Here is a 288,358-nt window from a genome sequence, read left to right as displayed (position 1 = left end):
CGTTAAATTGATTGAGTTTTTTGAGTCAGTCACTATAAGGTTTATCGTCTAGTCCTTTCATGGTTCTTGTGGCTCTTCTCTGGACCCTCTCCAGTTTATCAACTTCCTTCTTGAAGCTGAGACACCAGAAGTGGACACAGTTCCAGGCACTCCCTCTGCCCTCATCCAACACCAGCTGGGAATCAAAGTGCTGTTCCTCACCTTCTAACCATGATAGGCTGAGATCAGGGCCTACCTCATGATCGTCTGTCACCCCAAGAGCACTGTGGTCACAGGACAGAAACTGGATCTAGGTATAGTAATGTAACACTATTGGGAGCAAGAGGCAGGGTATTTTCAGCACTGGGTCCGAGGTTGCAGAATGCTCTACTGGAGCGATGGGAGTGTGCGCTATTCTCACCACTTTCTGAGCACGGTGGAAGATTCACCCTGTCCCATATGTCCCTTCACACAACAGAAGCAAAATGTATGATGATTTACTACAGATCAAAACCTCACATACAAGTACAAGTATCTGTACTCCAGAAGGAAACCAAAGCCACTTTAATTAAACCTCGTGCCTCTCTTATTTTACTTGTCTTGAGCCTACCTACCACAGCTACTGGTGCATTAGGAATAGCAAAGGGAGAGGTGGAATACACATTAAAATCAAGCTAGGTTTTGGAACAGAATGTAATGGGCTATGTGACAGGAGCACCTTGTACCCAGTGCACCGTATCTCAGCTTCTTCTCTCCAAGTCACAGACATTTCAGTTTCCGGCTCTTAGGCCAGCTTCAGTATTTCTATCTGCATGATTTTGCCCTTGGCCAAGTCATGAAGTCTGCCATCCCCCCTTCCACATGTGCACTGAAAGTGCTTTCAGCCTTGGCTCAGCATTTGCTGCATCTTTATGGCCCTCCTCCAAGGCTGCTCAATCACCCTCATAGCAAGACTTCACAAGTCCTTCTGATCCCTTCCTCAGATCTTCAGGTCCCAGCCGCCTCCAACTAGGGGAGCTCTGCCAGACCCATTCCAAAGCCTGGGCCTTCTGGAGAGACTTCCCCCGCTCCTTCCTAGCTCTTAATCTCTGCTCAGCCCTTTCTGGCTGTATAGAATGGTTGACTCATCCCAGCACACCCTCTCATGGCTGGGCATAGCATAGCAGGTCTCCTCCCATCTAGCACCTCTTGCTGATGGCTGTCCAGTCTGGCAGTGGTATGCCTAGTCTCATGACTCAACCCTCTGACTGGGTCACATTTTAGTCCCACAACAATTCAGCATCCTCACAAAGGTCTTCAGCACCAACTCTGGGCCCCGTGGTCCTTACAATCTCTTATCTCAGGACTCTCAAGAGTCCTTATCCCCTTATGCCAGGGGCTTCATACCACCTTCCCTGGTGGCTTGTAGGGGAACTCAAGCCTTCCCACTACACTGGGTTCCAGTACAGCAACCAAGGTTTGCTCCATCATATTCCTTGCTGCTGCCTCTCTGGACTTTTTCCTACCATAGCCCATCAGCAGGCCTCTCCCATAACCCCTCTACATTCACTCTTCTTTCAGGGCCAGGATTCACAGGGCTCTCCCCTGGAATCCACCACTAAATCCTAAAATGAGGATATAGATTTAAGACAACTTCTGCCACCTTGGGCCTAGTCTTTCATGCCTCTAAGGGTATATCTACACAACAATAAAACATCCATGGCTGGCCCTGTCAGCTGTCTCAGGCTCACAGGGCTCAAGCTGTGGGGCTATGAAATTGCAGTGTAGACATTCGGCTCAGGCTGAAGCCTTGGTTCTAGGACGCTCTCCCCCTCAGAGAGTCCCAGAAACCCAAGCTCCAGTCTGAGCACCTACAATGCAATTTTATAGCCCTGCATCCCAAGCCCCTTGAGCCCAAGTCAGCTGACATGGACCAGCAGTGGGCGTTTTATCGAAGTGTACACATACCCCAGAGAGGTGTTCAGTGGAAGAACTTATGGGTATCTCCCCAGAAGTCTAGATCCTGCCCTATTATCAGGGCTTCTCATTACCAGAGCCTGCTCCCCCTTCCCAGTCTCCCCATTTTCTAGTCCCAAAGAGCATCTGCAGAGTTCTTCACTCACTCTCCCTGCAGCCTCCTTCTAATCTGTGAGTCCCTTCCTTAGAGTCACCACCCACCTTCTGCCCCAGGTAGGCTTACTCTTTAATGAAACCTGGCCCACTCTTCAGGTGCCACCAGGTAACAGAATTATAGAAGTGTAGGACTGGAAGGGACCTTAAGAGATCATCTAATCCAGTCCCCTGCACTCAAGGCAGGGCTAAGTATTAGACAATCCCTGACAGGTATTCGTCTAACTGGTTCTTAAAAAACTCCAGTGATGGAGATTCTACAACCTCCTTGGACAATTTAATTCAGTGCTTAGTTAGGAAGTTTTTCCTAATGTCCAACCTAAACCTCCCTTGCTGCAATCTAAACCCATTGCTTCTTGTCCTATCCTCGGACATTAACGAGAACAATTTTTCTCCCTCTTCCTTGTAACAATCTTTTATATACTTTAAAACAGTTATCATGTCCTCCTTCAGTCTTCTCTTCTCCAGACTAAACAAACCCAATTTTTTCAATCTTCTCTCATAGGTCATGTTTTCTACACATTTAATCATTTTTGTTGCTCTCCTCTGGACTTTTTCCAATTTGTCCTCATCTTTCCTGAAATGTGGCACCCAGAATTGGATACAATATTCTAGCTGAGGCCTAATCAGCACAGAGGAGAGTGGAAGAGTTACTTCTTGTGTCTTGCTAACACCTGCATATACGTGGGAGACTCCTGCTAATACATCCCAGAATGGTGTTTGCTTTTTTGCAACAGTGTTACATAATTCACCTCTCAGGCTCATGTTAGTCTTTGCATTGCCTGTGTGGGGTAAGCACCCCATCAGAACCTGTCTCCTAGGCCTTGTCTTTAGTTTGCTGTAGATAGTCTGCCACCACCCATCTGGCGCTGTAAAAGAGAACATTCCTGCTCTCCCTCCTCTTGAGGGATTGAGCAGTTTCCATCTTATAGGGAACACTGCCTCCAATCTACAGTTAATGTGATGCTCGGTCACTTTATCCTGATGACTGTCACCTTGGAGACACAGCTAGGCACAAGCAGGGCTGGGCCCAGCTCCCTTATAAGGACATCCCACCCTGTCACAGGTCAAAATACACAAAACTCTAATTTTCATATAAAAGAACAAAATTTATAATAATTTAATAATCTCCCACATGCCTATTATTAGGAAAGACGCTCGATTCAAATTACCAAGAGAATTAAAAACAATTAACCAAGTACATCATTATTCTGCAAGGTGATAAAATCTATTGTATCTGTGAAATCATCTAAATCCAGGCTTGAGAACCAACTTCTGTTGCAACGAAAAAAACACCAATATTCTGAGGGTTGGAATCTTTAGAATAAAATTGAAGGGCAGCTCCAGCTAATACAAGTCAAGTAAAAATGAAGGGTAAGTGGGGCTCTCAGCGATTCCCTGTGGTCTGCAACAATACTATTATTTGACTAAAGTATTTGTTAACTTTCTTTCAAATTTTGCAGGGTAATTTTACTTAATTGACCACTGCTAGTTTATTTTATGAGGCCTAAAATAGAATTATAAAAAAGGAAAGACTTTCTGCTACCAATTTCTGATCACATGTAAAGGAAAGTCAACTGCAAATGAAAAGGCAATACCTGACACTTCATTATTACAAGGAACTATATTTAACAGTGAATTTAATTTCATGTCCTGATTAGGTGTGTGCTTATATTTGTTGTCATGTGTATTTTCCCCAGCAAGTGTGGGGGAAAAACAAAACCAAAAAAGCACTTGGCCTATTGATTCATTCTGTTCTCCTTTCCTAGAACAGAACATAGCATTCAGGGTTTCCCATGATTAGTATTGTGATTAAATAGCATAGAAAATAAGTGTAAGAAATCTGTTTAACTTGATGATGCATAAATAAAAGTTCTGCCAAAATATGTTAATAAATGCAATCCTATATCATTTTAACAAAAAAAAATTGGGTCAAATGGTCTGTAGGTATAAACTGATGCAGTTTCATTATAGTTAACAGGGCTGTGCTAATTGACAACCTCAGAGGATTTGGTTCACACACACACACACACACACACACACACTGTCTTTGCAGGATTGCCTCTCTGTGCTCCAGTTCAGCAAAATAGCTAAGTATGTGCATAGGTATGTCCCTATTCAGCAAAAAACTTAACCACATGCTTAACTTTACGAATGTGCTTTGCTGAATAGGGATGGATTGTTCAATCGGGTTTTCAGGAGTTAACTGTTTCACATATTGATATATATTGAAGGCCCAGAACAACAGAACGTTATCTGATAGTTATGACACAAGGCCTAGAAAATCAGCTTGAGCAATGCAGAAATAGACTGTTCTTTTATTTAATTTGCCACTGTCCTTTGACTCAATAATGTAAGATACAGTGAAACCCCGCTATAACGCGATGTTTGGGGTCCAAAAAATTCCATCGCGCTAAATGCGGGGTCGCGGTATAGCGGGGTTTCAAGCCAGTCAGTTTAAGTCAGTGGTCCCCAAGACGGTGCATTGATGTGCTCCGCCTAGTGCCCCTAGTGCCCAGCAGGGGAGAGAAGCCGCGGCCCTGCGCCTGCCGGGGACAGAGAACTCCGAGGCTGTGGGCACCGGTGCTCTCTGTCCCCGGCAGGCGCGGGGCCATGGCTCCTCTCCAGCTTGGAGAGAAGCCGCGGCCCCACACCTGCTGGGGACAGAGAACTCCAGGGCTGTGGGCGCCGGTGCTCACTGTCCCCGGCAGGTGCGGGGCCGCGGCTTCTCTCTGGCTTCTCTGGGGCTACAGGCACCGGTGCTTTCTGTCCCTGGCAGGCCGGAGAGAAGCCATGGCCCCGCGCCTGCCGGGGACAGTGAGCCGGTGCCCGCAGCCCTGGAGTTCTCTGTCCCCAGCAGGCGCGGGGCTGCAGTTTCTCTCCCCTGCTGGGCACTAGGCAGAGGCACATCAATGTCCTGGTGGGCGCCATGGCGTTGGGGACCACTGGTATTAGGCCTTAAAGGGGAGCCAACTTATGATTGCGTTATATGCGATTTCGCGTTATGGCGGGGCGCGTTATTGCGAGGTTTGACTGTATTGGTATAAGTTACAGGCCCTAATACTAATTATACAGTGTTTTATTGTTGACCTGGTGGGTGCACAGTTTGTGTGTGCATTGTGCTGGATAGTTTTTACTATGTACAGAAATTATATATACCAGGATCTCACTTCTGCAAATCCCCTTCCCCTCCCCCACAATGTGGTACACACCTGCATGTGTGCATCATGCACAACACCTGGTAAAACTCAGCTAAGTAAGGTTTCCACTTACATTTCCAGGGGGTTGTTAAACGAAACAATAGATTTTACTGGATTTCAAACTGTTCTGGTACCTCAGTTATGAACCAAAGCTTCAAAACGACACCCACATTTAATGGAATAATAGTAATAACAATACATTCATTATACCAGCATTGTCTGCAGAAGACTGTGGTAGCATCATACGTGGGAGACTTAGCAATTTCTTTCTATGGAGTTGTATATTTCAGTCACATGAGTGAGGAAGTGGAATTGAATAGAATTTACTCTAATTTGACTTGTAAAAGAGGAGATTCATTTCTGAAATGGCACATAGCTTTAGAGATCTCCACCTCTGCCGGGCTGTATATTTCAATCATCGGAGACAGCGAAGGGAATTGAACACCATTTGCTTTCTATTTTTCATTTCCAATTTTATTTTCAAAAGAGGAAATTCAATTCAGGAATGTCTCCAGGTGAAGACAGCACATAGCCACATTGATCTCTGGATCAGGCTGTACACTACAGGCATCAAGAGAAAGAATTCCACTCTTTTGCAGCAAAGCAAAAAAAAAAAAAGAGGCATTGTAGAAAATGAAGCTCACAATTCACATCCCCTTTCCACCTTGTGTTGGCCATTAAAGGCAACATGTTGGGGGACTGGACTTGGTAGACTGGTAAATATCAACAACTAACAGACACAAGCGCCACAGTGGCCACAAAAGTTAATATTCCTCTTACTATTAGGTCTTTGATATATGTCTCAAGAATGTAAAGACCCATTCACTGGGTTCCTATTCAGCCCTCTCATAATGGAAAGATCAGGCTGCACTAGCTTATGGCTTAAATGATTAGCTGCTAAAAACCATGATTTAAACAAGCAGATCACATATGCTCCCCACGCCACAGAAGACCGCTCTGGGCCATCATGCTGCATGTGGTATCTACAGTTGTGACAATCTGCAGATGCTCAATATGCAATGTCTTTGCAAGTCTACCTGTCTTTGCACATTATGTTGGAAGTGAGAATATAGTAAGTGTGTGATAAATCTGCGCAAGCAAATAAGAAGCCTGCAAGAAAAAGAGCTAGACAGATTCTAAATGCTAGCTTTCTTTAAAAGAGTTCATGTGCTAATTATGCAAATTAGCCACTCAGCACCTGCTTGCAATCTTTAATGATGGAAATATATGTTGGACTGGAAAAAGTCATTTAAGCATTTCTTCCAAACCCTGCTATTTTCATGTAATGCTTTTTTAGCTGGACTGATGGGCACCACATGGGTGTCTCAGCACTTTGGATAATCATCACTGTAACTTAAAGGATTCACTAAATTCTTACCTCTTCCTCCCTCTGACCCACATATACACACAAAGGTAGAGAACAGAACAGCAGTGTTTAACGTGTGCTGGGGCTGAGCCCTAGCACTTCTCTCATTACAAATTAAGACCTGGGGAACAGCAGTTTACCTGAGCAATGCTAATAGATGGTAAGGATGTCTAAGGACCACCCGCAGGCGTGCCGCTGAAAGCCGCCTGCCTACCATGCTTGGGGCGGCAAAAAACATAGAGCCACCCCTGACTCCACCAAAGTGAATTGAGTTACTTAAGTTTCACAGCACAGTGGACTCTGCTCCAGGTAATGCAGAAATTGGTATCCTCTCAGTTAGAATATACTATGAAAAACAAGAAACTGAAAAAATATTACTGTTCCCCCAATGCAGCATTAAAGAGGCTTTCCCCCCTGAAATTCAGTTGACTGTACCACCAGTGGCACCATTAAAACCCTTAGCACAGTAATTAGGACACAAAGGTTTCTGGCTACAATTTCCTAAACCTCAGCTAAAACGAGCAGTTAACCCCTTAAGCAACAGTTACCCAAGTTGTAAGTCCTGAAGGCCTACTTGGAGTTCCAACACCTGGCCCTCCTCTCAGCAGTGAGTGAGAATTTGCATGGAGGTGCCTTCTCTCTGCACATCACAATAAGGCTGCCCCTGTGGGTCTAATCACCATCTGCTGCTATGGCCTACTCCATTTTCCATGCCCAGCCTTGGGCTCTGGCTTAAGCTGGTCAAGCTGTATAATCTCTTACTGCAAGGACTCCACTCCTATCATCACTACAACCAAAACCCCATCACCTAGCTTCTCTACAGGTTATGCTGGAGGGAAAGGAACTTGTACCTGCCCCTCTATTGTGCAGTCTTTCTTCTGACTACTTGAGGCAAGCCTATCCCTATGTCTATGAACCTCACCAGATGCTCCAAGGGAAGGCAACATATCCCAGCATCTAGGACAATCCACTCCCTAGCTAAAATCCTTTCAGATACCAAAAATGAGATCAGTTAAAGCCAATACAACTGAACTCAGATCACGATGCTCTTATCCCTATAATATCATGAACGCTCTTATCCCTCTGGAATGAGTCTCCACTTATAGTACATACTTGACCACAGGATTCTCGAGCAAATTGGAGAATGGAAGTATGAATCGAGCCACTGACAGGAAGGCAAACCACAAAATCCCACCTCACCCTTTAAAGGCTTCCCCCAGCTAATCACTGAGATGTGTGGGTTCATGCCCATCAATCAAAAGCACCAGAAAAGTCATGGTGGAAGGTAGGGTGCCAGCCAGGCCAATTGTTCTTGACCTCCGTCGACTTCCCCCCAGGTCCTGGACCCTCTGGAAGAGTTATAGGATCAGTAACCTCTAGATAAGACCTCTGCTGCTAAGCTGAGTAGATCCCACTACTAGGAGGGTTGTATTGCAACCTTGAAGTGGGGTCCCTAGTGGGAAACAAGCAATAAAACAAAGATGAAGCACTAAATATGCTACTAGTGTAAATTGGCACAGCTTCATTGACTTCAGTGGAGTTGTGCCACAGAGAATTTGGCCCATCATATTTAAAATTCTTCATTTAAAACTGCTCTTTAACTTTCAAGCACCCTACCCTATAAAGGTGTAATTATAAAAGGCATAACTATTTTAATCTTTTAAGAAATTAATTTCACATACCGGAGTTAAGTGCTTTGGATTATGTTATGTGCTTTGCCTTAATTATCTACATTGCATTTGCAATAGACTGCCATGAAAGTTGTATCTGTGAAATAATAAATCTAAAGTATCTGGGCAAATTATGTATTTTGGAACTATGTAATTAATTGTAGTTTCCAGGGCAAAAGACCATAGCAGCTATTTAAATTCTAATTTGCATTAAAACGGATAGAGTTAATTGCCTGTCCATAACAAATAAAAGAGAAATATGTACTTTGGAAGGCAGCCACAGAGTCTCCAATCAATATAAATCTGATGTGTCTCTCTGTAGCTGAGACACATTAAATTTTAATATTGCATTCGGCAGTCTAGGAATATTGCTAGGAGTACAGGTCATTCAAATATGACACTCAAGATGTGGAAGCCCAGACCAGAAAATCATACAAGACTATCTAGATGACCTTGAAAACTAGAGTAATAGAAATGGTATGAAATTTAATAGTGCAAAGTGCAAGATCGTGCACATAGGGACTAACACAAATTTTTGCTATAAACTGGGGACGTATCAGTTGGAAGTGACAGAGGAGGAGAAAGAGCTGGGTGTATTGGTTAGCATCTCATAGTCATCCTGTGATCAACGTGATGTGGCCATGAAAATGGCTAATGCAATCTTAGGATGCATCAGACAAAGTGTTTCCAGTAGAGCTAAGGAAGCGTTAGTAACATTATACAAGGCACTGGTGAAACCTCATCTGGAATACTGTGTGCAACTTCGATCTATCGTGTTTAAGAAAGATGACTTCAAACTGGAACAGGTTCAGAAAAGGACTACTAGGATGATCAGAGGAATGAAAAACCTACCTTATGAGAGGAGACTCAAGGACCTTGGCTTGTTTAGCCTAACAAAACAAAGGCTGAGGGGAGCTGTGGTTGCTCTGTACAGAGGCAGAAATACCAGGAAGGGAGAGGAGAGTTATTTAAGTTAAACACCAGTGTTGACACAAGAACAAATGGATATAAACTGGCAATCAACAAGTTTAGGCTTGAAATTAGATGAAAGTTTCTAACCATCAGAAGAGTGAAGTTCCGGAACAGCCTTCCAAGGGGAGTTGTGGAGGCAAAAAAACTGATAAATTTATGGATGGGGTGGGATGGTGAGATTGCCTACAATGGCATGTGGCCCATCTGAGGCTGCCGGTAGCAAATATCCCCAATGGCTGGTGATGGGACACTAGATGGGGAGGCCTCTGAGTTACAACAGAGAATTCTTTCTGGCTGGTGGGTCTTGCCGACATTCTCAGTGTCTAACGGATCACCAGATTTGGGGTCAGAATCAGGAAGGAATTTTCCCCCCAATCAGATTGCCAGAGACCCTGGGGGTTTAGCCTTCCTCTGCAGCATGGGTCATTTGCAGGTTTAAACTAGAGTATAGGGTAGATTCTCTGTAACGTTAAGTCTTCAAATCATTATTGAGGTCTTCAGTAACTGAGCCAGAGGCTATGGGTCTATTACAGGAGTGGGTGGGTGAGGTTCTGAGGCCTGCTATGTGCAGGAGGTCAGATTAGATAATCACGATGGTCCATTTTGTCCTTAAAGTCGATGATTTCCTAGCGTCAGATCATCATTAATAGTACACATATCTATAAAGAAAAAAGAGAAACACAGAATGAGCAGGACCCAATTAAAATCTTGCCTTGAGCTGACTAAAAAAATACTGAACATTTTTCATGAAGAAGTTTCATCACAACTTTGGCTTATAGAAGAGAACACTTTTGAAAATCTAGTGTTTAAACAAAATAAAATTAACTTTTGAAATTTTGCTGATTTTTCAACCAGCTCTAATCTTTACATTTGCCACCAGAAACAGTTAAATTTACTGCTGTATTTGTGCTACTCCCCATTATAAGTACAGAGAATATTGCAATTACTACAATGCAGGTAAATACCAGGAAGCAATACACATCAAGGGCCCAGTTTTGCAGTATGTGCTCACAGGAATACTCCTACTGCAATCAACGGATTTGCAAAATCAGGCCCATTATTTTAGTGTAACATTTTCATATTAAGCCATTAAAATTATAAAATAAAACCTTTGTTTTATTCTTCCATCTCTTTCTCATGGATAATTTGAAAAGAGAAAATAGGGTAGAATCACTGAATAAGTTGTCTGCCCAGCTCTGCTATTGTAAGGAATCTATATTTATGGTTTGAAATGTTGTTCATTGTAATCACTTGTTTTTACTCAGTAACACCTTATGAAATTTAACTTTATACTGAACTCTGCCATGATTGGTCTCTACCTAAGGGTGATTTTTAAAATACTTTATTTTTTATAAAGTTTGATGATTTAGGCCATTTTGTAAATGTGACTGCATGAATAAAATGTTCTCTCATCATGCTTCTTTCATCCACATGAGTAATTCAAAAATGGCTGCACTTTGGAACATGAAACTTGGCATTGGAATAGTCCAGCTGTACATCCAGGGCTAAGTTTGTTTGTATTTTTCCTAAGGGACTAATTTAACAGCTACTGTAAGTATTCTCTCAAGAAAATTAAAATCTTGCAGAAGGTTATTCTAGAATTTTATTTCTCCATTAGCCACAATGTCAACAAGAGTTTATATGCCACAGGTCAATTTCTAATCCTGCCAATTCAGGAAGGGTGCAGTCAAAAAGAGGGCTGCAGGAAACAGAATAACTTGTTTTCTCATTAGAGTTGCCAGGCATCCAGTTTTTGACTGGAATGCACGGTCGAAAAGGGACACTGGTGGCTCCAGTTGGCACTGCCAACCGGGCGGTTAAAAGTCCAGTCAGTGGCACAGCGGGGACCCACTGGGGCTAAGGCATAGATCTTGGCAAATTAAGGGTGATACTTCTTTTTTTATGAGATTACAGATTTGGTTGATAAAGGTACTAGTGCTGATGTAATATACTTAGGGCTTGGCTACACTTACAAATTTGCAGCGCTGCAGCAGGGTGTGAAAACACACCCTCTCCAGCGCTGCAAATTGCGGCGCTGCAAAGTGCCAGTGTGGTCAAAGCCCCAGCGCTGGGAGCGCGGCTCCCAGCGCTGTCCGTTATTCCCCACACGGAGGTGGAGTATGGACAGCGCTGGGAGAGCTCTCTCCCAGCGCTGGCGCTTTGACTACACTTAGCGCTTCAAAGCGCTGCCGCGGCAGCGCTGCCGTGGCAGCGCTTTGAAGTGTAAGTGTAGCCAAAGCCTTAGAATTCTGTCAGGCATTTGACTTTGTGCCACGTGACATTTTGATTAAAAAACTAGAACTATAGAAAATGAATATAGCCAGTTTTAAATCCATTTAATGTGTGCCTACTGATAGGTCTCAAAATGTAACTGTAAATGGGGAATCACCATGGAATGGGTGTATTTCTAATGGGGTCCTGCAAAGATTGCTTCTTGGCCCTATACTATTTAACATTATCAATGACTTGGAAGAAAACATAAAATCATCACTGAAAGTTTGCAGATGACACAGAACTGGGGGAGTGGTAAATAATGAAGAGGATAGGTCACTGATACAGAGCAATCTAGATCGCTTGGTAAACTGGGTGCAAGCAGACAATAGGCTTTTTACTGTGACTGACTGTAAATGTATACATCTGGGAACAAAGTATGTAGTATACTTATATGATGGGGGAACTCTATCCTGGGAAGGAGTGACTCTCTGGAAGGATTTGAGGGTTGTGGTGGACAATCAGCTGAACATGAGCTCCAAATGTGACACTGTGGGAAAAAGTGCAAATGTGATCCTGGGAAGTATAAATAGGAGACGCTCTCACGTAGTGGTTATTTTACCTCTGTATTTGGCAGTGGTGCAATCACTGCTGGAATACTATGTTCAGTTCTGCTGCCCCCAATTCAAGAAAGATGTTGGTAAATTGGAGACAGTTCAGAGAAGAGCCATAAGAATGATTAAATGATTAGAAAACAGCTTATGGTGATTGACTCAAAGAGCTCAATCTGTTCATTTTAACAAAGAAAAGGTTAAGGGATTTACCTGATTACAGTCTATAAGTACCTATATGAGGAACAAATATTTAATAATGGGCTCTTCAGTATATCAGAGAAAAGTATAACATGATCCAATGGCTGGAAGTTTAGGGTAGACAAATTTGGACGGCAAACAAAGCACACTTTTTTTTAACAGGGAGTAATTAACCATTGGAACAATTTATCAAGGGTTGTGGTGGATTCTCCATCACAGACAATTTTTAAATCAAGCTGGGATGTTTTTCTAAAAGATCTGCTCCAGGAATTATTTTCAGGGAGTTGTATGGCCTGTGCTCTGCAGGAGGTCAGATTAAATGATCACAGTGGTTTCTTCTGGCATTAGAATCTATGAATCTACAATAAATTCTGAGTTATTCATAGCATCCTAAATACTATGATCACAGATTAGATTAAATTAAAACATTAGGTTTTTTCCTCCTACAGTATTTCCCCCCCTCATGATTTCTCTACAGTACAGAAATAAGGTTTGGGTGCCATAACAGTGCATGGGAATGTGTTTGGATTTCTTTTAAGTTTAACCTGAATTCTGAATTTTCTGATTTTTTTCCTGAATTCTGACCTGGATTCAGGGGCAGCAACACAGCTGGACTACAGTCGGATGCCCCTGGGCTACTTCCTACTACCTCTGCGTTCAGTACCTCGGCTTCGTAGGTGTCCTGGGCATCCTCGGTAGGTAGGCAGTGGCAGTCATAGACTCATAGAAGATTAGGAATGGAAGAGACCTCAGGAGGTCATCTAGTCCAATCCCCTGCTCAGAGCAGGACCAACACCAACTAAATCATCCCAGCCAGGGCTTTGTCAAGCTGGGCTTAAAAATCTCTAAGGATGGAGATTCCAATACCTCTCTAGGTAACCCATTCCAGTGCTTTACCACCCTCCTAGTGAAATAGATTTTCCTAATATCTAACCTAGACCTCCGCCACTGCAACTTAAGACCATTGCTCCTTGTTCTGTCATCTGCCACCACTGAGAACAGCCTAGCTCCATCCTATTCAGGTAGTTGAAGGCTGCTATCAAATCCCCCCCCCACACACACTCTTCTCATCCGTAGACTAAATAAGCCCAGTTCTCTCAGCTGCTGGTTGGTCAGGCATGACTTGCCCTCGGTGAATCCATGTTGACTGTTCCTGATCATCTTCCTCTCCTCCAAGTGCTTCAAAATGGATTCCTTGAGGATCTGCTCCATGATTTTTCCAGGAACTGGGATGAGGCTGACTGATCTGTAGTTCCCCAGATCCTCCTTTTTATCTTTTTCCAATTTTCCAGGACTTTCCCCCGATCGCTACGAGTTTTGAAAGATAATGGCCAATGGCACCCTTGGACGCATTAGATCCGGCCCCATGGACTTATGCATGTCCAGCTTTTCTAAGTAGTCCTTAACTTGTTCTTTCACCACTGAGGGCTGCTTACCTCCTCCCCATACTGTGCTGCCCAGTGGAGCAGTCTGGGAGCTGACCTTGTCTGGGAAGACTGAGGCAAAAAAAGTATTAAGTACTTCAGCTTTTTCCACATCATCTGTCACTAGGTTGCCTCCCCCATTCACTTTCCCTGACCACCTTCTTGTTGCTAACATACTTGTAGAAGCCCTTCTTGTTACCCTTCACATCCCTTGCTATCTGCAACTCCAGTTGTGCTTTGGCCTTCCTGATTACACCCCTGCATGCTCGAGCAATAATTTTATACTCCACCCTAGTCATCTGTCCAAGTTTCCACTTCTTGTAAGCTTCCTTTTTGTGTTTAAGTTCACCAGAGATTTCTCTGTTACGCCAAGCTGGTCGCCTGTCATATCTGCCATTCTTTCTGCACATCAAGATAGTTTGTTCCTGCGCCCTCAATAAGGCTTCTCTAAAATTACAGACAGCACTCCTGGATTCCTTTCCCCCACATATTACCCTCCCAGGTGATCTGCCCATCAGTTCCCTGAGGGAGTCAAAGTCTGCTTTTCTGAAGTCCAGGGTCTATATTCTGCTACTCACCTTTCTTCCTTTTGTCAAGATCCTGAACTTGACCATCTCATGGTCACTGCTACCCAGGTTGCCACCCACTTCTACTTCCCCTACCAATTCTTCCCTGTTTGTGCGTGGCAGGTCAAGAGAAGTATGTCCCCAAGTTGGTTCCTCCAGCACTTGCACCAGGAAGTTGTCCCCAACACTCTCTAAAAATGTCCTGGATTGTCTGTACACTGATGTATTGCTCTCCCAGCAGATGTCAGGGTGACTGAAGTCCCACATTAAAACCAGGGTCTGTGATCTGGAAACTTCTGTTAGTTGTCTGAAGAAAGTTTCATCTACCTCATCCTCCTGGTCTGGTGGTCTGTAGCAAATGCCCACCACGACATCACCCTTGTTGCTCTCACCTCTAAACTTTTCTTCAACAGGGAAGATGGACGAGAACATGACTTGCACCTCAAACTCCTTTATCCTTCTTCCCAGAGCCCCGTAGTCTGCAGTGGCCCACTCAAGGTCATTCTTGGCAGTATCATTGGTGCCCATGTGGAGAAATAGGAAGGCGTAGCGGTCCAAGGGCTTGATCAGTCTCAGCAGACACTCTGTCACATCCTGAATTCTAGCTCCAGGCAAGCAGCACACTTCTCAAGTCTCCCGGTCTGGATGGCAGATTGATGACTGTCCCCCTTAGGAAGGAATCCCCGACCACCACCACCACCTGTCTCCTTCTCTTGGGAGTGATGGTTGTGGAAACCCCATCCCTAAGACAATGCATCCCAGGCCTTCCGGTCAACGGGGTCTTCTGATCCCTTCCCTCAGATGACTCTTCCAAACCATTCTCCACCGTAATACCTGTGCAGAGAGCCTGAAAAAGGTTTCTTAACTCTATCTGCATTGGGGGTACATGGGTTCTCCTCTTTCTTCTTCTAGAGGTCACATGCTGCCAATTTTCTTCCCCATTCTGCACTGCCCTCTCTGATTCTTCAGCATGCTGTGCCTGCAGTACCAAATGCTGACTTCTACCCAGAAAATCTTCTTTTTCTCTGATGCAACACAGAGTTGATTCTTGTGTCTCTAGTCCTTTAGCCTTCTCTTCCAATATGGAGATCAGCTTGCACGTTGTACAGACGAAGTCGCTTCTATCCTCTGGGAGAAAGACAAACATGGTGCATCCTGTGCAGGTCACAACAGCTGATTGCTCACTATCCATAATGTCTTCCTTCTAAGAGCCTCTTCAGATGTTCCAGCAGCTCTCCTGCAGGCACAGGCTCCTCCAGGAGTAAGGCTTCCCTTGGCTTGGCAGCAAAGTCAGCAGCCTGCAGCAAGCAGGATGCATCTGTTTCTCTTGCTGTCTCAGCCTCAGATGAGCTGGAGGCTCTGCCTTTCATACTTCCTGTCCCACCTTCCTACTTCCAGCAGAAGGGACGTGTCTGGTCTGGCTCTGCCCACCTGGGCACAGGGGGTGGTTCCTCCCCCTCTGGGTTGGAGGGAGGCCACATCGCCTCATTACACTCCCAAAAAAGTGTCTAAATGCTTATATACTCCAGCAATCATTCTGATGACTCAATTTTTTTCTTGCCCTATTGACATTTGGCAAATGATGCAGGTTTATTGGATGCTTTTATCTAATGAATAATCTGAAAACCCAGAAAAAAGCCCTTTGGATCCCTGTTAGTGCAAATGCTGCCCATTGGTTACAATATAACTAATCTATTTCTGGACTGTACACTAGAGGGATGAATGAATTATTATAGCTGTTCACGAGACATGGGCAATATGCCTAAAACAGGAGAAATTAATGCATCTGTAACAGATCATACCTCATTTAACTCTATTCCTTTGACAGCTCACTTGACTTCTAAGTCTAAAAGGTGGACATTAATGATCATGTCTTTGTGCATAACACTGGTCTACAATTTTTGAGAAGTCGTCTGCTTCAGAGATAAAATGTGCTATTTATTATGTATTTTGATGTGCTGAATTCAAATATGACAATTAAAACAACTGATTGGCTACTGTTTGTAAGATATTTAAGTTTTTACATTTGATGTCTATGTATATTGTGTAGATAGTAGAGTTTTAATCATAAATTGTAAACCTAGGTCTTTTCATGTGTTTATGGTTGCTTTACATGATAATATTTCACCTGTCCTCTTTATGTAACACTTTAAAAATCAGCAAGGGTTATATAACTAAAATTTATTATGAAACAAAAGGCAAAAAACTATTATGTACATAGTTTAGTCCTATTCAGTGTCTACTCGGCGCTTCTTGGCTTGTCTCTTGTATTCATTAAATGGAGCATCTCTTGTCACTGTCCAGCAATAGTCTGCAAGCATTGATGGGCTCCATTTGCCCTGATAGCGTTTCTCCATTGTTGCAATGTCCTGGTGAAATCGCTCGCCATGCTCATCACTCACTGCTCCGCAGTTCGGTGGAAAAAAATCTAGATGAGAGTGCAAAAAATGTATCTTTAGTGACATGTTGCAACCAAGGCTTTTGTATGCCTTCAGGAGGTTTTCCACCAACAACCTGTAGTTGTCTGCCTTGTTGTTTCCAAGAAAATTTATTGCCACTAACTGGAAGGCTTTCCATGCCGTCTTTTCCTTGCCACGCAGTGCATGGTCAAATGCATCATCTCGAAGAAGTTCACGAATCTGAGGACCAACAAAGACACCTTCCTTTATCTTAGCTTCACTTACCCTTGGAAATTTTCCACGGAGGTACTTGAAAGCTGCTTGTGTTTTGTCAATGGCCTTGACAAAGTTCTTCATCAGACCCAGCTTGATGTGTAAGAGTGTTAACAAAATCTTCCTTGATTCAACAAGTGGTGGATGCTGAACACTTTTCCTCCCAGGCTCCAATGACTGTCGGAGTGGCCAATCTTTCTTGATGCAGTGGGAATCTCTTGCACGACTATCCCATTCACAGAGAAAACAGCAGTACTTTGTGTATCCAGTTTGCAGACCAAGCAAGAGAGCAACAACCTTCAAATTGCCACAAAGCTGCCACTGATGTTGGTCATAGTTTATGCACCTCAAAAGTTGTTTCATGTTGTCATAGGTTTCCTTCATATGGACTGCATGACCAACTGTAATTGATGGAAAAACATTGCCATTATGCAGTAAAACAGCTTTAAGACTCGTCTTCGATGAATCAATGAATAGTCTCCACTCATCTGGATCGTGAACGATGTTGAGGGCTGCCATCACACCATCGATGTTGTTGCAGGCTACAAGATCACCTTCCATGAAGAAGAATGGGACAAGATCCTTTTGACGGTCATGGAACATGGAAACCCTAACATCACCTGCCAGGAGATTCCACTGCTGTAGTCTGGAGCCCAACAGCTCTGCCTTACTCTTGGGTAGTTCCAAATCCCTGACAAGGTCATTCAGTTCACCTTGTGTTATGAGGTGTGGTTCAGAGGAGGAGGATGGGAGAAAATGTGGGTCCTGTGACACTGATGGTTCAGGACCAGAAGTTTCATCCTCTTCCTCATCTGACTCAAGTGAGAATGATTCTGGTGCATCAGGAACCGGCAGTCCTTCTCGGTGGGGTACTGGGCGTATAGCTGATGGAATGTTTGGATAATGCACAGTCCACTTTTTCTTCTTTGACATACCTTTCCCAACTGGAGGCACCATGCAGAAGTAACAATTGCTGGTATGATCTGTTGGCTCTCTCCAAATCATTGGCACTGCAAAAGGCATAGATTTCCTTTTCCTGTTCAACCACTGGCGAAGATTTGTTGCACAAGTGTTGCAGCATATGTGTGGGGCCCACCTCTTGTCCTGATCTCCAATTTTGCAGCCAAAATAAAGGTGATAGGCTTTCTTAACCATAGTGGTTATACTGCGCTTTTGTGATGCAAAAGTCACTTCACCACAAACATAGCAGAAGTTATCTGCACTGTTCACACAAGTACGAGGCATCTCTGCTCATTTTGGCTAAACAGAAATGTGTCCCTTTGCAAAAATCAAACACTGACAAATAAGAGAGCATGGCACTGTATGATTTCTAGAGCTGATATAGGGCAATTTGTTCAGCAGAGTGATGTAAGCTTCATTATGATTGCATCATCCATGACTTCTAGGAATAACATGATGCAATTCATATAATGTATGACGCAATACCAGCTTCAGATTGCATCATTCATTGTTTTGCCTAAAAAGCAAGTACTGTCCAAACCCAGTCATAGATTTATTCATAGATCCAGTCAAAGATGTATTTTAGTCATTTCTGGTTTAAATTGAGATCCCTTCCCTTTATAACTCACTTATCCTCCGCTGTTCCCAAGTCAAGGGTCATATATACTGCCCCAATAGCATAACTTGAAAACTAGAGCCAATCAACAATTTTAAGCATCATTTTTGTTCTCAGTGACCCAGAATTAGTAAAGTTTGACTACATTTATTTCAGAAGCATTTTGGCTGTAGAGCAGTGAATTATTTGGTAAATACAGAGACCCAGCTGCAAAAGACTGATGACAATGGGGTAAATGAGTTAGTCTAAATATGCTCTGAGCTGCAAAGATTTATTGCAAAAGACCAGTGGGATACTGGCTTTATTAAATGATTAATCTAGAGCACTGTCAAAATTAAAGGATGCAATACCATCTGATCTTTACTTCAAAATTTATAGCACAGTAGCCACTGATAACTAGATCATTAGGCACCATCATAAAATATTGACTTAGACACAAAAGTGGAGTGAAATAATAAAAATTAATGAAATCAAGGTACTGGAATAAGCAGTCAAGATATTGCAACAAGCAGATTTTTCCATTTAATTTTCTGTTTATGATCTGCTCATCTCACCATGAAGACTTACAAGGCCTAATGCATCTCAAGTGTAAGTATATGAAACTTAATTGATGTCAGTGGAAATATCTGCTTACACCAGGGTCAAATTCATCCCATAACCAAGCTAAAAGTTGGTATTTGATCGAAACGTAGGTTGATAGTTTAAAGGCCTGCTAAAGACCAGATTAGGAACAAAGACAGATAGAAGTAATGTGGGAAAGCCAACGAAGACCAATGAGGCTGAAGAGAAGGAATGGAAGAGAGACTGACAGGCAAGGATGGAAGAAGCTGTGCATGAGTGACTGTTCTTCCCCTGAGATTCTGATCTAAAGACTCTTGTGTCGGGTACTGCAGTTTGCCACCGCCACCACTTCATTAGAGCCTAGCCCTGCCCCTTACCACCAACGGGGCTGTGATTGGAGGGTTCTGTCTATAACACAGGAACCTTCTCAGACAGCAGGGACTCAACAGCTGGGCTGGGAGCTGCCACCACTGCTACCTCACAGCCTGGACTTGCCCCCTCACCAGCAACAGCGGGTGTGATAGGGGACCTTTCCAAGACAGGCAGGTCTCAGTGCCAGGCCAGGAGCATACCTTCAGGCCCTCCATGTTTGGGTTTTATTTTTTCAATCTTGTCTATCTGCCACTCACCTATGACTCTCACCAAGCTCTCTTCTGCATTGTAGCATTCATCCTCCTGCCTTCCCGCCTCTGGCTCCACCTCCCCTTCCTGGTTACCCTAACCCTTCACCGGTACAATTCTAGGTGCAACATCCACATCCTCCTCCTTGCCTCTGGTGATACTTATACCAACTCTGGCCCTCCCTCTACTGCCTCTGCCACTCTCGTGCCACCATTCTAACCTCATACTTCTTCCCCTTCTCTTCCTGTCACTGGAACATCCACTCCATCTCTAAACAGATCAGCCTTTCATGACCTCTTCTTATCTCACTCCTTCAGTTCCTTCCTCTCACAGAAACCTGAATCCTCTGACACTGCCTCTGCAGCTGCCCTGTCTTACAGGGGTCTCTCCTTCTCTCACACTCCTTATCCTGATCAGACTTAGGAGGAAGTGTTAGCCTTTTCTTCTCCTCTTCCTGGTGCTTCCAACTTTCCATCCACTTCCCACTCTTTCTCCTCTTTTAAACAGCACTGTATCCAACTCTCTCTCCTTTCCCCGTCCAGGTTATATCACCTATGGTCCAGCCAACTCCTCCCCATCAGCCTTCCTTGCTGATTTTGACTCCTAGCTTGCTCTTTGCCTCTCCTCACAATCTCCCACATGCATCCTCAGTGGCTTCAGCCTCCATGTTGGTGACCCATCCAACCCCTTTGCTGCACATTTCCTCACATTCAAGTCTTCATTTGACCTGCAACCTGGTTTAAATCTCCCATCGCCAAATGGGCGGTTCACTTGACTTCGTCTTCACCAAGCACGGCTCTCTCTGTGTTGCTGAGTTCCCCTCTCTATCACCTGGTCTCTCTCAGCAGTGCCCATTATCCCACCCCTAAGCCCTGTCACTTGGCCTTTCTGTGACTTCTAGTTCATCAGCGCTGATGACTCCTCATCTGCTCTCCTTCCTACCCTTATTCTTCCCTTTCTTCTATTGATACCATTGTTGATTCTCTTCATGCTTCACTCCCTTCCACCTTTGACTCTTCTGCTCTTCTCTCTCATCACAAGGTCCACCCTTCGAACCTGCAGCCCTGGCTCACCTCCAACTGCTTCCTATGCTCCTGCTCTCACATGGATTAGTGTCTTGGGGGGAATCCTGTGACCACCATGACTTCCTCCAGTACAGATTCATTCAATCCTCCTTCACTTCTGCTAACTTTCTAGCTAAACAACTCTACTGCTCCAGTTTCATTGAATCCCATGGCAGCAATCCTAGCTGCCTTTTTGCCACCTTAACTCACTCCTCAAACCCTCCTCTTCTCTTGCCTCTACTTCTCTCTGCACAGGGCCTCAACAATTTCTTCCACAAGAAAATTGACAAAATATGATATGACCTTCCCCCTCCCCTTGTCTTGCCTTCCCTTCCTCCTCCCCCTCCCTGGTCACACACACACATTTCTCAGCTGCTCTCCTCCTCTTAACTCTTCCACTTGTCCCAGTGACCCCATCCCATCTCCTGATCTCCCTCACATCAACTCTCATCTCTCTTCGTCTTAACCTCTGGCTCCTTCCTCTAAAGCATGCTTGTCTTGTGAGTCTATCCTACCCCAAAAAACCCACCTTTGAGCCCACTAGCCTCTCCAACTTCCACCCCTTCTCCCTTTCATCTTGTTGAATGCATTCAGCTCATTGAACACAGTTTACAGTCTCTGTCTGGAGTTCCTCTCCTCCAATTCCATCCTAGACCCTTTCCAATCCACCTTCTGCCCCTTGCACTCCAATGAAACCACTCTCACCAAAGTCTCTAATGACCTCTTCCTGGCCAACCTCAGAACCAGTATTCCTTCCTCATCCTCCTTGACCTGTCAGCTACCTCTGACACAGTTGACCATGCTCCTCTTCTTGAAATCTTGTCCTCTCTTTGCTTTCGTGACTCTGTCCTCTCCTGATTCTCCTCCTGCCTTCCAGTAAACATTCACAAAGCTTCCTCATTTCTGACCTTCCAATCCCTCCTTAAAACTCTCCTTTGCCATGATGCCTACAAAAAAGTAAAAGCTAGGTTGCTGGTGTGCTGAGACCACTGCCTATCATGCTGACCAATATTGTCTCATTGTTTCCCCTTTGTCTTTTGTCCTATACTTAAATTGTAAGCTCTTAGGGGCAGGAATAATCTTTTTGTTCTGCACCTTTGTCTTTTGTCCTATACTTAAATTGTAAACTTTTGGGGGCAGGAATAATCTTTTTGTTTTGCACCTAGCATGATGGGTCCTCATCCATGGTAATACAATAATTAATAATAAAAAAATAATTGTTACCCCTCCTGCTTAATGTGTGTGTGTGTGTGTGTGTGTGTGTGTGTGTGTGTGTGTGTGTGTGTGTGTGTGAGAGAGAGAGAGAGAGAGAGAGAGAGATGCCAATATGGGGAGATAGCAATGACTAAACTTGTGGTTTTCCAGTGTCTGACAGATTAAGTTTGGGTGACAGCTAGATGTCTGAAGCTGGGTATGGATAATACAGAGATGATGATGATAGTAGGTAAGGGAGAAACAACTGGAGGAGATGTCAGAGATGATATCTGCCACTCCATTTGATGGATTATATCCACCTCTTTAGTACCTAGCATTTTCTTTGTTTGAAGATACCTATGTGCTCTAATCAAGTCACCTCTTAATCTTCTTCTTGATAAGCTAAACAGATTCAGCTTTTTAAGGCCCTCAAATAATTTTTGTGGCTTTTTTCTGTACCCTCTCCAATTTTTCAGCATTCTTTTTAACGTTGACACCAGAACTGGACACAGTATTCTAGTATTGGTCTCACCAATGCTGTATATAGGGATAAAATCACCTCCCTATTCTGCTATTTATACATCCAAGAATTACACTGGCCCCTTTTGCCACAGCAGAGCAAGCATATGTTGAGTTGCTTGTCCACTATGACCATAAATCCCTTTCAGAGTCATTGCTTCCCAGGATAGTCCCGCCCATTCGATAGATATGACTTACATCCTCTGTACTTAGATACATGCCCTCACATCTGTGACTCCATTAAAACCTATTTTAATGGGGCCCTCTCAACAAGCTATCCAGATCACTCTGTATGACTGCCGCATCCTCATAATTATTTACCACTCTGCCAATCTTTGTGTCACCTGCAAATTTTATCAGCAGTGATTTTATATTTACTTGCAGATCATTGATAGAAATATTTAATAAAATCAGGCCTTGTTCCTCTGGAACACTAGAAACACCTCCATTCAATGACAATTTCCCATTGATGACAACTTTGACACATGTCAGTTAGCCAATTCTTAATCCATTCAACACATGCTTGATTGGTATTATATAGTGCCAATTTTTTAGCCAGAATGGCATGAGGTACTAATTTACAAAAGCCTAAATATATTCCATATATGCAGTTAGCATTATCAAACAAAGTTATAATCTCATTAAAAAATAAAATCGTGTTCATTTGACAAGACCTATTTTGAAATATTGAAATGACACCAGACATTGGCCTGTCAAACTGATAAATCCCCACATGCCAGTTCATACAAAACTAGTATGAATATATTTTAGAGTGACAGATCAGCTCAGAGAACATTTTAAGCTTTTAGAAATCCTAATGGAGTTCATTAAAATATTTTCATTGATAATATAATAATGTACTAAAGATTTTCTAGTTCTAGTATTGCAATCATAATTAGTACATTATCTCGCTTCTTGTAATGTTCTACCTTGTTTCCATAACAAAGGAAATCCTATAATATTTTGCATTTTAAAACATGATTTCATTTTTGTGACATTGCAGTCTATATGGTTTTATAAAAATATGCTAATGAGTGAATATAATGTAATTGGAATATGCTTCATGCAAAAGGTCTCTGGTAAGGTATCATTACAATGCTTATAATCTACTGAGTGTGATCATCTTATTTGTATAAATGTACCACTCTTGCATCTGGAACTAGAAATATAAAATATAACTCTGAGGGCCTATTGTAATTATGCAAATTAATGGTGGTTTGGAATCTTGATGACTCCCATTAACCAGGACAATTGTCTGCAGATGGGTGCATTTTACCTGTAAGTCTTCCTGTATACCTGTGTGCTGGCAAGTGGGCAATGAAGTCTTGCAGTGACATCTGATCATGTCACCTGAACTGGAATCCATCTTTAACCTGGTGCTTTTCCATTGAGAAGGAGGGGGAGGGAACCCAGAGAGGGACAAAGGATTCCTGCCTTATACAAAAGATATATAAAGGGGTGGAACAGAAAAAAGGGATGGTAGGAGCCATCATGAAGAATCCCCTAGCTGCCACCTGAGCTAGAACAAGAGCTGTACCAGGGGAAAGAATTGTGCCCAGGCCTGGAAGGTGTCCAGTCTGAGGAAAAAATTTACTGAAGCATCTCTGAGGGTGAGATTATCTGTATTCGGTTTGATTAGACATAGATTAGCGCATTTTATTTTATTTTGCTTGGTGACTTACTTTGTTCTGTCAGTTACTACTTGGAACCACTTAAATCCTACTTTCTGTATTTAATAAAATCACTTTTTACTTATTAATTGACCCAGAGTATATATTAATACCTGGAGGAGAAAACAGCTGTGCATATCTCGCTATCAGTGTTATAGAGGGCGAACAATTTATGAGTTTACCCTGCACCTGAGTGTTAAAGACAGGAACACTTCTGTGAGCTGCTTTCAGGTAAACCTGCAGCTTTGGGGCAAGTAATTCAGACCCTGGGTTTGGTGTTGAAGCAGACAGGAGCGTCTGGCTCAGTAAGATAGGATGCTGGGGTCTTGAGCTGGCAGGGAAAGAAGGGCTAGAAGTAGTCTTGGCACATCGGGTGGCAGCTCCCAGGGGGTTTCTGTGATCCAACCCATCACAATTTTAGCAGGTTGCATATTTTTAAAACTGAGCTTTCCCCCCTCCAGTTTCTGAAGCACGTCATTCTTTAACCTTGGACTGCTCTCTTGACAAGAAGAAAACTCATTAACCTTCTCTGTATAATTGAAACACACAGCTTTGTTATTATGCTGGCACTAACCCACATAAAAGGAAAGGTTCTGTAGGAGCCTGTTGCTTTAGTGATAGCCTGCTCTCCTGGCAATTATGTTATTGATAGCTTTTTCTGGGACATAGGCCAATTACTTCCCAGTAGAAGAATCACAGCACAAGAAAATACACAAATACAATGCTGAAGATCACATCCCCCAGAAATGCCACCTATTAATCTAAACACCCAGGTGATATAGCCTTTTCAATGTTTATTTTTGTAGGGACGGGTCACCTAATCACTGAGAGAAAAGACAATTTTGGCAATGTATTTTTAAAACCTCAGTATAAGAGGAAAGTATTTTTCAGCCACTGACATTTTCGCGAGTGCCTGTGCTTGTACATTCTATTGTGTATTTAGTTCTAGGGGGCTAATCTCCTTTGCCTACACACTCCTAATACTCATTGACAGCAGTGGAAACTGCACATTCATAAAGAGAGGAGGAAGAAGACACAGCTAGAGAACATATTGCACTCCAAGATGGATTTTTTCCACTTACCAACCATATCAGGAATGCAATGAGACTAGTGAACAGCCAAACCTTTCAATATTAACCACACTTAATAAGGGGAGAAAGGGAATTCCAATAGTAAATACAATCCATGTAGCTATCCATGGTACAGTCATAGAAACACTGAGGTCATCTCAAATCCTCCTACCTGACCCACAGTTGCATTTGCTTCAGCTGTGCTCTGCCTTTTTCCTCCCTGAGCAAGCTGTCCCACCTCTCCTGCCACCAGTGTTGCCCAGCATGTATTCCTACCACTAATACTGGCCAGCTTTCACCACATCCCCTGCAACATGATGTGCAAGGCAGTCTGGGAAAATTTAACCTGAATGCAGAGCCTTCAGAGCAACACACTAGGAGCACAGACTGTGCAAATGATGAGCTAGAATCTCTACGTATCAGACTCAAGTGAAGTTTGCATGGCATGGTCATTGCTCCCAGGGCCGGCTCCAGGCACCAGCTCAGCAAGCAGGTGCTTGGGGCGGCCACGGGGAAGGGGCAGCACGTCCGGCTCTTCGGTGGCAGGTCCCTCGGTCCCTCTGGGAGGGAAGGACCTGCTGCCGAATTGCCACCGAAGAAGAAAGCGGCGCAGCGGAGCAGGCGCCAATCACGATCACGGATTATTTTTTTTCCCCACCGCTTGGGGCGGCAAAAATCCTGGATCCGGCCCTGATTGCTCCAGCTACCAGGTGCACTGGGAACTGGTAGCCCCATTAAGCAGTACCACACATCTACCTGCCACTATTCAAAAGCTATAAATAGGGATATTTGAGGACAAAATTAGGAATACATCTTTATACTACAGAGCAATTAGAGCCAGGACAAAATCAGAACTTCAGATCTGAAGTCACCTAGTCAAGATAGTGGGAGAGACCCTATTTGAATCTCCGCATGATCCAAGCCACAGGGCTTTGTTTCTAGGTTAGACCCCAAACCAGAAAAGGTCTAGTTTCTAATTCCAGTTTGGATGCAGCCAAAATCTTGAGACAGTCACCTGGTAGCAAACTTGAGAGGGCAGAAGTCTCACGGTTTGACACACGCTGCAATAAAAAAGCAACATTTTACAGTTTTGTATTTCCAGAGCATGTTGGGGCTCCCAACCCCCAAAGCAGTGACTGCTGTGGTTTGGCATTCTTTAGTAAAGACAGAAGTTGAACCGTTGGCCAAATCCTTGGTCAAACACTTAATGCTTCAGGTGCCAGTGAAAATTGCCTGTCCATCCACTCAAATGAAAAAATCTCTGGGGAATAGTAATAAAGCAAAGAAATTGATGCACATAAAATATATATCACATAGAGAAGTAAATATTGCCCTGTCCTGTATAATAAAATGCAAAGATGAGATTATTTTATGAGGGTCAACCGATCTTTTTTCATACTCACCCCTATACTAAGAACACTCTCCTGCTCCTTCCAGTCTCCCCTTAAGATTCACTGCTTTGTCAGCATTTTCTATTGCTGAACAACTACAGTAATGCATACCCCCTCTTCCACTCCCCCTCCCCTTTAATTCTTTGTACAGAATCCATCCAAATTAGGGTCAGATTCTGAACAGCCCTTACTTGGGATTGAAGCCCCTCCTAACTCTCCCATGGTCACTCACTGTCTGAATGGGGTAGGGCGAAGGTGGAGCCATGGCACCCCATCCCATGCAGCAGCACTGCCTAGGCAAGGAGAAGAGTGCATGCTGCACCAGCTCCAAGGATAGTGGAGCTGTTGCTTCAGTCCGTGCCCATAACTGTGGTTCCTGGGCTCTGATCCAGACCTCACTGATCTGAAATGGAAAGACTCCCATTGACTTCAGTGAGGTTTGGATTGGGCCTCTGCTGAGCCAAATTCAGAGGTGACCTACATGGTAGTATATGTGACACTGGCAGGAAGGGAGTGCCAGTGGATGTCATTTGCATGCTGAGGTGCAGAAGGGAGGCGTTGAGAGAGTGAAAGAATAATCTCATGCCCTCCTTTAAGATGCTTTTCCTGTAACAACTCCATCCTTCCACCCTCTTGGCATGTGAATTTCACCCACTTGCACATAGCTTACACCAACACTACATCGCCTTTTAGTCTGCTGCAGTGTGTTTCATCCTGGAGTGTGCAAACCTTTTCATAATGTGCCCATTTCTTAGTAAAGAGGTTGTCTCGAGGATGCCACCCCTCCCACTCGCAACTGTGCAGACTACCTCCCCTCTCACTGATGATAAAATAACATCACTGCTGTTACTACAGCAATTATTTACTATGAAAGGTAACATTAGGGAGGTATTTAGTGCAACTTCTTTTAATGTGACTTAGAAACTGGGAATAGGTGAGGGGGAAATAGCGTGGTTGGGAATTATGAAACATTGCCATGTACAGTGGTCATCATTTAAAACAGCATTTCGACAACAGATACCACAGTTATTCCCTGTTCTATCCATAAGAAAAAGCTGTTTCTCAAATACTACGATGAGGTACTTACTGGCAAATACCGAGATTTTAATGGGGTGAACTTTAAGTTTAAAGGCTATTTTATAAACTAATCCAGTTGGCTACTGAGTCCCCCAAGCCACCAAAGCACATGCTTAATTTTAAGCATGAGTAGTGCCTGCCTTTTTCAATGGTGGTCTATCGGGACTACTCATACTTAAAGTTATACACATGCTTAAGTGCTTTATTGGCTTGCAGCCTTAGTTTGCTCCACTAAGCAGGTGCTGTTCTAGCATTAAGAGGCTCCTGTCCATTACTGACTGGGAGGAGCATGCTGTTCTTGATGCAAAATTTCACCAATGGCTGAGGCAAAGATGCTAAATATAACAGAAAATTAGCCATGCCTAAAGAAACCAAAGGCCTCCCACTGCTCACCATGGCCCTGATTCAGCAAAGCACTTAAGCACATGCTTAACTTTAAGCACAAAAGTTGCCCCACTGGGGACAGTGGGACAATTCACAAGTTTCAAGTTCAGTACGTGCTTAAGTGCTGCTCTGGATCAGAACCTAAAACTGCCTCGCTAGCATGCCCTATTTTAAATATAGGCAATCTCTCAAAACAAAATAATATATCCATTTTAAGTAAGTAAGTGCCAAATTCTGCCACTCTTACTCACAGTGAGTAGTACTGTGACACTAGCATACCAGGTGCCAGCTCATGCCAAGGTCCCCATGTCTCAGTTGAACACTGACAGATACATAGCTGGAACCAGTGTGTTAGGCCTGGTCTACACTATGCGTTTAAACTGGTTTTAGGAGCGTTAAACCAATTTAACGCCATACCCGTCCACACTAAGAGGCCCCTTATATCGATTTTAATGGCTCTTTAAATCAGTTTCTGTACTCCTCCCCGACGAGAGGAGTAGCGCTAATATCGGGATTAACATATCGGAATAGGGTTAATGTGGCCGCAAATCGACGGTATTGGCCTCCGGGCGGTATCCCACAGTGCACCACTGACCGCTCTGGACAGCATTTTGAACTCTGATGCACTGGCCAGGTAGACAGGAAAAGCCTCGCGAACTTTTGAAATTCATTTCCTGCTGCCAGCATGGAGAGCTCATCAGCACAGGTGACCACGCACAGCTCATCTGCACAGGTAACAATGCAGTCTCCTGAGAATCGAAAAAGAGCCCCAGCATGGACTGCATGGGAGGTAATGGATCTGATCGCTATATGGGGAGAGGATTCAGTGCTAACAGAACTGCGTTCCAAAAGACGAAATGAAAAAGTATTTGAAAGAATTTCTAAGGCTATGATGGATAAAGGCCACAGCAGGGACTCACTGCAGTGCAGAGTGAAAGTTAAGGAGCTCAGACAAGCCTACCAGAAAACCAAAGAAGCAAATGGAAGGTCCGGGGCAGGGCCAAAAACATGCCGCTTCTACGCTGAGCTGCATGCAATTTTAGGGGGCTGCGCCACAAGTACCCCACCCCTGTCCGTGGATTCCGAGGTGGGGGTTGTAATCTCTGCCATGGCTGAGGATTATGCGGATGGGGAAGATGACGATGAAGAAGAGGAGGACGAGCTAGCAGACAGCACACAGAACTCCGTGAGCCCCAACAGCCAGGAGCTTTTTCTCACCCTGACGGAATTACCCTCCCAAGCCACTACCCCAGACAATGAAGCCATGGAAGGGACCTCTGGTGAGTGTACCTTTGGAAATATCAAACATTGTTTTTTAAGCAAGCGTTTTTTAATGATTGATTTGCCCTGAGGACTTGGGATGCATTCGCAGACACTATAGTTACTTAGAAAAGTTTGTTAACATGTCTGGGGATTGAGCGGAAATCCTCCAGGGACATCTCGATGAAGCGCTCCTGGAGGTACTCCAGAAGCCTTTGCAGAAGGTTTCTGGGCAAGGCAGCCTTGTTCCGTCCACCATGGTAGGACACTTTACCACGCCATGCATGTAGCAAGTAATCAGGTATCATTGCATGGCAAAGCATAGCTGCGTATGGTCCCGGTGATTGCTGGCATTCACGAAGCATCCGTTCTTTATCTCGCTGTGTTATCCTCAGCAAAGTGATATCATTCAGGGTAACCTGGTTGAAAATCAGGAATTTAAGTAAGGGGGATGGCCATTTTCCTACTGGGTTAGTGGACTGCAGCAGCTTAAAAAAAATCCTTTCCTGCACGTAGCCAAGCGGAGGGAGGGGAGGGGTGAAATGCCAATGATCTTTTTCGTGTTTGGTCAGCGGGGATCTTCCCCAAGCTACCAGCCACGCAGTGGGAGGAGGGGGAAGGGTGTTGATTAGCAGGGAGCTAGCATGGTATTAGCCATGCATTGGTGGGAGGGGTAAATCACTGCAGAAGCCGAAAGACAGTGGCTTACCATGGCCGCATGCAAGCTGAATTCTGATGCCCGGACCTGTGTCTGTGAGATCTGTAACCCCAGAGCTGCAGGCACTCAGTATTAAGATGAAAAATGCGACCTTGTAGGGAAATCACATGTGCTATGTAAGGTGAATAGTGCTGTTCATTGTGAAAGAGTATAACCATTGTTCTGTAAAATGTATCTTTTTAAATACTTCTCTCCCTCATGCAGCTGCAAATTTTTCAAGCCTCCCTGCTCCATCCCAAAGGCTAGCCCAGATAAGGCAGAGGAAAAAGAAGACGCGAGATGGAATGTTCTCGGATATTATGGAAGTTACACGCAAGGAAAGAGCTCATCTGAATGAGTGGAAGGACGTGGTATCAAATTACAGGAAAGATGCCAGTGAACATGAGGACAGGAGGGACACCCGAGATGAGAGGTGGCGGCAGGAAGACCGGCAGGAAAATCAGCGGTGGCGGGATGCAACTCTGGGGCTTCTGCGTGATCAAACTGACATGCTCCGGCGTCTGGTGGAGCTTCAGGAACGGCAGCAGGATCAGAGAGTGCCGCTGCAGCCCCCGTATAACCACCCTCAACCCTCACCATGTTCCACATCCTCCTCACCCAGACGTGTAAGAACGCGTGATTGGAGGCTCCGTGCACCCGCCCACTCCACCCCCGTGGACAGCCCAACCAGAAGGCTGTCATTACTGTGAAATTTTTTAAGTGGCCTTCTCCATCCCTCCTATCCTCCTCCCAAACCACACTCTTACTTCTCTCCCTCTTTTTATAATGAATTAATAAAGAATACATGATTTTTAAACGAGAGAGACTTTATTTGCATAAGCAAGCTGTACTCGAAGGGGGAGGGTGGGTTGCTTACAGGGAATGAGTCAATCAAGAGGGGTGGGGGTTCATCAAGGGGAAACAAACACAGCAGTCACACCCTACCCTGGCCAGTGATGAAGCTCGTTTTCAAAGCTTCTCTGATGCGCACCGCTTCCTGGTGTGCTCTTCTAATCTCCCTGGTGTCTGGCTGCGCGTAATCAGCAGCCAGATGATTTGCCTCAGCCTCCCACCCCGCCATAAAGGTCTCCCCCTTACTCTCACAGAGATTGTGGAGAATACAGCAAGCAGCAATAACATAGGGGACATTGGTTTGGCTGAGGTCTGAGCGAGTCAGTAATGTGCGCCAGCGCGCCTTTAAACGGCCAAATGCACATTCTACCACCATTCTGCACTTGCTCAGCCTGTAGTTGAACAGATCCTGACCACTGTCCAGGCTGCCTGTGTATGGCTTCATAAGCCATGGCATCAAGGGGTAGGCTGGGTCCCCCAGGATAACGACAGGCATTTCAACATCCCCAACTGTTATTTTCTGGTCTGGGAAGTAATTCCCTTGCTGCAGCCGTTTAAACAGAGTAGTGCTTCTGAAGACGCGAGCGTCATGAACCCTCCCTGGCCATCCCACGTGGATGTTGGTGAAACGTCCCTTGTGATCCACCAGTGCTTGCAGCACCATTGAAAAGTACCCCTTCCGGTTTACATACTGGGTGCCCTGGCGCTGCGGTGCCAAGATAGGGATATGGGTTCCATCTATCGCCCCCCCACAGTTAGGGAATCCCAGTGCAGCAAAGCCATCTACTATGGCCTGCACATTTCCCAGAGTCACAACCTTTCGTAACAGCAGCTTAGTGATTGCTTTGGCTACTTGCATCACAGCAGCCCCCACAGTAGATTTTCCAACTCCAAATTGATTCCCGACTGACCGGTAGCTGTCTGGCGTTGCAAGCTTCCACAGGGCTATCGCCACTCACTTCTCTACTGTGAGGGCTGCTCTCATCTTGGTATTATGGCGTTTCAGGGCAGGGGCAAGCAAGTCACAAAGTTCCATGAAAGTGCCCTTACGCATGCGAAAGTTTCGCAGCCACTGGGAATCGTCCCAAACCTGCAACACAATGCGGTCCCACCAGTCAGTGCTTGTTTCCCGGGCCCAAAATCGGCGTTCAATGGATAGAATCTGCCCCATTACCATCAGGATCTCTAAAGCACATCTTGTGTACAGATGTGGTCTCCTCACCTCAAAAAAGATATTCTAGCACTAGAAAAGGTTCAGAAAAGAGCAACTAAAATGATTAGGGGTTTAGAGAGGGTCCCATATGAGGAAAGATTAAAGAGGCTAGGACTCTTCAGTTTGGAAAAGAGAAGACTAAGGGGGGACATGATAGAGGTATATAAAATCATGAGTGATGTTGAGAAAGTGGATAAGGAAAAGTTATTTACTTATTCCCATAATACAAGAACTAGGGGTCACCAAATGAAATTAATAGGCAGCAGGTTTAAAACAAATAAAAGGAAGTTCTTCTTCACGCAGCGCACAGTCAACTTGTGGAACTCCTTACCTGAGGAGGTTGTGAAGGCTAGGACTATAACAATGTTTAAAAGGGGACTGGATAAATTCATGATGGCTAAGTCCATAAATGGCTATTAGCCAGGATGGGTAAGAATGGTGTCCCTAGCCTCTGTTCGACAGAGGATGGAGATGGATTGCAGGAGAGAGATCACTTGATCATTGCCTGTTAGGTTCACTCCCTCAGGGGCACCTGGCATTGGCCACTGTTGGTAGACAGATACTGGGCTAGAATCATTGCCGCGGGTGGTTCTGGGTACAGCCTCACCCCTCCCTCCCTGAAAGCAGCAGACTACCGTTTCGCGCCTTTTTTTCTGGGTGAACTGTGGACCTTTGGTCTGACCCGGTACGGCCTTTCTTATGTTCTTATGTTCTTATGTAAAGCGCAGGGGCCCGCAGTTTGAGAGAATTCTGTATCCACGTCCTTATCACTGTCATCGCCGCGCTGCCGTATCCGCCTCCTCCTCGCCTCGGTTTGAACGTCCTGGTTCACCATATACTGCACGAGAGTGCGCGAGGTGTTTAAAACATCCACGATTGCAGTATTGAGCTGAGCAGGGTCCATACTTGCTGTGTTATGGCATCTGCACAGTTCACCCAGGAAAAAAGGCGCGAAAAGGTTGTCTGCTGCTTTCAGGGAGGGAGGGGTGAGGCTGTACCCAGAACCACCCGCGGCAATGATTTTTTCCCCATCAACCACTGGGAAGTCAACCCAGAATTCCAAGGGGAGGGCGAGGCTGTGGGAACTATGGGATAGCTACGGAATAGCTACCCACAGTGCAACGCTCCAGAAATCGACGCTAGCCTCGGACCGCGGACGCACACCACCAAATTAATGTGTTTAGTGTGGCCGCATGCACTTGATTTTATACAATCTGTTTTACTAAACCAGTTTCTGTAAATTCGGAATAATCCCGTAGGGTAGACGTACCCTTAGTATTGTTACAATGGGTGTTAGAATTATAAGAATGTGTTTAGTGTTTACACTTTATTGAATGCATGCACTCATCTCACTTATAACATCTGTATCCCATATTGTAAGGTAAAATGTGAGCCCCTGTGACTGTAAATTATCAGACAGAAGAGACATTGATTAGTGTGCAGAAGGTGTTACACTCATCCCAAAAGGAAAGGTCCGTCGATATCAGATGGACTATTGTGGGACATTGTAACTGGAATTTCCCTACGTAACCTCAGCAAGAGGAAAAATACTTTTGTTTTCTGCACTCCTCCCCATGAAGATGAATCATGCAAGTGGATTCCTCCCATCAGCTGAGCTTGCAGCTCAGAGCACATGGCAGGAGGGAGCTAAAAAACCCCAAACAAAAGGAACTAGAGATCTCTGTACTGCTTGGATTTTGGTGAGCAATGTGTTTCTAGGTGTAAGCAAGAGATCCCCAGCTGATTAGCCTCAGTTAACCCTAACATACAGAGCTTTCTGATTATAGAAGCCTCTTTTACCTTTTGAAACTTAAGATTGTAACTCATTTGTGAATCCATGTTTAGTTGCTTTAACGTAGTAAATAACTCTTGTTTCCTTTTTCTATCTAATAAATCTTTGGATAGTTTAAGATAGGATTGGCTAGAAGCTTTGTCTTTGGTGTGAGATTTAAAGTGCAATTGACCTGGGGGAAGTGACTGGTCCTTGGAGACTGGGAGTAAGATGACTATTGCTGTGATTCTTGGTGTGAGGGACCATCTATTACAAATGTAAGGTAACCTGGGTGGCAGGACAAATCAGAATACCCAAGGGGGCTGTCTGTGACTCCATGTTAAGGTTGTTTTGGTGCCACAGGAGTTTCCACTTGGTGAAATTTAACTATAGAGCTCACAACCAATTTGGGGTTTCTGCCCTCATTCCCAGCAGTCTGCCCTGAGTTTGGCACTTGTGGTCTTGAGTCACTCCAGGCAGCATTACATGTATGTTACTCCACGAATAGCAGACATCATTTATTTCAACTTACTGACCTTGATACTATTCACTCATGTAATAGGAAAGACTAATTTCTTGCAGGCGTCACTGGATGAAATTCTTTGGTCTGTGGGTTACAAAGGAGGTCAGACTAGATGACCATAATGGCCCCTTCTGGTCTAAAATTTTTACTCTAATCTATAATCTACGAATGGATACTACCAACTCTGAGTAAGGGAGAGAGACTCTTGCCCTAAATCATTTGTTCAGTAGCAAGCCCTGTCCTTATTACACAACTTGTGCATTGTTCTATTTTCATTACAATGAACAAGAAGGAATTAGCAGAGAATACTTAATGCTAATGTTATATTACCCAAGCTGGCAGTAAAACAAAAATCATTTTTTAATTTCATGCAAATTTTTTAACAGAATTCCTCCTGTAATAAATGCAATTACATGGAATATTCAAAAACGAAAATCAGTGATAACGAGATATCATAGGAGGGTAGCATTGGAACATTGATAAACTAAAGTAATTTGCTACAATGATAAAAAAAATCAGAGATAATTTCGGTAGCCTACAGCATTGCAGGCTCCATTGTTTACAGCAACCACTCTAGTATCTGGTTTTAAGAATCTGCTTAGAGCAGCCAGATATTTTAAAATAAAGGAAGGATCGTGAGGGACATTTACAAATGCACATCAGTCTATCACATTAATTTTAGTGAAATCAGATAAAGCCAGGGGATGCCTGAATATTTACTGCCAACCTGAATGAGTAGGTGCCAAAATGACTGTTTCCACTCTCACAAAACCAGATGATGAAAATGAAATATGAATCCAGCAATTTCATTTACTCAGCCTCTGTTAATTGAGGAGTTGGTCCATCTCCTGAGAGTTATGAGACACACATAATTTTTTATCATTAGTACCTATTTATATAGTGCAAAAGGGGATATCTAATGCTGTGGTTTGCTAATGCTTGACATTTGAGTAAGACATTTATGAAGACTGTGTCATAATGTTAACACAATAGCAAAGCAATATTAATTGAAATCTGTGGCAAACACCTTATTCTTTCAGGATGACAATGATGTCAATGTGCGTCAAAAGAAACTAAGTTACGTCAAGAAGACGCCAAAATAATATCAGTACAGATAATATGGCAATGAAAGATGAAATGCTGAGCAGCCACTCCCAGGGCTTCTTTCCTGGGGACTCCCTTCTCCCCAGTCTCCCTGGGAGAGAACTTTCTCACCCTGAAAGGTTTTCTACCTCTCTCTGGGCCCTCTAATATTTCCCTACAATGCCCAGTTAAGTCAAATGACCTGCAAGCAGCATGACCTTACTGCTTCTCACCACCTGGGGAAGCGAGCTAATTGTGTCAAGGTGGGGCTGAGTCCCATCTCCTCTTAAAGAGCCAATCACCCTATGACAAGTGGCCTAAATATTGATGTAGGTGCTTTACTTTCATTTGAAAATGTTGACTTAGATAGATAAAAAAAGGATCACTTTGTTTTACCCATTATTGAAATGTAGTCAACCAGGATAGAACGTAGAAGCCATATAAACAGCTTTACTAAAACTACACAGTAGGACATTAGAATTTGCTCACAACGTCTAGACAAAGGATATCAGTGAAATTTCTTGGGTATGAAGTTGCTGTATATGGACAAAAACAGGCCCAAAGAGGAAGCAGAAAAAAAGAAGAAATTAATCAACAAAAACTACAACAACAAGAAAAAAAAAGACAAGAAGAGCAGCAAAGACTGCAAGCTAAGTCATGCAGAAGAAAGACTTCACTGACTTCATTGGGCTTTGGATCAGCCCCGGAATGCCTCACATTGTTATTTAGTATATCCTCTAGCCAGCTCAAAGTGTTGATGGGGTCCAAAAGGATCCAAGTCAACACATTTGCTGTTGGAGCTTGGATCACTATGAGGTGTGGACATAAATCTCACACCTGCGCCTTCCCTTCCTTCAGAACCAGTAACCTAACACAAAGGCCAAGGCAGAAAGTAGTAAAGTTGCAGTGAATGGCTTGCTTCACTGTCAAGCTCACAAGAAATCACCCTAATAGGATTTTAAAAGCTCAGAAACTTTCTGAAAGGAGTCAGCAAGTCTCACTCTTTGCAGGATCCTCACTGTAACAGGCCTGACTTACAGAGTGAGACCTTTGAAATAAATATAGACAATGCAGCCTTAGAGTCTGAAGCATGTTTAAAGTTTTTCACATACTCAGGCTTTAGTGGATCTGCTGCAATGAAACATCATTGACTTAGCAGGAAAGGAGAGCTAATAACTGATGACATCAAGAAGGCTGAGGTTTTTAATGCCTATTTGCTTCAGTCTTCAATAAAAGATTAATGGTGACCAGATACTCAACACAATTAATATTAACGACAAAGGGGAAGAAATGGCAGCCAAAGGAGGAAAAGAACAGATTAAAGAATATTTAGATAGGTGTATTCAAGTTGGCAGGGCCTGATGAAATTCATCCTAGGGTACTTAAGAAATTAGCTGAAGGAATCTTGGAACTATTAGCCATTATCTTTGATAACTCATGCAGGACAGATGAGGTCCCAGAGAACTAGAGAAGGACAAACATAGTACCTATCTTTCAAAAAAGGGAACAAAGAGAACTCTGGGGAATTATAAACCAGTCCGTTTAATTTCAAAACCTGGAAAGATACTAGAACAAATTTAAAAAAGATATCAACTTGTAAGCACCTTGAGGATAATAAATAATAACCAGCATGGAGGTGTCAAGTACAAATCTTGCCAAATCAACCCTAATTTCCTTCTTTGATGGAGTTAGTGGATAGAGGGGAAGCAGTAAATGTGACATCTCGATTTTAGTAAGGCTTTTGACATAGTCCCACATAACATTCTCATAAGCAAACTAGGGAAATGTGGTCTAGATGAAATGACTATAAGTTGGGTGCACAACTGGTTGAAAGACCATACTCAGTGTAGTCATCGATATTTCTCTGTTAAACAGGGGTCAGTCATTAGTCAACATTTTCATTAATGACTAAAATAATGGAGTGGAAAGCATGCTTATAAAATTTGCAAATGACACCAGGCTGGGAGGAGTTGCAATCACTTTGAAGGACAGGCTTAGAATTCAAAATCACCCTGACAAATTGGAGAACAAGATGAAATTTAATAAAGACAAGTTCAAAGTACTATATTTAGGAATGAAAAATCAAATGCACAAATACAAAATGGGGAATAACTAACTGGCTAAGTGGTAGTACTGCTGAAAAGGATCTGGGCATTAGTGGATCACAAATGAGAGTCAACAATGTGCTGCAGTTGTTTAAAAGCTAATATCATTCTGACCTGTATTAACAGGAGTGCCATATGTAAATATGTCAGGTGATGTCTCACCTGAACTACTGTGTCCAAGTCTGGCCATCACACTTTAAGAAAATGTGGACAAATTGTAGAGAGGCCAGAAGACAGCAACAAAAATGATCAAAGGCTTAGAAAATATGACCTATGAGGAAACATTAAAAAAGCTGGGCATGTTTAGTCTTGAGAAAAGAAGACTGAAGGGGACCCAATAACAGTCTTCAAATATGTTAAGGGCTGTTATAAAGAGGAAAGTGATCAATTGTTCTCCATGTGCACTGAAGGTAGGACAAGTAGTAATGGATTTAATCTACAGCAAGGAAGATATTGCTAGAAAGTTTTTCCTAAAAGGGTAGTATAGCTCTGGTATAGGCTTCCAAAGGAAGTTGTTGAATCTCCATTATTGGAGGTTTGAAAGAACAGGTCAGACAAACACCTGTCAGGGACGGTCTAGGTTTGCTTGGTTCTGCCTCAGTGCAGAGCGATGGACTTGAAGACTTCGAAGTCCCTTCCAGCCCTACATTTCTATCATTGTTTGATCACATTTATAGCAAAATCTGTTCCTCATAGTCTCATCTGGAATGTGAAAAGGGAATGAGGATTTTTCTGTAGGGTGGTTTCCAGGATTTAAACTTGGCATAAGGAAGACAAATTTCAAGCCAGATTGGTAATGCCCAGAACTGTATTGCAGAGAGAAAGAGAGAAAGGACAAGAGGAAAGGGAGTAAAAGTGACAGTGAGGAGATAAGGCTATCTGGGCCTGGATTCAATGGAAGCAAAGGGTCCCAAACAAACCAGGGTTGCACTCGCAACAAATCAAAATTCTTTCCTTCGCCAACGGGCTGATTAGCCCCAATGTGACTGTCAGCTACTTACAGTTCCACACACTGGAGAAGAATGTTCTATTTCTGCAATATTTTCATGTCCAACCACTCAGGGGAGTAAGAATGCAAAGTTACTGTTAGCCACTTATACTTCTATACCCAGAGGTGCTAACAGTGTTGCCGCTGCAGTATTTCTCACTCCCACTCTCCCCTAGTTATAGGCTGCGGCTGGCAACTTGGGGTATGTCTACACAGCAACTGGACACCCACAGCTGGCCTGTTTCAGCAGACTCGGGCTTGCAGGGTTCAGGCTGCAGGGCTGTTTCATTCCAGGCTCGGGTTGGAGCCTGACCTCTCGGATCCTCTCACTTCCCAGGGTCCTATAGCCTGGGCTTCAGCCAGCCCAAGCCCGGAAGTTTTCACAGCAATGAAACAGCCCCACACTCGAGCCCCACAAGCCCGAGTCAACTGGCAGAGGCCAGCCACAGGTTTTTCTTTTCTGTGTAGACATACCCTTGACCTAAATCTCCTGTACATCAGAATACAGCATTACTGCTGCTCTGCAGCAGCACACAAATGAATGCTTCTCCTTGTCCATTCACTCCTGAGTTTCTTACAGGGGGATGGATTCCCCCCATTCCCCTTTTAGTACACTAGTGAGGGAAACAGAACAGAGAGTTGATGGCCCAGCACCTTATCATCAGTAGAAGTGACTGTGTTTTCAGGTTAATAATTAAGCACAGATAACAGTGCCGCACTTCCAGAGATATCCCTTGGTGGCCTTGGATGTAGATGAGCAGCAACAGCAGAAGTGTTAGCAGTGCCCTCTACCTGAGGTTTGCTGATGTTACAGGCACTGTAGGAACATGACTAGTAGATAGCTGGAACTGTCTTCATTTTTAATTTTCCTCATATCTGAAGCACAGCTTGGCCCCAGGAATGGATTAAGACAGGATCCGTAGATCTCGGTAAAGCCCATTCTTGCTCCCACAGAGCTGGCTAGGAACTGCTGACTGTGGTTCAGTGCCTTCAGGGTGGGGCTGGGATCAGAAGAAAACAAGTAACAGTGTCCATCACTGAGACAGGGGCAAGAATGGCACTGCAGAGGAAGGAAGAAATTAGAAATGTCTTTTGTTTTTTACAGTGCAAATATTTGTAATAAAAAATAACTATAAAGTGATCCCTGTACACTTTGTATTCTGTGTTGTAATGGAAACCAATATATCTGAAAATGTACAAAACATCCAAAAGCATTTAAATAAATGATATTCTATTATTGTTTAACAGCGTGATTAATCACAATTAACTTTTTAAAAATATTAATCCGTAAAGCTTCTTCTTAGCTGCTTTTTCTTTTCTTTTTACTATTTGAGAAGATAAACAACGTGCTACTATTCAAAACCTCAAACACTACACAACAAACTATCAGTCATGGCAGGCTGGATACAGGTTTACAGTCATAGAATCATAGAATCTCAGGGTTGGAAGGGACCTCAGGAGGTCATCTAGTCCAACCCCCTGCTCAAAGCAGGACCAATCCCCAACTAAATCATCCCAGCCAGGGATTTGTCAAGCCTGACCTTAAAAACCTCTAAGGAAGGAGATTCCACCACCTCCCTAGGTAACCCATTCCAGTTCTTCACCACCCTACTAGTGAAAAAGTTTTTCCTAATGTCCAACCTAAACCTCCCCCTTTGCAACTCTCCCCCTCTCCTTGTTCTGTCATTTTCTACCTCTGAGAACAGTCTAGATCCATCCTCTTTGGAACCCCCTTTCAGGTAGTTGAAAGCAGCTATCAAATCCCCCCTCATTCTTCTCTTCTGCAGACTAAACAATCCCACTTACCTCAGCCTCTCCACATAAAAGTCATGTGCTCCAGCCCCCTAATCATTTTTGTTGCCCTCTGCTGGACTCTCTCCAATTTATCCACATCCTTCTTGTAGTGTGGGGCCCAAAACTGGACACAGTACTCCAAATGAGGCCTCACCAGTGCTGAATAGAGGGGAATGATCACATCCCTCAATCTGCTGGAAATGCCCCTACTTATACAACCCAAAATGCCATTAGCCTTCTTGGCAACAAGGGCACACTGTTGACTCATATTCAGCTTTTCGTCCACCATAACCCCTAGGTCCTTTTCTGCAGAACTGCTGCCCAGCCATTTGGTCCCTAGTCTGTAGCAGTGCATGGGATTCTTCCATCCCTTGTATTGGGCTCCCACCAGCCAGGGGCTCAGATCTGCCAACTGTAATTAAAAACTATTTTCAAACATGCTTCACAGTTCATTTATAGTGGGAAGTGTGTCTTACCTTTTGAGGACTTTCAGCTTGTTTGGCTGAGCAAAAAGTTTTCATGTATAGACTGAAATTTAAAAAGAAGACATTCCTATGATTTCCTTTGGGATTGCTTCATTTACCCCACCCAGCCCCCTCCACCACCCACTTTATCCCCCTTACCCTTCCGTCAGTGCTACCACGCCACTGAAATTCTCTCTCTGGCCCTAGAAGAACTGGACACAATTTTCTCCAGAGCCTATCAGTGCTACTCTGTGCATCAGCCACAGAGACACTGGCTGCTTGCGAAATCTACAAAACAAGGAAATTCAAAGATAGGACTGAACTGTGCAACATGGCCCCAAACAGCTGGAAATGCCAAAAGCAATTAAGTTAATTAAACATTATTCTCTTCATCTCATAATGTGTTTCTGAGGATACACATGGTACAAAAAAACAAACATTTAAAATACAAAAAGCATCATTGTACTCTAAAGGTTCAAAGCCAAATACCGGAGGGCGCAATTTCACTGACTAGGGACAGGATGGGGAGAGAATGTTTGCAGGGTATGGGATGGTCTGGGACTGTGCTTTGTGTAAACTGCACATGCACCCTACCATGGAAAAGGTTTGGGAAGCAGGGACTGTGATCAGTCAATGGCATCTGTGCTGACTTATTGGCCAAACCCCTCTGCATAGGGAAAGTGCAGTTGCTATAGTGCTATTTCTTTGCTGAGGCTTCAGTAAGTAGCGGTGGGTCAGGTTACAGCCTGAAGGCAAAGACTTCATGATCTCCCCCAGCCACTATTGAATACACAGGGCAGAATCTCTTTGCCCAAAACAGGTAATTTGGCTTTAAATGCTTTCTGTGACGCTGCCCTTCTTAAGTGTCACAAAACTCCACACAACATTCAGAAAGCTGATCCCTACCTTATCCTTCTGACCCCAGGTTTGTATACATTAGGGAGTTTAAGGCATGGCATATCTGCATAGAAAAATTAACTACATTTCTGTTCTACAGAGTAAAGTAAATGTAAAAAAGCAATTGTGCATTTGGGGGATTTTTTTACAGTGGTAAAACACTGTATTTTACTTGGCAATAAATTTTTGCTGTATTAATCTAGTAAGTGATGTCTTCTGGAAAATGGTCCTAATTTTATTTTTTTAGAGTTGACCCAAAAATGTGATTTTCAATATATTGCAATAATCAACAGATAGTTATTAATATTTTTCACAATGAGCTTGTCACAATGGTAAAACTGGTAAAACTCCCCCTGGCTGGACACTCACCTGGCTTCTGTGTTTGGGGGCCACCTCCTTGGGCCCCATGTGCTCTAAGCCTCCTGAGTCTGAGCAGAGTCTGAGCAGAGTCCAGACACTGCTCCTTTCTGAGGTCTCTGGGCATACTCATGGGGTCAGATCCTGTGTCCAGCTCCCCTTCTGAGGGCTGAAATCTTGCAGGCCAGTTGCCCAGCCCCTAGAACCAGTGCCGACCACTCAGACTCCACCAAAGTGTAAACACACCACATCCAGAACTTCGCCATGTGAGTGCTCTGGATTTACAGCTTAGCACTTCGAGGGCACGTGAAAGTGCAAGGCAAGAGACACACAGACAGACTGCACGGGATTCTCAACCCATTACTGTAAGGTGATGAATCACTCCAGCCAATCCACAGCCCAGGAACTGGTCTTGTGACTCCCAGACCAGGTATATAAGCCTCACAGGAGGCCAAGCAACTCAGTCTGCTCAACATCACTCCAGGGGCTGGAACTCACTCTTGCCTGACATTGGCAACAGACTTCACAAGCCTTAGCTTGCTCCAGCCTTGCTCTTGCTCCTGCCCTGCTCCTAGTCCCACAAAGCAGTGGCCTAACCGTGGTCAAGTTTTTTGTAGGCATCACAGCAAAGGAGAGTTTTGAGTAGGAATTTGAAGGTCAGTAATGAGGTAACTTTACAGAAGTTTACAGGGAGTGCTAGGGACACACAACATTTTTATGGTTTCCTCTTCAATCATTATATGTTATTGTCCAGCAGTTTTAACAAGCCTCAGTTAGGATCTCTGTGCAATAAACATTTGCATGGGGCTTTTTCTGAACTTCCTAATTCTCAACAAAAAGACAAAAAAGCACATTGTTCTTTAACATCACACACACACACAAGTAGACACTGTGATGGGTTGGACCCCCCCTTCTGGGGTGCCACCTGATGTGGTGGGGTCCCAGTGAGCCCACCTGTTCCACCAGCCTGGGCTCCCTCACCCTGTCCTGCTACACACGCCCACACATCCAGCTGTAGAATCACAGTCTGCAATCAGCTCTGTGTGGGAAGACTCAGCTCAGGGAATTGCCCAGCACTCTGGTGCATATACTTTCTGGACTGTAAACCCAAAATTACATTGTCTTGCGCTGTATAGATCTATACAGCGTAAACTCATAAAATTCACCCCCTCCCTCAACGTGGAGGAAAATATGCACAACTTTTTGCCCCCAATGAATTGCACAAACTGGGTTTTGGAATAAAGAAAAAACAAATTTATTAACTACAAAAGGTAAATTTTAAGTGATTATAAGGGATAGAAAATAGATCAAAGCAGATTACGGAGCAAATAAAACAAAACATGCAAATTAAGCTTAATACACCGGCTACAAATAATAATTTCTCACCCTAAATGTTGTTTCAAGCAGGTTGCAGAGTTTTTTTAAGGTAAACTGCACTGCTTGCAGCTTAAATCTCCAGGGATTCCTTTCACAGGCTAGACCTGTCTTGTCTGGGCTCATCCCCTCCCCCCACCTTAGTTCCTTCATTTCTTCAGGTGTTTTCAGCAGTCTTCCTTCTTGGGCGGGAGGGCACTGGAGACGAGCCCAGATTAACTCACTCCCCAGCCTTAAATAGGATTTCCATATGGCAGGAATCCTTTGTTTCCCAGTTTCACCCCCACCCCCTTCCAGTGGAAAAATACCAGAAGTCCAAAGTGATGTCTAGTACCAGGTGACACGATCACCTGACCCTGCAGTGTTAAAGCCACATTCCAGGAAACTTCTCAGGAAGGAGGGAGATTAGCATCTTCAAAGTCCTATTGTCCTTCCTAATGGCTCATCCAGATCAGGGCCAGGTCCAGGCACCAGCAGAGGAAGCATGTGCCTAGGGTGGCACATGCTAAGGGGCAGCATTCTGTCCATTCTTGGGGCAGCACAGCCTGAGTAGCTTTTTTTCCTTTTTTTTTTTTTTTTGCTTGGGGCGGCAAAAATGGTAGAGCCGGCCCTGATCCAGGCTGATTGCCTACTGTCTGGTGGGCATTCCCCAGCTGCAAGCACTTTTGTAATTGACACATAGTCCATATTCCTAACTTAAGATACAGAAATGATACATGCATACAACTAGGATAATCACATTCAATAAATTATAACCTTTCCAATGATATCTCATATGACCCATCTTGCATAAAACATATCTTAATTATGCCATATTCATACCATAACAATATTTCTATGAAGAATATGGGGCGTAATGTCACACACACACAAATCTCTAGTTTCTCTGAACCACAGAGACTATTTGTTCCAAGGAAAAATAATTAAATGCATATTGGAGTGCCAAGGGATGCATAAAACAAATATCAGCAGCCAAAAGTGAAGTAACTTATCATAGGAACCACTGTATTGACAGATGCTAACTACTACTTTATATCGGTATCCCAAAGAAACACACACCTTGGACCAAAGCCATCCGTGACTGGCTTCATTGAAGTTACAACAGGAATGATTTGGCCCCTGGCATTTTCTTTTAATTACATCACATTAATTATTGAGCTATAGCAATACCAACATTCCAGGAAACAATGCCAGGCCACTAATGGGAAAAACAGCTGCAATTCCCTATCTCAGTAACAACGCAGATTGGTGTTAATTTATGCATGTGAGATTTTGATACTGAAATATTGTCCTTAAATGTCTTCTTTGTTGAGAGCCAATGCCTCACGTTAATCATAAACATATCAGTCTTTCAGCAGTAGTAAGACAAAAAGAGCACCAGCTGACATAATGATTTATGACATAATATAGAGCACACCACACCATATGCAGGAGTGCACTTACCCATTACGGATGCTATATAAAAACTCACCTATTCCAATGCTACCCTTGATATTCACACAAAGGAACATATGGAAAAAACAACTGAGGGAGACTCATTTGGACAGCAGAGCTCTACTCATCTACTCCCACATGCAAGGAGAGAGAGAGAGAGAGAAGATAACATGGAATAATTGTTTGGTACATTAGAGAGCACTTCTAGGTTATCATCAGTTTTGTCATTGTGCATCTTAGTTTCTGTAGCTATGATGATTCATAACCAGATGTATCTATTCAGCCTCCATGCAGTCTATAACAAAAATAACTTTAGAACAGTCCTGGAAAGATTCTCTGAGGAGCTCACAGCAACTGAACACATTTTGTGATGTTCAGTCTTCTGACGATTTGGTACTCTAAATTTATCACAAGGTGACATGTAGGCGTAACAATCCTGTAGGAAACAGCCAAACTCTTCGTGAACATAGTTGAAAACAAACTGCCTATTTTCACTTCACATTTACACACCACTGTGATTTCACAACAGGGATGTACCTGTAAGTACAGGGTCAGGAACCAATTTCATACAAAACACCTAACAGGCCCCAGAATCCATTTTGTTGTGACTCCTCATACTGAATGCCAGGGATGACATTAGACAGGATTTTTAAAATTTCTACATTATGGGCTACTGTGGTGGAATTCAAGGGCAAGTGCTATTCTTAAAATGCTCAGTGTCATATACACTATGAAACTAGGGTGAGCAGATGTCCCAATTTTGAGGAACAGTCCCTAAATTCAGGGCTTTGTCTTATATAGGCACCTATTACCCCCCATCCCACCCCACCCCCATCCCAATGTTTTCACACTTGCTATCTGGTCACGCTATATGAAATTATTCTTTACATTAATTTGTAAAAAATTCTGTTTCCAAGATCTTGAAAAACATAGACTCCCATGGTAGGCTGTAATAATGTAACACAAATAAAGTGTTTGAAGCCCCAGTCTATCTTAGGTACTTATATGTCCCCTTTCACCATAGTGGCTGAGTATTTCACAGTCTTTAATATATTTACCCTCACAATATCCATATGTGGTAGGGAAATGCTATTATCCCCATTTTATAGATGGGGGAACTAAGGCAAAGACAGATCAAGTGACTTACCCAAGGTCACTCAAGAAGTCTGTAGCAAAGCCAGGAATTGAACCCAGGTCCCCAGCTATCATCCTAACTACTGGACCATCCATCTTCATTGAACATTTAAAACAAGGCTGGACAAAACAGTAAAAGATATGCAAAAAGCAAAAAAAAAAAAAAGGGTGAGATGCCACCTAAAAGTCATCTCACAGGTCTTTTCTACATTAATTCTATGATACCATCATTTATTACAGATCCAGAACCATTTGCCTGGTCTGTAAGTGATTGGTAAGTACTGTAAAGTATCTCGAAATCCGTTCAATATCAGCACAATAACACTGATGACGATTAATTTTAATTGATACTTTCCTGCAAATACTTTTTTAAAATGCATAGAGGATGCCATTATATACTTGCATGTGAGAATACCATCCTGTTTTGATCACCTGACTTCTTTTCAGTTGAATCTGCTTGGAAATGAAGTAAACAGCTTGTATATTTGAACTAAAATGCCTGAATCTATAATATTTCATATTTAAGTTACCATCTGGCCAATTTTTTGAATATCATTTTACTTCTTTCTCTGATCCTTAAAATATTCCTTTCCCAGACTGCCACAAATTTCCCCTGCTGCTTCTGAGTGAAATTTGGCAGCTCTCAAATATCACCATGACAAGTCCAGGAAGAGAACAAGCCAGCATCCAGAGAGACAGGAGAGAATGAGCCAGCAGCCTGAAGAGAGACATTGTTTTTAATTACATTACAATCATCCTGTAAATTTTCCATTAGTTTGGCTGGTTATGTTGTAATTTTCCCATAATAATTTTTCCAGAAGACATGAGTGTAATACTTGGGCTATGTCTAAGTTGACCTACGCTACAGACGGGTCTATACTGCTGGGGGTTGACAGGAGAAAATCTCCCATTGACTTACCTTACTTTTCTGGTCGGGGGTAGAGTACATAGGTCAACTGGAGAGCAATCTGCTGTCACTTTGGAGGGTCTTTACTAGACCCACTAAATCAACCGCTCTTGGATCAATCTCAGAGCATCGATCCCTGCCGTAGTGTAGACCTGCCCTTGGTGTTGTGTTCAAAGTCAGGTAACCTCTCTGACTTCAGTGGGTTGCACAGGGTATAAATCAGTGGAGACTTTGGCTTGGGAAGGGTTATATTCTTGTCTTGTATGTTGTATAGGTAATTTAAAAAGGCATCTGTAGGACAGGAAGAAATGTGGACCCAGATCATAGATCTACTCAAACTAGCATTAAAATATATCCTGCTTTTTGGAAACAACATTTCAAACATGGTTTTAATATATTCTGTGATTTTATTTGGTTATTTCTGTATAGTCTGACAAATGAAAAGCCAGAGGGCCAACCCTGCACTTCCTACTTAGACAAAAATCCTTTTGAAGCCAATGGTAGCTTTGCCTGAGTAGTGATTGTAGTGACTGCAGGGTTGGTGGTGAAATGTTCAGACTGCTTCATCATGAATTGTAAAAATATAGCTGGTCTACAATGAGCCTGTTTGCATGCTCCTTTTAATAGCTGAGAAGCCTGTGGGGAGGATATTTCTTTTTAGGTATCTTTCTCAACATTTCGATTGATTTTGAAATTCTTCTAATTACTCTGCTGAAGTATCTAATTTGTTACTTTAAAAATTGTCACTCAAGAAAATTAATATAAATAAAAATAAATAAATGCAAAACTTTGTTTATAATTTTAAATCATTAAAGTCCAAGTCATTAGAGTGCGTAGTCTGAGTAAACAGGCACTGCAATCAGGGAAATGTGCCAGTGCCTGAGAATTTTCTTATCCAATTTGCCATAGCCAGCACACAGCCACTCCACAGTAGCTATTGTGAGCTGTGAGGAGGAGCAGATGTAGCCTACTGCCATGGTTTAAACCAACAGGTACATGCTATGTGCTGATCCTCTGGCCGCTTGTTCTCTTCTCTTGTTCTTTCAAGATGGCAGACCATAAAAAACCAATATTTAGGTCAGATAGCTAAAATATCTCATAAATCTAATACAGAATGATTCAGCAGATGGGTTCCTGTGGGCATTCTCCACGGTGAAGAACATTTGCTTGTTGAAATTGGATGTGGATATGTTTTAATTGTTCATATCAAGACACACAATGGTTTAAGTCATGCTGCTGTTCTTTTGTGATACAATGGTACCAATTGTGACACTGGCAGATCAGGTGCCAGCTCATGCCAAGGCCTCTGGCCTCACTGAACACTTACAAATGCATAGCTGGAAACCAGTCCTGCTTACCTGTGTGTTAGCATTATAAAAATAGATATTAGATGTTAAGTTGACAAGAATGTGTTTACACTTTACAAAATGCTTGCAGGATGCTGCGTGTATTGATCTCAGTTATAACGTTTCTAGCCCATGGTATAAAGTTATACTGGCTATTTGCATTGTAAACCTCTGTAATTGTGTAACTCACCAAACAGGAAGCATTAATTAAGATAAAGGGCTCGTCCTGTGTACAAAATGGTTCATTGAATACAAGTGAGGTATTGTGTAGCATCAGAAGAGAGAGGCCCTGTTGATTGCATTCCTAACTCTCACTAGGAAGGAGAGACCTGTGCATGAGCTCATCCCATCAGTTTGGACTCTGGCATGGAGGGGATAAAATCCCCTGACAAGGAGAAATGGAATATCTTTTATGTTGTCTGGATTCTGAAGGCAAAGATTCCTAAATATAAGCAAAGAGAACCCCATGCTGCTTGAAATGGGTTAGCCCTGAAAGGCATTTTGATGTGACAGATTACTAACAACTCTGTCACCTTTTGAATCACAGACTAAAACTCATTTTGTATATATATTTGCTTGCTCTAACCTGTAAATAACTCTTATTTCTTCTTCCCAGTTAATAAACATTTCATTAGTTTATTACAGGATTGGGTACAAGCATTGTCTTTGGTGTGAGATCTGAGGTACAAATTGACCTGGGGTAAGTGACTGGTCTCTTGGGACTGGAAGCAACCTGAATATTTTATAATTTTCAGTGTAAGTGACCATTTATCACATAGTCCAGCTTGCCTGTGTAGCAAGATAGACTGGAGTGTTCCAGAGGACTGTCTGTGACTCCATTATAAGACTCTTGTAGTATTTTGGGAGTTCACATTTGTTACTGGGTTGGTGAAATCTAACTATAAAACATACCCCCAGTTTGGGGTGTCTGCTCTGCTTTTTGACAGTCGGCCCTGAGGTTGGCACTCTCAGTAATAAGCCACTCCAGACAGTGGGACACAAAGATAAAGTATGAACACTTGGGGCTTTTCTGCACAATGCAACAGTGTGCATTTGTGGGAAGGAATAGCTCAGTGGTTTGAGCATTAGCCTGCTAAACCCAGGGTTGTGAGCTCAATCCTTGAGGGGGCCACTTAGGGATCTAGGGCAAAAATCAGTACTTGGTCCTGCTAATGAAGGCAGGGGGCTGGACTCAATGACCTTTCAAGGTCCCTTCCAGCTCTAGGAGATTGGTATATCTCCAATTATTTTAAAAAATAAATAATTAATTTAATGCATCACCAATGTGTAGTATACTAACTGGCCCATTTAGACCCTGCTGGGATGCACTAAAAAGTGCCGCAGTGCATGTTAACATAGTAATGCATTAGAATTCATACTGTTTAAATATATTATGAACAAAAATACTCACAATGATACTGGTCCATTACAAGATGGAAATGGTAGAATTATCAATAATAATGTAGAACAGACAGAAGCTTTCAATCAATATTTCTGTTCTGTATTTGGAGAAAGATCAGACAAAATAGTCTCATCATATGGTGATGATGACCCTCTTTCCATTCCAGTAGTATCTCTGGAGGATGTTAAACAGAAGTTTAACTACTATTAAAGTTAGACAATTTTAAACCAGCAAGTCCAGAGAATTTGCATCCAAGAGTTTGAAAAGAGATGGCTGAGGAGCCCACTGGACCATTAATGTTCATTTTCAATACATCTCAAAGCACTGGGCAAGTTCCAGAAGAGTGGAAGAAAGCTAATGTTGTGCCAATTTTTAAAAAGGGTAAACGGGATGACCTGGGTAAATATAGGCCTGTTAGCCTGACATCGATCCTGAGCAAGATAATGGAGCAGCTGATACAGGACTCTGTTGTCAGAGTTGTACCGGTGTGGTGCTCTGCTCTCTCCAATGTTGATATCACTCGGCTGCGTGCGTGAGTTCCCTCTGTGTGCTGCCCCAGCTCTTCGAAGATAGCTGACCCAGCAGACCCGATGAGAACCCCCAATAACCACAAAGTCTAGTAAGGTACGAAGGCACGTCGGCCAGGTTTATTGTCGAAAAAAGCACAGCCTCCGGCTCCCTGGCAAACGTAGTCCAAGGTGCTGCTGCGATACAGCTAGCCAGTACATATGTACTCCCTGACAATGGACTCAGCTCAGTCAGTGGCGGGATTTCCACTGCCCCCTAGGCTGGACAAAAGGCACCTCCCCAGGAATGCATTCTTATACACAGATACAAACAAGTTACACATCACACCTGACGTATTGAGGTGCAACCTTTCTATGTATTAAGGCACCGCCTTCTACCTTGTAAATGTTGGTTCGAACAAAACAACTCTATCCATCATTTTACCCTTTTGCCCCTGTCATTGGGATGGGTCGGCCTGTCCTTTCGTTATCTATGGAATGTTTCAGTATAATATGTTCTAATGCTGTGTTTATCCTTTGGTATGCTAGGTGAATATATGTTTATGCAGCATCAGCCCTTTTCATGCCAGCTTCTGTGAGCAGGGCCTACCTCTGGCTCACAGCTTAACTTTGCTTTATGTTAGCAAAGTCTTGACCATTACTTTAGTTCAGGCCTCAGGCCTCATACTGGGCCTTTATCAGGGCCTGCACTTACTACAGACTCAATGAATAAAGAATTAAAGGAGGATTATGTGGTTAATGAATATCAAATGGTTTTATGGAAAATAGATCCTGTCAAACTAACTTGACATTATTTTATAAGATTACAAGTTTGGTTGATAGAGGTAATAGTGTTGATGTAATATACTTAAACTTCTGTAAAGCATTTGACTTGATACCATACATTTTGATTAAAAAACTAGAATGTTATAAAATTAACATGGCACACATTAAAGGGATTGAAAGCAGGCTAACTGATAGGTCTTAAATTTAAAATGTAACTGTAAATGGGTAATCATCATCAAGCAGAGTCTGTTCCTAGTGGGGTCCCGCAGGGATCATTTCTTGGCCCTACACTATTCAACATTGTTATCAATGACTTGGAAGGACACATAAAAGCATCACTGATAAAGTTTGCAGATGACACAAAAATTAGGAGAATGGTAAATAATGAAGAGGACACGTCACTGATTCAGAGCAATCTAGATCGCTTGGTTAATCTAGCTGGGTGCAAACTAACAATATCTATTTTAATGCAGCTAAATGTAAATGTATACACCTAGGAACAAAGAATATAAGCCATATTTACAGAATGGGGGCCTCTATCCTGGGAAGCAGTGACTCTGAAAAAAAGATTTTGGTGTAATGGTGGATAATCAGCTGAACATGAGCTAAAGTTAATTCAATTCTAGGATACATAAACAAGGGAATCTCATGTAGAAGTAGAAAGGTTATTTTACCTCTATATTTGGCACTGGCACAACCACAGCTGGAATAATGCGTCCAGTTCTGGTGTCCTGTGAGGGGGTCAGCTCACTGCTAGCACCCCCTCATGGCTGGGCATGGCATGGCAGCTCTCCCTCCACTGGAGTCTGCTGCTGCTAGTTGCTCCACCTCTGCACTGCCTTGCCTCTTCCTGCAACGTGCCTCTTCAGTCAGGTCACTGCAAAGTCTCTCCTTCTGGGGCTGTAAACAAAAAGCAAGGGGTGTTAACACAAATAAACTGAGTTGATAAGAGATAGAGGGGTATGACTACCCCTCGTGGTGTATCAAGATCAAGCCCTCCCTTCCTTCAGGGAGGGACTCTCAGTCAGGGACGCACAGTGGTTGTCCGGGAAGCTCCTGCCTTCCTTTAGTCCTTTCCTCAGGAGCTGAGAATTGAAGGTCTGTACTCTTCTCTGGTCTGCCCACAAGTGAGCTATTCTTCCCTTTTAACTCCTCCTTCAGCCTGTGCATGACTTGCAGGTATGATGGGACAGAGTTAGCTGAGCCCAGAGCAGCTCCTTAACTCTTTGTTATCCAGTGTGAGGTTTGTATCTCCCCCCCGCCCATGCCCACAATTCAAGAATGATCATGATAAATTGGAGAGGGTTCAGAGAAGAGCCTTGAGAATGATTCCAGGATTAGAAAACATGCATTATAGTGATAAACGAAAGAAGCTCAATCTATTCAGCATAACAAAGAGAAGGTTAAGGGGTGACTTGATTACAGTCTAGAAATATCTACATGAGAAACAAATATTTAATAATGGGCCCTTCAGTCTAGTAAAAACAGGTATAACATGACCCAGTGACTGGAAGTTGAAGCTAGACAAATTCAGATTGGCAATAAGGCATAATTTTTTGACAGTGAGGGTAATCTCCATTGGAACAATTTAACAAGAGCTGTGGTGGATTCTCCATCACTCACAATTTTTAAATGAAAACTGGATATTTGTCTAAAAGATCTGCTTTAGGAATTATTTTGGGGAAGTTCTATGGGCTGCATTACAGAAGAGGACAGACTAGATCACAATGATCCCTTCTGCCTTGTAATCTATGAATGAGACTCAAGGGGAAAATACTCTACATTTATCTCCCTGACGACACAGCTGTGTAACTATGGAAACACAAAATTAGATCTAAATCTGACCAATCTTATCCACAAAATAACTCTAAACCTCCTCAGAGTGAGAAACACTTGACACATTTATTCAGTGTAGACTGCCCAAATTAGCTTATTCACAACCTGTAGCCATTCCACTAATGGGAACTTTATAACCTGTTACCAGATTTGCCTGTTACTTTGGGGTACGCTCGTTTATTAGGGTTACTCTTCTTGTGGGGGTTCTGTAATTCTATCAATGTACTGGTTGTGTCACTTGTGTTCTCTTATGGAGTTCTACTTCTCCCAGTCCCCTCCCAATGGAGCTATCCTGCAGGACCTAGGTTCCCCAGGGCTGGGTTCTTCCAGCCCCAGAATCAGATGAACATGCATACACACATTAACAGAGCGCATCTGAGAGGACTGGGTTAATCAGCACTCCCAAGCTAACCCCTTATATGTCCCTGGACTCAGCAGGCTGGGTCGAACAGCACCTCCAAGCTGTCACCTTCATATGTCCTTGGACTCAGCAGTCTGGGTCGAACAGCATCTCCAAGCTGTCACGCTCATATGCCATGGGCACCGCACCAGAACAGAGTGTGCGGGTCGAGCGGCACTTTCAAGCTGCCACCCTTATATGCCCCAGGTTCAGCACGTCCCTATCCCCACTTTCACATTAAAATTTTTCTGGTAGTAACCCACTTGAGGAGCAAACCCCACAGGATTTTTGGGTGCTACAAGGATCTTTAACTTAAGTACGAGGAGCGTTGCTGCAGGGGGTCGGGGGCAACCACCTTAAAAATGAAAGTTATTTATTGCCAGGTAATAACCATACAAAAGGAGCCAAACAAACAAAATAGTTATATTAAATCTAACTTAAATTTGATTATAAAAGTCAGGTTTAGAAAACTATAACTTATCACACAAGTCAGGGTCAGAGGGCTATACCTAGAGAGAGAGAAAGTTCTCACCACTCTGTGAAGTTTGAATCAATCGGGGTTCCCAGGTGGTGGTGGTACTGAGGGTCCGGAGTGCTGGAGACAGGCAGACCCCACAGCATGATCAATCAAGAGAAGATGAAGTCCCAGTGGAACTGACGCAGATGTTGGATACAGGCATCAGAACACTTACTTGAGCATGGATAGGGGGTTTTGTAGGGAAAGAACAATGGTTCAAGGGAGAACACTAGATTTGTTTATGGATAAACTGATGGCTCAAGGGAGTAAACCAAAGTTGTTTTGTTCAGGCTAGACAATAGAAACTGATCATTTCTAGCTATGGGCGGTATTCCTTCGAGAGAGCTCACAATGCAGTTAGACAGCTTCGGTATTTTGAATACCAATAAAGGATTTATTACTAGAATTGGTCTGATAACTACTGAGCTGGGTGTGTGCAGGCATGGGTTCATTAACACCTGGATAGAGATCCCCTATCATGCAGTGCTTTCCTGCTTTTCTGGTCCCAGAGTTCAGTGCGGTTCTTGCCATGGAATCTCTGTTCTCCATTCTTTATGCTAATGGAGATGCCTCCGTGTCCCATCTTTGATGCAAATGAGGCTAGGGGACTTTCCTTAATCCTGTCACCCTTGTCCGGAGACGTTTAGGTGTGTCTTCCACTGCCTTTTAATTGCTTTTTGTAAGTCTTTCTTTTGATCAGCTTTGGTTCAAGCAGAGGCTGGAGGAGAAGGTCTTTTGTGAGTCAGACAGGCTGGATACTGCGCCCTGGTTCCCTAAGAATACAGAGCTGATAGGTAAGAGTGCTATGGTGGAAGCAAAGAAACATATACTTGCTTCATACACAGCCACAGCATAGGAATTCAGAAACTTTTCATGTTGCAGTCACTCAGCATTTGATTTCTATCATTGGCCATCTAGCCATCTACCCTCCTGCTTCAGCTATCACAGGCCATCACCGTGCTGTAGTGACCTGAAAGAACAAAACATGAGCACAACATATTTATCAGCCATTGTACCCATAGTCAAGGACAAAAGATTATTATAATGTCCTTCCAAGCCATTGGTTAAGTGGTCATGGCATACACAATAGCCTTCCCCAGAGTCAGTCTTGGAATACATCTACACTTTGAGCTGGAGGTATGATTCCCTGATTGAGAAAACATACCCACACTATTTCTGATTGAGCTAGTGTGCTATAAATAGAGCGTAGCTGCCATGGTGCAAGAAGCTAGCTGTCCAGAGTATGTGACTAGCCTATCAAATGGGACTGCACTCAGCGTGGCTAGCTCCTCCCACCATAGGCACCACCCTGGTTACACTCTATTTTTAGCATGCTAGCTCAGTCAGAACTAGTGTGGGTATGTCTCCTCAAGCTGGAAGTCATACCTCAGCTTGAAGTATAGATCTAGGCAATTTTGTGCAAAGATCATTAAAACTGGCCCAGTGACCTGCCAGGAAAGTTGTACCTCAACCTCGTTGTGACATACCTGGACACAATTCAGACTAATAAGTAGCTACGTCATCCCTGCCCTGTAACCTAGGGTGCCTTTTACAATGTCTTGTTGCTGTATCCTCCAACCCAATCTGCTGACAAACAGCCTCCAGCATGTAAGTCACTCCCAGCTAGGGGGACCAGATGTCCCAATTTTATAGGGACAGTCCTGATATTTGGGGCTTTTTCTTATACAGACTCCTATTACCCCCAAACCCCTGTCCCGATTTTTCACACTTGGTGTCTGGTCACCCTACTCCCAGCTATGTCTCTGTGTGTGCTGCATGCAGCCAGACACACCTTGGCTCTTACCAGCCTTAGTTATGCTGCAGAGCGACCCCAATGCACCCCCAGTCACAGATCTTCCCCCCCAGAAATGTGTGTCCTGTACTGTCCAGCCCTCTTCTGGACAGTACAAATATATTAAGTCCTTTATTCCTTTAAGGTAATCATATTCCATCTTATTATTTTAAATAGTTACCCAGACACTTTAACTTCGACACACTGGATTAGATAAAACATTAAAACAAGTCTATTAACTACAAGGAGATAGATTTTAAGTGAGTATAAGTAATGAGGCATAAATGTCAGAAATGGTTACAAGATAAAAGGTTTACTAGTGCCTAACTTAACACACTATATTACAGTCAAACAAAGTTTCTCACCACATGCTCCAGCAGATTAGAGACCAAATACTCAGGTCAGGACCACTCCCCCACACACACACCTCATAGTACAACGGCTGTTTTCCTTTGCCTTCTTAGGTGTGATGTCAAAGACAGACAGGGACAGAGAGGAGGGTCTCTTGGGGGTATCTGCCCCTTCTTATTATAGCCATGTCCCCTGTTTAAGTAGCATTTCCAGATGTGAGCAAGGCAACATGCACCCTGTTAAAGAAAGGAAACTCCATGCTGTTTCTTTGCTAAGATGTAGATATTTAGCTCTGCTCCATTCCTTGCCAAAGGATGGCCACTTAGCAGGGAATGGTTCATCAGCCACTGGCTGAGGTGTCAGCTTGCCCTTTGTCTCTGAGGAACTGGTTTAGCCATCCTCCAGACTTATCTAAGAAACATGCTTCAGTCATGATTTTAGCTTCTGTTCATAACTTTACATATAATGCTGCTATTTGTATTTTGCCATGATATTATTGATCAGTAAGTTATGAGTTTTTAAATAACACTTCCCAAGGCATACCTTGTACAAACATTATTACAGTAGTGCATAGGGTGTGAACACAGGGGTATATTCCATCACACTCACATCCAAGGAGGCAATAGAAGCATAGAATATCGGGGTTGGAAGGGACCTCAGGAGGTCATCTAGTCCAATCCCCTGCTCAAAACAGGACCAACACCAACTAAATCATCCCAGTCAGGGCTTTGTCAAGCCGGGCCTTAAAAACCTCTAAGGATGGAGATTCCACCACCTCCCTAGGTAACCCATTCCAGTGCTTCACCACCCTCCTAGTGAAATAGTGTTTCCTAATATCCAATCTAGACCTCCCCCACTGCAACTTGAGACCATTGCTTCTTGTTCTCTCTTCTGCCACCACTTAGAACAGCCTAGCTCCATCCTTTTTGGAACCCTCCTTCAGATAATTGAAGGCTGCTATCAAATGCCTCTGCCCTTCTCTTCTGCAGACTAAATAACCCCAGTTCCCTCAGCCTCTCCTCATAAGTCATGTGCTCCAGCCCCCTAATCATTTTCATTGCCTTCTGCTGAACTCTCTCCAATTTGTCCACATCCCTTCTGTAGTGGGGGGACCAAAACTGGACGCAATACTCCAGGTGTGGCCTCACCAGTGCCGAATAGAGGGGAATTACTTCCCTCGATCTGCTGGCAATGCTCCTACTAATACAGCCCAATATGCCATTGGCCTTCTTGACAATGAGGGCACACTGCTGACTCATATCCAGCTTCTCGTTCACTGTAATCCTCAGAACTGCTGCTTAGCCAGTCAGTCCCCAGCCTGTAGCAGCGGGGATTCTTCCTTCCTAAGTGCAGGACTCTGCACTTGTCCTTGTTGAACCTCACCAGATTTCTTTTGGCCCAGTCCTCCAATTTGTCTAGGTCACTCTGGACTCTCTCTACCGTCCAGCGTATCTACCTCTCCCCCAGCTCAGTGTCATCTGCGAACTTGCTGAAGGTGCAATTAATCCCATTATCCAGATCATTAATAAAGATGTTGAACAAAACTGGCCCCAGTACTGACCCCCGGGCACTCCACTTGATACGGGCTGCCAATTAGACATTGAGCTGTTGATCACTACCCCATTGAGCCAGACGATCTAGCCAGATTTCTATCCACCTTTATAGTCCATTCATCCAATCCACACTTCTTTAACTTGCTGGCAAGAATACTGTGGGAGACCATATCAAAAGCTTTGCTAAAGTAAAGATATATCACACACATCCATTGCTTTCCCCATATCCACAGAGACAATTATCTCATCATAGAGGGCAATCAGGTTGGTCATGCATGGCTTGCCCTTGGTGAATCCATGCTGACTGTTCCTGATCACCTTCCACTTCTCCAAGTGCTTCAAAATGGATTCCTTGAGGACCTGCTCCATGATTTTGCCAGGGACTGAAGTGAGGCTGACCCATCCGTAGTTCCCTGGGTTCTCTTTCTTCCCTTTTTAAAATATGGGAACTATATTTGCCTTTTTCCAGTCATCCGGGACCTCCCTAGATCGCCACGAATTTTCAAAGATAATGGCCAACGGCTCTATAATCACATCAGCCAACTCCCTCAGCACCCTTGGATGCATTAAATCTGGATCCATGGACTTGTGCACGTCCAGCTTTTCTAAATACTGTAGTCCTTAACCTGTTCTTTCACCACTGAGGGCTAGTCACTGTTACCAGATTTGCCCATTAATTTGGAGTATGTTCATTTATTAGATTTACTCTTCTGGAGGGAGGGAGGGGTTCTGTAATTCTATCAATGTACTGCTTGTGTCACGTGTGTTTTCATATGGAGTTCTACTTCTCCCTTCTGCAAGTCCCCTCCCAATGGAGCTATCCTGCAGGACCTAGGTTCCCTAGGGCTGGATTCCTCCAGCCCCATAACCAGATGAACAAACTCTCTCTCTCTCTCTCTAATAGAGCAAGTCTGAGTGGACAGGATCAATCAGTACTTTCAAGCTGACCCCCCTCAACAGGTTTTTCTCCAGTTTCATACTGGAGCTCTGAGCAATCATACTGCTCCCTTACATACAGTGCAACTCCTCCACCTTTCCTCCCATACCTGTCCTTCCTGAACAGTTTATACCCATCCATGACAGTACTCCTTTCATGTGAACTGCCCCACCATGTTTCTCTTATTCCAATCACATCATAGTTCCTTGATTGTGCCAGGACTTCCAATTCTTCCTGCTTGTTTCCCAGGTTTCTTGCGTTCGTGTACATACACCTAAGATAACTAGCCAATTGCCCTACTGTCTCAGTATGACTCAGGAGGCTTCCCGTCTTGTGTGTATATAATATATAATATAAAGAACAAATAAACAAGCAGGACAGAATGTGTTCAGCATTGTGAATAAGTTTGTAACAGATGATTAAGCACTGCCAGGCACAAAGTGTATTGATTTTACACAAAGGAATTGGAACCACATCATTTTGGTTGGTTTTACTGGATGCAGTGTTCTACCTGGGAAAAGTTCCCAAGGGTGCCACTTCTGATTGCTCTGGTCCCACTTCACCCCAGAGTGGGAGCACTCTATTTCAACTCTTGCCAAAGAAAACCAGTCTGAAAAAAATATCCTTTTTACCACGCTTGAAATCCCCAAGCACTCTTTCTATGATGGTTGTGATTTCCAATGTGGGCCATTTTTAACAGAACAAACAGATGAAATTATACAACAGAACAGGAAAGTGAAGTCTACAACCTCCAATATCATCAAGCATAGATCTCATTACTATTTAATCTCAGGAATTCCTTGAGTATTTCTCTTAAAGACAAGAGACAAATATCGCTGAAGTGTGCTAAATACACAATTTAACCACTATGCTGAAGAACTCTATGCTGAGCTTATTATAATAAATACATTTACTGCAAGTGCTACCATCAGAATTTGTGGCTAAATAAATACTTGGGTCAGACTCTGCTCTCGCTTATGCCAGTGTATCTTCATTGCAGTAAATGGAGTTACTATGGATTTAAAGTGGTGTAAATGAGATTATGATGGCCCTCTGACTCTACTCACCACCCTTTTTCATCTGATCTGGGAACCCTTACTTACGTGATTGTTTCTTACTCACTTGACTCGTGTGAATAACGAAAGCTCACATAACACTTCGCAGGATCAACATACATATTTAGGGCCCTACCAAATTCAAGACCATGAAAAATCCATCACGGACCATGAAATCTGGTCTCCCCCCATGAAATCTGGTCTTTTGCGCACTTTTACCTTACACTATACAGCACCGCCACCAGCAGCAGTGCAGAAATAAGGGTAGCAGTACCACAACCCCCCTCCAATAACACCTCCCCCCCACACACACAACTCCTTTTTGGGTCAGGACCACTACAATTACAACACCATGACATTTCAGATTTAAACAGCTGAAATCATGGAATTTATTATTTTTAAAATCCTATGACTGTGAAATTGACCAAAATGGACCATGAATTTGGTAGAGCCCTCTATACATATTGTATCAATGACAGCAGCTATAACCCTGTAGATGTGACTTAGCAAGAATTTTTTCAATTATCAGCTCAACTGTCATCTTTTTAGCAATCTTCCTTCCTTCACAATTTCTAAACTTCAGGTTTATAAAACATTTTATAGTTGAAGAAAGACCAACACCTTTACAACTGCATAGTGCTGTGATAATAGACTGCATTTAAGATACTATATACTATTAACCATGTAATTATCAAGCATTAACTTATATTACACCCATTTTTAAAATGTATAATTTTAAAATCATCAGTTTAAAACATTTGAAAATTAATTTTTGGTAGTTTTGAGATTGAGATAACGTAAACTTTTATCAACATTCTGCCTAAACAAAAATCTACAGAGTGAATAGACACTAGCATGTGCATATACAGATTCCTTAGTACAAATTGACAGGTCACAAATAATTGATTTGTGGGGGTGGGGGGTATGCTCTCTGTGAACTTCCCAGAAATCTATAACTCAGAATCATTCACATGCCACAGCAGCTGGACATCTCAACTGAAAACATTTCCATGGATGAGTGAGCCAAGCAAATGAATCACTTTTATGACCATAGAAAAAGGTTGCTCTAGGTCAATGTCTGGATATTAAAATATTAGAAGTCTATGACCTAGTTTATAATTCATCACAGAACTTTAGTTAGCACTACAGATATTAAGGTTATTTGCCTTCTGCTCCTAAAACTGAAATTACTTTAGAGACTTAATGTAGAGTGAAAATGCTTAGTTTAATTATTTGATTACAATTTTTACATGAATTAGAAAATCTTTGAACAATAATTTGTTAATAATTCATGATGGATGCCACTAAATTAAAGAAAGGAAATGACAGCTGTTGAAATTACATTATTGCTGCAATTACTTGGAAATTCAGCATAACTTAATTACTAAGCTTCAAAAGAATAACACAAGTTATACTAAAATCTTTGACCCTTGGGCACCCAAAACTCCTACTGAACTCAATGGGAGTTTTGATTGTGCAGAGAATGCAGGATCAGGCCCAAAAATAAATGAATGAATGGGCGGGGGGGAGAAGGAGGTATCAGCATGTAAACAAAAATCAGTGTTTTAAGAATAAGAAATAGGAAGTGAATCATAGATGATGAGGACTGACAGGTCAGAAGTGGGCACGGTAATCTGTATACAGCATTGAGCCCAATCCTATGAGGTGCTGGGATCCTCCTACAAGTCCGTGTGAGCTGAAAGCATTCAGCCCCTCACATGACCAGGTGCTATGTGAGGGGAAATACTTTTATTCAAGTAAATATTCTCAGTTAGAGTTTAAAAGCAGTGGGACAAACCCAGAAGGGATGTGGAAAGTGGTGTGAGTTAGACTCCTACACCCTGTAACTTATATTTGTTGATGTTTGGCATGTAAGAAAAGCAGCACACAGCATTAGACTGAAATAAGGAGACCCAGATGCCGTTCCAGCCTATGCCCTGACCTACTGTATGATCCGGAGCAAAACCCTTCAGCTCTCTGTGCCTCTGCTTGTTCTCTTATTGTTTGTCTGTCTTGTCTATTTAGACTAAGTTTGGGTGGCAGGGATTCCCTTTTGTACAGTGCTAAACATAATGGGACCCCAGTCTTTGGGCCTGATCCAAAGCCCACTGAAATCAATGGAAAGATTCTAAATGACTTCAATGGACCTTGGATCAGACAGACCCTTGGCTGAGGTCTGTAGGCACTGCTGTAATATGAATAATAGATAATAATGTGACATTATCTTATTCTCCCTTCGACTCACAGCCACTCACAGGGCTAGACTTAACAGCTGGTGTAAATTAGCATAGTTCCATTGACCCTAACAGAGCTATGCTGATTTACACCAGCGGAAAATCTAGTTCATAAATTTTTAACTTACACACACTTGACACCTCTCATTGAATATAACTCAGTGTAGGGCAGGGGTAGGCAACCTATGGCACAGGTGCTGAAGGCAGCACACGAGGTGATTTTCAGTGGCACTCACACTGCCCGGGTCCTGGCCACCGGTCTGCGGGGCTCTGCGTTTTAATTTAATTTTAAATGACGTTTCTTAAATATTTTAAAAACCTTATTTACTTTACATACAACAATAGTTTAGTTATATATTATAGACTTATAGAAAGAGACCTTCTAAAAATGTTAAAATGTATTACTGGCACAAGAAACCTTAAATAAGAGTGACTAAATGAAGACTCGGCACAGCACTTCTGAAAGGTTGCCAATCCCTGGTGTAGGGATTCTAAGATGATGTAATATGTGTGTCAATGATCTACTTCAATGTATGCTTTCTTACATCCTTGGTTACAGCTTACAGCTTACGTTCTTACAGCTACTTGGTTTTCTTGCTACACTCTTCTCTTCTGACTCCTGGGCATAATAGTTGCAACAATTTAGACTACCTTATACTAATACTCAGGGAGCCAAATTTAGATGTAAAGTCTACTTTACTTAGGGATGTAAGTTAAATATGAGTCTAGTTAAACAAGTCTAAGGGATTGTCTACCCAAAGCCACAGCCCAGAATATGGGTAATTTATGCATTGTAGAGTACTCTAATGTGTTGCGCTCTAATTGTCTGATATAGACCCTGGCTGCATGAACTAAAAGGCACCTGTGTGGCATTAACATAGTCCCAGGACTACATCATTATGAAGTAGGTATCTTTTAGTTTGCACTAGTAGGGTCTATATGGGACAATTAGAGCACATAAGAGCACAACCCCATAGTCTGGCCTGTGAGGGGTGACTCAAAGTTAAAAAATGTATTAAAGCTAATGTTAAAAAAATTATAGAATACATAGTTTGAAAAAAGAGTGTCTGTACATCTGGGTATAGTGCTTAGATTATTCACAAATACAAAGTTTGATTTTAATAAGTCATATGATACATAATCAGCAATAACCCAAATTTAGGTGAATAGATTTAACAATACAGATTAGATATCAGAATCTGAATACTGAATCACTCATGAAAAGTTGTACAGAGATTTGGTTGTGGAAAGCAAAATATATCAACGAGTAGAGATTGTCCCTTGGTAATTGAGAATTAGGTTGGCTGTCCATTTAGAAAACACAATCCATGAGGAAAGTATTTGTTATTTTCCTGACTGCACTTCTCATCATCACTCCAGCTCATCCTTCCTGGTATTGCCAATGTTCAGTGATGTATTCTATGTAGATGTCCCTCGACCACATGATGGCGTCCGACACCATGAGTTGCCACATCAGCTGAGCGTAGCATTGAGTGAATCCGCATTCTCTCAGCACTCTCTCGTTACCGGGGTCCCATAAGTCTAAGGCTCCGATGATCAGTGCGTATGTCTGGACCTGGTAACCGAGGTCCTGTTTTCGAAGGGCACTGTGACGTCCACCATGATGATCTTCTGGTCCTCATTGGTGATGACGATGTCTGGTCGCAGCTGGCTGTTGGTTCCAGGAATGGCGGAGTTTACGACAGCCTTCCCCACAGGTGGCGGGATGGCTCTGGCCAGGCGATCTTGGATGGCGTTATGTCGCAGCTGTCAAGCTCTTGAATGGGGCTTGAAGCTACACAGGACATTGGGTAGCATCTCATTGGCGTAGCCGCACTTCCTGCATCATTTGTCCCGATTCCCGTGGCGAACAGCTCCATTCAGTGGGACGCAGTTGAGCAGGGCCCTGTGGATGAACCTTCAATCAGCAAATCAGGTGAAGCTGCCCCCAGGGAGGAAGTAGTTGCTGGCATCCCGCTTGCACATCACGTCGAATGCCTTGCCCGGTCCGGCTTCCATTCCAGGTTTTTACCTACATTGAGGAACCAGAGCAAGATGTAGTTATACCAATTCAAACTCCATCTAGACTCACCTTTGAATTTGATTTTTTTGTTTCTTTAAACAAATGGTAAATACCCTGTAATTGTAATGCCTGTCACCTCACTGTCCCACCATTTTGAGTCAGAGAACATTTTCCATACAAAAATGCCTGCAGCTGTCTGGGCAAATAATGCATTATCCTTCAGATACATTAAGTTGCTTGGACATACATCATTCATACATACAAAGATGTAAGAGAAAACAGTTATGATGAAAAACATTTTTTACACGAAGTATATTGGTAATTTATGCATATATGCAAAGTATTATGCATTATGTGATCATACAACTGTCATCAAATGCTTTTGCTGTCCACAATTGTCATAAATAGTGTTTGTATGAAAACACTGGCATAAATAGAAAAAGTTATGGCTAATAATCTATACAATAATTTTCTAGGGTCAATTAAAATTCCACATATATGGTTCATTGGAAACAAACACCGATGAAAAATGGTTTTGATAACATGTAACTGGACAGGTAAAACATGATTATATTTCATTCCAATATATGCAGCCTGTATCTAAATCAATTTAATATTGGTAGCCACTCCATTGTTAGATGGGAATTTATTCCCTTGAAATGATAAGAAAAACAAAATATTTCCTTCCCAAACCCCACAGAAGGTTATGGGAATGCCCTTGAATATCAGCACAATTTAAATTCAACAATAAAGAATATTTATATGCATTGAAGGAAAGTACTAACATCATTAATAACGTACATAACTAAAAATACTAATTTCCACATTATTAATGTGAACATTAATGACAATAATTACAGATTGAAAACTCCCATCGATTTTACTTACATGTCTGAAATATTTAAACCTTAGAGGACCCATCTGAAATTTCCATTTATGCCTTCATTGTAATGTATTATTAACGTATCACAATAGATGCACAAGGTGCTTTACAATAAACACAATAAGACAAAGAAAGAACAGTATTTCTGTAATGAAAAGTTTAGGGCACAAATGGCTATGATAGAGTATAAACAAAAAAGACAGGAAACATCCAGGCAAATGTAGAAAATTGTGTTGCCATTGTAACAGGGATGTTTAATCAAATAAAAGGATTTTTAAAAGTTTTTTGAAGCTGGAGAGAATGTTTTAGTTTACCTTAATTGGGAGACTGTTTCAGATATAGATGGAACCCTTCTGCCAGGAGGAGCCAGCAGCAACGAGGGCGAGGTTCAGTATCTAGGGGTTCCTTTTCAACAATACAACACAAAACCAGTTCAAGCCCACACCCAGTGACCTAGGACAATTACACACCACCTGCTGGGCATCTCTAAGAGGCAACACTTCTCCTCTTGCATGCACAGAGTCTGAGTGTAGCAAAAACTTTTAATAAAAGGAGGGAATTAACTTTGGCATTAATTTGGGAAAACACCACAACTAGGGTTCATAAACACAAACCTCCAAGTAAGTTGGGCAGTGTCCTTTTCCCCTCAGGGTCTTAAGTCCAGCAACCCAAAAGTCCCTTTAATGTGCCCATCCCTTCTCTGTACCCTACTCACAGTTGCTGTCCTTGGCCAGTGCAGCCCCAGAGTTCAGAGGTTCATCTGCAGAGTTCACCTCCCACCCTGTGTGGAAGGCGGGGAGTGGGGGTAAGGAGGCACCTTACACGCAGCACTGCTCAAGCACTTGCTTGTCGCCCCAATGACTGATTGCCATGCTTCTGCTGCGGCCCTCTCCATCAGCCACTCTGCTGGCTGTACCTCTCTGCCAGCTGGCCACTTGCCAAGATGTCTTCAGGCCTCCCGACACACACTTAACACAGCTCTCAGTGATTTCAGCTGTTAGTGGGGAAGCCTAACTGCTGGTGCACACTGGGCAGTTTCTTGCAATAATTGAGGGTGAGTCCTTCCATTGGGGGTATGCCAGGTACAGTTCTGCTGTCCTTGGTTCACACAACAAGGATAACAACTCTTTATTACTCCTGCCCCAATAAGATGGAGACTGGGGATCCAACACCAGCCACAAGTGATCATTTGGGCAAGCAATCCCATCATGCTGAGCACCTAGGCAGGGTGGGTGTGTCCATGCAAACAAGATCAGCTTCTGAAGTCTTTTTCCACTGCTCACCACTAGATGTCAGGGGAAAGCTCATCCATACTCCACTTACATAGAGAAGCAGCACAACATAAGACACAAACATTGTGAATGGACAAACAAGACAAAGGGAGCAATAATATAGTGGGGGAACCCTCAGCTAGTGTAAAGTGGAAGCCAATGGAACTATGACATTTTTAGCAGCTGAGGATCTGCCCTCAGGTGACCTTGATGTGGGGGGTGTAAGGAATGGGAGAAAGTGGAGACAGAGATAAGAATGGCCATGTGAGTGACAGTAGAGTTACAGAAAGTTTTGAAGGTGAAGAGGAGCAGCTTGAATTTTACGAGGAAGAAGAAGTGAATTTGGTGCAGGGATTCAAGAATTAGGGAGTTATGGTCAGAGCAGAAATAAAGAAAGATGATTGTTGTAGAAAGAAGGAAAAGGAGTAGTGAATGATTAAAGGAAGAAGCAGGCAATAGGAAATGCAAAACAAAATTTCTGCTATAGTCACATTAGAAAGAATCTTCCACGATCTTCATATTTAAGAAGGAATATTTGAAGAAGCTGTAAAATTAACAACTCATCTGATGCATTCAATTATTTACATTAAGACCAAATCCTGCTCTCTGATTCACACTGCAGTCAATGGCAGTTGTGTTCATGCATTAATTTGGTCTTTAAAAGCTATATGTGATGCTACCTGTCCAGCTAGATATGAGTCTAGAGTAGGGATTCTGAGGACAAATTTTTGGTGGCCTCAGAGTGCGGCCACCAACTCTTGCTGGGGTCACTCTCACACTTTTCCCTAAAATACTTAGTTAGCTTTAGGAAAAACAAATAAATATACACACATACACATCCAAATCATTGTAATTTATTTATTGCTAGCTGGTACATATGTTGTGAAAAGCGATATTAGCAAACATACAAGTATCACTTTTCACAGCAGACTTATTCAGCCCTGCCTAGCCTGGGGACAAATTAAGCCCTGGATGGGGGGTCGGGGGAGGCAGTGTGGGGCCAGAGCCTAAAGTCCCGCAGCCAGGACCCGAAGCCCCATTGTCTGGGCCTGGGGGCGGAGCCTGAAGCCATGCAGACGGAGCCTGCCACCCCACCACGCCAGGGCTGAAGCCCAAAGCCTGAGCCCTGCCACCCCTGGGAAGGTGGGGAACTCACCAGTTGCCTGCTCCTTCAGTGTTGTGCACCAGGTGTCTCCAGAGGGGGGCAGGCCCAACTTCTGCTGGCACCCCAGCAACCAACATCAAGACAGTGCATCCAAGAGCAATAGGGAGGGGGAAGGGCCACTACTTCCTCTCCTCCCTCCTCTTCCCTTCCCCCCCACATCACAGCCCAGGAGGCTGTGGCCACAAGAAAAGCCCCTGGTGGCCACATGAGGCCACGGTGGCCACATTTGAGAAATGCTGGTCTAGAGGTCTTCAGAGAAGCAAGCAGGATTCAGAAGAGGCTGTTTCACTAGAGTTCACATTCATGATGTAAATCAGCTACAGAAAGAGCATTGTGAGTACACTGAATCACTTACCCTGTTTTAATAGAATATCTTTGGCTTATAGAAAACAAGAAAGCTTTTGGAAGCATTGCAAGGAAAAGAATAAGTGCACTCAGCTCCTTAAAAAGCAGTTGTGCAAGAAAGCAGCACCTCAGCACAAATATCAAAAAGGGAAATTAGAAAATTCATAGACTGATAGAGTTTAAGGCCAGAAGACACCATTCAATCATATACTCTGACTGTGTGTATATCACCAGCCATTAAATTGCACCCAGTTGCTCCTGTATTGAGCCCAGTAAGTTATGTTTAACTAAATTATAGACTTTAGCACTTCCCCCTCAATTTAGGGATTGCACTAATAAATAAAGGAAACACTGAGTTTGGAACAACATCTTGTTTATCTCACTTTATTAAAAGGGGACAAATTTAGTCCTGGTACAAAACTACTAATTAAAGCATTGCTTTTTAAAATATGAGTAAAAAATACAACCTACAAATATGAAACAGTTCCAAACAATGATCTTTGCCCTGGGTTTCTTGAAATGTGTTCTCTGCAACATCTGTAAGACATCAGTTTTGTCCTTGTGTACATGTAAAATCATACATCAGTTGAGACATGATTGGCCCATTGTGGATCGAATCCATCTTTTAATACAACACTGAGCTCTTAAACTACCTTTACACATTGGTTGCTGGTACCATCAAAATCATTTTTTTCAACTTCACCACAACAGAAAACAGATGGCATTTGGTTTGGTTGAGTGTGACCCCGTGTGCCTGGAGTAGCCCTCACTGGAAATGCCAAGGTTCGGGTAGGCTGCAAAAGGGAGAGCAGATACTCCCAAGACTGGTGGGTAACACTGAAGTTTAACTCCCCAACCAGTACAGACTGTGCTTCTGATCCCCCACACTGGTTATAAAGAAGCAAAAAGAAATCACACAGCCCCCTTTATTGCAGTCCAGTTCTCTGGCTCCCAATCAGCACCTAGGTCCAATACAGAAAGAATTTAAGTTATTTAAAAAAAAACTGCTCACATATACAAAATATTCTTCTGACCCCAAAGGGTCAGCCACATTATCTGGTCAGTATAAGGTTTGGATCTTACTCAAAATACCATGCTGACAGCCAATCCTTTTGTATCTAAAACTAAAGGTTTATTATAAAGAAAAAAGAACAAGAAGAGATATGTTAAATAGTAAAGCAGTCACATACATACAAAGATTCAAAGTCCATGAAGTTCCTAGCAGTGTTGGCTGGGTCATTCAATCCTTAGTTCAGAGCTTCGTTTGTAGAAAGGTTACGCCAGAGATAAGAAACAGGACTGAAGACAAGAAGCAGGACTGAAGACAAAATGGAGAAGTTGCAGCTGCTTTTTATAGTCTTTTGCAATGCGGTTTGTGCTTCCTTTGTTCCAAACACAAGCTGCCCAGCACATGGCCTGGAAGACTTAGAGTTCTGCCCATAGTCATGCCCCTGCATGCCTTGCTGAGTCATAAGGCGTAGCCCTTGCCTTCTCTCAATGGGTCAATTGTATAGCTGATGGCCCTTGGTGAGCTGTCAAGCTGGCTAGGCAGTGCTGATGCCAAACTGTCTTGGGGTGTCACAAGTTGGAAATACAGAGATACATACATATCTATAACTTATAATACAAAGGTGATACAAACATATAACCCAGATTATCACAGTTGGCAAATTATAACATTTGTGCAGATACCTTACATGGCATATCTGGCACAACTCATTGCAATTTTACAATATTGATATTCATAATATCCTCAAGTGTCCCCCAAATTTCATACAGCGTCACACTGAGCAAACTGCGATATTTCTGAACTGACTACCTTGATCTTTCTGTAAACTGACAGCTGGCTTGCAATAGATGAAGCTGAATAATTAACCCATCATGGTTGAAACTGGAAACATACGCCAAAGAATGTCTTGATTTTGCATTCTGTTACATTTGGAGTTATGAGACTGTCAAGATTTTGAATAATTTTGTGGCCTTTCTGTTCACATCTTGATGGAATACTAGACATTGTAAAATCAATTAATTCAAATTAGATATCCTTATAAAAATTCCTTTTCTATATTCAGGTAACTCGGTTCACTTGTCCCCCTATTTGCATTTTCTTGGGAACTTTTGTCTTCCTTGGAAGCATAAGCATTCCAATTATCTCCAATTTTAAACTGTTCCAGTGGATTTGCTCACACAATAAGTTGTAGTTTTTATCTGATTTGATGGACTGAAGTGAATTGTCATGTTCATAACCAACTGGCCTTCCATTGCAGAAACGTCCGACTTTTGCAGACTTATGGACAGATTGTCTACCATGATTAGGACTTTTAAGTTAGTTCAATACCAAAGAGGAAGTTAAATTTTTTCATTCATGCCACCAATTCAAGCTCTCTTCTCAGGATCTTTCACTGCATCCTTTGCAACCTCTCAAGTTCCAAACAATGCAAGGTAATTCTCAGAAATTGATGTCAATACTTCTGCACAGAGAGTCCATCTTGTTGGATGCCTAATGATGCACTTAACATTTCATATATTATGCTGAAATATAGTATCTTGTTAGGGTGATTTTTAAAATATTTTTTATCATTTCATAAACAGTTTCAAGAACATCTGTTAGGTTTGTATTATGTTTAATAGTGTCCTGGCATACCAAATTCGAAGTATGTCCATAGTAATGAGTATATGTAGTTCATGGTTCATCCTTTTGCTCTCTGGTTGCTACATCTGTGGTATCATCATAGCATTTTCTGTGACACTTGTTTAACCTCAGATTTAGATGTAATAATATAACTTCAGTTACTCATCTGATTATCTCTACCAATGTACAGGCTACAATATACAATCCAAAGGACTCTTCATGAACATTCATGTCATCATCCATATATAGTCTGTTCTTCCATCTAGCATAATTACATACCACTTTCTGAAAAATTTCTCAGAAATATCCCTCATGATTGTAAGATCTATGATTTCCATTATCTCATTTTGAAGTACGGGACTTGTAAGTGGCCTAGTGGATAGGGAGGAAGAAATAGATGTGATAAAACTGGACTTTAGTAAGGCTTTAGACACAGTCCCACATGACATTCTCATAAGCAAGCTAGGGAAATATGTTCTAGATGATATTACTATAAGGTGGGTGCATAACTGGTTGAAAGACCATTCTGAAAGAGTAGTTATCAATGGCTCACTGTCAAACTGGGAAGACGTATCAAGTGGGGTCCCACAAGGGTCTGTCCTGGGTCTGGTAGTATTCAATATTTTCATTAACGACTTGGATGATGAAGTGGAGAGCATGCTTATAAAATTTGCAGATGACACTGGGCTCAGAGGTAATGCGAGCCCTTTAGAGGGCAGGATTAGAATTCCAAATGATCTTGATAAATTTGTTCCTGTTATGCCTTTCTCTACTAAATTATAGAGCCCTTGTGTACCTATATTTTCTCCCCTCTGAATCTTCTTTCTGATAAGTTAAACAGATTGAGTTCCTCAAACTGTTCAGTGTAAGGCATTTCCTCCAGCCATCAGCTCAATTTTGTGGTTCTTTTCTGGCCTGTAGTCTTTGTTCATAGACATATAATGTTATAGTTAGCTGTATTTAAATGCATTTCATGTGAATGGGCTAAGGTTACCAAGCAATCTAGAAAGCTCTGTATGACTGTACTATCCTAGTCATTATTTACAACTGCACCAGTCTGTCATCTGTAGATTTTATGAGCAGTGCTTTTATGTTTACTTCTAGATTGTTGATGAAAATGTACCATTCCCTATGGTACCCGACTAAAAACACCCCCATTTGATGACGATTCCCCATTGACAACCACTTTTTAACATGGGTCAGTTAGCCAGTTGTTAATCCATTAAACATGTGCTTATTGATAGTGAAGACTGCAATTTTTTAAATGCCACACAGTACTAACTCTAAGTATATTACATCTACACAGTTACCTTTATCTATTAAATTTGTAATCTCATCAAAGAATGAAATCAGGTATGTTTGACAAGATGTATTTTCCATAAAACCATGTTGTCTGGCATTAATTATAATTTTTTATGCAATAAAGATAATGGACTGATTAAGGTCAAGGAATAAACCCAAATCATCACGGTGAAGCCTGCAATTAGGCAAACTTCTGTTGTCTTCGGCCTGAGTGATAGCTGAGAAAAACTGAGTTAGAAAGTTCATAAAGTTGGCAAAAATTAGACTGCACTGCGGGAAGATGGGGTATATAGTATATAAACATATTCTAATTTGAAGATTCTGGAAAGTCAATAGAATATGTATATACCTGTTCAAGGGCAGAGTTTTGCATAGATTCTAAAGCCAAAGGATAGGACTGTGAACATCTAATCTGACTATCTGAATAACACAAGAAAATTTAAAGGTACAGGATCATGCCTGGCCTTTACTAGGGCTTGTCCAGGATTTGAACCTGAAATCTCTTACACCATAAGTAGGAATTATATTACCAGACCTATAAGCCACTTGTATTTTGGCCTATTGTATTTTGTATTTAGTGAGCATCCAACTCACACTTATATAATATTGAAGATTAAACTGAGGTGAAGCTCTCACTCTCTGGATAAAGAATCTTGGCAAATCAAAAGGAATTTCAAAGAGCTGCTGAATACACTTATGAAACCTTCTCACTTTGCAGAAGGGCAGCCGTGAAGAAATTAAGAGGACAGCCCATGCCGGATGGAGCACATTTGGAAAGATTAATGCAATTTTTTAAAAGAAAGCCTACCCATATGTTTGAAAATAAGTATATTCAATGAATGTATATTTGCTGCCATCTGGAATTACATATAATGAGCAATTGCAGGAAATATGCAGCTATAACCTTTGAGAGGCTAATTGATAGGGTTTGTCCTAATTGTGGCTTATGCCTTATATTGTGCTGATGGTTGATACAAGTTCGGTCTCTCAATCAGCTACAGTATAAAGAGCAACAAAGTGAGTATCACCAGCAGAAATAAAATAGAGACCCTAGTAACACACGAGAAACACTCACAAGTAATCACATCTGTTTCTTAATAATTTCACTAAGCAGATAAACAATGCTACAAACAAGGAACCATAATAGAAGCAAGTGAGTTAATACAGAATGCCCAGAATTAATACTTGCAGTACTCATGCCTCCATGTGGGGAATCCCAGAGTATGGATAATCATCAGATGGGCATCAACTGGGCATCTTCTGATGCGTCCCCCACAGCACACAGGCCAAGTGACACCTTTAGCATGAGTTACGCTAATGTCCACAGAAGCTCATACATATTCTTACAGGTTTCCACCTCTTTCCCTTGTTTGTACTTCCACACCCCATTGACTTTGGTGTGTCCTGTTCTTCATAGACTAAATTATTAATTCCTCTTATGCTCATTAATACTTACGTCAACTAATCATCATAGCAACTTGCAGTTAACACATTGCTGACTGACACCCTATTCCTACAAAAAATTTAAAAAAAATATTACAAACGGCTTTAACCGATTTCTTGTACTTTTTGATACATTGCAATACAATCTTCACAAACATCAGCACTTAACACATGTATTTATTGTCACAGAACATTTTATGGTTCAAGGTTATTCATCAGTCAACTCCTCAAGTCAACCTGTTTCTAGGCTGGAAACCTTATTTGGCTACACTAAATATCTTATAAGCATGAAGCCTATAGGCCTTGCATTCCTGCCTTAATTCATACCTATACCTTATCTCTTATCCCTACAGTAGGCTAATTCTCCTGTCAGTCTTATACCCCACTACCATTCTACTTTTTCCTAATCACACAAGCTAAGCGATTTTAACAAAGCTACAAATACTCTTACTTGCAAGGTCATAAGCTACAAAGATTAAGAGTAACACTGCATGCATACATGTACATTAATAATATCTTGCATATTATATATACAGTAGAACCTCAGAGTTACAAACACCAGAGTTACAAACCGACCAGTCAAACATTTAGCACTGGAAGTACACAATCAGGCAGCAGCAGAGACCAAAACAACAACAACAAAAAAGAAGCAGCAAATACAGTACAGTACTGTGTTAAATGTAAACTACTAAAAAAAAGGAAAGCAACATTTTTCTTCTGCATAGCAAAGTTTCAAAGCTGTATTAAGTCAATGTTCAGTTGCAAACTTTTGAAAGAACAACCATAACATTTTGTTCAGAGTTACAAATAACCTCCATTCCTGAAGTCTTCATAACTCTGAGGTTCTACTGTATATATTGACTAGATGTTATTTTACTGCATTACATGACTTTTTTGGTTCAAAATGTTTTACATCTCTGAGGTTCACCTTTCATTAAGGTTTTCTGTACCTTTCTGGAATTATAAACATATACTTTAAACTACTTCAGATATTCCCATTTGTAGAGAAGAGTCAATTGCCAAAGAGTGCATATTGATGGCAAGAGTCAAGTCAAAAAGGTACATGTGGGTTGCTGTGACAGATTTGAAGCTGTCCTGTAATAATTTATTAATTAGCTTGGTTATTGAGATGTTTACTGTATGAATTTACTTGTTTAGCTCAATAGTGGAAAAACAGTCAGGAAGGAAATGATGGTTCAAGACAAGCCACCGATCAGCAAACACTTGAGAGTTACTAAGGAACAATGCCAGAACCACTGGCTCTGAGGACTATCTCCTGGTAAACCTACAGGATGAAGGATCGCAAGCACAGCCCAGGAACACAGAACTAGAGAAAGGTTTAAAAGGGACCCTCTCTCAAGAGAAGGTGTTAGTTGTCCATGGGAACAAGATTGAGATATAGTACCCCTCTGGGTGTCTGGAGATGCTAGGTCTGTCTAAATCAGCATCAAAAGATGGCATGATGTTAGGAAGAGAGAGATGCAGGTAGAGTGTTGTTTTAAAATCCTTTTTTTCTCTTTAAGCTTTGTTCCTACTACTAAAATAAATGTTACTTTGATTTTGAAAGGGCTGTCTGATCACTGTATACCACTGATCACAAACTCCCGAAGGGCAGAACTGCAGGTGCCTGAACACAGTTGGACCTGCTGGGTAATAACAGTTGACACACAGGGCACAGTAGCTCAGGGCACAGTCTCAGAGTGGGAGAACTGCAGAATTCCACCCTGGGATAGGCAAAGCATGAGGCCTGACATGTGAGGGGGTGCACTCAGAGAGACCAGGGAGGAGACAACGGTACAGCTAGTTCTGTAACTCTGACAGCTGCACTAATTCCAGCAACACGACTATGATGGGGATATCTGGGATGCCGCTTCAAAAGATAGTTGTGATATATTTCAGCAGAGTGAAATCTGTGCCACTAGCCACCTGTCCTAATGGCCAGTACCGAATGATAGATCATTTACAATTTTCCATTCCAATTAAGCAATCATTAAAATAAATAAAAGAGCTTCAAAGTTTAAAATTAACCACTTTGTTAAAATATTAGGTTTCCCTCAATTGTTATACAAGTTTTAAAAGGTAATGAAAACTGTATTTGGCAATTGTAACTATTACAAATACAATTGTGACCGAGCTAACAAATGATGAAAAGCACCAGACATATTCAATCTAGATTGCAATAACGCATTCTTTACACTATCACATAAGACACTGGTGGATAAATTAAGAGGACAGGCATCAGTTCTATTGTGATATCCTTTTTGAATCCATATTATGAGCTAGGATGCAATAAGTCATTGTAATACAACTGAATAATCTTAAAAAGAATACATACAGAATACCTGAAACATGTGACTTCAAACAGCCTATTTTCCGTTTTGTTGCTAACATCAAAACTAGCACTCTGAGCGTGGTTCCCCCTAAGCCTGGCACCCCAGGTGGTGGTCACCTGCCCCTAAATCTGGCCCAGGTTGAGGCTCAGTATTTGCCAGCAGCAGTAAAGGCAGAGTCATAAGGTCAAAATCAGCCTGCTTTAGAAATAGATGTAAATGAGGCTGAGGTTGCAATCCCTTTTAGGGCAGGGTTTATCTTTATCTTTATCTTTTTGCCTAGCACACCTCCAAAGATACGCTCAGCACTAAACAACAAAAAATAGTAAATATTAACAGGGTTGCTGTCACTTATTCCAGGCCTGAATTTGACCTTTAGTATTCAGTATAACGGGGTGCTCAGGGAGGTGGGGGGCTGTAGCAGAGTTGCTCAGGGGATTAATTATAAGTCAAGGAAGATTTGTATTATTATTGCACACATTTATAAGGTGCCACTGTGGTATTTGGGTGTCTTAAACTGAGGCACTAACATTCTCAATAAGAGCAGGAAAGCACCCACATATTTCTACTTCTTGCAGGTATGAGGCAGACAACGAAGAAAGATATGGCCAGTCGGCTAAGCACCAGAATTCATACTTCCTTATATGAGTGCATGACATGTCTTGGCCATGCTACCCGCACAGTCATTCTAATGGCGTCATGTGTGACATTTATGACCAGATGGAATATGCCCCCATGTGGGGAAAATAAGACAGGGCCTGCCCAGATAATCGGGTGCTCACTTTCAGATCAGGTGCCCTTAGGGTTGCCAAGTTGCAGTGCCTAGGGGCAGGAGCCTCTTGGCACCACAGGGACTAGGGCTGGGGCAGTGGGTAGTCGGAGGGAGCTGTAGCAGGGGGATGCTCAGCAGCAGCAGGTGCGGATTGGAGCCCCGGGCTCAGGGTGGTTGGGGGCAATGTAGCAGGGGGATGCTCAGTGAGGCTCAGGGTGGCTGGGGGCGGGCTCAAGGAGGCTGTAGCAGGGGAGACTCAATATGGTAGAGAGCTGTTGCAGGGAGGGCTCAGGGAGGCGGGGTGCTGAAGCTGGGGATTGCTCAGGGCAGCGGGGGGCTGTAGCTGTGGGAGGCTCAGGGAGGTGGGGGGGCTCAGGTGGCAGCACGGGGTGTAGCTGGGGGATGCTCAGAAAGGCAGAAGGCTCAGGGTGTGGCAGGGGGCTGTATATGGGGGATGCTCAGGATGGCAGGGGCTGTAGCTAGGGGATACACAGGGAAGTGGGGATGCTCAGGGTGGCAGCTGGGGGCTACAGCTGGGAGGGCTCAGGACAGCAGGGGGTGTAGCTTGGGGATGCTCAGGGGCTCAGGGCAACGGTAACAGGGGAGGCTCAGGAGGCAGGGGCTGTAGCTGGGGATGCACAGGGAAGCAGGGGCTGTAGAGGGGAGGCACAGGGAAGCGGGGAGTATCAGGGAGGCGGGAGGCTCAGGGAGGTGGGGGCTGTAGCTGGGATGGGGAGGCTCAGGAGGTGGGGGCTGTAGCTAGGAGCGGGAGGTTCAGGGAGGTGGGGCTGTAGCTGGGGAGGGGAGGCTCAGGGAGGTGGGGGCTGTAGCTGGGGATGCTCAGGGAAGCAGGGAGTATCAGGGAGGCGGGAGGCTCAGGGAGGTGGGGGCTGTAGCTGGGGTGGGGAAGGCTCAGGGAGGTGGGGGCTGTAGCTGGCGGATGCTCAAAGGGGTAGGATCAGGAGGTGGGGCGGGGAGCTAGCTGAGGATGCTCAGATAGACGGGGGCTGTAGCTGGGGAGGGGAGGCTCAGGGAGGTGGGGGCTGTAGCTAGGAGGAGAGGCTCAGGAGGTGGGGGCTGTAGCTGGGGTGGGGAAGGCTCAGGGAGGTGGGGGCTGTAGCTGGGGTGGGGATGCTCAGGAAGCAGGGAGTATCAGGGAGGCGGGAGAATCTGGGAGGTGGGGGTTGTAGCTGGGGAGGCTCAGGAGGTGGGGGCTGTATCTGGGGAGGGGAGGCTCAGGGAAGCAGGGAGTATCAGGAGGCGGGAGACTCAGGGAGGTGGGGGCTTTAGCTGGGGGAGGCTCAGGGAGGTGGGGGCTGTAGCTGGGGAGGGGGAGGCTCAGGGAAGCGGGGAGTATCAGGGAGGCGGGAGGCTCAGGGAGGTGGGGGCTGTAGCTGGGGGAGGCTCAGCGAGTCGAGGGGCTGTAGCTGGGGTCGGGGAGGCTGTAGCGGGGCTGCTTAGGGAGGCGGAGGGGGAGGGGGCTCAGAGCGCAGCACCCGGCGCTCGTGCCTCGCGGGGCGCGCAGACATCCCCTCATTCTAGCCCTCCTCCCAGAAGGTCGTCTGGGGGCAGGGACGGCTGCTTCTGCGCCTGCGCACCAGAGAGCAGCAGGTGTCTCCCTGTCAGCGCGTGCCTCAGCTCCTCCCCACCAACTTGGGTCCGTGCGCGCGCCGCTCACGCGACCCCTTTCCACTGCTGCCCACGTGCCTTCAGCTCCTCTTCCCGCGAACTGGCAGCGCCGCACGGCGCGCGCCCCCGCCTCTGTTCCTCTGTTGTGCGCGCGTGCCGGCGCCTCTCTCTGCCTCAGCCCCATGCACCAGGCACCGCGTCCAGGGGCCGGCGCGGAGGGGATTGCACCTGCGCTCCCTACTGCACAGCCAGGAGCTGGCACTGCCGCCCCCTCCCCGTGTCCGTGCAGTGCAAACAATGAGCCTGCCCGGAGCAGCCTGCCCTGCTGCATAGAAAGGACCTGGAGACCCTCCTCCTCCAGCAGGGGAGAAGCCAAGGTGACCACCATAGAGGGCTAGTCCCGCTGTCTGTCTGTCACTGTCTGTTTCCATCTGTCTGTATGAGATTGTGCTACCCTCGCACAGATGCTTGCATGGCATTGCTCTGTCTCCCCCACCTCATCACCTCCATTGCTATTAATTCACGACCAAGGATGCTCTGCGGGGTAAATATCCCCCGGCCCGAATTTCTAGCTGAGGTAGATAGGACGGCGGCTCCCGGGGTTAAAAGAATGTTGCTGTGTTGTCTGCTCCAGGTTTGAATCATGAGCATTCTTAACAAAATGGTAAAAACCCTGATGTTTAATTGCAAACCCAGCTGGTGACTTGTGATTTTATTTCATGCATCATGCAACAATTGCTCTTTTTCTGTATTTAAACTCATGTGCTGTGGGTTTTGTTCATCTTGTTAAACCAAAACACCTTTCAAACAGTTCTAGCTATGTTAACGGGTTTTTATTTCTTTAGTTCAGTACTATGTGTCCATACCACATTTCACTTGTTCTCCGCTTCCATTTAATGAAGAAAATCTCTCTAATTACTTCATGTCCTGTTCTTTTGTTTTCTTTAAATAATTTTAGGCAATTTTAAATTACGCATTTTTCTTCATCATTTGTACTGTCACGTTTATGTAACATGTGCCTGCCTGCATATGAGATTCATAGAAATAGCTAAGGTATTGCATGTTCTTGACTTCACTAGTACTGTATCTGAACATTAAAAAATGTCTTTTCATTGAAGAAGACAGGGGTTAAAATGAATGAAGATCTGAAGGTTAATTTAAGCTGGCTGCCTCAAGATCACTTAGAAGCCAGCTCTCCAGAGAATGTCTCAACTGCAGTCTCCTCCCTGATTCCTGTCGTAGACCCAGAACCAGAGCTCATAGTAAACCCCTGGGACATTGTTTTGTGTACTTCAGGAACCCTTATCTCCTGTGAAAATGCCATTGTGGTCCTTATCATTTTCCAAAATCCTAATCTTCGTGCCCCCATGTTCCTTCTGATAGGCAGCCTGGCACTTGCAGACCTCTTAGCAGGAATTGGATTGATCATCAATTTTATTTTTGCCTATCTTCTACAATCAGAAGCTACAAAACTGGTCACTATTGGACTGATTGTTGCCTCTTTCTCTGCATCTGTCTGCAGCTTGCTGGCTATTACTGTTGATCGTTACCTCTCATTGTATTATGCTTTGACTTATAATTCAGAAAAGACTGTCACTTTTACTTATATCATGCTTATTTTGCTCTGGGGAGCATCTATCTGTATTGGACTGCTGCCTATAATGGGCTGGAACTGCCTCAAAGATGAATCCACCTGCAGTGTTATCAGACCGCTCACTAAAAATAATGCAGCTATTCTTTCAGTCTCTTTCTTGCTCATGTTTGCTCTCATGCTGCAGCTCTACATTCAAATTTGTAAAATCGTGATGCGCCATGCCCATCAGATTGCCTTGCAACACCATTTCCTGGCCACATCCCATTATGTGACCACCCGAAAAGGAGTGTCTACTTTGGCCATTATTTTGGGGACCTTTGCTGCTTGTTGGATGCCTTTTACGCTCTATTCTTTAATAGCAGATTACACGTATCCTTCAATATATACCTATGCCACTCTCCTGCCTGCCACCTACAATTCCATCATCAATCCTGTAATATATGCTTTTAGAAACCAGGAAATACAAAAAGCATTTTGGCTCATCTGCTGTGGCTGTATCCCTTCTAGCCTGTCTCAAAGAGCAAGATCACCTAGTGATGTTTGATTAACAGCTATGAGGACTTTATTTAGCATTTTGTTTTTCAGAAATTCCTGCAACGCTCTTTGGTTAGATACATTCCTTAGATTGTACATATCTAATTCATATTCAAGCCACAGGATGCACTGACCCTTTTGTAAAGAGAAACCCCATTAACCGAAATGAACTCAGTGGTTTAAGGAAGATTTCCAAAATCAAAATGATTAGTGTTCTTTCAAATTGTATTGATGCTCAGGTTCTATGAATAGTCTAAACCGGTCATTCACATTCACTATGATTCTAAGTTAACTTTATTAGTTAAAAAAGGTAGACTGAAGAGTTGTAGCCTTTTTAAAATAGTTTATGTGCTTGAGCTCAGTTATACTGCATGATTTTTCTGTTGTCAGAAATTCTCTCTCTCTTAGCCTTAGTGAAACAGTAAAGACTATGTCCTTGGTTCTGTTGACATAAACTAAAATGTATATCATCAATTTAAAATAATGACCCAATAACTATTGATTCATTTGGTATTTATTGTAATACTTTCTGGACCATTAATTTGCTAAAATGAGGAAGTACTTGTGCAGGTTTACTGTTTTATATCTCAATATAAATTGATCAGTATTTTAAATGTTACCTATTTTCTCATGAGTTCTGGATAGATGCTAGAATAGAATGCACATTTCGTCTTTACTACTGCTTTGTTTCTTTTAAAAAAATCAACTATACATTTTTTAAAATATAGGACATCAGGGCCTATTGTAACATTGATTTTTAAGCAGAATTCCTCATTTAAATAGATGGGGAGTTCTACTCAGAAATCTATGGCACAATATGGCCTCTAGGAATTCTGCATTGTAATAGGTGCAGCATTTTAAGTTTCTTTGACAGATTAATATTTTCAGAAGTGTATAAGGAAATATTTAATAAAATAACTTGCTTAAAATAGTATATTTTTAGTACCTACAGTAAATGGTTCCCTAAAGTTTGCTATTGATACACAAGTGTTATTTCATGTTCTCATTGTTCTGCTATGGTTTCAGATTCTGAAGTTTGAAAATTCTTTGAGGATGTCAGGTGCATAATTGTATGTAGCAAAAATGCCTACGGAACATATTTTCTGCTATTCTAACAATTTAATCTTTGAGTCCATCACATATTATGATGCTCAGTACTATATACATATCATTTCACTTTATTCTAAGATAATACTCCATGTGTAAAAGGCAAAGCTTCCTTTCATGAATGGTTTAATTTAAGCTGCTTCTGATCTTTTCCCTGAAGCCACATTAGATTATTAGAACAAAAATGTTGTTTTCTAATAACAAGGTTGTATTGACAGAAGAAAAAGCTTACCAGAAAATAATACCCTGATTTTGGATTTCTTTGTTAAACTTAAGGTTTATTCTTTCATTAGTGAATGGGAATTTATAGTAAAACTTCCATTAGTGCTGATGGAAGTTACATGTATAAATGCCTAGGCACCAATATTGGGGTGTAGTCCCCTGAATGTCAAAGTAAATATACTATATTGTTGCTTTATTATCTTCCATTATAGTTTTAAAAAATCTCAAATTTTGATGAAAAATACCTGTACAGTATAGAGAGTATACACTACTATGCTGCTGCCACTCAATCTTTTCAAATGGTATCTTTCCTTTCATTTAAACTTTTGGAACACTGTAGCTTTTGTGGCAAACTTCTGTGACATTAATAATCCTTATGCTATACCCAGAACTAATTTTCAAATGTGAGTCACTTCTATATTAGCAATAATTTATTTTAGTTTCAATGCCAGATTCAAATTCCATTATTTACTTAGTTAATGATATCTGGCTATTACTTTGCATTAATCTAATCAAATTTAATATTGTATGGTGGCGGCCATACCTTGACAGGACTGTGCTCTTGCAGCTCCCGTTGGCTTCACTGGGACTTGTAGGTGCTCAACACCGACTGAAATCTCTCCTCAAACTATATAGGATATTTGTGTTCTTTATCTATCCCTGAATATTAATGAAGTTCTAGTAGTTACCAGTTTTCTATTGTTTATAAGAAATCATCACTTCATAAATACCTATGATGTATATATACCTGATTTTTTAAAATATAGATATACACACACACACACACACACACACAAAGTATCAAATATACTGGAAATTATTGCTAGGATCATTTGTTAAAATTTTGAAATGAATTATGCATAAGGGTCACAAATGCTATTTGCTTGTTAACAAACACAGATAAGACTTGTTAAAACTATACAAACAAAACCTACCCCTCTCTTCCTCTATCCTTTCCATGAGTTTGGTCAGTTGCATCAAAGTGCCAAAAACTGATCAGGACAAACACCTACAGTTGTGACTAAAATTCTATCCCAAGAGGAACTGAGTTTTGCTCCACTTCTGTCTAGGTACTAATATGCCCCTCCATTACCAGAGTATCTGAGCACCTCACGATTATTTTTATGTCTTTATCCTCATAACAGCCCTGTGAGGTAGGGAGGGACTATCATCCCCCGTTTGCAGCTAGGGAACAGAGACACAGTAACACCCACTGACTTGCCCAAGGTCACACAGGAAATCCATGGCAGAGCATAGAATTGAACCTAAGTCTCCTGAGTAGCAATCTAGTTCCCTAACCACTGGATCATTCTTCCTCTACTCTTGGCCTACTTCTCTTCCAGTCTGGATCACGCCCTCCTGTGGCAAAACCCATAGCATGGGGCTCTGGAGAAGAGATCTGTGATTTCAGTGGTTGTTCCATCAGAGAGATTCCCACCCCCTTGCCCAAGTAGGCCATTGTACTTAACAACAAATCCGGAAGATCTCCAGAGATCTGTAGGAGGCCAGAGCTGACCATATGGAGGCTGTATGCCTCTGCACTGGCTCTGGTCTGGTAGGAGGATTCAGCAGAAAATATCCAAGGATGCCAGAGTGGGACAATGTGGGTCCCCACCATAATCTTACCCTCTCCTCCGCTCCTGGCTTACCTGATGTTCACCTCCTCACTCAGTGTGGAACTTAGACCTGTAGATAAGCCAGGGAAGACACTACACTCTTCTTCCGTGCAGGATCAGAGAGATTTGTACCCAGAGGGTCCTCTTCACATGCAGATCTCAGGACACCATCTGGACTGAATTTAGGATAGCGAAGGATTAAAATTACAGAGTAATGTTCAGATAGGGCTAGATTATAGAAACACTGTGTGCCCCAAGTGAGGGGCAGTGCCTGTAAATGCACTGCTTCAGAAACAGACCAGCAATCAAATTGTGACTTCAGAGTCGTTACCTTGCCCTTGATGTTACTATGGTCACTTTAATAGCTTGAATGATCTGGACTCTTTTATAAAGATGTCCTTAAACTCAAAAGGCTCTTCAGTAATAGTCCTGACAGAGGCCAAAATTCTGCTAGAAGTCAGTAAGTTTGGCCTATGTAGGACTACAGGGTTGAGTCCAAAATTATGTAATTGTAAAACTAATAGTCCTGAGGTAAATACTGCATAATATGCATCTGAATGACCTTATGTTCATATCTGCGTATTAAACACTTGCCTCACCAGATTCAATAGTTCAACAAGAAGAAATTTTTCTTAAAAGCCAGTTGACCCCACAGAAATGGATGGCTCTGTCCAACATTCTATTCAAGTTTCTGTATCTAGACAGTTCTGTCTTAGGCCACAGTTCTGCAAATTGTTCTATGTGGGCAGAGCCCAGCACCACATGGAATCCCCCTGAAGTTAGTGGGACTCCACACAGCCACAGGGACTTGCCCCCATTGAACAGCTTGAAGGAACATGTAATATTGAACAGTACTAGTCCCAGAGGTGTTAAATTGACCATTCTTAGCAATATTGGGATTCTTCACAGCTCAGTCATCAATTCAAGTGTTTTAAAAATGCACATGCATAATTTAATTAAAAGAATATTTACTTTGTTTTAAATTATTAACACGCTAGATCTATTGTTAGTAATAAGTTGTATCTTTAATGTTGAAACCTGTTGCAGTCCGTGGTTTGTGTACCCAACCTAAAAGCTTTTGCTAGTTTTTTAATTTTTCCTAGCATTTAACATTTTAGCAATAATGCAAAAAAAATGCTTTTGTTATAAGAGCAATAAAGTCCCAATAAGATACAGTTTATATAAGCTGTAGAGTCAAAGCAATAGTGAGAAGCAATAAAATCATTAGATAAAATATTGTGTTTCAATAAGCAAATCTCACCTGTGCAAGGACTTTATGTAAGCAGAATTCATACTTTACTGTTAGGCACTGATTATAGTATTACATGGGACATTGTTTCAGTCTGGCTGCATTATGATCATTGAAGTTATTGTGTTGAAATTTTTGTGGATAACTGTTTATCTCAATTTTCGTATCCTGAATTCATAATATTTCCAAGAGAACATTATGTTAATGTAATAGGTATTTCTATGGAATGTATTATTTTATATTGTTTAAAATTTAGTTTATAGAACAGTGTTAGTATGATTTTAATTATATGCAGAGTTTCAAGTTTTAGGTTGATCTAAATAAAAAAATTATAGGTTTTCACAAGATCTACACTGGAAGTACCCCAAATTTACAATGTTGAAAATAGTGGAGGGGCCAGAGGACCCTAGAGATCAGATTATCTATGCTCATTGGCCGCTGAACCCCAATTTTGAAGTACGAAAGGAACATGATTTTGGAATAATTGAAGAACACATCATTCACCTCCCCCATGCCTAGCCCTGTTTAAAGCAAGCAGAAAGCTCTACTTTGCCGTGTGCAGGGGATGCTGGCACGCCATCATTGCCCGCTTCCTGTATCTCTGTAACAGACGTTAAGTGGTGTAAAGGGCCTTGTCCCATCCCTCATCACGGAGGGGCCTACTCTACAACTTACTGAAGTCAGTGGAAGGTCTCCCGTTGTCTTCATTGGGTTTTGGATCAGGCTCAGGTTGAATTTCACCCCCAGCTCATTCTTTTCTCATTACTCCCTTTTCCTCCCTACTATAGTTACTAAATATTGGACATTTGTGGTTTGATTTTTCAATGTTGCTGAGCACCAGCAGCTTCCTTTTGCTTCAAGGGGAGCTGAAACTGCTCAGCACCATTGATAATCAGGCCATTCATGCATAATTGTCAGTTTCCTCACTTTTGTAAATTTGTTCTGGAGCCAAAGGACCATATTTTCAAAATGAGGGAACTGACTTTCATCCACAGGAAGGGCATGTGCTCCTGCTTTTGAGTGAAAATATTGTGTAGAGTGGTCACCATTTAAAAACCAACTGTTTTCACATAGTTATATCCAAGACACCAATCGTTTCCCTGTGATAGCTCAGGTAATGCTGATAGCTTAGGTACCATCCAAAAATAAAAAACGGTAATTGGGTAAATAATGTAAAAAGCTTGAAAGCAAAAATAAGAGAACTAGAATGTCTGGCAATGGAAAGAGATTTTGACATTATAGGCATTTAGGTGGAATGGAGAAAGGAATGATATACCTGGCTGTATACTATATAGAATGGACAGACTAAGTAACAGAGGCAGAGGATTATCACTGTGCCAGAAAGACTGAACAGCATCTCATGAGATCACATTTCTGACCATACAGAGTATCTTGATGCAAATCTTAAGTATGAGACTAAAAGTACACTGTTAGGGTACCACTGGCCTCCTGATCAGGAGAAAGATATTGAGAGCACACTTTTGAGAAGAATCAAAGATGCAATTAAATATAACAAAAGAGTAGTAATGGGTGACCTCACCTACCCTCATATAGACTGGTTAGATGTCACATTGGAAAGAGGTTTAGAGCCGTGGTTCTCAAACAGGGATCCAGGGCCGCAAGCAGTTTTAGGGGGTCCGCCAAACAGGATAAGTGTTAGACTTACTGAGGCCTAGGGCAGCAAGCTGGAGTCCCACTGCATGGGGCTGAAGCATGGGGCCCTGAGCTCTGCCACCTGGGGCTGAAGCAGAAGCCTGAGCAACTTAGCTTTACAGTGCCCCCTGTGGCATGGGGCCCTGGGCAATTGCCCCGCTTGCTGCCCCTTAACACCAGCCCTGGCTTTTAGATGCAGAAAATCAGTTATTGTGGCACAGGTGGGCCGTGGAGTTTTTATAGCATGACTGAGGGAGCCTCAGAAAGAAAAAGGTTGAGAACCCCTGGTGTAGAGAATCAATTTATTGACAACTTAATTGATCGTCTTCTTAGAACAGCCAGTTCTAGAGCACATAAAAGGCTATTCATGAAATAGTTCTGAGCACTGTACAGGAAATACAAGGCGTAACTAAAATTGAGCTAATATATAAATTAGCCATAGTGTCTAAACTCCTCCCATTTTCCTTTCGTGTTCATCTGTGTGTACATGTCCACTTGCTTCCTCTTCAGTCTAAGCTTTATTGCTGCTGTCAGTGTTAAACACCCTAAAGGAAGAGAATATACAAGGTCTCTCCAGAGCAATATATGAGGGTGGTGTCATTAGGCCAGTACATGAAACAGGGCCAGAAAGTGACCATCCACACAAGAGTGGGACTGATTACACAAAATACAGTCAAATGCACACAGTAAACAGATTGAAAATATAGAGCCAAGTTAAAAAAATCATTAATCTTTTTCAGCTATAGTGGAGCAGATCCAGGCTATTTCAAGTGTGTTTGTTGACCTTCAGGGTATACTTTACCCAGGCTTTTGAGGAAGATCGGTCTTAATGTGGCCCTTTTTTGGTGGGTCCAGAAAGCATTGTTGAGGCTACATTTTGTTGGGGACTGCTGGAAGACTAGCGCTGAATTGATGGCAAAGCACCTAGAGTTTGAATAGGTGCCTCTTCTGCACATTAGAAATCAAAATGAATAAAATATTTCCAGTCAAATGCAATTCCCAAGGTGCAGCATCTCTAAACATTATGGTGCCCCAAGGAGCCCTAGTAAGACAATGCTGTTAAATACATTGATTTATGGCATTGTGTGTGTACCATTAACATCTACAAAGCTAGACCATTGGGCAGCACGATGGCAAGTGAAATTCAGTGTTGATACATATCAGTTACTGGTAGGAAGGAATAATACACTGGAATACATTGGAAGGAATAATTTGAACTACTCACCATCATTCCCGGGTTCTAAGGGTACGTCTACACTACCCACCGGATCGGCGGGTAGTGTTCGATCTATCAGGGATCGATTTATCGCGTCTAGTGTAGATGCGATAAAACTGATCCCCGATCGCTCTGCCGTCGACTCCGGAACTCCACCACGGCAAGAGGCAGAAGCGGAGTCGACGGGGGAATGGTGGCCGTCGATCCCGCGCCACAAGGACGTGAAGTAAGTGATTCTAAGTTGATCTAAGATATGTCAACTTCAGCTACACTATTCTCATAGCTGAAGTTGCATATCTTAGATCAAATCCCTCTCCCCAGTGTAGAAGGCCTTAATGACTTGCAACCCCTTGCAAAAAAAGACTATGGCCTAGTCTACACCGGCAGGGGTGGGGGGTGCGAGGGGAAATAGATCTAAGATATGCAACTTCAGCTACAAGAATAGCGTAGCTGAAGTCGATGCATCTTAGATCGACTTAGAATCACTTACTTCATGTCCTCGCGGCGCGGGATCGACGGCCGCCACTCCCCAGTTGACTCCGCTTCCGCCTCTCGCCGTGGTGGAGTTCCAAAGTTGATGGCAGAGTGATCGGGGATCGATCACTACCCACCGATCTGGCGGGTAGTGTAGACGTACCCTATGGGTAGGGGGGAATTTTTGTCGACAGCTCAGTAAAAATGTTGGTTTAGTGCTCCAGCAGTCAAAACTTGGAATGCTGTGTTCAATTTTGGCCACTAGCAGTTCAGAGATGTTCAATGAAAATCATTAAAGATTGAAAAGGTTAGGGCTATTTATTATAGAGAGGAAACTAACAGGGAAATAATAAAGGCATAGCTGCAAAATGCGCAAATGTGATTGCAAATGAGCTGCCACTTTTCTGAAAATTTGACATGGTGGGTTGTATTTTAATTATGAATGGCCTTGATCCTGCAATCCTGACATGCATAACTTCAATTAAAGTCTGTGGGAGTTTTCTGCCAATTTAAGAACAGGCATAACAGCAGATTACTTTTTAGGGTGCATCATAATACATTCCTATTTCTTCTGAAGAAGAGATGAGCCCTTAACTTGATTGTAGTTGTTTCCTTGAAAATGATTTTAAATGTGCTACCAAACATATTACATAATAAATGCCTATGCTGAAGTTTATTATTTCAATTCTTGCTGATCTTGTTGGCTAAATTAGCCCTAGCCTTCTAGATGAGATGAAGTAAATATATATAGTACAAAACCTTCAGTAATAAGGGAGAAAAAAATCTGAACAGACCCGATTAGACATTACGTGCAGCCTGATGAGACTCAAGAGAGAAGGTAACTGACCCCCCCAAAAAATCTTGTTACAAATAAGTATTATAATACTTACGTGAAACAAACCTTTTCAATGTTATTGAAGTTTTTCAGTGTAATTTGTGGGGTGATATTCAGCAGTATCTAAGGTTCCCAGGAGCACAGTTCTCATTGAAAATTAATGGAATTTGCAATCCTCAATTCCCTAGGTACTTTTGAAATTCTCCCCCTGAATTGCCTACTTTGTAAACTAACTAGTTTTTATGCAAATATTAAAAATAGTAATTGTATCACTGTATATTTAATAAAATATAATATCAGGTTTATCAATATCAAATTATTTTAATTAATTTTAAAGTTCATTTTGAACAGAGCTCAGATTGAAAAAAAAAGCCAACAAGGACAATATCTGCAAGAGTTGTTTAGTCTTGTTTAATGTAATTTCTAAACAAAATAATTCATAATATAAACAAAATGAAATATAAAACAGCAGAGTACTATAATAACAGCTACATATTATTGGTTTGAGTCTCCACTCACTTACATCAGCTTTATGCTGGTGCACTGCAATTTTAATGACTGCAATGGAGTTACTTTTTATTTACAGCAGTGAGATCAAAATCTGGCCTCATATCTTTAGCTCCAAGGATCTGTCTTTTTATAATTCAGAGGTATCATAATCTTACATAAGTAAGGGATCTACATTCTTACATTTGAAAGCCAAATGGTAGTACTTGTATATGTACATCCAGAAACCTTTTATTTTTAAACAAAATAAAATGCTTTAAAAATTAATTCACTCATTTTCAAGTTTCCCAAAGACAAATGGATTGCATTAGATAATTGCCTGTATATTTGTGATTGACTATTATTCTGCAATTTGCTATAACACTTTTCTATATATCTGTAGCAAATTTACAGTGGAAAAAAATCTGTATCGGTGGATGTTTTTCTTGCAGGAGATGTCTGATTTAATTGCAGGGAAAAGTTCACGTGAATTGCTGCCATATTGATTATATTTACATTGGTAGTATGTTCTCATCCTATTTAATCCTAAACTGCAAGGTATCCTACAACTATTTAAAACTGCAAGGATGTCTCAGTAAGGGCCTAATCCTGCAGTCCTTACTCAAGGAAAACTGCAATTGAATATTAAAACACAAAATTCTAAGGACTCCACCCTGCAAGGTACAGAGTGCTGCTGCTCATCTTGGAATTGGAGGTGCGCAGCACTTTTTAGGATTGGAATGCAACAATAATTATATTTTCAGAAATTCAAAAAAAGTAATGCTTTAATAAATCTCTTTTACATATGCAAACTGACCTAACCCCCCCCCCCAATCCACTCTTCATTTTAAGAGCTCAGGCAGTAAAACAATTATATATAGTCTGCTTTCTTGAAAGGAGAGAAAAACTGTGTTCTAGCACATTTTGGTATCAGTTTAAACTAGATCTGTTGCTTAATGACAGTTTTAATTGTACTACTAAATAATAGAATACCTATTGAAATGTATTATGTATTTTTGGATGTTATTCTACTTTTTCATATATATTGATTCCAATTATAACACAGAATACAAAGTGTACAGTGCTCACTTTGTTATTTTTATTACAAATATTTGCAGTGTAAAAATGATAAAAGAAATAGTATTTTTCAATTCACCTCATACAAGTACTGTCAGGGCCAGCTCCAGGGTTTTTGCTGCCCCAAGCGGCAAAAAAAAAAAAAAAAAGCCGCGATCGGCAGCAGGTCCACTGCGCCACCGAATTGCCGCTGAAGAGCCCGACGTGCCGTCTCTTCCCTTTGGCCACCCCCCAAGCACCTGCTTGCTGAGCTGCTGCCTGCCCTGAGTACTGTAGTGCAATCTCTTTATCATGAAAGTGCAACTTACAAACGTAGATTTTGTGGTTACATAACTGCACTCAAAAACACAACAATGTAAAATTTTAGAGCCTACAAGTTCACTCAGTCCTACTTCTTGTTCAACCAATCGCTAAGAGAAACAATTTTGTTTACATTTAGGGGAGATATTGCTGCCGGCTTCTTATTTACGATGTCACCTGAAAGTGAGAACAGATGTTTGCATGGCACTTTTGTAGCAGGCATTGCAAGGTATTTATGTGACAGATACGCCAAACATTCGTATGTCCCTTCATGCTTCGGCCACCATTCCATAGGACATGTTTTCATGCTGATGACGCTCGTTATAAAAATAATGCATTAATTAAATTTGTAACTGAACTCCTTAGGGGAGGAGTGTATCTCTCCTGCTCTGTTTTACTCTCATTCTGCCATATATTTCATATTATAGCTGTTTCGGATGATGACCCAACCCATGTTGTTCATTTTAAGAACACTTTCACTGCAGATTCGACAAAATGGAAAGAAGGTACCAATGTGAGATTTCTAAAGATAGCTACAGCACTCGACCCAAGGTTTAAGAATCTAAAGTGCCAGTCCAGAATCTGGGAGGGATGAATTGTGGAGCACGCTTTCAGAAGTCTTAAAAGATCAACACTCTGATCCAGAAACTACAGAACCTGAACCACCAAAAAAGAAAAACAACCTTTTGCTGGTGGCATCTGACTCAGATTATGAAAATGAACATGCGTCAGTCCGGACTGCTTTGGATCATTGTCAAGCAGAACCTGTCATCAGCATATATGCATGTCCTCTAGAATGATGACTGAAGCATGAAGGGACATATGAATGTTTAGTGCATCTGGCATGTAAATATCTTGCAATGCTGGATACCACCGTGCCATGCGAATGCCTGTTCTCACTTTTAGGTGACATTGTAAACAATAAACAGGCAGCATTATCTCCTGCACATGTAAAGAAACGCGTTTGAGCGATTGGCTGAAGAAGTAGGACTGAGTTGACTTGTAGACTCTAAAGTTTTACATTGTTTTATTATTGAATGCAGGGTTTTTTTGTACATAATTCTGCATTTGTAAGTTCAACTTTCATGATAAAGAGATTGCACTACGGTACTTGTATTAGGTGAATTGAAAAATACTGTTTCTTTTTTTACAGTTAAATATATGTAATAAAAATAATAAAGTGAGCACTGTACAGTTTGTATTCTGTGTTGTAATTGAATCATACTTGGAAATGTAACAAACATCCAAAAATAATTAAAGAAATGGTATTCTGTTATTAACAGTGTAATTAATCACACGATTAATCATAATTATTTTTTTAATTGAGTGATTAATCTCGATTAACTTTTTAATTGCTTGACAGCCCTAGTTTAAACATATCTCTTCTATGTCATGGATAGCTGAAGTGTGATCAGTGGACACTGAGACCAACAGTCTAATGGGATTCAAAAAAAGATTGGATGTTCTCGTTAGTCATACATTTCCAGAGTTACAGTGGCAAGAGTTTAAAACAAACAAAAAACACAACCAAGAATTTGGAAGGGATATAAATCCTCTTGCTTCAAGAGGGTTGGGAAGAAATTTTCCCCATAACTGCCTGCTGTGAGGTTTCAGACACAACTAGTACTGCCCACTGTTGGAGATAGAATACATGAGTAGATGGACCAGTATGTAGTTTCTGTGTTCCTGCATGCAGCATTCCATCATCACATCTCTGTCTCTCACTTGGAACTTAGATAGCTGCCATCACTACAGCATCTGAGCCTATTCCATGCATTTAAAAATAGAAGTAACGACAATTTTTTTATACACACACATAATACACATAACACACAGAGTTGTCAGGGAAAATCCCACAGAAAGGAGTAAATCTTAAAATCTCTACATCTTGGGCCTAATCCTGAGAGTCATCAATTGTCCTCAGTTCCCATCCTCTTAGATGATTCTCAGCACCTCCTAGGCTCAGGCCCATTAAAGCCACAGAAAACTCAACCAGTGCTCCTTTCAGGGAAGCGGCTACAGGAAGGGGGCAGGGACCTGGCCCTCTCAATAGGAAGATACCCCAAGATCTGCCAGGAACATAGTTTTATGGCATTGGAATGTGGGGAATCAGTGTGTTGAATCAGCCCCATTTGTACTGCTCCCTGACTCTGTCCTGCAGCTTGCTTTGCCCATTTCAGATCTGCGTAACTGTTATAGTAGTGCCTGCATGTATCTATAAAATCACATGGAATGAGTGCAGAGATGTTTCTCCAGACCTGATAGGAATAGGGGATCATACTTTACTTGACTTGCCATGAATTCCTGCTCCTTTTTTCTGTCCCCTCCCCATTTTGTGCTTCCCACCACTGCAAACAGAGAGCTATATCAGACCCATAGTGCTCAGTGCGTCAGTAGACATGTTCAGATGTGTGGCTTTCTACACAACAGCTCTTCCAACGTGGGTAGCACCTTAAACATACAGTTATCTACTTTCATTTATTCTTGGTGTTCCTACAAGTTATTAAGGATCGGAGTAGGAAATGGGTCGAGGAGAAAGCAGAAATGTAATGGTGTTTGCCAAAATATAGGCTAGGAATACAATTGCAGATAATTTTACTAAGCTCTATAGTATAAATCAAAGTGCAATGACAAGCCTATGGGGCCAATTCCCCCATGCTCACACAAAGCCTGTGAAAGCCCTGCACATGCATTGGGGGGCATAATTTGGCTGTGTGTGTATTAGGCCTGATCCAAATCCCATTGAAGTCAATGGGTCTTTTATTTTGCTTGTTACTTTTAGGAGTATGTACAGTAGACCTCTGTCCACCTTTTATTCTGTACCCCTTCCTTCTGAACCAGTTTGGGGTTAAAGCCTACAGTAGTTCTTCCTTTTTTCCTCTCAGCTTTACTTTACTTGCAAAAAAACTATGAAAATTGATAGTAAATGGGTTTATAAACAGAAATTTCACAGCACATAAATATTAAGACTGTGTCTATGACATCAAGTTTAACTCTAGCCCATCAGTTTAGAATCCCCTGGGCTAATAGAATCATTTTACAATTTTCTAGAGTTATATACATGTTCACTAACCAGATCCCAGGGAACATTTCTTTTCACTACCATATGCAGTAAAAAAAATACTATGTATAATTTACAGTGCTCATCCTCTTACATACGTTCAATGGGACAGCATTCCTTAAACTGAATATAATTCACCAAAATACCTAATATTGGTGACTTCAATATGAGCATTACATACTGTATTGTGAAATGTTTTAGCAACAGCAGCTGCATGGAGTTGCTTTCTGAAATACACATATCACTAGGAGCCAAACAGCTTTAATCCCAGTAGTTTGAATTCTTGCATGAATTGCTTTTGATATTAATCCCAATTATTGGCTTAGTATACAAAGACCCGTGGTTACTTCTTAGATGGCCTAATTTTTTAATTGTGGTTGAAGTTTGAACCATAGGTTACTAGTGTGTAAAGAAATTTACAAATTTTATGAGTTTCCTCCAGGGTAAAGCTTTGGACTGCAACTACAGCTCTTCTTGTTGTATACATGAAAATGATTTAATGCACTTTAAATAAAAATGGCACAATTCTTTATTTATAAAATGTTACAATTGCACTATGCTATAAGAATCAGTTACTAAATTTAAAATTGTACAGTTTTGTAGTCTACAGTGTAACTGCTTATTCATAAATGATTGAAACAATTAGGTCTGTTTCAGTTAATGTTAATTTTATATGTGGTACATGTAACTTAAATAAATTTTCCTTTGTAAAAATGCTGTGTATGTCATCATACTGATTGGATTTTATCAGTCTTCATTCTTTTTCCCCACAGGAAAATAGTTGTGCTTATTTTAAAAATTGAGTTAATACATACACAGCAGATACACGGGATTGTCAAAAGGTGTTTGTATTTTTCCAGAATTCTAAGGTTCAAATGAAAATGAAGACCCCGTTGGATGCCCATAGAACTACTGACACCCTGTGTACAAAAATCTAAGTTAGTGTCATTTCACACCAGTGAGCCAGAAGAAGGTAAATTCAGGACGTGATTCTAACTTGCACTTTCTTCCACCTACTAGTTTTGCTGCTTTTCTTGCTCCACTACACCTCTCTTCTAACACCTTGGTATGTGTCATCAAATTACACTCATATACAGTGAGCCAAATTCAGAGGGTATGTAAGATGTAATAGGTGCTGGGGTATAAGTTATATCTTGGTAAGTATAGGAGAGAGTCTTAATAAATGAGTTGTAAGGTTGAATAAGATGGGAAACTGAGTTATGAGTCCACCCAATTTAGAAATCTATTTTTACCTTTATTTGTAAATTTTCAGACAGAATGATTGTCATGTACAGTTTCTGATAATATATTTATGACAGAGAATAAACAGATAAGGTGGAACAGGTAAAGATCCAAGTTGCCATGTTCTGGGGTACCAGAAGGCTTTTCTGTACTTCATGGCTTCTGGTCTGATTCTTCAGTCTCATTCCTTCAGCTTCCGGCCTGGTATTTCTGACTTGGGTCGTTGTTCACTTGGTTTCTTACATCTTTTCATATTACATATTCATTAGCTTTCTTCCAATCAATGTTAAGCATTGTGTCTGACATAACCCACACAATACACATGCAAGCTTGTATGCACACAGCTTTTGCTGTCTACACTACACCTTTAAAGTCAATATTTCTTATCTTCTCCAAACCAAAATAGGACATTTAGTACCTTAGTCAATTAATAAATGACCTGTGAAACTAAAGACCATTGATAGTTGTACTTATTATGAAATACCTTATATACTTTTTATAAAATACATTTTTGTGATTGTTCCCCCCCCCAAAAAAAAGTACTGATAGAACAGATTTTTTTAATTTATTATTATTGATGCTAGTGCCAATCAAGCCCATTGTGCTAGGCATTGTCAAGTCAAGTAACGAAGAAGATAGTCCCTGCACAGAGAGCTCATGCCAGACAGGATGCAACAGTAGGATGAAACAGGTAAATGGGGCAGGGTGGTTTGGAAGGCTTTGGTTACAATGAAAGAGAGTTTATCAGAGAAGCAGGGGTCTCAGTTTAGAGGTCAGTGCCAGCTGGGAGCGACTTAGGCATTGTGCTGAAGTGGGTTTTAAGGAGGATTTAAAAGAGGATAAGGTGGCAGCTTAATGAATTTTGACAGGCAGTTTTCCCCATCCACAGGAGACAGCATATGGGATAAAGCATGCAGGTGTCAGAGAGTTAAATAGACAAGTAAGCCATTGAGGCTTGTGGTAAGTGATACATCTTCATTTCTCCCCAGCCTACTGTGACAGATGTTGCAAACGTGTGCAGTATCTTTGGGGGAACATACTGTATGAAGTGTATGTATGATTGTGTTCTACTTCATGGAGGAGCGTTACCACACCTCCTTCAGGAACTAAAAGGGTGGGAAGGGGGTGATTAGGGTGAATCTCTGACTTTGTAAACACCTCCAAAGAGGTACCATCTGCTAGGGAGGCTCATGTATTCTGGTTCAAACTGGGTTTCTAGAGACTAGGAGAACAAAGGGCTTGTGGCTTTAAAAGGCTGCATTTGAATTATCTCAGGGCCTTCATTCTGATCCAGCAAAATGACAGGAACTCATGTCCAACGAATGCCCCAACCCGTAAAGGGTTAGATGGACTTTAGCCTACTAAGGCCCCATAAGATTGATGGTGACCATTGCTAAGCTTTCAGCGTGTGTATAGGAACTTCTATTTTTTGTTTTTATGTTTTCTCTAATGCTTTTACTTTAATAATAAATGTGCTTGCTTGGAGAGAACTGTGCGTAATTTTCAACTGCGGGCAGTACACTCTTCATAGCCCTTGGAGAGAAAGCAAAGCATAAGCACTGGTCTTTAGGCAGGCTGGCTTGCTGGGGATATCAAAGTTTAAGGCAGGGAGTTATGCGGCCTTAACCCCTGCCCCCACCTCCACCCCATGGTTTGAAGGGAATGGAACAAGGGTCCCTGCCCAGAGACAGGTGACAATATGGTGGCAGCATGTGTGGGATCTATGACAGTGGGGAATTGCCAGTATAGTTACAGCCACAGTGAAAGCAGGTACTATAGACAGAAAAATCTCAGTCTTTTCAGGAAAGGACTAGCAAAAGGGGGCGGGGGTGGAGTAATGAACAGCTGCAAAAGTGAGCTGGTTGAGAAAAAGACAGCTCAAAACTGAGGAGTGGACAACAGCACAACTAATTGACCTGATATACTTTGAGGAGCAGAAAAGGAATGATGGTCCAGGATTGCATGAAGCATCCAGCCCACTGACAGAGAGACCAGCAGGTGGGAGAAATCTTGGAGCCAACTTCCTGAAGGGAAGCAGGGAAGACACTGACAGACGCAGCAACCATGCTCCATCCAGATTGAATGCACCATTGCAACAGGGATCATGGACAGCTCAACAGAGCAAGAGAGGCTGCAGCTAGAGAAGACCAGAGTGTGCCTGGAAACCCAGCTGCTTGCAGAACAGGAGAAGCAGCACCCGCATGAGCAAAAAGAGGACAAAGATCAGTAACATCAGCTCAAGATGGAGAAGCTGTGACAGGAAAACCCTAATCTGGTAGGTGGTGCCAGACCCCATGTACCTGTCCCAGCAGGTGACATGGACTCCAAATTATTTCCTTGCTTTAAAGAAGGGGATGTGTTTCTAAGTGCTTTTGAAATGGGATGCGAATTGAACCAGTTGGAGCAGGCAGACCTGGTCTAGTATCTGGCTCTACCACCATCAGAGACAAAGACTTTAGACATTTTTGCCCACAGAGACACAGACTATAAAGATTATGGGCTATACAAACAAGATTTGTTGCAAATGTTTAAATTGACCCCTGAAGTGTACAGGAGGAAGTTTCGGGAAGTTCAGGGGAAAAAAAAAAAGGGAATATGACCTATGATCAGGTGTCCACCCAAATTAGGGATTACATAAGGAAATGGGAAACTAGCTGTGGGGTTACCACAGTCAGTGAGGCCTATGGGTTTAGAACAATTCTAATCACTCTGCCACCCCGACCTAAAACCATGGTTAATTGACAAAGATCTTAGAGATGTAACCACAGCTGGGAAATAGGCAGACCATTATGTGGATAGGACGCCTGGGTTTGATAGAGACTTAGTAGAGATGGAATGGGATCAGAGGACAGGGATTCAGTCCAAGCCAAGACCTGCACCTGCAGGGTAAGGAGACCATCTCCAAGAACCTCTGGGATGGGTGGGAAAAAGTGGTATGCCATATGTGACCAGCTGGGTCACTTTGCCCAGGGTTGCCCTCTCTGCCCACAGAGGCCCAATGCAGTGCCAGAAAGGCCAGCTGCACCCCGAACTCACAGAATTAACTGTATGACTGAACCTTCAGAGGGAGGGAGTCAGCTACTCCACCAATAGCATATAGTTTTCATGCTGAGGTATTCACACCCCAAACTACTGCCCATATGTCCTGCAGCACCCTCCTGGGTGCAGATCCATTGGATCTCCTGTGGGAACGGAAGGTGGAAGTTAACAGGGAGATAGTCACTGAATGGAGAGATACTGGGACTGCTAGGTAAGACTACAGTTAAGACCCATGTCATGAAACCCCGTCAGATGCTACCAGGATGTGAAGTCTGGATTAAAAGTTCCTGATGTAAAAGCCTTCGCTCTGCATACAGCACAGATTCCTATACATACCCATGAAGGGTCAAATGTGTTGGTTGTAGTTGTATAGGAAGACATTTTTATTTTGTGCTTTTGGGGAATTATATTATGGCTTTAAATGCCAAAAGAATGAATCAGACTCTCTTAAAAGTTAGCTCCAAACCTGCATGGGACTGTTAGCCAAAGTGCAAATAGAGTAGCTGACCGGGAGGAGGGATGATGGGGTTGTATCCCTGCTGCCAGTACACAAGAGGAAAAGCTGTGGAGATGATCATGATCAAGTTACCTTCCCAGCGTATGCAACCAAATACCTGAGACTGAGGGAAGGGTGATGAGAAGTTGCCTACTCCATGGGAGCGAGGAGCCATACTGACCTGAAGGGAAATTCTCCGAGTCCTGTAGCCCAGGAACCAAAGGCAGTAGAGACCATGGTGATGGCAGTATCTCCAGCCAAAAGTGGGGGCACCGAGGCAGCTGCAGTGCACTGCCAAATCTGACACCCACTCAATGGTGGGACATGCCCAAGTAAGGTGTACGACAGCTGCTTTGAGAGAGGATAGAGGTAACAGCCAGGAAGAAAGGGGAACATCTCCCAGTCTATGACTGCCTGATGGTCTGTGAAAATGTAAAGGACCCTGGAGGAAGAACAGCTGCACATCTTGACTCAGTATGAGAGTCAAAAGGTCACCCCAGAGGGGTGGAGGATCAGTGCTTTTCCCTTTCTCCCTCAGAGAAGCTGAGGTTAGGTCAAAGAGATCCTCTGGCCCCAACCTCTGAGGGGGTGGGTCAGAGAAAGGAATTTGACTATGGAAGAGGTTTGAAGATTCTCCCTTGCCCAACTCCTGTGCTATTAAAAGTAGTGCATGATTAAAAGCTGCTCCAGGAAGAGCCAGCCCTTCCTTGTTTCTCCCTTTTGTGTAAAGAGATGCTTCCTGGAATATTCCAAGGGAGGGTGGAGAACCCCAGGAAGCGTCACAGTCAGGGATGCTACAATCTCCCTTGATAACCTATTCCAGTACTTAACTTTCCCTTATAGTTAGAAAGTTTTTTCTTCTAATTTCTCACCTAAATCCCCCTTGCTGCAGATTAAGCCCATTACTTCTTGTCTTATCTTCAATGGGTCTGGAGAACAAATGATCACTGTTTTCTTTATAACAGCCCTTAACGTACTTGAAGATTTATCAGCGCCCCCCCCCCCCCCGGCTTCTTTTCTCAAGAATAAACATGGACAGGTTTTTTTTCCCTCTTTTCCTCATAGATCATGTTTTCTAAAAAAATTTATCACTTTTTCTTGGTCTCTATTATTATTAGACAGTGAAAATTCTTTATGTTTTGGGAAAAATACTGGAAAGTGTCATAATTCTTTGACATTAGGTTTTTTTGGAAAATGTTAGTGTGCCTTCAATTTGGTCCCAGCAGTGCTTTGTGTTTATAGAGATCACTTTATCAAAGCCAGATGCACTTGGTCTCAGCTCATTGTGTTGTATCTTTCCATGGTTGATTTTGCAATGGAGGCCAGGGAGCACTTCTGGCACACCCATACAAGGCTTTCAGGCTTTGGTGTCTCATCACATTAAATATTTTTTTCAACATTTAGAAAATTTGTCTAAGAAATGTGTCAGTTCTTCTGCAGAGATAAAATGAGGTGTTACCCTGGGCTCATAATTTTCCTTTTCTGATTAGCATTTTTCTGGTTCCACTTGATTCCATTATAATCTGGTTTGATGAGTGCTTATTAAACTTAGATGTATTTCAGTCTCTCCATAGACCCTAAGCATGGAATCTCTGAGATACATCATTTCCACAACTTCCTTACCTCAAAATGAAACCGGGCTTCATTCTAATAAGGTTTTCTTTCCATCATTTTACCTTTAATGGTGATTAGAGAAATAGAGCTTCTTCTGCTCTAAACTTTAGAAGTTATTTTTGACACCTTTTAAATTAGAAGGCATCTTTTCCAGGCACATGTCTAGTCTGTCCTGCAAAATATTTGAGGTTTCCATATTTAACAGTAGAAACAGCTGCTTTGCAAGGATGGGTGAAGTTACCCCCATGAAACATTTGTATGCTACTATTGTATCATCATGAAAAGCACTTTAACAAGACACTCTATAAACATTAGACCATAATTAAGCTAATTCAGGAAATTTATGCTAGAATTTGAAATTTTGTTTTAAAAATAGTTGTGAGACCTGACAATGTCATCTGAGTACTAATGGTAACTGGTACTATGGTGATCTGGAAGCAGGCCCCTCAAGCCATAACAAAAACCGAAGCCTAATAAAATGTTGACTATTCTTGCTTATTTGCTTGAAAAAAAAAATTGTTATGAATGCAACATGAATGACTTGCATGTTTCAGTTACTATGGACTTGGTGGGTAAGTGCCTAAGATCATGTCTCATATTTAAGTTAGAAAAAATTTGTTTAAACATTTGAATAATTTCTAGTCTAGATAGTGATGCAAGTCTGTCAACAAGGTACGGGTTTCAGTGTTTTATCATGATTACCAGTCAGTTGTTTGTGTTTTCTCTGGATAACACTCTTGGTATAACTGTGCAGTATTCAGAAAGCATAAAACAGTCCCTCCCAACCCTGATATTGTATGATAACATTCAACTATGGAGTATTCCCAAAACTGAGGACATGAAAGGGCCAGTCAGCGGAGCAGGTTATTCAGAAGTAGTCTCTGTTAAAGACAAGGTAGACCTACCAGCACACTGGAGTTTGTTATTCCACTGTCTGATCAGTTTGCTTTAATTTAGTCAGTGGCAAATAAATAGGGATCAAAAATTCAAACACTACTTACTCAGATTGTCTATCTGAATGTCTATCTTATTGAGTCTGTTTCAGAGCACATAACAAAAGGAGAGAAAAGGCCAGTATCGGTTTTATCTAACAGACTCTAGAGTATTGTTGAGTAATAAAAATATGCTTTTCGATGAACAAAACCTTTAATATTTATTTCAGCTACTTGGAATATTTTAAGAGCTCCAGTGAGTATATTGGCAGTATTCTTGCTGAATCCAAATAAGAACATCACAAATCTGAATACCACATCTACAACTGCCTGTGCTTAAGAGAAGTGAACAAGAGAAAATATTTATGCTTATTTCTATTAACTTACTTTCTTTCAGTTTAAACAATGATTTATAAAAAAAAAAACCTACCCCAGGACCCAAAGGCATATATTCCAGCTTGAGGAGACATACCCCCGCTAGTTTCAATTGAACTAGTGCACTAAAAATAGAAGAGTAGCCATGGCAGCATGGATAGTGGGAAGGGCTAGCCACTCTGAGCACAATCCCTTCCAAGACACTAGGCATGTACTTAGAGCCCTGTGCATATACAAAAATATGGATCCACATCCACCAGGATCAATCCACGATTTGATCTGCTAGCCATCTTGTATGTGTATCCGCACCCGTAGCAGCAAGCCGTCTCACAAGGGCGAGTGACAGGCAGGGGCTGGAAGGGAGTGAGGGGGAAGTGTCTTGTAGGGAAGAGGCAGTGCGAGAGTCAGGACTGGGGTAAGGGGCAGTGTGGGGGTGGGGTCTTGAGAAGAAGGGGTGGTATGGGGGGGGGGGTCTGGGAGGAAGGGGCATTGCATCATTTGCGCTCCCAGGGGTTTGCGAGCAGCAGCACATGGCGGCAGCAGTGCATGTTACATCACAGTGGGATGGGGTGCCAGGGTGCTGCCGCTCCACTCCCCGTGGCCAGGGTGGGCCCTGCTGCCCAGGAGCCAGCGGACCAGGCCCAGGAGTGCAGCCCGTGCTGCTGGGCCAGGCTGTGGTGGGGATGCTGGCACTGCCCGAGGGTCCCAAGTTGCTGGACAGGAAGCAGTGCAGTGAGTGGACAGCCCCAACTCCACCCAGACCCAGCCACTGCGCCCGTCCCCGAGCACACTGCACCCCCTGGGCTGCCCGAGCCGGATGTCATGGGCCAGGTACTGCCGATGAGTAGAGCCCTGAGCAGTTGTATCTGCGTCTGATCCACTATCCGCAAGAATGGTCCATGGATATGAAGTGGATATCCACAGATTTGCAGGGCTCTACACGTACTCAGGGCAGCCAGTCCCTACCACTGCTCGTGCTATCACAGCTACACTTCTACTTTTAGTGTGCTAGCTTAATGAGAGAATCACACTCCCAACTCTAAGTATTGACAAACCCCAAGTGTGTTTCACATATATTAGAAACACAATTAAATAAACATACAAAACACCTAACAGCCTCTCCTCCCTCCCCACCCCCAAAAATAACCAAATAACATTAAAATCAAGCCTAAATGATACCCCACCTCACACCATGTGAATATCAGCTTCTAACACCTCCCTCCCTCCTCAGTAGCCTGGGAAATAGATGAGCTTTGCAATGTGCCCAGAAAGACCCTGTCTAGACAAGGGAACAAGCCATTCTGGAAATGTATTAGCTAACACATTTTATTTTCTAGCTAAGCATGCCCGAAGTCAGTAGTACAGGATTACTTCAGGTGTGGGGAATGAGTTCCAAAGTGAAGGGCTTTCATGGAGAACACCTTTCCAGCAGCCCCATCTCTTTTACATCAATGGGCATCTTCACCGGGAAAAGGTGTTTTCTTAACTGGCACAAATCCTAGTGAACACAAAGCAGTTTGTAGACCAAATGAAAGACTAGAGGGGAGCCTAGGGTTTACCTTGACCTGCTGACACTTGTGAAAACTACAAATCACCATGTCTCCACTGGGATTTTACCTCATGCTAGTTCACTTGAGTTAAGATTAGAACACCTTTTTGTCCTAGTGAAGACAAGGCTCAAGAGGACTCAGCCACCCAGCTTCAGTTACTACACCTGCAGCAGTATCACATGGAGAGGGGTGGTCTCTCAGGTAAGAAGGTCCCAGTCCATTTAGGACTTTATAAGTCACAAATCAACACTTAAGACTCCATCCAGAAACCAACAGGCAGCTTGCATGGATCACCCTGTATAATGCTATAATTGAACAATGTGCTTTGCAACAGTTAAAATATGGAAACCAAAACCAGAAATCAGAATCCTGTCTGAAGAGCAAGCCATCAAGTATGACTGCGTGAAAAGAGAGAACCAGATTCTGAACTCACACTGTGTGACAAAGTTCCTCCTCTACCTTGGTGTGCCCTGCACTTATTGGCGGATTTGCTCGCCTCACAGGTTCTCCACGTGGGTCAGGAAACAGCCCAGAGACCTTCCCCTCTGGTAGAAACCACAGTCCAGGTCAGTTTGTCCTCTGTCTGATCAGGAGTTGGGAGGTTTGGGGGGAACCTAGGCCCACCCTCTACTCCTGGTTCCAGCCCAGGGCCCTGTGGATCGCAGCTGTCTATAGTGCCTCCTGTAACAGCTGCATGACAGCTACAACTCCCTGGGCTACTTCCCCATGGCCTCCTCCAAACACCTTATTTATCCTCACCACAGGACCTTCCTCCTGGTGCCTGATAATGCTTGTACGCCTCAGTCCTCCAGCAATATGTCTTCTCACTCTCATCTCCTCTTGCTCCCAGCTCCTCACGCATGCCACAAACTGAAGTGAGGTCCTTTTTAAACTCAGGTGCCCTGATTAGCTAGCCTGTCCTAATTGATTCTAGCAGTTTCTTAATTGGCTCCAGGTGTTTTAATTATCCTGCCTGTCTTAATTGGTTCTAGCAGGTTTCTGATTACTCTAGTGCAGCCCCTGCTCTGGTCACTCAGGGAACAGAAAACTACTCATCCAGTGACCAATATATTTGCCCTCTACCAGATTCCTGTACCCCACTGGTCTGGGTCTGTCACAACTGTTATAAACTCACTGGCTTCAACAGAGTGAGATCTACATAAGTGTGAAATCAGGATCTGGCCCAAATAGCGACATGCAGACACTGTTGCTGCTAGGCTTTGTGGGGTGTTGATTTTCAGAAGTAATTTCAAGGATGAAAGGGAGACATTTGTTAATTGCAAGGCTGTCCCATGCATAAGGGCACAGAAGAAGTCGTTAAACAAGGAGTAAGAAGTGAATAGAAGCTGTGGGTAGGAGGAAAGCTACAGAGAGCTTTAAAAGTGAGTTGAAGTCTGAACTGTTTGTGAAAGATGATGGGATGTCAGTAGAGAGATTCAGAAGGGAAAACTTGGCCAAATTTGTGGAAAAGGAAAGATGATCTTGGTCCAGTGTTTTGAACAGGATGGAAGACAGAGATGTTGAGGGAGGAGAGACCAGAGCAAAGGAGTTACAGTATTCAAGACAGGAGAATTAACAGTAAATAGTGTTAGGGATATAGAGGAAAAGAGCAAAATTAATGGTAAACTCTATCATTATCATAAAAATATAATTTTTAAAACAGTGCAGGTGTACTCAGGGCTTACAGACTTCTGGATAAACCTAAAAACATTAAAACATTTTAAACAATTCATTACACAAATTTTGTTCATATTCAGCAGTGCAACATTTTTTAAAAACTCCATGCTGGGGACTATCTGACCTGGTTCTAAGGTTCTTTGTCACCTGCTCAGGTTCTATGCCAGCTTAGGCACAGGAGCAGTAGCTCAGATTTTCATTACTATTCATGTAAGTCGAATAATTATAGATTTCAAGGTCAGAAGGAACCATTGTGATCATCTTGTCTAACTGTAGAATACAAGCCATAGAACTCCCCCAAAACAGTTCCTAGAGCATATGTTTTAGAAAAACATCCAATCTTGATTTAAAAATTGTGAGTGATGGAAAATCCACCACAACCCTTGGTAAATTGTTCCAGTGGTTAATTACTTTCACTATTAAAAATGCATGCCTTATTTCTAGTCTGAATTTGTCTAGCTTCAATTTCTAGCTATTGGATTGGATTATGCCTGTCTCTGCTAGATTCAAGAGCCAATTATTAAATATTTGTTCTCCACATAGATACTTTTAGACTGTAATCAAGTCACCCCTGAACCGCCTCTTTATTAAGTGAAATAGAATGAACTAACTATAGAGCGTGTTTTCTAACCCTTTAATATTCTCGTGACTCTTCTCTGAACCCTCCACAGTTTATCAACATCCTTCCTGAATTCAAGTATCAGAGGGGTAGCCGTGTCAAGTATCCAGGGGTAGCCTGGATCTGTAAAAGCAGCAAAGAGTCCTGTGGCACCTTATAGACTAACAGACGTATTTGGAGCATGAGCTTTCGTGGGTGAATACCCACTTCATCGGATTCATGACGAATCTATAACGTGCCACAGGACTCTTTGCTGCTTCTTGAATTGTGGACCCAAGAACTGGACACGCTATTCCAGCAGCAGTCACACCTGTGCCAAATATAGAAGTAAAATAACTTCTCCTCTCCTATTTGAGATATCACTGTTTATGAATCCCAAGATCGCATTAGCTCTTTTAGCTACAGCATCACACTGGGAGCTCAAGTTCAGTTGATTGTCTACCACAACCCCCAAATCTTTTTCAGAGTCACTGCTTCCCAAGATAGAGTCTCCCATCATGTAAGTATGTCCTACATTCTTTGTTCCTAGATATATACATTTATATTTAGCCATATTTTCTTGTGCCCAGTTTACCAAGCAATCTGGATTGCTCTGTATTAATGATGTGTCCTCTTCATTATTTACCACTCCCCACATTTTTGTGTCATCTGCAAACTTTGTCAGTGATGATTCAATGTTTTCTTTCAGGTCATTGATAAAAATGTTAAATAGCATAGGGCCAAGAACCAATCCCCACTAGAAACACCTCTGTTCAATGACACCCCATTTAAAATTACATTTTGAGACCTATCAGTTAGCCAGTTTTTAATCCATTTAATGGGTGCCATGTTAACTCCATATCTTTCTAGTTTTTTAATCAAAATATCATATGGTACCAGATCAAACACCGTACAGAAGTTGAAGTATATTACATCAACACTGTTGATCAACCAAACTTGTAATCTCATCAGAAAAAGATAAAGTTAGTTTGACAGATCTACTTTCCATAAAACCATGGCATTAATTATAGTACCCTCCTTTCATTCTTTATTAATCAAGCATCTTATACATAAAAACATCAATAATCAGTTAGAATTTTCTGTAGTCTTAAAATATGGGAATAGCTGGTATTGAGTCTTCCCATCTGTACCATACAACATTTTAAAACTTGTGATGACATGTAGTATGTGAGAATTACAGACCTTTTCACTAGCTAAGCTCAATTATACCCCTTCTGCAAGACCCTTTGCTTCCAGATGGTGCTGGCTAATTATTATGCTACTATTTCTGTCTTGGCCTGAGAGGGCATCTTAGTTAGCTGCCCAGCATCCCTGACCCCTCTAGAAGAGATGGAAAGGGTAAGCGTAACAGTCTCCTCTGCCAGAACTAAGATCCTGAGTCTGTTCCCATTGATCGCAGTGCGGTAGGGGCTAGGCCCAAGTTGAGTTGCTGATGCCTCAGGTTTAAAACTGTGCTGCTCCTAGTCAGTTTTATTATTAAGACAGCAATTGTCTCTATTCAAAAGGCGACATATAATTGCATGTGCAGGGAACCAGGCAGTCATTAAAAATCTCTTTTTTTAATCATTTACCAATTGGTGGACTGGCAATAAGAAATTCTACCATTGCTCACTGCTGCCATGTATAGATTGTTGTCATTTTAGTAGCATGAGAGAGATTTTGGACAGGATTGATTGCATGAAATGTAATGACCTATGATATATAGGAAATCAGACAAGAAGATCTAATGGTCCTTTCTGCCCATAAGCTCTATGAATCTATGAAACTATGATCCACAGTAGCTACAGAGTAAAGCTCATATTGTGCAGTCTCTAAGTTAAATATTGTACCACTTCTCATTAAATATTAATGCCAAATGCCTTTGTAAACAAAATTAAACAAATGGCTTTACCATCTACTCTTTTAGGACCCCCTCACCACTTTATTTTAAAAAATTATGCCCTCTTTGTTTCTAAAAATATTTTCCCTGTGAGTTTTCTTGTACTGTTAATTTTATTATATTTGTAAATAAATTTACTTGAAATTATTATTAGATCCAGGTTTTCCTTGGTTCCCTATGTTTTATATACTGTACCAGAGACAGAAATGCACCATGATGATGACTGATTTCATTAAGGAGAAAAGGTTAATATTAATAGTATGTCTCATGATACTAATGACTTAGACTGTAAGTTATTTGGGGCAAAGACCATCTTTTGTTCTGTGTTTGTACAGTACCTAGCACAGTGTGGTCCTGGGTCCATAACTAGAGATCCTAAGCACTGTGGCATACAAATAAATAATACAAATGACTGCTACCATCTGCCCACTGTTCGTTGGTCTCTGTGAAATGAGTTGGTGTTTTCACTCTAGTTCACAGTGGTCCAACTCAAAATTTCCTTCACCGTTGGCCCCTTTATTCACAGTATCAGCAGGACTGAAAGGAGAAAGACAAAATTAATAACTTAAAAGATATTTTATCCAGTGCAGTAGCTAATATAGATAAAGTGAAGACTTCGCTCTCCAGGGCTGTCAGAATGGCATGTTTGGGAGCCCTGAATTCATGGAGAAGAAAGGAAAATGCCAATCCTAGTACTAACAATAAAGTATCAAGAATCCATTTATTAACAAATAATTTTCTTCAGTACTCAATATCTTATTCTACTATACATTCACTAACATTGCTTTTTCCTGGAGTAATATCTCATTAACATCCAAGTGCAACATAATTTTGATAAACCAGTAGAATTAAGTGCTACACCTGTGCATTTCATAGAAATTCCTTTTGTTAGTTTGACAGTGGGTCAAAATATCCATATAATTTGAGACCTCTCTCAATAAACAGTAAAAAAGGTAACAGCTTATTAATTGGAGACACAGCTACTCTATAAATTACCTTCTAAATGTGCCTGTTTATAAAGAGCTTTGCAAAAAAGAACCCATTGAAGAGTTTGGCTGAAAGCCCTGAAACACCAGTCAAGAATTTCAACCAACGTGTGCGCCATAAACACTTTTTAAAAGACAGTATTTAACACTTAACAAAAGTGCATGGAAAATCTAAGGGATTAGAGCATGACCATCACCATGGTATCTGAGCAATACCTGCTCATGCATCTGCCTCATTCTACACTTGATTAGAAGAGACATATTCAATCACTAACGTGCTAGTTTCCAGAAAATCATTGGAAACCTCAGTGGTTTGCAAGCTTTGTGCCCTTCTTGCAGATCCTAAAGCACAGAACAGCTCATTTTGGAGCATAAAATAAGATAGTCTTCATTTAACTTAATCCTGGGTAACACAATAGGAGTTTGTTCCAAGCAGTGAATATCGTCCAACCACTAACTGTGGGAACAATGAATACAGTGTAGATATGATTTTTTTATCCTTATTCCTTATACAGGGAAGAGAAGATTGAATTTGAATTAGCAACTTATGTCAAATTTCAAGAAGAGAGACTTCTTAAAAATGCAGAAGACAGAAACAGTTATTTCCTAACTTTCTATGGGGAAAGTTAGGAAATAACAGTGGAAGAATTCTTCTCCTCTTTATCGTGTTAGCAATCCCACTGGATTTGTTTGGACTACTGACAGGAATTAAACAAATAGGATTTTGTCCCAAATCAGCATGGGGGGCCACTATAAAAAACATAAAAAAATATGTTGTTAGAGTTCCAGAGTGTGTGCCTACACTTGACACAAACAGGAGGTAAAAGTGAAGTACAATGTGGCTAAATGGCATAGTAGACAAGTTTATTCAAGCCTCCCAAAGTATCCTTTAAAATATGAAATCTAGCCTAACTATACGAATAGAATGGAACAAACTCCGGTAGGGAATGCGCATGACAGAGATTGAGGACAGAGAAAATCTGAAGAGCTGCAGATATCAAGATAAATAGTACAAGATTATGGAAGTGCCTCAGAAGTAAGAACCACATGGATGTGTCTAAAAGTCCACTTGCCCACGAGGATGTGAGTAGGAAAATTAAAGCAGATACAATGATTATAGAGAAGTTACTGGTAAATAATACTTAGCACTTAGAATGTGCTTTCCATACTGGAAGTGCTTTATAGCTATTATCTAATCTTCACATCATCTATCTGAAGTAAGTAAATACTATTAATCTCATTTTAAAGATTGGGAAACTGACACCAGGAGAAATTAGGAGTTTTGCCTAAAGCCTCAGAGGGAGTGCCAGAGCCGAGATGAAAACCTAAGAGTGCTTGTCTACCAGTTTGTGTTTAGACCACCAGGATTGTCTTTCTCTTCTACCTGCGTGGATCTCGAGATTTATGGAGATACATCTGCCTCAAGGTAATGAAAGTGAAGCACCACTATCTGAGAAGTTTATTAGACAAGGGATGGAGCAACAAACAAATATCTGTAGAATAAATGTGACATTTGCAAATCATCTCATAGTTCTCTCTGACTTCTGTCTGTCTGTTGCAGTGTTGTTGTGGCCATGTCGGTCCCAGGATATGAGAGACAAAACAAGAAGAAAAGGTCTAAGGGGCTCAAAGCTTGTCTCTTTCACCAAAAGAAATTGGTCCAATAAAAGATATTACCTCACCCACCTTATCTCTTTTTGTCTGTCTTGTCTATTTAGATTGTAAGTTCCTCAGGGCAGGGACGGTCTCTTATTCTGTTTGTGCCATGCCTAAGACAATGGAGTTGTGTCATCAGTTGAGATCCCTGGGTGCTGCAATAATAGTAACAACAATAAATAATAATAATAATACTAAGCCACATGGATAAGTATAACAGGCAAACTATTGCAGACGAACACACAAGTCAGGTGTATCTGCTCCACTACAACTCTCTTGAGAGAGAGCTCAGTGGTTTGAGCATTGGCCTGCTAAACCCAGGATTGTGACTTCAGTCCTTAAGGGAGCCCACTTAGGAATCTGGGGCAAAAATCAGCACTTGGTCCTGCTAGTGAAGGCAGGGGGCTGGACTTGATGACCTTTCAAGGTCCCTTCCAGTTCTAGGAGATTGGTATATCTCCTATTATTATAACTCTTTCTCTCTATGCCTCTTCCTGTCTCTCTTTCATCCTATACCCTCAGTGTTACAGTCTGAGACAGAAGGGAAGGTCTGGCTTGTGAGTTCTGCCTGCCCAATCTAGTTAACTAATACAAAGGTTATCTTAGTAGCATTAATTCCTTCAAATCCATACAAAGCAGTGGATGCAACCAAGAGCATGGCTCAGGACCGCCCAGAGGGGGGGCAAGTGGGGCAATTTGCCCCAGACCCCGCAGGGGCCCCCATGAGAGTTTTTTGGGCCCCTGGAGTGGGGTCCTTCACTCGCTCCGGGGACCCCAGAAAACTCTTGTGGGGCCCAGGCCCCCGGAGCTTCTTCTGCTCCGGGTCTTTGGTGGCAGGGGGTCCTTCCGCCCTGGGGCGGGAGGACCACCCACTGCCGAATTACTGCTGAAGTGGGACCCGCCACGGAAGTGCCGGGTCTTCGGCGGTAATTCGGCAGCGGGGGGTCCCCGCCGCGGGTCTTTGGGGCACTTCAGCGGTGGGTCCCAGAGCGGAAGGACCCCCCGCTGCTGAATTACCACCAAAGTGGGGGCCCCCCACCGCCGAAGACCCCAGGCCCCCTGAATCCTCTAGGCGGCCCTGGCATGGCTTCCCTGCAAGTTGCTTTTGTGGCCAACCTTTTCAGGAGCTACTGGAAGGAAGATGGCTTTGAAGGAGTCACTTGCTCTTTTACACCCAGCTGTAGGGTCACATTTTTCCATTAGTATCTCTAGAGGATATTAAACAGAAGTCTACTAAAGTTAGACATTTTAAAATCAGCAGGTCCAGGTAACTTGCATGCAAGAGTTTTTAAAGAATTGGCTGAGAAACTCCCTGGACCATTAATGTTGCCTTTCAATAAGTCTTGGAGCACTGGGGATGTTCCAGAAGATAGGGAATAAGCTAATGTTGTGCCAATTTTTAAAAAGGGTAAATGGGATGATTCAGGTAATTATAGGCATGTCAGCCTGATATCAATCCTGGGCAACATAATGAAGCAACTGATACAGGACTTGATTAATAAAGAATTAAAGAAGGGTAATGTAATTAATGCAAATCAAATGGGTTTATGGAATATATCCTGTCACATTAACTTGATATTTTTGATGAGATTACAAGTTTGATTGATAAAGTGTTGATGTAATAGACTTATGTAAGGTGTTTGATTTGATACCTACACAACATTTTGATTAAAAAGCTAGAATATAAAATTAATATGACACATTAAATGGATTAAAAATTGGCTAACTGATAGATCTCAAAATGTAATTGAGAATGGAGGAATCACTGAGCAGCTCTGTTTCCAGTGAAGTCCCATAGGGATTGGTTCTTGGCCCTATGTTGTTTAACATTTTTATCAATGACCTGGAAGAAAACATAAAATCATCACTGAAAAGGTTTGCAGATGACACAAAAACTGGGGGAGTGGTAAATAATGAAGAGGATGTATCACTAGTACATAGTGATATGGATCACTTGGTAAACTGGGGTGCAAGCAAACAATATGCATTTTAATGTGGATAAAAATATATGCATACATCTAGGAACAGAGAATGTAGGCCATAGTTGTGCAATGGGGACCCTACCATGGGAAATAGTAACTCTGACAAAGATTTGAGGGTCATGATGGATAATCAGCTGAACAGTAGCTCCCAGTGTGAATCTGTGGCCAAAAGAGCTAATGTAATCCTTGGATACATAAACAGAAGAATCTCAGTTAGGTGTAGAGAGGTTATTTTACCTCTATATTTGGCATAAATGTGATCACTGCTGGAATACTGTGTCCAGTTCTTGTGCCCACAATTCAAGAAACTTCTTGATAAATTGTAGAGGGTTCAGAGAAGAGCCATGAGAACGATTAACAGATTAGAAAACATGCCCTCTAGTGATAAACTCAAGGAGCTCGATCTGTTTAGCTAACAAAGAGAAGGGTGACTTGATTATAGTTGTGACATTCTGCTCAGGTCACCCAGAACTATCTTAGCAAGAGTGAACTTTACTGGAGATTAGATTTGATGTGTCAGCTCCCTGCCACACCAGTCTGTCTACTTCACCAGCAAATTCCTCGAGACTCTGGCAGGCTAAACTTTGCCCTGCAGATAACAGACAGTGAACTCTAGTTCCAGAGTTCCCCCCAGACACATCTTTCTGCAGTGTCCAGCACCTCTTACTGGACACTCACAGAAATTATCAAGTTTGCTGCCTCAAACGAGACAGAGTATACATCAGCCTGTTAGTCTAGCTGAAGATGCACACTTTACTTCAATATGACAGCACTGAGATGGCTTATAGTAAAACTATTAACAAAGAACAGAGATTTATTCATAAAGTTAAGTGATACTAAACAAGAGAAAAAGACAGGTATGGTTACTAACAAAAGAAAACAAAACACACTCTCTAGTGACTAAAACTTAATTATAACAAGTTACAATCTTTACCTGAGACTTTTTTCCCACTTACATTGAGCTAGCAGCAGCTCCTGCTCTTCATGGGGGAAGGGATAGCTCAGTGGTTTGAGCATTGGCCTGCTATACCCAGGGTTGTGAGTTCAATCCTTGAGGAGGCCATTTAGAGATCTGGGGCAAAAAAATCTATCTGGGGATTGCTCCTGCATTGAGCAGGGGGTTGGACTAGATGACCTGCTGAGGTCCCTTCCAACCCTGATATTCTATCATTCAGGCCAAGAAGGATTCAATTGGCTCAGGGGGGGTGCTGTTCCCTATATCCCCTAATTGATGGCTAACAAGAATGGAAAATATAAGAGGGTGCAAAAAGACAAAGTCCAGAAAGACTTTTTTGGATCCCTGGTGTGCTCACTAAATTGTTCCCTCCATTGTTTGTTAGCTCAATTGTTTTACCTTATCTGTAAATGTACTTTCATTGTCCTCTGCCTGTAATCAAGCCAGTCACACAGATGAATCCACATTCATCTAGGGCAGACCTGATTTATGCACTGCCTCCCAAACACAGTTTAAGAACATATTTCCAGCACACACATACAACTCTTCATACACAATCTGTACGTACATCATACAATGATTTTCAGGACCAGTTGTCACCAGTTTATATACGATACCTAACATGACATCTTTTAGATACATATTATGATAACAGTGTGTTGGGGATAATAAGTGTGTAAGACCTGATATGAGTTACAGTGTGGTAGGCCGTCTGTCAATGGGCACTAAGGGGCACAACAGTCTATAAGTATCTACATGAGGAACAAATATTTAATAATGGGCTCTTCAGTTTTGCAGAGAAGGGTGTAACATGATACAATGGCTGGAAGTTGAAGCTAGACAAATTTAGATTGGAAATAAGGTGTAAACTTTTGACAATAAGGGTAATTAAACATTGGAACAATTTACTGTACCAAGGGTCATGGGGGATTCTCCATCACTGACAATTTTTAAATCATGATTGGATGTTTTTCTAAAAGATATACTTCTAGGAATTATTTTGGGGAAATTCTATAGCCTATGTTCTACAGGCTGTCAGACTAGATCACAATGGTCCCTTCTGGCCATGGAATCTGTGAATCTGCTTTGAGGAGTGATGCTGATCTGGGCTCACATTGCCCTTCTCCTCTGTGCCCCCTACACCAGTCCTCCCCTTCCACCCACCCCCAGGTTTGGAAACACCATTGTCATCCAGTCAAACCAGTCAGACCAACAGCCTACGTGAGTCAGGCAGAAACTTCCACCCAGTGAAATTTCCATCTGGGAGCACAAGCTAACTGATTTAAAATTTAATATCTCATTCAAGCAAAAAGAAAAAAATTACAGTAGATTGAATATCTTATTTTATCCTTCATCTCATCACAAAACGAATATAGCAGAAACAGAAAAATTCAGAGAAAGGCAGCAAAGATGATTAGATTTTACTCTAAAGACCTACTGGGAAAAGGTTTCCAAAGATTGAGAGATTAAAAATACTCTCATTATTTAGCCTGGAAAGGAGAAAAGTAAGAGGAGATATGACTGGAATATCTACAATAATGAATGGGAGTGAGGATCAGGCAGATGCTCCTGTAGCCTTTATTGATTATGGTATTGAGTAATATTGGTAACCCCTTTAAACTCTAGTATTAGACAGAGGTCCTATCTCCATGGCTACCACAGTATTCAAAACATCCAGGCTAACACCACCACATTGGCTAGCATCACTGTTTGGGTTGCAGACTTGAGGAGCATGCAAGTAAAAACAATCACAATCGCAGGAGCATGCAAGAAACAACAATGTACCTTTATTAAAAACCTTATCACATAGAAAGAACCCAGTAAATATAACTGCCATGGAGATTGCAATGGTTTGAAAGTACAAAGTGTCCAGCGCCAGTTTTTCTAATTCTTTCATCCTCCTATAGCCAGATAGAATCCTGAAAAATAGTGGAGGTGGCTGACTCCTGTTGAGGGTGAGGAACGATGACCCCCAGGAAGTGACTACCCCAGCCATCAACTAGGCCCCATTTATAGTAAGTTACACAGAGGATCACCAAAGCTTATTTAATATGCATGAGGATTGAACTCCTTCATGTTCATCTTTGAAGATGTTACCCCAATATTATTGGGAGGCTTGTCACTTGATAGGCCAATTGGATAGTCCTCCTTTCAACTAATTAGCATTTACGTCGCCTTATCACCATAGTAACATATGGTTACCTTAAGGAAGTTTCCAACATTTCCCCCCAGCCACCTATGGTCATCTTATGATGTCTACTGATCTCTCTTAGACATTATTATCCAAATTCAGCAGTTATTTTCAAAACATCAGCATAACACAAACAGACACAAGCTCAGCATGTTTATTATTAACTCACTTATGTTAACTGATCTTTATAATATAGCGAACTTATCCTAAGGCCTAATTTGACTAAGCTAAATATCTTACAGACCTAAACCTGTAGATTTCTTGCATTTCAGCTTTAAACATTAAGCTATCGCTTATCTGTTACCTATCAGTTGTTAGTCTCTTATATCCAGCTCTTATAATGCATTCATTTATTAGTTACAAGCTACACTTCCATCTACCCGTATCCATCATTCAAGAGCAAGGAGACTTCTTTTGTATTAACTAATTAAAGGACTGGGCCAATCTTGCAAGGCCCAGACAGGTGATTTCTTTAATGAGAGATGGAGAGATCCATGATTCCTAAAGCGTCTTCAAAATAAAAACTGTTGGCATTTGTTTTGTACAGAATAACTTACAAATCTGAGTCTGAAGTGACCCAACCCTAGCCAGCATGGCTGCAGCTCTGAGTGCACAAGCATAGACCTGTTCATTTCTCTCAAATGTCTCCCTTCACCACCCCCTTATTATCTCTCTCTCCCTCCCCTCACTATGGTTACACACCACTTGGTCCCTATCCCCATTATCTCTTTTACCTCCCTGCCTGGCCTGCTGATGTGCTGACTCATGCTGAAATGGCTCAGCTGAAAGCTGTGCCTCCTGAAGGGATTCAACTCCGTGGCTGAATTAAATAGAACATTTCTCTCACTGTCGGGCAGGAGGAGGGATTTTCAGTCAAGTCACTTTAGCAGCTGAGCATTTCACTGGAGTAGGTGCGTTTATACAAAGTATAAAAACATAGAGGGCATCATGAATAGCTGATATACATGTGTGCAGCTAAGCATTCTCTCACCATGACATAGTAATGATGGGAATCTTAAATTCCCACTGTTGTTCCCTAAATCCAGAATTTAGGTACCACTGAGATCCTCATAACGCTTGCTCAGCTGCTGAACTCTGGATGCACCTAATGTCCCTTGACACCCACATTTTTTCTGTAGAAGTCCCCATAACACGTAGGTTTCTTCCTCTGGGCAGGCGCACAACATGTCACTCTAAATCAGGGGTGGACAAAATATGGCCTGCTGGCCAGATCAGCCCATCTAACATTTCTCTCCGGCCCGCCAGGCTCTTTGGCTGCCCCCTCGTGATCTCTGGGCTGCTAAAAGTCCCATGGCGCAGCGGGGCAGGCTGCCTGCCTGCATTGGCCCCACGCCGCTCCTGGAAGCAGCCGGCGGCTGCTGACATGTCTCTGCGCACCCCTTGAGCTCCATTATCTTTCTGGGTACTGAAGTTAAGTTGACCTTGAAACTGTCCAACATTAAACAGTTTTAAACAAAGTTCAGGATTTGTCATGCAGAGACCTCTTCCTGCTTAGTACCATGGCAAATGCACCATTAAACTTCCTTGTAACTTTTTATTAAAGATACCAAAAAGAAGGAAAACCAGTAAAAGCATTTGAAACATATCATACTAAGTAAGGCTTTCATTTTAACAACATCCCTTGTTCTGTAGCTGGAGAGTCTTGGACAGCACAGAAATGTATCTGATCAACCCACATACAAAGAAAATTGCAAACGATCACTTTCTAGACTATGAGTAGGATTGTTAAAAGCAGCAAAGTGATTTAGGAATAGTAATGCCATTAAAAGTCAATGGGACCTGCATTCTTACATCACTTAGGCACTTATGAGTATCTCACTCCTGATCAGGGGTCGGCAACCTTTCAGAAGTGCTGTGCCGAGTCTTCATTTATTCACTCTAATTTAAGGTTTGGCGTGTGGGCAATACATTTTAACATTTTTAGAAGGTCTCTATAAGTCTATAATATATAACCAAACTATTGTTGTATGCAAAGTAAATAAGGTTTTTAAAATGTTTAAGAAGCTTCATTTAAAATTAAATTAAAATGCAGAGCCCCCCGGACTGGTGGCCAGGACCTGGGCAGTGTGAGTGCCACTGAAAATCAGCTCGCGTGCTGCAGGTTGCCTACCCCTGCTCCAGATCAAATTCAAGCGTCTTGGCCTCACTTTTAGGCCCTTACCTACAATTGTATTTTATTGAAGTCCCCCAGCCCCATTCTCTTCACTTTGCCAATGCTGCCATCCTTGGCAGGCTGTTTGGCCACTTCTCCCACAACTGCCTTCAACAGGCCCATATAAAAAGAGCCTCTGGGCAGAGCAGGGTCAGTAGCTGCCTGGAGCTTGAGAGGGAGGATTGTGGAGTAGGCTGCAACCCTGTAGCACCTTGGACAGCTCAGTGCAGGCAGCAACCCAGGGAGAAGAGAGGGAACTCCAGACAGGCTGCTGAGACTGAGGAGGGTGTTGTGGCCATGGGGAAGTGGCCCAGGGAAATGCAGCGATAGTAGAGGCAAAGGAATGCAGTAAGTGACTGAGGTTTGGAAGGTCCCTGGACTGGAACCCAGAGTAGTGGTCGGGCCAGGGTCTCCCCGCCACTTGCCACTGAGGAAGTAGCAGCACAATTGACTGCAGTTGCCACTGGGGAAGTGGCTGAATTAGTAACTAAATTCCCCCAGAAGGAGGAACAGAGAGAGTGACATGGCCAGAGAACTGTGTCACGAAGATGACTCCGCAGTTCCTGATGCTGTGAGAGGGGCTGCAGGCCAACAGTGGAGAAGGACTGACAGTGTGCAGACTGTGGATAGGGGTGTCGATCTCGAGCTAATCCTCAGAGTGACCTGGAGGAGGTGCCAGTCCAGTGGTGAGTGACATGCTCCATGACACTCCCACTCCACCACCTCCCAGCCCCTAAAGTAGAAGGAGTAGCTGCAAAAAACTGAGGCATGACCAGTGCATATCTGTGACCTCCACCTCTGGAACAGCCTTTGTGGGGCTTTCAGCAGCTGAGGTAAAGCAGAGCGTCTTAGACACAGCTCCACTTTATAATGGGGAGGAGACCAGCCCCAGGTTAGAGCAAGCAGTAAAGGCTGCATTGCTCAGACACAGCCCAATCTGGGATCCATAATTCTATTCAAGGTTTGAGGTATAATCTTAAAGTGACAATGAAGTTTTGACTTGAAAAATGTACATTTGTTCAGTAACAGAGTCTCAATGTTCTAAAAACACAACCTTGTCTTTTCCACTAGCATGAATCACAGTAAACCTCACTGCATAAAATTTTATGCAGCAACCGTGGGTGTTCACTCAGTTTTAATTTTATTTCATGTTGTGACAAGTTATTGTAAAAAGGTGCTTATTATGATGGAAATGTTGTATTGCAGTGGCACTTTTCCCCCCTCTACTAGGGATCAAAGCAAACTATTGAACATGGGAGCCTAAAAAACAGCAACAGTTGAAGCAGCTTATTGTACGGCTAGCTAACATCAACAGCAAAACGAACAGCAACACTGTCAAGACATGTCAATCTGCTTCCAATACACAGTAATATAATGATGCTGTAATTACCCTACAGCCAGGTCTGCGCTAGGAAAAGCACTTTTATGCCAGTGTAACTGTGTCGACAAGAGGACTTTCACTGGTATAGAAATGATACAAAAAAGTCCCACCCCATAGCCAATATTGCTAGACTGGCAAATCTTTCTAGTGGAGAGCTGGCTGACAGCATACCTATAGGTTCATGGTAAAGCCCAGGTTCCTGTAAAGGACCTTGCCTGCCTGCCATCACTACAAGTATGCGGGGTTCTCTGCTCGGTTCCATCTGGTTCCCTTCGTTTGACCCTTTGACCACACTCCTGTCCCTGTTATCTCATTACTTGTCCCCCGGAATTACTTGGTTTCCAAGTCCTGTGGATCTCCCTCTTAGGCTGAGGGGGGGGGATCCTTAAGCAGTGGGCGGGCGATCCCAATAGGATCACTACAACTGTGATAAATAGACCATAACCTCTCTGGGGCAGGGACCTTTTAGTTCTGTGTTTGTACAATATCTAGCATAAAGGGGCTCTGGTCCATGACTAGGATCCTAAGCACTGCCTCAACAGAAAGAAAGAAATAACGGTGTCCACTCCAAGTGTCATTGCTGTGAATAAAAACTCTCTCCAAAAGCTGTCTGATAATCATCTGCATTCATCTCAAGTTTACTAGGTGAGGAAAATGGATCCTTTTATATTATTAGCACTATTGGTTTGTAGTCTCTCTATAAACTTTAGTTATTATGGCAGTCTGGACTTAATATTCCATCCAGAGAATGCCACAGAAGCCTCTATTGATTTCCATTCTCTCTGAGAGCTGGCTTCATATCTACTTAAATTAAAGGTTATATATATTCCAGCTATGGATTAGTTGTCATTCAACTGTTGTTCTATTGTTATGAAGACAGGCTGACCTACTGGCAAGTTCCATTTTAAATAGGCAATAACACACCTAATGAAATCTATATGGAACTAAGCTAAATAAAGAATCTTTATGCCTTAAATAAAACATCTCTGGATTGACAGCACATTTGCTATGGAAAATTTGGGATAGATTCCTCCAAAGCAACGAAGAATGTCTTCAATATATACACTGCAAAAACATGAATTCAGTGTCTGTGTTCATCCAGCATCCAGCACATAGGTGCCTGCTCCCCCAGACTAAGACTGAGCTTCTCTTTCCTCTCATCAGTTGGGGGATAGTGTAAGGTGCACGGTAAGGTGTGGTTTGATCTGCGTGTGGTATCACCATTCTGGTCCTACAAATGCTTGGGTCAAACCCAGCCCTTCAAAAAAGCAATGCTCACCTGAGATTTTTTAAAATACAAAATAACAAGCACACAGACTTTAAAAATAGCCATTAAAGCTGTCTGCATTCATCGTAAGGGAGCAGGGACACATCATAGTCTAGTCTCCTGTGGGCTGTAATTCTTAGGTCTCATTTCACTTGCTGGGTGTAGTGTGTGGGTGCTGGGAGGGGTCGGTGGCCTGTGATATATAGGAGGTCAGACAAGACAATCTGATGGTCCCTTCTGGCCTTACACTCTATGATTCTAGGTAAGGAGACAAACTTTGGCTTTTGTTTTTTCTTCACAGTTCTCCATCTGAAATAAATCAAAGGCACTTCCATAGGCCCAGGAGAAGGAAGCAGGGAAACTTGCAAAATAAAATTGCAATTTCCAATCTTGCCCCAAAATTATTTAAATGCTCTTCCATTGCCTACAATGTTACATGTAATTAATTAAGGTTTTGTTATAAGCTTTCTGCTTAGAAAGCTTTGTTTTCCATTCCACTGATGTGGGAGGAGGCAGGTGCAGGCAGCAGAAAAAAACCCCAGCACCAGCAAACAATTACCTCTTGCACTTTGAGAGAGGAAATTTAACCATGCCTACGATCCCCACTGGCTCAAGAGGAAACTCTTGCAGGAGTGGAGGGAGGACAGATATAAGTATCACCCCTCTGGTTCATCCCACCATCACACACAGACAGATTACTGCTCATGGGGAAGGGAGAGCTCTGGATCTTATTGCCTTTGAATGTTGTTCCTACCCATCTTGGGGAGATTGGTCCCAGTTGCTTCTCCACCAAAACCTATTCCAGGTCAGGAAAGGAGAGGAAAGCTCTTAGACCTACAAGAGCCTCTCTCTGCCCCTCACCCATATACCAGGCCTTCTCCTACAAGATAACCTGAAGCCCCTTCCCTTCTCCTTGAAAAATGTTCCTGCCAGGCTGAACTTGGGCACCTAAAAATGTTTCCTAATGGAGTGTTGGTCAGGGTTAGAAAAGAATCTCCCAAGTTAGCAAAACCAACACTATGGCTACATCTGCACTATGAGCCCGGGTGTGAGTCCCAGCTTGCATACACATGTACAAGCTCAATTCTCAACCGGGGGGGGATGTTACCAGTATAGATAAAGCAGTACAACTTGTGTGTAGACAGGGCCTTACCTGTGGCCAGTCAGAGATGACCTTTTGCTCCTATCCATTTTTATGGGTTTTATGAATCTCTGGAATTCAGACCAAGAGTCTGCATGCTGAGTTTCTGCCATCTCTACCGGCTCTTTCTTCTCCTCTTACTGACAGAGAAAACATGCCATAAAAATCTGTCTCCAGATGGCAATTCCCAGTTTCTCCCTCTTTGTCCTCTTGCAGGGGCTGTTGGGAATGCTTCCTGCTCAATCATACTTTAATAATTGAAGGTTTCCTACTTCAGGGCTGTTTGTGTGCATTCGGAGCTATTTGTTTCCAGGGATAATCCTTCAGGATGAAAGCTGCTATATAGATATTGTAAAAGCAGCAAAGAATCCTGGGGCACCTTATAGACTAACAGACGTTTTAGAGCATGAGCTTTCGTGGGTGAATACCCACTTCGTCGGATGCATCAGGTGCCACAGGATTCTTTGCTGCTTTTACAGATCCAGACTAACACGGCTACCCCTCTGATACTATACAGATATTATTTCACAAGAACATTTAAAGATTTTAAGCACATTGGAGTCATATTAAGTTATGTAGGAACAAATATTTCCAATTAGATGGTGTGTCTTGTGTCATGGAAGAAGAAATTGGTAGTGCCTGAGCTGTTCGTCTCTGCCATGCACTGCTGCTCTACTCTGGGCCTAACAGCTAAATGTTGATTCTGAATAAACTCCTATAATTGCCCCATCTGGCCACTGGAGGTCAGTGTCTTTCCATCGAAATATAGCTCCTTTTACCTGTTGTGTTTGCAGGCAAGTCTTTAATCCTCTCAGGCCAGCGCTCAGCTTTTCTGGTAGTGGAACTTTTTAAGGCTGGAATCTCAATGCAATGAAGACAGCAGACAGCAGTTTTTGGAGATGGCCTCTGTTGCACTACAGATACTGCAGTGGGATGGATTCCAGCTGCAATTTTTCTCCTTCAGTTTAAGGACCTGTACTTGCAGCCTGGACTCATCTGAGCCGTATCATTCAGTGCGACTCACGTGAGTAAGAGCTGCAGAATTGAGCCCCACATTTGTCCTATTCCCCCAGCGGTCCCATAATAAACAGAAACTTCCAATCAGAATTCCACAGGCAGCTGTGTCGTTCCCCATCCTCCAACCCCACACTTTCCTAGTTTTATTTCTATTTTTTAAAATTTCAAATGTCTAGTCATCCCACCCACCCACCCGCACCCCTCCCCCACCCCCCTGTGTCTCTTGAGACATGACATCTAGTGTGGCAGAGGATTCCATGGCATAGTGAACATATGTTCACAAATGTTTTTCATGCTTCCTGTAATACTTATCCTCATGAGTATTTTCAATCAAATAATGTTGTAATTACTAGATCCTTGATGCTTCCCAGCTTCAGTCTAATTAATCCTGCTTGGCTCATTTTCTAGGATTAGCTGCTGAGAAGCTGCCTGCTTAGGTGGCTACACAAGATGTATACGACAGCAATTCTGCATTGCTCCACTTCTAGAAACACTTTTTAATATTACTATTGTTTACTCATTAAGTGCCAAAAGTGTGCTAAGAACATATAGCAAAGACATGGTCCATGCCCCAAACAGCTTGCAGATAAATGATACATGATACAATGGGGAGACAAAATAAAAGGTGGGGCAGGAGGAACAGTAATACAACAGTAAGATTACACAGTTACTCAGCAAAGCTAAGTGGACAGTAAGGTTGAATCATTATTTTAAATTACCACCAGACCTCACCATTACTGGCACAGAACTTATGCTTAGCACTACAATAACACTTTTCATCTCAAGATCTCAAATCAATTGGGATCGGAGGGCAAGCATCATTCCCTCTGTTTTACAGATGGAGAAACCGAGGCACAGACCACTGACGTAATTTGCCCAATGTCAACCAGTGGGTTAGTGGCAGAACCTGGAACAGAAGCCAGATTTTCCAAGCCGCAGCCCAGCATACCATCCACTGTACCGTATGGCAACCAATCTCCTATTTTATATTTCATTTACTTTTTTGGTGCTCTCTGTATCCTAGTATTTAAATCTCCAGTCTATTTTCTGATTTAACCCAGGCCCAGTTACATGCTATATTTACAGTACCTTTCAAAATAAACTCAAACCCCGACACATCAAGCTTAGAACCTAACTTAGATTTTGTATGCTCCCAAATTGTATATAGTTGATACTTAGTTTTGAACAGTTTTTAGCCTTTATTTGTGTTAACTCTGTCCTGCATTGTTTGACAACGTATTAACAAAACAACCTGAGACTTTCTTTCCTCCTCATCCCTGATTAAAAAATTGAAGGTAATTTGCCTAATTCTATTCTAATGTAAACTGAGATTTACTCAACATAGATGCATAGATCTGAGGCCAGAAGGGACAATTATGAGCATCTCATCAGACTTCTTGTATAACAGATGCCACAGAAATTCAACCAGACATTCCTGCATCAGATCCATAACTCCTAGTTGAGCTAGCACATCTTTTAAAAAGATAGGTTTCAGAGTAGCAGCCGTGTTAGTCTGCATCCACAAAAAGAACAGGAGTACTTGTGGCACCTTAGAGACTAACAAATTTATTTGAGCATAAGCTTTTGTGGGCTACAGCCCACTTCATCAGATGCATAGAATGGAACATCTAGTAAGGAGATATATATACATACAGAACATGAAAAGGTGGAAGTAGCCATATCAACTCTAAGAAGCTAATTAAGATGAGCAATTATCAGCAGGAGAAACAAAACTTTTGTAGTGATAATCAAGATGGCCCATTTCAGACAGTTGACAAGAGGTGTGAGGATACTTAACATGGGGAAATAGATTAAATCTGTGTAATGACTCAGCCATTCCCAGTCTCTATTCCCACAGCCCCCACTGTCCTGGAGCAGTGAACCACGGCCAGTGGGAGCCGTGATCGGCTGAACCTGCAGATGTGGCAGGCAAACAAAGCGGCCCGGCCCGCCAGGGGCTTTCCCTGAACAAGCGGCGGACCGGCTTTGAGAAGCACTGCTCTAGGGGACTTCACACAAACCGTGCTTTTCTGCCTTCCCAGGACCCAGGAGGCTTTGCTTGGGAATTACAGAGGGTTGCTTTTTTCATGAAAATAAACTTCCAGTCAAAGTGGGAAAGCTCTCCAGAGAAGAGGTCCTTGCAGCATATTCTCTATGCAGCCAGACTTCAGATTAGTCCAGTCTCTTCAAGTAGCTCATAGGAGTATAGGACTTACAATAATGGGTCAGACCCAAGGTCAGTCTAGTCCAGTATCCTGTCTGCAACAGTGGCCAGCACTAGATGCTTCAGAGGATGGTGTAAGAATCCCACAGTAGGTAGCCCTGGAATAATCTGTCCCACACATTAGGCCTGATCCTGGTCTCTAATAGTTAGAGCATGAAGTTTAATAGTCCTTCCACAACATTTGTTACTATGATTATCATATTCTTGATATCCATGTACATCCAATACCTTTCTGAATCTTGTTAAGTTCTTCGGTTCAACAACTTCCTGCAGCAGTGAGTTCTGCAGTTTAATCACACACAGTGTAAAAAAAATTTTATTGACTGTCCCCGTATTCTTGTGTTATCAGACAGGGAGAACAGCAGTTCTTGATCTACCTTCTCTAGACCTTTTTTTTTTTTTTAATGTTATATACTTTTATCACAATGTGTGCTGTTGGAAGAGAAGCCCAGGGTATCTCTCAATCTCTCCAAGTCATTTTGTGGAGCTTTTTCTATTCAGCTAAGTGAATTTCAAATAAGGTGAGAGGAGGGTGGGGAATCATATCAGAGCACAGGTGCCAGCTTCCTCCTTGCCCCAGAGGTGCTCAATCCCCGCTCAGCCCCAGGTCCTGCCCCCACTCCACCCCTTCCTCCAAGCCCCCCCCACTCTGCCTCTTCATGCCCAGTTCTGCCCCTCCCTAAGCATGCCCCATTCCCGCTCTTCTCCTCCTCCCCCAGAGCCTCCTGCACACCACAGAATATCTGATTGCAGTGGGTGGGCGATGCTGGGAGGGAGGGGAAGGAGTTGATCGGCGGGGCCGCTGGCAGGCAGGAGGCACTGGGGGGAGCTGGCTGTCGGTGGGTGCTAGGCACCCGCTAATTTTTTCCATGGGTGCTCCAGGGCTGGAGCACCCACAAAGTCGGCGCCTATGTATCAGAGTATAATAAAAAAAATAGGGCTGAATTTTCATTTATACTAGTGCAAGCCCATTACCTTCTCTACCAGAGTGGCTTGTCCCTAAGGGCTGGAAGGCCTGGGGCCAGCCAACCCTGATCACTCAAGAAGCCACACCTGAGAGGAATCAGGTGATTTCCCTATAAAGAGCAGCAGAAAGCATAGGGGGAGAGATGAAAGACTTCTAGGAGTTAGCAGGATCCAGGAGAAAGTCCTGAGAGTTAGGACTGAGATTCCAGCCACATCGGGCCTGACAAAGCAGGAAAGGCCCCAGGCAGGAAGGCCTTGGAAAAGGAAGAAAAATCCTTTATTTTGTGCAGACATTTTGATGGACTTTGTTTTGGGGTTTTGAGTATTATTTGAAGTTTATTTTATATTAAAAATCCCAATCCCCCAGGAAAGGTGTTTTGACTACAAAAAGCTTAGGTGACATTTTATTTGAAAAAGCAGTAAAGAGTCCTGTGGCACCTTATAGACTAACAGACATATTGGAGCATGAGCTTTCATGGGTGAATACCCACTTCGTCGGATGCTGGTATTCACCCACGAAAGCTCATGCTCCAATACGTCTGTTAGTCTATAAGGTGCCACAGGACTCTCTGCTGCTTTTACAGATCCAGACTAACACGGCTCCCCCTCTGATACTTGACATTTTATTTGAAGAGTTCAGAAGGGAAACCGAGGCAGGCTGCCTGTAGTGTGACCCTAGGCCACGAGGGAGCACAAAAGAGGTGGCTGGCCTGATGTCAACTTCATGTCTATAAAATCTCCTCTCCATAAAGAAAGTGCTTAATATTTTTGTCTGATTCTCCAATCTACATGATTTTTTCTTAATGCAGCCACATGCTGTATGACATCACACAAAGGAGCTCCATTTTTTAAACATTGCTATAGTTCCAAAGCGAAAGAAGAGAAGTCCTTATTCGGAGTTATTGAGGAGATTTGGCCTGGCGTTAGTGCACTGCAACATGGCACAACCACAATTAGGAGGAAGATCCAGACTCCAGTTATAGGTATCTGGAGATCTAGCATTCCACATTGACTTTCTAAATCTGTGCTATTTTCCTTGGCCCCTGCACTAACAAATTCATGTTGTTGGCAGTAACTTTAGTGCTGTCCTGCCAAACAGATTGGTTCTGGGGTTAGCTTGCCTCATGGCTTCCCAGTACATGCCATCTTCTCTATTACATGAGAAGTTCTTTGAGGCAGTGAATGGCTTCATTTTGTGTCCTGTACACCAGGGAATTTATTGTCAGCTCTTGACAAATAAATAATAGATGGAGAAGGATAAATAGTATCTCAGAATAAGAGGGGGAAGAATGCCAATGTAAGGTTGGGAGCTAGAGCAACTGCCGTAAAACTCACCCTTGGAAGCTTTGAAAATCGCTTTCCTTTATGAATTCAGAGCATTTACCCTCTGTTCCTGAAATGACAGACATTCCTGGACACCCGTATTCTGATAATTTTTCCATGAGAGAATCTGCCCAGATTACTACACTCTCCTCTTTAAAATTCATGACTTAAAAAAAATTGATGAGGTATTTCTTTTTAATGTCATCTTTAAGACGGCATGTCCCAATGGGGTATCAAGGCCAGCAGTTACTGCCAATGCTATTTGCCCTCTCATACATCTCAGCTGATTGATGAGGGAAATAACAGCTGAAAGAAGCAGATGGGTGAACAGGGAGGAAAAAATCATTAAGTACTGAAACAGATCAAGCAGACAGAATAAAAAGGGGAAAGTGATCTTCAAGAAAGAAGGTTTAACAAATTAAGGTTATCACTTAAAGGGCAGAGTTTCTCAGCATGTAATAAAATATACATGAAATAAAATGAAAATGTATGAATACACTGTTCACTCTGATGTCCTTACAGTCGTTAGCATAGCATGATGCCTGGTCTCTCTCTTATTCCCTGCCTCACTCCTTTAATCTCTGCCTAATATGTTTTCCTCTCTCACACTTATTTATTAAACTGACTAAAATCTACATAGTTCCTTTCATCAAATTGCTCAGCAAAGCTGGGAAAGCATTATTCTACTAATCTTATGGATGAGACACTGAATGGCTAAATGGACTTGTCTGAAGTCACTGAGTGAGTCAGAATCAAAATTCTAAGTAGACCCCCTTATATCCTGTGTGTGTTCATTCCAATAGCTCACAGGTGCCTGACTGTTCTCTATATTGTACCTGGATCTGAAGCTCCCCAGGGCTAGGGGCATTCTCCTATTTTTCTGCAGAGCACTAAGCACATCTCTGGTGCCGTGTGAATAATTAATATGAATTCCAGAAGCATAGCAAAGAATATGGAGTGACTAGAAGCACCCGGGCGATCTCTTGCTTTGTTTAAAATGCACGCTGCTGTGGGAGCCAAAATCAGTCTCTGAGACAGACTATTTAAATAAACTGAAAAATGGAAAGTGACCAGATGGTAAAGGGATGGTTTGGAATAAAACTCAAACAGGAGTCTTTGAAGGGAATCGAGATCGGACAGAAGTACTGTGGCTCAAAATGGATTCCAAAAAGAGAGAAAGTCAGAACTACGAATTTTCCTTACACAATCCAGCTAGAAGAGATAAGAGACAATTGGAGTAACATTAAAAAAAAAAGGTGGAAAAAATACTAGTGAGAACAGGAGATTTCAGCAACCAGGACAAACCAGGGACCCACTGTGTCAACATGGACAGGGGACAAGAATTGATTCAAGAAAACAAATTAAATTGAAAATCCTGCTAAAGTGCTGCTCATAGAAAGGAAATATCTTTGGCAGGTAACATGTAAACTGAGGCCCTTGGAGGGCTAAGGGTCTGTCTACACTGCAGTTAGACACCCACAGCTGGTCTGTGGCAGCTGACTCAGGTTCGTAGGGCTAACAAGCTGTTTTTATCATGTAGATGTTTGGACTTGGGCTGCAGCCTGAGCTCTGGGATCCTCCCATCTCGCAGCGTCCTAGAGCCCAAACGTCTACACTGCAATTAAACAGCCCCTTAGCCCAAGCCTGGTGTGCCTGAGTCAACTGGCATAGGCCAGCTGTGAGTTTTTAACTGCAGTGTAGACATACCCTAAGAGGAAATATAAAGAACTAAAAGTCCAGTCTCCAGCTGGTATAAATCACATAGTTCCATTGACTTCAACAGTGTTACTCCACTTTATACCAGCTGAGGAGGTCGCCAAAATACCTGAAAGCTTAGAAGTAGGACGTAGACCCAGTCAGTCCACCATGTTATAAAAGAGACAAAGATGATGATGGTCGTGGTGGTAAGAAGATTGCTGGGAAGTTAAATGCACTGGCAGAAATGGAAACATTAAAGAGACTTTCAAATCACAGGCAAGAGATTGAAAAGACCGAATTAAATCTTTTCAGCCATTTTCCCATATAGCTACTGGGAGTAGTGTAGGATTAATCCTTACTATCTATTTTTTCATGCTTTGCTTACCCGAGTGTAGCTATAAATGTCTCAAGCAATGATTCTTCCCTCAGTTCTCTTGGAAAATAAATCCAAAGATCACCTAGAGATCAGCTGCTCCTGGGATAATGTCGGGGTTCACAGGCTGGTTAATATTTGTTACCATTAGGCTGTGTTCCCGTATTCATTTTCCCATGCCCCCATTTAGCATCTAAGATGATAGGTAACTGTGACCACTGTAGGGGTCAGAAAAACATGCCAACTGCTTGCCCTCTGAGTTCAAGTCACTTGTTTTTGACCATTACCAAGCACTCTGGCACACCAGGTATTTTCATCTCAGTAACCTGCCCAAGATCTCAGATCCAGTCTCAGCTTCCAATTTCAACTCTCCAGCATCCTTTTTATATGGCCTCTGACTCAAGATCCAAGCACAAATGTATTCCAGACCACAGCTAATCAGGTAAGTATTTAACTATAACACAGAATTAATCTCCCAAGAGACTTTTCTGTATTTAACTAAGAATCTTGTAAAGGCTACTTGCTTTCTTAAGTAACTGAACAAAAAATCCAATGCAATGTGAATATGTGAGAATTCCCTTTGTGTGTACAATAATCATAAGTGTTATTCATAGACAGGCACACTCATTTCTCCACTACTCTTTCATTGTTACAGAACACATGGGCCTTCCTCAGTAAAGAGGACAGCAATCCTCTCCTCCCACTCAAGCAAGGTTATTAAAACACACCTTTTAGATCATGAACACTCATGGATTCCCTTCTCCCATTCCTTTCTCCATAGTACATTTCCCCACATTGCTGCCCATGCATGGAACACCCCTTCCATTCATCTCAGTTCTCCAAGCCACCATTATCTCTTCATTCAAGTCCTTCAAAAGACCTTACATCTTCGACAAGGCCAGCAAGAGCTGAGTTATCCTTAAACAAACCTCTAAAATCATCGCCTCCTTGCTTTCCCAGTGCCTCCCATCTTCTGTGCTTCTCTAAGGTCTTCAGGTCTTTGTGTACCGTACATCACCGTGCACATCATCTGTGCTAAACAAATAATAAACAAATTCCAAGTCTTGCACAAATCCAAACTGTTTGATGTTTGTAACCAATATCCCAGAAAAAGCTGTTTCCATTCCTGCTCTGTCAGAGGAATCTAAAGTGATGTCAGAGACTCATCACACGCTCAGAGTGTAAACTCTCTGGTGCAGGGACTGTCTCTGTTGTACCTGTGTACAGAGCATAGTAGAATGGGGCCCTGATCCCTGACTGGGGTCTCTGGGCACTATTACAGTATCACTAGTATGAATAATAATGTTCAGGGTCACAAATTCTCTAGCATGTATTAGTTGAGGAACAAATGATGACTGTTGTTTGTGTCCTTTGCAGGCTTTTCTGTTACTCGCTGCAGTTTGGCTGGGGATTGCCAATACTATCTGGAATTTTTACATACCTTGTGACAGAAGCAGCTTGTGCCCTACAATATAGGGATCTGGGTTGTGCAGACCATCACAATGGATCCCCATGACATGTCCCAGTGAGCACCTTCCTCATGCTCATCAGCTGTCCTGATAAATATATATTCTATTTTCTTAAAAAAACAGAAAACAAACAACATAAGAATGCACTTACCAATAACCCAAGAGCCATACGTTAGGTGAATCAAGTAAAACTATCAAGAGCTACACTACAAACATTATTAGAAACAAAAGAAAGAACAACTAGGCTCAAATATAGGTCCCACATAATCTTAAATGTCTCCGGATGACCCTAGAGAGGCAAAGGGGGTGAGGTAGTAGCTTTTGTTGGACCAACTTCTGTGGGTGACAGAGACAAGCTTTTGCGCTTACACAGAGCTCTTCCTGAGGTGGATGACCTGGGCATTGATTAGTCATTTGTTCTAACATGATGCGTGCATACATACCCGTAATCCATTCTGACATTGAGGGAAATGTCCTTTGTCCACTGACTCATTATGCATATTCTTGCTGGTGCCAATACTTGTCCCATACATTTCTTTGATGCCTGTTTAGCAGGTCTTCTAAATGATTCACAGTGCATACATCTGGATTAAATAAACAAGAACCATCCAGTAAACTTGCCTGGCTCTGACTTTTCTTTTTTTCTGGTATTTTCTCAGGTGCCTAGCAAATTCTTTCATGGTTCATTGTACAGGCTATGTTACTGCTTTCATGGCTAGATAAGGCCTCATTTCCCCCCATAGGACACAAAATTGGTTCCTTGAAACAGCTTCCCTTTGGGGTATCTCTTTTTTTCAGAGACCAACATAAGGGACCCTTCGTGCTCAGATCTATTATTGACAGACAAAGCAACAAATCAAGCATCTGCACAGTGCTATCAACAGGAGAGATCTCAACAAGCCGCACACATCCGTCTGAAGCTGTATTGAGTTGTCTCTGGAGCCCCTCTGCGTTGAGGAACCCTCCCTCCTCTGAAAGGATGGCCTGTGGCAGAGGAATTTGATACTCTGACGCGGGTGGAGTCACACTGGCCAAGAGCTGGAGGGAGAAGCAGCAGAGCCCATAGCTAAGGCAGAGTTCCTGTCTTCCTTAATTCATTTGCATGTTGCAAATTTATTTCACTTTGAGGGCTTGTTATTTTTTTAAAACAGCATACACATCTCCTCCCAGGAAAGTCAGATTCGATCCCTTCGTTTATCCAGTTCAGATGAGAACCGCTGGAGTCGTTTGATGCCTGTTAAAACAGACAAACATGTCAACATAAGCACATTGGATTGGATCCCCAAATATTCAAAAAACTAGAGGCTAACACTGAAAATGGAGGAAACAACATGGCATGTGGACGTGGGCATCCGTACTAATCAGCCGTCCTAACGCCAAACCACAGCGGGTTTACAATACACGCTTATGTTGTTGCTGAGAGGACACCAGCCTGATTGTATTAAAACAGCCTTTAAGTGCCCAGAAAAGCCTAGTTTATTAGGCAAGTTTGCATTTAGAATAGGCGTCTTTGTCCTAAATTATTTGAATTCAGTTTAAATCAGGCATGAAGAGGGTTAACCAAATAAAAGTAAAACCAGAGCTGCATGCCAGAAGGGCAGGAATTGCCAGGGGAACAGACCTGAGATGAATTAATTTTCCCAGTACGTTATAAGGCCTTGTCTACACTACATAAATAATCCCACTTAATCACAGTTGGGCCACAATCACTTTTCACAAACTGTTTTATGAGATGCATTCTTCTTTCCAGAAAAAAACAAGACCTATTACCATATCAGGGAATAAGGTTTTAGCCGAGGGCTTGGAGTTTCGCCATGCTTTACAACCATGTTTATTTAAACATGAGTTTTGCTAATGCAGCTAGGCCTGCAGGGTTCATGATCTGGGAAGCTGTTTCTAGCTGCCATTAATAACCACGCCCTTCCCTAGAGAAAAGGCTTTTGCAGCTAGTAATTTCATCCCCTTTACACAAACGTTGGCTGCAGAAAGCCACATTTTTTGTTTAATTTATTTAAATATTAAGGAATCTTTGGCTGAAAGATTAGAAAGGGCTCTGAAAAGAGCTACCAGAATGATTCAAGGGCTGTAAAACGCCTTGTAGTGGGAGACTTAAGTATCTCATTGATTTAGTTTGTCCGACAGAAGTGTAAGAGCTGACAATCACAGTCTGCAAGTACCTACCTGGGGAAGATTTCGGATAGTGAGACTTATCTTTAATCTAGCAGAAATAGGCATAACAAGATGCAATGGCTGGAAGCTGCAACTAGACAAAAGTCAGATTATAAATAAGACACAAAGTTTTAACAGCACTGGCTGGCTATGCCAGAATAAGGGCAGGAGACACTGGATGTGGTGTAATTAGGCCACAACTTTATTCCTATAGGTCTGGGGGTTGGGCGGACCCAGCAGATAAAAGTGTACATTGCAGGTAATTCCATAATCATTTACATATATCTTGGTTCCCAGCCAGCCCACGGCTGGGAGACCTCCCTTGAATGAGGCTTCGGGGGGAGGGGTGGATTAGCTCCCTGCTGTACCAGTCATAGAAGCCCTGGACACACTGTTTCCATGCCTTTAAAGAATACCTCCTTTAAATTATTTACCAATCCATTTTATCTGATCAATGTATTCCTGCCCTAGGTAGTACCTGCACTGGACAAGGAGATACCAACAAATAGCTTGGCTGCCTCCCCACCACACCTAGCCAGATTCCCAGACATCTACTAATGCCCTCTTCAATATTGGCCAAAAAAGTGTCAGTTCCCGTGTCTGACAGGTGGACCCCATCCTCTGAATAATTCTGGTGCCCCATATGCTATGTCCAGAGGAGAAATTACCAACCCCGCTATGCCACCTATGAATTTGGCCACCTCCCTATTCATGTGTCTCCTACCATTGTCAGCCCATGGGAGCTTCACAGCTCTCTGCCACACTCTGCCCAATAAACACTCTGATCATTAATTCCTCCCCTTTGCACATTCCCAAATAATTTCCCCCAAGGTGAACCATAATCATATCTGGTGCCTTCTCACGGGCCACCACGGTGTACAGAAGGAGCATCTGTTAGTCCCGTAACATGCCCCGCCTCTCATACCAGCTCAGGACTGCTTCATGACTAAGGCCCAGCTGCGAAACTCCAGACAAACTGGAAGCCTGCCTATGCGTCTAGTAAACAATACTGCACCTGAAGAGCCACACCACCTTCTGCCAGGCCTGTCTGCCAGCATCTGCAATGCAAACACAAACACTGATTCCCCAGCAGGGTTCTCCCATGCATTCTGTGTGCTCCAGAATGCCAACATCCAACTGCCTGAATTGTGCTAGGCCCCAGACCCAGCTGGGCCACACCTTTTGCCCCCCCATCCTGAATGAGTGGGAACCAAATTCACATGCTGAAAGCCCCAACCTCATCAGTCCCAGTCTTGAAATGGTAACAAACTGCTATGTTGTGAGAGGGCTCCCATCACCATGAATCCAGAGGGACCCATCCCTCCCTGGCCTTATTGCCACGTATGCCCTCACAGCCTCCAGAGGGCAGCTCCTGGGCTCGCCACTCGCCAGTAGAATAATGGATTCACCCTGGCCTCTGATCCATTTTGACCTCCTCAAGGTTGATGTCACTAATCACCCCTCCCAATGTATATCCCTTAATTCCAAAGCCTGTCCAGAAGAGTCCCTACAGGACCCAAGTATTAGTCTGCTTATCCTAAAAGCTCAAAAAAACGCTTCCAGAAATGCTGCCCTTAAAAAGGCCACCCTTGTCACAACGTCAGTGGGATGACGTGCATCTTCCATATGGTGCTTCAAGACCACCCACCTAGAAACCTCAAACTAAAAACCTGAAACATTCCCATCCTAAAGGTAGCATTATATGCCTGCCTGATTATAGCCATACATCTGAACCATGCTGGGCTACTCTCTGGGTAAGGCTCTGCAATAACACTTGCATAGATCAGGAAAGTGGCTTCTCAATTTTCCCATGTTCCAGCCACCCATAGCCACTTGGGCATTTCATTGTCCAGCTGGTTCTGCCCCAGATTGCTCTCAGTCAGCACCTCCCCTGTGCAGCAGTGAGAACATCTATATAGTCACTTTTCAACATTATATCTTTAGTAGTACTGAACAGGTGATCTCCCATCGGGTCAGCCACCCCAGAGTCTTCATTGGAACAAGTTACCTTGGGATGTGGTGGATTCTCCATCACTTGAAGTCTTCAGAAAGACACACTATAGCTCAGACATTATGGGCTTGATGTACAAGTTACTGGGTGAGGTTCTAGGGCCTGTGGTTATGGAGAAAGCCAAACTAGATGATCATAATGGGCTTAAAAACCTATGAATCTATATTCTAAGCTCTAAGTTTCAAACCTGAACTACTAGACGTTTGTTAGGTTTAACCACATTCTGAAACACCCAAAAAACTTTGGACAATTGAACTCTTAGGACTTGTCTACACTGGCAAGTTACTGCGCAGTAAAGCAGCCTTCTGCAGTGTAACTCCTGAGGTGTGCACACTGCCAAGCCACTTAGTGTGCAGAAACTCTGCAGTTGCAGCGTTGCAAAAACACCACCTCAACGAGAGTTGTAACCTTTAAAGCGCAGAGGCTCCAGCACTGTATTGGCAGTGTAAACACATTACAGCACAGAAAGCAATCAATTGGCCTCCGGAAGTGTCCCATAATCCCTCAAGTGGCCGCTCTGCTCATTGTTTTGGACTCGGCTACCCTGGAGACATGCGCCTCTCCCCTTTCAAAGTTCCATTTGTGACAGCCTTTGTGTGCTGGGCTGATCTGCTCCGGGACACAAAGGCAGAGAGAGGTGTGTGTGTGCGCGCGCGAGGGAGCGCACATGCCCTGGGGAGGCCGGAGGGAGCTGATGTTGGGGTTTCCCTCTCCCCCTGCCTCAGGACTGGTTGCTTCCTGCCACTGTCTGAACAGGACAGCATGCTGACACACTCTGCCCCCTAAAACACATCTCTCTCTCCCCTCCATACACACACACACACACACACACACACACACACTCCCTGTCATACACTCTGCCCTCCCCCCCGACTTCAGTTGAAAAGCAGGTGGTGATGTAGTAGGATGCCCATGAAATATTGGGATTGGGAAACCTGCATCATGTGATACTGTGCCTGCCCCATGAGGCATTGCAAACCCTTCCCAAAGCACCTGTGGCTAGTTCTACAGTGGGATAGCTACCACAATGCACTGCTGTCTTTGCCGTTGCAAGAGCTGCTAATGTGGATGTGCTCCACTGGCACAAGGAGCACAGTGTGGACACGCAACTGTGGTTTAATTCCAGAGCATTAATAAAAGTAGTATAACTTGTTGCACAGAAACTTGCCAGTGTGGACATACCCTTAGATGACAAATATTAATTTCCCATCCAATGAGAGTTTGGCTGACCTGTCCCAGAACAGAATATTTTGGTACATTAACTTACCCTTTTGTAAATTACTTATGTGCCACCTGAAATGTTTTGAAATCTCCCTAAGAAGCATTGGGTGTTTCCATGTTGCAATTTACCCAAGAATGCATAATCTTTATAAGATATGTATTCACGAGCTCCATATGTTTGTGTCTAAATATTCTAGCATCTACAAGTCATTACGTAAGGCAGTACAGTAAGGAAGGTATTTTCTCATGTGGGCAACCTGAAGTCCAGATACATATTGTAGCCTGGCAGCAGTGGCTAAAGGAAGGCTCTGTAAAGAAGGGGTATTCTGAAAATCAAGTTCCCATTATTTGAAATGAAAGTTTGAATTAATAGTGCAGCATATGGCTGCAAACCAGCCTTTTTTTTTTTTTTGAAACACGAATTCTGCCCCATCTAGGAGTCCCTCACTGTGTCAGCATCACCAAAGTCAAGCTGCAGCATCAGAAGCCCCTGGAGCCACGGCTGTGGGAACGATCGAGCTACCACCCACTTCTGCTGCACATGGGGTAGGGCAGGTGCTGAACTGCATCACTCCAACAGAGGCTGGTCAAACCACAATCACTACGTGGGGTAATGGGCCACATGGAAGCTGCTTCTGCTCTGAAGGCAGCCCAAACCTTCACTGCCAAGCTGGGAAGTAAGCAGAAGTGCCACCAAGGAAGACGACGTTGGCTGGTGTGTCAACAGACAACTTGCTGCTGCTGCTGCTGGAATCACGGTGGCAGGAGAAACAACAGCCCGGGAATGCCCCCTGCAGGCTAGTAGATGCAGCTGTCCCAACTTGAGTCTGGTTTCACAGGAGGAATGGCAGCTCATTACAAAGACATCCCTCCCCCAACCAGTACACCCAACTCCTGACAGTGGTGTTTTCTGGGCTGTGGAAGAGGCTTGTAACAGTACAATATACCTATTGCTTCCCTCGCCCAATATGACCACTGATTAAAATTACAAGTCAAAATGATTTAGCAGATTATCTACATTGTGTGCGCACAAATTTTTGAACGTCTTGTTTGAAACTAATGTCAAAGGGCATCTTTCTTACTATGCTAATTAACAACTCATTACATTCTTTAGTATTTGTTATTAATTAAATTATACTTTTTTGGCAACTGGAAAACACAACTGAGTAGCTATTTTTATAGGACAAGTTGGTGGAAACAAAAATACTATAAAACTGATGAACAAATATCCCTATTAGTCCATCTTTACAAGTAAGTGAGGTAGGAGGAAAAATTAAAGCGATATTATAGGAGCATAACTATTACATAGTAGTTCAAAAGTATCAGGTTATCACTGACGCTATTATTTAGCAAACCAAAAAACTAATCAAGCTAAAAATAAATTAGCAGCAAAACTCATGCAATGTATTCCAAGGAAAGAAACACAAAGGCGCAAAAGCGATACTTTATTCATATTAGTTACTTTTACATACCCAGAGTAAGATATACAAACAGATAAAAATGACCTAAGAGTGAGTTAGTTTACACATCACTAAATTCAATTTAAATTTGTATTGATAAAATACTGAACGGAGATGACAAAATACTCCAAGTTTAGAAAAACAGATTGACTACTATGGCTGAAAAATTCCAGTTATCTTTAACTGATCACAAATTATCACTTTTTTTATATTTATCATTTAAAACTACCTGATGCATATTACAAAATTTCCATGGTACACTCAGTCTCTGTGCTCATAAAATATATTTTAGTCATATCAAATTTCATTACAATGGAAAGAATTATTTGTGATGTCAGAATCTTTCGCCTCAACACAAATCAAAAGAATATTGAAAGTACCTCTCTCACCCATACAGTGACACTGGATAATACTGCAATATTAGCTGGACTTTTATCCATTTTATTTGTTCACCCACAGAATCATTTTGGTGCATTTTGCAAACTACTGTACAACACTTATATCCTTATGACCAACACAAACAATGTCTCTCACATGTTAATGAGGAACCACCAGCCCAGAAGTAGAATTTAGCCCCGTGTTTTAAGGCAAAAACAATCCTATAAGGTGCCGTGTGCCCTCCTTTCCCATTGGCTAACCATCGTTCAGCACCTCACAGGATAAGGCCTTTAATGGGCAGTCACACACACAGGGAGGCAAAGCCATTTTTGCCACACTAGTATAAATCATAGTGAAATCAGAAACTCGCTTGCAGATTAAATAATAATAAAATAGCCAATAATGTAATATGTGAATATTGTGACAGGCTGAATATTATTTTCTTTGGACAAAAATACAAACTGCTGTGAGTGGACATGGATTAACAGGAAGGGAAGTTCAGAGTGAATGAGGATAAAGGCTAGATACATGTTCTTCCCTTCCTTCCTAAGAACAGAAGGGCCTTGCAGAACAAAAGAGCTCTACCAAATATTTGACCTGGAATTATACAGAGCTCTTCTGTTACAAAGATTAAAATTGTAATCTGGGAAGGAAAAAAAAGACCAACCCTTCCCACTCTCTCTCACACCATAAAAAAAGCCTTATTAGGCAAGGAAGCAGTCTGAGTCGCAGTGTACAAAAGAAAAAATATATGCAAATTTCAATATTGTATTGAATAAAGTATGAATTATTTTTTAAAGGGAATAGAGAAAGAGCAAAAGCAGACTGTATGGTAGCCTTCTTTTCTAGAAGAAACTGAAAATATATACAGCATGGTAACTAAACACCAATTAAGCCATTTTAATTGTCAGTGTTATATAAATGGGATATACTGGGACAGAAATACATTCAAAGATCAAGGGCCTTTAATGAGTGAGTTATAAGAAACTGAAATGACATTACATGACTACACACATTCCATATAAGCAAAAGTCTATCCACATACATTTATATCTACAGGAATAAAAAACTAGGTTTAGTACTTGTGAAATGTATCCAATTGCTAGCACTGAACTGAAGCCATTCCATTCATCCATATAACAGACATAGTATTACCAGTAGTCGAGTAAGCTTCCCACTCTGTACTGACAAAGTAGCTCCACTCAGGTATCTAAAAACTACTCCTGAGTGTAACAGGGCATTTCATACTTCAAGTATAGTCAATCCATGTCCAGAGACTGCCAAAAGAGAGTGTCAATTCCAATTGTGGTTTCTGTAATATGAACATGTGTCTACTACATACTGAACTGAGACCATTCTGTTATTTTACTGTCAAACCACCAGCCAGCAACCTCCTGTTACTGACTTGAGTCATCCAGTCCTCTCAAAAATAACTAGTAAATCCTGTGAACTGACTCTTCAAACTTACATTTCATTTGTGATTTTTCAATGGCCAGAATGTGTAAAGGAGATTAAAACAATATAAGCAACTAAATCAAGAAATTACTTAAAAATAGTGTAGTAAGAAGACATTTCGTTGCTGTCTGTTATATTTTAAGGTTACATGATTTCTGAAAAATGCTAAAAATATGACATTTAAGGAACTGAAGACATTGCCCAGTCATGTATCATTAACTCTCCTCAAATACCTACATGACTAACAGCCAGTTAGTTTCACGAGTATCTAGATTACATTTTATTCTTTATAATGTTGCAGAGTAAAAGTATATAGTTACACCTTCATGATCAAGAAAGTAAAACAAAATGCTGGTTTTGTAACAGTGCAACAATTGCAGCTTACTTTGCGTGCAGCACACGATTTGCTACGTTTAGTGGCACTTATGTATTATGCAGTAAATACCTAAAATAAGACTGAATTTTTGGATCTGCATCAGCATAATCACATTATTATTACAAGAGTTGCTAAGCTACAGCATTCTGAATACCACCAATCCATATTTAGTACTTAGATCGCTAGTTTTAATACATTTCAACACCCTGCCTTCTGTCCTGCTAATGGTGTGATTATTGGAGCAAAGCATTTCATGAATTCTGCTTCTGCACTTGGCCCAGGTCTTAGTCTGACCAATCATTTTCATCAAATTCTGAATCATCATCAGAATCGCTGTACTCCACAGCAATGCGCCTTGAAAGAATAGTTGCCACATCATTTCCAACAGGTTCTCGCTTTGCTTCTTGTTCACGCTGCTCTTGTACCTTTTTCAGCTGAATTCCTATAGACAGGTAGACAAGTCTATTCACAAACAGTTCTTTGCACCTAAAATATAATTTACGATTGTTGCTGCAATTTATATTTTAACTAAAGTTGAGAGGCATTTCCAACAGGTGAAGGAAAAAAGACAGATTGGAAGTCATGAAAACTTTCTTGATCAAGAAAGAAAGACACACACACGAAGTGGACTGACATCAGTCTTTCCAAGAGTACGTGCCCGTAACTTTCTAAAAAAAGCCTGCTATGGTTTAAAGTAATGTTCTAAAAGAATACAGGACACTTTCAGTAGGAGTGATGTCAAATTCTGTCTGGAAGCATTTTAAAGGGTTATGCTTTTTAAGCAAGCATAACTGAATGAAGGCTGCAGCACCTGATTACAAAATATTTTTTCAACTGTTAAAAAAAGCCAAATCAAATGCACTGGAGTCAATGTTTGGATTTCACAGCTGTTGCAAGTGACCCCATGGAACCTGCACACTTTTTAAGAGGATACTTCATATACTGAAGGCGAGTAAAAGTTTTCATTTGACTCAAAGAAGCACCTGAATTCATCTTAAATCTGTTGTAAGCCTTGGAATGTATGACTTGATGTACAGATCCCACCCCAAGCGTTGCAAGGAGGTTAACACCCTGACGGCTTGTCTTCACTACCGGGATAATTCGACCTAAGTTACACTACTCCAGCTACATGACTAATATAGCTGGAGTCGATATATCTTAGGTCAACTTATCTCGGTGTCTTCACTGCGCTGAGTTGACAGGAGACACTCTCTGGTTGACTTCCCTTACTCTTCTTGGAGAGCTGGAGTACCGGGGTCAACTGGAGAGCACTCTGCCATTGATTTAACGGGTCTTCACTAGATCTGCTAAATTGATCCCTGCTGCAATCGACTGCAGCAGCATCGATCTCCCCGTAGTGGAGACCAGCCCTCTGTCAAGGCATACCAAAAACGTATGTCCAAAGAGCAGGGGCTGTCAAGATAGCTAGGCTGGGCCAATTGTAGTGAAGTATTTCTCTCAGCAAATTATGAAGATGAAATTGTGGCTCGTGGTTAACAGCAGCCATGAACACAAATCATAGGAGACACTGTAGTCTCACTGTGTAAAAGGAATAGGTCTTAAATTGTGTTCACTTACCCATTCGAATAGCAGCAAGAAGATCACTTCGAGCATCACTGATCGGCGGCTGTGTGGATTCATGTCGTTTTGCCTCAGGAACTGTAAAAGCATGCATCGGGGAGGACGTGAGAGACGAACCTGCAGCAGGAGGACCTGGTGGGGGAGGAGGTGGGCCGGGGGGAGGGGAAGCTGTAACAACAAGCCCAGAAGGAGGAGGAGGAGAAGGAGCAGCAGCAGCAGCATATGTAAACCCAGTCACTAGTCCAGAATGGGAAGGTGGCACAGGAAGTTGAAGAGGACTAACAAAAGCAGTTTGTGCTGAAGGAATCATAGGGGGAAGAGGAGTGGGGGGAGGTCCAGTAGGATTATAATAATCCACCATCTGAGTTGGGAGCATCCTACATAAAAAAAGAACAAAAATAACTTTAAAGAACTGAAATGTGTGTCAGTAAGAAGAGTGCTTTTCTGAAATGACTGAAATATTTAAAACACTTAACACTTACACAGTGGTCTCCCTTTAAAATGTGCTCATTTTGCCTCAGGTACCATTAACTCACTCATTTTTTTCAGCTTTCCCCAGCCAATTCTTTAGATTTTCATATAGGGAATACTGCAAATACTGAGGGGTAGTGTTATATTGTTATCCAAGGCAGTTAAATTTTTAAAGGGCAAGCACTATATAGGTCTTTTCATATTCAAAGCGCTTTTACAAACACTGTCTGAAACTACCTTAATTCTCAATATGTCTGTGAGGTAGGTAAATAGATGCATTTGTTTTTAAAGAATCATTTTAATCTCTCACATACGTAATGTGTGAAATAATATCAATATATGCATCTACTTCTATTGTTTTCTTGCAGTTTTCGATATTTTTCGGTGCACTACCCTGTGGCTATTGTTCCTCGTGTACAAGAAAATCTTGCCATTATCCCTTTGTTTGGCAATGCATTGAAAGCTTTTCACATTTTACAGACATATCAATTGTGATGTTACACCCCATATTCTTTATGGAAATATGCTTATGATACGGATATGGCATAACAAATATATTTTATGCAAGATGGGTCTTGTAAGGTATCTTCAGAAAGGTTATAATTTACTGAATGTGATTATCCAATTTGTATGCATGTATCATTTCTGTATCTAAAGTTAGGAATACTGACTCTGTAACAATTACAACTGTATGTATTTGGGAGACACCCACCAGACAACAGGCCATCAGGCTTGATGGGCCATTAGGAAGAAACAATAAGACTGTGAAGATACTAATCTCTCTCCTTCCTGAGAAGCATCCTGGGACGTAGCTGTGACACTATTAGGTCAGGTGGTCCTGTCACCTGGTACTAAACACCATCTTGGACTTCTAGTAATTTTCCACTAAAAGGAAGGGAGGTCAAGACTGGGAAACAAAAGATTCCCACCTTATGTAAATCTTATTTAAGGTCAGGGATTAAGGCAAACAGGACTCTTCTCCATTGCCTTCCTCCCCAAGAAGGAAGACTGCTGAAAGTATCTGAAGAAACAAAAGAACTGAGCGGTGGGAAAGACAAGGGCTGAGTCCAGACTAAGACAGAAATCTAGTCTGTAAAGAGAAATAACTGGAATTCTAAGTTACAGAAACTCTGCAACTTCCCAAAAACAACATTTAGGGTGAGAAATTATTTCTTGAAGCCAGTCTCTAAGATTTTAAGCTTAGTATATGTGTTTTGTTTTATTTGCTTGGTAATCTGCTTTGATCTGTTTGCTAGCCCTTATAATCACTTAAAATCTGCCTTTTATAGTTAATAAACTTGTTTTTGTTTATTATTAAACCCAGTTTGTGCAATTTATAACTGTGGGGATGGGGGGCAAGAAGTTGTGCATATCTTCCTCCACACTGAGGGAGGGGGCGAATTTATGAGCTTATGTTGTATAGATTTCTCTACACAAGACAATATTATTTTGGCTGTACTTTCCAGAGGGGAGCTGTACTTGAGTGTTGGGTAATTTCCTAGCTGAGTCTTCTCATAGAGAGCTGTTAGCAGACTCTGTGTGATTCTACAGCCGGTGCATCCCTACCCGTGTGTGTGTGCTGCCAGAGGCTGGAGAGCCTAATTCAGCAAAACAAGGAGAGGGAGCCTAGGCTAGTGGAGCAGGCAGGCTCAGTGAAATCCCAGTACATCAGGTGGCATCCCAGAAGGGGAGTCCAATCGGTCACATCAATGTTATTAAATACATTGTTCTATATTTCAGTTTTTGACATTTCCCCACCAGCATTTAGTTCACACTGTTAAATATACTTTGCAAATTAGCAAATTTCCTACTATCTACCTTAATGAAGTGTTAACAGGATTAGTTAAGTTTGTACAGAGTTTTGAACATGTAAAACAAGTCCTAAATATTGAATTATGATGATGAAAAATCCACATCCTATTGGTCTTTCCAAGAACCCACACCAGTAAATCAGAAGTTTTACCCATAGTCTGCCGGTACCAAAGGTACAGAGCTGTGTGGGCCATCTGAGGCCTGGGGTGGAGGTGGCGGTGGTTGTTGAGGTCTGTTTAAAGTAGCATGCCGCACTGTGGTAGAAGATGGTCTATATTCATGTTCAAGTCCCTGGTTTACACCCATATACTGTGGTCCATCTCCTGTTCCATATGAAGACATTACTGGCTGCTGGTGGAGGGAATGATTCGGAGTAGCAGGATAAGAATAATCGGTAACATCGGATGCATGGGACCTGAAATTAAAGTAAATGGGATGAGGTGGAACAGAACACATGAATGTAGCAGAACACTGTCTCCACTGCTAAGCAGTAAGGCTAATGACTGCATTGGGAATGACTTTTCTTGTGATGGGTTTCCCTATTTTCATTATCAAGCATTTGTCAGACCATGCAAACTACAACAGCAGCAATATAATTATTAAGGCAACAGCCAGCCCCTGTTCAGATTCATGTAACATCAAAATGAATTAATCTGACAAACTAGAGTACACAGAGACTAAATCTTAATCTGCAGGTCTTGCATCTTTTCAATATTTTGGCATATTAAGTCTGTGACAGAATACAGTAGAATAAATCAAATCAAATTAAATTAAAAAAGCAAAACCAATAACAGCTTTTTTTTCAGTCCTCTCCTAGTTGCAAGGAAACACTGATATTTTTTTTGACAACACACAATTAATAACTGTGGGCAACCAGCTAAGTATTAACAATGAAAGCAGAAAGAGAAAGCAAGAATGGAAGCAGACAGTTATACAGAAAAACATATTTTACCAAAGCAGAGAGAACTAATTTCAAAAGCTTAATCTTTAAAGGCTTTCTTGCTTTCTTTGCATAAGTAGTTTGGTTGGAAAGGCTGAGAGAGATTGAAAAATGCACATATTATTAGTTGAGCAGAGAGTTCATAAAGATGCAAAGTCTATGATGTTTTGTCAAATAAGCCCAAGAGAGGGAGCAAAAGGATCTCTTCATCCCATAACTGCACAGAGCTGTACTACATTAGTAACAGTCGTGCGGCCTGTCACTTGGTTAAAACAGATAGTCAGTAAAATGATGCACGTCATCTCTAAGACTGGAAACAAGGCAAGCAACAAAAAGCCAGGGGTTTGAGTAAAACAAAATGACACACCCTTTGGGCATTTTGTCCTTTTTCATACTTCCTGCCTGCTCCAGTTTCTTTGCGTCACTCATGAACTCAATGCCCATTTTCCTTCTTTCCCACTCTTCTTTTCTTGTTCTTACTTTTCTCACATTTATTTGCTGGTTTCTATTTGGATTCAGCTTGTGTCTCTCTCTCTGAAGCACAACAGGTGTAACATAAATGCACTGAAATAAGTAGATACAGTCTGGAAATGTAGATTTCAAACTTTATGGATTTGACTGGGACAGCATAACAACAAAGGCTTTTTAATCACCTAAGCTCTGTATTAAAATATAACAAGATACTATGAATACAAGCACATCTTTGTATTTTGTCAAATATTTACAACAAAGCTAAAACGATTTGTATATTATGAGTTAGTTATATATAGGCACTCTATTTATAGGCATTTCTATTTGCACTTATCACCATAAGTCAACTTTTGTGAAAACTGGACTCTTCCACATTTACTTTTATAGCTTCACTCCCACAACCTTCGCAAGGTAGACCAAGGTTAAAATGGTGCATTATACAAATTACTAAATCTCTTCCTCACCCTACCACAGTCCCAAAACTAACCCACAGTTGAAGAGATTTCTGCAATGCAGCATTGTTGTAGCCATGTTCGGTCCCAGGACATTAGAGAGACAAGGTGGGTGAGGTAGTATCTTTTATTGGATCAATTTCTGTTGGTGAGAGAGACAAGCTTTCAAGCTACACAGAGCTCTTCTTCAGGTCTGGGAAAGGTACTAAGAGAGACACAGCTAAATACAAGATCAAACAGATAGAATGTGCGCTAACTACTTATGCTAAACTAACTTTTATTTACCTGTGTCACACTTGGTACCTTTCCCAGGCCTGAAGAAGAGCTCTGTATAGCTCGAAAGCTTGTCTCTCTCACCAACAGAAGTTGGTCCAATAAAAGCTATTACCTCACCCACCTTGTCTCTCTAGACTTTGCAATACAGACAGGTATTTGATTCATGCAAAATACATTGTTCACATTGCTATGAACATTTCAAAATCTGTAATAAGAAAGGGATAGTACAATGTTATAACCAATGATGCTACAAATAATCCTCCTTCCTCCACCCACACCAAAATACCCCAGATCCTAGTGGAGGGTCTTTACAGTTCCTCCTTGGGGAAAGTTACATGTTGCAACTATTTCCCAGAGCTTGCTTTCTTCACATTATAAAAATCTGAACACAAAGCATGATGAACACGTTTTGACATTACAGGGAAATAAAGGGGAAAAAAGTTAAATTAAATGTGACTCTTTAATCTCAAGGTTCCTGGAAGCCATGTGATAGGTGTGTGAAGGAAGAAAATATAGAGATGCAATAAATCTACATCTTGCAGTTGAGTAATGGGCACTGATATCATCCCATCAGTTCAATCAGACCTGGATTAACCAATGTGCCCTTGGTAAACTTGCACAGGGTCCCCATCTCAGGCCCCCCCTCCTCCCTCCACAAACACTATGGGGTGTGAAAGCCACATACACACACAAAAACACCAGTGCTGGGAAAAAGGTGGGGTGGGGTGAGGGCCCTGTTTGCATGCTGTGGCAAGAGCCAACAGACCAAAGCTGGGAGGCTGATCAGCCCCATGGCACAGGAGCTGCAGCAGGGTGAATGCAGGACAAGCTCACTCTAGAATACCCTCCCTGTCCCGGGGCCTCTCACCCAGGAAGGTGGGAGCCCCCCCATTGCCATAGTGAACAAGGCACCAAAAGTCTTTTATCTGGCACTAAATTCAAGCAAGATTCAGATCAACATTTTGAAAATACTAACTTAAAAGAACTTTGCATAAAAAAAAATAGAGTGATTAGCAGGACACATTTTTGGCTGTAGAAATTATGGTAAACTAAAATAAACTGGTAAAAAAATAGACAAGGGAAAAAGTCTGAACACAAACTCTTGAAACTTAACATTGATGGAAAGAGAAGATACAAAATAAAAAAGCCTCTAGCTGGTTTCCAAAGAGTCGTCATCTGGCAGTAGACTACAGCACACAAAAAATATTCAGTGTTGAAGAAACAAAGTTCTGAGCAGATTCCCCTTCATTAATCACAACTATCCAGTGAACTGAAAACATCAACCCCATTCCTGCTCAGTGGCTGTTGCCCAATGGCCACAACAAGTAAACAACCTAAACACTTACTGGAATTGTGAAATAGTTTGGCTTTTCACTAGATTCCAATTATTTCCTATGTTTCTTCTGCCTATCAATTAAATACAACACACAGAACAAACGTTTAGGGAAAAATTCTCTACCTAGACCCACTTGATGAACAGCCTCAGATGTCTGGCTCTCCCTTGCATACAGATCTCCTACTGAGTTCAAAGGGAGTTTCATACACATGGTGGGAGCAGAATACTGAAGATGAGCTCTGTTGCATGCTCCTGAGAGGAGATTTTTGTTCAAAGTGACTTCTTTTAAGCCATAACGATGCAGCTGGTTTTGTAGCTTGCTTTTGTAAAAAAGCAGAGTGACAATAAAGAACTGTTCCCCAATTATAGCATCCCAAAAAAGGCAAAATTATATACATCACCAGGTATTTAAAGTATTTCTCACTTAAAAAGAAAAACAGTAAGATCTCACAGTTGACTAGATCCTGAAATGATTAACAGTCATCTTGCACAAAAAAACAACATTACTGTCGGTAGCAATAAAATGTATCAAGGTCGAAATGAAGGAAGAGACACTGGAACTAACAATTATATACAGATCTAAATCTTTCTTCAATTATACCTGTTCAAAATGCAAAAATAAAATATGAAGCAAACACCATCACACAAGTTAAATACAATGACTAAAGTTCAGACAACAAAAACATATGGAGTGGATGTACAGAAATTTAAAGTAATTAGTACATATTTCTTAAATTTCACAGTACTTTAAAAGCATTTTTGAGAACAAGTTTAAAATGTTTATGGTGTCTTTTCTATACTAACTGCTACATTCTCAATCTAAGGCTACTCAGAATCTCTGAACATATAACTGTGATATAGTAAAGGGCTTGTTGTAAACAGACCTAGTATCTGGGGACAGTGATCCCTCTGAAGATGCTCCATGGTACACATTTTGAGACAACCTGTTGTCAGGTCTAAGCTCTTTGTCATATGCCATCATATTCCACTCCTGGCGCCTGTTCCTGGCTTTTCTAACCTTTTTCACCTCACGGGTTGTGCCATCTATACGCTTTTGCTCCTTATGTTCAAAGGAGAGAAAGCAAGCATGCAAAAGAGAGAGAAAAGGAAAGGAAAAGAGCAGGTTAAAATGCAGTTAGCGTGCATAGAAATAAGACTAGAATTACAGATAAAGCCAAGTCTACATAAAATTCCTCTGCAGTAACAATGACAATGAAAGAGTTAAATATCTCCTTATACTATGGGCCTGAGAGAAGGTAATGTTATTCATTACTGTACTATTACTGTTTCTTTGACATACTTTTGTAGAAAATTTTAATTTAAGTAATGATCTTTACCTATTTCCCCAACCCAGTAAACACAGAATAATTGTCATTGTTAAAAGATACATTTTTTAAATCTTTCCTCACAATACATGGTAATGATATATTCAGACAATTCTGAAATGCATCTGGTAACACTTCTTAGACCTACAAACAATATAAATGTGTGTGTAAAACATAATCAGAATGAATTGCATATAAACACCAATGGTTCTGCATGCCTATAAAGCACCTAGAGTTTTGAAAGAAATATGGAAAAGTGGTAACTCTTTCCAGCTGCTATTGCATGCCACGATTTGAGATTTTCTTTTGTAACTTGTTTGTCCTTTTCATGCCTGAATAACAAATAAGAAAAAGAACAAAATTCCTCCTGCTCTCTCCTCACTCTCATTTCACATTATCTTATAGGAAATGAGTCACATTAATCATATTTGCAACACGTCAGTATTCAGTTCAGTAATTTATTGTATCATGAAGCTATCAGTCTGTTTCATATAGTTGAGATTTTGGTGTAAAACTCCAAGTACTTTCAGTGAATTCTTTCTTTCTTCCTCTCTTTCCGGTGCTATTTTAGTGCTTTCACAAACATCCACAATCCCAGTGGTAGCTATCCTGCCCTACCAAGATGATGAATACATTTTTAAAAAAACTTAGAAATTAAAAAAAAATAGATTTATTAGAGGGTCAAGTTTAGGTTGTCTAATTGTTCCAGATTATTTAAGATTTGTACCTTTATTGAATGAGCATTGGAATCTAGACTTGGATAACATTTACCTCTAACTTTCTTGATTTACTGGTTCACTTTAAATCTAGAGACTTCTCCAATATATTTAATTTCAGTCAAAAGGATTGGGAAGGCTTGTTACAAAACAGAACTATGTCTGCATATAGGGCAGTTTTATTTTTATCCTATTTCAATAGTGACATTTCTTTTTATTAGCATGCAAATGTCGGGCAAATAATTCCACTGCAGCTCTGGTGATGGGTATGTGGGGTGATGAATGCAGAACTCTAGAGGATATTACTACTTTCAAAGAGAGTGGTGTCTCTCTCTCTCTTTAAATAAAATGTATAGAGCCCTGCGTAGATACAACATTTGTATACGCATCCGATCTGCAAAAATGGTCCGTTGATATAAAGAAGATTTCTGTGGATTTGCAGGGCTCTAAAAATGTAGTAGAAGCCATGTAAACAAGTAGGCGCTATAGATTAAAGAGAGGGAAGGAGTGTATAGTCTGACTTTCAGAAAATAAGTGCTTCAACAAACATGGCAAACATATTGTTAGAGACCAGAAATAATTAACTTCAGCATAACACTTGCATTAAAAAGGTTAGCAAAAATTATGCACAAAAAGCATCTGCAATGAAGTGATAGGGGTGATATAAGAAAATAGCTTCAGCATGTATCTGCAGTACTTTGAAGAAATTAAAAAAGTTTACCAATAGTTAATATATTAATTTGAGTTTACCAATTGACAGCATAATATCACATCAGAGATCACTGACTGACTTCTTAAATACAACTGTAGAAAAATCACTTAAACACCTTAAAGAATAGGAGTACTTGTGGCACCTTAGAGACTAACAAATTTATTGTAACATAAGCTTTCGTGGGCTACAGCTCACTTCATCGGATGCATGTAGTGGAAAATACAGACGGAAGATATATATATATATATATATATATATATATATATATATATATACACACATATATATATATATATATACACACATATATACATATATATACACACACACAGAACATGAAACAATGGGTTTTACCATACACATTATAAGGGGAGTGATCAGTTAAGGTGAGCTGTTATCAGCAGGAGAGAAAAATAACTGTTTGTAGTGATAATGAAAATGGCCCATTTCCCGCACTTGACAAGGAGATTCAAGGAACTTGGGGGGGAGGGGTGGGGGGAGATAAGCATGGGGAAATAGTCTTACTTTATGTAATGGCCCATCCACTCCCAGTCTTTATTCAAACCTCATTTAATGGTGTCCACTTTGCAAATCAATTCCAATTCAGCAGTCTCTCCTTGGAGTCTGTTCTTTAAGTTTTTTTGTTGTAATATTGCAATTTTTAGGTCTGTAATCGAGTGGCCAGGGAGGTTGAAGTGTTCTCCAACTGGTTTTTGAAGGGACACAAATCAGACGTCAAGAATTATAACATTCAAAAACCAGTTGGAGAACACTTCAAACTCCCTGGCCACTCGATTACAGACCTAAAAGTATAACAGTGCAGAATAGGAGACCTTATAGTAGTTTTTAAACGCATGGAGGATTTTACAAAAATACACTTTTGTTCGGAGAGAACACTGTCATTTGAAAGAACCATCATATTAAATGTTCATGCATGCCTCCATGAGTTTCCTAATCCTGCAAAAATAGGGTCAAAAATGAATAATAGGTATCAAGAACTTCCTATGGCCAATACCTCAACCATTTAAGGCAACTGCCCCACAGATACTCTGAAAACCTGAATCTATGAGTGATGATCACCTTTTATCTCTCATTGATTGCAGTGGAAGTTGAGGCAAAGAACCTCACAGGATTAGACCCTAAATTAGCATTCTATTTGAATGTCTGTTTTTTAGCAGACTACAGAGTACTACACATAGTTCTCATTTAGAAGACTTGTAGAGATGTTACTCTGATAAGATACAAGTCATTTGTGGAATTCTCATGTACTGAATTCTATGTGGAATTTCAGCTATAAAAATGTAAATTGTTGTCATTGCCGCTTGACTAAATACACGCAAATACATCTAAAAAGTTGCCATTCTGTGAAGTAGTTAAGTATGCTCACGCTGTCTTTAAAACTGCAAGTGCTATGTTAATAAGATTTGTAACAGAGATCTCAATATTCCCGAACTTTGTTTTTATTCAATGTACAGTATATAAAATAAACAAAAAATATTCAGTCTGAATTACAATTTTTTTCTTAGTCTACATAGGGTCTATTTTTGATCAACAAGTTAGTTTAAGAAGACAGCATCATTCTTAAAGTGCATGGGTATTCAATAGGGATGAATAATTTGTCTTAAATACATATGGTATGTAAAGAACTAAGACCTCAAAGGAAATCATATATAAAAAGAGATATAAGTAACAAATGTAAGAAATATTCCTCTAGGGGAATTCAAGACACAAAATACAATTCTTCAACTAACAAAACAAAATCTTGTCATCTTCTTTCAACATTCTAAGGGTCTAGGGCAGTTTCTCTCAAACTTTTGTATTGGTGACCCCTTTCACACAGCAAACCTATGAGTGCGACTTATATATTAAAAACACTTTTTTTGTATTTAACACTATTATAAATGCTGGAGGCATAGCAGGGTTTGGGGGTAGAGGCTGACAGCTCGTGACCCCCCCCCATGTAATAAACTTGTGACCCCCTGAATGGTCACGACCCCCAGTTTGAGAACCCCTGGTCTACAATGATTTAAAATGCATGTCTTCACACTGGCATCAGGAGAGCTATTCGGTATGTTTCTGTCAATCATCTGAGGTAATGCCCTATTCCTCATAGCAGCTTTATATTTTTCCTTTTTTCAGTTTTGTTTACTCAATTCAAGTGCCTCATAAGGTGAAACTGTGAAGGTATATAGACTGTATTTTTGGAAGTTTACTATATTACCCTTGTCGCAATCCGATGCATAGTTATGGCTCTGTATGGCCAATTGTCGGTCCACGGCCATCTTGTCCTGTTAAAAGGACAAGGCAGCCTCCATCTTGGACCAGGTTCTTGTTGCACAGAAGAGGGCAGAGACCTAATCCTGCCCAGCAACACTAAAGTGCTGTGTGTACTTTCCTGTTTTTTTTCTGTTGGGCCGTCTAAAGGTCAGGCTAGTTCTGTGTATGAAGGCCTGATTCTGCCCGGCAACCTGGTTTTTTTGGGTCGGTCGTCTGGAGGTCAGGTTAGTTCTGCCCAGCAACTCCAGAGTACTGTATACAGAGACCTAATTCTGCCCAGATACTCCAGTGTGCCGTGTGCAAATCCTTCCGACGTGGGGTGGCAACAGCTCGAAACCTGAAGGGAGGAGGGACCAGGGAGCCAATCAGATGCTGACACGAGTGAGTGAGACCCTTCAAATAAAACTAGGTTTCCCCCCAAAATCTTTGTGGAGCATCCGCGTGTTAGCTGAAGGACCTGATCACTCGTTCGGCCAGGGTCTCCTCCCGGTAAAGTGCACTCGTGTCGTATCGTTTGGATTCGTTGTCGTTTGGACCCGATCCCTGTCAGCTCGTCATGCTTCTGGTGTCTGTTCTGCTGGTCAGCTGCGCCTGGAGTGCGGTATTTGCTTTTTGATATCTGACAGTTAGCTTATCTAGCCTCTTATCTTTTCCCCTCCCTAACTTGGTACCAAATATCTACTCAGGATATCAGGATTGTATTAGTGAGCTCAGAATTGCACAATTGCTTAGCTAGCTTGTATAATTGTATACTTGTTATTGAATTGTTAATTGCAAACTGCTTTATGTGTTTGAATCACTGCTCTGTCTGTGTCCAGTGTGTGTGTGTTTAACTGGGGAGCTGCCTCTACTTAGAGGGTAGCTGACCAAGGGGGTCCAGTCCCCGCGGTCTGAGTGAGTGGAATCTGCCCAGCTGCAGCCGCACCACACTCTGGGTTTACCCTCTGTGTGAAAGCAAGGGTGGCTGAGGCAGTGGCCTGTGGGTCTCTTTTCTGTGTTTGCACCGGGCATCGCTCTGACGAACCCGATTCCTATCTTGTGTGATTGGTGTGTCTGCCTATTTGGTGTGGTGTGGTGAGCAGTATAAAGTGTATTATTACTGTGTTTTGGGGGGTGTTTGTACTTTTAATACCATCCCAGCCAAAGTTGCCTACTCCCCAGCCCAAGTTGTAATTATCCCCTAAATAAACGCAGCCACTTGGCTTTTCAGTGTTACCCTGGTCCTGCCTGTTTTTCCTCACTCAATACCAAGCTTGAACGAACCCCCAGCTAATTCAGACAACCCCTACCAGGAATACACTAGATCATAACTTCGGCATTGTGGCTCTCCTAAAAAATTGTTAAAATTTGCATACACAGGCACAAAATAAAACATAATGAATGAATTAAATTATCTAAAAATGTGCCCCAGAAATGTGTTTATGAGAATTCTCACGTTTATAGAAGAATCTCTGTAGAATGGGTTAAAATTTTCCAAATGAAAATTATTTTTATAGAATGATGGCCTTTATAAAAATTAGACGCATTTGTGAAAAATAGTTTTTTCTAAATTATTTTTTGAAAAAACTGGAAAATGAAAAATTTACTTGATTTTTTTCAGTTAATAGATTTTCCTGTCCTTCCCCTTTTTCAAAAGTAAAATGTAAAAAAAAAATAGAAGGGACAAAAGGATTGGAAAAGAAAAAAAATAAGAATCAAAAGATGCAGTAAATAATTTTCTATAAAAATGTTAATGAAAAATATGAAAAACTAAATTACTCCTTTCCTAACCTGAAGAATGAAAATTATTTCTAAGTTTGTCACAAAAGTGTTTTCCATTTTTCAATAAGCTCTAATTCTCTACTTTGCAAGCATTTTCTATCAGTAAATTCCCCCCCCACAACACACTCACCAAAATATCTTCAATAATGATATTTGTACATCTATTTAATGTGCTTTTCTATCTCAGATGAACTGGGCCTTCCACAAATTCTTGTTTCAGAGTGGTAGCCGTGTTAGTCTGTATCAGCAAAAACAATGAGGAGTCCTTGTGGCACCTTAGAGACTAACAAATTTATCTGGGCATAAGCTTTTGTGGGCTAGAACCCACTTCATCAGATGCATGGAGTGGAAAATACAGGAGCAGGTATAAACATATGAAAAGATGGGAGTTGCGTTACCAAGTGTGAGGACAGTTTAACGAGACAATTCAATTAATAGTAGAATACCAAAGGAGGAAAAATAACTTTTGTAGTGGTAATGAGAGTGGCCCATTTCAAGAAGGTGTGAGTAACAGTAGTGTTACTCACACCTTCCTGTCAACTGTTTGAAATGTGCCACTCATGTCCTCTGGAATGGTGGCCAAAGCATGAAGGGGCATACGAATGTTTAGCATATCTGGCATGTAAATACCTTGCAATGCTGGCTACAAAAGTGCCATGTGAATACCTGTTCTCACTTTCAGGTGACATTGTAAGTAAGAAGCGGGCAGCATATCTCCCATAAATGTAAACAAACTTGTTTCTCTTAGAGACTGGCTAAACAAGAAGTAGGAGTGAGTGGCCTTGTCGGCTGTTTTACATTGTTTTGTTTCTGAGTGCAGTTATGTAACAAAAAAAATCTACATTTGTAAGTTGCACTTTCATGATAAAGCAATTGCACTACAATACTTATCTGAGGGGAATTCAAAAATACTATTTCTTTTATCATTTTTACACTGTAAATATTTGTAATAAAAATAATATAAAGTGAGCATTGTACACTTTGTATTCTGTGTTGCTCTTGAAATCAATATACTTGAAAATGTAGAAAACATCCAAAAATATGTAATAATTTTCAATTGGTATTCTATTGTTTAACACTGCAATTAAAACTATGATTAATCACAATTAATTTTTGTAATCACGATTAATTTTTGAGTTAATCGCGTGAGTTAACTGCGATTGGCAGCCCTACTTTAATGCACTCTCACTTCCACACAGACCTGTCTAGACAGATGCAATGAAGACCTGTGTTCTCTCTCAATGTATGGTAGAATTCCCTACTGACTACTGGGACAAGTCCTTGTGGCTCAGTCTTCAGGTGAGTGAGCCTACTGACCAACCCTTCCTGTTTGATCTATGTTTAGTCTTGCAGGCATGCATCCCACCTCCCTTCTGATGTCAGGCTCCTTGTAGGCTCTATGAGCAGCAATGGGAACAGCAGTTCCACCTTACATTATGTTCACAGATCACACATATGTTCTATGTGATTTATGATGCTGAGAATCCAAGGGGGTCAGAAGGAGTGAATTTCACTTTATGAATTTGGAGGAGATAAGTTTCACTATGGTGACTTTTCACTTTGATTTAGAGGCAGGTGGCATATGTGCATTCAAAGTTTTAACATGCGACTCTCCAAATCAGCAGTCTGATGGCCTTTACTTGGAGCTCTTTTCTTCTGGAATCCTTTAGACCAATTAGGCCCCTTCCCTGGTATCCAGGAGGGCATCATGTTGGATAAGACAGGCAACTGTTGCTTCATCTACCTTTTCTTCTAATTCTCCTTTCTTGGGACTGCATGAAGAACCTTATGGCCCTTCCAGAGCTTCCTCAAACCAATCAGCAGCAAAGTGGCAACATGAATAAGCATCCACTAAACTCTTCATCCCATGCAAGCTAAAAACAAACACTTTAAAAAATATATATGTGTACACCCTCACGATAGATGCCTCTGACCTGTGCTAGTCAAATACCTGAACACACTAGTAAAAATTTGGAAGATTCTTCTCTATGAAGAACTTTAATTTTTTTTGGCTTTGAGGGGCAGCAAGGAGTATCATTCCTAATACACATCCACTCTAGTTGCTTATCCATGAAATATCTGTGCTGTCTTCCAATAGAAGCAGAAAAGTGAAGAGTCACAAAGAATATACAGAAATAGGGTAATTATCTGAAATTTGTGTTCTCCTGTGGGTGTGGGGTAACTGGATAAAGAACCCCTAATAATGAATACAAAGATAAAGAAACATCATGAAACATTACAATTTAAACTTCATTCCTACCAAGGCATATACTGTTCCCAATGAAGCAAAGATGGCTGATTTCCTGAATACTAAAAAGCAGATAATAGTAAGGATTTAAAGAAAACTATAGCTCTGTTTCATTCCATTTCCAAGCCTCAAAGTAACGAGAATAAACTGTAATCAAAATTCTAATGCAAAACCTACTATTTCAGTCATATCTAAGTAGCAAAAGACTTTAGATATATACATAAGCTAAGCACACCCTAGCCTGGACAAGTGCACATGCATAAATTCTGTATATATATTCTACACATTTATTATACTGCTATTTACCTTTTGTCTCCTCTTCTCTTTTCGTTTGTCTTCTGTATCTTGTAACATTTTTTCTTTCCAAAGATCAAAAAAATAGGAGGGATCAGTATAGAATTTCAAACCATCTTTCTTATCATCTCTGTAAACACAATGGAAGAAAAGCTTAGCAAATGTCAACAATACGTTATTTAAAACTCAAGAGGCTCAGCTTTGAGGTTTGTTGGTTTAAGCTTAGTCTCCTTCTATTGTTTAACTGTAGTAAGCCAAATAAAGTACACTGCACATAATTTTAGTTCAACGTCTATGAAAGATTTCCAGAGCAATGTCATCTGCGTAAATGAACTACACTACTACTCTGAAACTACAATATATCTAACCGAATTAAAAGAAGTCTTTGAATCATGATTTGAGGACTTGAGTAACTCAGACAGATGTTATGGATCTATTACAGGAGTGGATGGATGAAGTTCTGTGGCCTGCCTTTCTGGCCTTAAGGTCTATGAGTACAGTAAAGCAAAATCTCTCAGTTACACTGCTATACAGTACACTGTCACCAACATATAATTATGCAGCACAAACAGATACACAAAATACTTCATTATTCAGCTATTTATGAGCACTGGATTAATAAAATTTTAATTTCATTTTTAAATATTCAGCAATTAAAATTATCTACAATTATACCTTCAAGATAATGATACTAAAAAATACGCTGCAATCACTCTGATATATGTTATTTATATAGAGCTTTTTCAGATAAGTTACTGAAGCACAAGCATGTACTTTTTGCAGAAATATTGTACAATCAGAAATCACAAGGCATCCTGTTATAAGCATTAGTTATATTTAGCAATCACTCATATTTAAGCAATCTAATACCCAAAACATTTTAGGGAAAGAAATGATAATGTATTACCCAGAATACCTAGAAAAAAACTTAAAAATGTGATTCTTTAAACAGACTATTATAAATCTAATGGAAGCCAGAGAATGAAGTCCTGTTTACTACTGCTTACTGTACCTGTCTATTTGCCAGGAAAAAGTCAGGTAAGCAACCAAACAGCAGTAGCACCCATAACCCAAGATAAACAGAATAAAATGTCAATTGTAATAAAATGTCAATTGTTATATTCTTCCTTTTCTTTACAGTATTTATATACTCAATGACAACCTCAATTTCATAGTACCAATCAGGTTCAGATTTACATTATTCTGAAATGGGATGATTTCAACCAGAGTGCAGAGTACAATTATTCATCACAACCATATGGTGGCTTACAATTATTTTATAGTATGAAAATCCAGTTGTCTATTCAGTACAATCCACAAAACTCATTGTATTATATGTCCATGAAAAAATTACCCATCTCCACTTCTTAGATTCACTTTCAGATGTTAATTTTTTGAGAGAAGGAACTATCTGCACTTGACAGGTATGCAGACAGTGACCCTTTTCCACTGCACCAAGGAAGGGCTGTTGCTCTCTATCTAGGTATTTATGCCACCACATTCATTGGCTGAAAGCCATCTGGTATGGCAATAACTTACAAACACTCCTTTGCACATGGATAAATTAAAATAGATATTAAGTGACTTATCTAAAGCTATAGAGGAAATTAGTGTAAGAATGAGGTTTAGAAATTGGGTGTGTCTGGCTCACAATCCTGTGCTCAGACTGTGTATCTTTAATATAATAATTTCTATAGCTGCTTCCATATACAAAGCACTGCAAAACCAAATTATGTTACATTATATCCAATGAGCCATTTTCCAGATTCATAGAAATCCAATCTATGAAACTAATTTGGTTTTCTTTTCAAATACCAAAAATATTAACACCTAGAAATTAATAAATTTTTACCGTTCAGTCTGATGGGGTCTTGCATTATTTATATTTATTCCGTTTGTTAACACTGTATCATCTTGCAAAGTGCAAAGGGTGACTCAAACTGTTACCTCGTAAAACCAGAGGATACACCTGAAACCGTGTGTTCAGAAATGCATCTGTACTATATAGTTACCTATCCATTCTCCTCTATACTGCTCAGAATGTATCTAGCATTAAATGAGATGAATAGCACAGTACAAGAATTTAGGCACTGACTGTATCCATACCTATACGGCGTAAGAATATTCAATGGAGGTGGTTTGTCACTCTGATTGTAGATGTCAGCCACTGGATTAGGAATGCTGTTCTTTGAAACAACTTGTTGGTCCTGTATTGTTGAACTTTTGAATGCTTTTTTCATGTTGATATCCTGTAATGATACTATTAGAGAGGAAAAGAAGATATTTAATTGTGGATATTTTCTAATATTACTACAGACCGGAAATCAGATCTAATTTTTGCAACATTAAAGAATTCTTTATTTGAAAATATTTCAACACATTTTTCAGTACTCATATGTTGTAGCAAAACTGAAGCAATATTTATATATTTAATTTGTATAGTAAATCATGTCAATTTATCACGTGAGAACATAGGAATTACCATACTGAACTGAACCAAAGATCAGTGTACAGTAGCTCCTCACGTAACATTGTAGTTATGTTCCTGAAAAATGCAACTTTAAGTTAAACAACGTTAAATGAATCCAATTTTCCCGTAAAATTTAATGTAAATGCGGAGGGTTAGGTTCCAAGGAAATTTTTTTGGGGCAGACAAAAGGCATTATATACTGTACAGTACTGTATTGTGGTTGGGAAGTGCCCCTGGCTTACCTCACACAGGCACAGCCCGCTGCAAGCAAGAAAGCTGGGAAGCACCTTCGCAGCAGCAGCTTCCTCGGAGAAGAATACGCGCCTATTTTGCCGGGGGATGCTCCAGGCCCGCCTCTTCCTGTCTCTGCTCCACTCCAGACCCACCTCTTCCCACCCCCGCTCTACCTCCTCTCCGTGGCATGCCACATCCCCACTCCTTCCCCCTCCCCCCAAAAAAGTCCTAAGCACTGCCAAACAGCTGTTTGGCGGCACTTAGGACTTTCTGGGAAGGTGGGGGGAGGAGCGGAGACAAGGCGCTTCCCCGCTCTTCCCCCTCCCTCCCAGTGCTTCCCTGCCACCAAACAGCTGTTTGGCAGCGCTTAGGACTTTTTTTGGGGGGGGAGGGGAGGAGTGGAGACCCAGCGCTTCCCCGCTCCTCCCACTCCCTCCCAGAAAGTCCTAAGTGCTGCCAAACAGCTGTTTAGCGGTGGGGGAAGTGCTAGGAGGGAGGGGGAAGAGGCAGAGAAGAGGAACTTGTGCAATGCTCCCTTGCAAAGTCGCTGTTCTTCCACAGAATCTTACAAGCAGTGGACAGAGCAGACAGCCAAACGACATTATAAGGGAGCATTGCACAACTTTAAACACGCATGTTCTCTAATTGAGCAGCGACATAACTTTGAAACAATGTTAAGCGGGAGGACATTAAGTGAGGAGTTACTGTAGTACACATCCTATCTCCAATAGTGTCACCAGATGCCTCAGAAGGTGTAAGAATCCCAGATTTGATCTCACCCTGATCTCTAATCGTTTTCACACTTTCTCCGTATGAGCGTTTTTCCATGCCCTTGACCAGTCTTCTGAACCACCCTAAGTTCTGCATTATCTATTTTTAGATGGGGTGACAGTAGTGAACACAAGATCCTAGATGAGGCTGCACTACTGATTTATATTAAGGCATTAGAATATTCTTCATATTGTTCACCAACCCATTCTTTATTCAATCTGACCACAGCTGAACCATGAGCAGAGATTTTTATTCATTGGTTATGTCTACACTTCAAGTTGGGGGTGCGATTCCCAGCTCAAGTAGATGTAGGGTATGTTTATATTGCAAAAAGACCTGTGGCTGCAAATCAGAGCCCAGGTCAACTGAGTCAGGCTCCTGCTACAGAGCTAAAAACATAAGTGTAGACATTAGAGCCTAGGTACCAGCCTGAGCCCAGAGACCCACCGCTTCCTCGTCAGGCTTCAGAGCCTCAACATCTATACTGCAATTTTTAGCCCTGTAGTGCGAGACCTGAGAGCTCCAGTCAGTTGACTCGGGCACTGAGACTCATTGCCATGGGTCTTTTTTTTTTTTTTTTTTTTTGCAGTGCAAGCACACCTCTACTCACGCTAGCCCTCATGGAGCTGCTACACTAAAAATAGACTAACACTGCATTAGTATGAACAGCAGGAGGGGCTAGCCACCCTGAGTGTGTGCCCATCAGAGAAACTGTGTATGTACTCAGGGTGGCTCATGCTGCTATGGCTATATTCTATTATTAGCACACTTGCCCGATGAAAGCTAGCACAAGTATGTCTCCTTGAGCTAGGAATCACAGCCCCACCTCAAAATGTAGACTTACCCAGGTCCAATTCTTGAGTTGATATAGATTCATAGATTCTAGGACTGGAAGGGACCTCGAGAGGTCATCTAGTCCAGTCCCCTGCCCTCATGGCAGGACCAAATACTGTCTAGACGATCCCTGATAGACATTTATCTAACCTACTCTTAAATATCTCCAGAGATGGAGATTCCACAACCTCCCTAGGCAATTTATTCCAGTGTTTAACCACTCATATCCAATGCTATTCCTAGGAAATCATTCCAAGATGGGAGAGAGGTTAGCATGAGTGTATAGATCAGCAGGAAATTCTTTATCTAAAATAAAAGCATTCCAATAATAGCAACTTGTAAGTGTGTGAGTTTAGATTTTCCCCTCCTCCAGTGTATACTGCTTTGCATTTATTTACATTTAATTTCATTTGCCATCATGTTGCCCATTCACCTAGCTTGTTTAGATCACTCTGAATTCCTCTCAATCCACTCTGGTCCTGAGTCATTTACATAACTACATCATTTGCAAGTTTTGTTACCTCACTATTCATTCCCCTCCTTTTCCAGGTCACTAATATTTTAAATAACGTGGAGCCTAATATGAAATCTTGAGACATCTTGCTGCTAACCCTTTGCCACGATAAGAATTGACCACTTAATCCAAATCTTTGCTCCGTCTCCCACCTCATTTTTGAGCAATATTTGGCCTCTCACTCCATGATTATCTAGTTTCTTTGGTAGCCTCTAAGCAGATGGAGGATTTAGGAACAAAACCTTGAAACTTCAAGTCCATCTTTCATCTGGCCAGCACATGTGGCTACGCAAACATTTGTTTTTGACACTCAATTCTTTTATAACCTACTCGAATGTGAAATGATATGATCAGAATTACAGGCAACTTTTTCAATCATACAGTCTTGAATTGTTACATCCTAGTTTAGGAGTAATTTTTTCAAACATATAGATGATTCAGGAGCCTAAGCCCCACTGAAAGTCAAATGGGACTTAAGTATCAGAGGGGTAGCCGTGTTAGTCTGGATCTGTAAAAGCAGCAAAGAGTCCTGTGGCATGCATCCGATGAAGTGGGTATTCACCCACGAAAGCTCATGCTCCAATATATCTGTTAGTCTATAAGGTGCCACAGGACTCTTTGCTGCTTTTACAAATTGGACTTAGGAGCTTTTGAAAATATTATCCTCAGCAATTAGCTATCCCATTCACTATGGTGTTTCCAACAACAACTTTAGGATGAAATCTTCCTAAAAAACATTTTTCTACTGATATTAAACCGATTGGGAATATTATGGTGCTTTCAAAATTGTGTCGGATTAATAACTGATTTTACTGAAGTGAATTTTAGGAATTAAAAGAGTTTGTGTGTGGCTCATTAATTTGGAAGGTCATTAGCAGTGTTGGGGTAACTATGGAAAGTACTTTTGAGTGGAGTCTCCTGTGACCCTCAGATCTAGTCAGTCATGAACATCAAAACAAAAGCTGCTCTGAGTGTCTCTCTACAGCTTCATAGGCTAACCAGAAACTATCCATAACGGAATAAATGGGCTGATTTTTTTTTTTAAATTAAAACTAGTTACGTGAATTTAGTGCTCCTGAAATATATCAGATTGAAAGACCTGAAGACTGAGGTCCTCCGATTTATCAAAGAACAGGTTCAATATGGACTTGAGTAGTGCTAGTTTCCTCACATTTTACCATAGCAATAAATGGTGCCTCAAACCTAAGATGCAGGAGCACCTGAAGATAGCTCAGTTTCTCAGACTACTTAGTTCTTGTCCTCTCTCCTGAGATGGCCAAAAAGTGTTAAGGCCAATTCTGGTATTTTGCAAAGCAGGTATCTGTTAACTAGCAACTGGACTGAGATAAGCAACTCTTTACATACAGCAGGCAAAACAGCCATCCATATGAGAACTTTGAGTCACTAGCAATCTAGATGTGAATGGTTTCATATCTTTCCAATCTCCTGAGCCATCTAAAAGTTTGCAAAATTATTTGCTAATTTTAGGGAACCGTAATTTACAGGGAAATATTGATAGGACTTGCCATAGTACGTTGCCATACTCTTCCAGGAAAGGGAGCATGTTCAGCAGCTGCTTCAAACCCTCATGTGGTTTGTGGCCTGAATGAAAAGTTGGCAATTTGTCCTGCCAGCTTGATGGGTTCCAGCTGACTACACTCAGTGCCAGCATTAGAGGTGAGCAATCAGGGCAATTGCCTTGAGTGCCATATTAACATCTGGGAATAGAGGGGCCAAATTCTTTTGTTTTGCTTGGCAGTTAGGAGGCAAAATACATAGGGCTGGCCCTGACTAGGCTGCCTCAGTAATACCCTCACAGAAGACTCACAAAAGACTGATTTATATTTCACACTAGATTCTTCTGGCAAATCCAGGTGCAAGATATAAGGAACAGAACAATTCCTGAAAGCAAACATGTGATTACAGCTGCATATCTACAGTGCGTAAATTCCTTTAATTCAACTTGAAGGTATCCTTTGTACCTGAATGCCATCTCTGGTGTACAAGTGAAACATATATCCTAATACAGCCCTAATTTTTTTAATCATTAACATCAGCAGCTTCTTTTAAAAGATCCATTTTTATACTTACACAGTTGGCATTATGATTCTAGTAAAAACCAGCATCAAATTATACAGAGCCTTTGAATTGTTTCATTTAAAAAAAACCCCAAGCTTTTCAATGTTAGGAAATTGAACTTGCAAGCAAGCTTGTACATTTCAGGGTTTTTTTTGTTTGTTTGTTTGTTTTCTTAGGTAGCACACAGCAATATGTTTTAAAAATTATTTAATGCAATTTCCTCAAGTTTCTAATGCATATTATTAATGTGGTCATTCATTTGTAATTATATACATAAACAAGTGATGCTGTAACTTTGGTGTTGATACAAGGATGTGCAGTCTCTGGTGATTCAAACTTGTATCACATTAGCTAGCTGATATCACATAAATCTCCATTTTCTTTAGGGAAAGAAGATTATAACAGTATTGATTAGAACCAGCCATATTAGAGACACACTGATAATGAACATCAACTCTAAGCTGCAACACCTCCCTTTTAAAATGCCCTAAATGGTTTTATGATTTGGAAAAATTTCACTGATGACTAAATTAAACAACTTCTGATTTATTAAGATGACCTGATCATGAGTGTAAGAGCTATGTCTCCTGTCCCGAAAGGCAAGGAGTGTATCACAAAGACCTCAAGAGGTTCAAAATATTTTTCTCCAATTAACCTACTCTGATTTTTTCCACCAAGCCCTCTTAGTAAACATGATGAACTATCAGCTCAGCATTATTCCAAAGGAAAAGCAGCGATTGTTGTGTAATTAATTACTGTGACCTTGTCAACATCACTTCTGGTTCAGTGCTTTTATGCAATTACCTACCCTCTTCCACTGTTGAATCCAGCTGGGTAACTTTGACAGCAAGGCGATCAATTCTGTCTTGAAGAGAATTTGCTCTGATGTAGAAGTTGTTGGCCTCATTAAACAACTCACCAAATATGTCTTCAGCATGCTTGCCTGTAGAGAAAAATAGAGAATGCCATCTGTTAAAGACTTATAAAACACAGGAAACACTGCTTCAACAGCATGATATTACAGTTAAACACTCATAACAGAATTACAGTATATGGACGTACTATGCACTTTAGCAATGCAGTATTACATCCAGAACAGTTAAATACAATGCAAATGGTCAGACAGATCAAAAAAAAATTAAACCATCTTCTTAAGTAGCTGAGCTGCTAACAAAAACATGTAATCATTAAAATCCACTTCTGTGCCAAAAACTCCATGTTAGCAATAACATTGGCTATCTTTTAAAAGGTTCCAGAGTCAATCCTGAGAATAGTAGTGAGCCACAGTAAATCAGGTGTAATTTAGTATATTTATTAATCATCTGAACAAGAGTGAGCAGCACAAAGTGGCAGAAATATGTTAAAGTTTTAAGTTGTGTCCTATAACCAGGCTTAACTGTACACATGGTTAATTAAGGACATTCCAAAAACGCCCTTCAGTGCTGTGTATTGACTGCTGGGTTGTTCAATGGAATCCTTTTGGCTGTTTTGGAATCTATTGCTGAAGAGTGAAAAATGTCCACATTCTAGAACCCTGGAGGAGCCTTCCCTTTCCTGGATCTTTTATTTGGAAAAGATAGTCTATTAATTTAACAGTGACAAGTGATGCTCACAGAATAGGGATGAAGGAAAATTTACAATATTCTGATTTTATTTTCTCTCTTTTCTGAGTGGGGGAGTTTCCCAGTAGTAGAACCTCCACTAAGTGTGGTGTCAAAATCTGTAGATAACATGATGAGCTAGATCCTGAGGTGCACCCAAGCTTTGCTTAGTGCACATAGTGGGGATATAGATGTGGCATTGTGCCACCTTTTTGCCCTCCACCTCCCACCCCCAAAAAAGTCTTGGGGACAGCTGATAAACAGTCATAAGGACCAGAAAAAAAAAGGGAGGGGGGAACAAACTTTTAGCAATGCCTCTATTTAAATGTTCATCTTCAGACTTCAGAATTAACTTTCCATTAAAATGAATGATCTGTTTGCAGCTCAGAGTTATTGTTTCAGTGTACTTGTAGATTTAATAAGATAACACTGCATCTGATCACATTCAGAAGATTGTCTTTACAACCAGAAGAGCTAGGAAAAAGTATGTTAAAAATTTGCATTTTGCAGAAGTTATCTATATGGGAGAAACTGCTCCACTACCCTTCCCCAGGCCCTTTACTGGCTTTCACAGATTTCCTCTGATGTGGCTAAATCAAAAGCTAAAGTTTATAAAGTGTTTTAAAAAAGGAAAAACAATATATAAGTGTCAGTTACCTTAAAGGAGGTAAAAGAGATTATTGAAGAGCTGCTTGTGAATAACTTTCTCTTTTTAACATTGAAAAATATTTTTCAACAGTACTCACTGCTCTAAAAATGAATGGTGAATGGAACACTAACTTCCTGCTGACAACAACAACAATCTGGTAAAACAATAGCGTAACAGATAACTCAAATGAACATAGCTGCAAACCATTTCTTAGACACACACAGCTTTTCTAGCTGCTCAGAACATTACTTTTTAAATTAGATTTTTAATACTACATGTAGTTGATAAATTGCAAAGATGAGAACTTGAAAGCTGTCTAAAGTTAGGAGGATCATAGCTTCCATATTAAAAACTGATTGTGCTATTAAAAGCCAGCCATCTAAAAACAGTATTACATAGCTTCTGGAAAAGCTAATTATTAATTTGCAAAAAAGAAAAAAAATAGTTACTTCACTTTCAGAAACAGCAGGAAATATATGCATAAGACATTCCAAAAATCACCCATTACTATTTCTGGATCAGTGTTTTTACAAACAGAGGTGATCTGTTAATCCTTAATTTTAAAAGCTCCTCCCCAGCCACCCCAAGTAGATAAATAAATTGAAAGTCCTCTCCACTTCACGCAAAAAAACCCTTTCAATCTCTACTGTTTACTTATAGTTACTGTAATATCAGACACCACAAGGCAGTTCCTCCCTGTATCATCCTCGTACTACTCCATATTAGACTCTTCTTGATAAAGTAGCTTGCAAAATATACTTAAGTCTTTTGAGAAGATCACTACTACTTTTCATCAAATAATATGTATCATGATATTTCTCTCCAACGTCTGCAGTAAATAATTTGTGGGACATTTGTCTACAAAATGTTCACGAATCTGTAGTTGATCTCTGGTAGCAATCTCTGCAAAAATCAATTGCAATTAATTCCCTACAAAAATCTGTATTAACATATTGAATAAGATGTCTCTGAAGTTACCTTCTGAAAGAAATGAAAATGATTAGTGCTGGTTACAGGAAAGAAACAAATCAATGATGCAGATGAGCCTGAGAAGCAAAAACCAATCAGTGTTAATTACAGAGACTATCTTCTTTTAAGCTTATTAATAAAAGTATCCAAGACTGAAAAAAATAGTATTTTTTTCTTGTGCCTGAGGCCGCTAATATGCTACTAGTATTTAAGGCAAGGGTGGGCAAACTACGGCCTGCAGGCCACATCCAGGCCGTCAGACCTTTTACTCCAGCCCTTGAGCTCCCACCTGGGAGTGGGGGCTTGCCCCACTCCAGCACTTCAGCTGGGGTGGGGGAGGGGGGAGGGTCCAGGGCTTTCCCCGTTCTGTGCGTGCTGTGGCTCCGGAAGCAGGGGCAGCCAAGGGGCTCCACATGCTGCCCCTGCCCCAAGTGCAGCTCCCATTGGCCAGGAACCACAGCCAGTGGGAGCTGCGGGGGCAGTGCCTGCAGACGGGGCATGCTTCCAAGAACTGCTTGAGTTAAGCATCGCCTAGAGCCTGCAACCCTGAACGCCCCTGCGCCCCAACCCCCTTCCCCAGCCCTGATCCCCCTCCAAACCCTTTGATCCCAGCCCGGAGCACCCTCTTGAAGCCCAAACCCATCATCCCTAGCCAAACCCCAGAGCCCGCACCCCCCAGCCACAGCCCTCACCTCCTCCCACACCAACCCCCAATTTCGTGAGCATTCATGGCCCGCCATACAATTTCCATACCGAGATGTGGCCCTCAGGCCAAAAAGTATGCCCACCTCTGATGTAAAGTGATCTCGAAGTAAGAGAGTTTCAATGCATTAACTGAACAATTATTTATCTAACTGTGAAAGCCTATTACTAAAGATAGGTGGTAAGCAATGGGGGAAGGGCAGCAAAGGAATCTAAACATACAAGAGAACACAACATTTTTAAAAATGATAAAAAGGAAATGAATGTAGAAGAACTAGCAATTTAATTTAGTACATTAATGAATTTATAAACTAAATTCAACTTACGAAGTATCCAATGCAAAGAGTACCAAGGGCTTTTTATATTTACATTTCAGATATAATCAGCAGTGGACAGCAACTGTTCTCCCTTCTCTGTGTACAAACATGGATAAAATCAGAGAACAAAAGAATCTGTTCCCCATAATTATTCTTGTCTGGCATATACAGTAGAAAAAAATATTTAAACTCCTTATCAGCTGTATTAGAGAGAAAGGCAGAAGAGAATTTTCATAAATCAATCAATGAACCTCACTTAATTCTTGGTGGTATCGTTCAACACTTCAACTAAATGGATCCCCCAAAGAAGCATTTGCCCACTATACAGAAGGGCCATGAACATGAATGTAGCTGAAAGTTCTCGTCTTGCATAGCCAAAACTATTGAGAGGCTGCCAGGTTATGGGCTAAAGGAGTCCTTAACTATATTGTGTAAGTAACAACAGTATTACTAAAGGAAAACAGTATGATCCAGTGAATAAGCACAGTCATCTGCCCCAGACTTCGACTTCCTACTGGCTGAAGTCCTGCTATCACACTGAACGTCACTAATCTGAGGTGATGAATTTCCATCTCTCTAATAAATTAGATAATTATCAAACAGGTGAGAAGAAGGATGCAGAAGGGTTCATTCCAAGATCTCGAGAGCTTCATCAAAATTTCTTCTTTGAAGATGTAGCTTGTGAGTAAGACAGACATACTAGAAACAGATGTTGAAGACCTATGGCCAACACTGAAGTTTTTTCAATATCATCAAGCCTTTGGTAACTGTTGATCTTCAAGATCCCCATATGTACCTTTAAAGCCTTCCCCAACACGACTTGGTCAACTGAATCAAATGCAGTTTTCAGATTGACATACACTACATACAGGGGCTTCTTGAGCTCGTGGTGTATCTCCAATAACAAGCGAAAGGCCAAAATGGTGTTTAATGTGGACTTGTTAGTCGTAAAGCCTGACTGTTGGTGGTGAAGCTTCCGATGTAGCAAGGGCTCCAAATGCACCAGCAGAATATATGCAAACATTCCCTGGCACGGACAACAAGGTGATCAGTCTGTAGCTCTTACATTTGCTGTGTGGTCCCTTGCCCTTATAAAGTCAGATCACAATACTGTCCCTCCAGGTGGTTGGCAAGGTTCCAGTTCTTCACACCAGACAAAAGATGACCAGAAGTGATTCCAGTACAGGGTCAAAAGAACATTTTAGCAGCTATAAGGAGATGCCATCAGTGCCAGATGCGCATCTCTTTTTCAGTTTGCAAATGGCGTGCTTCACTTCATCCAAAGTTAGTGCATCTGTACAAGCATCTGGGTCTGAAATTACAGTGGCTGCCAAATGATTCAGCTCTGGGCAAGCAGTGGCTAGAGGGTGTTTCAGAGCACTGTGAAAATGTTCCACCCAGCATGAGAGGATGTCAACATCTGATTTACATGGATGGCCTTGGCTGTCATTCAGGATGCCATTTGTAGCGACTACCTCTTGACCGCTGAGGTTGCAGATCACACGGAATGCCAGCTTTAAGTCTCTCCTGGCATCTGCCATTCGGTTATAATATGCTTCACAATTGTGAAGTGCCAGGGCATTGAACTTTCGCTTCAGCTAATTATGACCACGCCTATCACCTTGCTGGTGGGCTGTGGCTTTCAATTTAATTGTCTGAAAGGCCTCCTCTGTTAGCCATGGTTGAAGAGATGGACATCTATAGCTGATTGGTGGAGGATGGAGGCGAACAGAGAGCAAGTGCCCTCAACATCATCTGTCAGTCAGCTAGAGACAAGAATCTATTGCTGATTTCAATATAAAACTTGTTACCTAAACCTGGCGTGCAGAGAAGTGCATCAATGTCAACCTTCTTCAACTGGGAGTTGAAAAATCTGGATTCTGTGTACCCGTCCACAAGTCATTTAATCGCTCCGTGCCTCAGTTTCCCAATATTCAACTAGGGATGGATGTTACTTTATTTTGTAAAGCACTTCCATAATAGTGCTTTATAAAGAGCCAAGTATTATAATGTGTTTTTAATATTTCATGAAGTTTTTTAAAAAAATCTTGTTTTGTTTATTTCATCCCTGTCATATATCTTTCATAGCCATTGTAATTTTCATACAATTGTACTTTTTGCTTAAGATTATTTCTGTTACACTTTTCCAATTTTATTTTCTGTGTGATCTTATTTATTTGCTCCACTTTCTCCAAGTTTGCCAACGTTGTTGCGGTTGTGCCTAAATAATCTCCTTTCTTCAACTTGGCAAGCCCTCTCCCACCTTTCAGTCTGACAGGATTTTGTTTTTCCCCACCAAGTTCCATTAGTGTTACTACCAACCTATATTTCTCTGCCTGCTCATCTTCCTTGTGAGCATCTCTGCTTCTCAGCCAGGCAGAATTATCTAAACATTAGTTTACTGATTCCCCTGTCAAGCCATATTAGGGAACACTTGACTGGTGACTCCAATGTGGGAATCTGGGAAACACCCTGAAACCATGGAAAATACAGGAATTCCTATATATGTCATGACTGCTAACATCTAATTAGAACTACTGGCAAATATATCTTTTCTTTTTGACTAAACATTGGTTTTATTTTGAATTTGTAATGAATACTAAATAAAGATGGCATTTGCTACTATTGAGATGTCTGTCACAAGGATGAAAAAATGACATTACAATGTTTAAGTAGCTAAAATTAGCACAACATTAACCTCAGTTGAGAAGTAATGTAAAAGCAAGCATGATGGCACAGGATAGGATATTGGAGTTCACAGAGCAGCAATCTGAGAAAGTGAAAAGAGACTTGCAATATATTAATACTACTACTATAAAAGTAGGGTTGGCAGAATTTGATTTTTTTTTTATAGTTTTGACTGATAATGTTTATTTTTAAGCATTTTTTTATTTTTATCTATTTAAATTTTTGCAATTGTGGGAAATTATGGGAGGGTCCGACAATTATTTAATAAGTAAGTTATAAGATTCAAAATGGTGAAGTTTTATAACTGTTACAAAACAAACTGTCAACATCACATGCAAAATATACAAATAAAATATCCGTAAATCAAACCCTAATAAGTTCTCAAGCAGCATTTATATTTTTCCATCAGTGTCTGTGTGTGCCCTGAACAGGACCAGCCTTTGGGGTGGGCTGCCAGGGCGGTTGCCCGAGGCGGCTTTCCAGGGCAGCCCGCCAAAGAGGGCGCCGTGCGCTGGCCCAGCCCAGTGCTATACTTGCGTGCTGCAGCCAAGGGTCCACGGCGCTGGTTCCTCTCCACCCAGCCCAGCCCCTAACCCCCACTTCTCTCTGCCGGCACCGAGTGAAGAGGAGCCCTCAGCCACTGCAGCTCCGCTCCGGCCCCACCTCCTGCCCCAGAGGCTCATACCACTGGGTGGTGAGAGCGCGTGGGGGAGGCTCGGTGGCAGGCCTGTGGCAGGGTTTCTGGCTGCCCCATTTCATGCAAAAAATTAATTCAAGCCCTGGTAGTTCATACGAGAAATGTGAAGGATGAGCGTGTGATGGTTCCCTTTTAGTGGGAGCAGCACATGCCTGGTGTTTTGGCCAGCGTTGGCTTTTACTTACACTTACACACACACACACACACACACACACACATACACACACACACCCCAGGACTCCATGCATCCAGGTCACTTTCCCTACCTGGGCTGTGCTCTGAGGCATCAGCAGCTGCTGCTCTAGTTCCCTCTCCTCACGCAGACCAGGCAAGGAAAGTGACCTGGATGCAGAGAGCCCTGATGTTGCTCCTCGCTCTCCCCACCACCACATCCCCCTAGGGGTGTGCAGGACAGAGGAGCAACAGTCCCGAGGGGAGCGAGCAGCAATGCCAGCTGCTTCGTGCATCCAGGTCAATTTCCCCACATGGGTGCAGGAGGGGGATGCAGGGGTTAGGAGTGAAGGGGGTGCAGGGATTAGGGGTGCAGGAAGGGGAGCAGGCCTTTGGGGTGAAGGGAGGGTGGGAAGCCTGGGGAGCCCATTGGGGGCCAGGGGTACCAAAATGCAAGTTTGCCCAGGGTGCCATTTTCCCTAAAGCTGACCCTGAAATCAACATTTACCAATCAAAATCTAATCCTTCCAAGCCTATATAAAAGTATCCAAGATGGAGAGTTAGCCAGCATTTTGTACACACAAAGCTCAAGGAAGAGGTCTGAATCTTACTGGGGTCTTGTCTACACTTAAAAAGCAGCTGCGCTACTGTAGCGCTTCAGTGAAGACACTACCTATGCAGACGGAAGAGCTTCTCTTGTCGGCATAGGTACTCCACCTCCCCAAGAGGCAGCAGTTAGTTTGACAGGAGAATTCTCCCATTAACCTAATACTATCTACACAGTGGGTTAGGTCAGTTTAACTAGATCGCTCCAGGGTGTGGATTTTTCACACGCCTGAGCAACATAGTTATACTGACCTAATTTTCTAATGTAGACCAGGCCTCAGTATTAACACTGGAGGGGACAAAGCCCTGGGGGCTAGAGATGTGCATTTCACTTGTGCAATGAAATTCCAATCTGGTTTGTCCAAAATATATTAATTGTTAAAAAATGTCTATTTCCCTTCTCTTGTGTGGGATGCTCAGGAATTCTCATTTTAGCAGCATGTCAAAATAACTGACCACGGTTGTTCTAATCTAATCAGTGGTAGCACACTGCACTGAGAAAGCCTGAGAGCTGTCAGAGCAGAGGGAGAGGGGATAGAGCTGGATCAGACCCACACCACCATTAACCCCATTCCTCCCTAGACCCAGCGAACAGTACCAGTAGCCCTTCGCCAATACCCCTATGGGGGCACCACATGGGGCAGAAGCTCCTTTGACCTCCCAGGGATGGAGAAGAGATGGAGAGAGACAGCGCACACAAGCTAGGTTAGTCTTTCACTAGCCATCCCTAAGCCTAGCATGTGGCCCCAACAGTCCATGCCCCATTCTGGGATAACAATTTTCTCCTAAATCCTGATGCTCAGGTGGTAAGAGTCTGTGCTGTGGTGCTAAAGGTTCAGGACTCACACCTGACGGGAGGAAGTTGTTACAATTGAACATATGTTTTTTTACCATTTTCTTTTTTAAAAAACTAGGAAGTTACTTACAAAAACCTACTTTAAGAATATTATTCCGGTTGTATAATCAAGCACTTGACAGGCAGACTTATGTTTGCCTGTCTTCTTCTTCTTCAGTATGGCTTGTGTAGCTAGCAATGATTATAAATTTATAGATAGATTTGATAGCTAGCACATTGCCGCAGCATTGAGCTGGTGAATGTCCTTCAGGCCCCTGGCAATAGAATGAAGGGGCCACTCAGATATGATGTGCTCCATCATTTGTGCTGGTGACCACAGTTGCATACAGGTATTTGCCTCATTTTCCATTTAAAGAGGGTTTGTCCACATTTATGATGAGATGTCGTGATGTGATTCAATCAGCACCAGTCTTTCCAACATAAATCAAAAACTGGTGGTTCCTCGGTAGGGTCAGTGATGAGCTGTTTGCTCTGACCCATCAAAATGCTCCATGTGGCTCTCCACTGAGCCTCAGCATCGAAGTTGAGTGTAAGGGTCTTGATGCAGTTCCAAAGAGGATTGCAGGATTTTCATCTTGTCTTTGGTGGGTTCTGCTGGTCATCATGCAACGGATCCTCGTGTATGCATTGACATGATTGAGAAAGCAAGAAGTCTCAGCAGCTCTTCTAATCTGGAGAGGCTGGATATGTGACAGGACCCGAAGCCAGTCAACTGGAATCAATCTGAGTGTCCCTGACACTATGGGCATGGCATTATTGAGTTGTGTATCAAGGAGTTTAGTGTGACTGCTGTGAGACAACACTGGCGCACAACATTCGGCTGCAGAATATACCAAGGCAATTGTTGCAGTTCATAGGGTCCATGGACTGAAGCCCCATGACGTTCTGGCCAGTTTCCTGATAAGCATGACACAAGACCTGAACTTATCACAAGTGTTCTCAAGGTGTTGTCAAAAGGTCAAACTCCAGTCCAGAGTAACACCGAGATACTTAGGGTTAACCTCATGGCTGACGTTCTTACCATAGAACTGCATATCGAGTTTGGTAGGGAGGCTTGTGTGCTGAACAGCTAGGGCAATGGTCTCTGCATACATGAATTTCCTCGACTCTGTCACTGGCATATCCGCGGTGTATAGATTAAAAAGTATCGGGGCCATGCAGCATAGTTGCCTGTGAAACTTTAATTCTGCCCCCTTCTGCATATATATTATGAAACAGTTTTTAGTTATATAATCACATAGTTACCTAATCACATACTGTTTTTTCTACAGGACCCCAGTGTCACTAATTTATTATTGCCTACTGGGCCAGGATGATCTCACCACCACAGAAACTAAGGAAGCGGGGGGGAGTGAGAAAGAAAATGGACAACATAGCAATACTTAAAACAAAGGGGTAGCATATTTATTTTAACAGAGTTTTACACCCATTCTACTTTCAGTTCCAAATATCTTTAAGGTCTACATGCTCCATGATTCTCAAATACAGTTACAATCTTTTATTCCTTTTGGGAACCTGAAGTTTGAGTCTTTTAAGAGAAGCAGGGTCAGTCCGTGTCTAAACTCTTCCAGGTTCAGTACCTTCCTTTCCAAGGGTCTGTCATGGATTCATAGACTCCAAGGCCCAAAGGGACCATTGTGATAATCTAGTCTGACCTCCTGTAGAACACAGGCCACAGAACTTCCCCAAAGTAAATCCTGGAGCATCTCTTTTAGAAAAACAGCTTATATCAGTGAGGCCCTGCAATGGGCACTTGTCAAAAGTTGCAACAACTACATGACTCTGACATAAGTCCAAACTGTTACCTCTGGGAGGGGGAGAATTCCAGCCTCAGGTTGTCCAAAACTAAATCCCCAGGTTTTTCTGTGAGGAAGGCGAAAAAAACCCAAGCAGCCTCAGCCAAGCTTGTGGTATGGGGAAAAATTCTCTCTCTGCTCCACAGTGGCAACTAGCACAGCCCACAGCAACCTAGCACAGGACGGGAGGCTGGTTCACTACTGGTAACCAGCAAACAGGAAATGACTCTGAGCACATTGTTCTCATCATGGCTCCAAATCTCGTGCCAAATCCTGCAAGACCTTATGGCTCCAAATCACAAGCCAAATCTCACGAGACCTCAAGCCCAGCCCAGAAGTCCTGTGGAGGCTGGAAATCTCTCAAGACCTGGCCCATCTTGTCCTTTTTACCCTCTTCCATTGCAGGAGCCACCAAAACATGCCCCTCACTGGGCTCAGGGCCCTCTTTCAGATGGAGAATACATTCTTGGTGTATGGGATAAAAGACAGTATTGTACTACTTCCTGAAGTGCTCAGAAATAATCAAAATTTTGCATAAATGAAGCTTTATGCTTTCTTTTGAGAATAAACATGTTAATGTTCTCTACTAGCCAACCCTTGCACATAAGGATTCAGATATAATCCTAGTACTAATAAACTGAGAGGCATCTGTTTCGGGAAATACAGCTGAGCAAGATGCACATATTTGAACCCCAGCAGGGTTCGGGACCTGACAGCCTTGGGGTTAACTTGAGGCCGAATGGCTCCCAACTACACTTTCCTGAACAATATAGTTGTAATAGCACAGTGGGGGAAAAACAAGCTTATGGATAAGAGAGGCAGTTCTGTTAGCTCTCAGCAGCAGTGGCATGCACTCTCTTGTACAGATGGAGCCAATGACAAGCACCAGCATACAAGCACTCCTGTGCCCCTCCCAACAGACAAGTTTTTTAATGCAGTTCCATAGCTTGATACCACAGGTGCCAAATCCTGTAAGTGGAAATGCACAGAGGCCCTCAATATAGAGCACCTGCTTTGAGTGCAAAACAGAACAGGACACCATCTTAATGTCAGCATCACAATAGCTGCCATAATATATATAGAAATAGAATCCTGAGGACATTCCCCATGAGATTCACTCACATTAAACAACATTTAGAACTGCAGTCAGATATTAAAACATGATACTTTTCTTGAACACAGTTTAGTACAGGGTGGATTAGTCAGAGCTCACTGCTCTCTAAACAAGTTCAGTAGACTCACACTTTCCTAATAAATGTAAGCTGAAAAGAATAATATCTAGTGCCATTATCTTATGGAGTTGGAAACCTAGTGAAGTCACATGACAGACTTTTTAATTAAGAGCTTTACCTGTATAAATTACTTCATGAAACCATTTGTTTCTGGCAGAAGAGTCTAAAGTCAAACATTTAATCTATAGCTAACAAATATTGTAATTATCTGAATTTCTAAAATACACAAAAATTGAAGCTCTTTCTTGAAATAGATCTAAACAAATCTAGACTTTCTTTCTAATAGTCTCTTAAGTTACCCTAACTTTCCTCAATTACTGTTTGCCATTCTGTTTACAAGGGGACAATGGCATCCATTCTCTTCCTGATGTGTGTGCTTACTTCCCATTAGTATTAACGGGTCATGTGCACATAAAGGAAGACCAGATTTCTAAGAAAAAATACGTTTCTTAAAAGACAACTGAACCAACTTCCTGTGGCCATCTAATGTCAAGAAGCAGAGTAGTCTACTGGACTGAGCAAGGGACTGGAAGCCAGGAATTTGTGATGCATGTTCTAATCTTGGCTTTTCCATTGATTTACATGGCCTGAAGCAAGTTCACTTAGTCTCTCGGTGCCACAATTCCCACATCTAAATCTAGCTACCTCAGGGAGGTGTTGTTTGCACAGACCTTTGAAGATGTAAAGCAGAATATAAGAGCAGAAGTACTATTATGATACATTTTGCAAATGGCAAAGTCTTAAAATTTAATTTGTCCATTTAAAACAAGCAAACTTAAAGCCTTTGTGCTACTCAATTTTTCATTAATAAACAAAAGCACAAAACTATAGAGACTTACTCAGACTGCTTAGTTGCCGTATAATAGCAGCAAGGGTACTGTTGGTTACACATTCCAGTTCACTAGTTATTCCTTCAGGAAGAGCTCCTCGGCAGAGGTGCCTAGGTTCAATGTTCCTCTTTACTAAAGGCATGGCTCACAATCTGAAATTTACAGAAAAAAAACAGTGTTATAGTTCAAGCAAAATAGGAAGTTACAATGTATACTGCTCATTTCCCTAATATACCTTAAACAAGTGCTTCCTTTATTGCTTATTTTAGATCACCCTCAAGTGATCTAGGCACTGCCAAGAAAACACAAGAATGACAAGCCCCTGCCCTGAAGAGTTTATAGTCTAAGTGGACTTAACAGACAAATGAAGATCTAACATCCAAAAGTAATGTGCTGGGGGAGAGGACACAGGTTACAGAAATAAGATTCCTCAGTTAAGGTCTTATTGGTCGTTCAGCTGTTGGTTGTGCGGCTGTTACAGGGTTTGGTATTTAGTAACTAAATATACTTATTTTTCTAGATGATGTTGCAGAAATATGTTTTTAGGAATGATCTGAATGAGGTAACGATGCAGACTTGACAAACAGATTTTGGAAGACCATTTCAAGGATAAAAGGCAATATGGAATGTGCAGAGACGTTTGTTGGAGTAAACAAAAGAGACATCAAGGCTTGTGTCCCTGTAGGGGTTGAGGATGGAGACAGGCAAACAGGTGGCAAAACAGCAGACTGAAGGGATTGTAAAAGGAGACAAGAGCATGGTGGCTGCATAATACAGGTCCGTAAGAAAGTGAAGACAAAAAGTTTGAACTTGATGCAACATTCAATGGGGATATAGTGAAGTGACTCGAAGGTGGAGGTAAAGGTAACAAGTTAGTTTTTTTAATATCAGTTAATAAATCTTTGTAAATTAGCAAGTGAAAGGCAAGAAAGATGATTTTGAGATGGGCATTTTGGAACGAACCAAGGGAACGAGGCAAAGAAGATTAGAGAGAGGAGGAAGTTGCAGTAGTCAAGCAAGGTAATGATCAGCACGTGAACCAATGATTTTCCTGCAGAGATTGAAAGCGCAGATATTTTCTTTTTTTAAAATGTCTGATGACAACAGCCATGCACTATTCAAGAATAAATGTTTAGCTTTGTAGGATCACAGATATACTCCAGAAGGGCATATTTTTGCACAGAAATCTGGTATCTACCTTAGGAAAACTAAGTGGCAAGAGTTTATTTGGAGGCAAATACTGAAGTCTTCCTTTTTGCTGCACTGGAGCAGTAATAAAGTAGTAATCTTTCACCTTTAATTTACTCCTGAGAGAATCCTACGCCACTGTGCAATGCAGAATTTGTGCAGAAGGGGAGATTACTTCCATGTAACTGGAGGTTCTTTGAGATGCATGGTCCCTATCTGTATTCCACTGAGGGTTATGCACATGCGCTGTGCGCTTGGAACTTTTCTAAGTAGGAATGTCCATCGGTCCACGCATATGCCCTTGTACTGCCCCATGGTTTCGCTCAAGACGATAAAGGGCAGGGCGGACTGACTGCACCTTCAGTTCCTTCTCTACCACAAATCTAACAAATCTGCAGCAGAGGGAAAGGATGGCGGGACCGGAATACAGCTAGAGACCACACATCACAAAGAGCCTCCAGTTACACATAAGTAACCTCCCCTTCTTCTTCGAGTGATGGTCCCTATTGTATTCCACTGAAGGTGATTAACAAGCAGTACCTAGATAAGAGAAGGATGCAAGGAAGATGACTGCACCATAGAACAGAGACCACTGCATCAAATGAGGCATCTGTCAGAGTCTTGCACCAGGGGACAGTGAGAAGAAAAGTTGTGTACCAAACTCCACATGGCCACCTTACATACGTCCATAAGGGACATACTGTGGAGCGCGGCCATAGTTGATGCTTGTGCTCTTGCAGAATGGGCCTAAATCCCACCTGGTGGGGACTGCCCCAACAACAGATAGAATGTAATGCACTCTGAGATCCACTTCGAGATTCTCTGGGTGGAAATGGCCTGCCCCTGAATTCTGTCTGCTATGGCAACAAATAGCCTAGGAGACTTCTGGAATGGCCTCATCCTTCGTAGGTAAAAGGTCATAAGAACAAAAAAGCAGCCATACTGGGTCAGACCAAAGGTCCATCTAGCCTAGTAGCCTGTCTTCTGACAGTGGCTAATGCCAGGTGCCCCGGAGAGAACAGCCAATCCTCAAGTGATCCATCCCATCGCCCATTCCCAGCTTCTGGTAAACAGAGGCTAGGGACACCATCCCTGCCCATCCTAGCTAATAGCCATTGATGGACCTATCCTCCTAGAACTTATCTATTTCTTTTTTGAACCCTATTATAGTCTTGGCCTTCACAACATCCTCTGGCAAAAACTTCCATAGACTGACTGTGCATTGTGTGGAAAAAATACGTCCTTTTGTTTGTTTTAAACCTGCTCCCTATTAATTTCATTTGGTGACCCCTAGTTCTTGTGTTACGAAAAGGAGTAAACAACACTTCCTTTTTTATTTTTTCCCACACCAGTCATGATTTTATAGACCTCAATCATATACCCCCTTAGTTGTCTCTTTTCCAAGCTGAAAAGTCCCAGTCTTATTAATCTTTCCTCATATGGAAGCCATTCCACATCCCTAATCACTACTGTTGCCCTTTTCTGAAACTTTTTCAATTCCAATACATCTTTTTTGAAATGGGGCAACCACATTTGCGCATAGTATTCAAGATGTGGGCGTACCATGGATTTATATAGAGGCAATATGACATTTTCTGTCTCATTAGCTATCCCTTTCTTAATGATTCCCAACATTTAGTTCGCTTTTTTGATTGCCACTGCACACTGAGTGGATGTTTTCAGAGAACTAGCCACAATGATTGTAAGATTTCTTTCTTGAGTAGTATCAGCTAATTTAGACCCCATCATTTCATATGTATAGTTGGGATTATGTTTTCCAATGTGCATTACTTTGCATTTATCAGCACTGAATTTCATCTGCCATTTTGTTGCCCAGTCACCCAGTTTTGAGAGATCCTTTTGTAGCTCTTCACAGTATGCCTGCGTATCTTGAGTAGTTTTGTATCATCTGCAAATTTTGCCACCTCGCTGTTCACTCCTTTTTCCAGATCATTTATGAATATGTTGAATAGTACTGGTCCCAATACAGACCCCCTGTATTGGGGGGGAGGGGAGAGGAGATAGCTCAGTGGTTTGAGCATTGGCCTGCTAAACCCAGGGTTGTGAGTTCAATCCTTGAGGGGGCCACTTAGGGATCAGGGGCAAAAACTGGTCCTGCTAGTGAAGGCAGCAGGCTGGACTCAATGACCTTTCAAGGTCCCTTCCAGTTCTAGGAGACTGGTATATCTCCAATTATTACCTATTATCCCTGGGGGACACTATCATCTCTCTCTCTCCATTCTGAAAACTGACCACTTATTTCTACCCTTTGTTTCCAATCTTTTAACCAGTTACCAATCCATGAGAGGACCTTCCTTCTTATCTCATGACAGCTTACTTTGCTTAAGAGCCTTTGGTGAGGGACCTTGTCAAAATTTTTCTGAAAATATAAGTACACAATATCTACTGGATCCCCCTTGCCACATGCTTGTTGACCCCCTCAACCAGTAAACTAGTGAGGCATGATTTCCCTTTACAAAAAACATGTTGACTCTTCTCCAACAAATTATGTTCATCTGTGTCTGACAATTTTGTTCTTTACTAAAGTTTCAACCAGTTTGCCTGGTACTGAAGCTATTATTTTTTGAGTCTTTAGCTAGCTGTTCTTTAGATTTTTTTTTGGCCTTCATAATTATATTTTACACTTAATTTCCCAGAGTTTATACTCCTTTCTATTGTCCTCACTAGGATTTAACTTCCGCTTTTTAAAGAATGCCTTTTTGCATGATTTGGAAGCAACCACAGACTTAACAAGCCAGCAGTTTATTGCATCACTGATATAAGCCTGATCCAAGAACTTTGCAATTGTTGTATGTATTGGATTCCTTTAGCCAATTTTAACTCTCACCTTTCTTTCTTTTTTATAAATAAACCTTTAGATTTTAGATACTAAAGGATTGGTAACAGTGTGATTATTGGGTAAGATCTGAATTGCATATTGACCTGGGTGTGTGGCTGGTCCTTTGGGATCGGAAGAACCTTTTATTTGATTAAATTAATTTTACAGAACCACTCATCATGTTGAATCCAGGATTGGAAGGGATAAGGAAACTGCTTTTTCTGACTTCTTATTAGCCAGTGTGGTAAAACGGAAGCTTACTTTTGTTGCTGGTTTGGTAGATCTTATGGGAGAACCACCACCAGTTTTGGGGTGTGTCTGCCCTATTTCTCACCAGTTTGTCCTGAATTTGGTATTCTCAGCTGTGACCCACACAGGCACAGTGACAGCCTCTCACTGCTTCTTTTACTTTGTTGTTTAGCCACAGGGGCACTTTTTTTGGTTCTCTTACTATGTTTTTTAATTTGGGGTATAAATTTAAGTTGAGCCTCTATCATGGTGTCTTTAAAAAGTTTCCATGCAGCTTGCAGGGATTTCACTTTTGGTGTTGTACCTTTTAACTTCTGTTTCACTAACCTCCTCATTTTTGTGTAGTCACCCTTTTCTGTGTAGTTCCCCCACCAGGGCCCTACATACAGGGAGGGAGTGAAGCCATGGTTCTTCCTTTGAGGTTTGGGAAAGAAGGTGGGAAGATATATGGGTTGGCTGAGGTGGAAGGGGGAACGTACTTTTGGTAGATATTTGTGCTGCAAGTGCAGTGAGACCCTGTCCTTATGGAACGTGGTGAAAGGAGGATTTACCATCATGACCCCCAGTTCACCAACCCTTCTTACAGAGGTAATAGTGATCAGGAAAGTGACCTTCCTTGAAAGAAGAGAAAGGGAGAAGGAGACCAGAGTTCAAAGGGCAAGTTCATCAATACTGAAAGGACTAGGCTGAGATCCCACTGAGGAGCAAAATGCTGAACAGAAGGATATTTGCATACAAGGCCCTCCCAGACAAAGGGTGAGTGAAAACCAAATGCCCCCTCCTCCCAATCAGGAGGATGAAAATCACGGATAGCTGCTACGTCCACCTTGTTGGAGCCGAGAGCGAGGCTCGAGGCCTTCAGAGACAGAAAATAGTCAAAGAGCATTGGGATGCCCACAGCCTTTAGGACAAGATCTTTCTGCTGGGCCCAGGAAGTGAAACATGTCCATTTGGTCTGGTAGGATGACCTCGTGGAGTCCTTCCTGCTACTCGAAAGGACATCTCGCACGCCGATGAACGTTCCCATGCTAGCAGAGGTGTCCATCCAAAAACCAAGCTCTCAGGTCAAGTGTCCACAGATCAGAGTGCCTGAGCCTGCTGATTTGTTGTGTGAGCAGTTCCAGGCATATTAGAAGCAGGAATAGAGGATGCTTCAAACACACAGAAAAGAGAAGGAAACCAGAACTGGCGAGGCCAGGATGGACATCGCCCTCTTCCGTTGAAGTTTGTGAAGGACAAGGGGCAGAAGCGCTAGGGGAGGGAAGGTGTAATTAATTCGGTTTAACCAGTCAATGACCAAGGCCTTGTGCTAACAATGGCACCGAGCCCTCCCCTGGAACAGTACTGGATGCACTTGGTGAGGCTATGCAAGGGGAAGAGATCCCTGACCGGGATCCTGCAATGACCAGAAATACCTACGATTACCATGTCATGCAACTCTCATTTGTGGTCAACCACGAAGTTCCTACTGAGAGCATCAGCAATCACATTCTAAGCCCCCAGGAAATAGGCTGCCAAAAATAGGATACAGTGTGCAATGTACCAATTCCAGAACTGTATCGCTTTCACACACAGCGCTGGGGACCTTTTTGCCTCCTTGCTTATGTAGTAAACTGCAGTGGTGCTGTCTGACATAATCAAACTAGGGAAATGCAACCTAGATGGAGCTACTATAAGGTGGGTGCATAACTGCTTGGGAAACCGTTCCCAGAGAGTGGTTATCAGTGGATCACAATCATGCTGGAAGGGCGTAATGAGGGGGTCCCACAGGGATCAGTTCTGGGTCCGGTTCTGTTCAATATCTTCATCAATGATTTAGATAATGGCATACAGAGTACATTTATAAAGTTTGCGGACCATACCAAGCTGGGTTGCAAGTGCTTTGGAGGATAGGATTATAATTCAAAATGATCTGGAAAAACTGGAGAAATGGTCTGAAGTAAACAATATGAAATTCAGTAAGAACAAATGCAAAGTACTCCACTTAGGAAGGAACAATCAGTTGCACACATACAAAATGGGAAATGATTGCCTAGGAAGGAGCACTGCGGAAAGTGATCTGGGGGTCATTGTGGACCACAAGCTAAATATGAGTCAACAGTGTAACACTGTTGCAAAAAAAGCAAACACCCTTCTGGGATGTATTAGCAGAAGTGTGGTAAGCAAGACACGCGAAGTAATTCTTCCACTCTACTCTGCACTGATTAGGCCTCAACTGGAGTTTTGTGTCCAGTTCTGGGTGCCACATTTCAGGAAGGATGTGGACAAACTGGAGAAAGTCCAGAGAAGAGCAACAGAAATGATTGACGGTCTAGAAAACAACCTATGAGGGAAGATTGAAAAAATTGTGTTTCTTTAGTCTGGAAAAGAGAAGACTGAGAGGGGACATGACAACAGTTTTCAAGTATGTAAAAGGTTGTTACAAGGAGGAGGAAGAAAAATTGTTTTTCTTAACCTCTGAGGATAGGACAAGAAGCAATGGGCTTAAATTGCAGCAAGGTAAGTTTAGGTTGGACAAAACTTTCTAACTGCCAGGGTGGTTAAGCACTGGAATAAATTGACAAAAGAGGTTGTGGAGTCTCCATCATTGGAGATTTTTAAGAACAGGTTAGACAAACACCTGTCAGGGATGGTCTAGGTAATACTTAGTCCTGCCATGAGTGCAGGGGACTGGACTAGATGATCTCTCAAAGTCCTTTCCAGTTCTATGATTCTGGATGGACATTAAAAATGCCTGGCATGCCCTGCGTACCACCCAAAGTTCCAGGACATTGATGTAAATCCTGGTTTCCCGACTGTTCCAAGTTCCTTCCATCATGTGATCTCCCATATGGACGCCCCAGCCGTCGAGTGACCCATCCGTTATGATTGTCACGCTTGGAGAGGATGGAAGGAAGGAGATTCTGGAGCAAACTTGGAGCAGTCCTGTCCCCCGCTGAAGGGAAGATATGACTTCTGGTGGAACAGTGAGAACAGTGTCCATGGGTTGACGCATAGGGGAATAGACTTCCTGCAGCCATAGCTGTGGGCAGCAAAAGTGCAGGCAAGTGAAGGCCATGACAAACGTGTACACTGCCATGTTACCAGGGAGGGAGAGAAAAGTTCTGGCTGAGACCGAGGGTTGAATGTCACTCAAGTGATCAGGTCAGTAGCGTCTGGAACCTATCCTTTGGCAGATAAGCACGTGCAGAGGTCATGTTCATGTGTGCTCCAATGAACTGCAGGGACCATGTAGGGTGCCAAAGTCAGTTTTTTGACATTTGCACTCACCCCTAGGGAGGAGAGGAGTAGAAGGAGCTGGGATATCAAGTCTCATGATTCCCTTCTGGACCATGCCGCCAGCAGCCAGTCATCAAGGTAGGGGAAGACAAGGACTCCCTGCCATCGGAGGTGAGCTGTTACTACACAGAAAACCTTGGTAAATACTCATGGAGCAATGGTAAGTCTGAATGAGAGAACCCAGTAGTAGAAGTGCCAAGGACCCACCGTGAACCTCAGGAACCATCTGTGGGTCGTGTGGATATTGACAAGGAAGTAGGTGTCTGGCAGAGAAAGCTATAAACCACATGCCTTTTTCTAGTGAGGGAATGATGGCCACAAGCATAACCATGAGGAACTTTGGCTTGCGACTGGAATTGTTGAGATGTGGGAGATCTAGGATTGATCTCTGTGATGGGGCCACCCATAAGGCTTTATGGAAATATGCTTATGTATGTGTGTATATATAATATAACATAACTAGAATGTGTTTTATGCTACTGTCACGGAGTGTGGGGGCGCCAGGCCCTGCACCCCCGGGCTCCCTGCGATTCACCAGGACTCTCAGCCAGCCAGTAAAGCAGAAGGTTTATTTAGACGACAGGAACACAGTCCAGCACAGGTCTTGCAGGCACCGATAACCGGATCTCCCCGGTTAGCTCCATCTTGGAGGGCCTCACCGCCCCCTCCCCCCCCCCGGGATCAGAGCTCGGTCTCCCTGCCTCCCCTCTCTTCTTCAGCCCACTTCAGTCTCCCAGTCCTCTCCGGCCCCTCCTCTCTCCTCCGCCTCTTTCCTTTTTGTCTCCCCTGGCCAGAGGTGTCACCTCCCCTCCCCCAGGCCAAGCTCAGCTCACAGTTTGAATTCCTGCATCTCACCTAAACCTCTGGCTCTCCCCTCCCCCACACAGACAGTCTGTGCTTCCTACTCCATCACAGCTACATATGCCATGTAATATATCTCTGTAAAGGTCATGATCTACTGAATCTATTAATCCTATTTGTATGCATGTATCATTTTTGTATTCGAAGTTATGAATATTGGCTGCATACTTGTTTGATTCTAAGTAGGCTGTAGTGAAACAGTTGGTCAGCTTCCTGAGAAAAGACTATTCTCAGTAAGTGCCCCATCAAGAAACACTTAAGCCAACAATGAACTTGGAGAAACCAATGCACATTTGAACTTTCCCAGGAATGTGGCTTGGCTGGTAAGGAACTCAGTCATGCATAGACATATGACTTGCCCAGATGACTCCAATACTCCATTTTGTAGCTGGACTTTGCATAGGAGAGAGGAGGGGGTCTCCACCCACAAGAGAAAGTCTATTTAAGCCCAGGGGAGATCCCTTCATTTTGTCTTCAGCTGGCTAAACAGAGAGCCTGTCCACCCCCAAAGATACCTGGAAGAAACTGAAACAAAGGACAGTGACTGCAAAGGGTGTGAGTGATTGCTGGACCAAGACTAACAGGAGATTAGTCTGTAAAAGGAAGCATTCTGGAACTGGTGAGGATATTATCTGTATTCAGTTTGATTAGACATAGATTTGCATGTTTTATTTTATTTTATTTGGTAACTTACTTTGTTCTGTCTGTCACTACTTGGAACTACTTAAATCCTACTTTCTATATTTAATAAAATCACTTTTTACTCATTAATTAACCCAGAGTATGTATGAGTATCTGGGGGTGGGGCAAACAGCTGCGCATATCTTGCTATCAGCCTTATAGAGGGTGAACAATTCATGAGTTTACCCTGTATAAGCTTTATACAAGGTAAAATGGATTTATTTGGGTTTAGACCCCACTGGGAGTTGGGTATCTGAGTGTTAAAGATAAGAACACCTCTGCTGGTTGCTTTCAGGTAAGCCTACAGTGGTTAGGGGATGTGATTCAGACCTGGGTCTGGGTTTGCAGCAGGCTAGTGAGTCTGGCTCAAACCAGGCAGGGCATTGAAGTCCTAAGCTGACAGGGCAGGAAAGCAGGGGCAGTAGTAGTCTTGGCACATCAATTGGCAGCTCCCAAGGGGGTTTCTGTGATCCAACCCATCACAATCTCCATACCCCCTTCTTCTTGGGCACCAGGAAACAGAATAGAACCCTGTGCCCTGAAAGGTTGTATGGACTGGCTCTACTGCTCCTCTCTGCAATAGGGAGTCCACCTCTAGGGCAAGGACACTGCCATGAAAGTGGTCCCTGGAAGAGGACTGGTGTGGGAGATGTGGAGGAGGTAGTGTCAAACTATCATATAGCCATGTCAAATGACATCCAGGACCCACTTGTCCACTGTTATCGTGCTCCATGCTGGCAAAAAAAGAGTTTGAGATGGTCCCTGAAAGGGATGGCTGGAAAGAGCATTGGGGTGCAAAGTGGCTGACAGGTCTCTAGATGCATTCAAATATCACTTATGTGACGACTGAGTGTGCTGCGCAGATGACTGCCCCAGAAGACCAGGCAGATGGGATCTTTGTACCTTTGTGTACTTCTCTGGAGGCTCAAAGGCTCGCTGATTGTAGAACTGGGGAGCTCTATAGTGTTGTATAGACAGTGGGTGATAAAATTTTCATTTGGGCACTGGCATATAAATGCCTAGTGATCGTATGGCAGCTCTAGAGTCTTTCAGTGAGTGTAAAGAATCTTCCATCTTCTGATGGAAGAGCTGCGATTCATCAAAAGGGAGGTCCTCAGTTGTGCTCTGTACCTCCCTAGGAAAGCCTGAGGAGTGTAACCAGGATTCCTTCCTCATGATGATTCGAGTTGCCACAGTACATGAGAACTTGTCTGTGGAATCAACCGCAGCCTGAAGTATGGTTCTAGTGACCAACTTGCCCTCCTCCAAAATATCTTGGAAGCAGGCACGATCCTGATGTGGTAGCTTGTCCACAAAGTTCACCATCTGGACATAGTTCAAAAAGTCATATTTGGCCATCAGCAGAAGGTAGTTCGAAATACGAAACAGGAGGCTGGCTGTTGGATCTTAAGGCTTCCTACCCTTAAGATCCAAACCCTTGCCCTCCTTGTCAAAGGGAGTGGAGGAGGGATGCTGTTGTTTGGCCTGCTCTGTGGCAACCTGAATCGCCAGGGAATTAGGCATAGGGAGGGAAAACAGAAACTCAGACCCATTCGAGGGGACATGGAATCTCTTTTCCATTCCTTTTGGGTGTGGGTACATGTGGTCTGGGTATGTCACACAGTACATACTGATTGGAGAATGACATTGTTGATCAGTAGAGCCACTCTGGATGGTACCAATGCATGCAAAATGTCCAACAGTTGGTGCTGACTGTCCTGCACCCCTTCCAACAGGATCTGAACAGCATTAGCTGCTGTTCTTAACAGCTCCTGAAACTGATGATAGTCATCAGGAGGAGAGGAAGGTGTCAACGACACAGCCGCATCCGGGGACGATGAGGGAAGCCTCTCCGGACCCAGAGATACTGATGGAGCTGGGCTAACTGGTGCATGGTCTGGCCCCAATTCCAAATGTCTATCAACAAAGGATGGGTCAGTGAAATTGGGGACTCCTCCTGGATGGATTGGGACAGTTCCGAAGGCAGATACTGGCACCACAAGCTCCAATATGGCCTACCTGGTTGATCCTGATACTGCAGTGTCAGTGCCCATGGAGTCAGATACCAGTGGCTCCTGAGCTGAGACAATGGAAGGTATTGCCACAGCACTGTCAGAACCTTTGGGTAGTCATGCCTCCAGAACAGAAGCAGCAGACCATGCGTATCATCAGAGTCCACTGACTCAGAGAAACTGGAGTCCTGTAAAAGTGGAGGTGCAGACAAAATGGGGTGTATTATAGGAACATGACCAGAAGGCAGCAGATCCGACATAGGAGGGAGGCCCTCTTAGCAGGCAGAGACCTCATCCCTTCCAGGGCAAACAGTTCATGAGGTCCAAGAGCACATCTGAGCCTCCCTGGAGTCAATGGCAGAGACATATGGAACCAGAGCCAGTAAGGGAACCTGTCTCGGTGCATACAGTGGGAGCCCCAGCCAAGTGACATTTCCTGAATCTTTTTTTTTATCATCTCTATTGTTACAGACATACTCATTGACAGGTATTTTGAAATAAATTACCAAAACATTAGCATCTGGTGTGATTATATTGTGTTATTTTGACAGATAAAATATGCCGAATTTTTAAGGCACAGAATTCCCCCAGGAGAATATTGAAATTATATTGGTAAAATAGAAATAAAGTCTTTCTGCTTCTGAGACAAAACAATACAACCACTGTTTTTGAAATAAATCTTTAGAATTCACTTGTAGCAAGCTGGGAAGAAAAAAACATTTTAGAACACTCCATTGAGTATTTTGCAAAAAGAGTTATCTTTTAACTGAATATTAAACACACAAATTATTTAATTTCAAGAGGTTTTCAAAACAGAATCTTAATAAAAATTATTTAAAAACACATAGACTTGAATTTTAATATCTTAGTCCTCCAGAGACAGGAAACTTTTTAAAATATTTCATGTCTTAAAGCCATTTCAGTCTGGTGATATTTTGTTTTAAATCTGATGTTTCAGAATGGATACAGGAAACTCATTTTTTATTTAATACAAGACCCACATGATGATTTTTTATTCCTGTTTGATGTTTTTGTACTCCTCGAGGACTGGATTGTTAGTTTTTAAAGCACTATTTAACATGTAAGATTATTCAGTTTTATGATGTTGGCCTAACAAAATACTTCTGGATGTTTAGAACTGCTAAAGCATATGCACACTTTATGCAGGATACAGCATACTATTTGTGTAGAACAGGGGTCGGCAACCTTTCAGCAGTGGTGTGCCGAGTCTTCATGTATACACTCTAATTTAAGGCTTCATGTGCCGGTAATACATTTTAACGTTTTTTAGAAGGTCTCTAAGTCTATAATATATAACCAAACTATTGTTATATGTAAAGTAAACAAGGTTTTCAAAATGTTTCAGAAGCTTTATTTAAAATTATATTAAAATACAGATCTTACTAGTTTACTGTGATCCTTGCCCTTGCTTTTCCTTACTGAGTTTTCCAATGTCTGGTGGCACGTATTTGGATACTTTAAGCTGCACACAGCTTCTGAGTGATCAGTTGATAACCGGCTGGCAGGAGGTCAGCGGCTGGAACCCCAGATCGGCAGCTGAGGTGAGTGGAGCTGGCGGTTGGTAGGGCTGAGCAGGGCTGGAAGCCTGGACCCTGTCTGGCAGGGGGCCTGCGCTGGAACTCCAACTGGAAGCAAGGTGAGTGGGGCTGTGGTGGGGACCCCAGCTGGCAAGGGGCCAGCAGCCGGAACCCCAGAGCGACAACAGGCTGAGCATCTCCGCCCACTCCGCTCTGGGGTTTCAGCCAGCAGCTCCTGACAGCTGAGGTCTCAGCCCACTGCCAGCCTGGAGTTCCTTCACCCAGGCCAGCAGTGGGCGCTGAGTGGAACCGGTGGCGGGACCCCGGATGGCAAGGGGCCAGCAGTGGGAACCCCAGCCCGCCCCGCGTGCCGAGCAGCTCAGCCCACCCCGCGTGCCATCAAAAATTGGCTCGAGTGCCGTGCCGTAGGTTGCCAACCCCTGGTGTAGAACATGAAACTACTTATAAGGAATTATTTAACTGTGTAAGAAAGGGATAACACTGAAGCTAGTAGGAAGTAAATTAATAGGCCATCATTAGTATAACTGCAGATCCCAAATCTTAAAATTACTTCAATACATAAAACACATCATATAGTTACCTATAACCTATTCACAGGCAACATTATCATACAGGCTAGTAAAGATTTAAGCACTCTCCATGTCATATACAAGCAAAGTTTCTGAAATTCTAATACATGATTAATGAACATGTTACAAAAATATATTTTCTTAGAATTAGTCATTGTGATTTGCAATTTAGCAGTAATGTCCTCTACTTGATAAGAGAGAGTATTTTTTTAACCAGGTAAATATAGTGGAATTTCTGTTTTATATATGATTGTGCACAGCTTTTCTTCTTTCAGATGGGCTTTCTTAAATGTTCTGCAGCTCAGTAAAGAAAACACACTAGTTCCACCTGCAAGTTGTGCTTTTGGGTGTATTTTCTTTGTAGCTTATTTAACATTTAATATGTTTCAATTGGAAGTTAAATTCCAATATGTATGCTCAACAATAACCATTAAAAATATGCACTATGTTAAAAGAATATACTAGTAATTGCTTGTTTTATTTATGCAATAGGGCTCATTTAAGATGAGCACTGAAGATACATTTCTTAAGCAGAGGAGGATCAGAAAAAGGTACTCGCTTGAACGTATAATTTCCTCAGAAAATTATATTTCATCTATTCAATTCAATCAAATATGACACCTACAATATGGAGGCACACAGACCAGATTTTTCAAGTAGTTTACAGGCTTTTCTTAATTAAAGTCAATACATAAGCATAAATTCTAATACCATACTTCATTCAGCTCTGATTAAAAATTAAGACAGCACTTTATTTAAAGGAACAATTTTCTGCTTGATCTGGTATCAATTCATTAACATAAGGATCTTTTCAATTAAGTGTCTCTTGCTTTACTAATTATCCTAGAACTTTTCAGTGCTACAAACTTTTGTATACAGCTAGTAAAAATATATCTATTCTTCACCCCGTTTTATTCACTACCATACATGTAGTACATATAACCAGTCTATCATTTTCTTATCACTACTCTGCATTTCACACACACTTTCCAAGTCAAGCAAACAAGTTAGAAAAATCTTATGGGTTCATGGCAGCAACATGGGTAAATTCTCTTACAATAGATATTAACAGCAAGTAGGAGTAGGAGATGAAATATGTCTCTGCATTACTAGGGCACAATTCAGACTGAGAAAAAGCATTGCCAGGTGCAGATTCTTTTTATATTAACCTTTTATTATTTTTCTAAAAGATATATAAGCAAAAACATAAAATATACATAAACTTCCCATAATATATTAACCATTTGCTACCTAACCTTAGCTATACTTTAAACATTTAATTATATATAACATGAGTGATTAAAATATAAAGCAATTTGCTTATAAAAATCCAACCAGTTAAAGAAAAATTATTAACGTTAGAAAGAATAGAAGCAAAATTCAAAGGAGAGGACTAGAGACTGGAAGGAAAGGAAGTGGGTAGAGAAGAGTGGGAGGTCAGAAAGGGCCATGCATTTAATAGGATCAGATACTTGTAAGCTTGGCCACCACAGAAAGAATTGTATACAGTAACAAAAACCCAATGTGCAGATGGTTTTCACAAAACAGAAAGAGTGCTTCAAGTGATCTTTTGAATAAATTACATTCTCTAGAAAATGCTAAGTCCTTTTATAAATATGATTTTAGTATAACACACACAACCATCCTCACTCTCAAATGGAACCATCTGAGAGGAGACTAAGGCTCAAATAAAAGAGATCATTTTTGTATAGCTCTATCCTATTGTATGACCAGATGCTGCAAGACTTGTACGAAAACTAAAGCTTGCTGGTATTTTTTTACTATTTTATTGAATTAGTCCATGTAACCAGACTAATATACTGGTGGTTATTCCACAGTGACTACTGTGTTAGGATACATTAGAGAAGATGAGATACTGTATTTTCAAGAGAACTGAAAACCTATAGAGGAACTTGGTAAAAAGAACTTCTTAGGCAGTTATTAAAAAGAGATTATTTTGCAGGAGGTCAGAGAAGGTGACCAGAAATGGTCCCTTCTGGCCTTAAAAATCTAGGAACTTCCATGTTCTATCTTCATTTTTCCTCTACATTGCCCTTTCTGCTGTTACAAGTTACTCTCTGTGGCCCCAGAGAGTTGTTCTGCCAGTACAAGTGAAGTTGTGCAGAATGAAACATACTGCATTCTGGCATAACACAAAGCAAACTGCTTCATTGTTAATTACAGTATTTTTAGCAAACATTTTGTGACAGAAGGGAGGAGAATACTTTTTAATATATTGACATTTTTCAGAAACAAGCAGAAACATAGGACAAAGCAAGCAGTGCAGTGAGTTGTAATTTTTTCAGGTAACTAACCAGTTTACCAAAGTATGACCATCAGTTATACCAGCCACTGACTTGCATATCATTCATTCTACATACTCTAGAATTTGGATACAACTGAAGATGATGCAGGACAAAGAGACTTATGATAAAGGGAGAGAAAGAAAGGAGGGATTCTTCAAGGTTCTCATCATATTGGCCAGGAAATTACATCTTAACTTTAAGCACAAGATTAGACCTGTTCACTTCAGTGGGATTACTCACATGCTTAATGTTTAGACTGTGCTTATGTGCTCTGCTAGATCAGGGCCAAAATGCTTAGCACCTTTCAGGATTGAGCCCTTAGAGTTCAAAGCTTGGTTCTGAGCATATTTTATATTGGTGCCCTATAGTGATGACATCAGCAGAAGAGCAGAAAAAATTAAAAACAGTTAAAAATATATTTTACGTGAATACCATTTAAAGGGTACTCTCAGAACATGGATTATTTTAGAGTAGTCTGTTTTTTAAAAAATGCTATAGTGCAGGGGTGGGCAAACTACGGTTCGGGGGCCGCATACGGGCCTCCAGACGTTTTAATTTGGCCCTTGAGCTCCCGAAAAGCAGTGGCATGTCTTCACTCCAGCTCCTATGCGTAGGGGCAGCCAGGGGGCTCCGCACGCTGCCCCCCACCCCAAGTGCCGTCCCCGCATCTCCCATTGGCCAGGAACCGCAGCCAATGGGAGCTACAGGGGCAGCGACTGTGGACAGGGCAGCGCATGGAGCTGCCTGACTGCGCCTCTATGTAGAAGCTGGAGGAGGGACATGCTGCTGCTTCCAGGAGCTGCTTGAGGTAAGCACCGCCTGGAGCTTGCACCCCTGACCTCCTCCCATGCCCTAACCCCCTGCCCCAGGCCTGATCCCCCTCCCGCCCTCTGAACCCCTCGGTCCCAGCCCAGAGCATCCTCCTGCACCCCCAACCTCACCCAGAGCCCGCACCCACAGCTGGAGCCCTCACCCCCTCCCACACCCTAACCCCCAATTTCATGAGCATTCATGGCCCGCCATACAATTTCCATACCGAGATGTGGCCCTAGAGCCAAAAAGTTTGCCCACCCCTGCTATAGTGTCCTTTTAATAATGTATCTTTAAAATGTGTAGTAATACCACCTGTACAATTTGTTTTAAATTAGAATTTAGTTACTCACCAGTTATTTCTGTAGAAACAGAAGAACAACAAGAGGTAACTGGTAATGTTTTCCCAATGCTTTTCCAGCTGTTTCAGCACTGTGTTGTTTCAACTGAGTTCAAGAACATGTCCCTATAGTAAAGAGGATAATTGCAAACTACAAGGAATGATTACTGCATGTAAAAAGACTGCCACGCTGCCATAGCAAGACAGACTTAACATTCATCCAGAAAGCAGATGGAAAGTAACAGGCATGAAAGACTCCAAACACAATGCACAATCCTTCTGAATAACACCAGAGTGTGGCTATTCTAAGAGACGAGTTGAAGCTTCTAATTCTAAACAGTTTGAAGATCTTTCGACAACTGGCAAGAACTCAAACCAACAGCTGTTACTAAAACCAACATCCTTGTCCCTCCCACTCTCTCTAAGAATGACAATACATTTTACTTTAAAAACAAATAAATGCAACTGGGAGTTTCAGGTATCTAGACAGATTTTGTGCTCATTAAAAGGTGAAATAATTTTTTTCATACATTCATAGAAGTTAGAGTTGGGAAAAAAGCCTATTCAATCATCCAGTTCATCTCCCTGCAAATGAAGGATTGTTTCCTATGACACTTTATTTAGGCTATGTCTAAATAGAGAGCTGTACCGATGCAGCTGCGCTGCTGTAAGATCTCTCATGTAGCTGACATGACATCTCTATGCTGATATGAGAGAGCTCTCCCAGCGATATAATTAAACCGCCCCCAACAAGCAGCAGTAGCTATTCCAGCAGGAGAAGCTCTCCCACCGACACAGCGCTGTCCACTCAGGTGCTTATGTCGGTGTAACTTATGTCCACACAGCCCCAACATTTTACTGGTGTCATGCAATACTGCTTGAAAACAGTTTGCTAAGTGCAGAAAGATCAATGGGATCATATCATCCCACTTATCATTCTCTAGGCCGGTGAAGGCTCCCCTTTCCTGAGGGAGTTTATTCCGGTTTGGGCTGAACCATGTCGGTCTTTGACTCTGAACTCTCTCTAATCATGTCTCTGCCATCCAGATCGAGTCCCGTGCTTTGCCATGCAGCTTGCAGACAGGAGGTAACCATTTTACTTCTGGTTCTTGGTTCAGTGCCTGAAGTTAGCCAGAACTGTCTGGATATGGGCAGAAACTCCACAGCCAGTTAAACGAAGAATTTTTAATCAAACTGGAGATTTTTCTTCAAACCAACCACATAGAGGGGAACATGCAAACTTGAACTATCAAGCAGAAAAGTGAAGAAAGCCTGCCACGGGAGCAGCTGGTTGAGAGCAGAGCTATGTCTGCTGATCCTTCTTAAGCAAGCTAGAAAACTGCCTCTTCCGAAGCATTCTTGTTTGAATACAGGGCAACATTTTTGTTCGTTATGCATATGCCTTCCACCTTGTACTTTTCTACCATCTAAGGTGGAAGATACAAAACGGTCGTGAATATCAACAGAACAACGTCATTCCATAGGGCCTGATCCATGGCCTATCAAAGTTGATGGGAGTCTCTTCCATTGCTTTCAGTGATCTCTGGATCAGGCCTATAGTGTGGTATGAACGTCACATTAACATGTTACATTAAAATATGAAGGTTTCTAACCATCAGAGGAGTGAAGTTCTGGAACAGCCTTCCAAGGGGAGTAGTGGGGAAAAGACATATCTGGCTTCAAGACTAAGCTTGATAATTTTATGGAGGGGATGGTATAATGGGATTGCCTAATTTTGGCAATTAATTCGTCTTTGACTACTAGCGGTAAATATGCCCAATGGCTTGTGATGGGATGTTAGATGGGGTGGGATCTGAGTTACTACAGAGAATTCTTTCCTGGGTGTCTGGCTGGTGAGTCTTGCCCACATGCTCAGGGTTTAGCTGATCGCCATATTTGGGGTCGGGAAGGAATTTTCCTCCAGGGCAGTTGGCAGAAGCCCTGGAGGGTTTTCGCCCTCTCCTGCAGCATGGGGCACGGGTCGCTTGCTGGAAGGTTCTCTGCACCTTGAAGTCTTTAAACCATGATTTGAGGACTTCAATGGCTCAGACACAGGTTTGACACAGGAGTGGGTGGGTGAGATTCTGTGGCCTGCATTGTGCAGGAGGTCAGACTAGATGATCATAATGGTCCCTTCTGACCTTAAAGTCTATGATTCTATGTCACTCGGGGGTGTGGTTTTTTCAGACCCTTGAGGGACACAAGTTATACCAACATACGAGGTAAATAGCTGAAGTGTTTTTGTCAGGTCCATTTTTAAAAATCCAGAAATAAGACTTCTTCAAGTTCCTCTGGGAAACAATTACACAGCTGAACAAAATACAGGGTGTCTCATCTTCACCCTGTATTTTCCCTTTGTAAGTTTTATCACTATCAATTAGGTGTTATACAGAGCTCTTCATTCCTAGATCGCAAAGCATCTTACAAAGGAGAGTAACTGTCAAAATCCTCACTTTATGGAAAAAGAAAAAACAAGGACGTGTAGTTTAGGTGACCACCTAATGGTCACATAGTAGGTCAATAGCAGAGCCAGGAAAATAACGTAGGTCTCCTTACTTCTAGTTCCCTAACCTACCCACTGGACTACAGTACTTCCTCTAGTGATGGCTCTTCATCTTTGGTATCCACATCTTTTAGATAATTGGAGACAGTTACATAGGTACCGACTCCATGGCCGCTCCAGTCCTGGAGCACCCATGGAAAAAAAAATGGTAGGTGCTCAGCACCCACTTACAGCCCTGCGGATCAGTGCCTCCCCCTCCCCCCAGCACCTCCCCCTAGCCCCACTGATCAGCTCTTCCCCCTCCCTCCCAGCGCCTCCTGGCCACTGCATATCAGCTGTTTAGCAGCATGCGCGGCGCTCGGGGGAGGGGGCAGAATGGGGCTGAGCAGGGGTGGGAAGAGGTGGGGCAGGGGTTTGGGGGAAGGGATGGAGTAGGGGTAAGCCCTGGGGCGGAGTGGGGGTCGAGTACCCCCCTGGCATATTAGGAAGTTGGTGCCTCTGGACACTTATGTCTTTCCTATATCCACCCTTTGTCATCACTTCGCCAAACTTCCTCAAATCAAGTCCTCTGATAACTCTCATTTCTTTTTCCTGAACTGCATTCAATTTGTTATTTCCTACTCAGGTTAATTTTCTCTAGGTCTCTTTGCACTGGAGTAATTTGACTCCAAAACTGGCAGGGGGGAATGAATTAAGGAGGTAGGAATACAAATCATCAAGGCCCCATCAACTCTGCATATCTTTCTGCCCTTTCCTATCAATTCCCTTCCTCCTTCCTTCCAAACCTAGCAAATCCTCCAGCCCCACACTCTTTCTGGGTGCCCTTTTGAGGTTCCCTTATCCCTCCTCCCCCCCCCCATGCTCTCTGTCTGCCTGATTCTCTGCTGGAGTTCCCCCCCACCCCAATCTGGTTCTCATCTTCCCCCTCAAGTTCCTCCTGGTCCCCCACCTCATATTTCCTACCACCAATCCTCTCCCCAAGTACCTTTTCAAGGAACAGCCTTCTTCCTCTGCCCCACCTGCTGAAAGTAAAATTCTCCACCCACAGCAGTCTGGAAGCAGTCACCTTTTCTCTGATCCTCCTCCTACTCCTCTGCGAGCAGACTAGCTGTCTCTATGCTGCTGTTCTGAGATGTCTCCAGCGAGCCATGGATTTTCAGTGGTATGGTAAATGTGTTCATAATAGCCTAGAGAAGTCACATCTTCCAAAGCATATGTATAAACTGTTGCCAAAAAAGCAATCATTCTGGAATGTATTTGCAGGACTGCAGTAAGCAAGACATGAGAAGTAATTCTTCCACTCTATTCCACGCTGATAAGGCCTCAACTGGAGTATTGTATTCAATTCTGGGCTCCACATTTCAGGAAAGATGTGGGCGAACTGGAGAAAATCCAGAGAAGAGCAACAAAAATAACTAAAGGGCTAGAAAACATAACCTATGAGGGATGATTTAAAAAACTGAGTTGGTTTAATATGGAGCAGAGAAGGCAGAGGGGACATAACAGGTTTCAGGTACATAATAGGCTGTTACACGGAGGAGGGAGACCTCTGAGGATAGGACAAGCAATAGGATTTAATTGCAGCAAGGGTGGTTTAGGTTGCCCATTAGGAAAAACTTCCTGTCAGGGTGGTTAAGCACTGGAATAAATTGCCTAGCGAGGTTGTGGAATCTGTCATTGGAGATTTTTAAGAGCAGGTTAGACATGGGGATGGTCTAGATAATACTTATCCTGCCTTGAGTGAACTGAACTCGAAGACCTCTCGAGGTCCCTTCCAGTCCTACAATTCTATGAAATTTTCCAAGTAGTACCTTACCTGCTCTTTATCAAATTATTTCTGTAAGTCTTCCTTTCTTAGGGTACGTCTACACTACGGGATTATTCAGATTTTACATAAACCGGTTTAATAAAACAGATTGTATAAAGTCGAGTACACGTGGCCACACTAAGCACATTAATTCGGTGGTGTGCGTCCACGGTCCGAGGCTAGCATCGATTTCTGGAGCGTTGCACTGTGGGTAGCTATACCGTAGCTATCCCATAGTTCCATGATCTCCTGCCCCTTGGAATTCTGGGTTGAGATCCCAGTGCCTGATGGGGCAAAAATCATTGTCACGGGTGGCTCTGGGTAAATGTCGTCAGTCATTCCTTCCTCTGGGAAAACAACAGCAGACAATCATTTCGCGCCCTTTTTCCCTGGATTGCCCTGGCAGACGCCATAGCATGGCAACCATGGAGCCTGTTTTGCCTTTTGTCACTGTCACCGTATGTGTACTGGATGCCGCTGACAGAGGCGATACAGCAGCGCTACACAGCAGCATTCATTTGCTTTTGCATGATAGCAGAGACGGTTATCAGTCGTTCTGTACCGTCTGCTGCCATTGTAAATTGGCAATGAGATGACGGTTACCAATCCTTCTGTACTGAACTGTCTGCTGCTGTCATGGGTGCCCCTGGCTGAGGTCGGCCGGGGGCGCAAAAGACAAAAATGGGAATGACTCCCCGAGTCAATCCCTCCTTTATGGTATCTAAAAATAGAATCAGTCCTGCCTAGAATATGGGGCAAGTGTACTAAAGAACCAGTGTATCACAGAACCAGAGAGCACAGCAGCTCCGTGTCAGATCCCGCAGAAATGATGAGCTGCATGCCATTCACAGGGGATGCCCCTGCAACAACACCACCTGTTGCTTCCCTCCTCCCCCAGCCTTCCAGGGCTACCGTTGCAGTGTCCCCCCATTTGTGTGATGAAGTAATAAAGAATGTAGGAATAAGAAACAGTGACTTGTTAGTGAGATAAAATAAGGGGAAGGCAGCCTCCAGCTGCGATGATAGTCCAGACAGGACATTAAGCGGTGTGGGGGAGAGGAGCCCAGCATCCCGCTGCTATGATAGTCCAGGCAGTACAGAATCTTTTCTTTACACATGAAGGGCGGGGGCTGATGGAGCTCAGCCCCTAGTTGCTATGATGAAGATGGTTACCAGCCGTTCTGTACCATCTACCCAGGCGCCCCCGGCCGACCTCACCTCAGGCCAGCCAGGAGCACTCACGGGCTGATGATGAGGACGGATACCAGTCCTTCTGCACTGTACCGTCTGCCACCAGGCTAATGATGACGATGGATACCAGTCATATTGTACCATCTGCCACAAGGGAGGGGGGGAAAGGATGCTGCAGTTCACTGCCGCAGCATCGCGTCTACCAGCAGCATTCAGTAGACATAGGGTGACATTTTAAAAAGTCAAGACACTATTTTTTTCCCTTTTACTTCTGGGGGTGGGTGGGTGGGGGTAAATTGACGAGCTATGCCCTGAACCACTCCGGACAATGTGTTTGACCCTACAGGCATTGGGAGCTCAGCCAAGAATGCAAATGCTTTTCGGAGACTGCAGGAACTGTGGGATAGCTTGAGTCCTCAGTCCCCCCTCCCTCCCTCCATGAGCGTCCATTTGATTCTTTGGCTTTCCGTTACGCTTGTCACGCAGCGCTGTGCTGAGTCCCTGCTGTGGCCTCTGTCTGGAGCTTTTTTAAAAATGCTTTGGAATTTCGTCTTCTGTAACGGAGCTCTGATAGAACAGATTTGTCTGCCCATACAGCGATCACATCCGTACGGTCCATGCTGAAACTTTTTTTGGATTTGGGACTGCATCACCACCTGTGCTGATCGGAACTCCACACTGGGCAAACAGGAAATGATATTCAAAAGTTCGCGGGGCTTTTCCTGTTTACCTGGCCACTGCATCCGAGTTCAGATTGCTGTCCAGAGCGGTCACAGTGGTGCACTGTGGGATACCGCCCGGAGGCCAATACCGTCGATTTGCAGCCACACTAACCCTAATCCGATATGGTAATACCGATATTAGCGCTACTCCTCTTGTTGGGGAGGAGTTGCAGCGTTAAATCGGTTTAACGCTCCTAAAATCGGTTTAAACGCGTAGTGTAGACCAGGCCTTACTAACTCTACAACCTTCTAGCCGGGAAAGGAGTGCAAGATAGTCACGGTTTGATCAAAATAGTTTGTTCCTCTTAGCATCAGGTTTTCATTTTTGATCTTCTCATGCTATATCTGTCTGCATACTAGACAGCTGTGAAACTGGTTCAGATGTCTCTAAAGCAATTTTGTTTCTTTGTTAAAAGATTTTTTTTTTTTTGCTCTTCTATTGAGAGGAATTTTTCTTATATGCAGCTTCACAAGCTCAATTTTTTTGCTCACTTCTTCGGGTCAGATTTGACAGTCCAGTGGTATCATAAAGGAGATCAAAACAGTAAATGGCATGGGGGGAAACAGGCTCAAGCTGCAGTGTGTGTAGGCCTGAAGGACTTTCACCTCAGGTGTTCTCAACCAACTTCCATGAGTCCACAAATCACCTAAGCAAAAGCCAAATTAAAAGTACGTAAACAGTCCCTTGACTTCAGTGGAATTACTGAAGGTTTATTATGTCCTTTGGTACTCCTCTGAATCAGGATAATTAAGGGGAAGTTTATTATTTTTGTCTTCTCTTCAAATAGAGATTAGATGATACAGTGGTTCGGGCAATCTTGACATAAAACGTTGTAGAGGAGCAAGGTTGTGTTCCCAGGAATTCCCAGGGAGACAAGCCTAAATGTCATTAGTGTTTTTATAAACAGATTGTGGTGAGAATATCTCCCTTTTGTGCCCATGTAAGTATTGTAAGTTATCAAACAAATAGGAACATCTGATTCTGATCAACTGGCAACATTAATCAAAAGTAAAGTAAAGCAAATGCAATTAGTAAAATAATCTATTTCTTTCCAGGTACAATTAAGTAAACAGATGGGAAATTAGTAATATGACTGGGATGACTACAGTGTTTGCCTTGATTTCTTGAATACTCTGATAGTGTACTTGTTTTCAGACAATGATGGGATGTATTTATATACATTTTATTTCTTGTTCTGTTTTGGTCTACTGCAATATTAATGGATTTTTAAATTTACAGTATTTCTGCATTTCACTCCACAGTTAAAGAACTTTACTAGGAGTGTTTATATAAGCAAACTGAAAACAAAAGAGCAAGGTTTTTCTTTTTTGTGGCTTAACTCTCTTTTCTAATATTACAATGCAAGTATTTTGTATTGATTTTCTTGTTGAAGAAAAGGTTTTTTAAAAAAGGAATTCAGTTTCCTTGCCATTTCTGAGTCATTAATTTCATCCCTCTCCTCATTTATTAAGAGACATTTTCCCTCAGTCCTACTTTTCCTGGTCCATTTGTGAATGCCCCTCAGCTAACAATAACTTATTTCTCTCTTCCCCTCACCCCTTTTATTTTTTTGGCTGCACTTATCTTTTCCCTACAAGGTCTCTTTGACTAAAGTAGTCTTTTTGTTACCTCATTCTCCCCCAACTCATTGTGTTATCATTTACAGTATCAGTTTGTTTCTTTAAGCCTGTGATCTTTGAATACCCTCTTCACATCCACCAACAGGTGAAATTTTACACCTGATTTCCAATCTGAATTTTCTTAGCTTCAACTTCCAGCCATTAGGCCCTGTTATACTTTTCTTTCCTAGTTTGAAGAGACCATTATCAAATATTTGTCCCCCATATAAGTATTTACACACTAATCAAGTCACCCCTTAAACTTCTCTTTGTTAAGCTAAATCAATAGAAATCCTTGAGTCTACCACTATATAAAAGGCAGGTTTTCTCATCCCCTCTTTAAATAGTCTTATGGCTTTTCTCTGAACCCTGTCCAATTTTTCAACATCCTTCTCAAACTGTGGGCAGAGTATTCCAGCAGCAGTTGTACCAGGCATAAATACAGAATTAAAATAATCTCTCTACTCCTACGCGAGATATCCCCGTTTATGCACTCAAGGATTACATTAGCCCCTTTGGCACAGCATCACGCTGGGAGCTCATTTTTAGCTGATTATTCCATACCACCCCCAAATCTTTTTCAGAGCCACTGCTTCCCAGGATATAATCTCCCATCCCAAGTATGGCCTACATTCTAGATGTACACATTTAGCCATATTAAAACACACATTGTTTGCTTGCACCCAGTTTACCAAGCAATCCGGAGTGCTCTAAATCAGTGAACTGTGCTCATCATTATTTACCACTGTCCTAATTTTTCTGTCATCTGCAAACTTTCTCAGTGATGATTTTATGTTTTCTTCAGGTCATTAATAAAAATGTTAAATAGGGTAGGGCCAAGAACTGAACCCTGTGCGACCAGATTAGAGAGACATCATATTAATTTTATTATGTTCTATTTTTAATTAAAATGTCATGCAATACCTAGTTAAACAGAAGTGTAAGTATATTACATCAGCACTATTAACTTTATCAACAAAATTTGTAATCTCACACAAAAAATCAAGTTAGTCTGACAAATTCTATTTTCCATAAACCTATGTTGATTGGCATTAGTTATTTTAGTCTCCTTTAATTCTTTATTAATCAAGTCCTGTATCAGCCACTCCATTATTTTGCCCGGGATCAATATTAGACTGACAGGCTTACAATTACTAGGACTTCTTGTTTACCTTTTTAAAATATTGGCACAACATTGCTTTCTTCCAGTCTTCTGGAACAACTCCAGTGTTCCAAGACTTATTGAAAATCAAAATTAACAATCCAAGGAGCTCCTAAAACTGTGATGCAAGTTATCTGGACCTGCTGATTTTAAAATATCTAATTTTAGTAGCAAGACAAGATGGGTGAAGTATTATCTTTTATTGGACTGACATCTGTTGGTGAGAGAGAGAGAAGTTGGTCCAATAAAAGATATTACCTCACTCACTTTGTCTCTAATATCTTAGGACCAACAGGGCTATAACTACACTGTATAATTTTAGTAACTGCTGTTCAGCAGCCTCCTAAGATACTGGTAGAATGGACCTTGTACAACAATAGTATTTTATTTTTACATTTCCTTTTTTAAGAACTGGCAAAAGTGTATGTAAAGGTAATAAAGAGTTACTAAGATTATTGGAAACCAAACTCTTGAATGAAAAATGGAATTTTGACAATCTCAAATTTATTTTGAACATACACATATTTTTGCAACACTGGGCAACCGGTGTACACTGGGTGGGGTCAGACTGAATGATATATTATAAAACAGTGGAGAAGAAGCTGGAGACCTTAATTCTCTTCTGCAACCCCTCCATTCCTCCCCAATCCCTTATCCCCTTTCAATATCCTGGACCTCCTACACAATATCATAGAATCATAGAAGTATAGGACTGGAACGGACCTCAAGTGGTCACCTAGTACAGTCCCCTGCACTCAAGGCAGTCTACATAATAAACTAGACCGTTCCTGACAGGTCTTTGTCTAGCCTGTTCTTAAAACCTCCCGTGACAGAGATTCCACAACATCGCTAGGCAATTTCTTACAGTTAGAATGTTTTTCTTCATGTCCAATCTAAACCATCCCTGCTGCAATTTAAGCCCACTGCTTCTTGTCCTATCCTCAGAGGTTAAGCAAAACAATTTTTCTCCCTCTTCCTTGTAATAACCTATTACGTACTTGAAAACTGTTTTGTCCTCTCTCAGTCTTCTCTTCTCCAAACCAAAACCCAATGTTTTCAATCTTTCCTTATAGGCCATGTTTTCTAGACCTTTAATCATTTTTGTTGTCCTCTGGACTTTCTCCCATTTGTCCACATCTTTCCTGAAATGTGGCACCCAGAAGTGGACACAATACTCCAGTTGAGGCCTTATCAGCATGGAGTAGAGCGGAAGAATTACTTCTTCTGTCTTGCTTACAACACTCCTGCAAATACATCCCAGGATGATGTTCACTTTTTTTTTTGGTAACAGTGTTACAATGTTCACTTATATTTCGCTTGTGATCCACTATAGCCCTCAGATCCCTTTTTGCAGTAGTCCCTTCTAAGCAGTCATTTCCCATTTTGTATGTGTGCAATTGATTGTTCCTTCCTAAGTGGAGTACTTTGCATTGGTATTTATTGAATTTCATCCTATTTACTTCAGACCATTTCTCCAGTTTGTCCAGGTCATCTGAATTTTAATTTTATCCTCCAAAGGACTTGCAACCCCTCCCAACTTGGTATCCTCCACAAACTTTATAAGTGTACTCTCTATGCCATTATCTAAATGATTGATGAAAATATTGAACAGAACCGGACCCAGAACTGATTTCTGTGGGACCCTGAGACACCCTGGCACCCCAATATTCATCACTGTCATAATTAGGATATGTTTTGTACAAAGTATGCTTTGTGAGATATCATTTTAAAGGTCTTGATGTGCTAGACATTAATATCTCATTGGACTGTGTGTGCTGCCATCATATGTGAATTTATAAAGTTTAGCTATTTATGTGTTACTGAAACATGTTGTGAGACTGAAAACACCCACAAGCAGCCTTTCAGGTACAACCGTAAAAAGGCCAAACAACGTTAATGGCTTAGTGAGAAAAAGGAGACACAAGGATTACCCCACGAACCATCTCAATGTAAACCTCTCAGAGATAGACTACACAATGGGAACTGTTTGACCCAGGTCACAGCAAAACAGCTTTTCAACAAGTGGGAATATATAGAAGTGGGACAATGACATCATGATGGTACCTCACACTCCCTACAACACACCTGGAAACACCTGAGAAACGAGGACTGAACTATGGGAAGTGATGGCCCCAGGCTAGCAGGATTTTTAGCCTGTGGATGAAAACCTGGGAAAGCCAAGGCAGCTTGTGCCTTAGGAATCTGCCAGCCTGTTTATCAATCAGGATGAGAATTTGCCAATTCATATCCTACCTATTTAGTGTGTTAAACACTGTTTGCAGTTTTGTTTACTAAGGTAATCTGCTTTGATCTGTTTGCTATCACTTATAATCATTTAAAATCTATCTTCTGTAGTTAATACACTTGTTTTTGTTTTATCTAAAACCAGTGTGTGGAAATCATAACTGGAGGGAGGGGGGTGAAGCTGTTGCATATCTTCCTCTACATTGAGGGGGGGAACAAATATTATGAGTTTATGCTGTACAGTTCTCTGTGCAGCACAAGACAGTATAATTTTGGATTTACACTCCAGAAGGGGATGTGCAATTGAGTATCAGACAGGTCCTTAGCTGAGCCTTCCCATGCACAGCTGATCTCAGCATCTATGTGTATAGCTGCAGAGCTGGGCGTGTCCCTACCTGTATGTGTGCTGGTTAAGTGCAGTCTGAAGCCTGAGGGAGGGCTTGGCTGGCTTGCTTCAGCAATACAGTGTAAAGGGAGCCCAGGCTGGTGGGTCAGGTGGGCTCAGTGGTACCCCAGTTCCAAGAGGTGCCCCGGGGGGAACCTGTCACAGACCCCACTTGATATGCCCTTCCAGTTTGACTGTGAATCATTGATAACTATTGTCTGGGAACTGTTTTCCAGACACTCTTCCAGTCCTCTGGACTCTCTCCCATCTTGCATAAGTTTTCAAAAATAATTGCTAATGGCTCAGATATCTCCTTAATCAGTTTCTTGAGAGTTCTAGGATGGATTTTTTCAGGCTGCTGATTTGAAGACATCTAGCTTGTCAAAGTAATTTTTAACTTGTTCCTTTCCTATTTTAGCCTCAGATCCTACCTCATTTTCACGGGCATTCACTATGTTAGACATCCAATTGCTACTAACCTTTTTGGTGAAAACAAAAACAAAAGTCATTTAGCACTTTTGACATTTCCATATTTTCTGTTATTGCCTTGCGTTCTTCACTGAGTAATGGCCTACTCTGTTCCCGGTCTTCCACTTACTTCTAATGTATCTGTATTATCATAGTTCCTAGGATACTGTGCTAGACACTGTACAAACAGAGCAGTAAGACAGTCCATCCCTGCCCTAAAGAGCTTAAAATCTAAATATATCAGACAAAGAATGGGAGAAGGGGTATAGACACATCCTTCAACATCCCCCTCCATACCCTGTCTTTCTCCTGAATGTCTGAGACACTCATTCTGGCAGGCAGGCAGGCAGGCAGACAACTGCAACTGAGCTCAGATAAGGTATTCAAGCTAAGTCTTCTGATTTATTTGGGAGGGAGCTTAAAGGAAGGTGCGTTTAGGATCCTTTTGGGATGCAATTTTCCACTCTTCGTCTCAGATCAAAGACAAATAATTCTGGAAAGATAAATAGATGAAGTGATTTTGCTCTTTGAGTTAGACAAGCATGAAAAAAGTTTCCCCCTTTGACCATCAACTCTCTAATTACACAAAAATGGCTGAAGTTTATAACTGCAAACTTTGCATGTCTCCGGACAGCTCCTTTGGTTTAGTAATTTTTAAGGTAAAACTCAGTTAAAATGAAATGTAAGAATTCACCCACTATGTGAATACAGTAGGTAGCCTATACTGATGCAACGCTATCTATAACCCTACTGGCTGTGCAGATGGTAACTTACTGCAATAGAGGGCTGGCAGGATAGTAAAACACCTTCCCTGGGCCAAAGAGCCCTCCCAAACCTGCCGAAAGGAGTCTTGCTATTCCACACATCTCCTCCTTATAAGGGTACAAGCTACACAACATAAGTGGTTCACATGATGTGTGTTACCTACTACACTTTACTTGTATAGGTCAAGCTGGAAATTAGTGAAAAGTCTTTACTTGATATAGATGCAACAGAGAGAATTATGAATTTTTTTTTAAATGTAGTTCTCCTTTAAAGGGATAAATAATTCAGTTTTATTACTGGAGGTTTTACTGGTGGTACATACCAGATGTATCACCACTACTAGAATTTAGGATAGTGGAAGGATTTTGTTTGTTTTTGCCAATAAGAAAAATTAGAGCAGATAATATCTAGATGGTTCTCTCTCTCAGGATGGGGGTTGGTTCACAAAATTTGCAGCAATCAGGATTCTGAGAAGGTATTTAGGGGCTAACAGGGTTTCTTTTCCCCAATTTGCTGGTGTCCCCACACTTCATTTCAGTAAGCAGCCTGGCCCCCGCTGTCTCTCCAACTATGAACACTGCCCCCATCCATAAAAAGAGAGAGTGCAGATCCCAAATCCACCATGGCTTTAGTCTCTAGAAAGGGTAGCAAAGAAGTGAATTGCTGGTGGGGTTGAAGATGGTGTCCTTAGCCTCTGTTTGTCAGAAGCTGGGAATGGGAAATGGGATGGACCACTTGATTACCTGTTCTGTTCATTCCCTCTGAGGCACCTGGCATTGACCACTGTTGGAAGACAGGATACTCGGCTAGATGGACCTTTGGTCTGACCCAGTATGGCCATTCTTATGTATGATTTCAGCCAGCACTGGCTTCACCCCCTCCTCACAAAAATCTTTCCCTCTCCCCATGACATCTTTCCTTTACCTTGATTCTCAGCTTCTGGGTGGCAACTCAGAGGTCTTTTAATCCTTCTTCATGCTGAAGTCTTAGGAAGGGATCTACTGGCCCTACTCCCACATTTTGCTTCTTCAGTGGGCCAACAGTCAGTCCGCTCCTGTTAACAAATGCTACTGGCTGCATCTTTAGGGGAGTGGATGGTTCTACTGCCTACCTACCATTCGTTCTCCCTGTCCCCATTTGTATCTAGCAGCAGCGGTCAAATACTGACATAAAGGGAAAGTGACACAAATACTCAACACAGCTACCTGCAGCATAGTGACTTTTCCTGGGAAAAGTTCCTTTCCTATATAAGTATTGTCCTAGCACAACCCTCCTTATTTCATTAGATCTGACAAGATTACAACCCAGGATAGTATGGCTGCAGGCACACAAATACCATTATAATCTGAAATGATGAGCAAGGAAAGTCAGAAAGAGTACAGGATCATTAAGAAGAGGGAGTCTGTATAATGCTCAACTTCTTTTAAAAAATGTTAGAGTATAGCTGTGAATGTTTAAGTGTGCTCCTTTGAAGGATACAAACTGCACATCTTAAGAACCCATAACAAAAATCAAAGTAATGAAATATAAATTTTTGCATTTCAATTTCATTGAACTGAGGGAGGGATCAGTTTTCTTATCTAAATTACAGTGTTCTTGCAATTGTGTAATGCAATAAATATAAGCAACTCATCTACTGTTTACTATGTATTTTTAATGTTATGTTGGGGAATTTACTGATAACATAAATCTTGTGATGGAGAATTTAACACATGCCAACAAATTGCATGTATGAACCTGCAATACTACTATTATTTATACTGCAATACAGACTGAAGTCCATACATATTTCAAAGACAGTTTAGAATTGACCTAAAGCTGTGTATGCTGGAAGAAATAAGAGTACTCCAGAAGCTAAAAATGTCAGAATGTTTTAACAGATGTAAACTGCAGAGCTGACTTATATTGATCCTATTTAACACTGTCTTATTGGATTTCAACTGCTTAGAATATCTGTCTGGGTCAAGACCATTGTGACAACCACAGAATGTTAAGGTCTTTAAGATCTACACTGCAATGAAAATGTGCAGTTTAAATCCTCAAAAGACCTTAAGCTAACCAGCAGTAAAATCAATGGAAGCTTCCTTTTGATTCTCAGCATTGCAATTAACCCTAACTTAAACATCTGCAGGAAAATGGTGACGGGTTCTTTTTTCCCCTGATAAATTCCTTTTGTCTTTTGAAAGTGATCTGTAGATACACAGTGTTTTCTATTTTTATTTCCTTGCTACTTAAAATTAAAAGGACAATAGGTCTATCAATGGCTGTTAGCCAGAATGGGCAGGGATGGTGTCCCTAGCCTCTGTTTGTCAGAAGCTGGGAATGGGCAACAGGGGATGGGATCACTTGATGATTACCTGTTCTGTTCACTCCCTCTGGGCCAACTGGCATTGGCCGCTGTCAGAAGACAGGATACTGGGCTACATGGACCTTTGGTCTGACCCAGTATGGCCGTTCTTATGTAAAAGCCTAGGCAAAAAGTGAAGTTAGACATAACAAAAATAAAAAAGATCTAGAGCTGACGATCCTTTGGTTGTCTCTGTCTTTAATTTGATTTATGTTTTCTGTCTTCACTAGCTGTTCAAACTAACACTTATGACTTACCCTCATTCTGATTTAGCATCTTTTTAGAAAACTGTAAATGTCTTCCCTTTTAAATTCAGTACTAGAGATGTTCAGGAATTTTTCTTCTCAACATTTTTTCAGCAGAAAATGTGGCTACTGTAAAATTGAAATTTTCAATGGGAAAGTGTCAATTTGGCTGATGTTTCTCCATTTTCTATTGGGAAAAGCAAAACAACGTATTTTGTTCTTGTTTGGGTCAACCTGATTTGAAATACTTTAGTTTGTTGAACCACATTTGAACATTTTCTTTTGGGCAGGGGTGGCAGGTCTGTAGAAATTTTGGTGGTGCCCAGAACCCGCCCACCCAAACTCCACCCCCCACCTGCCTAAGGCTCTGGGAGGGAGTTTTGGTTGGGGGATGAGGTCTGGGGTGCAGGCCCTGGGCTGGGGCAGGGGATTGGGGTGCAGGACAGGTGAGAGGTTGGGCTCTGGGAGGAGGCAGTTTGGGTGGGGGGGATCTGGGGTGCAGGCTCTGGGGGTGTAGGAGGGGTGCAGGCTCCGGGAGGGAGTTTGGGGGCAGGAGAGGGTTTGTGGGAAGTGGGTGGGGATGCAGGCTCTGTGACAGACTTTGGATGCTGGGTGCAGGCTCCGGAGGCTAGGGTAGGGGCTGGGTGTGCAGGAGGGGGCTCGGGGTGCAGGATCTGGGAGGGAGGTTGGGGGCCAGAGTGGGTGAGGAGGGAAGGGATGCAAGCTCTGAGAGGGAGTTTGGGGATGGGGGGTAAAGGGAGAGGGTGCAGGCTCTGGGAGGGAGTTTGGGGTTGAAGGGGGGGTGCAGGCTCTGGGATGGGGTTGGTGGGTGGTACTTACCTGGGGCTCCTAGGCAGGGCAGTCCAGGAGTCTCCATGTGCTGCCACCCCCAGGCGCTGCCCCTGCAACTTCCCATTGGCCGCAGGGGCACATGGGGTGGGACAGACCCACCCCGCCCAGGGGCTGGAGGGAGGGGCCGGCAGCCAAATGGAGCGAGCAGGCAGGAAGCCACTCAGCATTGCTGTGCTGCCGGTGGTGAGTGGGGGCCCCAGGCTGTTTTAAATGGCCCGGGGATAGGGTGACCAGATAGCAAGTATGAAAAAAATTGGGACAGAGATTAAGGGGTAATAGGTGCCAATGTAAGAAAAAGCTCCAAAAATCAGGACTGTGCCTATGAAATCGGGACATCTGGTCACCCTACCCGGGGACCTGCGGTGGGGAAGGCGGGGCCAAGGGAGAGACCCGGCCTCAGACATTGCTGGAGCTGGGCCCTGGGTCAGGAATATTCCTGGTGCCCAGGCACCAGGGGCCCATAGGACTCGCCACCCATGGTTTTGGGTCAATTCAACATTAATCTGTGTCTGCTTGAGCTGCTGCAGTGCCTTGTGCCCCTTTCTGCCTGCCTCCCGCAATGGGCCAGGTTCCCTGGCTAGACTACATCTCATGATGCACCGCAGTCTCCATTCTGGCTGCACCCACACGGTGCTTCATGGGAGTTCCATGACTGTTGTGCATCACAAGGTGAGGTAGTCTGGCCAGGGACCCTGGCCCACAGGGAAGAAAGGGGGCATAAATTACAAGACGTGAACACAGTTTAATGTCAAATTGTTCCAAAACAAAATGTTTCAACATTTCAAAGGATTTTACCTCAAAACAGTCAAGGCTGTTGTCGTAGAGATGTGTGCTGCTATCAAGAAGATTCTTTCCCTTCAGGTCATAAGACTGAGCAGTACACAAGCAGATCTAACTAGTTTCCACATTTGGGGGCCCTGACTTGTACTGGGTCCAGGAATGGGACCCATCTGCATATTCAGATACTCCCCCACCACCACAAATGAAGCCATGGAGTTCAACAACAGAAAGGAGTATTTTTCTACAGTTTGGCAAGGCCCGGCTGATCACCACAGAAGGTTCACCAATATTTACATGGGGTGGGCTGGAAAGGTTCATGATACCAGGTTCTTTGGAAAATCTGGACTGTAACAAATCTCCAATGACAAATGTCAATTTTGCTGCTGTAGTATCACTGAACATTGGTGGCATTGCCATTCCATCACCTATTCCGGGAGACTAAGTTTAGCCTCTAATGCCTTAGGCTTATGAAACTGAACTGTAACTAGCCTCTGAGTAGTTGCAGAATGACTGGAACATGCATTTGGAAAATTGAAATCTAGATGGAACATCCTGATAAGAAACATCTTCATTAGGACAGCTGTTTGCTGTGTTTTGTGCAACTATTGTGAAGGCAAGAGAGAAAACATTGCAAATGGATGGTGGTGGGCAGATTTTGAATGGCCTGATTGGAGGCCTCTATGAAATGATGCAACTACTCAAGGGCACAGAGTAAGAGCCAAATTACACTCATAGTTCAAGTATAGGTGACACCTGTAAAAAGCGTACATGCTTTTGTAGAGGACATCTATCAGCATTACTGACTGTGCACATTTTCTTGTCTACTTCCTCGAAAAAGGAGTTAATCAGACTTGGTGTGTATGTTATATCACATTTCTTGTTGAGTTTTTAGTGCATGATATGTGAATGTCATATAATGCTTGTAAACAGGAGCCTTTTTGTGCATGTGTGGCTGTTATGACAACTGTGATGATGCATATTTCAGGGAATGGTGCAAGATTCAGAACCATGAATGTAAACACATTTTCAGTGCGTCAGTAGCAATGAATACACTAAGTCAAATGTGATAAGCTTGTGAACAGTAAAAAATGCAAAACAAAACCAAAAACTATTCAAAATTCAAAGTTGCTCAAAGCTGGAAGGCTTCAAAGGCCCTGTGCTCCAGGAGTGTTGTTTGCCTCTCTATCATCCACAACAGTTGTGTCTGTGATGTGCTAGCCATTTCCCTGCCCTTCCCTCTCTCTCATGCCAATACTATTGTGGGAAAAGAACAAGTTAATGTCCAAGTTGTAGTCTCCATGCCAACATTGATAAAATGTTACTTTTCCATCAGTTTTGGAATTCCATTTCCATCGGCTATTTCCAGTCTTTGTGGGCTTGGAGATGGTAAGATGTTTACTTAGTTTTTCCCCTTTGCGTAGGATCCCCTGGGCCTGTCATATAATGGGAGCGGGTGGAAGGTGTTTGTTCTGCCAAATTGGGAATAGGATGATAAATTCCAGGTAGCTGTGGGCTAGTTAAAGTGGGTGCAACAATGGCTAGCTAGTAATTGCATGTGCACTTCTGTAGGCTGACTTACTTTGGAGAATGTTACCCTGAGGCATACCCCCAAAATACAGAAGGATCCTGTTCAAAAAGGTATTGGGCAAAATGGGAAGATATGCTTGCTGCTGTTTGTCAAGATGGTTCCCCCAGGATGGTTTCTCCTCCACAGGTTAGGTTTCTGCCTGTGGTTCAGGCTGATCATCCAGCTGTGATTTGGGGTACTCCTGGATCTCCATCATTGTTTCTGTCCCAAGGTTCAACAGGTCAATGATGCAGCGGTTGAGGTGGATGGTACCACTGATATGGAGCATGTAGGTGCCAGGGCCAAAGGTGTCTGACGATTCAATTTTGCAGGTACTGATAAGACTGATGGAGACAGGGCCATTCTAGAGGAGTGTATGACCTGGGCCTCCCTGTCCTTTACAGATGGTGTGGGTGAGGGATAGCCCAGTGGTTTGAGCACTGGCCTGTTAAACCCAGAGTTGTAAGTTCAATCTGTGAGGGGGCCATTTAGGGACCTGGGGTGCGCGCGCACACACACACACACACACACAAAAAGAACACCTGTCAAGGACAGTGCTTAGTCCTGCTCATGAAGGCAGGGGACTAGACTTGATGACCTTTCAAGGTCCCTTCCAGTTCTATGAGATAGGTATATCTCCATATATTATTTATTATGGTCTGGGGGGAAAGGAGAGGCTTGGCTTGCTGGAGCTGCACTTCTCTTAGTGCTCCAGGATCTCCTGGCTCTCACAACTCTGGAGGAAAAATTCTTCACCTCCATGGTACTGAGTTGAGAGGTCAAAGCCTCTAACGCCACAGACTTAGCGAGAAACCAGGGTCTTCTGGGAGCCAGCCCCTTCTGGGAGCCAGCCCCTTATGGAAACCGAGCTCCTCCTCTTTGGAGTTTTCCTTGAGTCCTCCAAAGTCTCCCCCCCCTTAGGGGACACCTTGGCCAAGGTCAAAGGGGCACTGGGTCAGTCCAGAGACAGAGGTACAGGAGGTGGAGGTCTTCTGACCTGACTCAGAAGCAGGTCAAAGGGAACGCTCCATCATCAGAAATCTCAATTTAATCTCTTGAGTCTTCCGTGCTCTAGTTTTAAGAGCTAGGCAGAAGTTACACTTTTGGTAGACACGGGACTCTCCCAAGCAATGGATATACTTAGTGGCCATCACTGACCAGGATAGCCTCCCGACAAGAGAGGTAGCATTTGTAACATGCTGAGGCGTGCACACTGGACGCGCTACAGCTCTGTCGCAGGCCAAGCAGAAAGAAGAACCTAAGGGCAGTTCACCCAGGCAGCTCTATACATCCTCGGTATGCGGCACGAGGTTGTATAGAGCACATGTGCAGGCTGAATGGATACTGCTAATGGAAAATCTCCAATGAAGGTCTCCAGAGGTGCATGCACACCTGAAATACAGAATTCATAGGGATGCTACTCGAAGAGGAAGTTCTGATATTTCAGCCTTTCATCCCCATTCAGTACAAAACTATTTCAAAGTACTTGAATTTTCCACAGGGCAGAAATGCTAGCTTTTGCTGAGCTCTAACATTTTTAAAAAGTAAAATACTGTAGTGTTTATTTTAGGGAAAATGTTGTACATTTCCTCAAAAGATTAGATTCCACCCCCCCAAACACTCATTACATGCCATTTTAGTATTAGCAAAAATTTGAAGTTGTTTTAAAATACATTTCCCAACTAAGCATATACCCCAAGTTCACTACATTCATACAGGCTGTGGAACAGAGCACAGACCAGTTCACATATGACATTGACAATAAATGGGGGTGGAGGGGAGTTCAATATTTTGCGACAAAGGGACTCTATCTCCAAAGAACAATAATCCATAAAGAAGAAAAATACATGTAAAGAGACATAAGTAAAAATATTTTAAATACATTATTAAAAAATAAAAACAGCTATTTTGACTAGTCCAGTGCAAATATGTGGAATCTAACTATAGTATATTTAAGAGAGTTTAGGTTATTGGGAAGAAGAAGAGGAAAGAAAGACTAGTCAAAGCTAAGTAACCGTGTGGAAAGGAGGTTTGATACACAAGCTCTTCTCTCAAATCCCTTTGTATATATCCAATAATTTAAAATGCAATTTACATCAATTCAGTTAAATAAAATGACAATAATTAAGGACAACATGACAAGATGTCAAATACTGAGTGTAAACAAGCCCCATAAACACCCTCAGAAGTGAATTATAACCTAACAATGAACATGCTTAGTGCTTATTAGCAATCCAGCTGAATCATTCCCTTCCCCAAACCCCGCATCAGTATTCAAAATGGCTTTTAAAATGAAATTAGGATAGTCATGCATATCTTTCAGCAGGAATAGCAGCCTAAAACAGATAGATACGAAGTGGGGGTGGGGGAGGAAATCAGGCTTCCTTAGAGCTTTCTTCTATTTTACAATCAATGTAAGTACACAGAAGGTGTAAAAGGTTAAAGTCCATAGTTGGGTGCAGACAGCTGCAGCGGCACAGGAGCCAGCAAACAGAGCTGTAAACAGGGGAGTTTCAGTGGGAGTTTGCGGGGGAGACGAAGAAACCTAGGCAAAGGAACTGACAGGCTAGTGAAGGGAGAGGGTGGTGTTCTGCCAGTGGTCTAGTGCCTGTTGGGGGTTTGTGTTGCTGTAGGTGGTGGTGGTGGTGGTGGTCTGCTTTGGTTTGTGTTTCCTGGATTAACAGGTTTTAGGTGGGAAGGCTATGACCGATACAGAGGCACCAGTGAAAGACACAACGAGGATGACTGGATGTGGAAGCTGTGGCATGTACATGATCCTGGAGGGGGTGCCTGAAAAGAGTTCCATCTGCATGAAGTGCCGACTGATAGAGCTGATGGAAGAAAAGATCCGAGGACTGGAGATGCAGGTGGAAACTCTAGTAGAGTTTAGAAGGGGGTCCGAGCAGATGATGGAGCAAAGATATGAGGAAGCTGAAGGGATAAACTCAGACTTGCAGATGGAAGCAGGACCAAAGAATTCTGAGGGGAGACTGCTGGGTGAGGAAAGTGGACGGTGGAAGCATGTGACTAAGAACCAGGCAGAGGAAAAGATGGGCCAGTGAAGGAGAAATAGAGCTCAGGAACAGGTTTGCAGAGTTGGAAAATGAAGAAGGGACACAGCAGGTGTTCACTGAAGGTGAGAGGGCAAGGAAGAAGAGAAGAGCTGCTAGTCCTATAGGAAGAGGGGAAGAGTCAATGGAGACTACACCAAATATGAGCCCCAGGAGGATATGGGATGGGTTGCGGAGGATTGCAAGGGACAATAGAAATCGAGAGGACTTGCAGCCAGAGGGAACAGGGGATAGACCGGAGAATCACACTGTCACCAGGAAAAAGCAGGTCTATGTGATTGGGGACTCCTTACTGAGAAGAATAGACAGGCCTGTAACTAGAGCTGATCTGGAGAACAGAAGGGTGTGCTGTCTGCCGGGTGCTAAGATACGGGATGTGGACCTGAGGCTGAAAAGGATCCTAAGGGGATCAGGAAAGAATCTGCTGATTGTCCTTCATGTGGGAACAAATGATACAGCTAGATTCTCGCTGGAACGTATCAAGGGAGACTATGCCAGGCTGGGGAAGACGCTTAAGGAAATCGAGGCTCAGGTGACCTTCAGTGGGATTCTGCCTGCTCCTAGAGAAGGGCAACAAAAGTGTGATAAGATTATGGCAATTAACAGATGGCTAAGGCAATGGTGCTATAAAGAGGGCTTTGGGATGTACGGCCACTGGGAAGCATTCATGGACAGAGGACTGTTCTCTCGGGATGGACTTCACCTGAGTAAGGAGGGAAATAGATTTCTAGGATGGAGGCTGGCACAACTGATTAAGAGAGCTTTAAACTAGGAATTTGGGGAAGATGTCCAGGTAATCTCCATGCTGGAATTTAACATTGAGAGGGAAGAAAACCAAGTAAGAAAGGATACAGCCGTGGGTATGAGAATGGACATAAGGAGGAAGGGTAGTGTAGATACCAGTCTAATAGGTGATACTGGTGGTAGAATGTCTGTGCCTAAGCGGGTAAAGAATGTCAGTGAAGCCAAATGGCAAAAATTAAGATGTTTGTACACTAATGCGAGGAGCCTAGGTAACAAAATGGAGGAACTAGAGCTACTGGTACAGAAAGTGAAACCAGATATTATAGGGATAACAGAAACATGGTGAAATAGTAGTCATGACTGGAGTACAGGTATTGAAGGCTATGTGCTGTTTAGGAAAGACAGAAATAAAGGCAAAGGAACTGTAAAGAAATAAGAAGTGATGGAATGGATAAAGACAGAGTATGTCTGGGCAAAAATCACATTGGGAAAGAAAACTACTACAGCCTCCCCTGAGATAGTGCTTGCGGTGTGCTACAGACCGCCGGGATCTGATCTGGATATGGATAGAGACCTCTTTAATGTTTTTAATGAAGTAAACACTAATGGGAATTGTGTGATCGTGGGAGACTAACTTCCCAGATATAGACTGGAGGACAAGTGCTAGTAATAATAATAGGGCTCAAATTTTTCTGGATGTGATAGCTGATGGATTTCTTCACCAAGTAGTTGAAGAACCAACATGAGGGGATGCCATTTTAGATTTAGTTTTGGTGAGTACTGAGGACCTCCTAGAAGAAATAGTTGTCGGGGACAACCTTGGTTCGAGTGATCATGAGCTAATTCAGTTCAAACTAGATCAAAGGATAAACAAAAATAGATCTGGGACTAGGGTTTTTTTTATTTCAAAAGGGCTAACTCTAAAGAATTAAGGCAATTAGTCAGGGAAGCGGAGGAGGCCTGGAATTACATCAAGTCCAAGTTGCAGAAACCTGCATCCCAAGAAAGGGGAAAAAAATCATAGGCAGGAGTTGTAGACCAAGCTGGATGAGCAAGCATCTCAGAGAGGTGATTAAGAAAAAGCAGAATGCCTACAAGGAGTGGAAGATGGGAGGGATTTGCAAGGAAAGCTACCTTATTGAGGTCAGAACACGTAGGGATAAAGTGAGACAGGCCAAAAGCCATGTAGAGTTGGACCTTGCAAAGGGAATTAAAACCAATAGTAAAAGGTTCTACAGCCATATAAATAAGAAGGAAACAAAGAAAGAAGAAGTGGGACCGCTAAACACTGAGGATGGAATGGAGGTTAAGGATAATCTAGACATGGCCCAATATCTAAACAAATACTTTGCCTCAGTCTTTAATGAGGCTAATGAGGAGCTTAGCGATAATGGTAGGATGACAAATGGGAATGAGGATATGGAGGTAGATATTACCACATCCAAGGAAGAAGCCAAACTCGAACAGCTTAATGGGACGAAATCGGAGGGCCCAGATAATCTTCATCCAAGAATATTAAAGGAACTAACACATGAAATTGCAAGCCCATTAGCAAGAATTTTTAATGAATCAGTAAACTCAGGGGTTGTACCTGGAGAGTTGCTAACATAGTTCTTATTTTTAAGAAAGGGAAAAAAAGTGATCCGAGTAACTATAGGTCTGTTAGCTTGACATCTGTAGTATGTAAGGTCTTGGAAAAATTTTTGAAGGAGAAAGTAGTTAAGGACATTAAGGTCAATGGTAATTGGGACAAAATACAACATGGTTTTACAAAAGGTAGATCCAAACCAACCTGATCTCCTTCTCTGAGAAGGTAACAGATTTTTTAGACAAAGGAAATGCAGTGGATCTAATTTACTTCAATTTCAGTAAGGCATTTGATATGGTTCCACATGGGAATTATTAGTTAAATTGGAAAAGATGGGGATCAATATGAAAATTGAAAGGTGGATAAGGAACTGGTTAAAGGGGAGACTACAACGGGTCATACTGAAAGGTGAACTGTCAGGCTGGAAGGAGGTTACTAGTGGAGTTCCTCAGGGATCGGTTTTGGGACCAATCTTATTTAATCTTTTTATTACTGACATTGGCACAAAAACTGGGAATGTGCTAATAAAGTGTGCGGATGACACAACGCTGGGAGGTATTGCTAACACAAAGAAGGACCAGGATATCAATCAGGAAGATCTGGATGACCTTGTAAACTGGAGTAATAGTAATAGGATGAAATTTAATAGTGAAAAGAGCAAGGTCATGCATTTAGGGATTAATAACAAGAATTTTCGTTATAAACTGGGGACACATCAGTTGGAAGTAATGGAGGAGGAGAAGGACCTTGGAGTATTGGTTGATCACAGGATGACTATGAGCCGCCAATGTGATATGGCCGTTAAAAAAGCTAATGCGGTTTTAGGATGCATCAGGCGAGGTATTTCCAGCAAAGATAAGGAGGTGTTAGTACCGTTATACAAGGCACTGGTGAGACTTCATCTGGAATACTGTGTGCACTTCTGGTCTCCCATGTTTAAGAAGGATGAATTCAAACTGGAATAGGTACAGAAAGGCTACTAGGATGATCTGAGGAATGGAAAACCTGTCTTATGAAAGGAAACTCAAAGAGCTTGGCTTGTTTAGCCTAACCAAAAGAAGGTTGAGGGGGGATATGATTGCTCTTTATAAATATATCAGAGGGATAAATATTAGAGAGGGAGAGGAATTATTTAAGCTTAGTACCAATGTGGACACAAGAACAAATGGATATAAAACTAGACACTAGGAAGTTTAGACTTGAAATTAGATGAAGGTTTCTAACCATTAGAGGAGTGAAGTTCTGAAACAGCCTTCCGAGGGGAGTAGTTGGGGCAAAAGACATATCTGGCTTCAAGACTAAGCTTGATAAGTTTATGGAGGGGATAGTATGATGGGATAGCCTAATTTTGGCAATTAATTTGGCAATTGATCTTTGATTATCAGCAGGTAAGTATGCCCAGTGGTCTGGGATGGGATGGGATCTGAGTTACTACAGAGAATTCTTTCCTGGGTGCTGGCTGGTGAGTCTTGCCCACATGCTCAGGGTTTAACTGATCGCCATATTTAGGGTCGGGAAGGAATTTTCCTCCAGGGCAGATTGGCAGAGGCCCTGGAGGTTTTTCGCCTTCCTCTACAGCATGGGGCACGGGTCACTTGCTGGAGGATTCTCTGCAGCTTGAGGTCTTCAAACCACGATTTGAGGACTTCGGTAAACTCAGACATAGGTTAGGGGTTTGTTACAGGAGTGGGTGGGTGAGATTCTGTGGCCTGCATTATGCAGGAGGTCAGACTAGATGATCATAATGGTCCATTCTGACCTTAAAGTCTATAAGTCTATGAAGTGGATGCCATGTCAATTTCCCTTGGTATCTCTGGCTTGTTTGCCACAAATCTTCCTCCTTCCCAGTATCTCAAGTTGTGATTTCAACAGGTTCTGCACACAAGCAGCTCACTAATCATTTAATTTTAATGATTCCTGTCTCAAAATCCAAAGAAAATGAAAATGTAAGGCAAGGCCAGGCACAGGTGAAGCACCATTGAAAGTAACACGTGAGCCAATATGACTATAGTAAAACAAAGACACACATGCTGCATTTTCAAATGCTTTTATAGCTGCATATACAGTAACTCCCATTATGAGATAAATAAGCCATTATAAACCCAACAGACACCTCAGACTGAATAATTCAGTTGGGACTTTTAGGAGAAAAGACTTTTTCAAGACTTCAGGGCTGAAAAGCTGTGCACCATGAAATCAGATATTGTGTCAATGGATCTCCACTGAGCTGGCAGGATAGAAATGTTCCAGAAATTAACTAACTTAGAAACAAAGGCAAACCGTGTTTCCAAATCATCACTTACTAAAGTGAGGCTTCAGCAACTTTCTCCAGCTAGGGTCATCAAAATCTTTGTTTACGTTCCCGTAGATCCTGGAGATTACCACGAACAACACTGAAAAGTCAGAAAAATATTAAAATCAACTTTTATTTTAATATTTAAAAAAACTAATTAAAATATTTTTTGGAAACTTAAGTTTTTTTAAACAGAATCAGAACCTCTAAATTTTTAAAATCAGTTTTGGAAATGAAAACAACTCATGAAAACTCATGAAATAGCAGAACTTTAAATTAGCGGAGCATCTGTGAATAACGTACTGGTTTACAGCTCACTCTGCAATTCTGCTCTACCAGAACCAGTGCTAAATGTGCATGTTGGGAGGGCTCAGTTCCACTTAGCTTTTCAGCCAATCAGCTGGTCAGATGGAGTTATGGAAAGGATCTCATGCAGCTGTGAGCAATGGTGCTACATGGAGGGAGCAGCTAAAAAGATACTGAAAGAACAAGGGCTACAGCTTCACCTCTCTTCCCAAAACATATTCCTCCTCAGCCACTGAATATCTGAGGAGGGAGGGCAGCTTTAAACCCAACGTTCCCATCTAGCGAGCAGTAATTCTGCTCTCCGCCTGCCTCCTCAAGCCTTCAACATTGCAGACTCTGCTATGGAGGTTTAGGTGCTGTCTGAACTATTTTCAGGACAGGAGTAGCAGATGTAAAAGTGGCCTCCATAGTCTCTTTTGAAGATCTGACACAACGGAGTAATTAATTAGGGGGAAGACTAAAGCCAATATATGGGAGTTAGAAGAAGTCCCCCCAGCCAGCTACTGGTTTTTTTAAAACACTCACAATTTAATGTAAACTGATGCATTTCAAAAGGCAAAATAACTAAGGTGACACTTGAGATTAAGTTGTTAAGATCTAGGGATGAAAAAGTTCTTATCTTCCTAGGAAGATAAGGTGAGTGAGGCCTGAAGAAGAGCTCTAGGTAGGCTCAAAAGCTTGTCTCTCACCAACAGAAGTTGGTCCAGTAAAAGATATTACCTCACCTGCTTTGTGTGTCTAATATCCTGGGACCAACACAACTACAACATTGCACACAACCTTCATAGGGACAGTATAAGCCCTATTCAGAAAGAGCATGAATCCCATCAGAAAGAGATTTAGGGTTTAAAGTCACAAAAGCATACACACACAATATGTGAATGACCCTATACTCTTGGAAGAAAAGGCTAGCCCCGAGTTCTAACCCATCCTGATCATCACTGGAAGCTGGTAGGAGGTGGAACTAAGGTAAAACACAATCCAGAGTTGTGATTTTCTCAAATTCTCTGCCTTCCTCACTCAAAAAAAATTTAATCCCTCTAGAAATCCCAGCAAAAGACCCAGAAAAAACCCTATAAAGGTTTCATGGAACAAAAAGCACAAACAACGTAATTTACTTCTTAAACATATTTATTCCTCAAACATACAAAGGCATACACTGTGCTTTGAGATTGCATTATATGTTACTTCTTTCACAACAAAATTTTAAGTAGCATGTAAACAGCCATACATAAGTATGTTAGGATGACTGCACATAAGTTCTCTATTCTTTCTCATTTTATTTTCATTATCAGAGAAATGGCAAAGATACTTTTCTGTGCATTCTTTAATAGCATATTCAAAAATTTGATTCAATATTCTGTGACTTTCTTTTCAGTCACAGAATCAACAACATTAAGTAGGAACACGTTTTTCCATACGTGGATTCTAATAGCAATTATCAGGTCATTTCAACCAATCATCTTGCATTAAACATCAATGTTGATTCTTCTAGTTTCTCTCTATCTGGATGAGTATATCCAGGGCTAAGCACATCAATCATTGCTATATATTCCTCATTCATACTATACATTCATGTCTTTGAATTTCAGTTCTCTTTGAAACTTCTGGGGCATGAAAGAAATGTATTACTTCCTCCAAATGGAGATATTGCTACAGAGCTAATGGAAGGATAAGAATAGGGACTTAAATTATAATTGTGGCTAAATTTCATATATGACAATAGCATCCAGACTGTGTCTACTGCATGATCAAACTCATCAATATTCTGATGTTCCTCTTCAACAGGCTAAGACTAATTCAATGGCACACTTTACCCTGAAAAATCCAAAGGCATCCATTTTCTGAACTTTTTCAGATGACTACAAATCTTCTTGCTTGATACTTAAGATAGAATGTTTACATCTTACATAAGAAATATTGGTTTTAATTACTTCACTACTTGTTTTCTATTGCTTAAACTAGAGACAAATTAAATTGGATACATTCATGTACTGATGTTGGTAATCACCCAAAGGGAGGACTGATCACCAAATTTCACATTTACTACAGTTAGAATGAGAAATCACCACCCGGTGAATTCAACAAATAAAGACTTAAAAACGAGATGAACTAATCAGCATTTTATAGAACCATGTTATCAGATGCCCTGTCTGCATTCCAGAAGCTTCTAGAATCTAGAAAACTAAGTCCTCACTAACATTTAGCAACTCTGCCCACTACTATACAACATCTGACAGTTAACATGCCTCTTTTTCTGATCTCTTATGACTCCACCCATTTCCCTTCCCTCCTATTTTCTTTTCTCTATAATTTTCTTATTATACAGAAGAGCCAAAACAGGAGCAACAAGAACCTTGTTCTTTTCACTTCCTTTTTAACAATCACAGATAGAAACAGGCTTTAAATTCAATTATCAAAAATTTTTACTCACACTCTAAAAACAAACACTATATAGATCGTGTGTGTGTGTGTGTGTGTGTGTGTGTGTTTTCATTCTTTTCAGATAAGTATACTACAGAATGACAAATTCAAACTCCAGAAACAAGACTACTGAGATGAAGTATTTGGTTTTGAGTGTTGTCACGTGGGGATGTTTGGAGGAGTTCTTATTAAACAACCAGTGCACCTACTATTCACCCCAAGAGTGTGAACATGTTTATCTTAGGGCTTTCAATTAATCGCAGTTAACTCATGCGATTAACTGGAAAAAAATTAATCACAATTAATCGCAGTTTTAATTGCGCTGTTAAACAATAGAATACCAATTGAAATTTATTAAATATTTTGGAGGTTTTTCTACATTTTCATATATATTGTATTCTGTGTTGTAATTGAAATCAAAGTATATATTATTTTATATTACAAATATTTGCACCATAAAAATGATAAAAGAAATAGTATTTTTCAATTCACCTCAGACAAGTAGTGTAGTGCAATCTCTGTCCTGAAAGTGCAACTTACAAATGAAAGTATATTTTTTGTTACATAACTGCACTCTAAAACAAAATAATGTAAAAACTTCCGAGCCTACAACTCCACTCAGTCCTACTTCTTGTTCAGTCAATCGCTAAGACAAACAAGTTTGTTTACATTTACAGGAGATAATGCTGCCCACTGAAAGTGAGAACAGGCATTTGCATGTCACTTTTGTAGCCGGCATTGCAAGGTATTTACGTGCCAGATATGCTAAACATTTGTATGCCCCTTCATGTGTCAGCCACTATTCCATAGGACATGCTTCCATGCTGATGACACTTATTAAAAAAAGAATGTATTAAATTTGTGACTGAACTCCGTGGGAGACAACTGTATGTCCCTGCTCTGTTTTACCTGCATTCTGCCACATATTTCATGTTATAGCAGTCTCAGATGATGACCCAGCACATGTTGTTCATTTTAAAAACACTTTCACTGCAAATCTGACAAAACGCAAAGAAGGTACCTGTGAAGGGTTGGATCACAGAAACCTCCCTGGAAACTGCCAACTGATGTGCCAAGTCTACTACTGCCCCTGCTTTCCCTGCTAGCTCAGGACTCCAGCATCCTGTCTTGCTGAGCCAGACACACCTGTCTGCTCCAACACAGACCAAGGGTCTGAACCACGTGCCCCAAAGCTGCAGAGTTAACTGAAAGCGACTTACAGAAGTGTTCCTATCTTTAACACTCAGATACCCAACTCCCAATGGGGTCCAAACCCCAAATAAATCCATTTTACCCTGTATAAAACTTATACAGGGTAAACTCATAAATTGTTCACCCTCTATAACACTGATAGAGAGATATGCACAGCTGTTTCCCCCCTCCCCCGGTATTAATGCATACTCTGGGTTAATAAGTAAAAAGTGATTTTATTAAATACAGAAAGTAGGATTTAAGTGGTTTCAAGTAGTAACAGACAGAAGAAAGTGAATTACCAAGTAAAAAAATAAAACACGCAAATTTAAGTCTAATACAGTAATAAGACTGAATACAGATAAAATCTCACCCTCAGAGATGTTTCAATAAGCTTTTTTCACAGACTGGACACCTTCCTAGTCTGGGCACAATCCTTTCCCCTTGTTCCAGCTCAGGAGGTAGGTAGGGGATTCCTCATGATGGCTGCCCCTCTTTGTTCTCTTCCGCCCATTTATATATCTTTTGCATAAGGCGGGTGTCCTTTGTCCCTCTGGGTTCCCACCCCTCCTTCTCAATGGAAAAGCATCAGATTAAAGATGGATCCCAGTTCAGGTGACATGATCACATGTCACTGTAAGACTTCATTACTCACTTGCCAGCATACACATATACAGGAAGACTTACCAGTAAATCAGAGCCATCTACAGACAATTGTCCTGGTTAATGGGAATCATCAAGATTCCAAACCACCATTAATGGCCCACACTTTGCATAATTACAATAGGCCCTCAGAGTTATATTTCATATTTCTAGTTTCAGATACAAGAGAGTGATACATTTATACAAATAGGATGACTACATTCAGCAGACTATAAGCTTTGTAATGATACCTTACAAGAGACCTTTTGCATGAAGCATATTTCAGTTACATTATATTCAAACTCATTAGCATACTTTCATAGAGTGCAATGTCACAGTACCAATGTGAGATATCTAAAGATACCTGCAGCACTCAACCCAAGGCTTAAGAATCTGAAGTGCCTTCCAAAATAAGAGAGGGACGAGGTGTGGAGCATACTTTCAAACAGCATACTCTTCAAAGAGCAACACTCCGATGAGGAAACTACAGAACCCGTACCACCAAAAAAGAAAAATCAACCTTCTGCTGGTAGCATCTGACTTAAGATAATGAAAATGAACATGTGTTGGTCTGCTCTGTTTTGGATTGTTATCGAGCAGAACCCGTCATCAGCATGTCCCCTGGAATGGTGGCTGGAACATGAAAGTGTTATGCTTATACAAAGCACACGAGATTTTTTTTTTTTAATAGGGAAGAAGGCAACATGCCACATTTATTGAGAATACAGCAGTTAGCATATGCTTTTTAGTTACATATACACACACCATGCACACTGTTCCACCAGTCGATGTTATAGTTACCAGTCCGGATCAACCTAGTGGCCAGCTAGCCTGATCATCGGTAGGGAGGAGCCAGGTTTCGTCGGTCGTGACACGATGCTTAGGGAAAGTCTTGGCAGGACGAACCCAAAGTTTCATGGCAAGGCAGCCTGTTTATATAGTGATTTTTTTTTAATTGGGACCAATGAGTTTTGCTTTGTTATGCTGTAATTAATGGTTTTTCGACAAGTGCATTTTTAAAATGTTTTTATTACCGCTATTTTGTTTTTATTGGTAGGTGCTTGCTTTATTTTTAGAGTTGTTAATTTGCCCTTTTTTGACATTTCAATAGGAGCATGTTGCAGCCTCCTGGCGCCCTTGTATCTGTCTTTGGTTCCTTCCTTGTACATTTGGTTCAGCGATGACTTTTACACTTATTTTTTAACACATATTTCTTATTTACACATAAAACAGAATTAATTTACACAGAACAGTTTGAACAGGAACATCAAATTTCAATGCAAAAGAAAAACAATTATTGCATTATTTTACTTATTTTAAAATGCTAAGCCTACAAAAAATTGGTGACCCTCAAAGGTTTGTTACTGCCTTGAAATCAGTCCAGACAGATTCTGGCAGATGTATTTTTACCAATGGCCCATTAGGCCATTCCTTTCTGTTATTTAAAAGGGATGGCTGGCAAGATATGATCAAATCATACACTAATACATTAAATACATGCTACATTATTTTTTTATTTTTCATTTTAAAATTATATTAATACAAACATAAAATTTTATTACTACATGTCTCCCTTTTGACCCCTCAAGAACAATTCTTGAGTGGGTCATATTTTATACAATTGTTTCATAGCAATACACTGAGAGACAATTTGAGCTTGTGGTTGTAATGTAACAAACTTTTTTTTTGTTTAACAGCTCATACAACACATTTCCAGCAGGCAAACACGGGACAATATTAACATAACTAGTAATGGATGAAACAAAATAGACAATGTGCCCTTAGAGGTTGGGAACCAGCCTGTAAAAACACTGTACCAATGATATGCTGTCAGTTCTTTTTTAGACTTAGCAATTTTTAGCATGTTTCCATTGGCATGTAATATTTGAATGACACGCTTCCTTATATTTTGTTGTGTTGCAAAAACTGAGTTACCTCTTTTAGTTTATTTTATACATATGTTCCCAGTGATGTGTTTTTGCTGCATGGTTCTGTGGTGACAGGTAGGGACAAGCACACCCATTTTTGAGGGCTCCATTTTGTACACCCTTGGGTATTTAATAATATATATATATATTTTTAAGCTTACTGACCTATAACCAGGGTAGCTAAAAGGATTCCATGGTTAATTTTGGGAGCGGGCTCACTTTTTATATTTTTGTTTTTACAGACTGATGGCAAGCAATTTTAACAATAATTTTACCTAATAACAAATCAGGCTTTACCATGCTGGAAACATATTGCATTTATTTATATTTGTACTTGTTAAACAAGGACCTTTAAAATATGCGCTAATACCCAAACATTCCCAGATATTACCCAAAACATTTTGTGTTCAAGTGATGCTACACTAAGAATTTGCATTTTAGTACATTTCATGGCCAAGGCAGTTTTATTTTTTATTTTTGTTTGTTGTTTGTACAGCAACCAGGAGGTGGTGCTTAGCCACCACCACATATTTTACATTGCTTTTAGGTTACCAGACCTACTTGTACCAAATCAACAGTATTCTTTGCCTGCTTGTGAATGAGACTATTTTGCAGTTGTGACAAGAAACTTTACTTATTTTTAGTTATCTTCAGGTCTACGGTAATTATAATTTTTGCTTTAAAGCCAACTTTTTTTAATATGGTGTCTACCACATTTTGTTTTGCTTGGTTATTGGAGTGTTGATATGTTTTTATTTAGGCCATTATAATAGGAAGGGAGTAGGGTTAACATTTGGGTTCTAATTTGGACATGTTAAACTGAGTCCAATACATACTAATTTTTATTTTTACTAATAGTGGATTTAACAAGACTTTTACTGGATTACCCTGAGTTACAAACAACTTCGTTTTTTTTTTATTTTAATTGGGGTACCTTTTTTGAATGCATAGTTTTTGGCCCAGGTTTTGATGCATATGTTCCGGAACCACAGGTTCAATTCACTATGGGGTATTGGACAGTATCCCACAATAAGAGTTAGTACTGTTCCTGTCTTAACAGGCTCATTCCACTGATATGTTAATTGTGGGTAGCTGGAACTCCAGGTGGTATTCCCATAGGGACCCTCTAGTTTAACCCCTATTCTCCATTGGTTTGGTATTTTTGTGGTGTATATAAGGTGAACCTTAAGTCGTCGTCCCCCCCCCCCGTTTTTTTTAGGCATACATATTGGTATTTTTTAAGGGTTTTAAGAGTTGGTTAGTATTTTTATTATACCATTCCTTGAGGATCACTGGAAGGAATCCATGATTGGTTGGTGGGGAGTGAATTATTTTTTAAATATTGGCTTATAAGGAGGGGTGCATTTTCTCCCATTATTGCTCTAATTATCTGGGTTAATCTAAATTATCTAAATTAATCTTTATTGCATTTGGCACGTAAATATCTTGCAACGCCGGCCACAACAGTGCCATGAGAATGCCTGTTCTCACTTTCAGGTGACATTGTAAACAAGAAGCAGGCAGCATTATCTCCTGCAAATGTAAACAAACTTGTTTGTCTGAGTGATTGTCCCAAGAAGTAGGACTGAATGGACTTGCAGGCTCTAAAATTTTATATTGTTTTATTTTTTAATGCAGTGTTTTTTGTACATAATTCTACATTTGTAAGTTCAACTTCCATGATAAAGAGACTGCACTACTTGTATCAGGTAAGTTAAAAAATACTATTTATTTTGTTTTTTTACAGTGCAAATACTTTTAATCAAAATATAAAGTGAGCACTGTAAACGTATTCTGTGTTGTAATTGAAATCAATATATTTGAAAATGTAGAAAACATCCAAAAATATTTAAATAAATGGTATTCTATTATTGTTTAACAGTGTGATTAATCACAATTTATATTTTCAATCGCTTGCCAGCCCTAGTTTATCTACACAGTAAACTATAGGATATTCACAGGCTTCAGATTAAGCAACTTCCTGGAAAGAGAGTCTCAATCCAATATCAACGCATCTCTCTGAGTTATTAATAATAATGAATTATTGTGCCTACTTAAGAGGTATGGCAGCCTTCACTGTGAAGACAAAGACTGTAGTTCCAACCAGCTGAACAGTAACTTTAGGACAAGCTGTGTAGTCAGCTTTATCTTATAAATACACCAACTAACAAACTAAAAGAAAAAAGAGGAACTTGTGGCTTAAACGTTAAAAATGTACAAAAGTCAGATGGCTGGAACTATGAATATTTTTACAATATATGTTTTAAGTTTACACTTTTTTGTGTCTGCAGCTTTAAAAGGGAATAGGAATTAATCACTTGGATGTTACAAGCATTTTAATATTACCAGAAATTCAGTAGAAGAAAGCAGTTTTTAATTCACTTAAAACTAATTTATCTTTGCCAGAAAGAATTTTAAACCTTTGAATTGTATTCCTTTTCCCAGCCCAACTCCATACTGTTTAATCTTAACTTGTGCAAAACCATGAGGAGTTTGCTTCAGTATCTTCTTTTGGATTGGACCAAAACATTTTCTTGATAGTGATTTCAGACTAAAAGTTTTGCCCAGAAGAGCTGTCCTATAAACCCACTCCATCAACATGAATACATGGACAGACAGGTCTTTAGAAAACTAACCGTAAATGAATTCTGATAATGAGGTAACAATGAATCTGACAACTGACAGCTCCAGGAGAGCTGGCTATAATTTAAAGAATCCTTATTGAGGTTGCAGGAACAAACCATCCCGATGTGTAGAAAGAATAGTAAATATGGCAGGCGACCAGCTTGGCTTAACAGTGAAATCCTTGCTGATCTTAAACACAAAAAAGAAGCTTACAAGAAGTGGAAGATTAGACAAATGACCAGGGAGGAGTATAAAAATATTGCTCAGGTATGCAGGAGTGAAATCAGGAAGGCCAAATCACACTTGGAGTAGCAACTAGCAAGAGATGTTAAGAGTAACAAGAAGGGTTTCATCAGGTATGTTAGCAACAAGAAGCAAGTCAAGGAAAGTGTGGTCCCCTTACTGAATAAGGGAGGCAACCTAGTGACAGAGGATGTGGAAAAAGCTAATGTACTCAATGCTTTTTTTGCCTCTGTATTCACAAACAAGGTCAGCTCCCAGACTACTGCACTGGGCAGCACAGTATGGGGAGGAGGTGACCAGCCCTCTGTGGAGAAAGAAGTGGTTTGGGACTATTTAGAAAAGCTGGACACACAAGTCCATGGAACCGGATGCACTGCATCCGAGGGTGCTAAAGGAGTTGGCGGATGTGAATGCAGAGCCATTGGCCATTATCTTTGAAAACCCATGGCAATTAGGGGAGGTCCCGGATGACTGGAAAAAGGCTAATGTAATGCCCATCTTTAAAAAAGGGAAGAAGGAGGATCCAGGGAACTACAGGCCAGTCAGCCTCACCTCAGTCCCTGGAAAAATCATGGAACAGGTCCTCAAGGAATCAATTCTGATGCACTTGGAGGAGAGGAAAGTGATCAGGAATAAGTCAGCATGGATTCACCAAGTGCAAGTCATGCCCGACTAACCTAACTGCCTTCTGTGATGAGATAACTGGCTCTGAGGATGAGGGAAAGCAGTGGATGTGTTATTCCTTGACTTTAGCAAAGCTTTTGATACAGTCTCTCACAGTATTCTTGCCGGCAAGTTAAAGAAGCATGGGCTGCATGAATGGACATAAGGTCGATAGAAAGCTAGCTAGATCGTCGGGCTCAACGGGTAGTGATCAATGGTTCCATGTCTAGTTGGCAGCCGGTATCAAGCAGAGTGCCCCAAGGATCGGTCCTGGAGCTGGTTTTGTTCAATGTCTTCATTTGGAGTACTGTGTCCAGTTTTGGGCCCCACACTACAAGAAGGATGTGGATAAATTGGAGAGAGTCCAGCGGAGGGCAACAAAAATGATTAGGGGGCTGCAGCACATGACTTATGAGGAGAGGCTGAGGGAACTGAGATTGTTTAGCCTGCAGAAAAGAAGAATGAGGGGGGATTTGATAGCTGCTTTCAACTACCTGAAAGGGGGTTCCAAAGAGGATGGATCTAGACTGTTCTCAGTGGTAGAAGATGACAGAACAAGGAGTAATGGTCTCAAGTTGCAGAGAGGGAGGTTTAGGTTGGACATTAGGAAAAACTTTTTCACTAGTAGGGTGGTGAAGAACTGGAATGGATTACCTAGGGAGGTGGTGGAATCTCCTTCCTTAGAGGTTTTTAAGGTCAGGCTTGACAAAGCCCTGGCTGGGATGATTTAGTTGGGTTTGGTCCTGCTTTGAGCAGGGGGTTGGACTAGATGACCTCCTGAGGTCCCTTCCAACCCTGAGAGTCTATGATTCTAATGATCTGGAGGATGGTGTGGACTACACCCTCAGCAAATTTGCAGATGACACTAAACTGGGAGGAGTGGTAGATACACTGGAGAGTAGGGATAGCAAACAGAGGGACCTAGACAAATTAGAGGATTGGGCCAAAAGAAACCTGATGAGGTTCAACAAGGACAAGTGCAGAGTCCTGCACTTAGGACGGAAGAATCCCATGAACTGCTACAACTAGGGACCGAATGGCTAGGAAGCAGTTCTTCAGAAAAGGTCCTAGGGGTTACAGTGGACAAGAAGCTGGATGTGTGTCAGTGTGCCCTTGCTGCCAAGGCTAATGGCATTTTGGGCTGTGTAAGAAGGGGAATTGCCAGCAGATCAAGGGACGTGATCACTCCCCTCTATTCGACATTGGTGAGGCCTCATCTAGAGTACTGTGTCCAGTTTTGGGCCCCAGACTAGAAGAAGGATGTCGAAAAATTGGAGAGAGTCCAGCAGAGGGCAACACAAACGATTAGGGGGCTGGAGCACATGACTTATGAGGAGAGGCTGAGGGAACTAGGATTGTTTAGTCTGCAGAAGAGAAGAATGAGGGGGGATTTGATAGCTGCTTTCAACTACCTGAAAGGAGGTTCCAAAGAGGATGGATCTAGACTGTTCTCAATGGTACCAGATGGCAGAACAAGGAGTAATGGTCTCAAGTTGCAGTGGGGGAGGTTTAGGTTGAATATTAGGAAAACTTTTTCACTAGGAGGGTGATGAAGCACTGGAATGGTTACCTATGGAGGTGGTGGAATCGCCTTCCTTAGAGGTTTTTAAGGTCAGGCTTGATGAAGCCCTGGCTGGGACGATTTAGTTGGGGATTGGTCCTGCTTTGAGCAGGGAGTTGAACCTCCTGAGGTCCCTTCCAACCCTGATGTTCTATGATTCTATGAACTCTGCTGAAAAGAAAAATGAAAAACTAAAGTAACACCATAAGTCCTAGAGCAGGGGTAGGCAACCTATGGCACGTGTGCCGAAACCGGCACACAAGCTGATTTTCAGTGGCACTCACACTACCCGGGTCCTGGCCGTCAGTCCCGGGGGGCTCTACATTTGAATTTAATTTTAAATGAAGCTTCTTAAACATTTTAAAAACCTTATTTACTTTACATACAACAATACTTTAGTTATAGATTATAGATTTATAGAAAGAGACCTTCTAAAAACATTAAAATGTATTACTGGCACGCGAAACCTTAAATTAGAGTGAATAAATGAAGACTCGGCACATCACCTCTGAAAGGTTGCCGACCCCTGTCCTAGAGTATCTGCACAGTACATCAACACTACTATATTCAAAATATTTGATCATGAATATTTCTTCATTAGATCACAGAACTTTAGAACCTACTTCATGTCAATTTGCATCGCTAAAATTTGTTCTCTTTTCATTACTACTAAAAATCTTCTCACTGCCTAAAAAAAGGTCTTTTAAAATGTTACAATTTCACTGTTTAACTGCTTTCAAACTTCACCAACAATATCAATATTTTGTATTTTTGTAAGCTTAGAGAGATCATGCAAATACTTAAGTATGTACTTCAGTTTTGTATCTCCTACACATTTTATTTAAACACAAGTTTAAAAGATAATCAATTTTATGTTTAAAATCCCTGACAAAATTCTCTACTTCTAATATCATAAAACACCCGAAAAATGGCCAAACATCTGTAAATTAGTTAACTGCAACCAGTCAAATGTGAAGGAATTTCCATTTGCGTCCATTCATAACAGTAAGATATTTATGCTGTGAATAATCTGCATTAATTCTTCCGTGAACAATTAAAAAAAATCAAGTGTAATTAGCACCTGAGAGTCAATCATAAGAAACCTTATTTGACAGAGAAAAATATGCAAATTTAGTTGTATATTCCATTACCGTGCCTCAAAAGTTGAGTCTTTCTAAGAAGATAAGAATATAGGACTGGAACAGACCTCCTGGGTCATCAAATCCAGTCCCCTGTTATTGCAGGTAATCCTATCATACAACCCCATTCATAAACTTAAGCTCTATCTTGAAACCAGTTACGTTGTTTGCCCCCACTACTCCTATTGGAAGGCTATTTCAGAACCTCACTCCTCCAGTGGTTAGAAAGTGTCTTCTAATATCCAGACTAAATTTACTCATGGCCAGTTTATACCCATTTGCTCTTGTATCAACACTGTCCTTTATCTTAAATAGCTCTTCTCCCTCCATGGTGTTTGTCCCCCAGATGTATTTATGGAGAGCAATCATATTTCCTCTCAGCTTTCATTTCACTGGCTAAACAAGCCAATCTCTTCAGCCGTCTCTCATAAAGTAGACTCTCTATTCTCCTGATCTTCCAAGTAGCCCTTCTCTACAGCTGTTCCAGTTTGAATTCTTGCCACCCTTTTGGCTCCTTCTCATAGCTGAGACATTCTACCAGGTATCTAGTTTGATTAGCACACACAGATGGTCATAGAAAACTTTTATATATTTGACTACTGCAATCAAGAAGTTTTCTAGGATGCTAAAAAGAAAATACTTTGAGATCCCATTGTGTCTTAGGTTACTGGGTTATCATACCTTTCCTGTGGTAGGTTTTAAGGTGCTGAAATATATTCTATTTAAAAACATCCCTTCTGTTCTTAAAACTTTAAACATTGGCCCTAAAAATGTCCTAGTAGAACCATTATTGGGTCCCTTCTCCCTTCGTACATACATGGCCAGTGATATATGTGATAAATAAAGGACCTTGTGATAAACTCCATTTACATGCACCTTTGCTCACTTCCCCTCTACCTTATTCTCTAATCCATCTGAGCCAGGATTACTGCCAATACTCCATATCTCTAAACAACTTCCATCAGTCACTGCATTTTTTTTAAAGCCAGTCCAGTAGGGAAGTATTTCTATCTAAACCTCCACATATATACGTTCACCAAAATAACAAGCTCAAGTCCAGAATGGACAATATTCAGTCCTAGACAAGTAACGAGTTTAAAATCCAATTTCTCAATCCATCAGCACTAAAAAAACAACACGCTGGCTATAGAAAGTCAGGCAGGCTTGCTTTCAGATGGGCATCACAGAGTTAGGGGTGCAATGAGGAGTTCTGTCATCACTTGCCCTGCAAGTCTGGATGCCTTCCAACGCTTTCCTGCTCTAGCTGCCTGTCTGGGAGGCTCACAACCAGTTTACAATTATGTGGGTCACACCCTGAAGCCCTGGCATGCTAGAGAGCCCTGGCTCAGCAACTCTGACTCTAGCAGCCTGTCTACAGCCCCACAGCTCTACTCTGGCTTCCACCAGGCTTGGTTAACAACCAGCAAGTTGATCCCAACACACTCCTGGTCCCAGATTTTCCCAAAACTGTGTGTTCTGCAAAGTCCAGCTCTCTCCTGGACAGTTCAGAGAAATAATAAGGTTCATTTGTCTCCCTAAAGACACAAAAACATATCAGATCTTATTAATTTAACTGGGGTAAAAACACCCTTCCATTTAAACACAGCACTGCATTAGTTTATAATAAATAACACAAATGTATTAACAACAGGACATAGGTTAAATGATGTCAGGTAAAATGAATAAAATCCAAGTGTTAGAAGCAAATAAAAGTGAAAACACATGCATTTAAATTAATCGAATCTAACAAAATACAGGCTTTATTCAAGATGGTTTCTCACCTGTATTCAGTTTCCAGAAACATCAAATCCTCCCCGCTCCCCACTTGGTGGAAGGACCCAGCTTTCTCAGCTTGCAAGAGCTCTGCTCCTTTATGGCTGTCTAATGATAGATGCCAAAGAGGGCTTCTGTCTGTCCTTATATATTCCAAGGTTCAATTACTTGGTTTCAAGAGGCAGGATGACCTCATGCTGCTTTTCCCCCTTTTGTGGGCTTCCCATCCCCCTGTACATTGTAAATGGAGCGTCCACTGTTTTGATTCCACTGTGCTTAATTTACACAGGAGACAGATAAATAGTTGCCTTCTCCTGTCTGGGAGGGAACCTGTTTCTTATCTGTTTGGCCAGAGACTTTAAAGCATAATATAATTAAGTATCCATATTTCCTGGTACAGTGTTAATACATACATGTCACAATATTAAATTACCAGTGTGGTGTTAGCTGCCAGAAAAGACCACATGCTACACACTTTTATAATACTTAATACACATCATGTACATACTTCATGCAATAGTAATTGTTTTAGAAACCCCATGGAAAGGCTGAGTCTCTTTACTTCAACTGTCACCAGTCTTGGAAAGGTAAACTAAATGAGTGTGTCTACAAGGTTGGAGCTCTGGGAAAGGGTGTGCTTAAGCAACTGTGGAGCTGGCGGTAGTCTTGGGGCCCACGCAATTGGCAGACCATGGGGACTGAGAAGGGGGTGCTAGGAAGCAGATCTGCACCTGGAGGGTGTGCCTAGAAACTCAGAAACAGAAACAAGTGCTTGGACTCAGCTCAGACTGAGGAAAGCTTTAAAAAGCATAGGTCCAGTGTGTGGGACCTAAACACAGCAGTCTGGTGAGTGTCCAGACGGGAGAGCTTGACCAAGGCTGTAACGAAGAGAATTCCTCAGAAGTGGTTCTCTTTTCTGACAGGGAGATTAAAGGTTTACATTCATAGAATATCCGGGTTGGAAGGGACCTCAGGACGTCATCTAGTCCAACCCTCTGCTCAAAGCAGGACCAATCCCCAACTACATCATTCCAGCCAGGGCTTTGTCAAGCCTGACCTTAATGACATTGGGCATTTGCTTATCTGAGTTGGGTGTGTGGGTGTGTGTGGTTTCACAGGGTTCTACTGTCATGTTAAGGTTATTAGAAGGGATTCTGAGATGGTTTGGGCTGTAATACTTTACTCAACATGGAATTTTTCGTATACCCATGTGGTGCAGTCTTTGTGCTTTCCCAATGCCTGGTGAAAAGTGGTGCTTGGATATAATTATTTAATTGAAGTTTAACCCAGGCAAAACAGAAATAATACTTGTAGAAGGAGAAAGAAATTGGAAAAGGTGTCATCTGTGCATGTTACTGGTGGAATATGTTCATCCATTTTAACGTGCAGTTTTGTTGTAGCTGTGTTAGTCCCATGATATTAGAGAGACAAGGTGGGTGAGGTAATATCTTTTATTGGACCAACTTCTGTTGATGAGAGAGACAAGCTTTTGCACAGAGCTTTTCTTTAGGTCTGGGAAATGTACTCAGAAACCAAATTGTTTAGCATCAGGGCCGGCTCCAGACCCCAGCGCGCCAAGCACGCGCTTGGGGCAGCGTCCCAGCGGGAGGGCGGCAGGCGGCTCCGGTGGACCTCCCGCAGACGTGCCTGCGGAGGGGCCGCTGGTCCCGTGGCTCCGGTGGAGCATCCGCAGGTATGCCTGCGGGAGGTCCACCGGAGACGCAGGGCCAGCGGACCCTCCACAGGCAGGTCTGCAGGAGGTCTACCGGAGCCGCGGGACCGGCGACTGCTAGAGCGCCCCCCACGGCGTGCCGCCGTGCTTGGGGCGGCGGAAATCCTAGAGCCGCCCCTGTTTAGCATAAGTAGTTAATACATATTTCAAGGGACCATTCAAGGTGAAGTGGCCTGTTAGCATCCGTACAGGGCCAGGAAAGTGTGTGGGGAGGGGTGTGAGGGGGGAAGAGCTGGAAGGAGGTGGGAGCAGGGGTTAAGGAGGTTACAGATTGTTGTAGTAAACCATAAGTCTAGTGTATCTGGTCAGTCCATCATTTTTAGTATTTAGCAAAGTTAGAACTTATGCTCTCTGACTCATCTTTTGAAAGTGTTGTGCAGGTTTCCTTTGAGTATGAGGATTGATAGGTTGGCTATAGTGGTTGCTTGGTGAAAATGTATCATACCACTTACATATGGTACATTTCGCAGATGTGAAGAAGAGCTTTGTGTAAGCTCGAAAACTTCTCTCATCATCATCATAAACTGGTCCAATAAAAGACATTTTCTCATCCTCCTTGTCTCTTGCAACCATTTTTATGGTAGTTTGCAGTATGGGAGTGGTACTTCATTGCTCTTGAAGTCACAAGTGGCAGTGATGATGAAATGTATTGCCATATAATGTTTACACAGATGATGACAGTCATTTCTTGCCAGTGTGGACTCTTGCCATAGTCATCTATGCCACTGTTTCTTCCCTACAGAATAGATGTGACTTGTTGTACATGGGGATCCTCTGGAAGATAATTTATAAGCTTCAGTAGTACTGAATCTGGACAACCTTCCTGCTTAGGCCTTATCTGTCTATATGCAGTTTGAGCAATGATTTAACTAAATCAGTTTCTAAATTGATACAGTGAAATTGTTTGAACTGTATGTGGACCAACTGTTAGAAATTTGAACTATAAGGCACATATATTAGGTGGTCTCCACACTTCTCTGGCTTTCTCTGCACTTTTTCAAGGTGTAATTTAAACCACTGACTGAGTTATAAAGCTCAATGTAACTTACTTTAAAGCAAGATGAACATTCAGAAGGGTGGACCAATTGTTTGATATTGTTTTCAGTGGTTTTCATGGGCTTAGAAGAGAGTGACAATAACTCAAGGGTTGATTTTTTTCACGTCATGTAAGGATTGTGTTCAGAAGGTTTTATAGTATATGGAAACTTACAGTGGGGTTAGAGTGAACTATGTGACTTTCAACTCGTGGGCAAAAAAAGTAGAGTCCTTACTATATAATCCCATCTTGTTGCTGAGTTCTGTAATACAGTATTAGTTGTTCCAGTAATGTTGGCAGTTTTTACTCCAATGAAGAGCAAATCCCATTGTATTTCTCCATTAATTTCCTTTTGGTAGATTGAAGGAAACCTACTTGTCTAGGTTTGGTATAGAACAAGTACTTACATTAGATAGCATAAGAGATATACAGACCTAAGAAAAAGAAAGGTGTAAATCATTCCCTGCTTCAGTTTCTTCACTCGAGTATTCTTTGGGATTTGGTCAAGTCTAAGAAGTATATGTCCCTTCTTCTCCCCCATCCCTTCAGCACAAATGCTTTCAGGATTAATAAACTTTTATATTCACTGATACCACAAGAGATCAGTAAGAAACTGTGTGTCTGTGAATGTGTATTGATTGCTTTTTTTTTAAACTGTGTGAAAATCATGCTTCTCTGTCTTTTAAGGATTAAATGGTCTAATTATTATGTTTTACTATTTGAGAAGTCTGCGTGTGTACTTGGCAATATACCAGATGCCAAAAATGAACATACTTGCCCTGAAAAGCTTAGTCTAAAAGAAAGAAAAGACATTACTCGTTGGGAAACTCAGAGGAGGGAGTTAGCATGGAAATGAAACACTTTTTATGTATGTATTGTGGCAGAGCCCCGACCTTGTCCCCATGGGTCCCATGCTTCTAGGCGGTTTATGCTAGCTTCAGAGGCTCACTGCAACCCTCCACGTAGCCCTTCTCTCTCTAGGGCCAGGGATACAGTCTACTGAGCCCTTTTCATCCTAAGCCAACAAGGAGGTTGCTGAGAGAACTCCCACAGTCTCTGTTGCTCCTACGGCCTCATACCAAAACAGTTTAGCCTCCTGTCCTGACAGGGGCCTGTCTTCCCCTCCCAGGAGGTGTTCCTGTAGTGGTGGGTTGGGGGGTTCCGGCCCAGGGACCCTAATGGTAGCAGCTGTTGGCAGTCAACCTTTCACTGCCAGATTTGCTACATTTCCTGGGCCACTTTCCCACAGCTCTCCTGCTTCTCTCCTCTTCACCCTTACCAATGACTTGAGGGTGTCTTCATTAACCAGCCCTTCAGCTGCACTTCCTCTCCTCTGGCTCTCCTCAGCCTGACTGAAGTGAACCCTTTTATAGTATCAAAAAGGGCCTTAATTAGAGTCAGGTGTTCACATTACCTTCAAGGCCTCACCTGGCTCTTTGCAAGTTAATTGGAGTCAGGTGTTCTCATTAGCCTGGCACAGCCCCTGCTCTGGTCAGTCAGGAAACAGAAAACTGCTAATCCAGTGGCCAGTATATCTGCCTTCTACTACTTTGTTGTACCCAACTGGCCTGGGTCTATCACAGTATGCCTATTTCATAATAATTAGCTTCTTGTAGGCATGTGGTGGAACCGAATTTTCTTGTATTACTTAAAGGAAAGGATAGTAGCTTGGCAGAGCATGGTACTTGCAGGCATTTGATATACAAAGAGCAGTATGGAAAAAGGCATCAAAGTGGAGTGGGAGTAGGGGATAAATAAGACACCGGCATAATTTATCGCATAGCTAAATAAGTTACTGCTGTCTCAGATCAGATAACACTTCATACTACGCTAGTCTGATTCAATATGGAAAAGAAACTATTGTTTGAAATGTTATAGTCATTTAAACTTCCACCGTTTTATTGTATATTTCATTGTCTTACATTTCCTTGTGGCTTTTCTTCTATTTTTATATCTGTATAGCTGAAACTGAAACCCTTTGGAACATCTGTAACCCATTTGTAAATCTGCCAGTCTCAAAGACAAAATAAGGAAGGATCATGAAGAGTAAATTCAGTTCTTTGCAGAATATAAGAAATGAACAAAAAAAATCCCATACTGAACTCCTCGGTGAGGTCTGAAGTGCTGTATTTCTGAATCAGACTAGCTCTAGATTAGCATAACATTTATTCTGTGAAGCAGTCTGAGACTTTATTAAAAGATGGGTGTACTGTATTCTACAGTTCTTTGTCCCTGAAAACTCAACAAAACTTGCCTCTCCAAATACCATGGGTCCAAACAATGGAATACTGAAACTGTAATACAAATAATAAATAACATTGTGAAAAATCTTAAAAATATATTCAGGGAGATTATTGGGAAGTCTACTTTTTATTCTAATATATTATGTAGAATTGCCTGATGAAAATGGACATCTGTGTAACAGTTTGCATATCTGCGTGCTAACACTGTAACTGTTCTTATTGGCAGATATTTGGTACAGAAATATAAATCTTAAGGTACTAAAATGGGATTTGAACACTTTAACAAGCCAAGTTTTCTGCTAGAAAGGATACCAATAGATTACATTATGGACTGAATCTTTAAGTACACCAGAATGATGCTCCTCCCACCTGAGGAGGCAGCAAATGGGGCATTCCACAACATTTACACCCTCCTGATCTTGACAGGGAGCCTGGGGCTACTTCAGCATCAGTTGCTTGCAGCAGCCTCAGGATTGGTTTAAGGTGTGCCCACAAGTGAAGGCCTCCTAGGAGCCCATGTCCCCTACACTGGAAGACAGGGAGCAGCTTAAATTCCCTTTTGCGCTGCTCCTTTAGTGGGGCCAAAGATCTGTTTTTGTTTAAGGCCAAAGCCATTATTTCTTTATGCAAACCTGAAAAAGTGAAGCTGTAAATAAGTTAGGAAAACCTCATCTTAAATGTACCATTAAATGATTGGTCTGACTATTTAGAAAACAAAAATGATCACCAGCTCTGCAGTAGATTTTAGAAAGTGAACACACTGGCTCTTTTTCATAAGCTAACTTACTTAATAACTTTAGAGTACAAGTTAAATAGCGGGAAAATACCCTAACATTCCAAAGTCTTTAATGTAAAAAATGTTTAAAGTGTGTTTTTATGTGAAAAGTATATTTGTGTTTTGAGTTAGAGTCCTTGGCTATCTACTCTGCTTTTTTGTGTCTGTTTAAAACCATTGGTCCTCTTGGGAATAAGGACTCTATTTTTACTTCAGATAGTTAATTTCCTCAAACAGTTGGAATTTAAATAACTGTTATGCTTTAGGCTTAATATAGAAAACATTTTTATTCATCACTACAGACAAACCCCTCTACATCGTCCTTTATTTTACTCATGCCAGGTTGTTGAAGGGGACCATTACAGGAGTATGAGCCTCTGCTGAGGAACATAATTTATAAGCACTTCATAAGCATTTATATATTAAATATAATATTTATTTTAAAATGTTTATAAATATTTATTGTGATTTAGCCACATCCAGAGTTGAACAATGTTTGGGTTTTCTTTGTGACTATTTCTTAGTTCTGTTACATTGTTTTACACAAGCACAGGCTTCATTTAGTTTAATTTTTTCTTTCATAAATTGGACTTAATTTTGTTTTATACTATGTTGTGTTCTGTGCCTGAATACCTTTCAGTCGGTATTTGAATTTACAAAAGCAGATCTTTGATGTGAAGAAAGCTAAAACTTATTTATATTGAGTTTTCTCTTTGATCCTTTTCATCTAAAACAAATTTAGTAAACATATTAAATTGCAACTCAGAAAAGTTCAGTATTAACCATGCATGTAAAACAAATGTCCTAATTTGACACACAGTTTGGAAACACTACATGATCAATTGAGTCTATATTCAAACTCTCGTTTACTATGCTACACAGAAAAGTAATTTAATCTACAACAGTTCCAGTTAGATTTGTAGCATTTTACACAAACAGGTCATAATATAAAATGAAAATTACTGCCTTGGTCTGTTCCTGTAGTGTGGTGAGGTATTTTTGTTTAAATCAGTTCTATTGTGGTTTTTGTCATTTCAGTTAACTTTTGTTGTGTCTCAACCACTTCTCTCTCCCTCTCTCAATTTATCAGTTTTTGCCATGGGCATTGTTTAAAAATGCACAGATAACGTCAAGGTGCTTACCACTGTAATATGTAAGATATGATGTCTGAGGGCCTTTTAAATATATACATGTGAGAAAAGGCATTTAACATTCAACTAGAAAACATCTGGCTATATGTGGGAAAATACTGTTGGTTCCATAACATGCTATTTTATGGAAATCAATGCAAAATGGAGCGCAGCAGGTACTTTAAGACTACAAGGTTCCTACCACAGATCTTACAACCTAAATTAAAACTAATACAAAGGTCTAAAGGGAAGAAATATAACATTAAAAATGTGACAGCTGTATTTCACACATATAATATATCCTTGGAACTAACAAGATGGCATATTTATGCTCCTCTCTGTTTTTAAATTAATTGATATACTGCAACATGAATAAGATTAAAGGATGACAAGGTGACATGAGTGAAGGGGATAAGGGATCAGTAAAACAAGTAGCTGGCAGAGCATAATACAACACTCCCTTATGCACTAAGTAGTAAGAATGATCACTTAGAAAAATTAACTGTGGTTCTTTGTGATATCAGTGTAGATCCCACTGTAGGTGCACATGCACAAGACTAAATTTTTCTAGCATTGCTGGTCAGGGTCATGCATGCACCCTCCTTGTGCTCCCATATGAGGGTATAAAAGGCAGAGTGACAATGAAGATCCCTTTCTCAGTTCCCTCATAATGCAAAGCCCACATAGCTGAGGACTCTGAAAAGCAGGATGGAGGCCAAATCATGGGGGAGGAGAAATAGCTCAGTGGTTTGAGCATTGGCCTGCTAAACCTAGGGTTGTGAGTTCAATCCTTGAGGGGGCCATTTAGGAAACTGGGGTAAAAAAAAATCTGTCTGGGGACTGGTCCTGCTTTGAGCAGGGGGTTGGACTAGATGACCTCCTGAGGTCCCTTATGATTCTATGACTACAACATCTCAAAGAACCACAGTTATTGTAGGACAAAGTAACCATTCTTTCTTCTTTGAGTATGTGTCAGTGTGGATCCCACTGTAAGACTGGCAAGTAGTATCCTCCCAGGATGGTAGGAGTGAGTAGTTTTTAAGATGTCTTAGAAAACAGAATGAAATATTGTTCTGCCAGTGTGTCAGGTCCAGTCAACCAGTCTCTACTGGCCCCTGACCATGCTGCTGTGATTCTGTGTCTTAAGCCTCTAAAGAGTCTAAACAGAGCTTAAGCACCACCTCTGTCTTAGGGCCATAGGCACATTTTCTAGGTGCAGATCCTCTGGCTAGCACCCCCTGACAGTTCAGTCCATGCTGCCCACTGCCCAATCCCCAAAATGAGTGCTGGCCCCTCAGATTGCCCCTGTAGCTTAAATACACCATCCCCCATCCATAAATGTAAGTCTTTTCAAGGGACAAGTGATATGCGCTATACCTGAACATACAGACTTCGCACAGGATTCAGACACAGCATTGCTCTCTACATGCATTTCCTTGCCTCAGTTTCATCACCACTCTGGAGCATTCTATGAGCTGGGATCATCTCCTCTGGGACCACTCAGAATTCTTCTGCTGCAGTGCAGAGTTTGTATGCTGAAACATGGAGCCTTCTCCTCCCAGCTCACCTATTCCAGTGTTAGCCAGTTCATTCTCTTTAAACGCCAGCTCTATCGCCTCTCTTTGTCCACTCTCTCAACTTTCCCCCCTCCCTTCAGACAAGTGGGGGAAGTATCTTCTCCAAGCTCAAGCAAACCCATTGTCCCAAGATGCTTCACCCTGAATAGATGGTTGCTGAATTTTCATGACCCACCATTGTCTTTGCTCTGGCAGAGAGCATGACCTAGGCCCACTAGTCCATGTTGGATTCCACATTTACATAGGGGCAGCGATAAAGCAATTTTCCATGAAGTAAAAACTTCAATGTCTTCAACTACCATTCATAAGCTGTATATAGTTTCCCCAAATCACACCATGTCAAATGCATAATGTTTAACCAAAGTTAGTTGATTGCACCACATAGCTGCCTTGCAGACCTCAGACTGACAATTCTGAAGCAGGATGGCAATGTTTCCTGTGCCCTGATGGCATGTGTATTGATGTTCAGAGGGAGAGGCTTGCCAGCCAGCTGACGGCAGGTGGAAACATGCTCCGACCCCTTTTGCAGTTTTCTGAGACAAGATAGCTTGGCCTTTTGATGAGCTGGATATGGCTGAAATGGAGGTGAGGAGAGAGCCTAGAAGACTTAGTCTTGTTGAGGCAACAGACAGCAAAGCTCTGTAGATGACCAGAGTACAGAGCTTCTTTTCTACTAGTTTCAAGTGTGGCTTCAGAAAGAAGACTGACAAGGTAATGGATTGTTTCAGATGGATTTCCAAAAGCACATGAGGGTGAAAGTTGAAGTCTGGTTTCATCACCACCCTGTCCATGTGAAACGACATGGAAGATGGTCTTGGCCAGAAGAAGAGCTTGGAGGTCGCTGACTCTCCATGCTGATGCAATGGCAACGAGAAAAAAACTTTTTAAATGGTCAGATATATTGAGCACTCTGATAACAGTTCAAAAGGAGACTACATATGCTTTAGAAGGATGACACTGAATTCCCACATTAGAGTTAGTCTCTCACTGGAGGGCAAACATGAAGGCCATTGAGGAATTTTGATATTGTAGGTGGTGAGAAATACACATACGACTGTCCTGGAGGGTGAAACACAAATATTGTGATGAGGTGGACTTTCAGGGAGCTAAACATTAGTCCTGTATGTTTTCAGAGCAGGATACGGTCTAAGATGTTTGGTAAAAGGCTTCTGCAGGGTCAATATTATTCTGAGTTGCCCAAATGGAGACTCTTTTCCATTTTGAGGAGGATGTTTCCCTGGTGGAAAGTTTCCTGCTCTGTATAAGAATTTGCTGGACCTGTAGGGAGCAATCTCTGTCACTGTTGCTCAGCCAGCCAACATCCAGGGTGTCAGATGCAACAACATTAGTCCACATGCATTATCTGACATGGTTCTGGGATATTGGGACCTGGCAGATCAGAATGTGCATGAGGCCACTGGGACATATGCAGCAGATCTGATAATCAATATGTCTTGGCTAATAGTGAACTATAATGATGATTAAGTCCCTGTCCCATCTGATCCTGGGAATCTGTGTGAAGAAGGCCCTTGAGATCACTGAAGGAAGAAAGCATCTAGCAGGGATCCTGAGCTCATGCTTCCTCTGGAGTAGGAAGTTTCAGCACTTGCTCATCACCAAGAAAATCACCCAAGTCTATGGTGGAAGTCCCCACTGATAGAATGCTCCATGTAGGATGGATTTCTGCAGTGACCACTCATGATTGGTTACCATGTTTCTGCTCAGAAAATCCACTAGGACGTTGCTGACCCACGGGAGGTGTAGAGCTAGTGAGGTCGCTTCAAAACTTGGTTGCTTCCAGACAGAGGGGATGATTAAGCACTCTTGTTTGTTTATAGAGTGCACCACCAATGTACTGTCTGTCAGGATTTGCACCATGCAGTTCCACAGAACAGGCTGGCATCTTATACAAGCCAGTGTGATAGCTCTCCGTTCCAGGATATTCATAAGTAATTTTAAATTTTCCTGAGACCACGTGCTTTGCTTTTGAAGGTGGTTCAGATGGGCACCCAGTCTGTCCCTGATGAGCATGACTGTTGGTGATAGGACTGAAAATTTCACTTATCTAATCAGCAAGTGAACTGCCACAGGACTTGGGGTCACAGTCCTACCTATCTGCTTATATGATGTCTGGATGGGAAGTACATGTATCTCAGCCATAGGCAAAGTCTGGCAAGCAGTCTGACAGACAACTAAGGGGTTGGGGTGGATGTAGATCTACAGAATGGGTACCTGGTACATCTTCAACACATTTTGCTGTTGGTATTATAGTGGATGGAGTCTGACACCGAGCTTTTACTGGGTCTACCAGTCCCTTGTTAATGAGGAGGGTAATCCTGGCAGGACCAAAAGCTTACAGGATGTCAAACCACTTGTGGGACTTCTCTGAGATAAATGAAGTCTTGATCTCCAGAGCCTCAGCAATCCGCACAAGTTGCTCCTGGAATGCATTTAAATCATCTGGTGCAGAAACCAATGCTAAGGATTGGACTTCATCTGGCAACAATGAGGAAAAGATCTTTAGAAGGCAAGACAGAGTACCGATGTTGTTTTGCCCCTGGACCCCATTCCTCTCAATATTCCAGCATCAGTAGTCAGTCAGGGAGAGAGCTGGAGAGGGAGACCTTTTCCTTGAGGAGACTAGCTTCTTGGATGCCTGTGAATGTAGGCCCAGTACCCCCAAAAGGACCCTGGTGACACCTGGTATGCTTACATTTGACACAGGCTGTTGACTTGACCAATACCAGTCCCGGCTGGTGTCTGCAGTCCTCTTGGTGGCGTAGCTCACAGACATCAGAGGGGAAGGCTCCCTGCTTAATGACAGGAAAATTGGTGCCTTGGTGAAAGCAAAGAGTAGACATCTTCTAGGGGTGATGCCAATGTACAGGGCTATGTCTATACTAGAGAGTCTACGACAGCATAGTGCCTTAGTGTGACGCAGTGTACACCTACAAAAAGGAGGAGTTCTGCCAGTACAGTAACCACCTCTCCAAATGATGTTAGCTATGCCAGTAGAAACCCTCCTCTGTCAGCATAGCTTTGTCTACACTGGGGGCGGTTTGTTGGCATAGCTGGGTCTTTAGGGTATTTTCCACACACACACACACACACACACACACACATGCCTGACCAACACAGCTAAGCTGGTATAAGTTTTATTTGTCAACAAGGCCTTAGGTCCTTTTGTTACCAGAATCTGTACTGGCGGATTGCTCAGCACCAAGGAGGATCTGGTTCAGTCTCAGGCTCCTCCCTCCAAGCCAAAGCTGACACTGCTAGTAGCACATTCAGCACCAGAACATGTGCCAGCAGTGTCTGCCACATCATAACCTGCTCCTTCTCCCATCCCTCAACACCATGTAAGCTTAGAGGACTTAACCACAGATGTTTTGCTGTGCATGTCCTTGTGAAAGGACACAGAGCTCCTGTCTCAGTGCTCAGAGTAACCCCTTTTTGTGCTCACCTTTGATGCCTTCAATATCGAAGCTAAGGTCAGCTTCAAACCCAGTGTTGGTGCTGGTGATGATGCCACTGTCAGTGCTGGCTCTTACTTCAGTGCCAACTTTTCCATTGAAATCTTATCACCTGGCTGTGCTATGGCGATATAAAGAAGTTTTTGGCACATGTTTCCTCTGGTATCAATGAGACCTTCATGGACTATTCCAGAAGGCAGAACTTCAGCCTCATTCACAATTTGTACATCTTCACATTGAAGGATAAGCATGCTGAGCAGCTGCTTGGAATACAGGATTCTCTCAGACACGAGGCATTGGCTGTGCCCATCCTTAAGAGGAATTAGTCCATTGCAGGATGGACATGACTTGAAGCCTGGAAGTTTTAGCTCTGCCACTATAGATACCCTATACCAGTGGTCCCCAATGCGGTGCCCACGGGCACCATGCATCTTAATGCGCCTGCGTCCTGGACCGTGGGAGAGCACCCGCCGAAATGCTGCCGAATTTCAGCGGCATTTCGGCAGGGATGCCTCTCGATGACGCCGCTTGTCGATGGCAAGCAGCGTCATCGAGAGGCGTCCCCACCAAAACGCCGCCAAAATTCGGCGGCATTTTGGTAGGTGCTCCACCACCGCAGTGGTCCTTCGTCTGGCGCCCACCAGACGAAAAGGTTGAGGACCACTGCCCTATACAGAAGGGCCTGTATGAGTTTCTGATCAGAGAATCTCAGTCCAATGGTTGCTGATCTGATCATGACCAGCAAAATAGATGATCAAAAGCAGTTTTGAAGATTTTCAGAAGATTTTGAAGTAGCTTTAGCCTGAGGTAAGTAGAAGGCTGGACATTCACCAGGTTCTATCTTGCTGTCACGGGTGGTAAGAGGAGAAACTATGGAAGGGTTGCGGGGACACCATCTTTACGCCCTCATGCAAGAACATGCAGAGGCACAGGGTGCATACGTGGCCCCAACTAACAGTGTTAGTTAAGGAAAAATCCAGTCTGTCACACATGAGGCTCATGCATACCTACAGAGGGAGCCAAACTAGCACACATTCAAATAATTACCAAGAAGTAGAAGGAACAAACAAGGAGTCTGAATTTAACCTGAAATGAAAAAGTCAGTGGGGATACTTGTAAAGAGCAGAACAGAAAGCAGATAATTTTAAGCTGCAGATGTTGAGTGCAATAGAGAAAAGAAACAGAAGGCAGAGCGCACTAAAGCAGAGGAAGTTAAAGTAGTTAATACAAGAGAGTTAGGGCTTGTCCATACAGCACTGCAGCGCAGATTATGGGTGTGTGAAGTGTATGCCATGCCAAAGTGTTGCACTGTAATAGCCCTGGTGGATACTGCTGGCATGAACTAAAAGGCACCTAGTTTGCATTAACAATCCTAGGTGAAAGAGGATTACATTAACATGAATTAAGTAACTTTTAGTTGATGCCAGCAGCATCCACATCGATCAGTTATAGCATAATGCTTTGGTGTGCTCTGCAGTTCACATCTCTGTAGTCTGCACTACAGTGCAGTGCAGACATAGCCATAGCAGTCAAAGGTAGAGTAAATACAGGAAGTTACGGTATATTTTTCATTCGATAGAGACACAAGCAACAAGACTGAGCAAACGACTGGTTGGGAAAAATCAATTATAAAGGACCTTGAAATGAGAGATGAAGAGTTTATCCACCAACCCAAGGAATAACTTGAAATAAACTTTCAGATTATTGAACTTTATTTTTTTAATATAAATAATTCTCATGAGCTGGAAATGCTATCAGCAGCCAATCCTCTACATAATTTTAGTCACATAGAACAAACAGGAAATGACAGCAAAGACAGTAATGCTTTAGCAACAGCATAAACTCCTGCAGGTTCACCTACCCCTCTAACACATTACACTTTTTAATTGTGGTGGCACCCAATACCCCAATCCGGGAGCACAGCCCTGCAGATTATGACGAGATGTAACTGGTAGCTAAACACACAAAACAGGAGTGGAGAAAAATGCGAAGTAATAGTTATGATGGTTGTGGTTGCATAAATCAGAAACATCAGTGGTCATATCAGTCACCCTGTGCACACTCTCCCAAAGCTTTTTCCCTAGAGTGTATAGACTACTGTCAACAACATGGAGAAAAACAATTTAGAGATCTATCTTCCAACGGAGGCCATGCCAACAAAACAAAACAGTGTTTAGACCACATAGAGAAGACACAATCACAAGAAAATGTCTGCCATTCTGTTAATAAATCAGTCTGGTTTCAGTAAGAATGGTCTGTCTGATGAACAGAACCTCCAGAAAACCAATCTAGAACAACTAAGAAAACCTGTATTCTGAAGGTGGCTCCAAGAAACAAAGTCCTGGTTCTGAAGTATTATTGGAATTTGATTCTACAACTATATCTAAAATATAAATGAAAATCCAATATATGGAAAGGATTTAAAGCATTCTAAGCAAGAGAGAAAACATGGACTGTACTACCTTAGTTGTTTCTGTATCCAGCATAAAGGGAACAGAAAGTTCTGTTAGCACAGCAAAACGCATCCAATGAAGAAATGATTCTATTGATGTCATTAGAACAGTCCCTTCTGGAACAGGTGACCTGTATTAAAGCTTAATAGTTGTATGGCACAGTGATATGCAATATTTCAATATTCAATCCATTGCCAGAAATTAATATGTAGTGCTCTACTGAAGTAATATCTTCCCAACAAATAATTTTTGAAATGTCTCTCTAACATATCTTAAGTAATAACTGGTGGCTGAAACACAAGCACACCTGCATGTAGCAACATAAGAAGTATATAGTAGTTATAAAATTTAACATATATTTATATACAAAATTAATGAGTGCATAAGCGAGTACAAAAAGATAATATCTTTACTAAAAACTGATAATGTTGTAAAAATTCCACTATTCATTATTCCTTTGTATGTCGTCCCCCCACCTTTTCTCCCCAAAAGTGATATTTCCAAAGGTCTTTTTTATGAAGAAAAAAATCACTGTGCTTCAGTTTAGTCTATAATCCTAGAAACAGTTTGCATTGTTTGTTATTTATGATATGGACACATTAGGAAATAAATTGGAAACCGTTTTTGAAAAGTTAATGGGGTATTACTTTTGCATGTTTGAAACCTTTAATACAAAAAAAAAACACATTATTGTAAAGAGACACTTAAATATTGTGTTGATAAATCAATTGCCAGAGGCCAGATCTACACTATGCACTTACTTCAGTATAGCTAAATCGCTATGGGGTGCAAAAAAAATCAACCCCCTAAGCAACACAGTTATACTGACCTTACACTCCTGTGTAGACTCCTGCCAACATAGCTACCACCTCTCACAGAGGTGGAGTAACTAAGACGACGGGACAGCTCTCCCCCGTCGGCTTAGAGCAGGGGTTCTCAAACTGGGGGTCGGGATCCCTCAGGGGGTCATGAGGTTATTACATGGGGGGGTCACAAGCTGTCAGCCTCCACCCCAAACCCTGCTTTGCCTCCAGAATTTATAATGGTGTTAAATGTATAAGCAAGTGTTTTTAATGTATTGGGGGGGAGGGGGTCATACTCAGAAGCTTGCTATGTGAAAGGGGTCACCAGTACAATAGTTTGAGAACCATGGGCTTAGAGTGTCTTCAAAGTGCTACAGCTGTAGTGTAACCTGCCCTGAGCCTCCATTTAGAACACGATAGCCATTCTATACTAGCAATCCATTCTAAGGGCACTGCTTGTCAAGGTGTTACATTAGGAAAAAGGTGAAAATCTAAGGTTCTTCATAAATACAAGCACCTTAAGTATATACTTCTTAAGTATGCACTTCTGAAGTATATCCTGAAGTTTAGTCAATCAAGAGATCACATTTCATAGCAATTAGCTATGAAGCTCAAATTCACCCCAGTTCTTCAGGATTTTTCCTCATATTATTGTTTTTACAGGGTCAGCTGATAGGTCCAGATTTTTCCTTATTAAGGATAAACCAGTTAAACTAAAGCAGTTTTGCATGGATCTATGACATCATAATCCTAATTCAATATAAAAGAGTTCAGCAGTTTAGGGAGATCAAGCAAGGCACGGAAAATCAGTAGTAGCTGAGCAAGGAAAGTCCATTTTTCCTTCAGTAAAAAGGTTCAAGTGGTGTACAGCCAGAAATACAGGCTGTTACAAAGAAATATTTTCATGAAAAAAATAATGTAAATAAATATTCTGTTTCAGAGTTGGAAAACTAAATGGCATTGTACTAGTTACTGAGAACCAAAAGGAGAAGTCTAAACAGAATGTAACTGGTTACTCTGATAATCATGTCACTCTCCAGCCTCTGCTGCTCTAACAATAACTTCAGTCTCAACACCTGTTAGTTTTCTCCTCCCACTCCCATCTGCATGTAATTTTCCCCATTGGCTCCTATTCACTGAACACCTTCACTATCCCAGTTAGTCAATTCAACAACATCTCACTCTCTCGTAAAAATCCGCTTAGTCTATGAGGCCCACAAGAACTGAACTATCATTTAAACAGAAACACAAACTATGTCATATTCTGACTTTTGATTCCCTAGTATGTCCCACCTTCCATGGGCCTATATATTAGACCATAAGCTCTTCAGGGCAAGGATGGTTTGTGTACTGTAAAAAAGCTATACACATTTTCAGAACTAACTGATTTCTAATAGAAAACTGTAAATCCTCTTTCATTATCCAGCAGAATCAAATGCAAAAGTAAATAAGCAGGGCAATTAGAGAAAACTAAAATTTTACTTTCAAACTTTGTTATAACAGTGTATGGTGTTAACATAGGTGAGGTCATTTCCTCTCTCCAAAAGTAATTATCTGAACAGTTTTACTTTTTTAACATGTGCAAGGGTTGTAAGGACCATGAATATCTAATGTGTAAAGATATAGTTGAAGAACTAAGCCTAAATAGGGATGGTATAAGAACAGTATTAGAAAAATGTTGCAATTTAATACAGTACACAAAACTGTTTTATTTCAATAAGTTACACAGACCGTCTTCGAGGACAGAAAGCACCTTGCACCACAGATATTTTTCACCATGGCAAGTAGGCATACTCTTCAGGCTTGCAGATGTCACACTAATATAATTTTCAATATTTTCTTTCATTGGTGATACAAAATATTCCTGTATAAATAATGTGAACTGAGCAAAGGTTTTTCTGCTATCCACGTTAGCTATTCATGAAAAAGACTTTGGTGTCAAAGTTAATTTGGAACTCAGTGTGTAAGTAGCTCAGATTATTCATTGCATTATCTTGTACTTCATAGATAAAATTAATTCACCGTAGTCTGCTGCCCAATCACTCAGTTTTATTAGTTTCTTAAATTCCTCACAATCCTCTCTAAATTTGATTACCCTAAGAACTGTCATCTGCAAGTTTTTCACCCTGTTTGATAAATGCTATTATATGATATAATCACTATAGCTTGCAGCATAAGCAGAAAAGGAAAAATTTAAGGTCAGACTTTCAACCTTAATTCTGAATTTCCTCACTTCTGATTGATTCTTTAACTCTGATGTTGCAGTACTGTCAGGTTTTTATTCTTTAGTTTTGGTTTTGTGATTTATTTTGAAAGTGAATAAACTATATTTTGTATTAATATATTTTATTTACATCCATTATTTAAATACTGTATATATTCAGCATTACTGAAAAGTTCGTTTCGGGTGCTTATTCCCTATTTCTAGGACACTGATCATCCTGAAAAGCACTCACTCAGTCACATATCAGTTTCCACACAGTATTTACTAACTCGGGAGAAAAATGCTACTAAATAATATTGTTACTTACCCTGTTCTCACCAGGAGAAGCCTGTTTTATTAGCCAGTGCTCTGTGTCCCATAGAAAGATTGAGCTGTCCTGATTTTAAATGGAAACATTTTAAATTAAAACACTAATTGGGAGTGTGATCCTACACCCCACCCCCACCCCCAGCCCCAGCCCAACTGGGACCAGCTGACATCTGAAATTTACATTCAACATATGCCCATGGCTGACTGGGGACATTTGAAATTCAGACAAAATATAAAGGGCAAAGCACAAATATCAAACAAGGTTTCATCATGGTGTTACCTCCAGCCCAGCTTGTCCCATTTTGGCAGGAGTAACTCAACTTTAAAGTTTTCACCATTTTGTTTTTTTGCTACTTCAGCATGTTTCATGACATTACCAGTATTTTTAAGTGCTCAAAATACCCATCGTATAGCAACTAAGTACTTCTAAATGCAGCATTTTACAAGTTAATTTTCCAGGCAATGACTACGTAGGAGATCTATTTAAAAAAAAAAAATTAGTCTGACGATCAAGTCTATTGTTTCATGAGAGGGAAAAAAAACCCAACTTCCTTAATAAGTATGTTACGATTCAGTTTTTCCAGATCTTGGTTCCCACCACAACTCAACCAGAATCTCCTGGTTCTGCAACTGTACATGTGCTATTATGCCCCTCTGCCAACCTCCTGGCTGCAGTGATAGAGATTTATCTCCATTATTCTGCCTCCCTCAGCTTTCTGACTGCTGCAAAGTTATCTGTTAGCTACCCTTCCACTCAACCTCCATTTTCAAGTCCTTTTCCCAGCGTCTGCCTCTGCTGTTTATAGTTTAGCCAGCCAGTCACAAAGTAAAGTAGACCATCTTTTTCAGGTTCAGTACTATCCATATGCTTTTGAAGAGCATGAGTGAACACTGACATACAACAGCAGAGTAAAAAATAACCAGTGTATGGGAAAGCGCCAAGTAACTGCTGAGGCTCTGAAGCTACCTACAGACTGACAAAGACAGTAATTCATCAGTTACACTCGGTTCACATTTGGAACATTTGCTTTGCAACAAGAGGGAATAGTGGGGTTTTTGTTGGGGCTTTTTGGGTGCAAAGGTTTGCTTTCATTAAATAAAAGCTCTCACCTGTAAAAGCTCGCTGTTCCCTCTGGCAATTGGGTTACACAAGTATTTAGGGATTTGGAATAGGGACCCTTTGTTACCAGTGATGAAGCACAGGAAAGAACCTATCTAGGTTGACTCTCAAAATATGTCTCCATGATAATTAAACACCTGCAGCTGGCCCAGGTCAGCTGACTCCAGCACACAGGGTTCGGGCCGTGGGGCTGTAAAACCATTGTGTAGACATTTGGGCACAGGCTGGAGCCTGAGCTCTGGGACCTAGCAAGGGAGTAGGGTCCCAGAGCCTGGGCTTCAGCCCAAGCCTAAATGTCTACACAGCAATTAAGCCCAAGTCAGTTGACCTATCCCAGCTGCAGCCATGTTGCAGGTCTTTTATTCCAGTGCAGGAATACCCCCAGAGCACAGGAGAAGACTGCAGGGCTTGCAGTAAAAAAAAAAAAAAAAATTGTCAAGTGAGCACATTTGAAACAAAACAGAAAAAAAAAGAGAAAAAATATGGAAGCCCAAAATGTCAATTTTAAAGGACTTTTTAGACTAGAACTGTATTGGACTATAATCCATGTAAATTTGAAAAATATTTGTGTATCCTGACAACTTTACAATGTCCAGATTATTTGGATTTCTACAGCAGGGATTTATGGAGAAATTTTTATAAGGATGTGCTGTTGCAGCTGAAGTACTGCAACATAGGTGATGAATGTCCACATTTAACCTTTGATTCAGAATAGCCTGGCATCTGGAAAACAAGTTTCAAATCATATTTTGAGATAGTAATTGATGGTTCCTAAAACTCTGTAAGAAATGCCATAGCGTTTTTCTCATCTGAAAAACTAAAGCTACTCTGTACACCACTCATATAGATTGAGTTGAGTCTTTACGTGTACATCAGTCACAGCAAATTTGATTTTGTAAAAATGTTAGCATGTGAAGGAAGCCCTGCTAGACTCAAAAATCCATGCTTCAGCAGAACTTTGCTACTTTCTAGTAGACATGACTTTTCCATTTAATGTTGCCATGCAGCTCTTGTATGTTAAGCTTTCAATGACAGTTTTCACTGTCTGTTGATCACAAATTCCCCTCCATAGCACAGCGTGGAGAAGTGGTGTACAAAGATTCATAGATTTAACTTTTTTAAAACCTGAAGGGACCATTATAACCATCTAGTTTGACCTCCTGCAAAACACAAGCTCACAACTACACTAAGTGATTCATGCACTGATCACAGTAACTGTGGTTTAAGAAATTAATCCAACCTAGATTTGAAGACTTGATTTACATTGGCTTTTTACAGCACCCAGTGTATATATATATAAATTACTGTTTCCGACTGTATTCTGTTTGAAAGAAAAATATAATCACAGCATGATCGCTAGCTCCTAGGCAACCACTAATTTTAGATTAGTGCTCAGCTCATCTTTATTAGGATGTCACCCAAGTTGAAGTCCCACATGATAAACACAATTTTTCTTTCTGTGTGTTACAGACTTATACTTACGGAGCCATTTGCCCTGTTATCCATTCTGATTTTAGTGGCCTATAAGAGATCCCCGCTCAGGGCCAGCTTTAGGCCGATTCCCCGGAATCGGGCCCTGAATCTTAGGTGCCTTTTTTTATTTTTTATTTATTTAAAAAAAAATAACTCACCCAGCGGTGGTCCACTCCAGGGGTCTTTGGCGGCATTTCAATGGCAGGGGGTCCTTCGGTGCCGCAGAAGACCCGGAGCGGACCCTCTGCCACCAAAGCCCCAGACGGCCGCCAGGTATTCAAATCGTGCCCCACAGTTCATAAAGCCAGCCCTGTCCCGCTAGTACCCCACCTTGGCTTTCTCAGTTAGAATACTGAGCCATAAGATCCTGTGCTTCCAAGTTATTGATAACTCTAACAGATTATGGTAGCTTTCAAACAGACCACCATCCACTGTGCTTTTACCAATTCTATCCTTGCTAAGTAGGTTGGGATGTTAAAAGCACAGGCATTCTCCCATCAGGTTTCAGTAATGCCAACTGTGTCAATTTTTCCCCCTACAAGACCATTTCAAATTCCTCCCATTTGTTAATAAGGCTTCTAAATCACTGGAGTGCCATTTAAATACCAGCATGATAGGCATCTTAAATAAATTCCTCAGACTTGATACATTTCAATTTACAATAGCTTTCAATTTACAGTTCTCCAAGTAATTTTCAATCCATGTGACAATATCCATATTCAATGCAAATTCAATTCATTTTCTTGGATTTTTTAGTCATTTCTCAGTGCTTTACTAATATGCTCTATTCATCTATTGATTTAATAATTAAACACGAAAAACAACAACTGATTGACATTAGAAACCCAAGCTGTCCATTGCTAATAGTGTCATTATCCTTCAGGCATGCACTCACTATCTCAATATTAGTTCCATTATTGTATTATTTCTAAATATTATCAATAAAATTCAGTACGGGTCTAAATTTCAGGAGGTGTTAAGCAACCACAGCTCCAATTAAAGTAACAGAATTTGTGGATACTCAAAATCTTGGTGGGGGGAAGAAATCAGATCCCAAGGCTATGTTCACACTACCTCACAGTTCAGACTATAGGGTGCAAGAATAGTGGTGGGTACCAAAGTGCCGAACTGTAACTCCACTGGGTGAACCTCTTCAAACAGGGCTATGTAACGAAGTTGGAATATTTTAGTTTATACCCTCAGCACCCATGTGGGGGGAGTTAATGCAGCACTTTGGTGCATACTACTGTTCACACCACCATAGTCTGAACTGTGGGACAGTGTAAACAAGCCCTAAATTTTAGTGTACTTAAAAAAAAAAAAAAAAAAAAAAAAAGGTTTTCAATGCAATAGCACAATTCCAATAATCACATAGCCAATTAAAGCTTGACTTAAGTTGGAGCCTCAATATTTAAATTTAGCTTTGAAAATTACTACAGGCTGATTGTCCCCTGGATAGGCATACACAGTAACTCCATGCAAGACAACTCTTGACATACAGATGAGCATTTACAAGGGTAATGTGCTTGTCATTTCAACCTTGACAATCAGCATGACGACATCATTAAGCTTAAGCTTCCAAAACATTTAACACTTGATTCTGCAGAAAACACAATTATGCTAGATGTTTTGAAAATAGATCATTTTTTCCCCTTTTACAAATACATGGTGATGCCAGACATATGCTTGTTTTCAAAACAACAACTGTTAAGAAGGAACAACGCTCTTTCTGAGGTTCTTGCCAAAAATAACATTCTATGGTTTTTGTGAAATATGACAGCAGGCAGCTTACTAAACTCAGAGAGTAATGAAGAGGAGGGCAGTTGCATTTGGCATAGTGTCCCATGTTTTACACCCCTTTCCCTCATTTTTAAGATTTGCATTGAGCACTTTTGGGATCAATTGGGAGGAGGGTGAGGGGGGACATATCTTGCATTGCTCTCCAGTAAGCATTTCCAGCAGACCAAAAATCCCCACACAGTGTCAGATAGTCCAGAGGAAACCACATAAAACAGAAGGGTGTCATGATGGCTTTTTACACACCACGGGGGGGCAACGGGAGAAAGAAGTAGGTGAAAAGTGAAGTAAAAGAGTTCAGAAAAACTAGGGAAAGAAAGAGAAAGACTGAGGTGTGACGAACGAAAACAGAAAAAAAGACCCACAAAACCCAAGTGAAGAGAAGAGACAGATACCCCCCCCCCAAAAAAAAGAGAGAGAGGGAGAGAAAAACTAACAGCTTCATTTTAAGTTGTAGGACACAGGGGGAGAAGGGATTGTATCAGGGCTTTTCAGCTGCTGCCACCACCACCTGTTTTCAGCAAGGTGGGGTAGTAATCCCAATGAAAATTGAAATAAGCCCATCAAAAAATGCACAGAAATTAAACGTTTAAAGTAAAATCACCACAAAGTAAAGAAGTTAATATTTCAAAACACTCCACTTCATCCACAAATATATCTTGCAACAAATTCACTGCTCAAATACAATAGACAGATCAGTTAACTAAAGTACTTTGAGAACTACTGCTGAAAAGCACTATATAAGAATAGGTATACTTAGTAATAAAAGATAAAATACCTGGTTAATTTGAACCTTTTTTGCATAAACAGTAATACCACGAAACATTTATATTAACTAAAATTCCTACTTGGGTTAAGATTTCTTTATGCCATACAAGAGGATAGAATTGTAATTCCAAAACAGCAAAACATGCCCATTACCATCTCCGCCACAAAACCTCCTGAAGATTGCAGATCCTGCTTTGGCAGCAGGCCACCTTATTGAGCAGAAAGGTCAGACTGCTGAGAAAGGACCACAGGGCTCCTTGAAGGCAGACTTGTGCAGGAGATACAGACCCTAAGTACACTCAGTGAAGTCTTTAGGATGGTAATGAAGTAATAACTTGATTTTTAAAAAATCCCCTTTTTCATGGGTATTATTACAACATACAAGAGATTTTAGATAATTAAAAAAAAACTGAAGTCCCTGCCCCAAAGATTTTATAATAGTATTTCAGATGCAACTAAACAAGCAAGAGCAATATTGGATTCTCTGACAAAACTGTCAGCTAGGTTGCTAAATATGATAGTTGGTTTTGTGCTGTTAGTTGGCATACCTCTACTGGATGGATGCTCCTGCATTTAGTTTAGCAGCCTGTTGATGCTGGCCCAAGATTTACTCCACATAAATGGAATGATGGAGCAGAACAGGATGACTTCTTCCTCACACAGCTGTCTACAATGTGTGTGTGTGGGGGGGGGGGGGGGAGATGCATGATCATGGGGGACTTCAATTTGACTGACATATGCTGGACGTCTCATGCTGCCAGTGTTAAAACATCCTTGGAATTTCCAAACATTATAGATGACAATTACCTAACTCAATAACTGTGGCAACCAACACAGAGGAATTCTATGTTAGACCTTGTCCTAACAGACAAAGGAAGAACTGATTACAGATATAAAAGTGAATGCTAGTTTAAGTACAAGTGACCATTACTCGATCACATTTATAATGTGGAAGAAGAATAAAGTCCAGTAATATATATATACTTGGAGCTTTAGTAGGGTCAATTTCACTAAGCTGAAAACAAATACAAGCTAAATTAGCTGTGAGAAAGAATTTAATCAGAAAAATGTGAATGATAATTGGCAATCATTTACAAACACCTTACCAGATGCCCAAAAAAACCACAATCAAGGAAGAAGGCTGTGCTGATTAAAAACCGACTTGGTTTAGAGGGGACATGAAGGCAGCTCTAAAAACCAAACTATATATACATACATGTGAGGGTTTTTTATTTTTATATATATGAAATATATAAACACACATGAAAGAAAAAGCAAGTTGCAAGTAATGAACATAAAACAAAAGTTAGGGATTGTAGAAAATAAAAAAAAGGAACCACGAGACACAAGGAGAACTCTACAGCCAGCAGAGTTAAAGACAATAAGGGAGGTTTCTTTCATATATTAGGAACAAAAAGAATCCTGACAATGGTATTGGTCTACTACTAGTGGGAAATGGCAGAATTATCAATAACGATGCAGAAAAGGCAGAAGTGTTCAACAAATATTTCTGTTCCGCATTTGGGGAAACAAAAACAGATGATATAGTCTCATCATATGGTGATCACACTCTTTCCATTCCACTAGTACAGTGGTCCCAAACCTTTTCTGGGTGGCGGGCGCCAAACAACGCGCCACCGAGGACCATGGCCGGCGGACAAGCATCCACCGAAATGCCGCCAAGAAGCAGCAACATCAAGAGGCATTGCCACTGAAATGCTGCCGAAAATCAGCAGCATTTCGACGGTGGCACCTCTTGATGATGATGCTTTTTGGCGGCATTTTGGCAGATGCTTGTCCACCAGCCAGTATGCGGGCGCACACAGATGCCCCGGCAGGCACCATTGCACCCGCGGGCACCGAGTTGGGGACCACTGCACTAGTATCTCTTGAAGATCACTCCTGGGGGAATTCTACACCACTGTGTGCGTGCAGAATTCATGTCCCCTGCAGGTTTCTTTGCTTCCCCACAGAAAACAACAGGGAAGCTGCAAGAACATTCACGCGCCCCTCCCCAGCAGCACAGATGTGTCATTTTGGGAGCCTGGAGCAGCCGGTGGAGAGGTAAATCAATGCAGGGAGGCTGGGGATGTCCCTGCCAATGGTTTCTACCCTGTGCTAGGCTCAGCTGCTAGTCCCGGCTTGGGGAGGACAGGACTGCAAAGATAGGCTGGGGCCAAATCAGACCCATTCCCACCCCCAGAAACCTCCCGGCTGCAGGAAGCTCCAATCTCTCCCAGCTTCCTGCCCCCACTTTTTCCTCTGCCACAGGGGAGGGGTCACTGTAGAGAGAGCTGCTCCCCCATCTGCCTAACCACTATGCATCCAGATCTCCCCATACCCAGATGCTCCCCACAGAGCCTCACCCGCCCTGCACCCAGACACCCCACAGAGCCATCTGCACCCAGATTTCCCCACACAGAATCCTCTCACCCCACACCTGGATCCCCCCACACCCATATCCACGCTAAGCTCCTCCACACTTGGATCCTGCTGGGCTGAGCCTGCTTGCCCCACACATAGATTGGGAGCCAGAGCTGGGCATACAGGTAAGACTGTCCCTCTTGCTTACTATCTTAGCACGTCTGGTGTGGAGGGGCAGGGGCCCAGCTGTTTCTGAGCAAACCCAGACCTTGTGCTGCATCAGGGTCCATGTTCCAGGGGGGAGAGGAAGGCTGCAGGGTGATCTCTCCACGTCCATGTAGCCAGTGGCATGTGCTCTCCACTGCCATGCTGGAGCCTCCACATTTATCGACAAGTAAAATATGTAGAATTTTAAAATATTGTGTGCAGATTTTTGGTGGGGGGGGGGAGGGAGATGGATTTTTAATTTTTTGGCACAGAATTCCCTCAGGAGTAGAAGTTAAACAGAAGCTACTGAAGTTAGACATTTTTTAAATCAGCAGATCAGATAACTTGCATCCAAGAGAGTTTTAAAAGAGTTGGATGAAGAGAACTGATTCAGAGTGATCTAGACTGGTAAACTGGGTGCAAGCAAAAAAAATTTGTTTCAATGCAGCCAAGTGTAAATGTATACATCTGGGAACAAAGAACATAGGCCATATGTACATGATGGGGGATTCTATCCTGGCAAGCACTGACACTGAAAAAGATTTGGTGGTTGTGGTGGATAAACAGCTGAACATGAGCTCCTACTGTGACCAAAAGGACTACTTCAATCCTTGGATGCATAAACAGGGGAACCTCGAGTAGGAGTACAGAGGTTATTATACCTCTGTATTTGGCACTTGTGCTGGAATACCACATCCAATTCTGGAGCCCACAATTCGAGACAGATGTTGGTAAGTTGGAGAGGGTTCAGAGAGGAGCCACGAGAATGATTAAAGGATCAGAAAACATGATAATGAGACTCAAGGAGCACAATTTGTTTAGCTTAACAAAGAGAAGTTTAAGGGGTGACTTGATTACAGTCTATAAACACCTACATGGGAAATAGATTGAAGAGCCCATTACCAAATATTTAACAGAGAAAAGGTATAACAAGGCTGACAATTGAAGCTAGATACATTTACACCTTATATCCAGACTGAATTTAACAATGAATAATTAACCATTGGAATAATTTACTGTGGCTTCTGCATCATTAACAATTTTAAATCAAGACTGCATATTTTTTCTAAAAGATGTACTCTAGGAATTATTTGGGGGAAGTCCTATGTCCTGTGCTATACAGGTCAGACTGGATGATAACAATGGTCCCTTCTGGGCTTAGAATCTATCAATCTATGAAGAGGGTTTCCAAATGGTCTTTGAAGTTTCTAGGCACAGTAAACTTTCCACATCCTCTCTTGTAGCTCACCATTCCCTGCCAGTCATTACTTTGCTCCTCAGTCAAGAGATGACAGAGCAGGTCCAGGACACAGATGGATGGTTATTCCAGGCCTCAGGAGGGAAACTTCTCTCCTCCCCTTATTTCCGCTGAAGAAACTCAAGTGAGTAAACATTTTCCAATGCCACCACAGCATGAAATAATGTTAGGAGCATCACTAGTATTGGTCTGGTGTTCCAGGCCTCCCTCACTACTCATGCATGCTCTTTCGGCCATTTTTTAGTAGGGATGGGGGGCGGGTTAATAAATGTAAAACACTTGCCTTTGTTAGGATGGACAGGAACCTTCGAATCCAGCAGCTACAAAGTGGAGAATTTCAGTTATGGAAGGAATTACATGCCCTTGAGACAGAAGTTGCAACTTTTGCATTGACCTGATGCGGAAAAGTTAAAGAGAAGAAGTTTTTCCCTTTTTTTTAAACCTTAAGCAGAAAAATTATGTACTATCTGTGTGCTTTATAGGCACATATTACCCAGGTGCAACCCAGCCCCCAGAAAGCCACTGGACCATCAGTGCCACAGTCCAGAACATCAGAAGCAGAAGGAAAAGGACATGTGGAGATCTGCAGGCACTTTGGCAGAAGGTTCAAGCTTCTGAAAGACATGCTGGAGCAGGAATGGCAATCCCTGGCTGGAGCTGAGAGGATGCTGCAGAGGGTGGGAAGGTGGCCAAATACATTGCCCATGACTGTGCCATGAGACAGCAGCCGTCTGAGGTGCATGCTGGGCATCATGTTCAACAAGAACCAGAACAACATACCACCTGCTGTTATGAACTCCCCTCCAAGCTATTATGACCTGCAGCCAGTTACTTCTGTGTGAGGCAGTTAACCAGTCCCTAGATAGAAATGACCATGAGCAGCTTTACCCAATGCACTCCACCTCTTGCAGGCACGGTGGAGTGATGATAGGTACCCTAACCATATGCACATCCCATACATGAGACACTATACTGTACACCTTGTTCATCTACCATGTTTATGTGCATAGCACCTTGTTAAGACAGCTGGACAGCAACAAAGAGGGAGAGGAACTTCACAACAGATACTTTATTGCACAATCATCTTCACAATACATGCACAGGTTGTTTTCCTATATAGGTACACTGAGCAGATTACTGCTCTATATCAATCTAATTTTCCCATTCCTCCCTTCAAGCTTACAACACCAGTTAGAGCACATTCTGGCTGCTTGCAGGAAGTCTGTAAAGAAGCACAATCATCTCCCCAGACTGGGCCAAAGTATCCCCTCTAAAGTAAGCCCGCCCAGAACACAACATACCCCCATTGACATGAATGGCATTATAGACGCCGCTGCAGTCCAACCAGTTCTGTAGGCAGCACCATCTGGAATTCGGTTGGCCACAATCATACTGAACAGGGTCTGACTGAACCTTCTTCTGTCAGGTGCTCTCATGACAAGGTACAGCTTAATGAGCCAAGGCAGTAGAGAGTAGGCTGGGTCTCTCAAAAAACAGTGGGCACAGACAGCCCACTGACATCCATTTTAATTGTAAATTCCTGTTTGTCCCAATTCAAAAAGGCCTGATCTTCAGAATACCCTGGTAGCATGCACTTTGCCATGAATCCCACAAAATTATACTGAATATCCCTCTGTAGTCCATCAAAGCCTGCAAAACAATGGAGTAGTACCCTTTGCAGTTGACAATCATAGGCACCCTTGGGGGAAGGGGAAGGAGAGGAGGGGAAGAGGGGATGGAGGGCAAATAATGGGCATGTGTGCCATCAATGGCTCCAGCGCAGGTCAGAAAGTCCATGCATTCAAAGCTGCTACTGTAGCCTGGTCTACACTACGCGTTTAAACCGGTTTTAGGAGCATTAAACCGATTTAACGCCACACCCGTCCACACTAAGAGGCCCTTTATATCGGTATAAAGGGCTCTTTAAACCGGTTTCTGTACTCCTCCCTAACGAGAGGAGTAGCGCTAATATCGGTATTACCATATCGGATTAGGGTTAGTGTGGCCGCAGATCGACGGTATTGGCCTCCGGGCAGTATCCCACAGTGTGCCACTGACCACTCTGGACAGCAATCTGAACTCGGATGAACAGGAAAAGCCCCGCGAACTTTTGAATATTTCCTGTTTGCCCAGCGTGGAGCTCCGATCAGCACGTGTGGTGATGCAGTTAAAAATCAAAATAAAGAAAGAGCTCCCGCATGGACCATGCGGACGTGATCGCTGTAAGGGCAGGCAAATCTGTTCCATCAGCGCTCCGTTACAGAAGACGAATTAAAAAATATTTTTAAAAAATCTCCAGACAGACGGCATAGCAGGGACTCAGCGCACTGCTGCGTGACAAGCGTAACGGAAAGCCAAAGAATCAAATGGACGCTCATGGACTGGAGGACTCAAGCTATCCCACAGTTCCTGCAGTCTCCGAAAAGCATTTGCATTCTTGGCTGAGCTCCAAATGCTTCTAGGGTCAAACACAGTGTCCGCGGTGGGTCAGGGCATAGCTCGGCAATTTACGCACCCCCCCACCCACCCCCAGAAGTGAAAGGGAAAACAATCCTCTCTACTCTTTTACATGTCACCCTATCTTTACTGAATGCTGCAGATAGACGCGATGCTGCAGCACTCAACACCAACATCCTTGCTCCCCCCCCGCCATGGGTGGCTGATGGTGCAATATGACGGATATCCATTGTCATCATCAGCCTATTGGCACATGGGGCAGTGCAAAAGGACTGGTAACTATGCCAACTAGCATCCGTGAGGTCGATCAAGGGCGCCTGGCCCTAATTTTTCCTGGTAGATGGTGCAGTATGGCTGGTAATCATCCTCATCATAGCAACAGGGGGCTGAGCTCCATCAGCCCCCACCCTTCATGTGTAACGAAAAGATTCAATTCCCCCTGGACTAGCAGAGGGATGCTGGGCTCCTCTCCTCCACACTCCTTACTGTCCTGTCTGGACTATCATAGCAGCTGGAGGCTGCCTTCCACTCATTTCTCACTAACAAGTCACTGTGTCTTATTCCTGCATTCTTTATTACTTCATCACGCAAGTGGGGGGACAATGCTACGGTAGCCCAGGAAGGCTGGGGGAAGAACGGAATCGACAGGTGGGGTTGTTGCAGGAGCACCCCCTGTGAATAGAATACAGCTCATAATTTCTGCTGGATCTGACACAGAGCAGCTGTGCTCTCTGGTTCTATGATACAGTGGTTCTCTAGTACACTTGCCCATATTCTAGGCAGGACTGATTCTATTTTTAGATACCAAAAAGGAGGGATTGACTCAGGGAGTCATTCCCAAGTTTGGCTTTTGCGCCCCTGGCTAAGAGCAGCCAGGGGCACTTATGAGAGCAACAGATGGTGCAGTGCAAAAGGACTGGTAACCATGATCTTTTTACCAATTTATGGATTGGTAGATGGTACAGTATGGCTGGTAACCATCTCTGCTGTCATGCAAAAGCAAAAGCATGCTGCTGTGTAGCGCTGCTGAATTGCCTCTGTCAGCGGCATCTAGTACACATACGGTGACAGTCACAAAAGGCAAAACAGGCTCCATGATTGCCATGCTATGGCATCTGCCAGGGCAATCCAGGGAAAAAAGCCACGAAATGCTTGTCTGCCGTTGCTTTCCCAGAGGAAGGAGTGACTGACGACATTTACCCAGAACCACCCGCGACAATGATTTTTGCCCCATCAGGCACTGGGATCTCAACCCGGAAATTCCAAGGGGCGGGGGAGGCTGCAGGAACTATGGGATAGCTATGGAATAGCTACCCACAGTGCAACGCTCCAGAAGTCGATGCTAGCCTCGGACCATGGACGCACACCACTGATTTAATGTGTTTAGTGTGGCCGCGCGCACTCGATTTTATACAATCTGTTTTACAAAACCAGTTTATGCAAATTCAGAATAGTCCCGTAGTGTAGACGTACCCTGTGTGTCAAGGATATTAGTAATCTTAACTACCCATTGGTGAACCAGTTATTTCTGTCTTGCAGACCTCTCTATCGCCAGAGCACGGACTGTTTACTTGCCAATACCAAAATGATTAGTCATTGACCTGTAACTGTCTGAGGTAGTCAACTTCCAGATGACAAAAGCTTCTGAACTGACCTGCGTGTCCTGGTACCAAATGGCTGGGAAAAGCTCATTGCACAGTTCCAAGAAGGTGCCTTTCCTCATGTGGAAATTCTGGGTCCACTGCTGTTCTTAGTCCAAAACTACCAGTCTGAATAGGGCAGAGGTCCACAAAATGTGGGGCACAGAGGAACGTTTGGAGGGCGCAGCAGGGCCTGAGCCAGCCCTCATAAGGGGCGGGAAAGGAGTGCACCCCACTCCTAGCTGGGGCCCTGCCACTAGCCTTAGCCCCCTTACTCCTGTCCACATCCCCCCAGCCCCTTCTGGAGCCACAGTCCTACTCCCAGCCCCGGCTCCAGGGAGAGGGGCATGATCCTGAAAAGTTTGGGGACCACTGGAATAGGGACATGGCACAGCTCTAAAAGCCTGCATTACTTGTCTCCAGTGGCTTCCAACCAGAATGCAGACCACAAACACAGGCAGAAGATATGTACTTTAACAAGTTTTTTTAAGTAAAATATTTAATTATCACATGATGATGACAGACGTTTACACCGAGTTACTTTGTAACGCTCCTAGCAGAGAGAGAGAAACAAGACCCTGAGGGAGGAAAACCCCAATGCTCTCTGCGCTGGCCGCGCTCACATGTAGACGTAGACGGCTGCTACCTTGCCTGATGGCAGCAGCACTCGCTCGCGGGCTCCGGGCCGGCGCCGGCGCGGCGCCGCCGGAGTCGTCCGTCCTCCTCCGGGCGCGCCGGGCGGGGAGGGCTCTGCCGCCCCGGGGGCCTCTGGAAGCGGAAGTACGTAGAGGCTGGGCCTGCACAGGTAGCCCCGTGGCAGCAGCAGCAGCATCAGAAGGCCGCCGGCCGGCGGCTTGTACCCGCGCTGCTGAGAGGACCATCGGAGACCGCCCCGCCCCCCTCAGGCGGGGCGGGGGGGACGTGGGGGGGTTGCCGCCAGGCAAATACCATATCCACCCATGTGCTCAGAATGGATAAAAAAAAAGTTTCCCCTAAATACACCGCTGAAGTCTGGAAGGAGCAGCTTGGAACAGTGCAATGTTTCAAAACCAAGAGATATGGTCCCAGGAAGCAAGCACCTCCATTCAAGTCAGTACTGGGACAGTGTGCATTCAGTAACTCCAGGATTGCTCAAGTTACCCTTTGCAATGTGGCTGCGCTTACTCAAACTAGAGGTATTCCACTCGAGCTAGTCGAGTATACAAACCCAGGCTAACAATGCAGTAAAGTAAAGCCCTATATTCTATTAATAAAAATCCAATCCATCCAATCGTCCTTGCTTTCTTTGTCAACAGAAATCTTTAGGGGTGGGGCAGTTTGTTTAAATAGCTGAAAATGAGGCACAACCACATGAAATGATTTCAAAATGTATATGTACCAAGAGCAATTTGAGTATTGCATGTGCTCATAGCTGAGCTAGGCAAGAGACACATGACAATGCAGTCAAACAATGACTCAACTTCTAGATACAAGGAAGAGCAGATCGAAGAAGACAGTTGCAAGGTAGAAAAGTAAAAAACTAATACTGTAAACAACATTTTACTTTACACAACTTTAAGTTTAGCAGTCCATTAAATTATAAGTTACAATTGTCTGAAATATTTTACCCACTGAAGCCACAAGTAACAGAAGAAAACAAGATTAATAAGATTAGAGAAAAATTATTTTTCAGTTGCTTTACATTGTGCATTCGATATCACTTCCACTGTTTTCCATGCACACTCCCATGGAGTTCCCCATTTATGTGGATCCTTTCGGTAAGCAAGCAGAGGAGAGAAAACATTTTAAAAAACAAGAAAATGCAATTGTAAAACAAGAACTGACAGATGACTCAGCTGAAAAATATTGTTTTTACTCTTTTTTTTTAAAAAGCATACATCCACACACAAAACATATTAGAAATGATTGTTTGGTTGCCCTAACTATTGCCAACTCTGTCCTATAATGATACCATGAAGGGGGGAAAAATATGCAGCTATCTAATATGCAATCTTTCAAAATCAGTTTCACAAGCTGTGAGATCACAAACATTGATATACATAAATCACAATTGCAGATTTAGTTCTGCCAATTTGTGTGTAACCACCACCTAATCTGGGATCAATCGGGGGAAAACAACCAAAAAAAGTCTGATTCACGATGCTATATTTCTTAAAGAATTTATCTTTGAAAAAGTAGCTGCAACTTATACAGGTTTACTTCTACATTCTGAGAAAACTCATTCTATATTCAGAGAGTAGGTTGCTGCAATTTTGGGGAGCAAACTATTTTTCCCACACAAAGTGACTGAACCCCTACTGTGAGTGCAAAACTCAACTAAACCTTAACTCTAGAGATGAGAGTGCGCCTTCATAATATTAAACAACATTTTCAGTTGATAATCTCTCTTTAAAGGCAATAAGCTGAAAGTAAACATTTTTGAAATATTTACACTCATTCTTTATACAAAAAAATTAAAAATAAGCAAAACATAAGGCACGTGTTGCATGCACTTTCTCTATATGTACACCTCTACCTCGATATAACACTGTCCTTGGGAGCCAAAAAATCTTACCATGTTATAGGTGAAACCGCGTTATATCGAACTTGATTTGATCCACTAGAGTGTGCAGCCCCGCCCCTCCCCGGAGCACTGCTTTGCCATGTTATATCCGAATTCGTGTTATATCAGGTGGTGTTATAATGGGGTATTTCAGTCACTGCCAAATAATGTCAAAAGTGTCTATCTGGATCTGGACAGAGAAGAAAAATTACTTTGACAAATCCAGATTTGATACATGGGTTTTTGTGTCATTTACGCATTCCAGGAAAGAGCGGGAACCTATAATACCTAAAGGAGAAATAAGTTTTGCAACATTATAAAAAGTAACCAGTAAGGTGGAACAAAAAACAAAACAAAAAGAAGCAGCCCTCAAGTCAGATACACAACTTGACCTGTAACACAGATTACAAAGTAGTTGGCCTTACTACACACTGGTTGCTTTTTCATTACTAATGTAGTTACTGTAGTAGTATAACCCAGACTGTTTTTGAATTTTTGCCTGCTAGTTGATGAATCCACGCCAACTAGAGAATATCACCAAGTCACAAAAAGATAGCCACCACTCATTTGCTAACAATCTACTCCTGGTGGAATTCTGCGCAAAAAATAAAAAATTCTGAAACAAAAAATTAAAAATTCTGCACACTTAAAATTCTGCAAAATTCTGCATATTTAATTTGCCAAAATAACACACCAGTTTCAATTATTTTTGGTAATTTATTACAGACATACTTGCTAACGGGTATTTTGAAACAATACAGACAACAAAAAAGATTCAGGAAATGTTTTTTGACATTTTTTAAGATTCCTGACCCCCCAGCACCCTACCCTATCAGTCTCCCCAGGGCCATCCTTACCCATATGCAAAGTACACAGCTGTGTGGGGCACCAGGAGCCCTGCACAGCTGCATACTGCTCCAGCCCCTGCTCTGCTCCTTCCTCATGGACCCCACCCCTACCTCTTCTCTGCCCCAGCCCCACCCCCACTCCCCTGAGGACTGCAGCAGGGTTGGGTTCCCAGGTTCCCCCAAGCCAGCCCTGCCCCATTGCTCTGGGATATAACTCCTGTAATGGAGAGTTCTGAGAACAGAATTTGAGAAGTACCTCCTCCTTAATATCTTGCCTCACTAAAGTGCCTATTGCCAAACAGGTGTTTTACCCATTGCAAAACATCTTAAATTTCTGGCTGAAGGGGATTATTTAAAAGGGAGTGTACCCTCTGTGGCATTTACACCAAAGTGTCAATGACAAATGAGCCACAGGCTAATGGCATTATTCATGAAGGAGGCCATGGCAGGGACTCAGAGACCAGATCAGAGTTCTCTTTTCAAGGTGTCCTCAATCTAGAGTGGTCATTCTTTAATCCTTTGGAAACAGAGACAATATTTCACCTCTTGAGCAGAGCAGCAGAATTTTCTGGAGGATCTGAATACTGCTTTGATCTACCTGAGGTGGTTGTGCCTAAGAAGAAATAGAAGAATGGGCATTTGGATGGACAGGACATCTTTCTTGGTTCCCCCCCACCCCCACCCTCTCACTTCCTTCTCATCAGGTTACAAGTCACTTTGCTAGTGCAGACTAGCCTTTATAGCTTGTCTATATCAGTCCAGGTTCCTTGCCCTAATTCAAGAGACCTTCTCTCAGTTTCTTAGAACACACATTTTCTTAGATTATTGCTCCTGGGGGAATTCTGCACTACTGTGCACATAATTAATGAGCCCCACACATTTTTAGTTTTTGCGCAGAAAAAAAGCTTCTGCCAAAATGTTGCTGCAGTTCTGCCTTTTGCCCACCAATCAGGACGCTGTGGCGCTAGAACAAAGCAGCAGCTCCTCCCCACCCGCCTCCAGCCTGCCTTCTTTGCAGTGGGCCAGGTCAGGAGACGGGGGCGATGGGGAGACCCAGGGCCATCCCTAGCTATTCTGGGGCCCTATGCAGCCCCCTTCTTGCCTCCTCCAGGCCTCTGATATTAAGGGGGGGGAGGGAAGAACACTAACAGTTATTAAGGTTAACGTAGGAAAGAACTGTAGACCATAACCTCCAAAGTTGGCAAACAGACAGTAACTGAGGGACAATCAGGGGTTAGGTTTTTCATACCCTCCCCATTCCAGAAGACTGGATCAGAAACCTTATCTACACTGAGTTTTTCCCCAATCTCCTATGGTTGCTATAGCTCCATCAGGGTTGCAATGGTGTAGACCAGTTACTGGCATTTTTACTGTTATGAACAGGTCTAGATGACAGTGACCTACAACAATTGTAGGATATTACAAAAAAACAGAATGTAGACTCAACCCAAGGGATATTATGCATGAATGCCCACCAACAGTTTTTCTACAATAAATGATTCTACAGTTCACGTTAAGACACAATACGCCTACAGCAAGGATCTGAAGAAGGTAATGCCATGAAGGAAAACTTTCCGCTACTATCCAGTTAGATAGAAGTTAATTTTATATGGATACATAGAGAAAACGACTATATTAAGTGCAAATGTAATTCTTTGGGCAACCTTTAGGAATTTTGTTGCATACTTGCACTGTGGAGAAATGCACATAAGTCATACTATGTCGGGTTACATCATCCCTATGCTGCCTTGGTGGAAAGTTACAGCAGCAGGACAACAAGAATAGAGGAGTTAGATAAAGTTTGTAGAAAGAAAGTAGGAACTGAGCCAGAGCAAAAATGCCAGGTGGGTGGCTAAATTGGGGGATAAGTTGCATGGGAAATGGGAAACCAACCAAGGCAGGGCCATGTGTGTGTGAAGTGTGTGTATCAGACAAAGAACCAAGCAGCAAGCAATGTAATGTATACTAAAACTCTGTTCATGATGTATTAATAGAAGTTATGAGAGTTGGCACAGCATGGATTACTTTTTTAATCAACAGTGATGTCTGCAGAGTATGAACTCAGAACAGATGTCAATGATACTTTCTGCATCTGTACATAAGCTCTCTCCCAATTACCAGCATTTGTTTCACATGTCACACCATATTTAACAAATTAAAAAAGTCTCCAAATATCTACAGAATCAGTATTAATCTACAAACTATAGAGAAACTATTTGTATGCTGCCCAACTCCAAGACAAAAGGTGAAGCTAATGCTTTGCCAATTTCATACAAAGCCCATTCTGAAACATCAGCATTCTGTTGAAGTTCTTTCAGATAGTTCAATGTAGAACTAAGATCCTAGCAAACACAAAAAACTCCACAGGCTTGTAAAGAAAGTTGTTCCCCTACATACTATCAGTATTCACAAAAAAGCCAATAATTTTTTTAAACAATTACTTTGGCAATATGTAAATTACATATCTTGTGTTTTAGGCTTAATAGTTCACGTGTGTCATTGTGCTAAAACTTAAATGAATTTGACCTAAAATAGTTACTTAGTAAGCAATCCTTAATATCTTGCCACCTTAAAACATATAATGTAAAACATCAAAGATTGTTACTTTTCCAAGTTACACCTAGTCAAATAAGTCCAATAAAGATCATCATAAATATGCAGAAAGAAAAGTGTTTTCAATGTGTGTGGCCTAAAAGTGCTGTTGGACTTAACAAAGCTATTCTTAACCCTATATAAACATTCAAATTATTCCAAGACCCTTATTCTGATACTACACACATCTATTACAATGAGTGGGAGCTGATTATATATATCAGTAAGACAAGTCCCCAAAGTATTGAGAAAGCTAAAAACTTCCATGAAGTAGAAATTAAGGATTTTTTAAAAAGTTGAATCTAGACCAGGGATCGGCAACCTTTGGCACACAGCCCGCCAAGGTGGGCCAATTTGTTTACCTGCCGCGTCCACAGGTTCAACTGATTGTCTCCCCCACTGGCCGCGGTTCACTGCTCCAGACCAATGGGGGCTGCGGGAAGCAGCACAGGCCAAGGGATGTGCTGGCTACTGCTTCCGACCTCCCCCATTGGCGTGGAGCGGCAAACCACGGCCAGTGGGAGCCACGATCGGCCGAACCTGCGGACGCAGCAGGTAAACAAACCGGCACGGCACGGCCAGCCAGGATGCTTATCCTGGCAGGCCACAAGTCAAAAGTTGCCGATCCCTAATCTAGACCTTTACCAGGTACGACTACATACAATATCCTAAATTTATGTTAAAGCCAGTCTGATTTGCGAAATGGGTAAAATTAAGTATGGTGTCGGTTTAAGGGTTTACTGACAAGCTTTGGGATTTATTGTTTGGTAGGATTTCAAAGGAGAACACATTCAGTTAACATTTATCTATTTACAATAGTTAGCACTTTAATATAACTTGAATCAATAGTCTGAAGAAATCTCATTTGCAGAATTATCCCGTTTCCTCTGCAAGAATGTCACATATCACAACTGTTATAACAGCAAACAACTTAAAAGAACCATTCCATAGACTTTCATTTTGATCCTTAACTTACTGTCTTGACAGTTGACACTAGCAACAACAACAACAAAAAAGTTTCTTGTGTTCTGAGAAATCAAATATCAATTTTTCTGTTGAAAATAAGCTACTGTGCTATCAGTGACAATAATCACACTATGGGTTGGTTTCCAAATTATAAATTTGGCAGTTTCTCATGAAGATGTGAAGGGAAAAAAAATCTGTGCACAAATTAAAAAAATAGTTAAGCAAATGGATGTGATGCAGTTTCAGACAATATTTTCATTAATTCTTCCATGCATCCACTCAGTTTTCTGGGATAATTTTCAGGGATAATAAGTGGAAGGATGGCTACAACACTGAATTAAGGGTTTTGTCCACAGTAGGATAATACACACTACAAGGGTGTGATTTCTAAAGCACACTAACATATTGTACATTAACTGGTCTGAGACCCTGTGGATGCACCCTAAATGTTTCCTAGCATGCTCTGACATACTACATTAAAAGGCAGTAGGGAACTTTTAGTGTGCACCAGCAGGGTCTACTAGACCAGTTAAAGTGCAACATCGTGTGATTTCTCAAATGCACTCCCATTGCCACTCTGTGTGGATAAGCCCTAAAACTCAGGGTCCTGCTTTGAGCAGGGGGTTGGATTAGATGACCTCCTGAAGTCTCTTCCAACCCTAATCTTCTATGATTCTATGATATCTGCGTTCAATTCCTAGCACTGTCACAGGCTTCCTGTGTGATTATGGGTGTACTCTCTATGCCTCAGTTCCCTGTCTGTAAAATGGGGGTAACAATATTCCACTTCTACCACTTTTTGTTCCCCTAACCTATTTAGATTGTAAATTCTTTGGGGGCAGGGACTGTCTCTTGCTCTGTGTTTGTCCAGTTCCTCACACAATGGGGCCCTCCAAGCACCATCACAATACATATAAAGATAAACAAAAGCAATTGTCTGGAAAACGCACATTCATGCGTTTTCCTGTCTGATCTCTCTAAACAACGAGAATGTATCCAGATCCCTACCCTTAAGACTACTACTAGTTGTCAGAAATATCAATTAAAACAATGAGCCTCAGATTTCCTACTCCTCATGAAGGGTGTCCTGCTGGCATTGAGAGGATCAACAGAGCTCAACATCATTGTAGCAAAGCATGCTGAACACCCAAAATATAATATATTATTGGCATAAGTGGTGTAGCTCACCACTTACAATAGCTATGAATTGGCTGAACAGGATATTGAACTATGTTCACTCTGTTCATACCAGTGGTGCTACCATTTTCAAAAACTTGATGGGCACTATATTGTGAAATATGAATTAATGTAGCCTGTTAAAAAAACAAAAACAAAACTGAAGTACTATGCAACCTGTTTCAGCATACAATACAGTGGTACGTAGACACCAAGCAGAGACACTACTGCAAGAGCAGAGTACTAGCCAGCAGAACTGCAAGAACACTTCTTGCTCACGCTTTCCCACAAGCAGGAGAGAGAGATTTGGGAAAGCATACTATGGGAGGATTTAGAACCAACACAGAGATCTGAGTGCATGCACTACACAACTTTTTAAAATCCCTACCAGTAGCTCAGGGAATCAGGGCACACATTATCCTAAACCCATTAACTTAAATTAGAGCAAGATCAGGCTCTCAGAGCAGAAGCCCTAAACTTCAAAGGGAAGATTTTCAAAGACACAGGCAACAGTTAAGTATCAGAGGGGTAGCCCTGTTAGTCTGGTTCTGTAGAAGCAGCAAAGAATCCTGTGGCACCTTATAGACTAACAGACGTTTTGCACCTAACTCTCAATGACAGTCAATGGCAATTAGGTGCCTAACTACCATTATCTCCTTTGAAAATTTCCTCAAAAGAGTCTATTCTACTGAGGTATTTACACTGCCCTCCTAAACATAGCATGAGTGTCATCCTGAAGTGTATAAGTAACATAACTAGCATCTGTCGCATGCAGTTCTTCCTTCTTTCTCCCCATAATGGAAGATTGTGTGAGGATTCTGTATTATACCTCTACCTCGATAAAACGCTGCCCTCGGGAGCCAAAAAAAATCTTACCACGTTATAGGTGAAACCACGTTATATTGAACTTGTTTTGATCCACCAGAGTGCGCAGTCGTCGTCCCCCCCCAGAGCACTGCTTTACCGCGTTATATCCGAATTCGTGTTATATCGGGGTAGAAGTATATTTAATAAATGAACACCGTGCTTACATGTATCATGCGTTTATATTAATAAAAGCAAGGTTGAGCAAGAGTGCTTTGCACTTGGAGCAGAAGGTGATAAAGTTTGTGGTGGGTCTCAGATGCTGGATTATTTCATCCTGCAGTTCTGGAACCACCCTTCAAGAAAGCCACATGTCCTTCACAGAAAAGTCTATCCTTGGGGTAGACAATCTTATTGTGCCTGAGAAGCAGGGCTGTTGAGAGCAGTCTTATCCATAGTATCTTATGCATGTGCTTCAGAGCTTGCAGGATCATGAAATTGTTTAAATAAAATAAAATCAGAGGAATCACAATGCAATAATATTTGGAACATATTGGAACATATGCAACATACAAACAAGAAAAATGTAATCAAAAGGCTATTTTATTAAAATCAACTAAAATTTTTCAGTGAAGAACTGAAATACTTACACAACACTTCTACCCAGAAATCTTATAGCTATATCCAACATTGTTGTAAAGTATTAGCCACATTTCACAGATGGAGAAACTGAGGCACAGAGACTATGTCTATACTACAGTGGGATCAAGCTGCCCAGTGCAGTAGACAAACTTACACTAATTGGGCTTGAGATACCATGCTAAAAATAGCAGCATGGACATTCTGGCTCCAGTGGTAGCTTGGGCTCTCAAGCCCACCCAACCCCAGGGGTCTGCGCTCAAGTAGCTAGTCTAAGGGCAAGTCTACACTACGGCGCTACATCGGCCAGCTGCACCGATGCAACTGCTCAGCTGCAGCATGTCTGGTGAAGACTAGCTATGCTGACAGGACAGCGCTCTCCCATCAGCATAATTACTCCATCTCTGCAGAGGCGGAAGCTATGTCAGCAGGAAAGCATCTTGGTGGGAGAGCGTCTCCCACCTACATAGCAACTGTGTGGACAGTACTTAAGTCGATGTAACTTGCAGCACTCTGGGCGGGGTGTCTCTTTCACACCCATAAGTGATGTAAATTACATCTACTTACACAGTAGTGTAGACCAGCCCCAAGTCTCAGTAGGAGCCAGGGGCAGGGTTTGTTCACACTGCTATTTTTAGAAATAAACATTCAACTTTTTTTTTTAAATCGCAACTTCTGTGAAAGTTTTTAAACTACTTTTCTTACAAGTAACACCTACTACTACTATATGTGAAAAATTAGAGGAAAAAGTATTCCTGTTTTTTCAGTTTATTTTGTGCATTTGACAACACTGGGTATATTGAGTTCACAGCTCTCCTGCATGGGCTGTCTGTCTCCCAGATTTTTAAATAGCTCTTTCCCACAGCAAGGCACAAAGAGAAAAGTATTTTTTAAAAGGGAAATGCAACTGCAAAACCACAAAAGCTGACAGAAGGAATATTTAAACTTTTTTTAAAACTGCCTAGATTTTAAGACATCAGTGTGCCTTTAAGGGACAAATTAGATTCCTGTTAAGTATTATCACTAACTTCAAAGGAGCCTAAATAAATAAGACAAAGACATATAATAAGCTGGTGGCGGAGAGAGAAATCAGAAGCCAAAGTAGCCTTTTTGTACTCTAACCACTAAACCACACTTCCTCCCACACAAAAAAGAAAGATTTCAAAAAACCAGCTGCTCAGATAAAGCCACAGGTCGCTTTTGACATGTCTGGAGGGGGAGTTTAGGGACATCTCAAATGCGCTTTTTAGGAAACAAAACCTATTTTAGAACTCAGAAATAACGAGTGCGATGGGTGCCAGCAGCACCTCCGGGAGGACTGGGGGGATTCACGCGCGCTGGCCGCAGTGAGGGGCACCCGGCACGGCTGCGGGCTACCTCTGCCGTACAGCAGCTTGGGGAGACGTTCCGCGCGCGAGAGTGGCCGGGACAGGGACGCGGGGGGGGTTACACTATTATCTCCCCCCCGCGCCGCCCTTCCTCGCGGGGGGTCCGCAGGGCGGGCTCACAGACACTCCGGAACCGCGGGGCGGAGGCGAAGCCTTTGGCCGGGGTCCCCCTTTCCCCCAGCCGGAGCCCGGGATCCAGCTCCGCTCTTCCCACAGCCCTCGCCCCTCAGCGGGTCGGGCACCCGCAGCACCGGCCTCGGAGTGGGGGGGGGCGCCCCTCACAGCCCCACCCGCTCCGGGAGGGAGGGGCGCGGGTCCGGCAGGAGGCCGGGGGCCGGCAGGGGGGATAAGGGGGATTATCTCCCCGGGCTGGCGGGGCGGGACCAAACCGCCGCCCCTTGCGGAGTCTACCTCGGCGGCAGCTGGTCGCTCACGGGGTGGGGGGGGGGTCAGGAGAACCCCCAGTACCCGCCGCGAAGGATGCACGTTCTGGGTCGCCTGGCCCCCACCCGCGGCCGGGGCGCGCGCCACCCGCACTCACCTCGCGCCGGCCCCTCACCCGCCTCCGTAGGCAGCCGCCGTGCGTAAGACTTCTCTCGGCTTGCCCCGTGTCCGAGACCCCCACCACTGGCGGCCCGCCCCAAGACACGCCCACTCAACCGCAAGCCGAGGGGGCGGGGCAAGGTCCACCAATGGGACTCAGAATTCGCGTACACACAAAATGATTGGCGTGCGCAAATGGCCAATGGGGAAGCCGGAGGCTGCGGCGGGCGGGGGGAGAGGCGGCCTGTCACTCAACTGGCTCGAGCAGGGAGCCCTGAGTGACCTGCGTGGGGAGTGGACCCTGAGGGAAGGGGGAGGAGAACTCCTTTCCCCCGGCTCACCCACCCCGTGCACAAAGGCGGGCGCCCCCCTACGGGATCCCAGCCCAGTCCGTTCTTCTCCCGACGCACACAGCAGCCCCCTCCCCGCACAGTTACTAGGACCTCTCACCACCACACACACAGTAGCCCCCCAGTGGCCAGAGTCACTCCACACACAGTTACCTGCTCCCCCAGTCGCCAGAGCTTCTCTCTCACACACACACACACAAAGTTACCAGCCCCCCCACCCCAGGTTGCCAGGACTATTTGTCCCCCCCACACACACACAGTTACCAGAGCTTCTCTCCCCCCACCCCCCAGTTACTGGGGCTACCTCCTCAGTTACCAGCTCCCCCACACACACAGTTACCAGAGCCACCCCCACTTCCCCTCCCCGCCAGTTTCCTGGAAACCCAATAGATACCAGAACCCCTACTTCCTCTACAAACACACTATGCACCTCTACCAGGGGCCATCTGCCCTGCCCTCCTCTCCTCTCCTCTCCATACACACAGTTACTGGGGGCTGTTTGTCCTGCAACCCCCATTTAAATACCACCACCCTTACTTGGAGTCTGCCATAGGACCTTGTTCCCCTCCACCACCACCCCACCCACCCCCCGTCAGTACCTCCAGCACAATCCCATCTATGGATCCCCAATCCCTCCCTTTACCAGGGCCCCCCACAGCCATCTCCTCTCCATTTCCAAGGTCTCCCCAAAGACCCAGTCCTGGAATCCCCCCTCATTCTATCCCAGTTACTAAAATCTCCCAGTTACCAGGGTTCCACATGCAGATACTCTCCCCCTCAATTCCCCGGCCAATGAGCTGGGAGGGCCCCTTGAACAGTTGCAGGGGGTCCATAGGACCTTGTGGCCCTTGCCCTGCCTGCTGGTTGCATTGTGAGAGCTGCAGCTGCTGACAGAGTATGAACAATATTTCCTTCTTTTCTGGGGTTTTGCCCTTTGTAGTTAGTCCTGTAACTGGGCCTTTTGTTTCCCAGTGCAAAGCCCTTTATAAAAAATTAAGTCAGACTCTATCATGTGAGTAAGATTTTGGAGAGGGGGGAAAGCAACTGCCAAATGAACTTTAATGGCTCAGGGCACTTTATTAAATAATCACCGCTGAAAATAGAGGATTAATGAAAGACATCTTAAGTCAATGGGTACCCAACCTTTTCAGGCAACTGCAAGTTTACTCAGCTGAAACCTCATCTGTACCATCTAGAGCAGTGGTTCTCAAACTTTTTTTTCACGGACCACTTGAAAATTGCTGAGGGTCTCAGTGGAACACTTAATGATCTTTCCAAATGTTGTTTGTACCGTTAGCTAACTATTGTAAAGCCCTTTGGATAAAAGCACTATATTAAAAAAATAATTAACAGGTTTTTGTTCTACAAATAAAAGCACATAACTCATATTTTAATATCAGTAGTCTTACCTTTCTAATGCAATGGATGTGCTCTCTCTCCTCCACCGCAGCAGCCTCTGAGCTTGGGCTGGGAAGGATGGAGGTCTCTCCCCAGCAGCCGCAGCTCTGGAGCTGGGGAAAGTTGCCTCTTTCTCTGGCCGCCGCAGCCCTGAACATCCCAAATTCCTCTGCCCACTCTTCTCACCCCACTGTCCCCACACCTACCTCCTATTTCCCCCACCTCAACCCACTGCCCCCTATTCCTCCCAAGGCCACCACCTCACCTTACATGTGCGTCTTCTCCAGGGTCCAGGCACCTAATTAGTGGAGCCACACCTCCGCGGCTCCACTAATTAGGTGGGTGGCCCTTCATTCTTTCGTGTGCAGCCGCCCAGGCATGCACCTTAGAGGGAACTTCCACGGACCACCTGAATGGAGCTCGCAGACCATAGTTTGAGAACCTCTGATTTAGAGTCCACCAACTCCCCATTCAGTTATACATACTTCGTTCCATAGTGGAACAGAGTACAAAACTGGGGTTTGGAGCACATCATTCTCCAGTACAGGGTAAAGCACACACAGTTACATGAGAAGCAGGCAGCAGAGGGGCTGGGCCCCATATAAACCACTAAGACCTTGATTCTTCCACTTTTTTTATGAAATAATATCTTATGCAACTGCTACCATTAATTTTGGAAGAATGGCTTGGATATTAAGATTCTACTCAGTGTAAAGACTGCAGAATTGAGCCCTAAGTTATGGAAGTTGAACCTAGGGTCAGAAAAGTTGGAAGTACCAATAGTATTAGGAACCAGCAGTTGGAAACCATTGATCTAACTCTCCAAGGTTATGGGACAAAAACCAATAAGCAGTATGGCATTTTACATTTTTCAGTACAGATGATAGTAGCTTTAAAATCACTGAGGCAAAACAGACAGAAGGCTAGGTGTCATTAGGCAGCATCACTTACATGGGGGAAGGAGATGGCCTCTTCCTCAATATTAGGTTCCAATGGGGCAAAAATCTTTAGAGAGGATGGTCTCAGAAGGTTTTGAGAAGAAATCGTTTTGCTCAAAAGGTGATTGCTTCCCCTAACACACATACAGCAAAAGAGAAAATTATTCAGAGACAGTACCACAAGACAGCTGGAAAATTACTCAGCATTGTTAAAACACTAGTACATTAGCACTGGTTCAGTAACATTTTATAGTTGCATTGAGATTCTAGGGTTTAAGAAACATTAATTTTAAATTGACCTATTACTACCAGTAATTTTTCTCTGCTACAGCAACAGAAACTGTAAGTATTCTGCATGAAGCAAGAAATTAATGCATATTTATTCCATCCACTTTCCAGTCTCCTGGATTTCTTCTCAGCTCACATTCTTCTTTTCATACTTTGGTGACATTGTTACACCAATACTTGTTTTTTTACAATAATTTCTAAATGTTTGTAGAAGTGGAAATCAGAAGCAGTTTTAACATTGCCATTTTGACCTGGTCTTGGAATTTGCTAATAATGCAATCTGCCATTCCACTTATATTTAATCTGTCCTACATTTATAACTTGCTGTATATTAAGGGACAAAAATTGCTGGATAAATTATTTGCAATGAATCATTCAACCAGTTCTAGTTATAGGTATTGTTATTTTGGGGTGAAATCCTTCAGTCCTAGATTCAGGAAAACTCTCTGGAACTAATGTCTGCAGGACTGGGCTATTAAGAGATGTCCAGGACCAGGGGCTTGACCCTCCATCTCATTAAATCAATAGTAAAACTCCCCCTGGCGTCAGTGGGTGCAGGATCAGGCTTCAATTGGAACTGATAATGCAGGAATATTAGACATCAGGACTAAGCTATATTAACAGAGCTATTTGTGGAAGTATGCATAGTAAGCTGTTTGCAATGTAACTGACTCATCTCAGCATTATGAGGCCCTCACTTTCTTGAATTGTGTATTTCACACAAAAATATAATATTAAATACATTTCTGAAGTCTATTCTCTGCTGTATCTTATAAAGGTGGCATCAAAACAGTTTTTATAGACAACAAATTTCAGTATCATGAAAGTATGCCATTGCTGAGTAATGTTAAAATAAACAATCTTACCACAAATTATACAATCCCCTGATAATCATTACAGTGCCTCTTATTATTAATAGAACATCATTATGTCTCAGAAGTGTTCAGTGTTGAATCAGCATTTGAAATAAATTGCTTTTTCCTCCAGCCATACCCTACAAAAAGGACTCCATGTCTTAACTGAGGTAATTGATTTAGTACAACTAGAAGATATATGCATCTTATATTGCAAAGCACAATATAAGATGCATTATTACATTATGGATTACTACATATTCATTAGAGGAATTTAGTTTTCAGGGCTGGTTTTCCTTAGCTTTCATAGGTATATCCATATTAAAGAAAGCAAAAGGCAAATAATTTTTATGAGATCACTGACTATTCTGTAATTTTATTTGCTATTTTTCTTCACTACTTCTCCACATTAATGCACTCAAATTACTGGAATATGGAGAAACTAGTAAATTATATTAAGATGAGATTCAACTAGGTCTTTAATAGAAAGATATAAACGAGAAGTGGCATTATTTAATCTCATTTGTAACTGATCTTGTGAAAAAATGCAGAAAAGCAAGAACAAAAGGTAAGACCAACAATTTTTCAAGCCACTTGCTTTCATCAACTGCACAAGATCTGTAATTACACAAGTAATGAGTAAGGCCCATTAAGTTTAAACTCATACTAAGTATTTGCCATTTAAAGCACTTACGTTATTTCTGTAGGCTAGCTCCAGGGTCCATCAGTGTTCTGTGGTAGGATATCATAAGGGGTGGGAACCAGTGGTCTGTAGCAGGAATAAACATAGGGCTACAAAACCATTAAGAACCTATCTGTTGAGCAGACTCCCTTTTTTAAAATAAATATGCAAAACCACCCTTCCAAGATCAACCAGGAGATCTTCAAGAACAAAAATAAACCCTGTGGAATATAGGAATCACCAAACCATGAAACACCTATGGTCCAATTAGTCCAGTAACCATCTCAGATAGCAGATAGTACCAGATGCTACAGAGGAAAGTACAAGAAATTCCGCAGAGGACAAGTATGCAACAACTTACTTAAAGAAAAAAGAACGAGGAGTACTTGTGGCACCTTAGAGACTAACAAAATTATTTGAGCATAAGCTTTCGTGGGCTAAAACCCACTTCCTCGGATGCATGCAGTGGAAAGTACAGTAGGAAGATATATATATACACAGAGAACATGAAAAAATGGGTGTTGCCATACCAACTGTAACAAGAGTAATTAATTAAGGTGAGCTATTAGGTAAGCTATTATCAGCAGGAGAAAAAAAACTTTTGTGGTGATAATCAGGATGGCTCATTTCCAACAGTTGACAAGATGGTATGAGTAACAGTAGGGGGGGAAATTAGCATGAGGGAAACCGTTTTTACTTTGTATAATGACCCATCCACTCTCAGTCTATATTCAAGCCTAATTTAATGGTGTCTAGGTTGCAAATTAATTCCAATGCTGACATTTCTCATTGGAGTCTGTTTTTCAAGTTTTTTTATTGGAGTATTGCGACTTTGAGATCTGTAATTGAGTGACCAGGGAGGCTGAAGTGTTCTCCGACTGGTTTTTGAATGTTATAATTCTTGACATCTGATTTGTGTCCATTCTTTTGCAGAGACACTGTCTGGCTTAATTTGCAGCAAGGAAGATTAAGGTTAGATATTAGGAAGAACAAAATTAAACAAAATAAGGCTCTTATCTTGAAACTTTCTAACTATAAGGATAGTTAAGTGCTGGAATAGGAGTAGTATATGGCTCAATAGCATTCATCACTATGTATTTTTTGACAGGTTTCCATGTCCCATTTAGGGCTTATGTCCAGCCCTCCATCCTCATTTCCGTTGGCGCTGTCAGCCATTTTGGAAAAAAATGTTTAGGTTTGAATAGGGGGAGTATTGTGTGCTTGTGCTTTGATACATTTAGAAAAAAAGATTGAAAGAATAGAGCTGGGGTCGGCAACCTTTCAGAAGTGGTGTGCTGAGTCTTCATTTATTCACTCTAATTTAAGGTTTCGCGTGCCAGTAATACATTTTAACATTTTTAGAAGCCCTCTTTCTATAAGTCTATAATACATAACTAAACTATTGTTGTATGTAAAGTAAATAAGGTTTTTAAAATGTTTAAGAAGCTTCATTTAAAATTAAATTTAAATGCAGAGCCCACTGGACTGGTGGCCAGGACCCAGGCACTGTGAGTGCCTCTGAAAATCAGCTTGTGTGCTACCTTCAGCATGTGTGCCATAGGTTGCCAAACCCTGGAATAGAGTGAGAGAGTTTAAAGATACAAAAAAGAAATTTTGGGTAAGGTTGAGAGGAAAAAAAGGAAAGAAAGGTTATTTGGGGAGGTTGAGTAGGGAGAGATGCTTTTAAAGGCCTAGTTTTCTATGTTATTAAAGAATAGAAAGTGAACTTAAAGAAAAAGGAGATTTTTGTTTTTAAAGTGCTAGTTTGAAAGGAGAGAGGTAAGTTATTAAAGAAAAGAGAGATTTTTGGTGAGGTTGAGTAAGGAGAGATGCTTTTAAAAGCCTAGTCTGGCATGTTATTAAAGAATAGAATATTTTGAGATAAATGTAAAAGGTGTATTAAATATAGGGTAGGTTAAGAAAAAAACATTTAAAAAGTTAAATAAAAGAGAAAACTAGGTTTAAAAGGGAAAAGAAAGCCCTTTTGCAAAGGGCAAAGATAGACAGCCCGTGGTTGAATGAGAGAGGAGAGAGAGAGAGAGATCTTACCATTCCAAGTCTTTTTGCAGAATGAACCAACTTCCCAGGTTTACTCCCCCTCAGACTTGTTATTACTGTCTTTGGATCGGACCAATCAGATGTTGTTCTACAGCAGCAGCATAGAATTTATTTTCCTGAACCAATCCTAGAGTCTCAAGATTTTAAACAACAGCCAACTCCCTTCTCTCGCCTCCCTCTCCTCCCCCCTTAACTGCCTTAGTCTTATCTAAAAAAACAGACCCCAAGCATTTTTTTTAAAGAAATTTTAGCAGTAGTTTGTGTATGGAGAATGTGTTAAATATCATCATCACATTGGGATATGCACTGCAGTGCCTCTGTTTAACCCAGGAACATTTAGCTCTAGGGGCAGAATTGGTGGACAAAGTGACAGAGGCCGAGGACCCAAATCGCGTTTTAGATTAAATCATCAAACCGACAGATAAACGTTTATGCAAAATGTTGAACATCTTCTTCATTCAGCAAATTACAAAATCTTGCTAAGAAAAAACACTAATGGTTAAAGCGTGTTTTGGGAACAAGCCTTGTTGTAAAATAAAAATGTCAGTTGAAAATAACCGTGTGAAGCGTGTTGTTATGGAGTTCAAGGGATGTGGGCAGTGATGAGCTGCCAAAATCTTAACAACCGGTTCCCTATAAAAAGTTCTGATTTAAGGGGGGGGAGGGAAGATGAAGGGGGAATCAAAATCATAGAGAGGAGAAGGGATAAAGAAATGGCTCAAGGGGAGAATATTTGCCCCACTTGCCCCCCCCCGCAGCCCTAGAGCTTACAGCCCCCCTCCCTCCCTTACCTTGTCCGCAGCTCAAAGCAGCAGGACGACTCAGGAGCTCAGCTGAGCTGCCCAGCTGCTGGCCATGCTGCAGCTCTTGGGGGTGGAGGAAGTGGGGGAGGGCCCGGGGGAGACATCCTCATGGGGCCAGGGACCCCTGCAGGGCCCGGGTCAATTGCCCCACTTACCTCCTCCCTTTCCCTCTGGCCAGCCCTGGAGCTTGCAGCAGGACCCTACCCCCAACTTGCCGGGCCTCTCAAAAAGCGGCAGCAGGACAACCGGAGAGCTCAGCTGAGCTGCCCAGCTGATGCTGACAGCTGGCCATGCTGCAGCGGGGTGTGGGGGGAGAATAGCCGAGGGAGCCTCAGCCTCACCAGCTGGGAATCCTGGGAGCAACAGGATGGTCCAGCCCACGGACCGGAGTTCTTTGCCCATTCCCTGGCCCTTTAACAACCGGTTCTCCACGGAGGTCTAATTTTAGCAACCGGTTCTTGGGAACCTGTGGGAACCGGCTCCAGCTCACCACTGGATGTGGGGTTTGTCAAAAAGGTAGTAGGTTGCCCCCGTAGTATATGTGCATTTAGGTTAAAAGTTTGTCAACAACAACAAGAGGTATATAAGCGGTCTGTTCCTCTAACAAAGGCTCATCCAGCCCTGGAGCTTGTGCATGAGGAATGTAGGCTGTTGGGGCATCTGGACCATTGCAAAGCAGCCCCAGAACCCCTTTTAAATCGTACCCTCTTCCGCTTCGGTCGTACCTTTTCATTTTCCACCCCAGGCCCTCTGCATTAGCACTTAATCACGACCTCTCTGATTTCAACAATGTCTCAGCTCTCTCGTCTACTGTTTCAAATTATTTAATGCTGTACAGCATCTAGGGTTACAGTTTGCATAAAAGTGTTTTATAAAAACAAAATCAAAAATTTATTTTCTAGGGACTCAGACAAGTTAATGATCAACCAAAATGTAATTGTTGCTTTGCAGGCATTGCTACGCAGTATATTTACGTTTGTTTTTGTTAATATTTCTGATAGGCTGTAGGATCGGGGAGATAATAACTCATAAAGTGGGAAAGTGCTTCCGAATGACAAACACTTGCCCGTGCTGAAGCATAACAACTAACACAGAATGGCTGCCTACAAAACTGTTTCACTAAAAGTGTTATCAACATTCCCTCTAAAACTCAGAGCAGCATTCTTACCCCTAATGACCTGATCTCTGTGGATGTGGCCTTTTTAAAAATTTGTTTGTCCTCAATTTATATTTTAAAAAAAAAAGGAAAAAAGGGGAAAAAAGGCCAGGATGTGTGGTGGGGAGACTCCTTATCTTTGGTAAAAAACAGCGAACTTTTTTACATACGCTAATTTTTTCTCTCTCTCTCTCTCTCTTTTTTTTTTGGTATAAATCCAAACTTTAAAAAGCAATCTTGTTTATTTTGTTTTTTATTAAAACACATATGTAAACTCCCCTCAGTTGCCAGTTTTCATATTCCTACCCAGTTGCTGTTTTGGTACTTTAAAAACACTATTTTTAAAAGGATAGGCTAGTACCTTAAGCCTTTTTAGTTCACTAAACTTCTACAAAACATCCCTAAAAGGGGCCTTGTTTTGTTACAGCTCAATCAATACTGCTTTTTCATGTTAAACTTTAAAAAAAAACAAAGAAACATAATGCTTCCAATAGGCCTCACTGCATACAGAATATCCTTAAAAAAGGTCATGTTGTGTTACATCTCAGTCAATGCTGAATTTTCATGTTAAATGTTTTTTTTTAAAAAACCGTTATATAATGAAACACTGCATGTTTAGCAAGTGTTAAAAGTCTGGGGGTAAGTCTAGGGGTGGGGGGAGTTCTTCAGATCTCTGAGCTTCATGCAGTCACAAAGTGATGGGTTTTGTCTTTTACAATCAGTAAATGAAATAAAATACTTGTTATAACTTTCATAAAGTATCTTTCAATGCAATCTCACCATTTGTTAAAACTTTAACAGCATTTAAAAAGTTAGGAAAGAAGTCTGTGTGAAAAAAAAAGCACAGGTGACCCCTAGAGCCTTGCTAAGGCAGACTATAGAGCATGGATCACTGGCTAGCCTAATTAGTTTTATCTGTTTTTAAAATGTAAAGAAAGCCACAGCTCCAGCCTGTGCTGTATTATTTTAATAAAATCTATGGATCCAAAACAAACACAGGAGCTTGTACCTGTGTCTCAGCACACAGGTTGCAAATATTTAAAAACAAAGATATTCTGATAACGCAACAGAAAAAATCATACTTAAATTTAAAAGTCCTAAAAAAATGTAAGCTTAATATAACTTTCACGTGGATTTGTTAAAAAGTGGGGAGGAAAATAAACTTCTCTCTGATCCACTGGATTACAGAATAAGGGGAATATAAACTAGCTGTTACTAAGGTTCTGTGGTTTTCACTCTGGGGTGTTTTCTGCATGCTCATTTTATTTATTTATTTATTTATTTATTGAAACACGTAAAAATGTTAAATAAAGGGCTCTGTCTTCAAATAGGCTTGTCTTTTCAAGTGTTTCTTCCTTTACAAAACTTAATATAATTTTCATTTGTATTTGTTAAAAAGCAGGCAAAGAAGCAGCTTTCTTATCTCTGATCCACTGGCTTACAAAGGCTGTTTTTGCTGACAGCGGCTTTGCTTCAAAAGCATGCTGTTTCAAACTGTCCTTCTAAAAAATAACCAGTGCTAGTCTAAAACATAGGGGGAAACTTTTTTATCACTATACATTACTTTTATAAACAGATTTTCTGTGTTTTTAACCCTGGATTGTTTCTGCATGCTCACTTTTTATTAAAACACCTATGCAAAAGGGTTAAATGAAAAATTGTATCTTCCGATAGACTTGTGGTTCAAAGTGGTCTTCTTTTCTAAGCCACTTACTTAAAAAGGCTGCTTCAAATTGTTCTCACTAAAACATAGGGAAAAGCTTTTAAAAACTTTTTCTTAGTAAGGGTTTGTGGGTTTAGGCCTGCGGTGCTTCTGCGTGGCGTTTTTTTATTGAGACAAATGCAAAAGTGCTAAATGTAGGGATGTGTCTTCATTTAGGCTTGTCTTTTAAAGTGTTTGTCCCTTTACAAGCCTTTCATCTCTATTTGCTAAAAACTTTAACAAATTACTTTTATAAACTAACTGGCTGTGGTTTTAACCCTGAGATAATTTATTTTTTTTAATTTAAATTGTTAATGAGATTAGTTACAAAGTAGTGTCTTCTTCACATAACAAAAGGAAATGTTCATTTCAACAAGTATTTGGTATAATTTTGTTTTAAAAGCAGGCCTAGCGCTTTCTTGTTATGTTCTGGCCTTCTTATCTCTGATCCACTGACTCACACACGTTGAAAAAGCACGCTGCTTCACATTTGTTCTTACTAAAACATAACCCATGTTAGTCTAAAATAGGGGGAAACTTTTTTATCACTATACGTTACTTTTATAAACAGGTTCTCTGTGTTTTTAACCATGCGATGTTTGTGCGTGCTAATTTTTCATTGAAACACATATGCAAAAGGGCTAAATGAAGGATTCAAGTATCAGAGGGGTAGCCGTGTTAGTCTGGTTCTGTAAAAGCAGCAAAGAATCCTGTGGCACCTTATAGACTAACAGACGTTTTGCAGCATGAGCTTTCGTGGGTGAATACCCACTTCTTCAGATGCAAGTAGTGGAAATTTCCAGGGGCAGGTATATATAAGCAAGCAAGAAGCAAGCTAGAGATAACAAGGTTAGATCAATCAGGGAGGATGAGGCCCTGTTCTAGCAGTTGAGGTGTGAAAACCAAGGGAGGAGAAACTGGTTCTGTAATTGGCAAGCCATTCACAGTCTTTGTTTAATCCTGAGCTGATGGTGTCAAACTTGCAGACGAACTGGAGCTCAGCAGTTTCTCCATGCAACAAACCTCGATGCCAACTCTGCCCACATATCTACACCAGCAACACCATCACAGGACCTAACCAGATCAGCCACACCATCACCGGTTCATTCACCTGCACGTCCACCAATGTAATATATGCCATCATATGCCAGCAATGCCCCTCTGCTATGTACATCGGCCAAACTGGACAGTCTCTAAGGAAAAAGATAAATGGACACAAATCAGACATTAGGAATGGCAATATACAAAAACCTGTAGGAGAACACTTCAACCTCCCTGGCCACACAATAGCAGATCTTAAGGTGGCCATCCTGCAGCAAAAAAAATTTAGAACCAGACTTCAAAGAGAAACTGCTGAGCTCCAGTTCATCTGCAAATTTGACACCATCAGCTCAGGATTAAACAAAGCAGATAGGCTTGTCTTTTAAAGTATTTATTCAGGAAGTTTGAAATGTACAAAAGAAAATTATGAAGGAAATACAAATGTTAGTGATAATTATGCTGAAAAATGCAGTGATGTGGCTACATCAGACAATTGTGATGACAAAATTAGTGAACCGTGTGAACCATCTGTAAGTTTATTGAATGTATCAGCTGCAAAGAAAACGAAAAAAGCCCACAAATATGTTGAAGAAGATCTTAAACTGGGATTTTCGTGGACCGGTGATGAGGTGGAGCCTGTTCCACTATGTGTGATTTGTTACAAGACTCTCACAAATGAAAGTATGAAACCATCCAACCTAAAAAGCCATTTCGATAGCGAACAAAGAATACGAGGGAAAACCTGTAGAATTCTTCGAAAATAGGCACAAAGATCTCCAAAAGTCTCAGAAAACAATTCGTAATGTGACGGGAGGTGAAAATATGAAAGCTTTGGAAGCTTCATATAGTGTGGCATACTTAATTGCAAAGTCCAGAGCTGCTGGAATTTGACGAGACATTAGTAAAACCTGCAGCCAAAGTAATGGTGCACGTGATGATTGGAGACAAGGCTAGCAAAGCTATAGATCGTGTCCCCCTCTCAAATAACACTGTTCATTGTAGAATCACAGACATAGCCGAAAACGTAAAGCAGCAATTATTGTCAAGAGTACAAAAGAGTCGCTACTATGCACTGCAAGCAGATGAATCCACTGATGTGAATTTAGCTAATCTTTTGTTGTTTGTCAGATACGAGCTGAACAATGAAGTCCACGATGATATTTTGTTCTGCCAACATATGCCAACACATACAACTGGAGAAGCTATTTTTAAAGTTATTGATGACTTTATCAAAAACAGTGACTTGGATTGGAGATGTTGTGTTGAAATAAGCACTGATGGTGCCAGAGCCATGATTGGTTGGAAGAAAGGATTTGTTGCACGTATTCAAGCTGTTGCGCCAGAAGCAAAATCGACTCGTTGCATTCACAGGGAAGCACTCGCCACCCAGAACATGCAGGCAGATCTAAAGCAAGTACTGGATGAAGCTGTGAAAATAATCAATTTTGTGAAATGCCGCCCTCTGAACGCCCAGCTGTTTTCTCAGCTTTATGATGAGATGGGCATTGATTACAAACAACTCCTATTTCACACTGAAGTGCATTGGCTTTCGCGTGGAAAAGTTATGAATCACCTGTTTGAGCTGTGAGAAGAACTGCACTTTTTTTAGATGAAACCTTTAACCTGTGAGACCATGTACACGTTGGAAATGGCTATGTGAACTAGATATATTGCAGATATCTTTGCTCATTTAAACAACCTCAATCTATCCTTGCAAGGGAAACTCATCCATATTCCATGTTCAAGACAAAGTGAGTGCCATAGTCGCAAAATTAAAACTGTGGCATAAACATCTTAATCATCGTGAACTGGATTCCTTTCCATCTCTTCATGACTTAGTAAAAACTCAACTAATGAACTTGATAGTGATGTGTTGCAAACCATGAAGCAGCATTTGGAAAGCTTGCAGAAAGATCTTCATAATTATTTCCCTGAACCGGATGGCACCTTTGAATGGATAAGGAACCCTTTTATCATCAATGTTCAAACATTACCAAATAACCTCTCTCTGCTTCAGAAGAAGAACAGCTCTTGGAGCTGGCTTCAGATAGCTTCCTGAAAACAAAATTTGAGCAAAATACACTGACGTCATTTTGGTTGGGGGTGAGCTCTGAATATCCAGCTCAATCAGACAAAGCTGTCACGTATCTTCTGTCTTTTCCCACCTCGTATTTGTGCGAGATCAGATTTTCTGCGCTAGTTGGCATCAAAAGAAAAAAACTAAATTGTCTTATTGAAATGGAGCCCCATCTTCGTCTTAAGATCACAAACATCAAGCCAGATATCCCCGCGATAGTGTCTGGTCAAAAGCAGTTCCATCCCTCGCACTGA

At 42.0% G+C, this 288,358-nt stretch overlaps 2 protein-coding genes across 16 annotated transcripts; one reads left to right on the top strand and one right to left on the bottom strand.

Annotated features, from left to right (window-relative positions):
- The first annotated feature begins 77,639 nt into the window (after positions 1-77,639).
- GPR12 (G protein-coupled receptor 12) lies at positions 77,640-122,001 on the top strand. Of its 2 annotated transcripts, none has more exons than XM_039523390.1 (2): positions 77,640-77,848; positions 78,590-79,855. In XM_039523390.1, the coding sequence occupies exons 1-2, from the start codon at positions 77,654-77,656 to the stop codon at positions 79,607-79,609; spliced, it is 1,215 nt and encodes a 404-aa protein (XP_039379324.1). In that variant the 5' UTR covers positions 77,640-77,653; the 3' UTR covers positions 79,610-79,855. The 2 variants fall into 2 exon arrangements, 1 of the variants encoding a protein (XP_039379324.1); XR_005593821.1 differs by lacking the exon at positions 78,590-79,855 and adding an exon at positions 121,906-122,001 and having other exon boundaries at positions 77,770-77,848.
- A 13,948-nt stretch (positions 122,002-135,949) lies between these two features.
- WASF3 (WASP family member 3) lies at positions 135,950-277,484 on the bottom strand. 14 transcript variants are annotated; one of them, XM_039520245.1, is made up of 12 exons: positions 274,756-274,874; positions 250,174-250,242; positions 217,936-218,025; positions 203,971-204,166; positions 174,888-175,030; positions 162,573-162,707; positions 156,969-157,122; positions 154,875-154,992; positions 146,414-146,589; positions 142,206-142,469; positions 139,769-140,148; positions 135,950-138,632 (listed from the first exon to the last, which is right to left on the bottom strand). In XM_039520245.1, the coding sequence occupies exons 5-12, from the start codon at positions 175,018-175,020 to the stop codon at positions 138,475-138,477; spliced, it is 1,518 nt and encodes a 505-aa protein (XP_039376179.1). In that variant the 5' UTR covers positions 175,021-175,030; positions 203,971-204,166; positions 217,936-218,025; positions 250,174-250,242; positions 274,756-274,874; the 3' UTR covers positions 135,950-138,474. The 14 variants fall into 14 exon arrangements, with proteins under 14 accessions (XP_039376179.1, XP_039376180.1, XP_039376177.1 ...); XM_039520246.1 differs by lacking the exon at positions 203,971-204,166 and adding an exon at positions 182,425-182,555; XM_039520243.1 differs by lacking the exons at positions 203,971-204,166; positions 274,756-274,874 and adding an exon at positions 277,457-277,484.
- Between the last annotated feature and the right edge of the window lie 10,874 nt (positions 277,485-288,358).

Source organism: Mauremys reevesii, linkage group 1 (assembly GCF_016161935.1).
Source record: "Mauremys reevesii isolate NIE-2019 linkage group 1, ASM1616193v1, whole genome shotgun sequence".
In the NCBI taxonomy this organism is placed as follows: domain Eukaryota; kingdom Metazoa; phylum Chordata; order Testudines; family Geoemydidae; genus Mauremys; species Mauremys reevesii.
The sequence above is the reverse complement of the archived record's forward strand: the minus strand, read 5'-3'. Positions and strand labels throughout refer to the sequence as shown.

Bases quoted from the DNA above. Each gene is read 5' to 3' on its own strand.
- WASF3 (XM_039520243.1), bottom strand. From the start codon at position 175,020: ATGCCTTTAGTAAAGAGGAACATTGAACCTAGGCACCTCTGCCGAGGA. The intron at 142,470-146,413 runs GTCTGTTTACAA...CTTTAATTTCAG, and splicing joins TCACTGTCCCCAGATACTAG to GTCCCATGCATCCGATGTTA. The intron at 140,149-142,205 runs GTAAAACTTCTG...TTTTTTATGTAG, and splicing joins TTGGTACCGGCAGACTATGG to GATGCTCCCAACTCAGATGG.
- GPR12 (XM_039523390.1), top strand. From the start codon at position 77,654: ATGCACCAGGCACCGCGTCCAGGGGCCGGCGCGGAGGGGATTGCACCT. The intron at 77,849-78,589 runs GTGACCACCATA...TTTTCATTGAAG, and splicing joins CCAGCAGGGGAGAAGCCAAG to AAGACAGGGGTTAAAATGAA.